The sequence below is a fragment of the Carettochelys insculpta genome, chromosome 3 (genome assembly GCF_033958435.1).
Source record: "Carettochelys insculpta isolate YL-2023 chromosome 3, ASM3395843v1, whole genome shotgun sequence".
NCBI classification, from domain to species: Eukaryota; Metazoa; Chordata; order Testudines; family Carettochelyidae; genus Carettochelys; species Carettochelys insculpta.
Genome location: NC_134139.1, coordinates 98225961 through 98514318, shown reverse-complemented (window position 1 = coordinate 98514318; position 288358 = coordinate 98225961). Strand labels below are relative to the sequence as shown.

Sequence of the window (288358 nt, the reverse complement as noted above, 5' to 3'; positions counted from 1 at the left end):
CAGCTCCTGGCTTCTCCCCACACCCCAGGGAGCTGGGCTGTGGCCCCACTGGTGCGGCTACTGGCTTCCCCCCGCAACACTTCAGAGAGCTGGGAATGGGGTTGCAGCCCTGCTGGTGAAGCTCCCAACTTCTCTCCAAGCTGAGGGGAGCCAGGAATGGGGCTGCAGCCCTGCCTTGGGGAGGAGGAGTGCCCCTGGCTGGAGAGGCGGCTGCCCAGGGTACCATGTCCCATTAAAATCTTAAAATGGACTGGGGGACATACACGGCCTCTCTCTGTCCCAACATACCCAGTCTTACTAACCTATGGCACAGCCCCTGTTGGCTCCCTCTCCTGTTGCCGCTGCTGCTGCCTGTACATGTGGCAGGTGAGTACGGGCTCTGTGTGCTCTCTGGCCAGCAGCTGGGCTATGCTGGCCTGGGGGAAGGGCATCTCTGCACGGGTTGTAAATACAGGACTATTAGCCCCTTTGTTAAAATAAGTCAGGATACCTTGGGACTGTCCCATCCAAAACAGGAGAGGTGGCCATCCTAACACGTATGCACATACTGATGCAGAAACCCACTGTTCTAAGTATTCTTTTCAGCTGGCTATCGGGAAAATTCTAGCATTCTGTTGGAAGGCACCTGTTTACATATAGACTTACCCCAGAGAACCCTTACCTCTAAAATCAGAGTCTGTCTATCTTTAAATCTCTTTGGAGTTGTAGAGAGCTTTGAAGATTTAAAAGAGGGCCTTGAGGGCAAAGTTTCTGATAATCTTTCAAATTAATATCATGGCAAAACCTGCTCTATAGAGACAATACCTTAAATCAATTTGCTCTTACAGATGTCCTCAGAAGATGAGAATGTGACCCCCTACATTACTGTTTATTTAGTGTCCTTAAGTCTTTCTAAAATGCAAGCCCCTAAAACTCTGCTTCAGTGATATCTCCACTCCCACCTGAAGACACTTATTTTGAGATGTCCTGGGGGTGTTGAAGAGTGATAAGGTCTCTGCATTAAAACAAAAACACAACAAAAAATCCCTGACTCGTCCCCTCTATTGTTTCCATACCAGTAACCTTTGGGATTACTTAGTAAAATGTTGGCCCAAAATGTGACTTATATGCATGTTTTGAAGGCTTTTACCTGGGTGAAATCCCAGTCACATTTACAATGTTGCAGACCTTGAGCAAATACGACATTCGGAAGGATGCCTGAGGTGCTCTTCAGTATTTGATGTCCAAGGTGCTTTTTATAACTGAACAAAAAGCTGAAAGGTGTCACTATAGCTACATTACCCCAGTATCATTGGCTTCAAGAACAATATTTAGAAAATATCCTGTCTGTTATTGATATCCCTGCATTTAAAGCAAAGCCAAGTTATTTTAAGGCAATTGGCCTTTAGAATCTTTCCTGAAACCCTATTTCACGTGGCTACACATTCTCTTCATTCCACTAATAATGCAAGTGCTTTTGTTTTTTTAATAAAGAAAATGAATTGCATGCATTTTTCAGACAGCCATCTATTTCAATATTTCACCAACCTCTTTTATTTATGGAAATTCAGCTTCTCACTCACAAGTAAAGAATTGAACAGCCAGTGCCATAAATCAATATAGCTCAGAGCAGGGAAAAACTCAAATTTTGCTCCCAAGCCCAAACTCATCTAGAAAACAATTTAAAAGTGGTAGACCGAGTTGCTCAGGGGATTGATAATGGGGCAGAGAGCTCTTCTGCTGTAAGTTACTGGTGTGAATCCACTAAACCTGGGTAGTGACAGAAAGTCATTACCATCTGGTGGCTGCTGGATAGCATATGTAAAATGGGTTGATTTCAATCTATTTGCTATTTGACAGGACTTCACTTCACTGAATCCACCAACATGATTAGCTCTGTTTGGCACAGAAGTCTAGGAGCAAAGGACTACAGAGCGTGAATTACTTGCAATCCCAGAATCCAAGTTGTTTTTTCTGCACAAGCATTCTGTACAAGGAAGCTTGCATTGCCATTTCCCATGCTGCATCTGTCCTGAGGACAAACAGAGCTCAACACTTTTACCCTAGTAATCTGTGTCAGTCTCTTGGGCATTGTTTTACCTGTAAAGCTGTAAGCACATGTTGCCATGAAGGCACATTCAAGCCTGCGTTATGCACATGCTTTTAAAAGTGCACACCCAAATCTTCTGCCTGCCCATGCACGTGGTTAGCCAGTCTAGTCACATGCATAAGCAAATCAACCAGGAATTCAAGCACACAACCCAGTACTGCACAATATGTCCATTTGTGTGAGTTTCAGAACAGAGTGAGCAGCAGTGTTCTCAGAAATTGGTGCTCATCCGGAACAGTTATAAGTTGTGATATGAAGCCTTTTAGAATAGTTGATAAAAATTTAGGACATCTATGGAAACAAAAACCATCCACCTGGTATTTATTTGGAATTCTCTTCATCCCAGCATGACAAGTCACATTCTGTTGAAATGCCAATGTAGAGCAAATCCAGTCTCCAGTGACCAACTCAAGCAGTTGAACTGGGGCTAGGAAGATAAGCGGAGAAAGGAGTTCTTTGCTCCTGTTCAATGGAGTGTGCAGGGATCTGCCTCACAGTCTTACCTGCATTATCTACCATGAGTCTAACACGATGCCTATTGCAGTAGACAGAGCTACAGAGCAGCATGTCTTCCACACCTGACTTCTTCAACACTTTCTCCCCACGCCTCCTCTCTTGTTGGTGTGCAGTGAGCCATTGCAAAGCAAGCCCTTGCATCTCACTAGATGTACATACCACCCACTGCGTTCCCTACAACAGGTACTCCCATACTGTGATGCAACATTTTCCACTGCTAGGAGATAGTCCACGACCACTGAGACAGGGACATTATTTGCCCTAAATCTGAACCAAAACAATAAGACTTTGTGTTTTCCTGCTCCTCCCTTCACACTTCTATGGAAGACTGAACCCAAGTCACCCTGCACACACCCTACTGTAAATCGGGAAAAACTCCAAGAGTTACACCCGTGAAATCTGGTGTTTGCATAGTTACTACCACTTTAAACACAGAAGATCTTGCAACTGTGTTAAGAGAAAGGAAGGATGTTGGAAGCTGTAGTAGGAGGGCCATGCTGGGAGCTGTAAGGCATCTTCCCCACTCTATCCACCAGAGAGCCTCCATACCTCTTTCCTCTTCAGCTTTATCATGGGAGTTGGGAAAGTTTGGGCTTCCTGCCATCTCGTTGGGTCCCCATCACCTGTCTCTCTCCATACCTTGTGAACATTTGTGTTCTCCCTGCCTACCCACCACCATAACCCTGTAATCAGTCCCTACACCCATGATTCATTCTGTTTCCCTTTCCATTCCTAAAATACGTTATTTATTTTATACAATAACTCTCCTCCCCATTATAAACAGATCTCTTGTAGCAATGGAAGTAACAATGTCCTTCCATCAATACATTATTCCCAATTTCATACATAGAAGTTTTGTATATCTCTCATTCACAGAACTGGCAATATCCCTCCCCTTCTACCCGCCTACTCCCATATATGCTTAAGTTTAGACACATACTTAAGCTTCTTGCTGCCCCAGTGCCTGGCCTGCTTTCCACTTCCCACTCCTTCCCTTCCTGCTTTTCCACTGCTTCATTTTCCCTCCTTCTGCCACCTTTCCCCCCTCTTTCTTCCACTTACCCCATTTATTCTCTCCCAAATTGCCATTTCCCAGCTTTTATGCAGTAAACTTTGTGCCTATCCCTCCATTCAGTTATACATTTTACCTCTTTTCTTCCAGTAAGTGACCATGGCAAACACTCTTAATTCATAAATTACATTCTATGCTCATTGCTCTGAATATTAAATCAGCTCTCAACCTCCGTGCATAATTTCCAGCTTTATGATTATATTTAATTACAGCAATCTAAATGCTATTCCCTCAGGATTACTTATTTAACTCATTTCCTCCCACCTTAAAATATCATTTTCAGAGGCAGAATTCATAAATGTTTAATAGCATTTATTCAATGAAACTACCTTAATTGAAGCCATTTTGGTCTTTAAAACTGGTAGATATTCAGTTTTCAAGTAAACGCATTCTGTAACTGTATAGATAGCCCCAAATATTTTTCCTGCATCTCACTAGGCTGTTCACTGCTTTTCTTTTCTTATAGCCGATTATATCTGAAATTCTCCAGTCTGCACTCTGTTCATGTTTTTGAACTAAAAATTTCAAAATAAAAGATGAGAAAACACAGTTACAACCAGATTGAAGGGCAAATATAGGAAGAAATCATCCAAACCCTTTCTTCACAAACTCTTTGTCCTGAAAACAAGATGAATCCAATATCATAGACAGTCAGCGCCCACCATTCTGCCGTTCTTGCACTGTCAGAAAAGCTTTGAAAAGGTTCTCAGGCAAACTAAGCAGTCATGGTAAGAGGGAAGGAGAAGTAACTGGGTAAAAGGCAGAAAACTAAAGATAGGAATAAACAGACAAATGTGTCTGTATAGCCTCTCTCCTCAAGCTATTTATTAAAGAGGTGCTTATTGCATGAACATGCAAGACTCTCAGCCAGTTAATAAATTGTGAGGGAATTCCATATGATCCAATGGAAGCCAGGACCAACCATAAGGTTCATATTCTCATAAGCTACCCCTGCTATTCTCTCCGCGAACCAATTTCAGTTACTTCTTATAAACCACACCAACTGTCACTCTGTAATGTTTAATTGCATTATACTGACTGGAATAATTCCTTGCTATTTTTCCCAGAGTCTTGACTAGACTGAATGTCAAAAATTTGTCATCTGTATTAAAAAGAAAAATCTTCCAAATCCTCTTTTTCTGGGAGTCAGGGAAGTCTTCATAAAAGGAAGATCCTAATGAAACTTGAGATATCATTGACGGCACAAGACAGTTGGGTTAGCATGTCTGACCTTTCAAAAAAGAGGACACCCCTGCGAAGGAAGGTACCTGTGTCAGTATCTACCACTTCACATTGTATTGATGTACTATATATATATATAATAACACATTAATACAATGTGTATTGGTAGATACTGAAAGAGATACACTCCCTCTCTGTGATGTCCTTTTTTATATGGTAATTCTCAAGAGAAGGGAACCATGAACTGCTGATAAAATTTCACTGTCAAATTGTTAGCCCCCAGGAAAGTCCTTTCTTCAGTGACAAGAGAACTGCAAAGAAAACCCTCCATTTCCTCTTTTAGTCTCACAAGTGAATCCTGTTTCTTGTCTACCAGTGTTGGAAAACCTAATTTAATGTCCACTATCTGCTCTTGCTGCGTGGGAGAAATGGTTTGCTCCTCAGACAATTTATTGTAATATTCATGAGCTATCCTCAACATTTCTTCCTGCTGCAGTCTCTTTTCCTTACTTTCTGCAAGTACATTAGAAGAGGCTGCCCCACTTTTTATCCTAAAGTCCTTTGTAAATTTAGCTGATGCCAGTTTTCTCCTTTGGTACTGAGCTATTTCCTTCTTAATTGCCTTCAAGACCCTTATTTCTGGGCGTTCCCCAGATTTCAGTTGAACATGAAGATCTGTCAAAGACTTCTGCAATGCTGGTTTATTTTGCAATGCTAAATAGAGCTTGTAATCAGGTGTATACAAAACATCCTGTAAAGGGAAGTATCAAGGTTACCAGGAATCCCAAGCCAGTTTTTACCATTCCATCTGGAATGCACAAAACTCATGACTGTTTCTTGCTTCATAAATGTGTCCTAAACCTTTCTAGCTGCCATTGCATTTTTAAGTAAACAAGATATTTAGTTCCCATAACTATGACCATGTCTAGCACACTCCCCAAGTTCCCCAATTTGAAAGTGGAAGGTAGCTTGAGAGAAAGGGATCATGAAATCACAGAGTTCATGATTCTAAGAATCAGTGAAAGGGAGAACAGCAAAATAGAGACAATGGATTTCAGGAAAGCAAATTTTGGTAAACTCAGAGAGCTGGTAGGTAAGGTCCCATGAGAAGCAAGATTAACAGAAAAAAACATCTGAAGATAGTTGGCAGAAAAAGGACATTATTAAGGGCCCAAAAGCAAGCCATACCATTGCATAGGAAAGATAGAAAGTATGGTAAAAGACTGCCTTGGCTTAGCCAGGAGATCTTGCATGATCTCAAAATCGAAAAGGAACCATATAAAAAGTGGAAATCAGGAGAATTTACAAAAGATGAACATAAGCAAATAATACATGCCTGCAGGGGCAAGATTAGAAAGGCCAAGGCACAAAACGAGTTCAAACTAGAGACATAAAGGGTAACAAGAAGTCCATCTATAAATACATTAGAAGCAAGACGAAGACCAAGGACAAGGCTCAGTGGGCTCATCTACACTAGCCCCCTCCTTTGAAGGGGGGATGTAAGTGAGCATAAATGGTGAATAGCAATGAGGTGCTATGCTGCATATACAGCACCTCATTAGCATAATTCTTGCCATGGAAACTTGCTAACTTCAAAGTGCCAGCAAGCAGTGTAGCCATGGTCACTTTGAAGTACCCATGCAACTTTGAAGTTTTCTCACTCCTAAAATGTTTTGGGAGTAAGGGAACTTGGAAGTTGTGGGGGTACGTTGAAGTGCCTGCCGCAACATGGCTTGCTGGCACTTTGAAGTTAGAAATTTTGAAGTTCCCCCAGCGAGAACTGTGCTAATGAGGTGCAGCATATGCAGCACAGCACCTCATTGCTATTCCCCAATCAAGCTTGTCTATATGCGCCCTTCAAAGGAGGAGGCTAGTGTAGACGTGCCCATTGAGGAGGGAGAAACAACATCAGGAAATTTAGAAATGGCAGAGGTGCTTAACAACTTCTTTGTTTCAGTCTTCGCCATGAAGGCCAATGCAGAGAAGCCCAACATAATTCATGCTAGTGGGACGGGGTAGGTTTAGCGAATAAAATAAAAAAATAACAAGTTAAAAATTACTTAGAAAAAAATAGATGTCTCCAAGTCACCAGGGCCTGATGAAATGCATCCTAGAATACTTAAGGAGCTAATACTGGAGGTTTCTGAGCCTTTAGCTATCATCTTTGAAAAGTTCTGTAAGTCAGGAGAGATTCCGGAAGACTGGAAAACAGGAAATATAGTGCCCATCTATAAAAAGGGAAAAAAGTATAGCCCAGAAAACTACAGACCAGTCAGTTTAACTTCTGCGTTGGGAAAGATAATTGACCAAATAATTAAGGAATTCATCTGAAAACATCTGGAAGAAAATAAGGTGATAAATAACAGTCAGCATAGATTTTTTAAGAACAAATCATGCCAGACCAATCTGATAGCTTTCTTTGACAGGACAACAAGTGTTGTGGATAAGGGAGAAGCAGTGGTTGTGGTATACCTAGACTTCAGTAAGACATTTGACATGGTCTCTCATGATCTTCTTGCCAATAAACTGAGCAAATACTACTTAGATGGGGCTACTATAAGGTGGTGCATAACTGACTGGATAACCATTCTTAGAGAGTAGTTATTAATGGTTTGCAGTCATGCTGGAAGGGCATAACAAGTGGGGTTTCACAGGGATCTGTTTTTGTACCAGTTCTATTCAAAATCTATACCAATGATTTAGAGCGAAAGACTGTGCATAGATAGTATGCTTACTAAATTTACAGATGATACTAAGCTGGGAGGGGTTGCAACTGCTTTGAAGGATAAGATCAGAATTCAAAATAATCTGGACAAACTGGATAAATGGTCTGAGGTAAACAGGACGAAGTTTAATGAGGACAAATGCAAAGTACTCCACTTTGGAAGACACAATCAGATTCATACATAAAAAAAAAGGGAAGTGACTGTCCAGGAAGGAGTATGGCAGAAAGGGATTTAGGGGTCATAGTGGACCACAAGCTGAATATGAGTCAATAGTGTGATGCTGTTGCAAAAAAGCAAACAAAATTCTGGGATGCATTAACAGAAAGTTGAGAGCAAGACACAAGAAGTCATTTTTCTACTCTACTCAGGACTCATTGGCTACGTCTACACGTGAAATACACGAAATAGCTTATTTCGATGTAGCAACTATTTCGATGAATAACGTCTACACGTCCTCCACAGCTGGCAACGTCGATGTTCAACTTCGACGTTGCGCAGCACCACATCGAAATACGCGCAGCAAGGGAACGTCTACACGCCAAAGTAGCACACATCGAAATAAGGGTGCCAGGCACAGCTGCAGACAGGGTCACAGGGCGGACTCAACAGCAAGCCGCTCCCTTAAAGGGCCCCTCCCAGACACAGTTGCACTAAACAACACAAGATACACAGAGCCGACAACTGGTTGCAGACCCTGTGCGTGCAGCATGGATCCCCAGCTGCCGCAGCAGCAGCCAGAAGCCCTAGGCTAAGGGCTGCTGCCCACGGTGACCATAGAGCCCCGCAGGGGCTGGAGAGAGAGCGTCTCTCAACCCCTCAGCTGATGGCCGCCATGGCGGACCCCGCAATTTCGAAGTTGTGGGACGGTCCCTACACGGTTGAGGTAGGGCGCTATTCCTATCCCCTCATGGGGTTAGCAACTTCGACGTGTAGCCGTGACGGGCGCTATTTCGAAGTAGCGTGCACGTGTTGACACGGCTATTAGGCCTCAGTTGGAGTACTGCATCCAGTTCTCGACACCACATTTCAAGAAAGATGGGGAGAAACTGGAGAAGGTCCAGAGAAGAGCAACAAGAATAATTAAAGGTCTAGAGAATATGAGCTATGAAAGAAGACTGAAAGAACTGGGCTTATTTCATTTAGAAAAGAGAAGACTTAGAGGGGACATGATAGCAGTTTTCATGTACCTCAAAGGCTACATCTACACTAGCGATAAACTTTGAAATGGTCATGCAAATGGCCATTTCGAAGTTTACGAATGAAGCGCTGAAATACATATTCAGCACCTTATTAGTATGTGGGCAGCTGTAGCACTTCGAAACTGATGCGGCTCACCGCCGTGTGGCTCGTCCAGACGGGGCTCCCTTTCGAAAGAACCCCAGCTGCTTTGAAGTCCCCTTATTCCTATGAGCAGATGGGAATAAGGGGACTTCAAAGTAGCCAGGGTCCTTTCAAAAAAGGAGCCCCATCTGGATGAGCCGCGTGGTGGCGAGCCGTGTCAATTTCGAAGTGCTGCGGCCGCCCGCATGCTAATGAGGCACTGAATATGTATTTCAGTGTTTCATTAGTAAACTTCAAAATGGCCATTTGCATGGCCATTTGAAAGTTTTTGGCAAGTGTAGACACGGCCAAAGAGGGTTACAAGGAAGAGGAAGAAAAATTGTTCTCCTTGGCCTCTGAGGACAGGACAAGGTGCCAGGAGCTTAATCTGCAGCAAGAAAGGTTTAGATTAGGCATTAGAAAAAACTTCCTTACTGTCAGGGTAGTTATACACTGGAATAAGTTACCTAGGCAGGTTGTGGAATCTCCATCACTGGAGATATTTAAGAGCAGGTTACACAGACACCTACTGGCGATGGTCTAGGTGTTGTTTGGTCCTGCTGCGAGGGCAGGGAACTGGACTCAATGACCTCTTGATGTCCTTTCCAGTTCTGATTCTGTGAACTCAGACCAAGCCTTGTACACAAAATTCTTTAGTCTACAATGTGTACCATGAACTTGCTGAAGTAGCATTTGCATACACCCAGTAAAACTGGCTATCCAATTTCTCTCTAAAATATGTAAACACCCACTTCTTTATTAAATGAGGAGGCTCAAAAACCACCCTTCATCCTAGTGTTATCACACACTGCTTGTAAGAAAGTTTCATCAGCTCATACCTTTTCTGGTTGCTTTAGTCTGTCAGTCACGGGAGTGAACCAATTGAACTCCCCCATAAAAATAACTGCTGAGATGTCACCAAGAAAGGAGCAACCTATAAAGATCCTTCCTTTGGCTGTTTCTACACATGCCACCTCCCATCAGAGGTGGCATGATAATGAGGCAATACAAAGCAGGCTAATGAGGCACCAACATGCATATTCAGCACCTCATTAGCATAATGGTATCCACATGAATTTTGAAGTGAAGACGTCAAATTGCATATGGACGATGTAGATGAGGGCAGCTTCAAAATCAACCACCCCACTCTGACATTCCCATATTCTGATCATACTCTTCCTCCAGGCCTTCCTGATCCTACAGGCTTCTACCTCAAATTCCGTACGAGGACAATCACAGGTGCCATAATTCAGTCCGGGCTCCATGGTGAGGTAGCTCCCCATAAGCATGTGGAGCTGTTAATAATAGAGGCAAGTCCATAGAGCCACCCCTGACTGCTGGCTGGCTTCCCAGACTTTCTGATAGGCCTGACAGAATACTTTAACCTTCACCCGGCACTGCATAGCATCCCAGAAGTAACCTCGGGTGGCCATCTTGCATGGCATCTGATCATAGATTGCTGAATTTCTCTCGGCCACCTGAAGTCTCTTCACCAAAGATTGTTCTTGTCACATGTCAATGAGATCAAGAATCTCCTGGTGGGACCAAGCTGGGGCTCTCTTGTGAACCTGAGATGTGCTAGTCAGATCACTACCCTGAGTGCTCATGATTGCCGTACAGGGCTGCCAATAATTGCTGCTGATAGGTGTGATGGCTACCAATGTGGTGCAACATGATGGGCAAAGGGATTTTTTTCATAGTGGACGTCTTTTATATTTGCAGAACTGGGCCACTAAATTCCAATTCAAATTCCAATTCAATCAAAACTTCGTGGGCTTTCTTTGACCTTCTTCCTGCACACCTGACAGCAACGCACAATGAAGCAGCCATACTTGGAAGGCCACCATGTAGCTTTGTGGGATACATACGGGACACTTCTGGAGGCTAACAAATGTGAATTAAGGACCTGGTGCTTCCACACTACCCTTGATTCGAGATTTTAAATTTGAATTTGATGCTATACCCGTCCTGTAATATCGATATTTTGTAATCAGTATTAAGGCTCAATACATCAAGTTAACTGTATGAAGTATGAAGACAGTCACGTTTTAATATTGAGCTAACACCCTGAAATTCGAATTTATCTCGTAGCGTAGATGTAGCCCTAGTATCTAGCAGTCAGATGCACAGGAACACCCAGAGCAGGGGATTGCATTCATGACTATCTTGGGTAATAGCCATTCATGGACCTATCCTCCATGAATTTATCTAGTGCTTTTTAGTATTTTATAAATATTAAGTAATGATGATGATGATGATGATAACAGTAGACATTTTAATGCATTTAGTACTTTGGGCAGAATTTACTTTTAGAGTTGCTTGTCTCAGTCATTTTGTTTGACTGCTACTTTTGTTTTCACTAGACAGTTTGGCCTCAGGCTTTTGAGAAATGTCCCTGAGCACCTGGTGGATAAGGATCTATTAGAAAATAAAAGTGTACACAGCTCATGAAAATTTATGTTTTCTGCTGAATTCTTAATAAGTTCATGCTTCCACTGGACCATTATGTCTTTGCAAAAAGGAATGTTTTTATTAGGAAGTTCTAGAATGTGTTACAGCTGTGGTTTTGCACTCAAGACTGAAGGCAGAACATGGAAGCTTGGCCTTTTCCTCTACGCTTCCAGAAAAGCTGTATTCCCCCCTCTTTTCAAATGGTTTTATGTTCTTTGCTTCAGAACACCGGATTTAACATTATTTAAACAAAACAAAATAATTGCAAAGTTAAAAATTTTCAGGCTTTCAGGCAGGCTACTTTTCAAAAAGGCAGAAACATTTATAGAGTTAATACCATAAATTATGTGTTGGACCATAAGCTAAGAAATTATCTGAAACGTTTCTTAGTTCTTCTATTATTAGGAGCAAAATGCAATATTTCTCTACTTTGCTATATGGGAAGATGGGGAATGATGCAATTAATCACGTGTCTTTCAAATCAACTGGAAAATAGTGCCATAATTACATTGGATGGAATAATTAATAATTATTCTAATTATAGTGGAGAGGAGAAGATACAAACATTTTTCAGTAGTATATAAACCCAAGAGATGAAAATCCTCTAGTCATATATTGGTATCATATACCATAATCACCTCTCAAAAGCAGCACTGTACTGTATAGCATTATTCCCGTTTTGCGTAGGTTTTGGCCATTGAGACTAAAAAGTAGAAATTTTCTAGAAGATGAGTTTAATTTCATAATGCACAGATGCCCCATTATAGAGATTTTCAATGTTAAAAGGGGGAGACTGGCTTGAACACTGGTTGCTCAAAGCAGATTGGATAGGGTATCTTTTTGATAACATCACACACATGCACTAACTCTACTCCTACCTAAGCTTAGCACCTTACAGGATCATTTTTTTAAAGCATTACCCTTATAACGCTGGATATTCCAATTATCCATATAAATGTCCTCCAAATTATTGTAGGATTAGGAAAAAATAAGGTACAAGTGTTTTTTTAAAGTTTTGCCACCTAAGTGCTAATAGTAATAAGCTGTGCCTCGATATACATTATTAGATTTCATGCCCTCCAGCCTATCTGAGGCTTGCTCCATTAGCTTTCTAATGCATGTCATTCTATTTACATTGCCTTGCAGCTCAGCTTGCTGAATTGCTACAGCTGATGGCCAGTCTGATTGGGAAAGAAGTGTCATACCCTGGTTTTATTATCTCTGGAACAACACTATAGTCTTCCATACAAAATCTTGACTCTGTACCCAGGGACTAATTATGTAGAATTACAAAATTAATTTATACATCGTTCCAACCCTTGTATGGAATTTTTTTTACCATCATTTGGCTAGGAAGTGACTGGACATGTTCACTTTTCCCTTATTTCAATATGTTCTGCAAACAAAAAGTAAGAGAAAGAAAGGGAAAGTGATGAGTTAAACATCCAACCAGGCATCAGGCCTTTTTGACAGTGCCCTGGGCTCTACCACTGGCTCCAGCTGACCTTGAAAAAAAAATTATTTCTGCATATTGGTTCAAATCCTCAAAGGCATTTACTCCCATTGGAATCAAAGCACATGTTATAACTACAACGGATAAACTAGATATCCAGATATTCAAAAGTAATCTTTGGGAGTTAAAAGTCTAAATCATGTCTTTGAAGAGCTGGGCCATTGTGCTGACTTTGCTCACTTGTTAAATGATTATTATATGTGCCTTTCTTGAAGGAATGTCATATTGGTTAAAGCGTGGCTTGTGTCATTCTAAAGCATTTGGCCAACATAAGGGATAGAATGACCTGGTACCAGCAGCTAGCATCTACGGTTACACCAGCTCCAGGGTGATGATCTGCTATGTTGGAGTTGAAAGTTGATGCTTGTAGTACCAACCTGTATGTAGTGGATATTGCAGCTGTGCCCACACAGATTGATTCCACTGTGGGGCTTAATAAATCTTCTTCAAGTGCTCTGAGCATCTGAGAGGAAAGAGGGTTAAAGTCTTCATATGGGGGACAAAAAATAGTGTGTGGTTTTCATAAAAGTTGAACAGCTTCACTTCCAAGCGATGAAATTTTGACAAGTGTTTTCTTGTTATTTCAGTTTTACAATACAATAATAATGAAAGACAGTACTTTAAAATTTTGTGTCCTCTTCAGTGAGAAAATACCTGAATATCTTATAAATGTCAATGTATTTAACTTCACAACACCTTGCTGAGGTAGGATTGGTGAGAAGCACCATTTCCATTTTATAGATAAGGAAACTGAAATGCAGAAAAGTAAAGTGACTTATTGAAGGTCAAACTATAAATGTGCATCAGACTCATCAAAATTAAACTCAGCTTTCCTGATTCTAAGGCCTTTGCCATAAATGAATAGACATTCCAGGCTTGGAAGAGATCACCAAAATGAATAACGCTGGATTTGATCAATAAAGAATTAAAGGAAGGTAACACAATTTATGCCACTCAACATATGTTTAAGGCAGATGGATACAGTCCAACTAACCTGTTAGCTTTTTTGGATGAGATTGAAGGTGATATTATTGATGTAATAGACTTCTGCAAGGCTTTTGACTTGGTACCATGTGACATTTTGATCAGAAAACTAGAATGATATAATACAAACATGGCACATATTAAATTGATGATACAATGGATTACTGTTAGGTCACAAAAAATACATTTTATACTTGGAATCTTCCTTAAATTGGCATGTTTCTAGTGAGGTGCCTCAGGGGTTGGTTCTTGGCACTGTGATATTTAGCATTTTTTTAATGACCTGGAAGAAAACATAAAGCCATCACTAATGAAGTTTACAGACGAAAGTGGTTGCCATCATACCTCCGTTTGCTGAAAATCCTGTTTTGGTATGGCATTCTGCTCACTGGGCACCCAGAAGATATCACAGCATCCTAGGGCTGGAAAGGACCTCAAGAGATCATCGAGTCGAGCCCCCTGCCTAAAGCAGGATCTACCCTAACTAAGGTAAAGATATGCGGATAAGATAAAGTAAAGATATGTGGCTAGGGAACTGAAGTCTCATTGTAAACAGCCAATTATTTGCAAATTTTAAACCACAAGATTTGAAACAGCATGTTACAGAGTTGAATATCCATCTTATGCCATGTTGTGCTCTTTCAAAACATTGCCTTTAGACTGGCACCAACTAATGCAACTGTAACAGGGTGGCATGCGCTTCACGCAAGTGTCCCCATCTGATCAAGTGCGTGTCTGTGCTGTGCTCAGTCTTTTTTGCCTTTTTGGCTACTCAGCCCTCCAGCCAAGTGACAGTTCAGGTGTCATCAAACACACAAACCCCTTCCACGGTACATAGTTAGCAAAGCCCACTTCTGTGCACTATCTACAGTCTCTCATGTTGGTTTTACCCATTCAGAGGGGTGGGGGTTTCTCAAGGGTTTCCCCTCCTGCAGACAGTGGTTAGGTCATTGCCTAGTCCTTCAAATTCCAGCCCTCTGGCTGGAACGCTAGCCTCCACTTCCTCCCTCTCTTTCACCTGGGATGACAATGTCAAGGCAAATTCCCAGTTGCTACTGGGAGTGGGGGTTGGAGGGAAGGGAGCAGGCAGTCCCAGGCTCGATTCCAAACCGCAGCCCAGACACCCAAAAAATAGCAGTTACATTGCAACTACAGCTTTACGGTTGCTGCTTCCCTGGGTTTTTCACCCCATCTTAATTTCCTATGGTGCTTTACATCAGTAACCAAGGGAAAGCTGTTCTCCAATTGCAGCAGGATTAAATAAAATAAAATAAAAAGAACAGACTACAGAGCAGTTGCTTGGAAATGTGAACTGTTCAATTTTTATCTTGCCTCAGATGTGAATATCATTTATAAACTTTTTGGACACAAGTTCAGAATTTAGTGAAGGACAGTGATGAACATCTTCAGCACTAAACCACTGAATTAACTATGACGTTAATGGAAACCATTTAATGCAACTTGGCTCTGCTCTGATGGTCATTCAATTGGATTGTGGCTATGCTGAATTGAAAAGCTGCTGAAAGCATTGGAAAACCACAGCTTGCAAGGTAGCATCTCATATGATGTTTCTAGATCGCTATATGCAAGTATATTTTATAAATAGGGTGTCTTGGCATACACCTCTCCTAGAAATGTAATTTGATTTAGCGGTTGAACAATGACACAGGGATTCATTGTCAACCCTTTGCCTACAAAAGGCTTTTATTCCTCATGGACTCATATGGTGGAACTTCATTACTGATGTGGCTTCTGGTGACATGCGTATAGGCAGTTGGTTTCTTGATTTAAGAGCGAGAAGTGTTCCATTGAGGGATGTGTGCCAGCAAGAAACAAGCTCAATTTTGATAGGAAGCAGGTATTCAGCATGTAGTGTAGCATCCACACCAGTGTTTCTTGAACTTTTTGAGACCACAGAACACCAAGCAATATTTTGATGCAGAACAGCTATGAAAATTTTTCAAAAAATTGTTGTCAGAACAAACACAAAAACAAAATACTAAAAACCAGAAACAGATACAGCAAAACCAAAATGAAGTAATTTAATCAGGCATCAGAGCAATGGAGAAGTAACACTGTATGTGGTTTTAATAACAGAAAATATATACCATCTGTGTATGATATCAGAAAAGTGTCAGACGCTCACAGCACACCTATGAGTTGGTCACGGAACACCAGTGTTGTGTGGATCATAGCTTAAGAAACACCAATCTACACTTTAAAAGAAATGCAAGTGCCTTCTTTCATATTTGAACCAAAACATTTTCCCATCGCCTAATTGTTTCTGTACAAGTATTTCTGTCACTAGGATAAAAAAAATACTAGAAAAATATCACAGTTGTCAATTATACTCAAATGTATACTCTTGTCTCCTAGGGATATTAGTGTACATAACGCCAATGTAGAAAAGTGGCTGGCTGAAGCTTTCTTAAAGGGTTCCTTGTCCTGCGTGCACCATTAAGATGCAGTCCTTGTTAGGCCTATTGCTACTAGGAACCTCTCCGCTCTGGTTGTTGGAGAGGTAGTAATAGCTCCATGGCAACACTATAGCTATGTCTACACTACAGCAATGAGTCAACAGAAGTTACTGTCAGAAGCTGCCTTCCGACAAAACTTCTGTCAACAGATTGCAGCCACACACAAAAGTGGATGGACTGCCCAGACCTCTCTTGACAGTATTGCCAACCAGAAGCAAATAAACCAAGTCAGTGCTTTTCTTGGCTCTAATCACAGTCTAAGCAGCCTTCATGTTCCCAAATATAATAATTTACATAAATGAAAAAAGAAAAGGTGATCCTGGGGAGGGGTATTCTGAATTGCACTCTGATGAAGTTTAATACATAAATCCAGCAGCGCTTTCTCAGCACTTTTACCTTAACTAGGTTAGTTTGAGGCACTTGCAATACATTAGGAAAAGTATCTGTCTGTAGCAAAATATAATCTACTTGCATAACTAAGGACTTCTCTCAGAAGCTGATTGCTTTTGGTGTAATCAATGCATTTTCTATATAATCTGGGTATATTTTAGTAGAGTTATTTTGTCACAAGGACATAATGAGGGCAAGTTATAGAAGCTCTGCATTAGGAATGTGTATTTGCTCTAAATCCTACGTGAGTAAATCAAAGGTTTTCCAGTAACTGTGAGTAACTCAGATCTGGGAAATATAATACAAGCTAAAGTACTAGCTTACAATATCATCCAAATTTATGTCAAAGGTTACAATATCAGTAGAGTGAATGTATAAAATTAATTACACTTATATCCATAAATGGAGAACACATTTATGTTTGTATGCCCAAACACACACATACGCACATTTATCAATATACAGAGATGCATGTTTTAGTATACCTTTCATGAATGAATGCCTGTAAAGGGTTAAAACCAGAAAGAGTAGTCATCTTTTGGCAAACAGTCAGGTGAGCCAAAGTGAAGAGAGTGGAATCTTTTGAACTGAAGCAGTTACCTGCTGAGGGGAGTCTTTTCTTTTGTGTGGCTAGAGAAGTCAGAGATGTTTAACTCTGTGAAGGCTTAATTAATCCAGTAAATATTCAGGCCAGAAGAAGATCTGGCCATACAGATCTGTAAGTGGAAAGAAAATGTTTTGTCACACATGATCGGGTTATTTTTATTTTGCATTTGGTGCAGGACTTCTCAGGCTGGCTGACGTACCCCTCATACACTGCAACTTCTAAACTGAATCCTAGGGAATTAATTCTCTGCGCTTTTATACACTTTTTTTAAAAAGTTGCTCTGTAACACCAAGTATGTTTGATCACTTTATTGGTATACTTTCTCTTTTGTTTGGTTAATAAATCACATTTTAAGGCAATGATTTGATTCCTGTGTCCTAGAGAAAGGTCTGTGTCCATGCATGTCGAAGACTGAAAGGTCAGCTATCAGAGTGTAGCTTAATTTCCTCCTGTTTGTTTTCAAGCTCTCTCCTAAGGGAGGGTTAAGAGCTAGGGGTTACTCCCCAGGGAGATATCCCAAGTGTGTCTTCTCGGGGTTTAAAATAGGGGTTTTCTCACTTGTATGGTGGCCGCTACCTCCCAGGGTTAAGGTATCTGTGACCTTGGGAAGCTTTTAAGCAGAAGCCTCTAGGGACAAAGTGTTTTTAAGGTCTCTCGGGAGCCCCCACCTTCTGCATTTAGTGTGTCAGAGTGGGGAACAGCCTTGGCAACACTAACGAAGTTATTACGTGAAACTCAAAGGTCAGAACATATAGCCACCATGTGTGCAGGAAATATTAGCATGACCACTTCCAATATGCTTTTGCAATTCCTGCTGGAGGCCAACGTCTAACAATAATTGATAGCGTGCGAATTGGGACATTTAGCTAAAGAGACACAGACTACTAGAAGGATGGCTGTCTTTGGCTATCACTTGCACATAATTAGATAGTTAATTTTCCAATAAGCCTGAGAAAGAAAGCATTTGATTACTTGAGGAGTCTTTTAATGAATCTCACTTGAGAGCCCTTTGGCCAGTTTTTGTTTCTTTTTTGACATAAAGTTTCTGTGATACAAGTAATGTCCTCTCCTTATAAAGTAAAATGCTAGATACATGAGAACAGCTGAAGAATTATAATCTTACTCATCCTTGCTCTTCATTTGTCTTTTATTCTCTCTTCCTTCACACCTGCTGGGTGTCACACAGAAAACTGTGTTGGTGTAAAGAAGTTTCCCATCGTAACAATGCTCCTCCTAAGAGTGCCAGTGAGAGAGAAATCAAAGCATTAGACTGGGTCAATGCTTGCTCAGCAGGGAACCACTATAGTCTGTGTTTAAGAAAGTGACCTCAGCCAAGTGAGGTCTAATGTGACGATGTTAGGCGTCTCTTCCTTCTTCCTTTTCCACTTGTTTATGAAAGTACATGGAGAGAATTTGACTGTGAAGATTGCCTATTCTTATGTATGCAATTGCTACTAAAGAAAATAAAATAAGTGCAATATGTTTCTAGTTTAGGCCAGGGGTCAGCAATTCCTGGCACATGTGCCAAGAGCGGCACGCAAGGTGATTTTCATCTGCATGCGAGGCAGGAGCTCAGCCCTGCTCCTTCTTCCCCCATGCAGACAGGAGCTTGCTCAAAGCCATGCCGCCTGCTAATGCTACCAACCATCACTTAAATTGTAAAGCTCTGCTTCTTCATTTTTTTTATTAATGAAGCTATTGTAAGTTGGACTATTAGTGACTTTAAAAAGTATCACCATCACTTGGACCATACACAGAGGTCAAAAGGTCAAATTTTGGCACTCTGCCTCAGCAAGGTTGCTGACATCTGGTCTAGGTAATGCCAGCCTTTGCTATCTGGGTAAGACTTACACAAGATTCTGCATATGCTATGTGGCTGTGTCTATAGTGAGCCCCAATGCCAATAGATTGATGCAAATAAGCAGTCTCAAAAATGCAAAATGGTGCTCATTTGCCTAGTCACACATCTAGGGTGCATATTCATGAGGCTAATATGCATTTTTGCAGCAGAAATCAAGCAGTGTAAACAAGGCTCTGCCAGCAAAACGCCCTCTTTGTCAGCAGCCTCTTATTCCTGGAAAAAATCAGGCATAAGGGGCTGCCAACAAAGTGTGGTTTTGCCAACAGAACCATGTCTACACTGCTTGATTTCTGCCACAAAATGCAAATTACCCTCATGAATATGCACATTAGATGTGTGAATAGGCAAAAGAGCCACCATTCTGCATTTCTGAGACTGCTTATTTGCATCAAACTGTCGGCACTAGGGCTCAGTGTAGACACAGCCTGCGTGTACACATGTGTACACAGAGTGAAAAAGAGCACAGTCACTTTGTACTTCTGTAGAAGTCTACTTCAATTTGTTCACAGCATTCCACAAGTATTCATTAATTAAGCCTCATAATACTCCCAAAAAGATAGACATTTTTACCTGAGACACAGAGAGACATCATGCCCAAAGTCACAGAGTGAGTGATTAACAGTGTCATAAACAGATCTTAACAGGATGACTCCCCTAAATCCTAGAAACTCAGTAGAGCATTACACTCTATGTACGTGGGGGTTCAATCGCTATCTTTCACGTTGTTAGTTTAGTCAGTTTAGCAAGGGCTTGAAATCTGGCAAAGTGACTTATTTTCTAATGGCATTCATCATTTGTAACATTTTAATTACAGCATCAAAATGGCTGGGATATTGATAAACAATTAAGAATCATTAGACTGTTTTTCAGCTGGCCTGCAGTTCTCTGGCAATGCAAAGAGAACTTTGGGAGATGTAAAGCAACAATGGAAGGAAAGATCATCAGACAGCTGGGCTCTTATCATGTTGTCACAGGTGGCCAACATTTGGCTATGTCATTGTGCATAGTTTCAGGAAGCCAATGGCAATATGCAGGTAGCAATACTTGGGATTTTAATTCCATGCAGACAGCAAAGCATCACAATTATCCACACTTTCTGAAACAAGAGCCTTCAGCAGGATTTCTGTCTGGGATAGACCATGTCTTTGTCATTGTGAGTGGACTGGACAGCAACCACTGCTTATAAGACCCCAGCTGTTTGATGATCTTTCCTTCCATTAAAAGTCTGGCAAAGTATTTGTAGCGATCAATACCTTCTCGGTAATCTACCTCCACTGTGGGAAGCTGCCAGACTACGCAATAGAAGACACATGGCCTTTGGCATCTTATTCTGCCTGTTTCAGGTGAATAAAATGGAGGACGATTTTCCAAGGGTTTCCCAAAGTGACAGTCTGGTGGTAACAGGACAGGGATCTATTCAGGTTCAGTGGCTGAAACACCTTTCATGTACATTTATTAGTTTCAACAATTTCTTGATACACCACGTACTCTGGGAGTTGTTTGAAGAGGACAGAATTTGTGTGGGTAAAAACTGGGTCTTCTAGCAAAGGAGTCTTGTAAGCATTTCTCCATTTCTCATCCAAGTTCCTCTGCCTGGGTCCTTTGAGCGATATGATCCCCTAGTCCTGCCAACACGATCTGTCTCAAATAGGTCACCTGGGACTGTTGGGGGCTTCACTTTTGGATCAACAAAGAAGCCAATCTCTGGGCAAACTGAATTTACTGCTGTCGTCAGCTGCCCCCATTGGCACCTGATTTCCACCACGGCTTTGTATTGCAGCCTGTTCACTTCACAGAACTTAGGAGTACACCCTGCATACTCACAGGCCGCCAAAGCTCCTAACATCACCATGAGGTCTCCTAACTTTTGAAAAGGCCCTTGTCCAGCCCAGATCCTTTGCACCTGTAGAGCTCTTGCTTTCTTCCCTTTGAGCTTCTCCGTCTCTTCTTTGCTTACAGCTGGTCTCACAAACTTTTCAAAGAGCTCTCGCACGGTCATTGCGGACATGATGGTTATGGCACAGGGGAGGCAGTCATGCTGTTTACTTGGAGCAAGCATCTTAGCATAGTGTGGGGCCTCTGGAAAAGATGTCATGGTCATGCCCAAGGGACTAATTGGACAGTTCCGCTTTGCTATCATGAGCTCTTTCAGCCTTCCTGTCCTGGGTGGTTCCTGCAGGGCTCTGAGTGCTATGAGTACATTGAATGAGGGAAAAGGAGCATTTGAGGACTTCTTCAGTAAAATAGACAAGCCATTAAAATCTCTTTTCCTTATGTAACCCTTCTGCTCTCTTCATTTCATGCGTTTTCTTGTCCCTCCATTTTGCTTCACTTACTCTGCTCTTCCCTTTCCTCACAGATGGTTCATTTTAAGATTATCATTAAAAAATTGTTTAGCTGGTGATGAGCTTCAAACAGCAACTCCAGAATAAACCAAGGCAAACAAATTGAAACAAGATCATTGGAGGGCAAGAGAAATGCTGAAAGGTTCAGACAATGACAGCTTCCAAAAAAGATGTAGAGACACGTTCATTCTGGAGGCAATGACAGACTAAAAATGATGTTGACAAATATCTTCAGGGATGTTACAAAGACAATAGGAATCAATTATTCTGCAAAGCCACTTATGTCAAAACTGAGATTATCAGTTAAGCGGATTCAGAGAAAGTGCAGGTTAAATATTAATGCATAAATAAACAAACAAAAAATCAGATGTTAACTTCACTAATCTTAAGGTCCAAGGAGTCACCAATCAGAACTTGAATTTGTTACATGAGCTCCTGTTACAGAAAGTGAGGATAACTATTACAAGAATCATTTCAACTTAGATTGGATCAAGCATTATGGAATAGACTGTAGGGAAAAATCCTGTAATGGTACAGAATTGGACTTTCAACATCCCTTTCTGGGTACCTAATTATACCCAATGCAATATGTAAAAATCTCAATGACTTTAGAGGGAGTTATTCTATGCTGCAGCATGAAAACAGTGGCCCAAGACAGAGGAAGAAGAGTGCACGCAAAATTAATTACTAAAACTCCAGTGCAGTACAAGAGGGGTGAGCTGTATTGCTGTAAGTACAAATTAGATCATAAGCTTACTAGGAACAACAGAAATGTACTTTAGAACGTGGTACATCTCTTTTCGTCAGTCTCTCAAGACATTTTTAGAAAACAGGGGTTTTAACAGGTTGTAAGAAACTGTTCCGTGAAGTGAGAAAGTAAAAGCCCCCAGACTGACTAATAATCAAACAAAACATGTCTGTTCTCCCACTGATGACCAGGGAGTCCCTTGGCCTCATCTGCACATATCAACGAGTGAATACTCATTCCTTTTTAACACCATAATTGTGAATCATCTACCTAAAGATTAATCTTATAGAGAGAGTTAAAGTAAAAGGGATTTAATATTCATTGTGCTCTAGTTTTAATTCCATATTCCTTATTCATGTTTGATGTTTGGGACATAAATCTATTTGCTATTTTCAGGGAAGGGGCTTTTTTCTCTTACCAACAGCTGTATGACTTCCCTATTCTTCAATTATAGAACAGCTGTAACTGTTTGATTACTTTCAGATGCGTAGTGGTATTAGTCCGGAGCATCACAAAAAACAAGGAGACCTGTAGCACGTCTTAAAAACTAACAAATATATGGTCACGAGCTTTTGTGGGTAAGACCCACTTCCTCAGATTACTAGTCAGCCGTAGGATGTTTCTCCCTTTTTTGCTATTTGAAACTAGTAAGCCATTGTACTGGATGGAGGTTACAAGTGTTGTTACTCAGGGATCAGTCACAAGCTTGATCTTATTTAGAATTTTTATTTGATGACCCAGACACAAAATGATAGAATGTGCTAATGAAGTTTGCTGATGCTACAAAGCTGGGAGGCCATGTCAATAGGAAGGAGGATCCAAATATTCTAGAGGAAGATCTGGATGACTTTCAAGGCTGGACTGACAGAAATGGATGAAATGCAGTAGTACAAAGTCATACACTACGGTCTAATTAAAAGAATTTCTCCTACAGGCTTGAATCTCATCAGCTGGAAGCAACAGAGGAGGAGTGAGGTCAGGATGAGTTGGTCAATAATAGGATGAATATGAGCCATCAATGTAAAAAAGGCAAATGCAAAAAGTAGGATGCATCGGGTGATTTATTTCCATTAAAGAAAAGAAAGTTATTTAACATCACTGAATACGGCACTGATTTGGCCTGTTTGGAACTGTGTTCAATTCTGGTCATCCATGTTCAAGAGAGATGAATTTAAATTGGAATGGGCTCAGAGAAGAGATAAGAGGATGATCAAGCAAATGGAGAATCTACCTTAATAGAGGAGATTGCGAGACCTTGGCTAGCAAGAAGGCTAAGAGCGGATATGATTGTGCTTTGTAAATAGACCACAAAGGCAAATACCAGGGATGGTGAGGAGTCCAAAATACTGGTGCATGGGGGTCAGTACTTTTGGGTGGGTGGTGGCCAAGGTTAGGAATAGCTGTCTCTCCATTCTGAGCTGGCATGTTCAGGTGCATCTCTAAATAGCTAGCCTTTGTGTCTTGGAATGCCAGTGGTCTCCCTCTGGATCTGGATCACACATCCTTCCTTGCCAACAGTGAGCCTGACTCAGCTGTTCTGATAGATTTTATATGCTGCTGCCAGCAGTAGTGCCCAGCAGAGTGAGGGATGGGGGAGGGAGGTTCTTGGTGAAGAGAAGAGGGTTAACCCATGCTGTCCCAGAGCTGGGTGGATACAGCCCTGTGTACAGGCAAAAAAATAATGTTAAGAGACAGATGGAATTTTTCTCTATGTCACAGGGTTGCTTGTGATGATATAGGTCAGGACTCAGTAGCCCTGGGGCTCACTCATGGTTTATGTCTTAGGTTCTTAAAAGCTTGTGCTTTAGATTTTCAGACAGTTAACTGTAGGGTCAGGAAGGGTTTCCACTCTTATCCCCCATGTATCCTGGGTGGGGAAAGGGGTAAGTGTTCTTCTAATGAATCATTTGAGATAGTGAAGTCTAGAGCTGGGACTTTGGACAGGCGGTGGGCCAGGGTTCTGAGGTGGTGCTGAGCATTCTGGCTTGGGTACTTTGCTGGCTGGTGCTTGGTCACATGCTCAGTGTCTAAGTGATCACCATATATGGGGTTGGGAAGGAATTTCCCCCCAAAACATCGGCAATGATCTTGGGAATTTTATGCCTTCCTTTGTAGCACGGGGTGCAGGCTGCTTGACAGGATCATCATACCTCACTTAATTAACATACTGCCATTGCAAGGGCCTTGATTATTGGTTCACAGCAACAATAATCTCTCCTCCTGGCACATAATATTTGAACCTTCTTTATGGTCTTTGATATCTTGGTCTAATTTCAGTTGTTGGATTTAATGTGAGGGTGAAGTTGGTGGCCAGGGACATACAAAGAGATCAGACTAAATTAAGAGCTGGTCCCATCTGGATATAAATTCTAGGACTCTAAAGTGTGTAGATATCTAATTCATTTTTAATTTTCATTTTTCCAGTGCTGCTATTAATGTTGAAAAATTCATTACTTCAAATCCAGGCTGGTTGTCAGTGACAAGTCATTACCATATGGTTATTCTACTGAATTATTCTTCACATTGCCAAATAAAAAAACAACAACAAAAAAGCCCACATCACCACTATCAGCACCATATTAATAGGGGCCATGTCTATTGTGGAGGTTTAGATAAGTGATATGAAGCATGAGTAACTCTGTCCATGATTGAGAGGTTGACCATAATTTGTCATAGTTTGTATGTGAAACTTGGCAGATCCTGCGCACATCACCAGGCCAACATTGAACATGAGCTGGGCTGTTAACCAGAGAAGTCAGTTCTGTGTTCCTGTCCACTGTCTTCCCACAAGTAGAGTGATGTCTGCACTAGAGCTTTTTTAAAAAGCTTCCCATTGGTTCTGGATTTAGCAAGATTGGGAACCATAATGTTGATAGTTTTTAAATTGTAATGCTACTCATTTGGAACTAGAACTGACCTAATGATTGACTTTTCAGTTTGCAGAGCCCCATTTGGAGCCTGCACTGATTTCTTTTCTTTAGCTTCCTACTGAAATGAAACAAAAAACACATTTCAGGTTGAATAAAATATTTCATTCAACCAGAAGTGGCATATTTTACAACAGTAAAAGTTAGTATAACATTCCTAAATGGCCAAAACAAACTATTTGTTCTCTTTCCAAACAAAATATTCTACTTTAGGAGCTGAATATATTAAATTTGCCTGAAGTTCATAAACAGTATTGGTGACCCCAAAATGTATTTTTGGCAAACTTACTATTTGTGAAACAAATAAACAAATAAATAAAACCGCTCGATTCTACTCTGAACAAGGTCATGTGGTACAGTTGTTAACAGTGACAACAGCAGCTGGAAGCCTCTCTAGACTAGGAGTCCCCACATTGGTAATGCTGGTGGAGCCAGGCCAGTATGTGAACCTTTAGAAAAATTCTGCTGTATAAATATGGCCTCGAGGTAGAGAGTTGGTTGGAGGAAAAGATAGCCCAGCTACTGAAAACATAATTGTGGATCACATTCTATATACACAAATAAAAGCAAAATTGAACATCTCATATGGATCAGGTCACAAAACCTTGGCATCGTTGTAACATGCATATAAAAGTGGCCTTATGTTTTAGATGCCACATTATTAAAATAACAAATGACTTTTGATGGACCAGAAATTGTCAATGTGACACATTCTTACCATGCATTTTGTACTTTATTCACATTGCCTCAAATAACACCAGGCACCTCATGTTTCTCTTTTCTTAAATCTTTTGATTTGGAAAAAGATACAACCAATTTTACCCTAATTAGCACAAATAACTCTATATGCCCCTCTAGCTGTGACAAGAGTTCTAACGGTTTCATTAGTGGTTCTGCAACATGCAACACAAAATCATTTATGCTTCTTGAATAAAAAATATTGCCAGAGTAAATAGATGCAAAATTGAACTTCATTACCTGTTTGCTCCTGGGAGTACTTTCTTTTAAAAGTTACACACTAATGAGGACACTTATATAGTAGTTTTCTTCTCCAAATTTTGCCTGGCATAAAAGCATCTGTGATAGTTCTATTACAATCATGCATGTGAAGCAACCCAATTATTCAGCTAAAAAGGGCAGCAGCAAGTGGTACTGAAACAATGCTTTGGAACTGGCTTACCCAGATACATCATGAATAATATCCCAGGGAGAGTAGTAAGGAAGAGCAAGCACTAATATTAGAAAAAGTAAGCCATTAAATACAATGCAATCTCATTTATCCACCTTCATTTTGGTCTTATCCAAAGTCCATTGAAATCTAATGGGAGTCTTTCAATTAAAGTCAATGGCCTGTAAACATGTTCTCAAGCAAAAATGACTCTTATTGCAGTCCCAGAGTCGTCCCTTGATGTGAATTGCTGTGTTTCTCGCCAGTTATCTGGTTGAATGGGGATGGGGGAGACCACAAAAAAAAAAAAGACTGGATTCCCAGAATTACACAATATACCAGTTTTAACCCAATGGGATGCTATTAGTTTGCTTTCTCAGTGTGCGTTTAGCTCCAGTAAAAGTTGTCTGTGGAAGCTGATGTTCTTTCCTCACAGCAGAGATATAACCAAGGCACCCACTAGTAAGCTTTACACTATAAACTTCTAGGGGTAAGTAGGTATTTCAATGTTAAAAACATTTTGGTTCTTGAGGGCCTCTGAGGCTGCTGATCAGGATGGCAGTTAGTAGTAATTGTGATATAGATTTTAGCAGTATAGACTCCTGCCCATGAGGAGGTAGTGGATTGAATTAAACATTAGTCTGAACCACTAAATTGTCATTACCATGTAATGAATTTCACTCAGTGACAAACTGTACTGAATTTAAACCAGTTATCTCCACATGAAAGGCTAACGATGCCGTTATCAGTTTCCAGAGCTTTCTAGAATTTTCATTTTATTGTCAACATCCGCTCAGACAGAATCTTCTCAATTTTACCTTCTGCATTTCCGGATGATAAATTTTAAAATAGCTTAGAGATAGGCTTTTGGAGATATTAGAAAACTAGGCTGAGTCTACACTAGAAAGTTTTGTCGACAGAAGGGGCCTACATACATTGGGTGCGTCTACACGAGCCAGCTACTTCAAAGTAGCTGGCACAAAGTCGAAATAGTACGCATTGTGTCTACATGTGCCGTGAGCTATTTCGATATTGAAATCGACATTAGGCAGAGAGATGTGGAAATCGCTATTCCTGTCCAAAGATGGGAATAGCGCCCAACTTCGACATTCAACATCGAAGTAGGGAGTGCGTAGACGATCCGCGTCCTGCTATGTCGAAATAGTGGGGTCCTCCATGGTGGCCATCAGCTGAGGGATTGAGAGACACTCTGTCCAGCCCCTGCGGGGCTCTATGGTCACCACGTGCAGCAGCCCTTAGCCCAGGGCTTCTGGCTGCTGCAGCTGGGGGTCCATGCTGCGGGCACGGGGTCTGCAACTGGTTGTTGGCTCTGTGGATCTCGTGCTCTGTAGGCCAAGTGTGTCTGGGATGGGCCCTTTAAGGGAGCGGCTTGGGGCTTTGCTGGCCCCTTATTTTGACGGGAGCGCTTGTGTGTGTGGACGCTCTGCATTTCCTTCCGGGGTGGCTCCTTTTGACATTCTCCATCGCTACTTTGATGTTCAACGTCGATGGCACCAGCCCTGGAGGATGTGTAGACGATATGTGTCAAAATAGCCTGTTTGGATGTTCTTACGTCGAAATAGGCTGCTTCGACGTAGTGTGCTGGCATAGACGTAGCCTTAAAGCATTCTGTCGACAGATTCTCAAACAGAACTCTGCATTTGCATCAACAGTATTATCCCTCAAAAATTTGCAGCATAACTATGTGTCACCAGAGTACTGTCAACAGCAGTACAGTGTCGACCTTTCTGTTGACAGAGAGGGCTTCTGGTTATCGGGCAGCCCTCTTTGCAGAGCTGCTATTCTGCTGTCTGGCACCAGAGGGCAGTGCAGTCTGGAAGTCCTTTGTCAACAGAGTAAGTTATGTGTAGATGCAATCTGTTCACAGCAGTTCTGTCAACAGATGCTTCTAGCGTAGACATAGTCCGAAATGGTAAGTCAGAAGCTGAGCCCAGCATACCATGTTTATTATATGTATCACTGTAGTGGCCAGAAGCTCCAGTCCCTGACCAAGGATTCATTGTGCTAAGTTCTGTACAAATCATAGACATGTCGGACTGAAAACCCCCTCAATGGATCATCTAATTCAGTTCCCTGCACTCAAGGCAGGGCCACATACTAACTAGACCAATCCTGACAATTGTGTGTCTAACCTGGACTTAAAAATCTCCAGTGACAGAGATTCCACAACCTCTCTAGGTCGTTTATTCCAGTGCTTAAATAAATGCTGACCAAAAAGACAGCCCTTGCCTCAAAGAGCTTACAGTCTTGATCAGCCAGTTTCAATAATGTTTTGCTATCAGTATTAGTGCTCCCTGAATTGAGCTAGTGATACCTATAGTGAAGACAGTCACATTGTAATATTGAACTCACTGCCTTAAATTTTAATTTATTTCATAGTGTAGATGCAGCCTAAGTAACCACGTTCTAGGAATCACCGTGTGATCAGGAAAGACTATAACAGAGTATAAGAATATCAGAGGAGAAAGGCTGCAGAAATGAAGTGCAAGTATGCTGAATGGGAACTGGGGAAGGCCCAGCAACAACATGAGTTGGCAGCTGATGAACAGCAGAACAACAAGTTGAGCAACTGTTCACAATTGTTGAAAGTCAACTGGGAGCAGAAGGCCAATTTAAGGCCTGATGGAGTTGCATAGTGAAAAATGGACAACAGCAGAACCAGCAGAGGAGAGACCACGGAAAGAGGAACAGGGAAAACACAGTTGCATTAATTTGGATGCACTAGATGGGCCCAGAGGGTCCTGTCACTGTGCAACATTCAACAGTTAACCATGTCTCCTGAGATCTTAGTCTGGTTATTTCCATGGCACAAAGACAAAAAATGGAACATACATTGGCTAGGATGCATAAGAGCAAAAGCAGTCTGAAAATATAATTGATCCTACAAAGCAAACCATCAAAACTGATAGTCTTTTTCAGAGAAGATATCAGTTAGATCTGCTGTTCTGTCACACAGTCCTTCTTAGTAGGGAAGAAAGGATTAGCCTAGCCAAATTTCAAATTGATTGCAGTGAAGAGTGTTTACTTTTCCTGCCTTTTGATAAAACAGACAGATGCTATAAGGGAAAAGATAGGATAGTACAGGTAGGGAAAATAGGGCTTTTGTTGATGTTGTCAGGATTCAGGATCACCAGTCATGGTTGGATACTCTGAGCTGGAAATTTGGTGATGACAGCTGTTGTTCTGAACCTGGCTTAATTTCCCCCATGGGATGTCATTGGCTGATTAGGTCAGCTCCTTCTCAGATAGGACAGAGCTGAATGAATAGCCTGCTTCCGATTTGTTGGTACTGTTGGTGCACTTGGCTTCTGGAATAGCTGCAAAGCTGATGGAGGGAAAACTCGAGAAAATGAGTGGAGGATGGAAAGAAACAGGAGGGAAGGGAAAATGTACCAGGATCTCACATGTATCAGGCTAGTGTACTCAGTGGTTATTTGGTAATTTTCAGGAATCCTGACCAGTGCTGGTCAGGACACCCCAATAACTGAGGTTCATCAGTGAATGGTGGAAGTTCTGCAGGCCACTTTGGTTCCAAACTATCTTTCTTAAAAACTTCAAAGGGGAATGATGAGTGGCACAGAACATTCCTACGTTTATTTTGTTCACTGAATAGGCTTAACTTCTAACACACCAATGGTGGCCCATTTCTCGCTGGTCCTGTTCTCTTCTTTATCAGCCATGAGCTAACAGAGTGTTTGGGTAGCATGAGTCACTAGGGCTGTGGATTCATCACAGTTAACTCCAGTGATCATCTCAAAAATTTATTAAGTTTTAACTACTGAATACCAATTGGAATTTATTAAATACAGTAAAATTCCTTTAATCTGACCTCTGATGATGAGGAAACCCAAGCAGTCCAGCATCTGGCAAAAATAGTCCCATTTACAGAGATAATCTGGCAAAATTTGATGGTCTGGAATACAGTAGTTCCCCAAGATACACATGGGGCTTGGGTGGTGGGTTGGGGCCGTGGGAGGGGGACAGGGGTGTTAAGCTTCAGGTGGGTTAGGGCTGCAGAGTGGCTAGTGGGTGTAGTTGAGGTGGGGCATGCGGGGTTTCGAGCCGGGAAGTGCGAGGGTTGGAGCTGGGACGCATGGGGGCAGTGAAGCAGGAGTAGCGTGGAGTGGTGAAGAAGCTGGGGACACACGGGGGTGGTGAGCTGTATCTGGGCATGGGGGAGGTGAAGCTGAGACGTGTGAGGTGGTGAAGAAGCTGCAGGAGCGTGGGGTGAAGGAGCTGGGGGTGCACAGGGGTGGTGAGCCACAGCTGAGTACAGGGGTGGTGAACCGTGATGATGCGGGGGGGTTTGAACTAGGGTGTGGGGGTAATGGTGATGTCCAATAGCCTGGAAAATTTGGTAATCTGGCACCTATCTGGTCCCGAATGGGCCACATTAAAGGAATTTTACTGTATTGTGCATGTTTTTCTACATTTTCCAATATATTGATTTCAATTACTACACAGAGTACAATGCTCACTCTGTATTTTTTGCAAATATTTGCACTGTAGAAATGATAAGCAGAAGAAATCATATTTTTCAATTCACCTCATGGAAGTACTGTAGGGCAATCTCTTTCTCACAAAAACACAGCTTACAAATGTAGATTTGTTACACAACTGCACTCAAAAACAAAACAATGTAAAACTTTACAGCCTACACATCCACTTAGTTCTACTTCTTGTTCACCCAATTGCAAGGAGAAACAAGTTTGTTTACATTTGCAGATCTTCCTGCTTCTTTTTTCACGTCGCCTGAAAATGAGAACAGACATTCACATTGCTTTTTTTGCAAATGGCATTGGTTTAATTTTAGTAATTGCTTGATAGCCCCTATAAGTTACGCTTTTTATTTGTGCTAATTCAGCCTGTCTCCTTTTCATTCCATTTCTATGAGCACTTATTGATAAAGGTTATGGTAACATGTTATGAACTTGTACCCTCTTCTCATCAATTGATTCCACAATGTGCCAGCCATGTCCCTCTGCTATGTAGATTGGATGAACTGGACAACCACTTTGCCAAAGAATGAATGGACACAAATCAGACATTAGGAATCTGAATACATGTAAACCTTTCAGTGAGCATTTCAATCTAGCAGGTCATAGCATCTAAAACCTGAAAGTTTGTACTCTAAAACAAAGGGACTCTAACACCAGATTATAAAGGGAGACATCTAAATTGTAATTCATTCTCAAGTCTGATACTTTTCACCTCGGGCTCCACGAAGATATCTACCTTATTCATTACAAGGACAGTTTCCGCACCTTTGATATTCATAGTGATCCCAGGCAGCCCATTTAACTTAATAGACACTTGCAGAAACTTTTTTCTTTCCCCTTACCCTGCCCTCCTTCTGTCCTCTGTAGCTAATTTATCTGTTTTTATTTCATTTTTTCTATCTTTTGGTTAAATTCTCTTCACCTCAGTTATCATTTAACAATGTTTTTCAGGTCTGAAGAAGTGGGTCTGTCCCACGAAAGCTCTTCACTTAATAAATTATATTGTTAGTTTTTAAAGTGCTACAAGTCTGCTTTTTTTTTTTAATTGAGTTTACAAGTAGATTGACTAGGCATGAATTATTCCAATAGCACTGCATTCCAGAAAGGTGTAAAGAAGTTAAGTCAGCAAGGATTTCATTTCCACACACAGAAGGGAACCACAGACAGCTAGGGAAGTGTGGTATGCCATGTAATCATGCTGCTTAGTTTTTTTCCCCCAAAACTGGGCATTTTTCCCAGCCAAAGTCACATTGCAATGTGTATTCTCACTGTTTTTTCATCAAAAGGCAATTTTTGTTAACAAAATTTGGTAGTGTAGACATGGCCTTAGAAACAAACAAAACAGCATTAGACTTATGATACCAACTAACATATGTAAACTGATTTACTTCCTTAAGAATGGCCTAGATAGAATGCAGAATTTTTATATATCTAAAAACCATTTTACAACTCCTTGAAGCTCTATAAAGTGAATTTAATATCATTAAATGATTTCTTCTTATACATCTGACATTTTCTGACTACTGAAAGGATTGGGAACATAGCTGAGTGTGGTAAAAAAGTACTTGGGAAACACTTCAGAACAAAATCATTTCTCAAAATAAATACCAGCCAATTACAATACTTAGAAGAAGAAATATTAAAGAACATAAGAACATAAGAATAACCATTACTGAGTCAGACCAAAGGTCCATCTAGCCCAGCATCCCATTTGCCAATAGTGGCCAGTGCCAGGTGCCTCAGAGGGGGTGGACCAAAGACAAGGATCAAGCGATTTGTCACCTGCCATCCATCTCCAGCCTCTGACGGAGGCCAGGGACACCATTCCTACCCCTGGCTAATAGCCTTTTATGAACCTAACCTACATGAATTTATCTAGCTCTTCTTTGAACTCTTTTATAGTCCTAGCATTCACAGCCTCCTCTGGCAAGGAGTTCCACAGGTTGATGGTGCACTGTGTAAAAAAGAACTTTCTTTTGTTAGTTTTAAATCCACTACCCATTAATTTCTTTTGGTGTCCTCTAGTTCTTATATTATGGGAATAAGTACATAATTTTTCTTTATTCACCCTCTCCACACAGCTCATGATTTTATATAGCTCTATCATCTCTCTCCTCAGTCTCCTCTTTTCTAAATTCAAAAGTCCCAGTCTCTTTAACCTCTCCTTATAGCAGACCTGTTCCAAGGCCCTAAGCATTTTAGTTGCCCTTTTCTGAACCTTTTCTAATGCCAAAGTATCTTTTTTGAGGGTGACTTGAAGCTGTGTTTGTGTGGAGAGATACTACAAAGGCTCCTAGCAGGAATTTCTTCACTGTTGTTAATATTACAAGGTAATATGGTTGTTATTCCATCCCTTGGTACCAGACAATGTGAACCCTCAGCACAAGCAATCCAGTGTCTAATTATTTTTACAGTTTAACATTATACCTATAAAACTATTGTATGTATGATAAATATGGGTAAGATTCTGCCCTCAGATATGCTCCCATTGTCAGAGCCATCCCATCCAAAGATGGCTTGAGGCACCTGCCTGGGGCCTCATACTTTGGGGGTGGTGGACCAATGGTGACCAACCCAATTGTCCTATTGATGGGATGGTCCTTCATATTGATGGGAGTCTGCAGGGTGGCCTAAGGGATTAGAGGGGAGCACTGGTGCAGAGTGGCAGCAGGCCTCAGATCCCTAGTGACCACAGTGGCAGGAGCCCAGGAAGTGGAGAAACTCACGCAGCAGTCCGGGCCGCTCCACTGCTATTGCCCGTCTGGGTCACTCCACTGCTCACTGCCATTTGTCATGGGCAAGCCATTTGGTGTTCTGTGCCTCCGTGTAGCCGTAAGCAAATTTGGGATGATACAGTTTACCTACCTCATGGGAGGATTTACTAATTTACTAATATTTGTAATTAATTTCAAAATTCTTAGCGGGAACATGCTATCAAATTCAAAAGCATTGCCTACGAAAAGGTGTCTATAACATTAATGCCCCTACAAAGCACATTTCAGAAAAGGTTCAATTACTTATGAAGAGGCCATCACCTAAGAGTCCGACATTAAATAGGCTATACCGGCTACTCTAGCATTCTCATCTTCTTTCTGCCTTGAAGAAACAAGTGGTCTATGACATTGTTGGAAGAGGGTTTGGCAGAGAAACAAATGAACAGAAAGGGTCAGACCCTCAGCTTCTGGAATTCAGCACAGCTTCCTCAGCATCAGTGCTGACTTACATCGGCTGAGGGCCTGGTCCAATTTTGCTCGGTATGACCAAAAGGAAATGCTGAGGAATTGTTTAGTATCCAAAGCAGTTGAGCTTCTCCCCTTTAAGTTCCAGGGCTAGTGCTTCAACTGGGAGACGGAGAAGCTATTAGCTAGCCCATGAGTGCCCAGACACGTTTGCCTACTCAGTTTTAGTTAGGAAGATTATGCCCCATGTACTCTTTTGGCAGAATCTCTTTTAATTCTAAAAGATATCCCTTGGGAATCCAGCTCAGGATGATGTTGTGAGAGCTTGGAGACTATATATAATCACTTTTTCTATGAATATATTCAGCACAGCATATTGGAAGTGTGCATACAAGAGTTTACTGAATGCATTCAGGTGAAGTTATAGAAGCTCTTCACTGGGAGGAAGCAGTATATACAATTTAAATGAGTTCTGTTCTTATAATGCAAAATATTAATTGTAGTAGCCTGCTTGGCCTAGGCAGAATATTAGAACATTCTGAATTCCATCTTTAAAGATGTTTCCTTGGGCTGCTAATGCCTACTAATATTTGAAAATGACAGAAATCCAATTCAGCCATGTTATGATATTATGTTGCATGGCATGCTGAGAGATCAAATATAATCACAGAAGTATTTTCTGATGCATATCAAACTCATATGGCAAGCAGCTACTCTCGAAACAGACTTAGACAGGTAGCTGTGTTAGTAACTTCACAAGAAACAAGCAGTCTGTAGCACGTTTAAATTTGTTAGTCTTTAAGGTGCTACAGGACTGCTTGTTTTTTTTTTTTCCTCAGAAGTGAGTAATGTTCGCCCACAGAAAGAAAGATTAAGAGACTTCATGCCAGTTAGGTATGAGATATCCCTTCCATAGCTTAGCAATTTCTTATTTTCCCTCATTTTCCATTGTATCAGGTCCCTATAGATTTTAAACTGCACATAAAAATAAACTATGGGTAGGCAAAACTCTTAAAAATAAGCCTCAAACCTGAAAAAATTTACTCACTTGGTTAAGTTTATGTACTGAGGCTACCTAATGAACTGACTTCAGGTTACGCAAGTACATAAGTTGTTGCAGGATCACATCCATGATGTCCATTTTCCTTCTCTCCCTACACCACCACCCTCCTGTATCTCTTATCTGAACATCTGTGTTTTCCTTTGTATGAGAGACAAATTCCTCTCACGCCAGATGAAAGTCAGACATTAGTGTCACACAATAAATACATTATGAAGCACTTTCCACAGTCAATGTACCAGCCTCTTAGGAATGCAAGAACTTACTTTTCTATCTGTCATTTAACTCATAGTCACTTCTATAAGTGCCCACAAAGATGGGGCCCATTGTGCTAGGTACTGTACCTATCGAAAGTAAGGGACAGATGCTGTGAAAGATCTTATTGTCGAAATAGACAAGATGCTACGTTTATTTCATAGACTGAGGCAGAGACAAACTGAATGCCTTGTTCAAGGTCACATAGAAAGTAAATAGAGTCAGGAACTGAAGCCACATTTTAAGATTCTCAGCCTGCTGCCTCAACCCCAAAGACTATGTACAGAGTTACAAACAGTATATGCAAAAAGAGTTGCAAAACAAGATGATGGTGTTTGACTTGATGTGTCACAAACAATATTTGTATCTTTTTCAGAAGACATGACATTTAATACAGTCTAATTTTCACATGATCTCTTTGCATATGTTGAGATTTAACATGAAGGTGTAGAGCTTTTTTCTAATCTCATACAGCTGCAAGCCACAAACAGCTCTATTGAAGCCACAGAGGGTCACCGTTCATGCACTGATAGGGTCCGAAAGTCTAATTATCCCATCACACCAGATTTTACCACTTCTCTTCCTCTGGAAATAAAGCATTTGCTCCTGAAAAGCCCATTTTTATAGCCATACTTTAATGAAATATAATGAGAAGAAAGATCCTTTCCCTTAATCCTCTAAAGTCGGATCTACACGACATAGTATGATCACTGTAAGGCAGTGCACACTGCTCCCACTGAAGTAAATGCCCTAATACAGCAACATTACTCCACTTCTACAAGAGGTGTAGGGATTATGTCAGTGCAGTTCAAGTGCTGTGTGGTCTCCCTAGGCACTGCATTACTTACAATGGCTACTGGCTGACTTTTCCCCATGATGGGTCTGTGAAACTGACAAGAAAGCCAGACAGCTAGACCCTGGCTTACCTCAGCTCCTCACTCCCAGCTAAGCTAATTCCAGGAGGCTCCTGCGTGAGGAGGTGAGAGGCCTTGGCTTCTGGCCCCCACTCCCAGGCTATGTCTAGATTACAGGGGTTTGTTGACGGAATATTTTGCCGGAAGATATCTTCTGATAAACTTCAGTTCACAGATTGCAGGCTAACTGCCAAGCGGATTGCAAGAACAATCTGCTGTGTTGACAGAGTGGCTGGACTGCCCAGCCACTCTATTGGCAAAATGGCCAACTGGAAGCACAGCAGACAGGGGTGCATGGAGTCCCGGAAGCCCTGTCTGTCAACAGAGGGTCCCCCTGGAACGTCCAGACCAGCTTTCTGTTGACAGAGGAGTTCTGCCTCCTGAGGGAACGGGACACAGCTGTCAACAAAAGTGCTGTGTTCTTTGGCCTTACTGTCAACACAACGCTTTGGGAATCTGAATGGTCCACGGATTTTGACAGCAAAATAGCATTTGACAAAAAAAACCCCAAACAAACAAACCCTCAGAGTAGACGTTCCCAGTGGAGATCTGAAAACCCAGGAGGGCATCTGGGCTCCAGCTGGGTGCTGCATATACCTGAGAGCCTTGGCTCTCAGCCTCCCACACTGCCTATCTTCAGTCAATGGAAGCACACCTGGTGAGGATGCACCCCCTGGAAAGAAGAAGGGCAGCAGGGCCATCAGCCACCACAGCACTTTCTTGTGGTGGCTCTAAATTGACTATCATGGTTTGGTTTAAGTCTGTAGTGTAGACATGCCCTAAATACTCTTACCCACCAAGCAGATGACATGCCATTTCAACTCTGAAGCAAATGATAGCCTTTTAAACTGTGAAGCCCTTTAAACTGTGAAGCAGTGAATACAGACTTACATAAAGCATGAATGCTCAGCTGATGTGTATGATGACAATAGGCAATATACATTGTATTATATTTTGAAGGCGAAAGAGATACAGGCATGGGCATAAGGGAAAAGAAACAGAAAGCCTTATGTCCTCCTAAATGTGTTCTTCTTTTTTTTTTGCCTCACCTCCAAAATAGAGGTTATAAAGAAAGAATCGAGGCCACAGTACACAACAGTGATCTCTATACAAACAAAGAATTCAATTTGAAATCTTATTACGGATAATAACTGTATCTGAAAGTCTGAATGTCATGAAATGCCAATGATGGAAACAGCAAGGCAGCAAAGTGTTGCATGGCAAGGGGTCACCACTACAAACTACCCATGAAAAAGTAAGAAACTATACAAAGAACTTATTTTTCAAGTTCCTCTGACTTTATTCAAGTTTAATGTGCTAACTCATAGAGAAGAATAACTGACTTGGGTCATTTAAATGGGAAAGTCACATAAATGCAGCTTTTTTTCCACATAACAGGAGGTAGATTTGATTACTGGCCACTTACTTTAAAGAACAAAATTATATAAAACATTTAACACTTTTATTCTGCTGATGCGTATTATATTTTATTACATGCAGGTCATTGAGTAAGGCCATTCAAATTTACTTGCAAAAATAATATGAAAAGGATAAGACAATAAAACCAATTTACATTCATGTTGTTTATTATAGACAGAGCACCCATAGTCAGAACAGTGAGCCAAAACTTTCCAAATGACAAAGTCAAAACAGAGCGGTGATCAGAAGTCATCACAGTGTGACATTTGCTGGGTCTTTTGCATGCAACCCCAAAGTTGGTTGCAGATGGAGTGTGCATTGGAAAGTCTGAAAAGCAGCAGTGGCAGGAATGGCAAATGGGTACAAAATTTCATGCTGGAACGGAGAAACACTATGTTGTAGGAAGGAAAGGACCACTCAGAAGTTTGTCTGAGTGGAGTTGTTCGGAGGCGCATAACAGAGTTCCCAGCAGTTCTTCCTCTGGCTAGTGGGAGAATCTGACTGCACTCCGTTACTGACACTAGATGAATCCAGCTCAAGGCCATAGTTCCCTACTCCTTGTAAGGGGGTCCGATCATATGGGGGCCTTCTTAGGTCTCTCAGACAGGGGATCAAAAGGAAAAATCACAAACTCCAACTCAGGGCTCTTAAAGTGGACCAAAGACCAGAGTGCTGCCCACAATATAGCACCTGCATAGTAGATTTCAAGAAATCTCCCTGGCTCAACTTCTGTGTCAGGGATAGTCTGTCTGGCTTACCCTGGGAGTTCACTGAACTCTCTTTAAGGTTGGGGCGAAGGCAGGACCAATCAGAGTGGGGTCAGGAGGACCATTTGCCTTTGGTCAAAGGGGGCTTCAGATTTAGATACTTCTTAATTGTTTGGCAACTGATGAGTTTCATGACTTGTTTTTATGCGCATCGATCAATTAGTGCATTTAATTTGTTAAATAAAAACATTCAAATTATGTCTCACTCTTCTCAGCACCTTATTTTCTTTTCATGTGTCATCATTTTTTATTTTTATTATGTCTAGGGGCCTCAAAAGCTGGAGTGGCCTGAGCCACTTTAGACTTCTGAAAGAGCCTTGGCAAAAGGCTGCTGGCGGGAGTTCCCTCCCTGTGGTGTCTACATGCTCTGTTACAAGGGAAGAATCAATAGCCCATGTGAAAGGTCATTCCTTTTTATTTTCTAGTGAGATATTTAATTTTTAAAATCCCTATATTAGGACGGAGTCTCATGTCCAGCCCTAAAAATGTGTCTGATCAGCAAAGGCAGAAACAGAAACTCATTAAGTTCCCATTTCTGCATAATCTAATAATATTCAATTCAAAACCACAGTCTTCCAAAAGAAAGAGTGCTGCCAGTGCACCCAGTAGTACACAGTGCCTAAAGTTCAGCAAAAAGACTTGGCTTGCATTTGGGGTTAACATAGATCTAAGCCACAAGTGTATTTGGCTCCTGGATTCTGGCCCATTCATTGTTTCTAAGTGCACTCATTACAGTTCAACACTGTAGTTATTCCTGATACGTTTCAAACATGAGTGCTCTAATCTGAGAAGTTGTAGCTTCATATTTTCAAGAGAGCTTGTGGCATGGACGAAACTAGAAAGCAGCTATAACACTTCTATAACACTGAATATTTCCAAGTTTGCAAGGAAGTATTGCTGAAGTAGCATTGACCCATGCAGTTTTGGACAGGAACACCCTGAGGTTCACTGTATTGCCACAAAGGTTTAAGGGGTGCCTAAGAGGAGTCCTACATCTTTTCCTCATTCCTCTCCCTTTACATAACTCTCTGGCTTGGCCCAGACTAAAGTGATCTGTAGACAGAAGTCACTGTCAGAAGATATCTCCCCGAGGCTGAGCCCACTGTCCCCCACCATGCCCCTACCTCCCTGTGATGACCTGGAGGATGTTCTGTAGCCCAACATCCAGGTGTGTGAGGAGGTACCCAAATCTTGCCTTCCTGTGCCCAAAGGCACACCCTACGGGGTAGCATGCCTGGGAAAGACAGCTGTTGAACAGCTCCTGGGAGGGGCTGGGGTGGCCTGTATATGGGTAAATGAGCCAGTATTGCAGGGGGTAGGTTGGGTTGCCAACCATACACAGGGACATGGTGACATCCCAGAGTGTGAGCTCCTGCTGGGGGATGTAGGTTGCCATCTCCATCCTCTGGCAGCATCTGGAATTGTGAAAGACCTGCACGTCATGGGCCCGGCCCGACTGGCCCTTGTGAATGTCCATGAACCAGCCCATATGGTTCACCAGGGCCTGCTGCACCACTGAATGATGGCCCCTGTGGTTCAAATATTGGACAGTGCTATGGTCTGGGGCTCAGACAGTGATGTGGGTGCCACTAATCATACCAAAGCAGAGGGGGAAGCCGAGGTCAGTGAAGCCTGTGACAACCAAGTCCAGGTCCCCAACACACATGAGCCACCAGAGCAGCACCTGGCTGATCACCATCACCACCTGCAGGTCAGTGTGTTAAGGGGTGCTCCTGTCCTGCTGTGCAGCATTTCCTGGCCCGTTTTTTTAAATGAGAGCCTGTGACTGTGTGGCCACACTCTTTGAAAAAGTGGATCAAAAGATAGATCTGCTTATTATGTGTGGATGTGATCTTCCTAAAGAAGACTTATCCAGAAGATCTCTTCTGTAAGGGCTTCTGAAAGATGGTTGTAGTGAAGATGGGCCCCCTGAGTCCCCATTTAGATTTTAATCACAAGCATCCAGACAGAACCTTCCTTGCTAACAAGTTTCAAATCTTTCTGTTGGCTTTTTGTTTGGAGGATCTAATTTGCTCCTCAAGTCTAGCTATTATTAAAATGTTTCACATTGGCTCAATATCTGTATTTTTCTTAAGCAGGGAAATTCTGGGGATTTGTTTTGTTTTGCTTGAATATGTTAGGAGAATGGGAGTCATAAAATATGTATATTATTCATTAATAATGTTATGCAAATCGCTGGTGATTACAGGCTTGGTGCTCTGGTGCAGCAAGCAGAAACAGTTTCAAGGCTTCCTGGAAAATGAGTTTTAAGCTTAAGAAACAATTTGCCAAAACATAATCATGCCAATAAAATTCTTTCTTCTGTGATTGGCTAAAATGAAGTAATTTTCTCCTGCTAAGAGAAAATATGGAATAAGTGAGTTATTTTAAAATTAGATTTTATATGATGCAATCATCAGGAGTTTGAAGATGTAGCCCAAACCTCTTTTCTAATGCATGAAGAAAGGAATTAATTGAAAGTTTAGCTGCAAGAGAATCTATTTAAAGTTCTACATCACTCTTGAAATATTAAGGGCCAGTGTTTGAGGAAGTCTGTTACATATTTACATACCGTTGTAATGTGTTTTCTAAGTTTGAATAGGAGGTATGTTCATTAAGCAGCATTTAACATACCATGTATAAAGGTGCCTATGTAATGTTAAAAAGTGAGTGACAAATATACTGGGGAATTTTCAAAGAGGAAGATTTCCGTGCACAGTAGGGAATTTTAGTGTCCTATTTGGGTAGCTTGGGACACTAGTGAAATTTCAAAACGTTAAGTGCTACATCTACACAGGAAGCCACTGTCAACAGAGAAACCTCAGCAGTACCTCTGTCAACAGATCACGTCTACACATAAAAGTAGATCGAAAGAGCAATCTGTGCTATCAACAGAGAGCAGCCAGGTTGCCCTGCCCTCTCTCAACTGAATGACTGACCGGAAGCTCTGCAAACAGGGTTGCCCTGGAAACCGGAAGCTCTCTCTGTCGACAAAAGTGTCTACATGGGCACTCTGTCAACAAAAAAGCACTCTCCCGACTGAACGGCTGAGTTTTGTCAACAAACTCTCAACACCAGCCCTTTAGCCGTTTAGATGCTCAGTGAAGTTTGTTGACAAAAGGGCTGCTCTGTCAACAGAAGCTGCCCGTGTAGATGCAGCCAAGGTGAGCAGTGCTCAAGTTTTGTAAATATGGGGCTCTGGCTATAGCTGAAATTCATGAGACAGGAATTTCAAAAATCAACTGTCCCAGGAGGCCATACCACCTAGTCACCACTCAGAACACTTGTTACAAATGCTCTATCACTTCCACCTTATGCAGGGGCCTCAAATGCAGCAGGAAGCCATGACATACCTATCTGCTGACCACTGGGTAATAGGGAGAACCTACAAGCCCAGGAAACGTATGACCTCAGAAGAGCAAATGCTAAGAGAGTTGTACGGACAAACCTTCCCTCCTTTCACACTATGCTAGCTTAGGCTGGGTGCAAAGAAATATGGCAGGAAAGAAATAAGCAACTTCTTTCATGCCACATCAGGAACCAGTCATTTGCCTGAAGTACAGTGAAGGAGTGAATACCCTACAGATCCCAGGAACCCACAATATGATTGCGAAGTGCTGCTCTGTGATCTTCATAAAGGGGTAATGCGACAGGCATTGAGGGAATGGGACATCTGTGTGAGGAGGGCATTCTTTTGTGGGTAAAAGCACCAAGAGACAGGGGGTGCTAGTTGTAGCGAACTCTACTGGACATTCCTACAGCCACAAGAAATCACTGGCATATGATGGGCAAAAAGGCACCAGCCACCTTTGCTCTCACATCATTCAAAAGATGATAGCAGCCCCTAACATGACAGAATATAAGCAGGAGGTTAGATTCAGTGGACAAGTGGGACAAAGGTTTGTATCTCCTATAGTTTAAAAAAAATCCATTGACTGTCTGAATATCCTATACATCTTATTGCTCAGCAGCAAGGACTGGGCAGAGAGCAGTTTTGCTATCTACCCACTTTATCTTAATGGAACCATAAGACCCTCTCATTGGCTAAGCAGAAATCAACCCCTGAGATTGACTTTTGGCTCATTTGCCAGCTTTGCACATTTTGGAGCATGGAATCTACGTAACTAATCCAATAGGATGTCATTTCCTCTGATTTCAGAACCCAAACTTTACGAAGTAAATCAAGTAAGCACAGGGCTGGTATTGGCAGAGCTCTTAAAAGCAAAGAATAAAAGCAAGCTGTCATCCTTCAAAATGGAAAGAGGTAATTACTTTGGACAGACTGATCCAATTTTATCAAAATTGATTTAAATGGTAGGTCAGGGTGAGAGCCCTTTCAAATGCACAGGCTAAAGCAGAAGAGATTTACCAGTCAATAAAGAAATAAACTCTACCTAAGATTGATGCACTCTGACAGAGTATTAGAAAGTGGATCACTAGGTGAAATTTTATGACCTGTGTGATACTGAGGGTCGTAATAGGGTCCTTTTTGGCTTCAGGAATCCATGAAAGTTCTTTTGGGGAAGAAATATATTACTAAAATTCGATAAGCCCCTGGAAAGCATAGTAATTTCTGTGCCAATAGTGGAATACAATACACGTCTTGGGAATCAAGCTTTGGTCCATGGCATAACCAAAAAAAAGGTTCAGTTTTTTTTTTCCTCATGCATTTCAGGGCCTTTTCCCTCTAATCATAAAAGAAAGGAACAAATTGGTATAAATGAGCCATGAGTAAATTTATCTAAGCATCTTTAATTCTAAGCATCTTAAAACTAGTTAAATGGTTTGCTTTATTATTCCTCCCTCTAGGAATAATAAAGCAAACCATTTACTAGTTTTAAGAGATAGCAGGAGCTTTAAACATTTTTAATAAGATTATATACCTGCGATACCATTGGGGTCAACTCAGTGGCCTAAGAGACCCCTCCAGTCCTGGCTGCTTAAAAAAAGGATGGTTGTGATTCCTTAAAATCTATTTGCAATCCCCTCGCAGAAGTGCAGAATCCCAAGGTTGAGAATCTGTGAGCTAACACATCTTTTCCAACTCTAACGTATATGGGAAAAGAAGAAAAGATTTGCACACTTTTTTAAAACAAGTATGCATTTTTTTCAAATATATATATATATTTTCAAATAAATGCTGCTGCTGAATAGCAGTGGCAGTGGCTGTAATTCAGGTCCCTCTTGAAATGCTGAGCCCCAGGGCCATTGCACTGTTTCCCCCATCGGGCCTGTAAAACCATAACACTCCCTTCCCCAAGTGTAAGGCACACTTCAACCTTCCTTCTCTCGCAAACAAACAATATGCAAAGTCAATAAAATGTCCCTCATCAAAACCTTACCAGAAGCAACAATGCACTGCAAACACACACAGGCTATGGCTACACTACAATGTGGTTTCGAAAGGCTGGCTTTCGAAAATACACTTAGAAAGATGGCCTTTTGAAAAGGAGCATCCACACAGCCAAACAGGGATTGAAGGTTCAACCTGCCCTTTTGAAAGGCCCAACTGCTCTTCCGAAAGAGAATGTCCACACGTCCCAGAGTGCCCTTTTGAAAGTACTGGGCCAGGAAACATTATAGGCAGAGTCGCATGGCAGACAAGCCCTTCTGGGGCTGTTGCCAGCCGTTCCTTTAAAGGTCCCCTCCTCAAGACCCTCAGCCTGCATATGCTGAGGGCCAGCTAGCTATCCTGAGGCAAGTACACAGAGATCGTGCAGGGAGGCACCGCAGGGCACACCATGGACCCTGTGCAGCTCTCCCCGCCCCACCCATCAGGGCTGTGTGGCCAGCACGCTGGCCGTGGTGCTGGCTGTGGTTCTGCAGCAGCTTTGGGTGGCCACCCTTGTAGCCACCCTCCTGGAGGCTGTCCTCAGGGTCTGATACTTTTGCCAGTCTCCCGGGCCATCTGCCACATGTGGGGCTACCCCACAAACATGGACTGGTGGGACCAGCAGGTGCTGGAGGACTGGGGCGATGGCCAGTGGCTGCAGAACTTCAGCATAACCAAGGGGACATTCCTGGAGCTGTGCCACTGACTCGTGCCAGCCCTCCAGCACCATGCATGAGACCAGCGCTCCCCCTGCAGAAAAGGGTGGAAACTGGCCACCTCGGACAGCCACCAATCTGTCAGCCACCAGTTTGGGGTGGGCAGGGCCATTATTGGAGCTGTCCTTAAGGAGGTAAGGCATGCTCAGGTCACATGGGGGGGGCAGGAGGAGTTGGTGGGGCCCAACAAGGGGCACTGTCAGGAAGCGGGGGGAGCAGCAACTATAGGAAAGGGGATGGGGACAGGTGAGAATGCAGAGGTCAGGGAGAAGATATCCTAGGGAGGAATGCCCAGTAGGGGATGGGGATGGGGGCGGGGACAAGGCAGCAGGGATGGGGACAGGTGGGCATGTTGTTCCCCAATCCACACTCATGAGTGTGTTGTCCCCTCCTGCCCTGCAGGTTGTCCAGGCCATCAGTAAGGTCCTCCTCCGGCAACTAATCCATGCTGGGGACCTCAATGACACCCTCAGGGGGTTTGACAAATTGGGCTTCTCCAGCTGGTTCAGGGCACTGCATGGCACCAACATCGACATCCAGGCCCTGAAGCACAGTGGCGGCGCCTACATAAACCACAAGGGCTAACACTCCGTGGTGCTGCAGGAGCTCATCGACGCCAAAGGCAGGTTCATGGGCGTATGCATGGGCTAGTCCAGCCGCACCCACAACACCAGGGTGTTCCAGAACTCTGGGCTGGGCTGCCGGATTGGGGAGGGGACCACATTCCCTGGTGGGAACTCCCTGGCAGGGACATCACAATGCCACCCTGCCTTGTGGATGATGAGGTCTACGCCCTGCAGGCCTGGCTCATGAGCCTGTATATGAGACACACCCAGCCTACCCAGGACGTTTTTTAACAAGTGGCTGAACTGGGCCTGGAATACAGTTGAGCGGGCATTCAGCCACCTTAAAGGGTGCTTCTGCTGCCTCCTAATGAAGCTGGAGTTGGGCCTCCCCAACATGCTGCCAGTGGTTGAGGCATGCTGCACCCTGCACAACCTCGTGGAAGCAAAGCATGAGCCCTTTGTGCAGGGATGGGTTGCCAAGGCCAGGTATGGCTATGAGCAGCCACCAGCCACTGTATGCCACTAGGCCCAGCGGGATGGGGTGCAGGTAAGTGAGGCCCTGTGTGAGGTTTTCACCCAGGAGCTACAATGACTTCCTGCTGCACGCACACACACACCTCACCCGCACGCACATACCCCTCCCACCACGACTCCCTTGCACACACATCTTACACCACCACCTCTACAAATATATAGGGGACACCGGAGTATGCACAAATAAAGCTTTTGTTGAGCATATACCAACCATCTGTTCATCTCTGTAACCTTAAAAACTATGAACTGGGGGACGAGGGGACTTATGAACTTGGGGGTGGGGGAAACTATTACAGGAGGGCCTGGGCCACAGTCAGCGGACACCAATGCCCCAAGAAGGCCGAGGGTTGGAGTGGGGGAGCCTTGAGCCTCGACAGGGGTCGAGGGACAGGATCCCCATTGCCTGTGTGAGCTCCTACCCCTGCCCCCTACATTCGGGGTCCTCATCGGTGCTGGGCTGGAAGTGTGGGGAAATCGGGGCATGGGCGTGTAGATTCAAAAGTAACTAGATGCAACCACAGAGAGTTTTCCCTCTGGGGAGAGAACAGCTGGGATTAACCACACCTGTTAGATGTTAGTCACGTTGCTTAATGCACTGTTGGAAGGAGCTCAGATACATTCTCAGACGGCAGCTGTAGCCAAAGTCAGGCCATAATAGGGCAAAGTAAACTGTGTCTCTTTCTAGCTCTTCATGTAATCCAGTCTTCAGCACACATCTATGGAAGCAGTTTCAGATTCTGAGACCGGTTGACAAAGTTCACTCTCCTTAATGGTTCTCATTTGCAATATAGAAAATGGGTGATGATAAAGCAACAGATATAAAAAGACAGCGTGGCTGTGGGATTGCTGAAAGAGGTGATCTGGCTATGTAAATGAGAGTCACTGCAACCGCCTCAGGATAGGTGCTCCCATAAGGAACAAAAACAGAGACAGTCACAGAAGGAGGAGCACAACATGCCAATTCTGTGAGCATAACTCACAAATGCCTCTAGTGCAGCAATGAAAAAAGGCTTTTTGCAGCATGTTGGAGGTTGGCAGCTGCGTGGGAGTTTTGCAGTTCAGGAGAAGGCATTATGTGAAGGAATATGCAAGGCACCCTGCAAAGGAGTTGTTCATTTTTATGTGTTGTGTCTCCACCACCATCCTTGAAGAGATGGAGAACAACTTCTTTTGGAAGCACACATCTCTGCTGTAAGATGTATTGCTTCATCACAGCAAGGGGTCATCTTCCTTTGGAGGATGACTTACCATAACTTCAGGAAACAGAGGGGACAGCTGCTTATTTACCCCAGTGCCATTAGACTCTTTAAGGAGATTGGGTGCCGTTTTTTTTTAAAGATGTAGTAAAAGTCATCACTGACATCACAACCCTGTGTTCCCACTTGTTTCAGAGAACCAGTTGGCTCTATGAAACAGAGAGAAACTTCATTTTAGTTAGAGTAAGGAGGCTGCTTTCCGAGAAACAAGGAAAAAAAGTGTTAGTTCTCTAAAATTGGAAGTAGAATCTTAGAGCACATTGTGAGGTGCTCATGTCTCTCCCTGTATTCAGAAGATGCAGAGTCAGCTATTTTCAAAACCTGAACAACAGGAGAGATGCTGATTCTTGACTCCTATATCTCTCAAGAAGCTTGTCTTGCTGACAGAGTACTCACAATTTAGACAGCTTCTATCAAGGCAGATTCTATATTGTCTCAGCAATTCAGGCCCACTGAGCAGGCGGAGGACCTCAAAAGAGGCCTGGGAAATTTACAAATGCCAGGGCACCCTCAGTCTGAACTGTTACTAGAAGCAGCCAGCCCCATCCCTCCAGGTGAGGAGACAGGAGGGAAGGAGAAAAGCGGAGTCTCCATGCACTCACCCTGCACTGAGCACTGTTTCTGCAGCTCCTGTTGCCTGGAAACTGTGGCCCATGGGAGCTGCAAGGATAAGCTGTGATGCATAGTGGTACCCTGCCCCCCCCACAACATACACCCAGGAGCTGCTGCCATTGGGCTGTGCCAGTCACCGTCAGGAGCTGCCTTAGGCAAGCACTGCCACAATCTCCTGCACCCAGCCCCCTACCCCAGGCTCAGCCCAGAGCTCCTTCCACAACCAAATCCCCTCTCAGAGCTCAACCTCACACCCACACCCAAACTTCCTCTCAGATCCTCCTGCATCCCAACCCCCTGCACCAGTCTGGTGAAAGTGCGTGAAGGTGGGGGAGACAGTGGTGGAGGGAGTGGGATAGAATGTGTGCGGGTGTGGCCTTGGAGAAGAGGCAGGCCAGTGCTCGGCCTCAAGGAAAGAGTGGGGCAGTAGCATGGCAATGGTCTTTGGGCTTGTGTGATGAGACAGTTGGCAGCCTTACTGGGTGGGTACGTGGAAGCCCTGACCATGCCAGAAGAGCATGCCCAGCAGTGCAGCCAGCAGCTTGCTGGGCATCAGCCAGCACAGGTTCAGCACTGTCCACATGTCAGGTGGACTGCAACTGCGTGGGAGCAGCTTGTGTGCTCGTGGGAGACCCATTGTCTGTTCTTCCCCACAGCCTGGAATTGCTGTCAGCAGACCTATAGCAGCTTGTCCTCAAGGATCATAATCAAAACCAGAGCTTTCCTTAAAACACTTTCAAATCTGTTATGGGTTTTCCAGATCCTCACAACAATCCCTCCAAACTCCAGACCAAGATTGTGGAACTGCCAAAGACAGAGTCCTCAGAGAAACCATTCTTGGTTTTACACTGACCCCAAAGCACACTGGGGCAAGACCAAAGGAGCCCTCTACAAGTACTTACGCAGTGCAGACACATTCAATGAACTAGTTATGCATCACTATGTTTTCATTATTATGTACGGCACTTTTTAACACCACATCTGAAATCAAAAGTGAGACTTAATGTAGGTGTTAGCCTACAGTTACAAACACAAAGTCATAGTCTACTTTTTAAACAAGCAACATTTTAGTCATATTTATTAGGTGTAAATATTATGATGGATGCTGTTAAAGACAGGATCTGTATATAGGTATTTGCTCCCACGCATGGGAATCCTGTAAATAAAATGCTTAACTCACAGGAGAGACAGAGTCATAGTTTCTGTTAGAAGTAATTTCTCCTTCATTTTCCTTCTTCTCATGGAAGTGCATTCCTCCTCTCACGTGGGTTTCTAGGTAGACGACAGCAAGGAAGTGAAATCCAAATTTTCTCTTGAGTTGAAGCATCAAGAAAATTTGAAAGATCCAGGGACCTCCGTGTCAAAACTGGTGAAGGACCTGTGTGCAAGGCTTAAAGCGTAAGCCCAATAAACCTTAGTTTACCATTCACGGACTCATGGCCTGGTTGAAAGTTTTAACAGAATGCTGTAAGGGTGTGATATGGAAAGCAATGAATCAAAATAGAAGAACTGAGATACCTTGCTACCCAACCTGATGTTTACTATAAGAGGGATTCCCTGGGAGTTTTCCCCTTTGTGTTGCTATATAGTTGCCAACTCACCGGCATATTGGACATTGCCAAGGAGGGTTAAGGAACAGCGAGTCAAGGAATGCAAATCATTGACCATGTGATGCAGATTTTGGATCTAATAGTCCAAGAAAGCCCCAAATTGCCAAAAGATGAGGTAAAGTTGAAGGTTAAACCATACCAAATCCCTTAGAGCAAAAAAGAAGGGATCAGTACGGACATTAAGAGGATGCAGGAGGTGGGAGTCAGTTACAAGAATCAGTGGTCCAGCCCAGTTATTCTGATACCTGACGGGAGGTTGCTGTGAGATTCCAATTTATGGTATATGTTCTAGTCTGAGGCTAACCCAGACCTTGACTGGACAAGCTAACTGTTAATCAGGAAAAAAAGATTGTCTGCTTTTGACCTCAACAAAGGGTATTGTCAAAGGCCTCTGACAGACGTGGCCGCAGAGAAGGCTGCCATTTCTATGCCAGAGGGTCTGTACCAGCACATGGTCCTCCCCTTTGGGTTGCATGGAGCACCAGCAGTCTTCCAACAACTTATTGATAAGCCCTTATATCTACATACCAGATATGCGGCTGCCTACTTGGATGATGTGGTCATGCACAACCAGGACTGGGGGACCCACCTGGAAACGGTGGACACAGTACTAGCAACCATGAGGAAAGTGAGTGTCACTGCTAACCCATGCAAATGTGCAATTGGGCTAGTGAAAGCCAAATACATCATGGAACATCACAGGGATAGTCATAGTGAAACCCCAGAAAAACAAACATAATACAACGTTGGACTCAAGCAATCAGGAAGAAACAGGTCAGAGCATTACTGGCAACAGTGGGCTAATACTAGCTGGTTAGTCTCCAATTCATTCTCCACTTTGCCACCAACACTTTGATGAGGAACACCAAGCCAGATGTAGCAAACTGGACCGATGAAGCTAGCAAAGCTTCTGTTGACCTGAGGACAGCCGTCTGGACTCAGCACTCGTAACTCCAGACTGTAAGGAGGTCAGGCTCCAAAACAGATGCCTCTGAACTAGAGCTGGGAGCCATAATCTCTTAAATTGGAAAGGAAGAATCACCAGTCTTGTATCTCAGCAGAGAACTCCTTCCCAGAGGACAAAAGTATTTTACGGTAGCTATGATAAAATGGGCCATGGAAATCCTCCACATTACCTGCTCACACAGAGGTTCACCCTAATTACAGACCATGGTCCCCCGAAGTGGATGCATTGGACCAAAGGAAAAAATACAAGAGTAACACTAAATGGTCTCTGTCACTAAATGTTGAACGTCTCTAATCCAGTATTTTCTCGTCCAGCAACATCCATAATCTGGCATGATTATAGTTATCATGGGTGTGGCCAAGTTTCCTATGGTCTCATAAAGCTTGTTTACAGCTACCAGTCCTGGCTGTCAGAGTTTTGTGCTGTTGTTTAGCTGTAATTTACCCCCAGATGTCTTCTAGAACCCAGTAATCAGTGGAAGCGTGAGTAATGCTGCTAGACAATATTGACCTCCCATAGTCTGGCAAATTCTCTCATTTGGCACTGGTCAGGTCCCAAGGATGACAGCCTAGAGAGGTTCAGCCTGTACAATCCTTCCACTTCAAGGTGTAACCAAGGGCAGGAATCACATGTGCCAATCCTTATGGTCTGTCCAGGACCATGGAATTTCTCAGCTCACATATTCCAACCTCATAGTGCTGAGCCGAGTGAAGGTGGGTGGGATGTGTGACAAAGTTGGGCACATACAAGGGATCAATAAGACTTTTGGACAGGAACAGGCCTCTCATCCTATTTGCCAAAATATTAGTGGAGAAAATGAAACGTCCAGGATTTTATTTTGTGGTTAAAAAGGGACCTATTATATAGATTAGTCTGACTCCAAAGCAAGAACTAGACCAGTTTCTAGTACCTTGAAAACACAGAAAGGTAGCATTAGCCCTTGCCCCACAGTCATTTGTTGAAAAGACATTTCAGGGGTGCACAAAACACTAGATGGAATCCTACAAAAGTTCTTTTGCCCAGGAATCCGTACGGAGGTTAAGAAATGCAATTGCACCTTTTGCTCTAAAAGCCAGTTGCATGGCCTGTGACGTTACTTCAGGGTCCACATAGCACCCTTCCCTACTAAAAAAGTCCTGCTTGAGAGGATAGCAATGGCCATGATAGAGCTGCTAGGGGAATCAGCCCAGGTTATCAGTGTGTGCTTGTGGTTCTTAACTACCCCATCTGCTCCACAGCAGCTGTGTCTTCTCTTAGAGCTGAAGCTGTTCCTGTCACCCTGTTTCACAGTGCATGCCTTCTCTAATTTTTCACATCAGTTTAATTAGTGGGTTACATCTCCTAGGTAGTTCTACATTACTCAGAAGTTGCCTGTAACGACAGGCAGTGTTTCCGTGGCATGCCTCACATGGAGACCATCCTACAGGCAACAGAGCTTTAATTGACTTCCTTGTTCTCATTTGACGATGTGCCGACCTACTCCGGGTCCCGTGGGTGCGCGTGGGGTGTGATACAGTGGGGGGAGTCGGGTGGCCCAGGACCAACCACCCCACCTTTATAGCAGCCTGATATAGTGTAGCAGCAATATGTGATTCAGTGTATTCACTTTAAAACCTAGGTTTCCACAGTATTATGAGTACCAGGAACAATAACACTCCGATTGTGAACACCACAATGCCCTGTGGCTGTTCTAAGTCCCAATAATTCTCTATACAGACCCAGCTAGACGTATTTACCAATAGTGATTTATTCATTTATTCGTAACTACAATTACTTAACACTTGTTATATATATATATATATATAGTTATTTATTTGGCATAAGCTAAATACTAGGTTACATATAACTATATATAATTACATGTGACTTACCAATAACATCCAATGCTCCCACATCTCACCAATAACTACATTACAGCGGCCCTTCAAGTCAGAGATACGGCTTGGTTGGGACCTTTCATGGTGGTGACGTCCGGGTGATCAGGCCGGGGTCTGCTGTCTGGACTGGAAGTTGCTAGCCTCCGCCTTGTGTCCAGGAGCCCACACCCTTATTCCTGCTAAATCACCTTTTATACTGTTTCTTACTTGGGGGTTCGATACCTGGCCAATTAAAGCATTTGTTACCTAATTTGGGCTTTCTATCCTCACGGCCTGTCAGAACATGTTACAAGATTTCCTCTGTCCTTGGTCTTTTTCTGAACCTCCCCTGGGACCCTCTGATGTTGTACAACCAAGATGTTCTCTTTGGGGGGCTTCCAGCTACTAGCCCCAGCTGTTCTCTTTGGGGGCTTACTATCTGCTTGTCAGGATGTTCTCTTTGGGGACTCTCCAACTACTTGTCAACTTTCTGATTTCTTTCTCCTGGCCTGACTTCAGACCTTCCCGCCATTGTATGATAGCATTCCAAGATGGAGTGTATGGTCATTCTGCCTTGCAAGTGAGGCCCGGCCACCAGGTGCTCGTGCTCCCACATCATTGAAACTTCCTGCCCTTCCAGCTAGCATCATGACCAACCAACCACTGTTACAAAATTCTAGTTTACTTGTGCCCAGCAATAGCTGTCTTTATATACTTTATAGAATTTCCTTCTAGCCACTACTGAAATTCTAGTTCTATGATGTTAATGAGACCCAGAGAAAATATGGAGGAATCTGGGAAAGAGAGAATGATTTCTGGCATTTATTTTCAAAGAAGTAAATTCTGTGCTCAAGGCCCTTAGGCAAAATGTGTGAGTTCATTCATTAATTTCACCTGACAGCTCTTTAAGCATCATACCTTTGTTCATTTCCTTTTCATCAGCTTACATTGAAAGGCATTTCCCTTCATCATTCACATTTCTAAATGGTCACAGCACAGATCAACACTGAAAAAAAAATCAATGGCCATTTCTAATATATGACATTTCCATGAACTTCATCCTGCCAGACACATAATAGAAAAAGTTAAAAAAGTGGCCCTCTGAATTTCAAAGCCCCCTTTTCAACAGGAAGAAAAAAGGTAGTGTTAAAGAATATTCTAGAGAGCCCTAGGAAGCGATGGAAGGTTTAGATAGCATGTGGAATTGTTAACTATCAGACTATTATGGTGAATTTCCCACATCCTACAATCCTGGTTCAGTAAAGTACTTCATCAGTGAGACTTAAGCATGTACTTAATTTTAAGCACGTAATAAGGACTTTCATGAATCACAACCGAAGTGAAGGGGTTTATTTTGTTTTGTTTAATTCTTGTTGTTTGGGGGTCTTAAATGTATGTTATCTGTGTGAAAATAAAAAGAAGGGTATCAAACATGGAACAGAGAGACAACGTCAGATTTCACAAGAGCCGTGTCTACACATGCACGCTACTTCGAAGTAGCGGCACTAACTTCGAAATAGTTCCCGTCACGGCTACACGTGTCGGGCGCTATTTTGAAGTTAACTTCAACGTTAGGCGGCGAGACGTCGAAGCCGCTATCCTTATCAGGAGATGGGGATAGCGCCCTACTTCGACGTTCAAAGTCGAAGTAGGGACCGTGTAGTCGTTGCGTGTCCCGCAACGTCGAAATTGCGGGGTCCTCCATGGCAGCCATCAGCTGAGGGGTTGAGAGACGCTCTCTGCAGCCCCTCAGCTCAATGGCGGCCGCGTGGAGAGGCCCCTTAAAGGTCCCCTCCCCCTCCCTTCCTGTGCAGGAAGCTGAGGGAACATGCAGGCGGCAGCCCAGACATGCGGCCAGCCTGCACGTCCCTCAGCCACCCAGAACAGGGCCAGCACCTGAGATGGCTGCCCGGCAGCCCCCCCAGCACCCCCAGGGGACTCCCCCCAAGGGGAGCCAGAGCAACCAGGCCAACCAGGTGAGCAGCCAGGCTGGGAAGCGGCAGGGGGGCCCCTCCTGGACGGAGGCCGAGCTGCGGGACCTGCTGGGGCTCTGGAGCGAGGAGGAGGTGCTCCAGGTAATGGGGAGCAAGAGGCGGAACGCGGATGCGTTCGCTTGGCTGGCCGAGGGCCTGGCCGCCCGGGGTCACCCTGCCCGCACTCCTGACCACGTCAGGAGTCAGGTTAAGGAGCTGCGGCAGGGTTACGCCCGGGCCCAGGATGCGGCCGGCCAATCTGGGGCCGCCCCCGTCACTTGCCCCTTTTACAGGGAGCTCAGGGACATCCTGAGTCCCCGGCACACCTTCTCCCCTCCGGCCATCCTTGATACCTTGGCCGACGAGCCCCAGCAGGCCCTGCAGCCGGAGTCCACCCCGGAGGTAAGCCCCGCATGCCGGGGGCCCCCCTTGGAGCCCACCCCCGGGCCATCGCGGCAGGAGGAGGAAGAGAAGGAGGACGGGGGCTCCTCCTCTGCAGAGTCCGGGCTGCAGATCCTCCTCCTGCCCTCCCGGAGCAGCAGCCGGGCGTCCACCCCCTGGGGATCTCCGGACCATGGGAGTGGACCGACAGGTATGTACCCCCCTCTGGTGTACACCCCCGGGGTTGAGGGGCGGGGGTAATAGATATGTGCCCAGGGCCCCCCACATGCTCACACGGCCATGGCCCCAAGGACAGCAGGGCCATGTCCCTCACAGCAGTGCATCAGCCCCTGCCCCCTCCCCCCGCACGACAGTGCCATGGCCCATCCCCGGGGCAGAGGGGAGCGGAACCTCGATGGTCCCCTGGGGGGGGGTGGGACACCCCGCAGAAGCAGCAGCAGCAGCAGCAGCAGCAGCAGCATGTGATGGAGTGGGGGGAGTGCAAAAGGGAGACTCAGGCTAGATATGAGCAACAAGCTGAATAGCTCCCAGGGGCAAAGGATGATCCTGGGGCTACAGCTGGCAGGTGACACCTCTGCCCTGAACAAAGAGGAGGGAGGAGCCGAGCTGGCTTTGAATCGGGGCGGGGGCCGCAGGTAGAGGCTAGGGGAAGGGAGAGCTGGAACGCAGCCAGCCTGGGGAGGGGGAAAGCTGCATCCCAGAGGGGCACCCCTTGGGGTCTTCTCCCCAGGATGGGTTGGAAGGACTGTCTCTGACTGCTGTGCTGTCACTCCTGGGAGAAACTGGGCACCTGTGGCCTAAGAAACCTCTCCTGTCAGACCCTGCTGAGTGAAATGAGAGTCACTCCCGCCAGGGGATGGGGTGCAGTGCAGGGGGACCCCTGAACCCCATCCATCACAGCAGCATCTCCCGAGGACGGGGATGGGGAACCTGCAGCACAGGGGTGGGGGGACAAGGGCCATGGCTCGGGGCCCACACTAACACCTGTCTCCATTCTTCTTCCACCCCTCCTCCTGTGTTCCGCAGCTGCACCATCGGAAGGACCGGAAGAGAGCGCCAGCGAGGCATCAGTGGTCCCAGAGACCCCTCCAGGGCCATCGCTCCAGGCAAGCCCCTCGGCGGAGGACCAACTGGCCCCACGGCAGGCTAGACGGCGGACCCCGCAACAACACCCGATGGCGACGGACCCCCAGCTGCTGGCCATCCATCGTCGGCAGCTGGAGGTCGCGGAGCAGCACCTGCGGGTGGAGCAACGCCGCCTGGACCTGCAGGAGCACGCGCTGGCCTGGCACCAAGAGGCATGGGGGGCCTACATGGACACATTCAACCGCCTGGTGGACTACTTGGCCCCCCCATGCCATGCCGGCCGCCGCAGCGCCCACCCTGCCTGCTCCACCCGCTGCACCACCTGCTGCTCCGCACGTCGCCGTCCTGTCCACCGTCGCCCCGCCACCCGCCACCGAGGGCTGGACTGCCGAGGGACACCTGGGGCCAGCTGAGACTCGCCGGACATATCTTCTGGTCCGCCCCGCCCCCAGCCAGCCCCGGACAGGGCTGCGGCCGAGGCAGGGCTCCCGGCCGCCCACCCCCAGTGCCGGACTTTAGGGGCGTGGGGCCTGGGACGTGGCCCCCCCCCGTATATAGTTATTTTCCAAAAAAAGAATGAAGATGGACCATTTCATTTATATTTGTGCCCCCCTTTGCCCCATCCCCCCCATGTAAATAGTTCTCCCCTTCCTTATCATCCCTGGTTTTCTTTTTATTGAACAACATACCCATATTATTCTATGCAAACTTCTTTATTATTATACTTTTATTTGTACAGATTTACTTTTGGTAAAGACGTCTTGTATATAGTTTGTTCTTGTTTTAATTATAGTTACAAAAAAACAGTTCTAAAAGAAAAACCAGTTTAATTTCAGCCACAAGTGCGTGCTGTCATTTGTCCAGGATAAGTGTGGGGGGGGTGCGGTTGGGTGCTGCATGGTGTGGGCATAGGGGCAGGGAGTGTTGTGGAGGAAGGGGTGGGCAGTGGGGGGCCTGGCAGAGTTCACCCCGCGGCCTCATCATCGAAGTGGGCCTGCAGGGCCTCCTGGACCCGGGTCCCTTCGGGGTCCACCTGGCGACTGGGGGCAGCGGGTGGCTGCACGTCGGCCCTGCTGGCCTCCACAGCCCAGCCCTGAAAAAAGGCCTCCTCCTTGCTCTCCACCAAATTGTGCAGGGCGCAGCAGGCACCCACAATCTGGGGGATGTTGTTGGGGCCTGCATCCAGGCGGGTGAGGAGACATCTCCAGCGCCCTTTCAGGCGGCCAAATGAGCGCTCCACCACCTGGCGCACGTGGTTCAGGCGCTGGTTGAAGCGCTCCTGGCTGGCAGAGAGATGCCCCGTGTATGGGTGCATGAGCCAGGGCTGGAGGGAGTATGCCGCATCTGCGATGATGCAGAGGGGCATGGTGGTGTCCCCCACAGGGATCTCCCACTGGGGGATGGAGGTCCCCGCCTCCAGCCAGAGGCACAGGCCCGAGTTCCAGAAAACCCAGGCGTCGTGGGTGCTGCCAGGCCAGCCCACATAAATGTCCTGGAAACGGCCCCGGCTGTCCACCAAGGCCTGGAGGACCACAGAATGGAAGCCCTTGCAATTGATGTAGCGTCCTCCACTGTGATGCGGGGCGCGGATGGGGATGTGAGTCCCATCCAGAGCCCCGAAGCAACTGGGGAAGCCCAGCGTGGCAAAGGCCGCGATGGTGGCATCTGAGTCCCCCAGCCTCACGAGCCTGTGCAGGAGCATGGCGTTGATGGCACGCACAACCTGCAGGGAAAGCACATGGGAGAGCACCAATGAGGTGTGAGCAGGGTGTGCGTGGCCCTGCCCTGCCGTCCCCTGCCCTGCCCTCCCCTCCCCTCCCCTGCCCCGCCCTGCCCTCCCCTTCCTTCCCCTGCCCTGCCCTCCCCCTCCCTCCCCTCCCCTCCCCTGCCCTGCCCTGCCTTCCTCTGCCCGGGCCCCCCTCCCCTGCCCTGCCCTCCCCCCATGGGTCCTCTTACCTCCATGAGGACAGCCCCGACGGTGGCCTTGCCGACGCCAAACTGCTGCCCCACGGATCGGTATCTGTCTGGAGTGGCCAGCTTCCAGACAGCGATGCCGACCCGTTTCTCCACTGGGAGGGAACGCCGCATGGCAGTGTCCTGGTGCCTGAGTGCGGGGGTGAGCCACTGGCACAGCTCCATAAATGTCTGCCGGCTCATCCTGAAGTTCCTGAGCCAGCAGTCGTCGTCCCACTCCTCAAGCACCAGCCGCTCCCACCAGTCAGTGCTGGTGGGGTAGCTCCACAGGCGGCGGCATGTGAGGTGGGGGGGGTCGGGGTGCTGCAGGGTTGGGGGTTGAGCCCTGCTGCCCTGGGGGCCGCTCCTCCTCCGGTGTGGCAAGGAGGTGCTCAGCTGCCTCCCGCATGGCATGGATCAGGGCGAGCTCTGCTCCTGCTGGGAGGGCTGGGTGGACCTCTGTCTGCTGCTGCTGCTGCTGCTGGGGGTCCATGACTGCGTCGCCCAAGGTCTGTGTGCCTATGGCTCTTCAGACCGCGTGCTGTGCAGGCTGAGTGTGTCTGGGAGGGGCCCTTTAAGGGAGTGGCTAGCTGTTGCCCCAGAAGCGCTAGTCCGCCCTGTGACCCTGTCTGCAGCTGTGCCTAGCATCCCTATTTCGATGTGTGCTACTTTGGCGTGTAGACGCTCCCTCACAGCGCCTATTTCGATGTGGTGCTGCGCAACGTCGAAGTTGAACGTCGACGTTGCCAGCCGTGGAGGATGTGTAGACGTTATTCATCGAAATAGCCTATTTCAATGTCTCCAAATCGAAATAAGCTACTTCGATGTAGGCTTCACGTGTAGACGTAGCTAAGGAAAGTTAAACCAAATGTCTTCATTAGTAATGAATTTTTTTTGATTGGTCAAAGACTTTGCCTCTGCAAATATATAATAATAGTCATTTGGTTATTTAGCCACAGTATGGAATTCTTATGTACAATTATAAACTAATCTCCAGAATTATTTCCTTTCAGAAGAAGACAAGTAGAACACACAAAAGACCACTGATATTTAATAGAGGACCAAAAAAAGCCTGAAAGGTAAGTAAAAAGAGGATAAGAGAAGAATGATGGGATAAAGATGAGCGGGTGGGAGAAAAGGGTCTATAGAAATGAGACAGATTGAGGAGATGGAAGAGGCATTGAGAAGGACAAATTACCGGCTGGGGAAATTAACTGATTCTTCCAAAAATGTACCTATAGGTACCATGTACCTATAACTTCCTTTGGTTTTTTCTATTGCGAGCCATTATGAATCCCATTGCTGCCAGGCTCCCCAACTCAGGGCACCATTCTGGGCCTACTTGTAACTTGCATGTGGTAGATTTGGATGTCTGGCTATGATCAGAGCTCTGTCAAACCATAGTTTTCGAAAGGATTTGAATTTCCAGGATGGATTGGTTAGGCCTAAAACAGCATGATGGCTGCAGTTCCACCTGGGTAGAGAAACAGAAATTGGCCCAGTATTTCCCACAGTCAAGAAAGGATGAATCACAAGTCTGTCGCAAATGGTATGGTAAGTTAGCTCCTGCTGTACTCCAAAGTACGTCAGACGTGGCTGCTCCAGACCTAAAAAGATTTTTCTGCCAGATCAGTCTTAACCCCAAAGTGAGTGTGCAATGCTACATCTTGGATCAAAGTGGATTTCACTGAATAGTGGTAAATGAAAATGACAGCTTACGTTCCCACTTCTTTCTAACGCTGTCACTGCTGGCTGTGTTCCAACCTAGCAGGCAAATTGGCAGTGAAGATAGGAGCCTCTGCACAGAAGTCATGGGGCTCTAGTGCTGCAAAGTCATCCCAACCAAATTTGAGTTGCAGATCATGTTTAAAATGATCTTTCTTTGGGTCCATTTGGAATTTCTCCTGACGGCAAGGAAAAGGTTTGAAGGAATCATTCTCATTTCTGTGGAAAAAGGTCTCTGAGCCCGTAAGTGCTGTAACATACTGAATAGTTACATCAGTAGGTTTTGGTTGTATAGACCACAGTGAGCAGTAATTACCTCTTGCAATGGATCTCACATAAAAGCAATAAAAGGTTTATGGCCAAAGCTAATAAAGTATGTGGTGCTGCATAAACATGGCCTAGTGTTGAACTCATTTCATACCCACTTAATGTACAGGGTAAAAACTAAGTCATTCAGATGCCATCAGCTACAGATTAATAGGTTAATTAATATTGATTAACAGAACTTCACAGAGTTCTATCGGACAGACTTCAAACTCTCTCAGACAAAGAGTTAATGGGCACAAAACAGACATCAAAACACTCCTGATCCACAAACCAGTTAGTCTACATTTTAATGGAGTGGGCCATTCTGTTAATGACTTAAGAGTCTGAGTCTTATTGAAGAAGAATTTTCACACTGCTTTGGAAAGAGAGACTGCTGAACTCTCTTTCATATTCAAATTTGACACATTAACACGTGGTTTGAACCAGGATGTGAATTTTCTGGGACACTATAGGGGCTGGTTTGCATACTTGGCTTTATCTAATTCTTGACTCCCACCCCCCGCCCCTCTGCTCTCTGATTTGCTCACCTTGATAATTTTTTTTCTGATTTGTCAACCTCGTCAACCTTGGTTCTCTATGCCTTAAATATTGAGTCTGTTCTGGTATGGCTATGGCCTGAAGAAGTGCGTCTGTCCACGAAAGCTCATCACCTAACAAATTATTTTGTTAGTCTTTAAAGGGCTACTTGACTGCTTTTTTGTTTTGATAGTATATAGACTAGCATGGCTTTCTCTCTGTTACTTCACCAAGGGTGTTTGTTTAGGGTGGGAACTCAGGGCAGGGAGGGGTGGCGTCAGGAACAGAATTCAGTTTCTAACAGCAAAAGGGAATTTCAGCATTTAAAAAAAGAAAATAAAGATGAAATATCTAAACCCTTCACTGCTTTATTGGCAGTGGCCTCTCACACACATCCCACATCTGCATCCTGGGTGTAAGCACTAAATCTTCTGCCATCTCTTGCCAGACAGTAAATTTCTCATTTTTCAAAAAACTAAACCAGAACTTACAACTATGGAAATCTAACTTCACCAAGGCTGTATCTACACTACAAAAATAGCTTCCAAGCTGCTTACTTCAAAGTACAACTTTGAAGTAACAGACTTCAAAGTTGAGCATCTACACACACCCTACTTCGAAGTTAAACTGGGAATGGAGTAAGGACTTTAAAGTTGGGCTCTCTACTTTGAAGTTAACTTCAAAGTAAGGGAAAATGTGTGTAGACTCTCTGCTGGCTACTTCAAAGTAGGTCCTAACTTCGACGTTAACTTTGAAGTTAGTTCCTAGTGTAGATACACCCCTTATGTAGTATCAAGTCAGCATATTGATACTACCATGGATGAATATGAATTCAAAGTAATTGTTTTAATAAGAGGCTCTCATCTAAGTTTGCCTTTTTGTTTGCAATAAACCCTAAAGAATCAGGTATACACAGTCACATGGACAGAGTGGGATAAATGAAAATTTTTGTTTTCCCATGTAATGAAAAAGATTTCCTCTTAAACAAAACCAATGAGGGAGGCAACCACACTTCATAATCAACCCACCTCTGATCTTGCAATGCACTGTGTCCATACCAAACCCAACTGACTACAAGTCAGGGCCTGACTGTTCTCACTTGCAAGAATGACGTCTTGTGGTCAAAGCTCAGAACTTGGACTCTTCATCCATTGACTTAAGTAAACTACAGAATTCTTTAGGGCTTGTCTACGCCAAGTCTCTTCCTCCTGCCCCTTCAATCTAAACTACGCAACCTCAGCTATGCAAATAGTGTAGCTAAAGTCAAAGTACTTAGCTCAGTGTCTTCCATGAGGTAAGGTTGTCAGGGGCTGCGTTTCTGTCGACTCGAGCTACTCTTTTTGTCCTGGTGGAGTACCAGAGTCAACAGAATTGCTCAAGGAGATTAATTTCTCAAATATTATATTAATATTAATTAATTAAATCATATATATTATATTAATATTATTAAATATTAATTTAAACAGATGTGATAAAATTGCCCTTGGGGGTCTTGATCACCGTGAATCCATCGCTGCAGTGTTGATCCACACCATAGTGCAGACAAGCCCTTAATGTCTCACTTTACCTAGCTAACAAAACAAAAAAGCAGTCATGTAGCACTTGAAAGACTAACAATTTATAGGGTGATGAGCTTTCATGGGGCAGACCCACTTCTTCAGATCATAGCCATACCAGAACAGACTCAATCTATAAAGCACAGAGGTCCAAAATAATCAAGGTTGACAAATCAGAAAAATTGTTATCAAGGTTGGCAAATCAGAAGAGCAAAGGGACGGTGGCCGGGGGGGGCACAGTTGTGGGATGGGGGAAGTTAAGAGTTAGATAAATCATCAAAGTATTTTATAAGGACTCTTTTACATACTTTGATATTTTATCTAACTCTTAAATTCCCTACCCCGCAAACGCCACACCCTGCCCGCTGTCCCTCTGCTCTTCTGATTTGCCAACCTTGATAAAAATTTTTGGACCTCTGTGCTTTATATATTGAGTCTGTCCTGCTAAGGCTATGATCTGTCCCACAAAAAGCTCATCACCTAACAAATTATTTTGTTAGTCTTTAAAGTGCTACATGACTGCTTTTTAATTTTGATAGAATATAGACTAACGTGGCTATCTCTCTGTCAATCTACCCATCTATGAAATGGATGATATAAAAACTACAAGTAGAAAAGGCCTATGTGATTTACACTTCATCCTTTTGCCAATAATACTACTTACCTCCTTACAAGGAGGGTGAGGAAGAGTTGAAACAACATGTATTAGTGCAACATGCAGACAAAAAGGCCTTCAAAGATACTCAGATGAAAAGCCCCTTGGAAGTGCTGGGAACGATAAGACATTTTTACTGTATGTTTTGGCTTTTGACTATAAATATAAAATGGGGTGTAAGGAAATGTGTTCACCGCTTGCTTTTTTTCCTCAAAGGAATAAGATATATTACAGGGGCCTCAGATCCAGGTGCATTTTTCTTACTTTGATAAGCGCTGGCATTCAGTTCTGCACTTAGCAGCAGTTTGATCATTACATCCTCCCCGCTCAGCAGAACACCTGTACTAATTAAGTAACAAGTAGCGATATGATTGGAAAACACCCGAGATCTCTCCAATTAATGTATATTTTGAAGTGTTTTTTACTGCATTTCTTCGAGAGGCTTCAGCAGCTTGGCACTTTTATGCTAGGGAGGTATTTAAAATGGGATATTTCTCCCTCATTTGCTGCCATTATCTGTTTAGCAATGTTTTGAAAGCAAAGTTTCTGTCTTTCCCCTGCTGGTTAAACAGGAAGTGGCAGGTGCAGCACAGTTGCTAAGACTGGTGTATAAACAGAGCCTGCACAGTAGTCTGAGCAGTGAGCCAAAATGGCTGTGGTAGTTCTATGAATGCAGGATTTCACCACAGACTCTTCTGCTACACAACCTCCTTCAGTAATTCGGCCGACATTACATGTTTCTCCGAAAGAACCATTGTTTAGGGTCAGGCTCACCGACGGCAAAGGGAGCAGTAGCCCTGGGCCCTTTAAATGCCATAAGAGGCTTGTGCGAGGCATGGTCTGGAGCCCTGCATGGCGTGCTCTGAGTGGCTCTGAAGGCTGGCAGGGGAGGATGGGCAGCATGGCACGCCTGAGCAGTGCTGAGGGCCCACTGCCCCCAGCCTTGCCCCTTTTGCCTGAGGACCAGCCCCTTCTGGGACTGCGCACCCCTTTCCCAGGGCCCCCGCAATTCTGTCATTTGCCCTGTTTAGGGAACTTCCTGTCTCTTCTGCCCCTGTGCAGCAAGGAAAACTTACACCTTGTCTATACTGCCCCTTTACTGTGCTGTAACTTTCTCACTCAGGGATGCGACCCCCTCCCAAGCGCTTCCAGTTACAGCACTGTGAAGTACCATTGTCGACGGGCTCCAAGGCTGAGAGTTACAGCCCTCGTTTTGGCGGTTTAGACAGAATGCTGAGCGAGTGCCCTCCTAGTGCTGGTGCCATGGCCGTAATATCGCTTTAAAGTGCTGCTGTGACATTACTTTAGTGTTTTAAGTGTAGATTTAGCCTAAGAAAACTATCTTGGTGCCCCTGCACAAGGCAGGGTAATGTTGCAGGCAACCTGAGCTTCAGCCTCTTTTTGCACCAGCCAAATGAATTTGAAGCCATACCGGATTACTGGGACTTCTAGCAACGTGAAATGTGCCTGAAATGAGGAAGTTAGAAATGTTCAGGGATGCCACTGGTATTCCTTTGTGGGCAGATTTATAAAGCTGACTGTCCTGTTTATATCGCTCAGTTGCCACTAAACAGGCTGTCTTAAATTTATATAACCCCTTTCATTGTGATGTGCTCCCAAGAGCAGTGTAAGCTGTCTTGTGCTGCTTATGGAGAGAGCACAAATTGGTGTGAGCTAAAAGGTTTATGAGCACCAACTTGGAAAGGCTGCATTACTCACACGTGGGGATACCATGAATCGAGTAGCCAGGGGATGCACACCCCCTCTACACCACATTGCACCACCAAATATCCTACTCGTGCTGCAGAGTTAGAGGGGAAACTACTTAAGAATGTAACAGAGTTTTTAAACATTAATTTTGGGGCTATTTATTGCCTCTGCCTTCAAAGAGATGAGTCACTTTGCACTGCGAGCCTGACTGCACAAAGACTCTGAAGGAGAGAAAGATAAAAGTTAATGAACTTAAACCACTTCTAAATGACCTAAATACAGTTTTATTTTTATAAATAATAATGTGGTGAATTAATAATGAATTGATCAAATAATTAAATAATAATGCGGTGAATTATTAATAATAATGCGGTACAATCTTGTGGCACCTGTTCCATGAGGAAGCAAGAAGGAGAAAAATGCCCTTTCCCTTACACCATGTGCACATCCCAAATCTGGGACTCTCTGGTCTGGTAGCACCATGGATGTTCCAGGACCAGAGAGCCCTCACGCCAGGAACCTAGTGGTAGGAGGGCTGGGAGCCCTGCTGGGACCTGTTACCTACTAGCTCTGTGTTCTTGGGAAACCAGGGCATAGTACTCAAGGAGGACAACCCTTCAACACCTCATACACCTGCTAAAGTCAAGACACACCTAAACTCTCCAGATAAAGTGAAAGGATTAAGGAAACACCCCCTAGCTTCATCTGCATGGGACAGAAAGATACTGCCATTAGCAGATAGAATGGAGAGCAGAGAGTCCAAAGCAAGAATCACAGTGAATTCTGGAATACAGAACGAAGGAAAGCACTGTCTGATGGGAAACCTCTGCTTCCAGTGCTGATGAATCCAGGCCTGCCTACACCCAGGTCAGTAATTATCAGACCAAATTTAGTAACACATCTTCTGTAGGTATCTAACATATTGAAACTGCTTAATTGCATTATGAGCTCCCTCAAAGGAAAACCACACAGAGGCAGGAATGATCAGTTTCTATTTTCTAGCCTAAACAGAACTTTAGAATACTCCTTTGACTAATCTGTTTGCCCATAAACAAATCTAGTATTCCTTCTTGAACCATTGTTTACTCCTTATAAAAAACCCTGCTCAAATAAAGCATTCTAATGTCTGGACCTAACTGCATCAGTTCCATTGGGATTTCATCTTCTCCATACTGATCATGCTGGGGGCTCTGTTCTGCCTGTCTCCAACACTCTGGACCCCATCTACCCTCATCACCTGGAAACATAGATCAGGTCGAGCTTCATGGAGATCTGATAATGTCTCACATTCCTTGAGCATTAAGATCTTTTTCTTTTTTTAAGCTACAACACAGGGACAAAATTAGATATCAATTATTAGAAGGATAAGTGTCTCATTATAATTTCCAATTACCTTATTCAAGGCTACTAAATTATGGTGTACATTTTGCTTATGTTACAAGCTAGGAGGAAAGTGGATGATGACTTAAGAACAATTTCTCTGCTGTTAGGCATGATTTACAATTTGTGGTTTAATTTCTGCCCTTCTATTAAAAAAATGGACTTCTCTTGTCATTTAACACCACCCAGCTCTTGAGCTGCTCAGCGCACTCTGAAGAAGGATTAACCCATTTTGGTGTCAGCATTGGTGCCTTCAAACAGGTGTCGGGATGCAGATGTGCGCTGTTCTCTGTAATTAATTTCAGCTCTGGCTTTGCCTTCCACTGTCTATTTGAAATTTAACCTTAATAGAATCAGAATGGCATTTATCCAGGGATCATCACCAGAATATGTGAAACTCTCAAAAACAAAGGGGATGACATTGTAACTCCCCTGCCTTATTTTTTTTTTTTTGCACTTGAAACTTTTTCAGCTTATTTCTCAGACAAGAAAGACTGGGTGAGCCATGTATTTATACCACAGGAGCTGGGGAAGGAGGAAGGGTGTTTGAAGCGGGTCACAACAACATGGTTACATCTTAGTACTTTGCTTCACAGCTAAGGGCTCTGAATGCTTGGGCATCATAGATCACTCTTAGTATATTTAACATCACGTTACCACAATAAAATCAAGAACAGCAACAAGAGTTTCACATAAGCTCAATGAACCCATTGCCCTTCTATTCAGGATGGAAGTAGAGAGCCAATACAAAAGAGCTGTGCTACAGGGCAGCTCACCATAGACTGGAAACATGATGTCTTAGTACATAATGCAAGGAAAGAAAGAGGTCATAGGTATGATCATAGTGAATGGTGAAGCAATGCTGAAGTTAGATCCTCCTCTGTCATTGCTGCAATTAACGTGATTTTAAGGGTGGCATGATTGTGGGGCAGTACAAGAAGGAAGACGACCACTTACAGTATTGTTGCTCCCACTGTTCCACAGTTTCAACAAATTTTGCACAGAGTATATCAATGGAAAGGATACCATCAAATGTGATTATGCAAGTGCAATCCATGTATCATCGTGGTACCCAACATTAGGAATTTTGGATATGGATTTGTATCTCAAATGTGTGTGGTATTCCTGAATGACCCCCCCCCCAGGTAGGATTTACATTAGGGCTAGATTCCATCTGTTGCCAATAACTTTTCATGTTCATGTGCCCTGGATTCTGCTTTGGTCTAGTATTTTTTCATGCACCTGAGCGGGGCTATATGTTGCACGCTGTGACGTTGCTGCTTTGTGTTCATTTCCAGCTTTGAATCTCTGGACTGGAGTTCCAACAAAGAAACTTAAAATAGGAAACTGAATAACCAAGCCCCTGCATCTGTTCAAGTGACTCTAGAGAGACTTTTTACAAACTAGCAGATTTATATCACTTTTCTGATCCTGACCTGCATCTCTTTCAGTTTTTAGATACTAAAGGACTGGCTACCAGCATAATTCTGGGGTAGAATCTGAATTAGATATAAACTTGGCTAAGTGGCTGGTTGCTTAGTACTGGAAGAACTTTATGTGTGATGAATCTGGTTTTCGGTAACCCATCATCACTCTGTTCAGTTGTCTAGGTAGTAAGCCAAGGGCTCAAATACCTAAGGGGACTGTGGTTTTTGGCTTCCTGTTAACTAGTATAGTAATACAGAAGCTCATTGTGTTACTGATTTGCTAAAATCCGAATAATAAAATAACCACTCATTGGGGGGGTCTGCCCTGTTTCATGCCACCTGTCCTGAATTTTGCATTCTTGTCTGTGATCCATGGAGGCACAGTGACAGTGATCACATGTTGCATGCTGTAAAGTGCCTCTGAAAGTATAAGCTCACTGCTCAGGTTGATTTGTCTGCATGCAACTATTTCACCTGGAGGGCAAATGTTTACCCTGGCCTGTCATGGGACTTGGATCTCTCCAGTAGTTGGATGTTGAAGAGACACCCCTCACGGCCCCCCAGTTCAAATGCTAGTGCACTCTCTCATATTCTATTCCAAAATTTTAGCCATCAGGAGACATTCCTTGTAGTTGAGGATCATACAGCCAGAGGTAATTTGCCTAACTTAGAATCCAGTGAGCTTTTAAAAAATTGGCCTTTTCAGGAAAAGTTATGATCTCCTGAAGGTCCTTTTTGAATTCAAGAGACCTTATCTGTTACCTTAATGAAACTGAAAACTCTAAGTATTGTGTTTAAGGAGATTACCAGTTTTTCTTCACATCTATATATTATCCCTAACTACGGCATCTACTTAATCAATTATTTCAAGGCCAGTTGCATGGCAACTCAGTTGTCTAGTCCCTCTGTACATGTGTTCATTGTATCTAAATGTTGATACAATTAACTGAAAGATTTGCCTACATTATTCAGTTCATTAACTGAAAAACCTCCTTTATTTTTGAACAGTATTAACTGGGATTAATCTCAGGTTCCATAATTAAATACTAGTAGTTTTCCTTAACAAATGTTAAGGCAATCATTTCCGGCTCTCATAATGCCTCAAGTTTCACCAGATCCTAAGTTAGAGACATGAAATATTGGCTAGGAAAATCATTGGAGATACTCCATTGGTTGTGAGATAAGGGTGTAAGGGAGAAATGCAAGATTTTTTTTTCTTTACATCTCTGTCCTAGATAACATGACTGGTCCATCTACAGCAAACTCTTTCATGTCTGTCATTCTATTATCTGGAACTCTCAAATAACTGGCATTAAGTAAATTTTAGTTACATTTTCCATAGGTACAGGATAGTGAAAGTAAATACAAATAAATACAGCAAATACAGTATAAGTTTACACTATACAATTCTACTGTTGTTGGTAAATAAAGTACTTTATCTGCATACACTTTTGTTTATTGATATCTAATCTTGTTTTTCTTTAGTCTTATGCATGGCTAGGATACCTCTCAGTTATCCAGAATATTTGAATATCCGGCATCCTCCCAGTCCCAGCGCTGTTGGTTATGAAAGTGTTTACTGTATTAAAATTCAAACACAATAGATACAATTCTCAGGCAGAATCCAGCCCCACTGAAATCAATGGGAGATTTGCCGTTGACCTCAATTGTGCCAAATTTTACCACCTGTGATTTAAAATTATGATCAGAGACAGACGTGTCTCAGCCTACAGTTAGCAGGGAATCTCAAAAAGAAAAGAACACTTAGGCTACGTCTACACGTGAAGCCTACATCGAAATAGGCTATTTCGATGAATAACATCTACACGTCCTCCAGGGCTGGCAACGTCGATGTTCAACTTCGACGTTGCGCAGCACCACATCGAAATAGGCGCTGCGAGGGAACGTCTACACGCCAAAGTAGCACACATCGAAATAGGGATGCCAGGAACAGCTGCAGACAGGGTCACAGGGTGGACTAGCACTTCCGGGGCAACAGCTAGCCGCTCCCTTAAAGGGCCCCTTCCAGACACACTCAGCCTGCACAGCACGCAGTCTGAGGAGCCATAGGCACACAGACCCCGGGAGATGCAGGCATGGACCCCCAGCAGCAGCAGCAGCAGCAGCCAGAGGTCCACCCAGCCCTCCCGGCAGGAGCAGGGCTCGCCCTGATCCATGCCATGCAGGAGGCAGCTGAGCACCTCCTTGCTACACTGGAGGAGGAGCTGCCCCCAGGGCAGCAGGGCTCAACCCCCAACCCTGCAGCACCCCGCCCCCCCCCGCCTCACACGCCGCCGGCTGTGGAGCTACCCCACCAGCACCGACTGGTGGGAGCGGCTGGTGCTTGAGGAGTGGGACGACGACTGCTGGCTCAGGAACTTCAGGATGAGCCGGCAGACATTTATGGAGCTGTGCCAGTGACTCACCCCAGCACTCAGGCACCAGGACACCGCCATGCGGCGTGCCCTCCCAGTGGAGAAACGGGTCGGCATCGCTGTCTGGAAGCTGGCCACTCCAGACAGCTACCGATCCATGGGACAGCAGTTTGGTGTTGGCAAGGCCACTGTCGGGGCTGTCCTGATGGAGGTAAGAGAACCCACGGGGGGAGGGCAGGGCAGGGGAGGGGGGCCCGGGCAGAGGAGGGCGGGGGAGGGCAGGGCAGGGCCACGCACACCCTGCTCACCCCTCAATGGTGCTCTCCCATGTGCTTTCCCTGCAGGTTCTGCGTGCCATCAATGCCATGCTCCTGCACAGGCTCGTGAGGCTGGGGGACCCAGATGCCACCATCGCGGATTTTGCCATGCTGGGCTTCCCCAATTGCTTCGGGGCTCTGGATGGGACTCACATCCCCATCCGCGCCCCGCATCACAGTGGAGGACGCTACATCAATCACAAGGGCTACCATTCTGTGGTCCTCCAGGCCTTGGTGGACAGCCGGGGCCGTTTCCAGGACATTTATGTGGGCTGGCCTGGCAGCACCCATGACACCTGGGTTTTCCGGAACTCAGGCCCGTGCCCCTGGCTGGAGGCGGGGACCTCCATCTCCCAGCGGGAGATCCCTGTGGGGGACACCACCATGCCCCTCTGCGTCATTGCAGATGCGGCATACCCCCTCCGGCCCTGGCTCATGCACCCGTACACGGGCCATCTCTCCACTAGCCAGGAGCGCTTCGACCAGCTCCTGAACCACGCACGCCAGGTGGTGGAGCGCTCATTTGGCCGCCTGAAAGGACGCTGGAGATGTCTCCTGACCCGCCTGGATGCGGGCCCCAACAACATCTCCCTGATTGTGGGTGCCTGCTGCGCCCTGCACAATTTGGTGGAGAGCAAGGGGGAGGCCTTTTTCCAGGGCTGGGCTGTGGAGGCCGGCAGGGCCGACGTGCAGCCACCCGCTGCCCCCAGTCGGCAAGTGGACCCCGAAGGGACCCGGGTCCGGTAGGCCCTGCGGGCCCACTTTGATGATGAGGCCGCGGGGTGAACTCTGCCAGGCCCCCCACTGCCCACCCCTTCCTCCACAACACTCCCTGCCCCAACGCCCACACCATGGAGCACCCAACCACACCCCCCTCCCACTTTTCCTGGACAAATGACAGCACGGACTTGTGGCTGAACTTAAACTGCTTTTTCTTTTAGAACTTTTTTTTTTAACTATAAATAAAACAAGAACAAACTATATACAACATGTGTGGAACAAAAGTAATGTGTACAAATAAAACAATAGTAATAAAAAAGTTTGTTCACTAATAAAAAGAAAACCAGGGATGATAAAGGGGAGAACTATTTACATGGGGGGGACAGGGCAAACGGGGGGCACAAATTAATAAGTCACAACTATATACAAGGGGGGGGGCCACGTCCCGGGCCCCTCGCCCCTAAAGTCCGGCACTGGGCATGGGCGGCCGACAGCCCCACCGCGGCCGCAGCCCTGTCCGGGGCTGGCTGGGGGCGGGGCAGACCGGAAGATATGCCCGGCGAGTCTCAGCTGGCTCCAGGGGTCCCTTGCGCTCCGGCCCTCGGTGGTGGGTGGCGGGGTGACAGCGGACAGGACGGCGACGTGTGGAGCAGCAGGTGGTGCGGCGGGTGGAGCAGGCAGGGCGGGCGCTGCGGCGGCCGGCGCGACATGGGGGGCCAGGTAGTCCACCAGGCGGTTGAAAGTCTCCATGTAGGCCCTGCATGCCTCTTGGCGCCAGGCCAGTGCCCGCTCCTGCAGGTGCAGGTGGTGTTGCTCCACCCGCAGGCGCTGCTCCGCCACCTCCAGCTGTCGACGGTGGATGGCCAGCAGCTGGGGGTCCGTCGCCGTCGGCTGGTGGTGGCGCGGGGTCCGCCGTCTAGCCCGCCATGGGGCCGGTCGGTCCTCGGCTGAGGGGCTTGCCTGGAGCGATGGCCCCGGAGGGGTCTCCGGGACCACTGATGCCTCGCCAGCGCTTTCTTCCGGCCCTTCCGATGGTGCAGCTGCGGGACACAGGAGAGGAGTGGGGGAAGAAGAATGGAGACAGGTGTTAGTGTGGGCCCCGAGCCGTGGCCCTTGTCCCCCCACCCCTGTGCTGCAGGTTCCCCATCCCCATCCCCGGGAGATGCTGCTGTGATGGATGGGGTTCAGGGGTCCCCCTGCACTGCACCCCGTCCCCTGGTGGGAGCGACTCTCACTTCACTCCGCAGGGTCTGACAGGAAAGGTTTCTTAGGCCACAGATGCCCAGTTTCTCCCAGGAGTGACAGCACCAGCTGTCAGAAGAGACAGTCCTTCCAACCCGTCCTGGGGAGAAGACCCCAAGGGGTGCCCCTCTGGGATGCAGCTTTCCCCCTCCTCAGGCTGGCTGCCTTCCAGCTCTCCCTTCCCCTAGCCTCTACCTGCGGCCCTCACCCTCCCCCCCCAATTTCAAAGCCAGCTCGGCTCCTCCCTCCTCTTTGTTCAGGGCAGAGGTGTCACCTGCCAGCTGTAGCCCCAGGATCATCCTTTGCCCCTGGGAGCTATTCGGCTCTTGTTGCTCATATCTAGCCTGAGTCTCCCTTTTGCACTCCCCCCACTCCATCACATGCTGCTGCTGCTGCTGCTGTTGCTGCTGCTGCGGGGTGTCCCACCCCCTCCTCCTGGGGGCCCCTCAAGGTGCTGCTCCCCCCTGCCCCGGGGATGGGGCATGGCACTGTCGTGCGGGGTGGTGGGGGGGCAGGGGCTGATGCAGTGCTGTGAGGGCCATGGCCCTGCTGTCCTTGGTGCTATGGCCATGTGAGCATGTGGGGGGCCCTGGACACACATCTATTACCCCCGCCCCTCAAGCCCAGGGGTGTACACCAGAGGGGGGGTACATACCTGTCGGTCCACTCCCACGGTCCGGAGATCCCCGGGAGGCGGACGCCCAGCTGCTGCTCCAGGATGGCAGGAGGAGGATCTGCAGCCTGGATTCTGCGGAGGAGGAGCCCCCCTCCTCCTCCTCCTCCTGCCGCGATGTCCCAGGGGTGGGCTCCGGGGGGGGCCCCCGGGGTGCGGGGCTTACCTCCGGGGCGGATGCCGGCTGAAGGGCCTGCTGGGGCTCGTCAGCCGAAGTATCAAGGGTGGCCGGAGGGGAGGAGGTGTGCCAGGGGCCCAGGATGTCCCTGAGCTCCCTGTAAAAGGGGCAAGTGACGGGGGCGACCCCAGATCGGCCGGCCGCATCCTGGGCCCGGGCATAACCCTGCTGCAGCTCCTTCACCTTACTCCTGACGTGATCAGGAGTGCGGGCAGGGTGACCCCAGGCAGTCAGGCTGTCGGCCAGCCGAGCGAACGCATCCGCGTTCCACCTCTTGCTCCCCATTACCTGGAGCACCTCCTCCTCGCTCCAGAGCCCCAGCAGGTCCCGCAGCTCGGCCTCCGTCCAGGAGGGGCCCCCCTGCCGCTTCCCAGCCTGGCTGCCCACCTGGCTGGGCTGGCTGCCCTGGTTCCCCTTGGGGGGGGTCCCCTGGGGGCGCTGGGGGCGCTGCCGGGTGGCCATTGATGGTCCTGTGGCTGCTGAGGGACGTGCAGGCTGGCCGCATGTCTGGGCTGCTGCCTGCACGTTCCCTCAGCTTCCTGCACAGGAAGGGAGGGGTAGGGGACCTTTAAGGGGCTGCTCCACGCGGCCACCATTGAGCTGAGGGGCTGCAGAGAGCATCTCTCAACCCCTCAGCTGATGGCTGCCAGGGAGGACCCCGCAATTTCGAAGTTGCGGGACGCGCAATGACTACACGGTCCCTACTTCGACGTTGAACGTCGAAGTAGGGCGCTATCCCCATCTCCTGATGAGGATAGCGACTTCGACGTCTCACCGCCTAACGTCGAAGTTAACTTCGAAATAGCGCCTGATGCGTGTAGCCATGACGGGCGCTATTTCGAAGTTAGTGCCACTACTTTGATGTAGCGTGCACGTGTAGACACGGCTTTAAAGGGAAATACCTAGAACTGCAAACACTAGCTATTCAAATGGACAGTGCTGCATCAAAACCCATCACCGCTGGTGAATGAAGCCACTGATTACTCTAAAAATCTCTTTTTTAGATGTTAGGTCTGGCATCCCAGGAACTCAGACCAATTTAAGGCTTCCAGATTCTCTCTCCAACAATAAGAAATGCTATTTATTTAAAATAAAGGAGAACAATTTTATAATTGGTATTAAAAATACCCCTGCTCCAGTTCTTCAAAGGATACTTACTTACTTAAACGCTTGTACTCAGAGTGGAGCATAGGTCATCTACAAATCTCCTCCACTTCCCTCTGACTCCAGGAGTACTCCTGTTGTTGTCCTTCAGTCTCACTAGATCTTCTTCATGTTGTCTGAAGTCTTCCTCTTTGGCATTTTCCTTCCGGGCTCCATGTGAGAGCTTGGCGGACTATGCTGGGTGATGGTTTTCTGAGAGTGTGGCCTAGCCATCCCCACTTTCTTCTCTTGATTTGAATGTCAAGTGATTATTGTCTTGCTCTAGTCTAAAGCTCCTTGTTTATGACAAAGGTGCCATTTGATGTGGAGGATGTACTTCAGGCATCTGTTTATGAACACCTGTATCCTGTGATTTGAAGACTTTTTGGTATGCCAAGTCCTCACATCCATACAAGAGTGCACGCTTCACAGGTAGCAGATCTCAAAGCAGCTTGTAAAAGAGAGCAAACGCCATATTAGATACACTGAGGGGCAGGGTGGGAGGAAGACTTACTCAAGCTCACACAGCGGTTAGGGACAGAACAGAAAGTAGAACTCAGGGTTCATGAGTGCTAGCCCCATGCTTTACCCATTAGCACATGCTCCGGGTTGAGCACTGGGAACATCCCCAGCATGGAAAAAACAGTGGGTACCTTTAAAGCAAATATAATCACAATTTTAAATCATGTAAGCCATTTAAAATGATTGGTGTATTATAGAATATGTTAAACCCAATATTAAACTAGTCCTGCCTACCTTACCCTTTAAGTAGCCCATTGACTCCAGTAGGACAAAGGCTCATCTAGATGGGGATTTATTCTGTAATAGCTATTCCTAATTAACTGGTTCTGATTAACTTTGTGTGTGGATGCTCTTACTTTGGAACAAGTGCTGTACTCCAAATTGGATTAAGCTAATTTAAAATAAAGAACTTTTATTCTGGAGTCAAAGTGGCCCCACAGAGTTAATCAAGCATAATGAATGGATAGATTTTCATGTATAGACAAACCCTAAAACATGCCCCTAAAATGGCAGCTCAGGATTCTTTGATTTATGACTGAAAATAATTCACTAAGTACGGGTTGTTCTGGCCCTTTCCATTCCACATTTTTGCACCAGATAAAAAGTATTAATTTGGGGTCAGCAGCATCAGGCAAAGTAGATAATTAACATCATTACAATTTTGTCCCAGCACACGCTGAGCGATGCAAACACTCATCGATTGATTAATGAGAGTTATTTTCAGGTGTTCCTCCTCCATTTTAACAAATGTGCATTGTATCCGAATAGGTTCCCTCAAAGGGCAGCCATCCAAATGAAATCTCTCTCTGTGCTCTTTAGCTGTCAGGCTGGGGTTTTGTTTTTTGTTACTGTGGCAAGGTCCCTTGTGGCTGGGTAGCCTAGTGGCTAGATCCCTGATAAGGCAGGCAGAAACTGGCAACAGCAGGCAGCATAGGCCCCTGGTACCCCTGGCCCAGGAACCTTGAACCTACTCACTAGTTAGTCCTTAAGTTTGGGGCCTAGTCTCAGTAGTCCAGATTCCCTTCGGCTGGGGCCTCTCAGAATGTTCCCCCGTTTTCCTAGGGGTTTGGGGGGGGTCTTACTTGCTCCCATTGCTACTGAGCAGACAAGGCTGTGGCTCCTCCACTGGATTTGCACCTGCCTCCCTGCTAGTCAGCCCCAAACTGAACCAGGCTCCCTTTTCTCCTCCCTCCAGGCCTGGCGCTGGTTGCAGATATAGCAGGGCAGGGCCAGCTGGGTCCAGAGGCTCTTTTTAAGAACTGAGATGCTGGGCCTTCCTTCCTTCCTTCCTTCCCTCCCTCCCTCACAGTTGCTATACTTTGGGATTCTGTTGTGCATTGAAAAATCCATGCAGAGTTTTAGATAAATTGAAGCAGAAGGGTTTAAACAATGGGCATTGTTTTGATCCCACTGATCCTTCATTGCTCAACTTCAATTATATTTGCCTTTGCAAGCTTGTTGTTGCATTACAGATATTTCTAAAGCCCTTCTCACTGTGATGCTTGGGTATTCCACACAGTCTGAGTGCTCACTAAAAAACACACGGTATTTCTCACCTTTACTTTTAGCAAGTGCTTCAAGACAAGGGCTTGATCCAAAGCTGACCGGAGTCAATGGAAAGATTCCCAGTGACTGTAGCTGGCACAGGCTCCAAATGCTCAATATTATCACTCCAGGATATGGTAGGATGTGATTAGTCTCAGAGGGGTAGCCATCTTAGTCTGTAGCATCTGGGCACTATTATTCCGGAATAAGAATACTTCATGCCAAATTAGCTTAATCCAGTTTGGAATAAGGCAGTCCTTGAAAAATTAAAAATACATGGAGGGCCAAATGCAGCCTTCTCTATAGACATGCCACTCTTAGTATCTTCTCTGAAAACTGCACACACGTTCAGGCAGGTTTTGTGGATTGGCTAAGGACTCAGCAAGTAATATTCTTTATCTGAGTTGGAGATTTACACGACTGAGCAAAACTCTTCTGATTTTTATTGTTTGTGGTGGATATAAATAGAAAATAATTTTAGTTATGATGGCCTCAGATTTTTTGAAGTTCTTGATCTCAGGGTGCCTCTGAGCAGAAAGATTATAACAGCAGCACAATGACATCACACATAGGCCGTGTCTACACTAGCCCAAATCTTCTAAATGGCCATGCAAATGGCCATTTCAAAGATTACTAATGAGGTGCTGAAATGCATATTCAGTGCCTCATTAGCATGCCGCCAGACATGGCTCTTCGAAATTGCTGCTATTCGCTGCCACCTGGCTCGTCCAAACAGAGGTCCTTTTCGAAAGGACCCTGCCATCTTCGAAATCCCCTTATTCCTCAGCAGATAGGAGATTTCAAAGTTGGATTTTGAAGGGGATTTCAAAGTTGGCGGGGTCCTTTCGAAAAGGCCCCCTGTCTGGATGAGCCATGTGGCAGCAAAAAGTGGCAATTTTGAAGAGCCGTGGCTGGCCGCATGCTAATGAGGCACTGAATATGCATTTAAGTGCCTCATTAATAATCTTCGAAATGGCCATTTGCATGGCCATTTCGAAGACTTGGGCTAGTGTAGACATAGCCATAAGTTGTGGCTCACACCAGCAGCAGCTGTGGGGAAATGTTCTTCTTGATTATTAGATCCATTAGGTCAGTTCTATAGCTCAGTATGCAACATTAGGAACACACTAGCGTCACTACCAAACACTATGTACAGGATATCACAGACTGATGATTATGGAGTGCTGGTATACTACATGAGGGTTCCAGGGCAGAGCGCAGATGCTTAGTGGAAAACATATGAACTATCCCACTATGGATGATATATGAGATAAAACCAAATAACTAAGAATGAGAAATAAGCACAAAAGCTGGATAACGTCTTCTAGCCCGTGTGAAGATTGAATACAATAATGGGCTGATTCTGAACATCCAGAAATCTAACGTCTATAGGGGCCCGATACTCAACTCTGAAAGGATTGGGGCCCTGTCTACTTCTGACAGGCTCGACAGTGGATAATGTGGCAACTCAAATTCACTGGGGACTAATTAACTCTGGGGCACCTGGCACTGGCCACTATCAGAAAACAGGAAATTGGCTAGATGGACCTTTGGTCGGATCCAGTATATCCATTCTTATAACTCATTGAGTTATTGGGAGACAGTTAATTAGGTATGTAGGGAAGGACACTGGCAAGATAAAAGGAGGCACTTCCTGGTGTGACAGAGCAAGGGGAACAGAGGTGCCTAGTGAGGGACCACCTTTCTAATGCGCAGGAATCACAAGCTGTACCTGCCAGACCCACCATTTCACTTCACCCTCACCTCTCTTGGGATGCCCGTTCATGTGATGGTCTGTCTTCAGTGGACTTATTAAAGCCATCATTTGAGGGGAAAAGAAGGCAGAACTGCACTGGGCAGGTAGGGTGGGTTCCAGCTCTGAAGATCTTCAGTGCAGAGCTGCAGCTCCATAGGGTCCTAGGCTAGACCTGATCTCTAGACCTGGCTCAGCTATCAACTGTGTGACTTTGAGGAAATTGTTTCACCTTTCTCTGACTATGTCTTCCTTCCCACATCCTGTCTCATTAGTTCAGCTCTTTGTATGTGTGCACAGTTCATAGCACGCTAGGGACCTGAGCCTGGCTGGGGCCTGCACACCACCATGCTGCAACGAATTAACGGAGCAGTATGTGAAGTCCAGTGAAAAGAAGATATTTGAGAGAAACTGTAAGCATTCAGTCTCCTGTGCTGTCTGTCAAATGTTGAGGCCTGAGGCTAGTATTTGCTTTCCTGTTCTTTCTCCCATCCCCCTTTTGAACAGAAAAATTATGACTATGGAACATTAGAAAATAAAAAAGTAAAGGGGAAAATCTTACAGGCAGTATTTAACCAAGGCCATTTAAAAGGTCATGAAGCAGTGAGTCCCCTATCTATTGTATATTCTAGCCTAGGGTATGGCCACAACTAAGCACTTACAGATGGTGATTACTACTGAACACTGCAAATGTTCACTGTAGTTAATCAAAACACAAAGGAGCACATTTCCATAATTGTTATACATTTGTAAAACCAAGTGTGCTCAACCACCCTCAAAATCACATCACCAGTGTGGTGCAGAGGGCAGTTGAAAATACTCTGGTTGTAATATATACACATGTAGTCAGAATAAATAGCTAAAGACCTACTAAATCTAATAATGATTGTCCCCTTAGGGCACTCCTGTCTTTTTCCAATGACTGAGCACTCTCCTTCCTCTGCAGATGGAAAATAAGTCCATGAAACAACTTGGTTTTATATTTTTACTAAAATAAGAAGCTGCTGGTATATGGAACACTGGTTAATGCAGAAAGCCAGCATAGGAGTCTGATCCAAAGCAGATGGGCATGAATAGAGGTCTTTCCATTGCTTTCCGTGGGTTTGGGATCAGCCCCTAGATGTTTTCAAGGCAAAGCAGCTGCTGGTTTTAAATCAATTTTTGAAAGTTAGCTTCAGAGGCTGTTCTTCCAGCTCGCCTCCTCCTTCAGTGACTGTTCATTTAGGATTTGTCTACATTGCAGTTAGACACTGCTGGTCTTTGCCAGCTGACTCCAGCTTACAAGGCTTGGTTCCATGTAGACATTCCAACCGTAACCCAGGCTCTGGGACCATATGAGATTGGTGAAGGGGGGACCAAAGGGGGAGGTTGGTTGTTTCTCACTTGATCCCAACTGATTTTTCTATGGGTCCGTGATCACTGACCCAGAAAAGGTTCTCCACCCATGCATTACAGCAACTTTGAGGCTATGGTAATTAGCAGGGAGGGCTGTCCACTGGCAGGTTCCAAAATACAATAAAGAGGGAGGTGACTGTAAAGGGGTGAAGACCTGCATCTGATCAACCTCTCCAATGAGCCTCACCTGACTCAACAGGGGTGAGGGGAGGTAGTTCATAGAACCAGCAGTGTAAGGAAGAGATGATTCCCTTGTAAAAAGCATCAGGAAACTGGGGCATTCAGAGGTGGCTTGAGGTGGAAACCTCAGTAGAAGCCTGCTAAGGCAGGGAATGGTCGATGGAACATGCTAGACTCCAGTAGGGAATCCTGAGGTATCCTAAGGGAATTTAAGTAAAACTAGTGAGGGAAAGTGATAAAGGTGATAGATACTGTTGGGAATAAACAGGCTGCAGAAGGTGAAAAGCTCCAGACAAAGAGAACTTGGGAAGCACCAGCAGCAAAGACAGAGTAAAGGTTCAGTGGGGATTTACAAACTATAGCATGGGAGTGATTTTGCCATTATGAGCAATTCAGGCTGTGCAGACACTAGGAGATTAAATTGAATTTAATTCAGTTAGCTCGAATTTACCACATGACTGTCTTCACTGTAAAGACCATTAGCTTGATTTTGGGTGCACTAGTCTTGAGATGACAAAATTGCAATTACCTGACAGGTATAGAATCATAGAATAGTAGGACTGGAAGGGACCTCGAGAGGCCATCGAGTCCAGCCCCCTGCCCCCATGGCAGGACCAAGCACTTTCTAGACCATCCCCGAAAGCCATCTATCTAACCTCTTCTTAAATATCTCCAGTGATGGAGATTCTACCACCTCCCTTGGCAATTCGTTCCAGTGTTTGATCACCCTGACAGTTAGGAACTTGTTCCTAATGTCCAACCTGAACCTCCCCTGCTGCAATTTATGTCCATTGCTTCTTGTTCTATCCTCAGAGGCAAGGAAGAACAAGTTCCCTCCCTCTGCCGTATGACACCCTTTTAGATACCTGACAACTGCTTTCATGTCCCCCCTCAATCTTCTCTTTTCCAAACTAAACAAGCCCAATTCTCTCAGCCTTCCTTCATAGGTCATGTTCTCTAGACCTTTGATCATTCTTGTTGCTCTCCTCTGGACCCTCTCCAATTTCTCCACATCCTTCCTGAACTGCGGTGCCCAGAACTGGACACAATACTCCAGGTGAGGCCTAACCAGCGCAGAGTAGAGCGGGAGAATGACTTCTCGTGTTTTGTTCACAACACACCTGTTTATGCATCCTAGAATCATGTTTGCTTTTGTTGCAACAGCATCACACTGTTGACTCATATTTAGCTTGTGGTCCACTATAACCCCTAGATCCCTTTCTGCTGTACTCATTCCTAGGCAGTCCTTTCCCATTCTGTATGTGTGCCACTGATTGCTCCTTCCTAAGTGGAGCACTTTGCATTTGTCCTTATTAAACTGCATCCTGTTTACCTCAGCCCATTTCTCCAGTTTATCCAGATCCTTTTGAATTATGACCCTATCCTCCAAAGAAGTTGCAACCCCTCCCAGCTTGGTACCATCTGCAAACTTAATAAGTGTACTTTCTATGTCAATATCTAAATCGTTAATGAAGATATTGAACAGAACCGGTCCTAAAACAGACCCCTGTGGAACCCCACTAGTTATACTTTTCCAGCAGGATTGAAAGCCATTAAGAACTACTCTCTGGGTATGGTTATCCAGCCAGTTGTTCACCCACCTTATAGTAGCCCCATCTAAGTTGTATTTGAGTAGTTTATTGATAAGTATATTATGTGAGACCGTGTCAAATGCTTTGCTGCAGTCTAGGTATATCACATCCACCGCTTCTCCCTTATCCACAAGGCTTGTTATTCTATCAAAGAAAGCTATTAGATTGGTTTGACATGATCTGTTTTTAACAAAACCATGCTGGCTGTTCCCTATCACCTTACCACCTTCCAATTGCTTGCAGATGATTTCTTTAATGACCTGCTCCATTATCTTTCCTGGCACAGAAGTTAAGCTGAGTGGCCTGTAGTTTCCCGGGTTATTCTTGTTCCCCTTTTTATAAATGGGTACTATATTTGCCCTTTTCCAGTCTTCTGGAATCTCTCCCATCTCCCATGATTTTCCAAAAATGATTGCTAAAGGCTCAGATACCTCTTCTACCAGCTCCTTGAGGATTCTAGGATGCATTTTGTCAGGCCCTGGTGATTTGCAGGCATCTAATTTTTCTAAGTAAATTTTAATTTGTTCTTTTCTAATTTCAACTTCTAAACCTACCCCCTTTTGACTAGCATTCTCTATGTCAGGCATTCCTTCAGATTTCTCAGTGAAGACCGAAACAAAGAAATCATTAAACATCTCTGCCATTTCCAAATTCCCTGTTACTGTTTCTCCCTCCTCACTGACCAATGGCCCTACCCTCTCCTTGGTCTTCCTCTTGTTACCAATGTATTTGTAAAAAGCCTTCTTGTTTCCCTTTATGCTTGTAGCTAGCTTGAGCTCATTTTGTGCCTTAGCCTTTATAATCTTGCTCCTGCACGCTCGTGTTGTTTGCCTATATTCATCCTTTGCAATTTGTCCTAGTTTCCATTTCTTATACAATTCCTTTTTTATTTTGAGATCATGCAAGATCTCCTGGTTAAGCCAAGACAGTCTTTTGCCATGTTTTCTACCTTTCCTACGCAGCGGGATAGCTTGCTTTTGGGCCTTTAATAATGTCCCTTTGAAAAACTGCCAACTCTCCTCAGCCATTTTTCCCCTCAGTTTAGCTTGCCATGGGACCTTACCTACCAGCTGTCTGAGTTTACCAAAATCTGCCTTCCTGAAATCCATTATCTCTATTGTACTGTTTTCCCTCCTACCCTTCCTTAGAATTGTGAACTCTATGATTTCATGATCACTTTCACCCAAGCATCCTTCCACTTTCAAATTCTCAATAATTTCCTCCCTATTTGTTAAAATTAAATCTAGAACAGCATCCCCCCGGTAGCTTTTTCAACCTTTTGGAGTAAAAAGTTGTCTGCAATGCAATCCAAGAATTTATTGGACAGTCTGTCCCCTGCTGTATTAGTTTCCCAACATATACTTGGATAGTTGAAGTCCCCCGTCACCACCAAATTCTGGGCCCTGGATGATTTTGCTAGCTGTTTAAAGAAAGCCTCATCCACCTTTTCCACCGGGCTAGGGGGCCTGTGGTAGATGCCTAGTAGGACCTCATCCTTGTTTTTAACTCCTCTGATTCTAACCCAGAGACTTTCAACCTGTCCATCTCCTACGTCCATCTCCACTTCTGTCCAGGTGTGTACATTTTTAATATACAAGGCAACACCTCCTCCCTTCTTTCCCTGCCTGTCCTTCCTAAGCAGGCTGTACCCTTCAATACCAACATTCCAATCATGAGTATTATCCCACCAAGTTTTGTGATGCCAACGATATCATAGTTGTATTCATTTATTAGTTCTTCCAATTCTTCTTGTTTATTTCCCATACTTCTTGCATTTGTATATCGGCATCTCAAACATTGATTTGGTCTTGCCTCCCAGTTTGTCATGTGTTGCTTTACATGGGCCAGCCAGCTCCTGAAAATCTTTGCTGCACGGGAGCCATCCTTCACCCCACACAGGTCAGGACATGTTGCTGTCTGAAAAGCTTGGTTCACACTGCTCTGCCAGCATGTGGTGTGATGGGGCGGGTCCTAGAACCCCGACTGCATAGCGCCTGTTGGGGAGGGGGGACTACCCTGAAGAAATTTGAACTGCAGAAAAGTTTCTTGGCCTCTCCTACAAGCGTGACCCCCACAGCCTAGCCATCACCTGGTGTAGGGGGGCAGGGGCTGGCCTGCCAGCCAAACTGAAACCCTGGCTCTCCTGATGGTTCCATGCTTGGGCTGCCTAAAGTGACTAGATGCTGTCGACACGCTGATCATAAAAAAATGAATTCAAATTGCCTGGGGTCCTGTTTTCTACTTTCTGCACACCTGGAGAGCAGCAGGGTTAGAGCAATAACCAGAAAGGATGCCTTGAGGGGCATTGTGGGATAGTATAAAGGCTAATCAAATCAATCTTAATAAAGTTGGCATCTCCATCTGTATAGTTCCACTTTGCAAATTCGACCTCTTGAGTTACTGCGACTGGGGGGGGAGGACAACAGCACAAAAGTCAGTGTTAGAGCCCCTTAGAATCGACTTGCGGAGTGTAGAGGCATAGCTTATAAAAATCTAATTTAGACCCCCTAAATTCTACTTAATCTCCTAGTGTAGACCAGGTGATGGATGCAGAAGGTCACCAATGAGGAATTGTATAGAAAGATACTGCTGAAAGAGAACCTGCTGCAGAAGGTTATAAAAACGGAAGCAACCATTTGGGCATATTTGCAGAATGAACAATGAACGAAAAATCAAGATCCTGATATTCAACATAATGGATGGCTCAAACAGAAGAGGCAGACCCCGCAGAGAATGGATAGATGATGCAGTAGATTGGTGCACAGCTAGTCTACAGAAACTAAGCCACTCTACACTGGACAGGGAAAGATGGAAGGAAATAGTGAGACAGGCATCAGACACCAATGGGCGCTGAGCCCACGGTTATTGATGATGATGTTGATAGACCAGGTCAGAGATAACACTTTGGCTATTTCCACACAACAGCTCTATTTCAAAATAAGATATTTTCAAAATGGTTATTTCAATCAAACACAAAATGAATTTTGATACAGAACCCAACTATTTGAAATAGCATTTCCAGTCCATAGCACTATTTTGAAATCATGCCCTGGGAGCCCATTATGGCCTATTTCAAAATAGGTGTTATTCCTGAGGGAATGAGGTTTACTGGAATCAAAACAACACACCCGCTATTTCAAATTTTTGCAAAATAGAGTGTGCATCATCAGACACTGCCACAGTTATTTCATAATAGCTGCTGTTATTTTTGTGATAACTTGGCCATGTAGACACAACTTCTGTGTCTGATTGTCCTCACAATTATTCCAATGGCTACACTGACTTCCACAGAATTAATCCTTATTTATACAGGTATAAGAGAAGAGAATCACAGCAACAAAGTGGAATCACAGAGCTTAGGGGCGGGAGTGAAAAGAAATGCTATATCTAGCTGGAATTATAGAGGGAGGTCAAATTTAATTAGCCAAGCTGGAATTTGACCAGAACAATAGGGCTAAAACTTAACATCAAGGAAGCATCACCATATCTTTAATGATTCAAGGAATGCAGGATCCTGGTTTTCATATTTCTTAAAAGAAGATTCTATACAAACTTTCAGAGACGGTGATTAGACCCGCATGCAAAATTCAACTGTGCTCACAATAAATTTTAAAATCTTGTCAGTTACTCCCTCCATGCCCTTTTAGACTGCTGATTTCTGTCAATCTATCAAATGTAGAGAGGACAGAAAGCAATTATATTCCAAATTCAATATTTATTTCTTGTTAAGATTTACAAGCCTGTTTGTCATAAAAGTTTAAAAAATAGTTCTGTTTTTGGAAGGTTAGAAACAAAAATGATTTTGTAGCCGCAGTGCTCTATTCTTTCTGGGATGTGAACTGTTTTATGTAGAGAGTTTATTTAAATCCAGTAGAGTTCCATCTTAAATAATTGGAAGCATATGTTCAGGAAGCTGAACTGTGAATTGATTTAACATCTCAGGCATAAGGTTATATTGCCTCATTTAAGCTCAAAGGTGCTAAACTAATAACCTTCATCAAATCAGGCAGCAGAGCATTGCACAGGGTGGGGGAGGAGGAGAGTGAAGGATTGTGCTTCCCTTCCACCCACATATCTCCCGAAAGAGAGACAATATTTTATTAGCTAAGAAAAATAACCTGCAGATTAAGCAATTTCACCATCTCTGGCCCTCATATTGCAAACATTTGAACTCAATGGCCCTGATTCATAGTCATTTACAGTAATGCAAAGTGAGTGCTAGATTCCACTACTGTTATTTGGCAGCTTTTTACAGCTGCTGCTGTGGTGTAAATGGCGACTTGTGTTTCAGGACAATCCTGAATTGGGCTCAGTGAGACAGCTCACATGCAAAAATGTGTGTGTTTGTGTGACGGTTTGCAAAGACTAGGCCTATATCTGTCTCCCTGTAAGTATATGATCATGCACTAGATAGATTACCGCTACTACCACCCTCCTCTCAAGGGCCAAGTCTACACTACATTGATCTGTTGACACAAGTTACTGTCAGAAGAGACCTTCCGGCAAAACTTCTGTAGACAGATCACATCTACACACAGAAGTGGATCAAAAGAGCAATCCTCTCTGTCAGAGAACAACCAGACGGCCCAGTTGCTCTCTCGACCAAAGGGCCAACCAGAAGTTCAACAAACAGGGCAGCCTGGTGAACCAGAACCACTGTCTGTTGACAGGGGGCCCCTGGAGCATCCACACAGCTTTGTAGTCAAAAGAAACTGTCGACAAAGGTGTTATTTCTAGTGGAGAGGCAGAACACTGTGGGTGGAAGTGCCAAGTTTTGTCAGCAGGCTATTGACAAAAAGCATGTTGTGTGTAGCCGCATGATCAGTTTTGTCAATGAATCTCTCTAATGTAAATGTAGCCAAGATGTGGGGTAAAAATATTTTAAATAAGTAATAGATAATACTATTTCTAGTAATAAAGATAGTAGAATACAAGTCATCACAGTAACTCCTGAACACAAAATTAAACCATAGGATAACTTGCTATATAACCGTAACATTAGGTAATTTCAAACAGAGTTGCTTAGCTTTTCTTTAAGTTTCTCTTGCTCGCCAAAGCAGAAAAATATAGAGTACAGATCAACAGAAATAAAATATGATTGCCTTTGCTACTGTTCTAATATTTCCTCTGAACAGCCTCAAAATATCTGCAGGAAGAAGTATTTCTCCTTTGGTATTTCATGTTATGAAATGGTGCTGAATAATTTCATGCCAGGATCTGTGGGCAGGATGTGGGGAGAGGGCCCTGGAGGGAGAGATGAAAATGAAAATAAGGTAGAACACAAGGACAGAAAGATGCAAAGAAGAAACTAAGAAAACAATACAATGAAAAAAAGGAAAGCATAAAATAAACTGAAGCAATGTTGCATTTGCATAACATTTTAAACAATGGATCAAAATATGAACACAAATATGCACAGCTTTCATGGACAGCTCTGCTCTCCTCCTAATTATAGAAGTGAAAGTAGAAATTGGCCCATGGTGGCCCCAGTCCTCCAATGCAGTGTACTTAAATAGATCTCTGAACTCATAGGGAGCACCATTAAACTCAGTCAGACTAAATACTAGCACAGAGCTCTACCTATATGGAACAAATTTCAGGACTGGGGAATTATTGCTCGTTATAATAAAACTCTGGAAAGTTACCTATTTTTTCTATTCTTAATCAAAATAATACCTTGGATTTTGAGTGTTTCTAGGTGCCTAGTAAAGTATAACTAAAAATAAAAAATCTGACTAAAAGTGTGAATGGGATTTTAGAACAGATCAACAGAGGCAGAAAAAAATTCCCGACAAGAACTGCCAGCACAAAGGCTTCTTCTAAAATATACCCAACCCTGCAACTAAGATATGGATTATCTTCTTTCAATTATTCAAAGAGCAGGACCTTCATGATAAAGTTGCAACCAACCTTGATGAGGCATTTTCAATTTTAACAGATGCTCCTAGCAAAGGCTCTGGAAATCAAGTCCTTTGGCAGTGAGCGATTGGCCAATGAGATAAAAGCTGACACTTGAAGATGTCTATGAAGACCCTAGGTGAATGAGGCATGAAAAATTGTTGAGGATGGCCACAAAGAATAAAAGCTTTAGGTCTGGAGATTTGGTACTGGGTTTAAACTAGGCAAGACCAGCTGTTTTAATTTAGATGGAATAAATGGGCCAAAGGTATGAATATAACCCAGTCTTTATCCAACTTTAAGCAGCATTGAACATGATTCATTGTTTGGTATACAAAGATAAGATCAGAGCCTGCTCAGTATCATGGCGAGCTCACTATTAAATATCACTTTTTAACCTTTTTGTAAGAGAAAAAGCAATCATTTGACATGCAAGTATTAAATAAGGCTCTCTTTTTAACAACATCCCTTTCCCTTCACAGGAGAAAGTTTATAGAAGGAAAACACCAATGGTTTGACTGTTTCTTAGATGGTATCAGAGATGGCTGAAATCAGTGAGGGTTGAAATCTCTGCCAAGTGACAACTTCAAGACATACAAAACGTTGTGATGGAGTGGCTGACCAAGTATCAGCAGCGACTGGTAGAATGATCAAGGTGCCTTTCTCACATGGAAGGTGAAGTCACGTGAATGCACCTCTGAATTCTGGGTCTTCATTAACCAAGGATGACAACTGTGAGTGGACAGTCTCTGAAGGGTAGCCATAGTTTGTAGCTTCACCAGTAACAGGCAGTCCTGTGGTACCCTAGTTTAGAGGCTAACACACTGGTTAGATCATGAGCTTTTGTGAATGAAACACACTTATGACCTAATAAATTTGTTGGTCTCTAAGGTGCCACAGGACTGCTTGTTAACTGTGAGTGGAGTGTAGTTGAGGGAGAGACATGTTAAAGAAAATTTTGTTTATTGGACTCTCTCACAGCAAGGTGAAAATGTAAGGCAAAGAGGCTGCCCAACATTGGGAGCGGATGTTTTGGCTCAAGGTTTCATTCTTATCACTTGCATTTGTGGCATTTTCCCATATGAATACTGGGCTCCGTTCCCCTTTTAATTAAATGTTTGTTTTCTACACAGAGATTCTGTACTTGTGAGAGGGGACATATTGCAGTGGTGTGTAATTTTCCAAGGTTACTGGGTGGAGTCTCAAGCCAGTTCTGTGTGGTATTGTTCAAATGGAACACCTAGATATTGAACTGGCGCCTTGTCACTGCCAAATCCACCTAGCAGAAGAATTAAACCAGCAAGCTTGTCCCCAACAAATTGGTCAATCTCAACCCTGAGCCCAAGGATTGGATAAACCCCTATGGCGGGAGCTAAACAGAAAGGGGCAGCTCTTGAAGAGAACCCCTAAAAGAACTTCAGCAAGTACTGTAACTACCAAGATTATTTGAAAGGAAAAACAAATTCACTACCCTCACACCAGGACTTGCACTGTTCAATAGGCCTACAACCACACAGGAAGTTGCCTTGTGGAAGGATATATATCATGTCTGAAACAAAGCTGGAGGCACTTGGTGCTTATCTTGAGGAAAATCTGGCATTCATTAATCAACCTCTCCTGCTGGCACATTAGTCATATTTGTGCAAAAAAAGGATGGGTCACTGTGTGTCTGCTTAGACTATTACATACTGAACGGGGTGACTGTTTGTTAGCAGTACCTTGCCCTTTTCTCCTTCAATTGTTGGATCACTTGAGGGTCTTAACTAAACTAAATCTTCAAGGGAGCACACAATTTAGTGCATATAAGACCTGGAGATACATGGAAGACTGCTTTTTTGTATACTCTATGGACACTTTAAATATCTTAACTAAGGCCCTTCAATGTTTCAGCATTTTATTTAAAAAAATGTGTTTAGGGATATCCTGGACCAATACCAATATATCATCTACCTTAATGATATACTGTCTTTTTCTAGCAGCCCTGAACAGCACTACCATCATCTATCATCAAAAACTAGAGACGTGGTCCTTTGACTAAGCCACCACTAAATTTTGATGTTATATCATCTTCTAGGACAGTTTTCAGATGGACCCACAGAAGATGAAAGCCATCTGCAACTGGACAGCACCACAGACACTCTAAGAATGTGAGCACTCCCTCAGCTTTGCAAATTTTTGTAAGTTCTTTATTGTTAACTTCTCTGAATAAATAACCTCCAACTACCCTCTTTCATAGCTCTGTTCTGTTTACCTGGTCACCAGAAGCCCAGCCTACTTCCCATCCAGCTCAAGTCTGCCTTTATCACAGCCCTGATTCTGGCACATCCTGACCTGACTCACATTTATCATAGAAACGGATGAGTTCAATGTGGTCTGCAGGCTGTTCTCTCACACCAGTGTAGATTCCAGCGTGTTCTTCACTTTTGTGTATATTGCCCTCAAAAAATTACCCCTGCCTACTAGTGCAAAACTCTAATTAGGTAGGCAAAAAAAAATTGAAGAGCAACCAGCTGAAGGCTCAAACTATCCACGAAAATGTATAAGTACATCAGAATAAGGAGACTGTCAAACAATCATGGAGGTCATTGGACAATCGAGATGCTAAAGGAGCACTCATGGAAGATAAAGCCTTCATGGACAAGCTAAATGAATCCTTTGCATCAATTCTCACTGAAAAAGAGTCCTCACTGAAGGATGTGAAAAAGACTCCTACACCTGAACTATACTGCTTAGATCATAAATCTGAGGAACAAGTACCAGATGACTAGCAGATAGCTAATCTGAAAACGGGTTTCTAAAAGGCTCTGGAGACAATCCTGTAACTTATAGGCAGGTAAACCTATCTTCAGTACCTGGCAAATTGGTTGAAAGTACAAAGTTATCAGACACGTGGATGAATGTGATTGTTGCAGAAGACTTCATGCCTCACTGATCTATTAGAATGCTGCAAGGGGATCAACATACTTGTGAACAAAGACGATGGAGTGGATACAGTTCAGAAACCTTTAACAGGGTCCTTCACTAAAAGGCTCTTATGCAAAGTAACTAATGATGGGTTAAGAGGGAAGATCCTACCATGGATCAGTAACTGGCTTAAAGCGAGAACACGAAGGACAGGAATAAATGGTCAGTTTTCAGAATGGAGTGAAGCTAAGGGCTGTGTCCCCCTAACAGATCTTCACTGGAACCAAGTCTGTTCAAAATCCGATAAATGATCTGCAAAAAGGGTAAGCAGTGTGGTGGCAAATTTTTCAAATGTTACAAAATTATTCAAGATAGTTAAATCCAAAGCTAACTGCAAAGAGTTATAAATGGGACCTCACAAAACCGGATGACTAGGCAACAACATGGCAGATAAAATTTAGTGTTGATAAATGTAAAGTAATGCCTTTGGGAAAGCATAATGCCAACTACACATTAAAAGTGATGGGTTGTAAAATAGCTGTTACTACTCAAGAAAGAGATCTTGTAGTTATTGTGGATAGTTCCCTAAAATCATCTGACGAAGGTGCAGTGGCAGTCAAAAATCTAAGAGAATGTTAGGAATCATTAGGACAGGGACAGATAATAAGGCAGAAAATATCATAAATGCCCCTATATAAATGCATGGTATGCCCACACACTGAATGCTGCATGCAGCTCTGGTCATTCTATCCTACAATAGATCTATTAAAATTGGAAAAAGTACAGAAGAGGGCAACAAAAGTGATCAAGGATAGAGAATAGCTTCAGTGTGAGAAGAGATTAAAAAGACTGGAATTTTTTATCTTGAAATATGATAGAGGTCTTAGAGGTGCATAAAATGTTGGATGGTGCAGAGAAAGTGAATAAGAAAGCACTATTTACTTCTTTATTTAACACAAGAACTAAGTGACACCTGCTAAAGTTACTAAGTAGCAATTTTAAAACAAACACAAGGAAATGCTACCTCATGCAATGTAGTTAACCTGTGGAACAAGTTGCCGGACAATGTTGCAAAGGCCAAAATTACAACATGGTTCCAAAGTAGAATTAGGTAAGCTCTTGAAGAACAGGTCCATTGATGGTTATTAGCCAAGATGGCCAGGGGATGTGACCCTTGCTCTGGGTGCCCGTGGACTCTCTTTTCCAATAATTGGGAATGGATAACAGAGGATGGGTCACGTGACAAGGGCCCTGTTCTGTTCATTCCCCCTGCAGCACCTGGTGTTAGCCACTATTGGAAGACAGACTACTGGGTTAGATGAAGCATTGATCTGACACAATATAGCCATTCTTATGCTTTAACTATGATATACTGGTCCAGGGCCGCCTCACAATATATATTTCTTTTGAAGAATAGCACCACCCCCTTAAGGGAGCTTGCCACCCAGCAGAGGTGTTTTTACTAACTGTAAGTAGTACAGAGGTGGCCAACATTTTTTGCCAGGGTGTCACGTTTACATTTTTTGGTAAACTGACAGGGGCCTCTGCGCACTCATTATCAATAAAATTACATCGTCATCTATTGCAGGGGCGGGCACGATACTGCCTGCAGTCCAGCCTGCAGGTTGCATCTCTCCCACATATATTTATATCCTACTGCTGAGACAACACTGATTGAAAGGGATCCACGTTCATGGCTCCCAGCCCCTGTCACTCCGACATTGCCTGGCTGCCACCTGAGGTTCCTGAGGCTATTTAAAAAGCCTGCAACTCCCAGACCCCAGAGCTACTCTGGCAGTGGGATATGAATAGTATTAACATCAGGTGCAGCCCACAGGCTGGATCCAAGTGTTTGACAAGTGTAATCTGTCCTGTGAGCTGCTTCTTGCCCACCCCTGCCCTAGTACTTTGAAGCTTAGAATCAGAATCTGTTAAGGTGGGCCACATTGTCTCTACTGCCCAGGAAGCCAAAACAGGAAAGCCAATGCTGTATTGTGAAAGGAGGAATACAGGTTGAGCCTCTCAAAACTGGCATTCTCTAGTCTGGCAACATCCGTGGTCTGGCAGTAGCATGGATGTTACAGGAACAGAGACCCCAGGTTGGGAGGCTGGAGCCAGAGCTAGTCTCTGGGGCTGGGCCATGCTGGCAGCCCAGCCCGGACCTTGTAGGCACCAGCTGTGGCCAAGATAGTGCCTGGCACCCTGGCCAGGGCTGAAGCCAGCCTCAGCTGCTGGCAGCCCAAGGGTGGCTGGGCTGGTGTCAGGCCATCAGGGGACAAGGTCTGGGCAGGAGGTAAGGGGGCCCCAGGGCTGAAGGTTGTTTGGGGGGGCAAAAGCTGAGCTGTAAGGGCAGCAGACTGGGTATCTGGAGCAGGGGATGTCCCTTCGTCCTGCAAATTCTCTCTTTCAGGACCAGCCAGGTGCTGAGGGTGCCAGCCGAGAGAGGTGCAACCTGCACTACTGGGAAAATGAGGAACCTACCGTCATCCTCCCCACCATCCCCTACCAACATCTTCTTCTTGCCTGAGGTGTGACGCTTGCCAGAGAACTAAGAGGAACCTTTTCGTTTGCACAAGTGGAACATGTTAGTCTCTGATTTGTGTTATTTATAATCAGCAGCTTTCTGTATTGATATCTGACAGTAAAACAAGTACTCATTCTGAGACAAGCTTTAAACTTAGTGCAGGACAGGCAAACAAAATACTGTAGGCATGTATGTAAAGGGCGAAGTCTTAATTACTGCTAGTGCCCTGCAGCCCTGTGCTTCCTTTATTTAAGTAGTGCCTTATACACATTAAGTATGAGTAAGAGGGATTACGAACATTCTACTTCAATTTTATTTGGTATTAAATGCTATTAGTTTAGGCAAGCCCTTGGGCCATTAAAACATCTTCAAATGTGGAGTGTTTAATAGAGAACATATTGGAAAACTCATGAAATAGTCAAGCTAAATACTGCATTATTAAAAGAGAAAGATAAGCACTTGTTTCTAACTGTAAAAGTAGGATACTGGTTGTCATATTTTTTCAAAAGCCCAAAGCTTCAAACCCTTTCGTCCTGATTTTGTCCTTCTTGTAAGTGTAATACTGATACTTCGTCTCAATTATCTGATTATGGCATTTTTGTGTAAGGTGTAATGGTTGCCCGTGCATATCCAATATCTCTCACATTCATCTTTTATTACATTGCAGAGTTTATGCAGTTCCTGAGTCAGAATTGAAGGGATTCCACTGAGAGTTGCTCAGAGACCTAAAGGGGGAGACTTTAATTGCATGATATAGTAGAAAGCAACAGTGTGAAAATTAGAATGTTCTCAAATTGAAAGTGAAATTTTCTAAAAACGGGGGTTGGAAATACTCTTGCATTAATACTGCAGTATTTTGGAGTCACTGGCATAAATAGATAGATACTGTGTTAGTTTGCCTAATTCCTTATAAGAGGAGTTCTCAACCTAAGCTGTTTTCTATGGGGAAGTGTGGCAGGTCAGAGTAAGTTATTTACTACAGAGTAAGTTTATATATAAAATAAATATCCAAGAACATGGAAACTGAATGGATACTCTAATTACCATTACTTGGACTATGTCTATACTTGCATTCCTTTTTGAAAAAGGAATGCCAATGAGGGAAATAAAAAATGCTAATGAGGCACTTATTTACCTATCTCATGCTTCATTTGCATAATGTCTTTCAAAAAAAAAAGGCAGTGCAGATGAGGTTTATTTTTGAAAGAGCCCCATCTTCAAAAAACCCCTTCTTCCTGAAATAAAGTAGGAAGAAGGGTTATTTTGAAGATGGGGTTTGTTTTCAAAAGAGTCCTGTCTACAGTTTTTTCTTCTTTTGAAAAAATCTCTTCTGAAAAGAGATTATTCAAATGAAGCATGAGATATGTAAATCAGTGCCTCATCTACATTTTCAATTTCTCTCATTTGCATTCCTCTTGGGAAAGAGGACTGCAAGTGTAGGCATAGCCTTAATATTTAATTGTTGTACATTGCAAGCCTCAACTACCTTCTGCTTTATATACTTCTCATTCATGAACATTCCATAGGCTGCCTCTTTTACTTTCTGTTTCTCTTACCTTCTCTTCTGACTGTCAGTAGTTTCCTTCTCTCGGGAGTGCTGTATTCCCTCTTCTCTGGATTGATTTTATGGCCGTGCGTGTAACCTACAATCCAATATATTCTATTAATTTATTTTCTTTTCCAAAAAGAAGTTATCCAATGTATATGCACTGAATATTAATGAATATTTTGACTAAATATGGTGCCCTGAATTGGGGTTTCAGGCACTTGCAGATGTTTAAGCTGTATGCCAGAACTAAAAAAAAAGGAGCTCAAAAAAGAAATGAGACAGAGTAACAACAGTTGCCCATGGTAAACAAAGAATGGGTTACAAGATGACTTTGCTGATCAGTGGCAAATGGCAGACACCAACAAAAGACATTCATCCACACAAACAAGGTCACCTACTGACAGAAGAAGAACAAGAAATGTGCTGGGCATAGCATTTCCAAGGACTGTAAAACACAGAGCACCCCAAAGGTGTGTCTACATGAGCCCCCTACTTTTGGAAGGGGCATGTTAATGAGGGAGCTTGGAAGATACTAATGAAGCACTACCATGAATATGCAGTGCCTCATTAGCATAACGACGGCCACGGCGATTCAAAAGTGCAGCTTTCAAATGGCGCACCGCCCATGTAACTGGGGGCCTTTTGAAACAACCCCACAGGATTTCAAAAGCCCATTCTTCCCATTTGTTTTGGGAAGAAGGGGCTTTCACAGTCTTGGGGGTTGTTTCAAAAGGCCCCCAGCTACACGGGCTGTGCGCCATTCGAAAGCGGCACTTTCGAATCACCGTGGCCATCATTATGCTAATGAGGCAATGTATATTCATGGCAGTGCTTCATTAGCATCTGCCGAAGTGTTTCATTAACATGCCCGTTCCGAAAGGAGGGCGCCTTTGTAAACACACCCCAAGAGAAAGCAAATATTCCGAAGGCAGAAGATGGTCTTGATATCAATGTAGACATTCCAACAAATGAAGCAATCATCCAAGCCATCAGCTCCTTAAAAAATGGTAAAGCTGTTGACAAGACAACTCGAATGCAGAATTGTTCCAGGTCAATCCTGAGACAGCAGCATGTATTCTGACCCCTCTATTTACATCAGTCTGGGAAAGGAGAAAAGTATCTGATAAGTGAACCAGCAGGATTGTAACAAAGCTAACAAAGAAAGGAGCTCTAAGTGATTGTAAAAACTGGTATGTTATCACATTTTTATCTGTGCCAAGTAAGGTATTGTGTAAGATCCTAGATCAGGGTATGGGAGAGGCAGTTGACAGGGTTCCCAGAAAAGAACAAGCTCATTTTTGGAAAGGGCATGGACACATAGTCCTGGATCTTCACTCTATGAATCAAACTAGGACAATTCTCATAATCACAATGACAATGCTACATGAACTTCATAGACTTCAAGAAGGCTTTTGACAGCATTCACAACATCAGCCTATGGCACGTTCTACAGGCATATGGAATCCATCTCCAAATAGTCAACATCAAAATCTTCTATTCCAGCTTTACATATAGTACTATAGTGTTGATCACTGTGAGGTTTAAAGTCAAAATAGAAGGCCTGGGGGGCAGGGGTGTCATATTCTCTTCCGTGTTGCCATTGACCGGGTAATGAGGAGTACAACAGAAGACATGCCAAGAGGCAGGGTGGCCGACAGACTTTTCTGGGCCCTGGGAAATGTGGGTGGGGATCGCACTGGGTCCCCAGAAGGGCTGTGGTCTATCCTCCCACAGCCAGTTCTTCAGCATGGCTGGATGCATACCTCCCACAGCGCTGCCAGAGATTTAAATGACCCAGAGGTCTGGTTGCTACCACACCCACTGTGGCAATGGCCAGGAGCCCCAGGCTCTTTTAAATCACTGGGTCTCCAGGCAGTTGCCCCTCCTCCCCACTCCATTGGCAGACCTCCCACGAGGCCTCCGATGGACACTCTTCTCATCTCCTGAAGACCTGGAATTCATGTATGATCTCACTTTCTTATGTCTCGCTCTCCTGTCCCTGCTGAAGTCAAGGAGAGCTGTGAGGCTGCAAGAAATGGAAGATTGGGCTGTAATTTTAGGCAGAGTTGGTACAGTTACATCAGGCAGCACTGCCTATAAATAGGTTGCCTGAAACTTCCCATTAGAGCTCCACCATGGGACATCATGGGTGTGATTGGTGCGCATAAGAACTGACCCCTAAGGGTATGATCACACCCCAATTGTAAAAAAAAAAAAAAAAAAAAATATTTGTGAATAACAACTTGATTTAAATTCAGAACTTGCAAACAGAATTTTATGTTCTTCGAAAATTATATCCAGGATGTCAGTGCTATATAACCAACAGCTACTGGCAAGCACCTGTTTAAATCATACAGAAATTAATGGTATGATGAGGACTATAACAGCCCTCCACTGGCATAATTGCTTCACCCTAGAGAACTCATTCTGCTCAAATTTCTTGGTGTCTGGACTACAAATGAGTTCTCAATGCTGGTGAAAATGCAGCACAGTGGCGATGACAGACAAAGTGTCTGCCAGGGAAGAAGAGCCTTCAAGTCACACAGTAGTTAGAATGAAATTGGAAGAAATTTTTATTTTAAAAATTTTAACAAAAAAGAGAGAAGTAAACCATAAAAATCCTTCACTTCTAGGTTCTTTTATAGCAGATGTTAAAAAAGCCATTACCCCTGCCCCTGAGAATTTTTAAATACACTACACCAATGTCTCATTATGAAATCTCTCTGATACTGGTGTGAATGACACGTTCAAATTAAAATGTATTCATAAGAATCCTGAACTACTTATCTATCAATAGTTCAGGACATATAAGCTTGTCAGGGACAGACACCCAGATGAAGTGTGGAATCACACAAGGTGACTCTTCAATACCAAAGCCTAAACCCTGAAATACAGAAGTGAATCAGCATGGGAACATGGAGATCTGCCAGTATGCAGACTAATTTTTTAAATATTTTTGCTTCTCTCTGGGAGAATGGTGTGACCTTAAGCATACTGGCTTTTAGGAAATATAATTTAGTAACCGTGCCTCTTTTGCTGTAGGCCTTGTAATTTTACTGGCTTAATTAAAATATATTTTAAATAAGATAATTATTGCAGTAATAGGGAGAGGTGAATTACTACCTATTTGCAACATGTAGGATTTTAAGGAAATTGGTGGTGGGGGAGGTATTCTTCTAAATAGGGGAGACTTTTTTTTTTTTTTTGAGGATCTGAGTGGTTTTGCTTCTTGGTCAGCAGACTTTTTATTAAATCTTTGTAATTCTGACATATATCCCTGTCTCTACACATCCCCCTTCCTTTCGAAAGGGGCATGTTAATGAGCAGGTTCAAAAGATGCTAACGAGGCACTGCAATGAATCCTATCTGGTGATCAGAGGAATGGCTTTTGAAAACTGGGGGGGTCCTTTCAGAAGGTCCCATCTCCCCAGGCGGCGCGCTATTTGAAAAGCCGCACTTTCGAATCACTGTGGCTGCCATCATGCCAATGATGTGCTGCATATTCATTGCAGTGCCTCATTAGCATCTTTCGAACCTGCTCATTAACATACCCCTTTTGAAAGGAAGGGGCAACTGTAGACCCAGCCTGTAAGTCTTTCCCTGTAGCAGGGACTGTATTGCATAAAAGATGCCTTAAGGAGTTCTGAAACCTTACAAAGATTTTACATGTGGAAGGAGCTTTGTTCTTACTGGGTGAAAGTAAATAGAAACACTAATTTTATAAGTAGCCTTTTATGCCACCAAGAAGGAAGTGGCGCAAAATGGAGAAATTTACAGTGTTAAAGATACCTCGTTTTATTTGTAAATTTTAGAAATTCTTCTGCAACAAAAGGGTTAACAATATAAAAAAACTGCTACTTTCCCTTTGTGTTATTGTTGAAATAATATGCAGTTTCTAATGGTGACACAGGGAGAAGCTGAAATATTTTGTACCCAGGAAAATGGTTTTTGTTTTTTGTTTTTTTTTTAACGTTAAGCTGACTGGCTTTTTAGCAAATGTAATTTGGTAACCAAGTGGCTGTTTTGCTGCAGGACTCATTGTTCTGATAGCTTTATTTACATGTATTTTTAATAAAGCTATTGCATTAAAAGAATAAGGTGAATTAATGGATATGCTTGCAAAATGTTGGAATTCAGTGGAGCTTTTTGGAAAAAATAAAAGTGTAGGGTAGAAATTCCTGGACAGGCCATGATATTCTGCTAAGAACCACTGCTCCAAATTTGGGTCTGGAAACTAGGCCTACACCAGTAGCACAAGTTCCCTGCTGCTGAGCCCACCTGGAAACTCATCCTGGACTGAACAAAGACAAAGACAGTCACCCTAGCAACACATTCCAGGAAGACAGTCATGGAAGTGAGAAATTAGGATATCCCAGAACAGGGACAGGAACAAATGGAGATATACCCACATCTCATAGAACTGGAAGAGCTCTCTTGGCAGGACCAAGTACTATCTTTTTTTTTTTTTTAATTTATTTGCCCCATATCCCTAAATGACCCGCTTAAGGATTGAATGCAGAGAGAAAAATGGCACAGAGATGTTCCTAGGGACCCTTACATCTGAAGATCTCTTCAAGACCATCTTCCGTTGGCCCATGGACTCCATGTTAATTCTCCAATAATTCTAGACCATGGAATGATGGATGAACATTCCAGGGGAATACTAAGCAACCTTCAAATTCTTGCTATTCCTGTCTTTCGTGTTTTGCTTTGTCCCCATTATATGTTCTCTCTTTTTCCAATTTGTTTGGCTTGCCGCCAAGTCCATGTTTCACTCCTACTGGAAATTATTTCCATCATCATAATCTGCGTGATAGACTGAGATAGCATAGGGATCCATGCCACATGAGGAAAAGTGACAGGAGAAAGCCGGGGAATATCAGCGGCCATCCCAGACTAAAGCTCAGAGCTGGGGTCCAGCTGTACAGAGCACATCTATTTCTGACTGATCCTATGTGCTAGTTTCCTGTCTGTAGTGCTTCAGTGGAATCAGCCTCAGACATACCAGTTTTCCTTTCTTCTCTGTCCTTTTTCTTCCCTCTGATGTACTTTTGTCTAAAGAGTAAGAATAATTATACCAAGAATGTTTGAACCAAGTCTACCCAATGATTGGTCTTTTCCCCACTCCTGCTCATGAGACTCCTAGGTATGGAATGAGACATTTAGATAACATTTTATCCTTTACGACTTTAGTGAATGTATAAGAAAAAAGGGGACCTTTCATAGAACGGATGATCATCTAACTTGATGATCATCTAATGAAGCAGGTCTCTGCCCACGAAAGCTTATGCTCCAAAATATCTGTTAGTCTGTAAGCTGCTGCAGGACTTCTCGCTGTTTGTGAAGATACAGATTAACATGGCTACCTCTCTGATCCACTTAACTTTTGAAGCCGAATAATTTAGTGTTTTAACTATAGGTTGAACATCTCTAATCTGGCACTCTCTCGTCTGGCAACATTTGTAATCTGGTATGATTTAAGTTAGCTGGATGACCACTCATGGTGAGTGTGGCCAAGTTTTCCATGATCCCATATAGTTTGCTTACAAACTTGGCTCTCAGTATTCTGTGCTGTTATTTAGCTCTAATTTAACTCTAGATGTCCTCTAAGACCCCAGTAAGCAGTGGAAGTGTTGGTAATGCTGCTGGACAATACTGACCTCCTGTGGTTGGGCAAATTCTCTCATTTGGCACCATTCAGGTCCCAAGGGTGCCGGATGAGAGAGGTTCAACCTGTATTCACTTTGTGTGGTGGCTACAGAAAAAAAGCAGACAAGACTCTCTTTACTATAAACCCACAAACCACAATCTAGCGTTCAATGTTTTAACAATATGGTAAATCCCTGATTTACACAAATTTGACTTGCATGAACGTGAGTGAGCTTCATTGCTGGGAGTCAGCAGGAGCTACACTGGCAGCTCCAGCCCTGGAGGATCCCAGCAGCCCTGGGGCTGGGAGCAGGGTGCTGCAGGGCTCTGTAGCTCCCGCCCCAGGAAACCGCGGGTCGGAGGAATCCCTGGCAGCAAAGGGGCTGTGCTCAGCTGCAATGCTGTAACTAGCTAATTCTGCACCTGAGGCAAGAATATAAAATTGCACCCCCTCATGTTACAGTGTGGGTGACACTATTGCCACCTTTACTTCTGCCCTGACTGCAGAGCTGGGCTTCCAGAGAGTGATGACTGTTACCTGGGCACCTAGCTCTGAAGGCGGTGCCCTTTCTATATACACATCTAGAGCTGGAAGGGACCTTGGGGCGTCATCTAGTCCAGTCCCTTGCCCACTTGGCAGGACAAAGCAAAACACCTGGATAAGTGGCCATTCTCTGGCAAGCAAGAGGATACGGGTAAAAAATTTACACCTTGACAAAGAAACAGCTTTGGGTTCCTGGCAACACAGACTTTCTGTCACCTGAACCTCTCTGGGAGATGATTCTCAAAGAAAAGAAAACTATAAGAAGGGAAAGCAGATGCCTCAGATTATTTCTCCCTCTCGCTCAACCCATGACATTGACAACACTAAAAAACCCAGGAAGCAGCATTAGACCGGGGGAGGGATTGTGAGTAAAAGGAGTTCAGCCGGTGAGAGTGCTGAAGTGTGGTGAGAGAGACATATTGCACTGAATTCACTTAGCTTGCTAATTTAGGCATTAACTGTGGTCTTTTCTTTTCATGTCACAAATTCTGCCTTTTATGCCCCATGATTTGTAATCTCTTAAAAATCTACCCTTCTGTACTTAATACCTAAACCAGTGTGTTTGGCTTGAAGTGTTTAGGAACTCCATTTAGGATAACAGGATTAGTGCATATCACGTTTGGTCAATAAAATAATGGCCTTTATGTGATCTTGCATTGTCCTGGAGACAGCCAGGCAGAACAAGACAGATATTTTAGGGGAAAGTCTGGATCTAGGAGTTTGCTGGTATTTCTCTGTGGTATAATTCAGAAATGGCTGGTCATAACACTCATACAGCAGAGCTGGGAATAATTTACATGTGGTAAGCTGGGTGGGAGCAGACAAGTAGTGCTGGTGCTCACAGTGGAGCAGTCTAAATGGTACCGGAGGTTGGACAACAGAGGGGACAAAGCTTTTCATTGGTCCAGCTTGTACATCACTTCCTTTGGACTACTCATATAAGTCAGGATCACTTGCCTGAATAAGCATAGCAGGACTGGGCACCTGGTTCTTGGATTCTCCAGCTGGAGAACTGCCACAAACAGCAGCCTGTACACTGAATCTCTCTACTGCACAACTCTCTCATTTGGCAACGTCTGTAATCCAGGAAGAGTTTAGCTAATTGGACGACCATTTGTCATAGGTGTGGCCAAGTTTCCCACAATCCCATTAATATTGTTTCCAGCCACCAGTGCTGGCTCTCAGTGTTCTATGCTGCTATTTAGTTCTAATTTACTGCTAAATATCTTCTAAGAGCCCAGTAAGCAGTGGAAGTGTTGGTAATGCTGCTAGACAATAGTGACCTCCCATAGTCTGGAAAATTCTCTCATCCGGCACAAGTCAGGTCCGAAAGTGCCAGACCCGAGAAGTTCAACTGTATCATACTGACTTCTTATTTTTTTTATTTTTATTTATTTTTTTTTTAAAAAACACCAGTGCAACTTTTCCATGTCTACACAAGCCTACAGGCTGTCATCTCAGCCCTCTGCACGCCATTTTCTATTTACTTCTAATCTAGCTGTAGCTCTGAAAGTTGCAAGAACATCATTGTATTTTGTCTGTTTCATACATTGACAGAATTGCCCTCAGAACTGGAGATGAAAGGGTCAATATGTGTGCTAGCACAAAAGTGCTTACCCTTTCCAGACTACTATACTCCTTTCAGGAGTCTGATTTGTCTTGTTTGACCCCCAAGTTCTACCTCACTTAAAAACAACTGACCTACAGAATCTGACAGGAAAAATATGGAAGTGTCACAACACACTGTTACGGAAAAATAACTGATTTTTCTCATGTTTACCATAATTTAAAAAAATCAATTGGAATATAAATATTTTACTTACACATCAGTATACAATATAAACATTCTCTGTATGAAATTTTAGTTTGCAGTGACTTTGCTAGTGCTTTTCGTGTAGCTTGTTGTAAAAGAAGGCAAATATCTAAGTGAGCTGATTCTCACCCCTTGGCTGTGTACCCCTGCCCCAGATGAATTTTGCATATTCCTAGGGGTAGGTGTAGTCCTGGCCGAGAACCACTGGTCTAACAAAATCTGACAGATATCAGAGGGGTAGCCGAATTAGTCTGTATCTTCAACAACAACAAGGCTGTGGCTACACTACCCCCTCCTTTCGGAGGGGTATGGTAATAAGCCACTTCGGCAGATGCTAATGAGGTACTTCCATGAACATACAGCACCTCATTAGCATAATGGTGGCTACACATATGTCAAAAGTGCTGCTTTCTAAACACATGCCTCCCGTGTAGACAGGGCCCTTTTGAAAGGCTCTCCCTGACTTCTAAAGCCCCTTCTTCCCAAAAACAAACAGGAAGTAGGAGCTTTCAAAGTTGGAGGCGGGGGGGCTCATCTTTTGAAAGGCCCCTGTCTACATGCGTGGTGTACATTTTGAAAGTGGCACTTTTGAAATACATGTGGCCGCCAATGAGGTGACGCATATTCATGGTGGTGCCTCTTTAGCAACGCTGAAGTGGCTCATTTCCATAACCTTCTAAAAAGGAGGGGTCCAGTGTAGCCACGGCCCAAGAAGTCCTGTGGCATCTTATAGACTGATGGATATTTTGGAGCATAAGCTTTCATGGCAAAGACCCACTTTGTCAGATAAAATCTGAGCAATCATTCATTTCAATGGCACTGGTTTGAAATCATCGTAAAATTTCACCCAAAGACATTTTTAGAAAAGGAATTCCTCTGAGAGAATAAAATGGAATCATTAGTTATTTTATACTAATGCCCAAAATGTCTTCAAATCATTTCCCAAAGAATTTTGACACCTCCTGACTCCATTTATTTGGTTAGTAAGACAGTGTTTGGTCCAATTGAGCAGTGAGGTTAGGATAAAGATGATAACATTACCTAACAGTCTGTAATAACTTCTTCTCAAGCCATTCTAGACTACCTAATAAATGTGTAGTTTAGTACATAAAGTAAATTCAAGAATGCATATTATTCATTCAAATGCTTGTATCAGTCTGAGTTGTTCTGGTCTATCATACCAATTGGTATCTTGGGTAGAAATATCGTTTGAACTTCTGTCAAAAAGGGATCTCATATCAGCCCTTCTGATGTGTTTTAAAATCTTCTTATTTTAGCCAACATAAAATACTGAGAAGCGTCTCAATCACATTCTAGAGATAAAAATCCTTGTCAAGTAATTATGTATCTAAATGTTAAATTATGTCCTCATTTAAACCTATGCTATTTCATTGAGTTAATTGGTGTGACTGAGGGTTTACTATAAATAATATATTATAATGAAAATAGAAGTGAGAGCTTTTGGGCAATTTATAACAATAGTGAGCTATTACAATTAACTCTCACTGGAGAGCAAATCCCAAGACAATGTGTCTGTAATAATATAATAATCCAGCTACCTGGAGAGACTATGAGGGCTTTTTTTAAAAATTGTTAAAGTATAATGTGTTTCTGAACTGAGACATCTCCTAACAGATCCCAGCTTAGAGCTGAATGACTTATATTTCTAACAATTTGAGTCTGTAATGAAAATACTGGCTGACTCTTAACTTGATGCGCATTAACATGCCAATTCTAATAAGCAGAAAGGTTTCACAAACATCTGGAATTTTTAGAGCATTTTTTTTTACCACGTAGCTCACTTTTTAATATCTTTTCTCGTCTGAGGATGTCAGTACGGTAGCTTGTTTTCCTCAAGTCTCTTTTTCCTGAGATTTGTACACTTTACAGTAATAGAGAGAGTTATAACGATACTTAACTCTGTAACTGCAAGTCATGTTAGGTTTGAGATGATTGCTAACATCATTGTTTCAACTTGGAATGGCCACAATCAGCAACTTGTTTTTGACTGCAACATGCAAATTTGTCTGTTATGAAATTGTGGGTATGCTCACTCTTCTGGTTTCAGAGAACTTACTTTGAAAGAGTCTGTTCTGGTATGGCTATGATCTGAACAAGTCTGTCTGTCCCACGAAAGCTCATCACCTAATAAACTATTTTGTTAGTCTTTAAAGTGCTACTGGACTGCTTTTTTGTTTTGATAGTATATAGACTAGCACGGCTCCCTCTCTGTTACTATGAAAGACTTTCTTTCCTTACACTAAACCCAAGGGTTACATCTACGCTAACCCAAAACTTCAAAATGACCATGCAAATGGCCATTTCGAAGATTACTAATGAAGCGCTGAAATAAATATTCAGCACCTGATCAGCATGCGGGTGGCCGTGGCACTTTGGAATTGCAGTGGCTCACTGCTGTGCTGCTCATCCAGATGGGGATCCTTTTTGAAAGGACCCCAGGAACTTCGAAATCCCCTTATTTCTATCAGCAGAAAAGGTTCCCCGTCTGGACTAGCCATGCGGCAGAGAGCAGTGGCAATTTCGAAGTGCTGAGGCCACCGCATGCTAATGAGGTGCTGAATATGTATTTCAGTGCTTCATTAGTAATCTTTGACATGGCCATTTGCATAGCCATTTCAAAGTTTTGGGCTAGTGTAGACACAGCCAAGATGTTTACGAATACAATAAAATCACAAACTTCATGGTCGCTTTGCTGAGACATGATGTGCACATTTTTTTCCTTCAACTTTTCCATTTTAGATCAGCTGGAGTCAGTTTAGCTTGGTGATCACAGAAATGCTCCTATATATTTTCAGTAGGACAAGTTGAGCACGTTTAACTGTGAGCTCAACAGACAATCAAGAGAGTTTAGAAAAACAGGCACACCCCAAAGTCCAATATTGCTGTTTGCCAAAGTTCAGCAACCTGCACTTGAGAGGCCATGTACTCTATAAGGGATATTTCCAGTTCTGCCACTAACTTTGCATGACCTTAGTCAAATTGCTGCTCTGTGCCTCTTTGCCTTTCCTTCTCTAGCTAGTCTGTAAACCTACAGTCAGGAACTCTCTCTTATGATGAATCTGTACAGCACCCAGCACAGTGAGTCCTCAGTCTCAGTTGGGGCCAGTAGATGCTTCCAAAATACAAGTTAACTCTGGTATACCAAACCAATGCTCATTTAAAGAAAGCGTAAGTTAAATAGGGATAACTTGGTAAACTAAAGGGCCTGATCCTTTCACTAGGAGGAAAATCAATTGAAGTAAATAGAGTTACATTGGTGTAACCGAGGTTTCAACAAGAGAAGAACCAGAGTACATCGTTTTACTGTGTGGCTGCTGTTAACACGTAAGAAGCAATGCCATCAAATTCTCTCTGCCCAACCCCAAAGATGAACTAACACCAATGTCATCAACTTTAGGACTGTATTGAAAGCATCCTCTGTAGTAATGGCCTGGAATGAGTGTACTGAAAGACACCATCAGCTTGAGATCTTGTCATTGTTTTAAACAGAGTTTAAAGTAATTCAAAGTACTATTTTCCAATTTTCAGTGATCTTACCCTTAGCGATTCCTTTTTAAAATGGTCTTCTTTCTTGTTCCTGTGACAAAGACCCCTCCAAACAGAGAGAATGGATGGAATGCCTAGCCAGGGAAAAGTTGAAAGATCTCAGGTTTTTGCTTTGGCTAATTTCTAAGGGAGCCCACAAAAGGCTCTTCAAGTACCTCTTCCTTGGTTTAATAGCAGCAGGAATCAAGGTTCATCTTTCTAAAGTGATTTTTGCTGAAGGGCACAAAGGACAAAGTAATATGCTGTCATTTATTCACCTTTTTTACGTGGTGCTGCAAGATAAAGATTCATTCATTTGCAACAACGAGTCAGGCTGCCCCATCGTTCTTTGTCTTGTTTCCAAGCTGATTGTTTGTTTCTGCCAATTTGTAATTGCACAGAAAAGTTGATGCCAAGGATCGCAAAAAGAGGTTTTCTGTCATTGTTTCTAATGGCTGTTCTACTGGGTTGGTAATTATTTTTATGTCTGGTGTTTGCTGCTTGTGGCAGCAGTTAGTAGAACACTTGCAGCAGTTCAATATGATTTCCTACATGTCTTTCACAGACTAATTAGTTTCCTGTTCCAGAAAAATATCAACATTGTAATGCAGTTTGTTCTTCTGATTCATGACGGAAGGAAATCCAGACTTTTTTTTCTATTTTTCCCTCTATCAATAAACCACAGCTGTATGTATCTGAGAAAGAATTCACAATATGCCTTGAAACTTTAATTCCTATACAGAGAAAGTTATTGTCTGGTTATTAGCCTCATCTTTTTTTCCACTCTACCATCTACAACAGCCAGGCAAAATACTAACGGAAAAAAAGGTCTGCAATGACGAAACATCTTCTTAAAAAAAGCAATTTTTTTATTCCTGTATTCCTGCTCTAACCTACCACTAAGCAGCTGTTCTCTGTCTGCTGTAGGATGGTTCTGTCATTATGCCAAAGGAGCGAAGATGCACTTATCTAGCTCCTCAAGGTAAAGAGTGACAGAACCACATATATAAACCACGTGAGAAACCAGAGACGTACATTTACATTTTCTAATATCCTGCCATTTTAAAATGTTAAGTTAAAAAAAACAAAACGCTCCTCCTTATCTAGAAAGTACAATAAGTTAATGTATGGAGGATATCTCCAATAAATGCAAAACAGATCATACTCATCCCTGGAGTATGTGGATGAAATCCATTGATTTCAGCGGAGATGTGTCTATTTACAACAGGGACGAATTCGGTCCAGCCAATCAAGTTGAAAGATTTCACTATAAAATCTGTCCTACTATCCTGAATATTTTAGCAGGAGGATCTGTAGCTGAAGTGTGAGATCTTTTCATTGGTTTTAATGAAGATTTTCACATTAAAGAAAGAAAACTCCATCTATATGACCATCAAAGATGAAGTATTTTACCTGAATTTATAGCAGAAATAACAATTGCCTGGAACTGAATAAATAATGATCTGATACATCTTAATTCGAGTGTTTGTCCTCTAGGAACTGAAGGTCATATGAAACTTCATTTACAGCCTATTTATAATTTCTGTTTGACAATACATTGGCTTCATTAAACTCAGGGTTGTGAGTTCAATCCTCCATTTAGGGGTCTGGGATGAATAGATTAAAAAAAAAAAAAGCAGTCTGTCAGGAATGGTTCTTGGTCTTGCTGAGAGAGCACGAAACTGGACTTGATGACTTCAAGGTCCCTTCCAGTTCTATGAGATATGTATATATGGGTGCGTCTACACTAGCCAGCTACTTTGAAGTAGCTGGCACATCATCAAAATAGCACGCGTCACATCTACTCATGCTGTGCGCTATTTTGATGTTGAAATCAACGTTAAGCAGCAAGATGTCGAAGTCACTATTCCTATCCGAAGATGGGAATAGCTCCCTACTTTGACATTGAACATTGAAGTAGGGGGTGCGTAGACAATCCGCGTCCCGCTACTTTGAAATAGTGGGGTCCTCCATGGCAACAATCAGAGGAGGGGTTGAGATGTGCTGTCCAGCCCCTGTGGGGCTCTATGGTCCTCATGTGCAGCAGCCCTTAAAGCGCCACAGACCCAGATTTCCTGTGGCAGGAAGCCGAGAGCTGCAGGCAGCAGCACACGCATGTGCTAGCCCTGCATGCTTTCCAGAGGCCCCGATCCACACATCCACCAGCCATGGCATCGATCCAGCCTCCAGATCGCCCCCCAGAGGGGACCCAGGCACCCCGGCAGCCAAACGGGGGGCCAAAAAGAGGCAGGGACCCTCCTGGTCGGAGGCTGAGCTCCGAGACCTGCTGGGGCCCTGGGGTGAGGAAGAGGTGCTCCATGTGATGGGGAGCAAGAAGCGGAATGCAGAAGCATTCATCCAACTGGCCGAGGGCCTGGCCGCCCGGGGTCACCCTGCCCGCACTCCGCATCATGTCCAGAGCAAGGTGAAGGAGTTGCAGGAGAGTTATGACCAGGCCCAGGACTTGGCCAGCCGGTCTGGGGCCGCCCACACCACTTGCCCCTATTACAGGGACACCTCCTCCCCCCCAGGGCACATTGGACACTGAAGCCAAGGAGTCCCAACAGGCCTCAGAGCCAAAGTCCCGCCTGGAGGCCAGCCCCCTCACCCCAGAGCCCGCCCAAGGAGCACCCCCTTGGGACAGCAGAGGAGGAGTCCAGCAGCGAGGAGCAGGGGCTCCTCATAGGCCTCCCCTTTTGGAGCACCAGCCTGGTGTCTGCCCACTGGGGTTCCCCCAACCGTGGCAGTGGACGGTCAGGTACGTACCCCACAGGGCACACACCACCGGGCCATGGGGCGGGGGCACCAAACATGACTAGGAGCCTCACACACCCCCAGCAGACCCCGACCCGCAACTGTCCAGCCACAGCACAGTCCCAGGATGGCGGCATGGCCATTAGCGCCCTTCAGCACCCACACCCATGGACAGCACTGTGCCCTAACCCCGGGGGCAGTGGGATCATGCAATGAGGACAGTCAACAGAGACACCAAACCCACCAATGGGGATGGAGACCCAGCACCCAAGTGGGGGTGAGGGAATGGGCCATGGGCCAGGGCACAGTACTAACAGCCTTCATCTCCCGCTCTCCCTCCCCGCAGCTGCGCCATCCAAGGCCCTAGGCAGCCAGGCACCTTCTGTGGTCCCCGAGAGCCCACTGGAGGTCTGGCACCATCAGTGCCCAGGGACACCTCCAAGGCCAGCACGACGGGCACGCCACCACCAGACCCAAGGGATGGCCCCCGTGGACCCTCAGCTCCTGGCGGCTCTCCTGCGGCAGATGGAGGTGGCCAAGGAGACGCTCCGCTGTGACCGGGAGGAGTCCACTCATCACTCGGCGACGTGGCAGGAATTCATGGGCATCTTCCAGGACATAGCCGGGTGAATCCAGCAGGCTACTGCCTGGGTCCCGCCCCCTGCTGTTCCCCTTGCTGCCCTCCCCACCACTCCACCTGATGCCTCCCCACCAGCCCACACCTCGCCTGCTGCTCGCCACCCCCCAGGACCAGAGCCCACTGGGGCTGAAGACTGGCTGGTGGAGGCATCTCGACCGTACCTGCCAGTCCTCCTGCCACCCAGACAGCTGCACCAGGGACCGTGGACAAGGGTGGGGTGTCGCAACTTATACCTGCCGGGGGTCACGCTTCTCTACACCCAGCCCAGATTGATGGACCGACGGCCGAGCCATCTGCTAGTCCCCCACTTGTATATAGTTATTCCCCTTGTATATAGTTGTCCTCCTTTGTATATTGGTTCCAGTTTTTGTTGTGCACATAAGACTGTTTTCAATAATCCACAGTTTTATTTTCCAAAGAACCTGAGACATGTGCTTGCTGGGGGGATGGTGTGCAGGCAGTGGGGGTGGTGTGTGGGAAGCCCTCCAGGGAAGGCCAGGGAGGTGTTCAGGGATCTCCCTGATCAAAATGGGCCCACAGGGACTCACAAACCTGTACCCCCTTCCGAAGGGCCTGGAGACTGGGTGCAGCGGCTGGCTGGGGGAAGCCCGTGCCGGCATCGACTGCCCACCACTGGACGAAGGCCTCTCCCTTGCTCTCAACAATGTTGTGGAGCGTGCAGCCCGTGCCCACAACCTGGGGGATGTTCTGGATGCTGACATCCAGGCGGGCAAGGAGGCACCGCCAGCAGCCCTTCAAGCAGCTGAAGGTCCTGTCCACCACCTAGCAGGCGTGGTTCAGTCGGGCATTGAACTGCTTCTGGCTGGCAATGAGGTGGCCAGTGTACAGGTGCATGAGCCAGGGCTGGTGGGGGTAGGCCATGTCCGCCACGAGGCAGAGGGGTATGGTGGTGTCCCCCAGAGAGCTCTCCCTCTGGGGGATGTAGGTCCCCGCCTCCAGCTGGCGGCACAGGCCCGAGTTCCTAAAAACACGAGTGTTGTGTACACAGCCAGGCCAGCCCAAGTGGGCATCCTGGAAGCAGCCCCGGCTGTCCACCATGGCCTGCAGGACCACGGAGAGGTAGCCTCTCTGGTTGATGTATCTTTTCTCGCTGTGGTCCAGGGCGCAAATGGGGATGTGTGTCCCGTCCAGGGCCCTGAAGCAGTTCAGGAACCCCATGGCAGCAAATCTGGCGATGGCTGCATCCAGGTCCCCGACTTGGACAAGCCTCTGGAGCAGCATGGCATTGAGCGCATGGACCACCTGTGGGGAGGGAACACAAGCGCCATGAAGGTGTGCAGGGTACCCCAAGCCCCTCCCCCCCAGGACCCTCCCCCGCCCAGCCCCTCTCTCCCCACCCCCACACCCGGCCCTCTCCCTGGCCCCCCCACCCCCCAGTGGGTGCGTGCCCAGGCCTCCTTACCTCCATGACGACAGCCCCGGTCATGGCTTTTCCCACTCCAAACTGGTGGCCCACAGAGTGGTAGCTGTCTGGAGTGGCCAGCTTCCAGACGGCTATTGTGACCCTCTTCTCGACAGGGAGGGCGCGCTGCATCCGGGTGTCCTGGTGCCTCAGTGCACGGGTGAGCCACTGGCAGAGCTCCAGGAAGGTCTACCGGTGCATGCGAAAGTTCTGCAGCCACTGGTCATCATCCTACTCCCCCATGACCAGCTGCTACCACCACTTGGAGCTGGTAGAGCAGCTCCAGAGTTGGCAGAGCACCCAGTGGAGGGGGGGGAACAGGGCAGCCCAGTGGTCAGGGGCGTCCCCGTCTGCCCCCTGGGAGGTCCTCCCTGCCAGGAGCTGCTGGGAGGCCTCCCATGCAGCACCTAGCAGGGCGCTTGCTCTCTGGGTGACTACCTAGAAGGCTTCCAGGTGCTGCTGCTGGGGTTCCATGGCTGCTGTGTGTCGGTCTGCGAGTGTGTGGCTAGCACTCTGCAGACCTCGTGCTGTGCAGGCTGGGTGTGTCTGGGAGGGGCTCTTTAAAGGAGCGGCTATGCCAGGTATATCCTCTAGCTGTGTATACATGAGGAATATGCAGTTGCAGTGTGCTTCCTCTGAGGTGTACTGGGTCACATGTAGATTACACCAATGTACAGGGAGCTCATAAGAATAACATGATAGCTCACCATGTATGATGGTTTATATCTGAGATTTAGTTTCAACTACAGAACAATTGCTGATAAGTTGGGCATAATGACTGGCAAAGTCAGAGAATTCTAGTAGTTTGCTTTTTTATCCCGGGTACTCTGGTCTTTGATATCTCAACTAACATTCCTTCATTTAATACTAGTACTCTGCTCCCATAGACCTCAATGACAAAACTCCTATTTTAACCTTGTCCTCCCATTCTGTAGAATCTGCTTGGGCACACATTTTACCTAATTACTAAATTCCTCTAGCGACAGACTTTTCAGTCTGTTATTGAGTGTCTGAGGCCCTAACCCCTTTGACTGAATTACAGAAAAGATTTAAGGCGCCTGAGTAATGAAACTGCATTGCAATGTTGGATTCAGCAGATTTCATTGATCATACTAATGGCAAGTTGAGTCTTCTGCCAATAAATAATCTCAAAGTAACATTCTATAATAATAGACAGGATCTTATAAAATCACTTAATGCTGTGTAAAAATGCATCAGCTTTACTTTGGAGGGTTAATTATTCTTCATTCAATGCAAACAGACAGATCAACTAATTCACAAATTAACTCCTTAGAAAAGGAAATTAAACTTCTTCAGCCAGAACACACTAAACCTGGAAAATTGAGTTCTCTTTCAAGAGCTGTGCTTTAAGAAACTTTCTTTCAATGATCTTTGTACTAAGCATTTGCTTCCAACTTGACAGAAAACTGGGGATGAAGACGCTAAGCTGGAGGCAAATTAAATAGGAAGATAGCTCAAGAACATTTTCATGAATCAACAGTCACTGTTTGCAGCACTAGAACATAAAACAATGGTAGAGATAAATAATGAGTAATTGCTATAGGAATTCTATGTCTGATATGCATCTAAACAAAACCCACAAGGGCAAAAGCTGTGCTTCAGGTGAAGTTTATTCCAGTACTGCAGCCTATTGTGCAATTGACAAACAGATCAGGCTGATCTACCCTTCTCCCTACCATTAAACCATTCCTCCTTTCCTTTCTTACTTCAGCAATGCTGATGTGCCAGATAATTTAGCCTTCTAGAAATATTTACTTGACATCACCTCTCTCATGTAAGCCTGCTGTGAGAAATCTCTAACGCTGAGTTAGAGAAATTAAAAAAAGGACATGAATTCTGAACATCTTTATTCAACAAAACTGGCCCTATTTAACACCTGGGCTACGTCTACACGTGCACACAACATCGAAATAGCTGATTTCGATGTAGCGACATCGAAATAGTCTATTTTGATGAACAACATCTACATGTCCTCCAGGGCTGGCAACGTCGACGTTCAACTTCGACGTTGGGCAGCACCACATCGAAATAGGCGCTGCGAGGGAACGTCTACTCGCCAAAGTAGCACACATCAAAATAAGGGTCCCAGGAACAGCTGCAGACAGGGCGACAGGGCGGACTCAACAGCAAGCCGCTCCCTTAAAGGGCCCCTCCCAGACACAGTTGCACTAAACAACACAAGATCCACAGAGACGACAACTGGTTGCAGACCCTGTACATGCAGCATGGATCCCCAGCTGCAGCAGCAGCAGCAGCCAGAAGCCCTGGGCTAAGGGCTGCTGCACACGGTGACCATAGAGCCCCGCAGGGGCCAGAGAGAGAGAGCGTCTCTCAACCCCTCAGCTGATGGCCGCCATGGCAGACCCTGCTATTTCGATGTTGCGGGACGCGGATCGTCTACACGTGCCATACTTCGACGTTCAACTTGGAAGTAGGGCGCTATTCCCATCCCCTCATGGGGTTAGCGACTTTGACGTCTCGCCGCCTAACATCGATTTCAACTTCGAAATAGTGCCCAACACGTGTAGCCGTGACGAGCACTATTTCGAAGCTGGCGCCGCTACTTCGAAGTAGCGTGCACGTGTAGACGCGGCCCTGCTGTCCCTCTGGCTCGATAAGCTCCATCTTTGCTGCTGTCTTCAATGCTCCCTTTAAATCCTTTTGCTACTCTTATGTTTGCTTCTTCCTTTCCAACGAGGAAGCCCATGGAGCTTCCTTTTGGAGCAGAAGTACCAGCACCCACTGAGCCATCCTGCAGCTGGCTCAAGCAGCCTCTCACTTCTGCATCTCCAGGCAAATCACCCACAGGCCAAAACTGGACTCTTTGGCTTTATTCCTGATGAGAATTTGGACCAGAGCACACTAGCTTTCAAGACATAGAAGATGCTGGGTTATATTTTTATACAGACAAAAATACAAAGTAGTACAGCAGCATTATATTGACCCACTTCTTACCTACAAAAGCTCATTACTTAATAAATAAAAGTGCTAGTCTTTAAGGTGCTACAGGACTACTTGTTTTCTGTGAAACTACAGACTAACCCTGCTACCCCTCTGAGATTATATTGACCAATGCTACACTCGCCTTTGGAGCACAGTAGTCAGTCTCAACCACCTCACTCTGAGAAAGGTACAGGGAAAAATTAAAAAACCTCCAAGGAAGGACAACACAGCTAACCAGAAGGGTAAAAGTATGAGTGAGTTGCAACTCATGACTGTTTATGCCATAATAAAAGTGTTAGTCTTTTAAGTTCCTTGTTTTGTTTTGTTGTTTCTTTTAAAAACACAGTAAACTTATTGACCCTGGAAAGGGGAGAGAGAATAGAATTAACTGATGTACTCATGCTGAATAGTGTGAGGATAAAAACATAATAGCCACACTGGGTCAGACCAAAATTTAATCTAGCCTGGTATCCCGTCTTCCGACAGTGGCCAATGCCAGGTGATTCAGCAGGAATGACTAGAACATCAAGTGATCTATCCCCCCGTCACCCATTCCCAGCTTCTGACATTAGGGACCCCATCCCAGATAATAACCATTGATAGACTTATAAATGTCCTGCCCTGCCTTTTCCCCTGCCTCAGAATAAGAGAACAAGTGAGCACTCAATGAAATTAAATGTCAGAGGAATACTGCTTTCAAATCTTGCCTATAGGATTTACTTTCACAAGAGGTGAAAAATTCCTGGAACCTTGAATGGGCTGATAAAGGTCTGGAGAGAGTGTGATGTGATCATTAGGTGGCATTTGCACCTCTGCCAGCTGAAATGCTAAGGGCAATTGAATACCCTGTTCCTGGGTGTAAGCTAATAACCTTCAGGGTTCTGGAGGGATTTTTCCACTCTGTACACAGGATAGCATAACTGAAGACGTGCACTCTGGGAGCCTTCCACCTTCCTCTCATCACTGTAGAAGGCAAAATGTTAAGTGGATGAACAAATGATCATGTCTAGTAGGGCAAGTCTTCTCCTATATCACCCTGGTGAACAGTCAGACTGCAGGCATAGCTAATGCCATTGTATAACAGAGGTTTGAGTAGCTTCAGTCTTTATTTTTAACCTGAAATGCCAGCAAAGGTCCCAAATGATACAAAATGCTGATTGCTGTCACAACTTACACACAAACTATTGTTCAGTTGTACATTAACGTGGATTTATGCAATATCTCATTTCAGTGCTGCTAAGTTTTGGGTAACAGAGTCATGGTGTCAAGTATCAGAGGGGTAGCTGTGTTAGTCTGGATCTGCAAAAGCAAATGCGACTGACAAAGTGGGTCTTTGCCCACTAAAGCTTCTGCTCGTACATTTCTGTTAGTCTATAAAGGTGCCACAGGACCCCTCATTGCTTTTAGAGAGTCATTGTGTGAGCTCAATTTTCAGATCTTACACTGACTGTACAAGGTAAGCTGTATAAGCCTGCCAAATAGGACTTTATATTTTAAAGTTATTTACTCAATTTTATAGTCTTCCAAATGCACTTAATTGAGTAATGATTAGCAACTGATACTAATTAATTGGGTTCCTATATGATTATTTCAGATGACTAAATGAGGTCACCAGGATGATTAGGGATACGTTATTACCATGGATACTAATTTTCTAGTAAACTAAATCAACTGCACATAATTATTCTCTGCTCACAAGTAAATGTGATAGTGACCACCTCCATAGTGGGAAATGCTAAAGGGGACCGATAACTCCCCCTACTTCTGCCATAATGGCATGACCTCAGCCAGAAAGGGCTGTGTCTTGTAAAGACATGAAAAGGCCACCCACATGAATGACCATACTACGTTCTGCAACATTGAAAAGTGAGCATGGAACACTGAGTCTTTCCTCTGTAGCTTAGATTCTTCCATATTATCTTTGCTGTTAGAGATTGAGATCTTTCCATCCGTTAGTGTCGATAAGTGAAATCATCAGTCTATACTCCTAGTCATAAGAACATAGGAATGGTCATACTGTGGCAGACCAAAGGTTCATCTAGTCCAGTATCCTGTTTTCCCGACTGTGGCCAATGGCAGGTGTTTCAGTGGGAATGAGCAGAACAGGTAGTCACCAAGTAAGCCATGCCCTGTTGCTCATTCTTAGCTTCTAGCCAAAACATAGACAGAATAGGCTGTGCCACAGAAAATTCAGAGACCTTCTAACTATGAATTCTGCCATATCAATATCTGGACCACTTTACATGCCTATTTTCATGCATAGTGTAATTCAGGTGCTTCAGATCAGGAAATTGCAATAGTGACTGTGCAAGTGCCATGTGCTTTTCTGGCCCATCGTTGAACCAATGGCCCAGGGACACCACGCTACTGGCTGTGCTATTTCTCATTACAGGTGTTAAACATCCTCTGACTACTTAACCCCATAGTACTTTATGTTAGAATGAGTGCTAACACCTCCTTCCAATCCAACCCAACTCCAACCTGGCTAAATATCTATTTAGAAACACATTAATGTTTTGTTGTTGTTATTATTACTACTGACCAAAATTTCTGTAAGCATCCACTAACTGGGTGTTTAACTTGAGACACCTAGGTCTGAATTTCAGAGCCATCGAGCACCCTTCACTCCTACTAATTTTATCCAGAGACTTGGGACTCGGCACTTCTGAAAGTCAGGCCCAAGGTGTCTCTCATGAAGCAACTCAAAATGGAGGCACTCAAATTAATTGGCACTTCTGAAAGCATTGGCCATAGTGTTCAAAGTGTGCTAGGCACTTTGCAATCAAATAAGGAAACACTGTGTCCCCCGGCCTTGGAAGGCTCTTGAAATGTAAGAGATGCAGTAAGCAAACAAGATGCAACAAAGCCTATTGTTCAAATCTCAGTGTTAATTCCACATTCATTTTTTTACAGGTGACCTTTTCATCCAATTTTCCCCCGCAGTTTCCACTGAATTCTTATTTACTTCTCTCTAACTACTTTGTAATGTTACTTTAAGATGTTAAGCAATTGCCATTTCCTACTCCTGAGATTTTTGGCAGGTGGATTTCAACAGTAGGTACAGTGATTCAAGTAGGCAGATGACAAAGATATATAGTGAAGTGCTGTTGGTCCTTTGGGATGAAAGGTGCATAGATGTAAGTTGATATTCTCTAAAAGGGAAAAAGAAATGTCCTGACAGTCTGATGAAAGAAGCAAAAGACTAACTCAGAGAATCCTAGTCCTCTCATAACAAATACCTGGCAGGATTGATTGAAATGCACTGGCTTGCACTTTGCTTTCCTTTGGAGAAATTATAGCAACCTTATTTGAATAAGGAAAGTCACCTTTTTTGGTGGTAGATTTTACTTTTCTCCAGCAACAGAAATGAAAATGGAAATTCCATTTAGAAAGAATGGAAAACAGATAAATTCTTTTCTGGGACAGAATAATGCATCCTTGAAGGCCAAACAAGAAAACCCATTTTAAAATGTTCATTTGTGGCCTTAAAAGTTAAGATGCTAAAAATCCAACTTCAAAGCTTTCAGTTAGTGCTGCATAGCGTGTACTACAGGGTTAGTAAAAACTACATAGCAAGGGACCATCTGGAAAAAATATGAAATCACATTAGTTTGGAAGACATTTTAAGATTAACACATTGAAAGAAAATGAAGCTTGTGTTTTGCAAGTCCTTCAGGGATGCGCCGTCTTGCTGTGACCTTGCAGCTCACATTATGGGAACCTGAGTTTTGGTGCACACTATTTAAACAGGACATAGTTAATACAAACTATGTACCTACTACTTTATGCCTGCAGCATCCTCACTGGGGAATTACAGCTCAAGAACACTTCAGTTCACAATCCCATAGTTTGAAGGGTGGGGCACTATAGACATAATCTCAGTTCAACATATCAGTCAGTAATAAAAAAACCCAACGTTTAAATCCATAAAATGTTTGAGGAGACGTTGCTATTCACTTTGTTGCCTTATGGTGCATTCATTTCCTAGGTTTATGTTTTCTTGTTTTATACAAACCAAACGCTGCAAGTCCTTACTCATACAAAATTCTCCACAAGCAAAATCGGAGATTAACGTCATTCAGGACTGCAGGATCTGATCACTTATCTGTGTGCTAATCTTTACAGTTTGACTGTGCAAGTATCATGTGAGTGAGCGTGTGCTTTAACTGCTGGCATTTGAACTGCCATTTTGATTCCAGGTGGGGGGAGTTTCAGTTTCAGTGGCAGTTGGGACTGCCTGCCTGACCTTTTGCTCCCTTGATCAGCCTTCCCCTGTGTGACTCTTAGGGGGAGGGCCTGAGAGAGGCCAGCAGACTTAAAAGCCAGAGGCAGGAGCGACCAGGGAAGCAAAGTGGTCAGGGAGCTGCAGACAGGGGAGTTTGAAAGGGAGTGTGACAGAGAGGACTATAATGGTTAGGAAGACCTGCAACACCTGTGCCAGCACTACTGCTGTCTCATCCACTTGTGCCTGTAGCCAGACAGACTGCCTGACCATGGATGTTTCTACCCAGATCCTGGTGTGGTTCTGCGAGGACTGTGGCTTGCCATTCCCACTTACTGATACCCAGGCTGAGGGGAATATTCAGTGTGAAAGGTGCCTGCTAGTGGAATCTCTCAGGCAGCAGGTGGGGGAGCTACAGGAGGAGGTGGCCAGGTTGAGGAGTATCCAAGTCCATGAGCAGTTCCTGGATAGTATTCAGGTGGAGACTGCGGAGGTAACTGTCCCAGTGCACAGCATGGCTGATAAACCACTGGAGGAGGTGGACCAGGGTGGACACTGGTAGCTGGTTACTTCTCGCAGCAGGCAGCGTCCCACCCCTGCTCAGAACCCTCTCACTGTGGTACTGGAAAACTGTTATGCTGTACTCGATACAGGAGACCAAGAATTACCCTGTGCAGAAGAGAAGCCTCGTACCCCCAAGGCTGGGAAGTCTACTGCCACCCCTGCAAGAAGGAAAAGTAGAGTAGTGGTGGTTGGAGACTCTGAGGGGGACGGAGGCGCCCATCTGTCGCCCTGACATTTCCTCTCGGGAGGTGTGCTGCCTGCTGGGGGCCTGTATCAGAGATGTTACGCAGGCATTGTCGAGGATTATCTGGCCCTCTGACTACTATCCCATGCTTCTCATCCATGTGGGCACTAATGATACTGTGAGGTGTGATGCTGAGCAGGTCAAGAGTGACTTCAGGGCTCTGGGGGCATGGGTCAGGGAGTTTGGGGCGCAGGTGGTATTCTCTTCAATCCTGCCTATCAGAGGTAGGGGCCGAGGCAGAGATGGGTGTATCCTAGACGTGAATGCTTGGTTACGTAGATGGTGGCGCCAGGAAGGCTTTGGTTTCTTTGACCACGGGATCCTTTTCTGGGAAGGACTGCTATGCAGAGATGGCGTTCACCTTTCGAGGGGGAAGACCATATTCGGACACAGGCTGGCTAACCTAGTGAGGTCTTTAAACTAGGTTTGACGGGGGCAGGGGAGCAAAGCCTGCAGGTAAGTAGAGAGCATGGATACCTGGTTAATGAACTTGAAATGGGAGGGAGTATGGGCTACACTGGGAGAGTAAAAAGAGGGCCAGGGCAAAACTGGGAGGCAAGACCAAATCAATGTCTGAGATGCCTATATACAAATGCAAGTAGTATGGGAAACAAAGAAGAATTGGCAGTACTAATAAATGAATACAACTATGATATTGTTGGCATCACAGAAATTTGGGGGGATAATACTCATGATTGGAATGTTGGTATTGAAGGGTACAGCCTGCTTAGGAAGGACAGACAGGGAAAGAAGGGAGGAGGTGTTGCCTTGTATATTAAAAATGTACACACTTGGACAGAGGTGGAGATGGACGGGTTGAAAGTCTCTGGGTTAGACTCAGGAGTGAAAAACAAGGATGAGGTCCTACTAGGAGTCTACTACAGGCTCCCTAGCCAGGTGGAAGAGGCTCTCTTTAAACAGCTAACAAAATCATCCAGGGCCCAGAATTTGGTGGTGATGGGGGACTTCAACTATCCAGGTATATGTTGGGAAACTAACACAGCAGGGGACAGACTGTCCAATAAATTCTTGGATTGCATTGCAGACAACTTTTTATTCCAAAAGGTTGAAAAAGCTACCGAGGGAAGCTGTTCTAGATTTAATTTTAAAGTGGAAGGATGCTTGGGTGAAAGTGATCATGGAAAATCAGAGTTCACAATTCTAAAGGAAGGGTAGAAGGAAAAACAGTACAATAGAGATAATGGATTTCAGGAAGGCAGATTTTGGTAAACTGAGACAGCTGGTAGGTGATGTCCCATGGCAAGCTAAACTGAGGAGAAAAACAGCTGAGGAGAGTTGGCAGTTTTTCAAAGGGACATTGTTAAGGGCCCAAAAGCAAGCTATCCCGCTGTGTAGGAAAGGTAGAAAACATGGCAAAAGACTGCCTTGGCTTAACCAGGAGATCTTGCATGATCTCAAAAAAGGAATCGTATAAGAAATGGAAACTAGGGCAAATTACAAAGGACAAATATAGGCAAACATGAGCATGCAGGAGCAAGATTAGAAAGGCTAAGGCACAAAATGAGCTCAAACTACCTACAAGCATAAAGGGAAACAAGGCGGCTTTTTTACAAATACATTGGTAACAAGAGGAAGACCAAGGAGAGGGTAGGGCCATTGGTCAGTGAGGAGGGAGAAACAGTAACAGGGAATTTGGAAATGGCAGAGATGTTTAATGATTTCTTTGTTTCGGTCTTCACTGAGAAATCTGAAGGAATGCCTGACAGAGAATGCTAGTCAAAAGGGGGTAGGTTTAGAAGTTGAAATAAGAAAAGAACAAATTAAAATTTACTTAGAAAAATTAGATGTCTGCAAATCACCAGGGCCTGATGAAATGCATCCTAGAATCCTCAAGGAGCGGATAGTAGAGGTATCTGAGCCTTTAGCAATCATTTTTGGAAAATCATGGGAGACGGGAGAGATTCCAGAAGACTGGAAAAGGGCAAATATAGTACCCATTTATAAAAAGGGGAACAAGAATAACCCGGGAAACTACAGGCCAGTCAGCTTAACTTCTGTGCCAGGAAAGATAATGGAGCAGGTCATTAAAGAAATCATCTGCAAGCAATTGGAAGGTGGTAAGGTGATAGGGAACAGCCAGCATGGTTTTGTTAAAAACAGATCATGTCAAACCAATCTAGTAGCTTTCTTTGATAGAATAACAAGCCTTGTGGATAAGGGAGAAGCGGTGGATGTGATATACCTAGACTGCAGCAAAGCATTTGACACGGTCTCACATAATATACTTATCAATAAACTACTCAAATACAACTTAGATGGGGCTACTATAAGGTGGGTGAACAACTGGCTTGATAACCATACCCAGAGAGTAGTTATTAATGGCTTTCAATCCTGCTGGAAAAGTATAACTAATGGGGTTCCACAGGGGTCTGTTTTAGGACCGGTTCTGTTCAATATCTTCATTAACGATTTAGATATTGACATAGAAAGTACACTTATTAAGTTTGCAGATGGTACCAAGCTGGGAGGGGTTGCAACTTCTTTGGAGGATAGGGTCATAATTCAAAAGGATCTGGATAAACTGGAGAAATGGGCTGAGGTAAACAGGATGAAGTTTAATAAGGACAAATGCAAAGTGCTCCATTTAGGAAGGAACAATCAGTGGCACACATACAGAATGGGAAAGGACTGCCTAGGAATGAGTACAGCAGAAAGGGATCTAGGGGTTATAGTGGACCACAAGCTAAATATGAGTCAACAGTGTGATGCTGTTGCAAAAAAAAGCAAACATGATTCTAGGATGCATTAACAGGTGTGTTGTGAACAAGACATGAGAAGTCATTCTCCCGCTCTACTCTGCGCTGGTTAGGCCTGAACTGGAGTATTGTGTCCAGTTCCAGGCACCGCAGTTCAGGAAGGATGTGGAGAAATTGGAGAGGGTCCAGAGGAGAGCAACGAGAATGATCAAAGGTCTAGAGAACATGACCTACGAAGAAAGGCTGAAAGAACTGGGCTTGTTTAGTTTGGAAAAGAGAAGATTGAGGGGTAACATGATAGCAGTTTTCAGGTATCTAAAAGGGTGTCATAAGGCAGAGGGAGGGAACTTGTTCTTCCTTGCCTCTGAGGGTAGAACAAGAGGCAATGGACTTAAATTGCAGCAGGGGAGGTTCAGATTGAACATTAGGAAAAGTTCCTAGCTGTCAGGGTGATCAAACACTGGAACGAATTGCCAAGGGAGGTAGTAGAATCTCCATCACTGGAGTTATTTAAGAAGAGGTTAGATAGATGGCTTTCAGGGAGGGTCTAGAAAGTGCTTGGTCCTGCCATGAGGGCTGGACTCGATGGCCTCTCAAGGTCCCTTCCAGTCCTACTCTTCTATGATTGTGTGTGTGTCTTCCTGGCCCATTACTGAACCAGCATCCCAGCACAGAGTTCAGGGACACTGTGCTACTGGTTATGCTATTGTTCAGAATAGGTATAAATGAACCTTTGACTACTTAATCCCATAGAACTTCATGAGACAGAGCTAACACTCTCCTCCAGTGCAAACTCTAACTTCAGTCACTATCTCTTTGAAACCTTTTTAAATGTATTGCTTACAATTTTTTGAAGTATCCACTAACTTTAGGCGCCTAACAAAAGACTCTTAGGGTCTGAATTACAGAGCCATAGAGCACTCTTCACTTTTACTGATTTGATGTGATGTCCCCATACTCAAAATGATGAGCACTTATTCCCACAAATCGTCCTACTGGAGTCACGTGACTAGCCTCTGTCAGGTTTATGATCTTGTCCTTTCTGAACATGTTACAGAAGAGATTGACTTTTTCTTTTACTAAACTGACTAGTAAAAGGTGCATGCAGTGAATTCCTTCCCTGGGTACGGAATAGACTTGTGGTTTTTGCACCTCATGGAGGATGTTGGTTATGTAAAGAGGAGCACTTTTTCAAACATTATTGTGAATTGCATCCAGGCTTACTGTTAGGGATAGTTTTTTGGCTTGTAATTTAAATTTCTTATGGCTGGGATATATCATCTCTGCTGGGAAGTAGGGCCAGGAGTGACTTATTGAAGATTGGGAGCAGTGAGAATATCCATTGAAGTTTTCCTCTACCCCTCAGTCACTACCCCACTGCATGTTGAACCGCTCTCATCTGGCAATACCTGCAATCACAGCTTCCATTACTGTTTGGACTGCAGTAGTACCTAGGAGCCTGTGTCACAGACCACGGCCCCATTGTACTAGGTGCCGCACAAACACAGAACAGAGTCCCTGGCCCAGAGGTTTCATTAATCCCACAACAAACCTGCATGTCATTAATCCTATTTTAGAGATTGTGCAACTAAGGAAGAAGCAATTCTGCCCTGAGTTTCATGCTTGGGAATTTCTCAGACGACAAAGAAAGAATTCTTCTCCCCACACTGGAGCAACCTCAGGGCTGTGTGTATCCATCCAGGCCCCACAAGAAAAGGAGCAGCAGTTGGATTTGGTTGCTGCTTTGGCCCCACTGCTGTCTAACCTAAACCCCCCACTTGGCAGCCCACTGATTGCATAGAGCTCTGTAGCCAGACAAAGTCTCCCCCTTACAAGCCAGCTTGCTCGTTGCCCACCCTGACTGAGGAGCACACAGGGCACAGAAACGGCTGCTGACAGCACAGTCTTTGATGCCCTCATTGAGGCCCAGATATGCTGGCTTATCGTGACCCTGAGAAGCAGAAAGTACAGCTAGAAGGCTAACAGGCCAGACTGTCAACATGAGAGGAGGGGGGGGACCCTCAGAAATCACCCCAGCTGGCATTGATCAATATGATGCACACACACAATCACCCAGAAGGGGACGTGCCCCGCCCGCACAAAAGAATGTCCTGTACTCCTAAATTGTTTATCTCGTCTTACAAGTGCAAACTAAGTAGAAATGCCCTTGTAACAAACTGGAGTCACAAAGACAGACCAGTATGATCTGGCACCATAGATAAGAAAGAATACGTAACGCAAAAGGGGTATAAAAGATGGGTCCAGCAGAACTCTAACTTTGAGTGCATTTCAACCAACTTCCTGCTGGTCGGGTCAGGTGATTGCCTCCCGAGGTCCACAACTGGGGATGCCCAACCTCGTATTCGTCTTTCCGCGGAATTGAGTGACCGATCCAGCTTGGCTACGCTGGTATCGAGAGACGCAGAGAGGGTAAGATACACCCATGCTAGGTCTCTGACTTTTTTTGTGCACAGCTAAAGAATTAGAGCTCTGTAACTAGTATCAAGATATCATTGTGTTAGATGGTAACAGATATCTTTGTATTGGATTGTAACGTAACTTGTTAACACCTGTACTTTGCTAGCATATAAGAAGTAAACAATAGCCTGTTGTAACCGCACGCTTATAACTGTAGCTTAATAAACTTGTAACTAGTTAAGATCCAAGCCTAACTATTTTGTTAACCCTTTTGTCACTGCAACACAGCCAGCACAACAAAAGAACTTTAATCGTTTGGTTACTACAGCCTGGCCGTGGGTGAGTGTGCTAGGAGCTGCCTGCTCTAACAGTAAAAAACTGGGTTTCTTAGGACCCAGGGGAGTACCTCACCGCACATTACCTGGCCACCGGCTAACAGAATTGGCGCAGCGAGCAGGGTTGTGACACAGGCTGTGGTGCATGCAAGCAAGATAAGGGAGCTCCCTTATCAAGATAAGCTCCCTCAGGGCTCTGTCCTGTAACACTCCAAGGATGCCCACTTTGGCATGTGCCCCCACAAACATAGCACCCTGTTTTCCTGCAAAACACTACCTGCGCGTGCTGTAGGGACAGAGCAGTTAAATCTATTCCAAGGACACAGTCTGTGGGGGAGGCTCAGCTTTACTCCTCTCCACATCAGTTTGCGCAATATGACATCCTAAGAATATGCCATGGCCTTTGGAATATAAAGAGAGAACCTCGGAGACAGCATAGCTGGAGGTAAGAACACTTAGCAGCTGGAGGAGAAGTAAATGCAGAAATCAGTTACAAAATGGCCACTTTAGGGCTGCAGCTGCCAATTTTAAAAGACTGCTCTCTGAACAGCCTTGCTGGGAAAAAGTGCCTATAACAGCACAAATCTACTCTGATTAATGTTCAGTGACAAGTGACTCGAGTTTGGGGAGGGGGAACGGGGTATGCAACACTGACAAGAAGCCCACCATAGCTTTCCAGTGTGCAAGGGAAAAAAACAGGGGCAACCTGGGGAATTAAACGAGTCAGCTTAACTTGTATACCTGGAAAGATAATGGAGCAAACAAGCAATCAAATTGTAACCATCTAGAATGTAAGGTGGTAAGTAACAGTCAGCATGGATTTGTCATGAACAAGTTACGTCAAACCAATGTGATAGCTTTGGCAGAGTAACAAGCATTGCGGACGGGGTGAGCAGGAGATGTGACAAGTCAGTCTTCCCCTTTACTCTGATTACTACAATAATTGAATGGGAAGGAACCTTCCGAGGTTATGAAGTCCAGTCCCCTGCACCCTAGCAGGAACAATCACCCTCTAGACCAGGGATGGCCAACTAGTTGGAGACTAAGAGCCAAAATAACTGTGGAAAGGGCCATGTATTATACATCTGTATCTCTATGTGTGTTTATATATTATACAGAGATAGATAACACGTGGCTCGATGCCCTCCTGCTTCCCCCCACAGCCAGGCACCCCCAGTCCCATCCTTCCAATTAACCCAATGCCTGGGACTCACTGGAGCCGCTGCCACGCACTTCTCCCTCCAAGCAGTGGGGAGCATACGCACAGCAGCAGTGGGCAGTTCGAACACATCTCTCTGTACTGGAGCTGCATTCCACGGGGGAAAAGCGTCAAATGCGGCTCAAGAGCTGTGGGTTGGACACCCCTGCTCTAGACCATCCCCGACAGATGTTTGTCTAACCTGCTGGGGGGGGGGGGGAGAAAAAAACACAAAAACAAAACCACACACCGCTAATGGAGATTCCACAACCTCCCTAAGCAATTTATGCCAGTGTTTAATCACCCTGGCAGTTAGAAATTTAAGCCCCTTGCCTCTTGTCCTGTCTGAGTCAGGAGAATAATTTTCCTCCTTTTAAATACTTCAAAGTCTACATTTTTCCTGAAATGAGCAAAGATTGAAAAAAAACTTATTTCTTCATTTTTAATATGTAAAATTGGAGACAAAGAGGGGATGTGTAACAGTTCTCACGTATATAAAAGGTTGTTCTGAGGAGTGGGGAGAATTGTTCTTAACTTCTCATGATAGGACAAGCAGCAATTGTCTTAAACTGCAAACAAAAAGGGTTTAGGTGAGACATTAGGAAAAACTTCCTGTCATTCCAGTGCGTAACCAACTTAGTTGCCTAGGGAAGTTGGGGAATCTCCACCACTGGAAATATTTAAAAGCAGGTTAGGCAAATCTCTCTCAGGGATTATCTAGATGGTGCCTGGTCCTTCTGGGAGGGCAGAGGATTGACTTGATGACCTCTTGAGGTTCCTTTCAGTGCTATGGTTCTATGATTCTAAGTTCCAAGTAATAACTTGGAGCTCTGTTTTACATAACAGTGTATCATTAATTTTTGTTAGGCTGAGCGCATAACTGCCAACAACATTACAAGTGCAAAGACTTCTTTACTTGGTTACTCTTCATTTGTTCTTTCCCCAGCTGTCTATACATGCTCTCTTTTCCATGGATTGTTTCTGCTTCCACTTACGTTTTCACTGGGGCACGCCAAAAAAGCCAGAAGCTATTTCTCCACTAACATATGGAGTCAGTCTGTGTGGGCGGTACAGTGCCTATGTTCTTTACGTATCACTCTGAACACTTGGTTCCAGAAGATTTTGCTGCCAAAGTTGCTTAAAAAAAAAGCCATCTGAACTCTGATTGTCCTTTGCTCACATTGTAAACAAACATATGGAACATCTGGATGGCAACGGATCCTTGCCCAAGCATGCTAGATGCATCGGACACTGGAAACATAGCTGGACAAGACACATTACTTAAAATATAGCTTCTGTTTCATCATTCTGGTACTGAAAAAACCAAACCTTATAGTGGAGTCCAGTGCTTTTTTTTGTTTAAAAAAAAAAAAAAAAATGAATGAGGAGCCAGTAGAGTTCCTAGCCTCCCACCTGCCACCCATTCCCACGAGTGGGGCTGCTTTTGGGGGCTCTGGCTCTCAGCCCTGTGCTTCTCTGGGGCTGACAGGGGCTCCAGCTTGCAGTCCCACTGCAGGAACCCTGTTGAGGAGGTGCCAGTATACAGTACCAGCACATACCGCCACAAAAAAAAAAAAAAAAAAAAAAATACATCCTATCTGAGTCTAAAGAGCTGCAAGTAGATATAACAACAACAAGCCAAACTAACTAAACTAACTAAGTGAGGGTTTGATTAAATGGTCTGTATGCAAATTCTAGCCCAGCAGATGGAACTCTAATTCCATCAGGTTGCATATAAGGCACCTTAACCCCTAAGAAAAGCCTCAAAGAATACAGCATTGCTAAGCAATTTTTGCCTTGTTTGCTGTAGATTGAGCAAAATGTTGGGAAGGCAGGATAGCAAAAGCCTGAATCCATCAGCTAAAGCAAAAAACAGTGAAATGTGTGAATTCAGTGTTTCCAAGTCTTTTTTTAAAAAAAAAAAAAAAAAAAAACCACCCACAAAAAAAAAACAAACCAACCTTGGGATAAAGCAGCCGTCTTTAGGGAGCAATAGACTCCTGGTACATGCCCCACAATAGAGACCTTACCCACTGCCTGTCCACACAAAAGAGACCCTGAGGGAAAGAAGAGGTTGAATCAAGGGCTGTGGAGAGCGCTAATCCAGGGGCTGTACAAGAATCCCCTTAGCTGAGACCACCCCAGTCACAAGTTCCCCAGGCCACAATTTAAGGAGGGTGGTGGAACTGAAGCTCTCAGAGGTGGCCAGCTTTATGCTGCATTACTGCTAAAAAGTAGATACACTCAATATACCTAACTATAAGGCAGAGAAGGGTTAACCTCAGGTCCAGAGCACTGGCGTAAACTCACAGTACTTGTGCAGGCACCACGTGCCAGTGGCACACAAAAGCCATTCACTGCCTCTGGTTATGGCCCCTTCTAGGCTAGAAAGCTATGGGGAGGCGTGTTGATTATCTCCCTGTACGCTTGCTGCAGAACTTGAGGAGCAGTGCTGGAGGGGAAACTTAGCTCAGCAACCTTTAGAAGAGCATCTGGTGTGTGGGAACAATGGGTTCCTTCAGGAGCCCACATTTGTATTGTACATTATGTACTGCGGTGGGACCGGTTATTGGAGCACTGCACAGTAAGCATGTCCAGAGAAAAAGCCGCTCTCCCAGTGAGCAGGATGTATAGGCACAGAACTGACATGCCATCCCCAAGCTGAGGCTTAGAACAAGCACACCCAAAGCCAACCGGAGCAGAATTGATTTAGCATCACAGCACCCTTCTGTGAGGCTCCTAGTCTGCAGAGCACTTGAGAACATACTTGCCTTTAAGCATGTGCCAGTGTCTCATGGACGAGAATGGATCTTTTTGCAAATGTGCCACGGTTTGCTGACTAGCAGTGGAATTCAGCACATACTTGCCGTTAAGCATTTTGCTGAACCAGGGTCTGCCAAAGGTGAGTGTTATCTCCTTTTTAAAAAATGCCAAAACTGACAGTTTACATCCCAGCTTGCTGCTGAGGTGAAAGTAACTTAAGTTTCCTAAAGATGCTGTTGTATCACATTCTCCCCATCCCCATGGCAGGGCAGGGCAAGTGCTGTGCAATTCCTCCCCGCCCCCTCCAACCACCCCACACCCCATATTCTTCTCTTGGCTGTGGGGAGAAAGGCGCTGGGGAAGTGGGGACTCACATGGTGGACCTCCCTGACAATAGTGAAGAGGACTAGCAAGCAGCATCCTGGTATGACTCATGGGGCAAGTGGCTTCAGTCCCCCCCCCCCCAGCCTCCTTAAATAGCTGCCTAGGGGGTACTTATGACTGGGGCAGTCCCATGCCTGCTGCTTAGTCCATCAGCCTGCAGGCAAGCCCCTGGGAACCCAACTGGAAATGCACCACACCTCCTCCTGAAGCCAAGTGCCTCCACCTGCTGGCTCCTTCTTACCAGAGTGGTGCATTGGCTTATTTTCACTTCTGCAGTTCAGGTATCTTCACTGGGGATTCCTTAGCAGCAGGGAGAAAATAATCTTCACATCAGGTATAGGTCTTGTTGGTGTCTAGGCATCTCTAACAGCGTGAACCTGAACAGGCCTGGCCTTGGCAAAAGCAACACCACGTTAGTTATTAGTATCAGCTAAGCATGTTCCTGACTGAAGAAGCTAGTACAGAAACATCCTAAGGGATGGTACAAGAAAACACTGACTTGCAGTAAGATGAGGATGAGATGACATAACAGCAGATAAGGATGTTTGTTCAAACCAGCAGTTACAAGGATAAGGGTGATAACATACCATGCCTAGAGTGTAACACATGACTTACATGTATCCATTGTAGCAGGGTCAGTATCCCTCCTGGACACCAGAGCTCTGCTCAGTCCAGTATCCCATATTACACAGCCCACCTGCCCTCATTAGGATTCAGGTTTTGTCCCTTGACCCACAGGCCAGCAAGCAGGAGCCCCATGGTCTGACCAGGCTGAGTGACCTGTCTTTCCTACTCTCCAGCTCAGACCTAGGGATACCAAGGCAGGGAACCCAAACACTCCCAGCAGCAGCTCCTTACCTCCTCTACTGTCTCCGATATTGTTGGTATTCTTCTTTGCCTCACTCCTTGTCTGCTCTAGTTTCCTCACTTCTTCCTAAACTTCTCTTCCACACTCTCAGCCACTCTCTCAATGGGGTGTATATGTGTATGAAGGCTTTTTAAAAGGCCCATGGCAGCCTCGAGTGGGGACAGCTGGCCCTTAATTGACTCTCCCCCACCGCACCCACTCTGCCCGTGATGATACTTGATTAGCCAGGGCTGTTTCTGCTTTTTAGCACTGCCTCTGGCCTGACCCTGTCACACCATATAATGAGAAATCACAGGAACAGCAACTTTGTGCTAGCCTAGGGGGTGCGATCAGAGTATGCTGACTGAGCTTGTACCTTGTGGCAGGCAAACCTGTGTTAATATACCTTCAGCTCCTGCGGGGTACAAGTGTCATGCTTTGACAACAAAAAACCTGGCTGAGTGCCTTTGCCACTGAACCAAGGCAGTTGTCTTTCTTCTGAATACCCTGGAGGTGTGCTGAATGCGCATGCTACACTGTGTATTAGTGCAGCTGACATGGGCACTCCAAGAGCAGTGAGGCTGGCAGCAGGAACAACACTGTGCCATCAACGACGACATGCCAGGGACCCAGGCAGTGGGAGCTGCAAGGTCAGAAGAAAAGAAAAAGTCAATTGCAGCAGGTGTTCATCTGCCCCAGTGTGTTCTGCTTATTTGTACTGTGCCACCTCTGTCTCTCCAGACACCCTGGCCCCTCAGGCAAGCATCACCAGCCAGAAGTGCTTCTCCCCTCACCCTGCATTACGATGCTGGTAATTGACACAGCGAATAAACCGACTGCCATATATTGGATGCATGGTGTTTGGCAATGCCACCAGGTGGGGTGGAGGCTGGGGCGTTATTAAAGCCTGACACATCTCTAATGCATACGTATGGCTGTCTGTCTTGTTAAGCAATTGTCTGGGGTTAATTGGTTTGATTTGCTAAAACACTGATGCAGTGTTAGATTGGAAACGAACAGCAGTCCATTCTGAGGGCATTGTGTACTGTTCCACCTCATTGTAAGCAATCTAATCAAGTGGGCAGAGATGACCCTGCTGTGTGGCCAGTGTCATTGCTAGCAGCAGCAATGAACAACCTGTAAGGGAGCCTTAGCATAGACAATGATCAAAGTGGAATAAAAACAACTTATAGTAAGCGGTTAAGAGATAAAACAAAAAGGACAACTTCAGCCATAAAATTAATGTGCAGTGGGGGTGCCACACATAAACAAATACTGAAGACCAGCCTGAGCTTTGAGCCTAGGTAATGTCTACAGCTCAGGTGTGCCTGGAATCTGTGCTGCAGCACTTGGGAATGGAATTATTTGTGCATCTGAGAGCCAAAATGAACCTTTTCACTTAATGGAGAATTTCACAGCTTTCCCTGGAGCCACTTTTGTTCCCTTGAACTGGAAGCACTCCCAAAAAAGGGTTGGTTTGCCCCAAATTGGGTAAAATTGGCAAAAAAAAAAAGGGAACTAATTCAGCCTCTGTCACTTGGCACAGGAAAGACTAAAGGAAAAATTGATGTCAGGCTAGAACTGGCGACCACTCCACTTGAAGTGTGTAGTTGCTGAGCATTTGTCTGGGTGCAACACTTTTGTAGGTCTTTCAGATAAAACATTGACCATATGTAGTCAGGAACACTAAGTGGATTTCAGATGCTTTCTTAAGTGTTGTGGGGCCACAGTCCCATGACGTAGAAGCAATTTCAGATGCAGCGGATATTGGACATTTAAAAAGGAGGTAGCAAAATACAAGCCACACCAAGAAAAGGCATTTCCTTTGAACCATCTGCAGTTCATGAGTTTGTTTTAAATGGGGTGAGTCAGGGAGAAGGGAAGGGGAGATGAAAAACAAAAGGAAAAGTAGCAGGAGTAAACTCATGCACTGAAATTTGAGCCCATCCTGTGTGTGTGCATAGCAAGAACTGCTAAGGACTGCAGTCTTTATGAAAGATTGCCTCATGATTCTACCAAGGTCAGTGTAGTCACTGGAGTGTTCCGTAATGTAGGTGTCAGTTACGCTTCTGAAGTCCATTCATCACCTTTTCAAAACGAGAGTGATTGCAAGTCTCTGAAATTTTGCTCTTTTGCCATATTCTTCTCATGCCAGAGTCTGTTGTCTCCATTCTGGGCCTGTGCACACATACAATATGTGCCACTTTCAGGTCTGGCTTCTTACCCAACAATGTTCCCAAGCACAATATGGATTTCAGACATGCGCTAAAGGAAGCGAGAGGACCGGATCAGCTTCTTTTAATTTCCAGTCCCCTGGGAAAATTAAGCCATTTCATCTGACTATTTTACCGGTACTATTTATTACACTGAGACTGTGATACAGACAACAAAGTCCCGAGTGCACTTCTAAATGCTAGCCATCGTGACATTTGCACAGACCATGATGGTGGCAGATATATACAAATTTAGGAGTCATGTCAACATAAGTTAAGGCTTAGCGCTCCCAAAGTACTTCAATGCCTGTGAGATGTTATGACTGACATCCATGGAACTAGTCTAATACTTAAAGGCTATGTCTACACTAGCCCTCCATTCAAAAGGGGGAGACACTTCAGGATGTGCTAATGAGGTACTGAAATGAATATGAAGTGCCTCATTATAGCATAATAGCGGCCGTGGCACTTCAAAAGTGCTGCTTTTGATTGTGCGCGGCTTGTCTACATGGGATCCTTTTCAAAAGGACCCCTCACACTTCAAAATCCCCTTATTCCTATAACCAAATAGGAATAAGGGGACTTCAACATCTGCGGGGTACTTTCAAAAACGACCCCGTGTAGATGAGACACGCGTGATCAAAAGCAGCCCTTTTGATGTGCTGCAGCCACTCTTATGCAAATGAGGCACTGCATATTCATTGAAGCACCTAATTAGCGTATCCCTAAGTGTCTCACTAGCATCCCCCTTTTGAAAGTGGGAGGGGGCTGGTGTGGACATAGCCAAAGTGTGCCGAAGTTTTTGACTGGATCAGATCCCAGCTGGGGAAGAGAATGTGTCCTACATGCTGAACGAAGTCTTTTATAAACCTAAAGAAAAAATTGTTGGAATGTTTGATTGTTTCTTACTTCAGTTACTGTCCCTTTGTGCCCCTTGCCAATAAAGCAAGTGTATTTTGAATAAGTATAAACAGGCTGAATAGTAACAGAGAGGTAGCCCTGCTAGTCTCTATTCTAACAAAACAAACCAGCAGTCATATAGCACTTTAAAGATTAACAAAATAATTTATTAGGGGATGAGCTTTCATGGGACAGCCCCACTTCTTCAGATCTGGAGAAGTGGGTCTGCCCCACAAAAGCTCTTCACGTAATAAATTATTTTGTCAGTCTTTAAAGTGCTACACGACTTCCGGTTTGTTTTATAAATAGGCTCTCAATGATCTTCCTTTCATGTCTTTTTCACTTTTGTCAAGAGTAAGCAAATTCATAGATTAAAAGAGGGTCAGGTTACTCTTTGCCTCGCCCATCCGTGATGATTTTCTGCGATAATGCCAATGGATTTTCCTTTATTTATCACAGGGTTTGATAGGGAGAACTCAGTGTCTCAACAAAAGCACTCAGGGAACTGGTTTTGGAAGCAGCTTTCAGTGATTTGTCCCTCTGCATCACAGAGGTGATGGATGTGCTTTAGCCTGGAGTGGCAAAAGTAAGCAGGAAAAGGTGAAGGTGACAGCTGAATCTAGCAAGCCAGGTTCTCATCTCAGTAACAGGGGTGTAAATCTGGAGTATTAAAGACAATATACTAGAATCCCAGAGACCAACAACTAAGCCTTTATCTGGTGGCTATTGAAACAACACACCTTTAGGGCTAGTCAGGGATGGAGAACAAGACCCATGTACACCACCGAAATAATGTGTTTTTGATTTCAGTGTCAGAAGCAGAAGCACACAACTGGCATAGCTCAACCAAGTGTATTCTACTCATGTTTCACATTATTTCTTCTCTGCAATCAAGAGAGGCCCAATCAAATTTTTCCTCTAAAATAATCATCTTGGGAGATTTTGTTAAATAGTTTGCCAAGTTTTTTTTTTCCATGTCTTGGTGCAGAGTTTCCTCAGCCATTCTGTCTCCATTCCTCCAGCCACTAAAAAGTGAAATAATATAGGAATGAAATTTCCAAAGAAAATCAAAATAACAGAGGTTACCTCTATGCTGAGATCACCCTGCTCTCATTCCTGGAGGTGGATCCATCTATTACTCCTCCACTGATCCTTTCACTGAGGTTCTTATTCATGTCTAAATTGTCTCCCAGATTTTTGCCTCTCTCCATGAACTCCTTGCTTTCCCTCTCCTCTGACTTGGCCATCTCTTCCTGGATCTTTCCCTGTGACCTTGTGCCACTGAAAAGTTGTTCGTTCCACCCTAACTGGAACATTCCCTTCCTCTCAAGTCACATACTCTCTTACTATTGCTATTGCTTCTGTTGTTATTGGACTTACTATTGCTTTCTCTTTTATTAGTATCTGCCTGACTCTCAGGCCACATCTACACTTACAAACAACTTCGAAATGGCCATGCTAATGGCCAAATTGGAGAATACTAATGAGGCACTGAAATGAATATTCAGTGCCTCATTAGCATGCTGCTGGACGCAGCACTTCGAAAGTGCCACGGTTCACTTATCTGCAGCTATTCTACACAGGGGTCCTTTTTGAAAGGACCCTGAGAATGTCGAAATCCCCTTATTCCTATCAGCTGATTTTGATGTTTGCAGGGTCCTTTCAAAAAGGACCCCCATGTAGACGAGCCGCGCATGAGCGAACCACAGCGCTTTCAAAGTGCCATGGCCGGCAGTACTGAAGCACTGAATATTCATTCCAGTGCCTCATTAGTATTCTCCAATTTGGCCATTAGCATGGCCCTTTCGAAGTTTTGCCCAAGTGTAGACGTAGCCATTGTGTTGTGAAGCAATTCTGTTGCATCCTTCCTACAAACGCAATGGTCCCAATTTCATTCATTTATTGTTATCAGTTCTGCTTTCATTGATCTCCTGACCTTGAGAAGTTCTTCTTTTTCTGTCCTCCACAAGAGACAGGCAAAGAGAAACTCAGGCCAAAACTTTCAAACCTACTCCCAGAGCCACAGCTGGGACATAAACTAGGAAGCCTGACTTTCAAAAATGCTGAGCACACCAGGATCCGATTGATTTCCCTAGTATTTGAAGGGCACATTGAGATCCTTACATGCAAAATGCTATATGAGCCCTACATGGTCTTATTATGACAAAAAGACAACCGAAACACCTTCCTGCTGAGGCCTGAATCTGTTCCTTGTTTGAAATGGAACAGCCTATTGCAGCTTGGGACATAAGACCTATTCCGTAAAGTATCTGAGCCAGGGAATCACGATTTTTAGTAACTAGGCCACCTGGTGTCTGCAGCTGCAATTAAGTTGGGCTGTTGGAGAGAAGAGGGGGATCCCTGTGATACCTAAATCCATCATGTATACACTTAATATACTGTGAACATTTAATTATAAACTTTCTCTAGTCACACAGAGCCATGCTCTCAGTGGAGGCTTAACTGACATTATAGCTGGAGTCACTGGTTCTCTCTCATTACCTAGTTATAAGCCCCAGGTGAGACTAACATTATCATCATCATCTGGAGCCAGGGTTGGGCAGGCACAGGAAACTGAGGTGATTTGTCCAAGCTCACGCAGCAGCAAATCATTGACACAACAGCAAGCAGTGCCCACGTCTCGTTTTCCAGACTGGCTCCCTGAATGCTGGACCTCCCTGACCTCCATGCTTTTGAAAAGATGGGTTTTCTCCTCTCTCCGGTGCTTCTTTTTCAACTACACAACATGCCCTCTGTGTACTTGGTCTGTTAAGCCAGGGGCAGATACGATCTGTGCAAAATAAGACAATGAGCCAATGTGGTTAACTTTGAAGCTCTGTTGCTTCAGTTACTCTCCCACTGACTGGCTCTCGCTCAATACAGGGGAACCTTTCCACAGCTATACTTGAGAGGATGTGCTGTAGCAGCCATTGCTGTCTCACAATGAAGAGTGCACATCACACCACGCATAGTTCTTTGCTTCCATTTGTTTAGGCGTAGTTAGGAAGTGCCTTTCCCACCGGCTTACCCTGCTCTGAGACACAAGCCCACGCACCCTGTTTTGGATCAGAATTTACAACTGTTCCTGGGGCTCACCTTTATTAACACAGTTTATTTTAATGTGCTCAAAAATCACCACCTATTAAAGTGCATTCACATCTAGTACCACGCCAGACATTGCCATGAGCTTGTAGGATTTGCTTTCCTTGGTTAAACTTGAGACTAAAATTTGTTCAGAAATAATACAGGCCCTGTGGACAGTGTTGTCATTAGAAGGTTTGCCACTGACTCAAGAATTTGGGGTTATCTAAGCAGTATACTCAGCTACAAGGATACAATTCCTGTTAAGTGGAGAGCAGACGTGTTTGTTTTTGTATGAATGGCTGATATCTGCTTGCCAGATATGTTTTCTCGACAGTTCTTATTTATATGTTCGTGATTTCCAGTTACATAGCGCTAATGTTTTTATTAGTGGAATGGGGTTATTTTACTTTAAATCCTGCATTAGCTTTGCACCATCTCATTACAATTTAGTGAGAAGGATAAAAGGAGAGACAAACAGAGGTTTTATGGCAATTTTCTTTTTACTATGCCAAATCAACAGTTTTCCCAGTTGCAGAACAGTGAAGTCAGTGTGTAATCCTTAAATTGGAGATGAAAGAAACCTACGGTGGTAGGTGCTAAAATCTATTCTTTTGCCAGGGAAAGATAATTCCCTACAGTACCTTTCCTAGCACTTGAGCTTCTTCACAGAGTGCGAGTGTATCATAGTAACAGAGAGATACATGTGTTAGTTTGTATTCTATCAAAACAAAAAAGCAGTTCAGTTGCACTTTAGAGACTAACAAAATAATTTATTAGGTGATGAGCTTTCGTGGGCCAGACCCACTTCTTCAGATCATAGCCACCTTAAATATTGAGTCTGTTCTGGTATGAAGAAGTGGGTCAGTCCCATGAAAGCTCATCACCTAATAAATTATTTTGTTAGTCTCTAAAGTGCTACATGACTGCTTTTTTGTTTTGAATTTGTATCAGTTCCCTGGAGAGACCATTGCAGGCACATATAGATCTCATGTTTCCCAGCACCCTCCACCCAACAGCTGGTGTGAGGTAAAAGATAAAAGTTGGCTCAGCTCCCTGGGGGTTAAAGAAAGCCTCTCAGCCCAGCTAGCCCTACCCTGATCTACTTGCAGCCAATGCCAGGCCTGGAGGAGGAGAAGAGGAAGGAGCCTGGCTCAGTTTGAAGCTGACTGGCAAAGAGGCAGGACCTGAACCAGAACCTGCCAGTCCAGCCACCACAGGAGTGGTTAAGCCAACTCCCTTTTGAGAAAAGTGGGGGAAACCTGTGGCGAAACCCTGGCTAAAAGGAATCTGGATTCCTGGGGCCATGCCCCAAACATAAGGACTTGGATAAGGAGTTGTCCAGAGCCACTGGGCCAGGAGTCCCTCCTCTTTCAGCCCCATTGACTCAACAATTTAGCCTATAGGCTACCCGGCATCCAGGTAACTGGCCACTGCTGGATTAAATTCAGTGAGGGGAACATGCGTGTTTTTCCTTGGCACCAGGGTTTTCTTGAGCAAGGAATGTGTGCAGGTGTCTGACTGTAAGCTCCTCAAGGCAGGGACTGTGTGGTCTTCGATGACTTTTGCAGGACATAGAATGCAGCTGAAAAAACTAATGAGATGTTGAAATGAAATGTGTTTGTTATGACTTAATGGAAGTAGCAATTAGAGGCCCCAGCCAATATCACGGCTCCCTTCTGTGCCACACACAGAGTGAGCCCCGAGGAGTGTACACTCTTAGGCTGGGTCTACACCTGCCGTGGAAGATCAAGTGCTTAGGTTCAATCTTCTGGATGCCGTTTTGTGCATGCAAGAAATGGTGAATTCTGGAGTCAGTGTCGACCCCGGAACTCCTTGGGAGCCGCACGGATTAAGGAATGCCAATGGGAGGTGTGCTCACATCAGCATTCTGCAGTGGAGAAAGGGATGAATGTTGACGGCTGCAAAATCTATTTTTGGTACGCAGCTGGCATACCTAAAACTGCGTAGCAGCCGTCAATATTCACGGTAGGCGCCTTAACAAGTAAGACAGACAAAGGGTGGTAAAGGGAGCAGTGATAGGAAATTTATTTACAAGTGGTCATGCAGCCTGCCTGCAGCAGAATAGAATGCAGAGCTCCTGATGCTCTGAGCTCTCCACTAGACCATACTGCCTTCCTAATTAACTATGTTAGTTATCTCTTCTGTTTCCACATCAGTTGCATGTTTTGGTCTCAGAAGGAATACATGATCCTGAAATCACAAGTGCAAGCACAGAAAGAAAATGCCTCTTGTGATGATATTAACAGGACTTCAGAGCACTCAGTGCCCTGTGAACTTTGGCCATAGAATATGTGTATTACTAGTTATTCTTACATTGATATTGAGATAGCATCAGTAACCCGGAAAAGTAAATAGACCAGGGTCATTCAGTAAATTCCATTTGCTTCTCCAATCAAACTAGATAAAATATTACAAAGGCCTTATTTCTACCTGGACACCAAATGGTCAATGTGACAATTCTAACTGACAACAGTTTTCTCCGGTGATAACCTAGATGAGCCTTTGCATCTCTTTTCCCTTTCTGTCCTTGCACACTACTTTAGTTTATTTTACCTACTTTAAAATAAGCACTGTAATGTAATCAATTCTTAAGTCTCTTCTTAAGAATTATTTTCTTCTTACTGTTGTCTAGCCATAAAGGTGCTACTATCTAGAGGAAACACACGAGCACATTACCAGCAGCAACACCCTCATCCGTTCACCCAAATTGCATGAACAGTTTAGTGTGCACAAATGGCTAATGATCCAATCAGCACACAAACACATTTCAAATTAGGATTTTAATAGATAAGCATTAGACATGGGCTTATCCTGTAATTATGCAGATGGAAAAAAAAAGGAATTTTTAAACCTTTGCTTTCCTGTTGCTTAAGCCCTTTGCGGTAGGTTCTTTATTATTTAAATGTCTGGTGCTTACGAACTGCATTTGACACGCAGGACTTGCAATTAGCATTACCTAGTAGAGTGTTTTTCAGTAGGGAGGCAGGCATCGGGGCTCTGGGGACAATGTGACACGTGGGTAAATTACAGATTACGTACTGTGGATCTGCAGCCCTTGGGAGCTCATTGTGCCATTTACTAGTGCATTTTTGGCAAGCTGGTTTCATCTATTGAATCTATTTATGTAATCCATCAACTATGCCCCCATCACTACCGTTTCTCAGTGTCTCACCAATATTTAAATGCAGAAATATCAGTCCAGAACAATCATGTATGTAGCACTGCAATTGCTTTGCTATTTGCAACTCTTTGATGCGGATAGTATCCATTGGATTCTAAATTACTGACATTCTTGTCCAAAAACACCACATCGTATAAACTTGTACTTCAGAGCTGCACAACATGGGGTATTCTTGGCTGGCTTCTGTTGCCAAGCAGTGGATGCTCTGAAGTACAGAATTTGATTGTCCTTAGCTTGCAACAACTACAAATGTAACCACTGAAAATAGTATAGCTGGGCAGGGTGCAGCTAACACAGCGGGAATACATGGAATATCCTGTAAGCTTGAGGGTTCAAAAGCATCCAGATGGAACTATAATTTTGTTGTTAGTTTCAGATTTTTGTTTCTCATGTAAACAAACTCAGGGCTTGGTCTTTATGGGGCACTCTGCTGCAAAGCTGTCCATATTTGGTAACAACAAGAAGTCCTGTGACACCTTATAAACTCACAGATATTTTGGAGCATAAGCTTTCATGGGCTAAGACCCGCTTCATCAGTTGTTTTTGAAGATACAAACTAACATGGCTACCTCTCTCATATTTGGTAATACATTGAATCAAATCAAAAAGTCCTCAGAGATATTAAAAGACAGACAGTGACTGACTCCACATCCACACCAGGGGACTTCAGAGGTGGGGATCCCCTTTATATGTGCTACTCAGATCTTGGGGCCAGGCACAAAGTAAGAAGCAATGAGACTTGCCTGCTCATCACCGTCCCAGAGTTAGCAGTAAGCAAGAGACAGAGAATGGGTTGGGAGTGGCAAAGAATTGACCTACCTCCCTTTTGCACTGGATACCATGGCCAAGCCAGCATGGATAGGGTGTAACTTACTGCTGGTTTAGGCCAGTGGTAAATGTAGGTAGTCCGTTGTGTCCGACGATGATGTCTTGAGCTTGCACAGCCTCATTGGTTGTGGACTCGCATGTGGCTGAAGAGACCAAGCATTGACGGCATGGGCATTCGCAGTGGGGGCAAAGGAATTGTCCTGGCTCTGTTGGTGCGGCTGTTGCTGTTGCTTTCTTCCTCTCACGAGCATCAATCAGGAGTATGCATCACTGCTCTTCAAAGTTGTCATACGTTGTCGTACGACAGCACACCAGCCTGTTTGACCTTTTGCATGCTGCTCTAGCTGATCTGGTTTTAAACCAGCATGAGCAATATTGGCCTTCACGCAGTCTTCATATCTCTTGCAAGGCCTACCTTGATTCCTTTTGCCCTGGGAGAGTTCACCATAGAGGAGTTGCCTAGGGAGTCGTTACTCCTCCATTCATCTGACGTTCTAAGATCAGCATCTACCCATGGCATCACTTCTTGCCCAGGTCTGAAGTGCCTAGGATGACCACATCTCCCTGTCCCAAATACAGGTCAGGGAGATATGGGCAGGAGAAGGGTGGCCCCTCCCGGCTCCACCAGTTCCCAGGGAGCTGGGAAGGAGGCAGCAGCTGCCAGTGCTTTCTGGGAGACCCAAGCACTTCCTGGGAATTCTGGGGAAGTGGCAGCCACCGTCCCTCCCCCAGAGCCCCAGAGAAGCAGCATCTCCAAGCGCTCCCCAGGGAAGCAGCAACCACCGGTCCTCCCCCAGAACCCTGGGGAAATGGCAGGGATGTGGCAGCCACCCACACTCCCCCAGCTTCCCTGAAGCTTGGGGAAGTGACTTCCACCAGCAGCTGTCCCTGCGCAGGTGCTGTCAGAAAAGGTCGGCAGGTAGGGCCCAAATACAGGACAATTAGTCCTTTCAAAAAATAAGTTGGGACACCTTTTCGGCATCTCAAATACGGGACCGTGCTGCCAGATATGGGATGAATGGTCACCCTAGCTGTGCCTAAAGTCACATTCTAGCCTTAAATGTATGCTCTGAGTTGCATTGTGGCATACTCTTGTACTCCAGGAGTATGATGGTCATCATCAACACCCTTTAATTCACTAGGTCAAGCACACAGGTACAAAACACATTCTTGTTCCAGCCAGAGCATGGGAGGCCCCAACTAAACAAACATGTTTCAAATGGCTACCATCTGCTCTTAAGCATAACAAACATGTAAGCAAAACACACGAGAAAACACCCACTTACGGGTACGCCATAAGGCTTTTATTTAACAACAGCGTATAGTTTCACCCAGTACATACATGCAGGACATAAATTATTTGAAAATAGGAATCAAAAATAAAGTGATGGTCACATACATAAATTTAAAACAACTCTCAGTGGCATTTTTCCCATCTGGAGACATTGGGTAGAAGATAAAGCAAACTATATCATGATGGACAATCTCTGTGAGCAGTGCCCAGTAACAAAGAGATCACTGACACATCTCCAGTATTAGGGTTTCCTTACAATTAAGGTCACATACCTGTGTCTCTTAATACTACTTTATTACTGAATAAAGTTCTATTTGGACAAATAGTTTTTCTAAAAATGACTAGGGAAAGGATTTAGCTCAGTCATCTGCTTCTAGAAATTAGTTTCTTAATTTTTGTGTCTGCAATGAGCAGCTTTCCTGCCCATTCAGACCCTCATTGGAGGAATTTTTCATCTCCCCACAAAGTCATGCATTACACCACCTATTTTTGGCTGACTGGGGCTCACTGGGACTCTAGAATCTCTTGATGCCCTTCCTAGTTGAGCAAAAGGGAAAGCAATGTCTGAGCAGCAGTGGAAGCATCGTTGTTCACAGGAACAAGAGATGGCTGCTATTGCATGACTTCCAGGCAATGCCAAATAGGAGAATGAGACAGACACTGAACTGGGACTTGTGTTCCCAGTAAGCTCTGTGCTTGTGCAGCCATTCAGGAGAGATTTCAATGCCACCCAGCTGATTAGAAGAGTGCCTGAAGCCACCCACAACTGGCATGCTAGGTTTTTTATTTCTGCTGGTGGTGGACATTCACACATGCCTCATGCCCATAAATAATTATTCCACACAAGGATGGAAAAAAATAGAGGAAACATTGTCGGGGACTCTAAACCCAACCCTTCACATGGCCACACAGCCTGCATATAGGCTCACCAGGCCAGCTGCCACATCTTCTGCTGTAACTACATTTTCTTTATTGTTATCTATATTGTGGTAGCACCAAGAGGTCCTCATCAAGGATCATGGCATCATATTAGGCACCGTAAAGACAAGATAAATGGAAACAGTCCCTGACCCAGAAATCTTACCACTGGACAAAGTACTAGCTCTTCCTTGCAATAGATTTAGTATACACAGGTAGAACTCTTCTTCATCTTTATGTATGGCACCTAGAGTGTACACAGAATCATAATAAAGTACCGCAGTACATGTTACAAAATGATATTAACTACAAATTTAAATGAGAGAAAGGACAGTTCTTGCCTAATGAATTGAATTTATCTTGCTGTTTGTTACTGAAACAGAACTGCATAACTCAATTTCCTTCTGCTTTTCCTCAGACCATTTCATTACAGCTGTCTTTGTAAACACACCAACACAGATGACTCTACCTGAATAGGCCAAATATCCCTGCCTACAAAAGCCAGACAAAAACAAACAAGCAAACAAAAACCCAAACACACCACTGACTTCCATTTCTTCATATAGCACTTCTGAACTCCTCCACCTTCTTCCTACCACAGTCTTTCCATCTCTCATGGTTGTATCCTGTGAAATTTTCCTCAGCTCCTGCAGTCCCATGAATATTAGAGAAGTCTGGTGGCACTTGGACTTCTTGTTGTTCTCAAAGATACAGACTAACACGGCTACCTCTCTGATACATGAATACAAGAGAAACTCAGCTTTTGTTTTGCAAACTAAGTTCCTAGCCAGTCTTGTTGCAGAGAAAAGTTTGAAAACAAGAGCCCCAAAGACAAATAAATAGACACTAACCTAATTATTGTTTCTAAATCGCACGATTTTCCACACACTTTCAAACACGCACACAAATTTCGGCGGTGCAAGTTAAGAATTTTGAATACTTGGGGTTCGCAACACGGCAAGTCTCTCCCCTCCTCCAGTCAACTTTTCTATCACTAAGGTCTGCAGGAGTAGCGAAGAGGTCCAAATTTCTGATAAAAGTCATCCTCAGCACGAACCAAAGCTTCCTCATCTATGTAGACAGCGGGTCTCCTGGAGGCCACAAAGTATTGCACTTTCCTCAGGTTCCATCCCATCACATACTTTAACCAGCCACAGACTGCAGCTGTGGACCTGCCGACACCAGCATTGCAATGCACATAGACGATGTGGCCGTTCACGAGCAGACCGTGCAGGAGACAGACAGCCTGAGGCAACATCTGTATTCTTCCTAGGATAAAAAACAGGACACGTTCCCATGAACTCGAGGAAATGAGAATCACTGTTCACTATGGCTATGTCTACACTACAGAGATCTTTCAAAAGAAGCCCTTCTGGAAGATCTCTTCCGAAAGAACTTCTTTCGAAAGAGTGCGTCCATGCACAAAAAAGCAGATCAAAAGAGTGAGCTGCTCTTTCGAAAGAGAGTGTCCACACAGCCCCTGCTCTTTCGAAAGAACTGGCCAGGGATCGAAAAATTAGGTGCCATGAGGACTGCTCTTGTGAAAGAAGGGCCCTGCAGAGCATCTACACACATTTACTTTTGAAAGAAGCTTTCAAAATAAGGCATTCTTCCTCAAATAGGAGTGGAAGAGTGCTCTTGAAAGGAGCACCACATTCTTTTGGTTTACTTTCGAATGAACGCTTTTTGTGTGTAGATGCTCTGTGGGATCTTTTAAAAGAGCCTCCTTTTCTCAAAAAATCTTTCAAAAGAACTTGCTAGGGTAGACACAGGCTATAGGTCTCTAAATTCTGTTGTGCAGTGAAATCATGGTGGCAGGAAAAGAGAAATCTATTAAAGCTAGTTTCTCTTCTCTCTAAGGTGGGAGAATATGGATTTCTACATAGACTTTCTGGACTGTCAGAAATTAAGTACCTGTCTGCAGAGGCTAGGGTCAAGATTTCCAGAAGTGACTCATGATTTTGGTTGTCCAAAATGAAATGCCTTCAAAAGAGGCTTGATTTGAAAAAGTTGGATGCAAAGTGCTTCCTAAAAATTAGGTTCTTTCTCTCGTTGGGCACCCAAATATCACCAGTCTTTGTTGAAAATCATGGCCTACATGTGCAAGTGTAATGTCAGTTTTCCCAACAGAATACCAAACGTCACATTTTGCTAAGTAATATATCAGAGTCCAAATAACTTGGACCCAGGAGCATTTCTTAGGCATAAAATGATGAAATGCACTAAAATATGTGTTGTAAATAGGTGGTTCTCAACCTTTCCAGACTACTGCAGTCGTTACTGATTTGGCTCGTGTACCCTCAGTTAACCTCACATAAAAATGACTTGCTTACAAAAGTTGGGTTGGCAGGTGTTGAGTTTTTGATGGGAATGTCTTGTCAAAAAGGGACCCTGATGACTCCAATCAGCACCACTGACTGGGATGTCAGAAGTCCAGTTGGTGACACAGCACGGCTAGGGCAGACTCCCAGAAGCAGCAGCTTGTCTTCCCTCCAGCTCCTACACACAGGGACAGCCAGGAGCCTCTGCACACTGCCCCTGGCCCAAGCACTGGCTCTGTAGCTCCCAGTGGCTGGGAACAGCACTAAGTGGAACTGTGGGGATGGTGCCTGCAGACAGGGCAGTTCGCAGAGCTGGAGGGTAGAACATGCCACTGCCTCTGGGAGCTGCTTCAGGTATGCCATGGCCAAAGCCTGCAACATGGAGCTGCCCCAACCTCCAACCACCTGTCCCAGCCCTGATAGTCCTCCCTCTGAACCCCTCAGTCCAAGAAAATTGCTTTGCTTACCAAACACTGGCCCTGCACTTGCAACCTCCCCTTCCCCCATGGATTTTCTTATGACCCACTGTCCAGTACAGACCTACTTGAAGCAACCAATTTCATTTAATGGAACCTCTTCCATTATGTTAAAACAGCGGAGCCAAAAGTGAAATGCTTTTGTCATACAGTGTTTGTGTAGCCATCCAAATTCCCTTTCATTTGTTGTCTCTTTGACCAAAAAGTAAAAAAGAGGCCATGTGTACGAGCACAAATGTTTCAATCAATTTAGAGGCAGAATAGGCTCACAGAGTCATAAAGAAAATGGGTATTAACTTGATTTATGGAATAGTATGGTTACTTTAGATGACATATGTGTTGAATTCAGCTAATCAAGATATCAAATTAATTCACTGCCAAAATGATTTCAGTGCCAAAACAAAGATGGTGTTTGTCATCAGTTCATTTATGGATTCTGTGCAGTATTTAATGGAAACACTGTATCCTGTCCTCCAAAAAAAATCAACTTTTAACTGAAATATGACTAACCTTGTATTGCCAATTTAAAACAAGGATATGGAAAACAGATTTCCCATTTTATCCAAACTGATGGAGACAACAACATCTCTGTAAATCCAAGTCTCTGACTCATTTTTAGAAATGTGCAAAATCTGCAGCTGCAGTAAGCTAACCCTTTACAAAAATGCTATATTTTGAGAACTTCCAGTCCCTATCAGTTCAAGGAGTGAGATTACAAAAATCAAGCCCTCATTTTTCTACATGTCATAGCTCAGCATTAACACTAAGTCAATCCATAGCTCTGATTTCATTGTTTTTTTAAAAAAGTCTTCTGTGGCAGCAACATTTCATCATATTAAAAAATACCCTATATATTTTCTAGTATGGCAAACCACTCTATCTTTCTAACATATTGCTTACACACGGTTTCCTATCAGTTAATCTATTCTTATCAATGAATCCAGGATTGTAATGGCTAAATAACAACCCCTAATTTATGTTACAATTGGTATGCTATGCACATCCTATATAATTACAATTATTCTGTATGACAATACAGTGGCTCAATATGGGCATCTGACTACAGGAGAGAGTGTGTTGTATTAAGGAAGCCAGAGTAGGTTAACTAGCATTGCCACTTTCATTAAAACCAGCTGTTATAGCAATTTCAGAGTCTTGATGGGCAAGCCAGTGATCACCAACCTGCTGAGTTTGCATTCACATGTAATGCTGCAAGAAAAGGTTTTGAATCAGTCACCAATTTTTAGAGCGGATAGAGATCTAACGAGAGAGGAAGATATGTATCAGAAGTAGTTTGGCTGCTCTCTGTGTGTGACAGTGTACAGAATACAACAGGGACAACACAATAATTACTAATTACTATCACAGCAATAATTAAACTAAATCTATTCAGAAAACAAAACAATATTAAAGCAATGTAATCATGTCACTGAAAGGTTTTGCTATTACTTCTCCAGTTTAAATATTACCTTCAGTGCTCATGTCTGGCGTTGGCATCCAGACATAAGCAAGACCTTCCTCTTTATACAGCTTCATAAGGATCTCCGGGCTCATGGGTTCTGGATAGCGGTTGCAGCCCCAGGAATTCTGAACGACATCCCACTCAGTCTGGAAGTTCATCACAGCCGTAACTCCCAGTTCTTTTTTTAGCTTGATAGTTACATGCTCCACTTGCCGAGGACAGCTTCCCAGCCAAATGTTTGGCAGAATCCTAGTATTGAAAAAAAGCATAACATAACTCCTTCAGAGCTTGCAGCAAAGAAACTCCTATGCCCCTGCACAAAATTCACATTTTCTGTCAGTTTTAAAGTTATTCCAGTCCAAGAACCTGGGCAGAATCAGCCCATGAGATACACTGACAAATACACCCATTTTGTGTCATGTACTTCTTGTTTCAGTACAATGTAACCAGTAACTTTGTATTTTAAGAACTAAAGTCTAAACTCAGCACACACAGCCAAACTCAATTCACCTGTATAGACTAGAGCTCAGCAAAACCATAGCATAATTAGTAGCATGGGTCTCTGAGGCTCTAGTCATTCACTCCTAAAGCTGAAGCTTATTAGCAGCGCCAATAAGAATAAGGAAACCCCGAAGACTCAAACTATCATTATGCACATAGAAACCCAAGAGGCTCTCACAGTTCAAATGTGGAGTGTTCCAGTAAACTGTAGCCATAGAACACTTGCTATTTTACAGCTACTACCATTGCAGTGGGAAAATCAGATCAGCTGAAGCCACCCCCAGTCTACACCTTACTTTCTGTGATAGTCAAAAGAGTTTGGATTACTTTTCACCCACGCCACTGCAATTCCTGAGTCCATCCAGGACCAGTTACAGAAAAGTGAACCGTGTGCAAACTCAGACGAACTGGATAAACACCCACATGTTTTGATACTTAGTCAAATCCAGCCTCCCGCCATTTTCTGCATCTCCAACGAGCATAGAAACTATTATATGCCTTAGCAAGATTTGCTATCTAAACAAACTTTGAAAGTGCCGAGTTTTGCTCGCCCACGCTTCGTCCACACAGGGGGTCCTTTTCTAAAGGACCCCCAGTGTGTATGAGCTGCAGGCGAGCGAAATGTGGCACTTTTGAAGTGCTGGGGCCAGCAGCATGATAACGAGGCACTGAATATTCATTTCAGCACCTCATTAGTATTCTTCTATTTGGTCATTAGCATGGCCATTTTAAGTTTTTTCTAAGTGTAGACACGGCCTGAGGGTTTTGCTTTCAAAAGTGAGTGCTTTATTTGCACATGCAACCAATATGGTTGCATTCCCAATGGATTATTTACATGTTTAAATAGATTTAGCTGGTCTTCTACACACACAAATATCTCATTTGAACATGTAGTCACAATAACCACCCATGCAAAACAGGCACAAAGCTGCATGTGTAATTTTGAAAATCAGGCCGTGAGTTATCCACAATAAAATTATGTGGCATCTTTAAGAGCCAGCTTTCAAGTACAGCTCTCTTTCGAGTGTGTTACACATCCCACTTTGTGCCAAACCACAGCTGATATGAACTGTTACAGCTCCCGCTTGGAGAGCCTTGACCCTACCATTCAAATTGTAGTAGGTCATATTTTGAACTCTGAAGATTTCCAGTCCATCCCCAGTGTGTTGACCAAGATGGCAGCTGTTATACAAGTTCTTCCCAAATTAAACAGGCCGGTGATGTAGTGCCCATAGCTTTTTGCAAATTAAAATCATTTGGGGCCAGACTGTGACTGTGGAGTCCTTACTCCTCCAAAATGAGCATACATTCACACTAACAGTCTCATTAACATCTCATGTGAACACACAGCCACCCCTTAATTTGATGGAACTACCTGTAGGAATAAAGTCTCACTAAGTAAAGGCTCTGAAAATGGCCCTTGTGGTGGTAGCTTCCCAGCTCCCTGCCCTGGACTACTTCCTACCCCTCATTCCAGTAGCATAGTGCCTTGGCCTTGGCCTTAGCCACAGCCACCACCTAGTTAGGGCAGGAGCTCCTTCTCCCCAACTGACCAGCTTCTCTGACCTTTATACCAGGGCTGCAGCTGGAGCATGCCCAGCAGGAGCCATGGGGGAGGGGCCTTCACCACCCAAATAAGCCTTGCACCCACCCACCTGGTCAGTGCAGGTTGGGTACTCCCCATCACAAACCTTTGATAATGATTACACTCTGAAAATTACTGCAGGGCTGCTAGAAAGCAGAATTCCATGGGAACAGCTGGTATTCCTCATAATCAGATTCCATTAGCACCCATAATGTACTAGGCACCCCTTAAACACATGGGAAGACAGTATCTGGCATGAGGAAGTTAAAATCTGAGCATGTCTCGTAATACGAAGATGTATTTACAGAAAGGTACCATAACCCCAGTTAATAGAGAACTAATAAAAATGGCTCATTTGAGGTACATTGCTGCATCCTGAGAATTGTTGGATCAAGCTCTCTCAGATCACTGTGTATAGGAACCTGCCTGGATAGACAGTATATTTGATTCAGCATTAGGGAGACAGTTAAAGTACTCCATATAAATGGCTTGGCCTACAATGTGATAGCTTTGTTTCCCCTTAGTGGCAGATGATGCAGTGAAAGTAGCATGTTTCACCTAGTACTCTCTCAGCATTAATTAAGCTTTATCATGTCAGCGCTGGGGAGCTAGTATTTTCACCACAAAAAACTCATTTCACTTGTCATCTCTCTTGTTCTAGTGCCTGTTCCTCATGCTCCACATTTATTAGGTGGATGGGGAGGCCAAAAAGTGTGGAAATCGGAGGGTCAAAATTACAGTACCTTCATTTCTAAACCTACAAATTAAATAAAGTTAGTTTTATGCAAGGTTACACTGTAGAACTAACCCAACCACTAAGCCTGCAGGCTGCTGGAAGAAGTCAAACCAAAGCATGATATTCCTGTTATCAGTGGGTTCTAGCCACAGATCCAGGTTCTTTGGTGCAGCAAAAGAACTTTGCATTATTCTTTAAGTGCAAAGCTACTCCAAAGCTGGCATGACCGGTCAGAAGAGAATTTCCATTAGTTAGGGGTATCTTGGGTGGCACAGACCTACAATAGTCTAAACCACCCCACTTTTCAGTCGCATAAGGACATTGCATAGAAAAGGAGACCTGCTCAGGACGTGCTTACACCTCTGTGATCTGCCACTCTCATGACCCCGTAGGGTCACTGGTTATCAGTATAAGCCCACACTATCTGCTCAGACATCCGTAGTTTTCACAGAGGACCAGATCAGTGCCTGGATCATCCCATGATTGGAGAAGCAATATGGTGACTTAATGCCACCTCTGTGTCTCCTCTCCCCATAACAATTTGCACTTAGTGCACCCTGGTTGAAGTATTTCATGGTACATGATGAAAAGACAAATGTGTTCTCTGAGGACAAGAGCACTTGGTATTTTTCTTCAGTTTTCCCGAGAGTTTCAGTACATTCATAAAATAACCTCACAATTTTTTATTATTTAGCAACCAACTAATACACAGAGTTATCATCTCTTCCAGGGAACAGACGGGCAGACTCTATCAAAGTAATTACCAGGAAGGACTAGAGTCTTTAGAACAATTGGGCTACAGAAAAAAATGCTACCTTAGAAATCTTTTCCTTTGTTCATGCAGTATATGTGCAGAAGAAAATCTATGGGTGCAATATAGGCTGTATCCATATTATCTACCAAGAGATAACATTTAGAGTGGACTTAGACCAGATGAATCTTATGAACTGGTTTCTTGAGACCAGCTTCAGGAGTTTTCCCTAGTACTAATATCAACAGCATAAGGAAATGGCTACTGATCTCTCCTCTGTTTACCAGCAATGGCTATAGATCCTTGGCATACAGAGCATGTATTACGTAATTGGGTTTAATTGTTCTTTTATCAGGATGGCATTCATTATAGATAACGTGCCCTGCACAATGACACCAAGCAGATTTGTTTATTTAGTCAGTTTATTTCAGAGATCTAATTATGATTATTTCATTCTTAGATGCCTGTGCTTTCATTCAGCTTTATCAAGTTCATGCCTTTATTTTCCTTTTCATATAAAAGTGGGTTTTGATTTGAATACAATCTGCAGAAATTGATGAGCAGTTCAATAACTGCATTCTATATATTTAAGCCAGATATTCCTCAATAATTTCACTGTTTGATAGACAATGGAAATTAAAGAATTATAATGCTAGTTTCACTTCTCTTGCCAAAAAGTAAGCCTTTTTTAAACAAACTTGTTTCCTTCTGGAAGCTGACACTTTCTTTCACTAGGTAGCCAGGTTTGGGCTAGTACCTAAGGTACCTCTTTGTTTTTAGCTTTGAGCTGCTCAACGGTAATCCAGATGTGATTACTTTTCAATGGTAGATTAAGTAATCCTTCCATGGAGTTTGAAAAACATCTACAGATTAAAGGGTCTATGTAAATGTAAGATCATTTCAACCATTAATTCCTCTCTTCCTAAAAAACAATAAGTCAACAATAATATGACACAATGTTTTTAACGTGGAATTAGAGATAGAATATGTCAAGGTAACAGTGTTAACCATCTGAGGCCAAGGCCAAGGACATTAGAGACACCAGGTGGAACAGGCAATGTGTTTTATTAGACGAACTCCTCTTGGTGAAAGAGACTCTGTGCTGTTCAAAAGCTTCTCTTTCACAATGGAAGATGGGTCAATAAAAAATATTACCTTACCCACCTTGTCTCTCAGTGTAAAAATGGCCCTTTCTTAGGCTAGGGATTAAGTCAAATTTAAGGGTCTTATGCTGATTTTATAAACCATCAGTCTTCACTACAGCTCTCAATAGGCCAATTTAAGGGGCTCTAAGGTCAACTTTTGTAATCCCGAATTCACTGGGAGTAACTCCTAAAAGTCAATTTTACAGTGTCAACCTATAGAAGTGCAGATGGCAGCGTTATTAAAATCAATTTTATTAGCCTCCGAAACTGTCCCAAAATGCCACTCAATATGTCCTTTCTGGTCATCACTTCACCTCTGCTGCTCTTCAGGTGAGCAGGAAGGTGCCAGGAAGCAGTGGTCATCAGCCTGGGAATTTGGAATCCATTTCCTTTCCTCTCTGGCCACAGTGGCAAGCAGACATCAGGAGCACACCTTGGCAGCACCCCTAGTAGCCATGAGTTCCCAGGTCACAAAAGAGCCTTCAGTATGGAGCCATCAGAAGACCCTGAAAATCATCACTTGGGTGCGGGGGGAAGAAGCTATCTCTGTGCAGCCCAAAGCCAGCAAAAAAAAAAAAGCCAATATTTATGCAAAGATATCACAAGCCACGGTACAAATGCTACACCAAGGACGCTCAGCAGTGCCATGTTAAAATCAAGGAGCTGATGCAAAATTACCAGAAGTGCAAAGAAGCTAATGATCAGTCTGAGGTATCTCCCCAGAAATTCCTCTGTTATGGTGAGCTTCATGCTATTCTGGGGACAGATGCAACCTCTTCCCCCAGAAGACGCATGGACTCCTCAGCATGTGTTGCTCAGCAGGATCACAAAGTGTGGTCTGATTTGTTGGAGGAGCAAGAGGTTGACAACAGAGGGGTGCACTCAAGTGCAGAAGTTAATCCTGCAAGCCAAGAACTGTTTCTGTACTTGAAGCCCATCCCCTTGTCTCAGGAGGAGGCTTCAGAGCCAAACTGGGATGCTGGAGAGGGCACTTCCAGTGAGTATGCTTTTCTTCTACTGATAATAGTAAGGTGCCATTGTGGGTGGAAGGGTCTATGCCTGTTTCCCTCAGAACAGCTTATTAATATTTCTGGTGATGGAGCACTGATCCTGTTTGGACATGTCATTGAAGATCTCAGACAGAACTTTTGGATTCTCCTCACGAGATTCTTGGGGAGACCTGACTTATTCCTGCTTCCATGGTAAGACACCTTACCGTGCCAAGCCACCTGTAAGCTATCTGGAATCATAGCACCAGAGAGTATTCTTGCAAATTTTCCAGCATTGTACCCAGCCAGAATGAGCAATCTTTCCTTATCCCTTTTCTTATTCTGAGAAGGCTGATGTCTCCTTTGGCAACCTAGAACACATGGGAAGTTTCATGAGTCACTAATGATTTTCTGCCTATGACCCACCCAGCACAGAGCAAAACTAATGCAGCCTTACTGGCTTTTAAATCATGGCGCGGTTTCAAAATCCAGGCGCTGCTGTAAAAAGTCCAAGTGGCAGCCCCCTCTCTCACCCCCAGGCCGGCATCTGATTGGACATGCGGCAGCCTCCCCATCCCCATGGGCCGGTGCGTGATCAGAGCCTGCCTTGTTTCATCTGTGTGCCTGCAGTGTCTGTTAATAAATTTGTAAATCCTGGCACGGCATGCTTTAAAATCCAGGTACTGCTTTAAGAAGCCCACGTGGCAGCCACTCCTCTCTTCTCTGGGCCAGCAGGCCATCAGACCCTGCCCTGTTTCACGTATGTGCCTGCATGACTTTCAATGATTTATTAAATCCTTCCACATTATTTTTTCCCATGAACAGAAGACACCTTGAACACCATGGTAAGCTAAACACCAGCTGCAGAACAGCTTAGATTGTTCTGCTTGGAATCAGGCGTTCTTCAGCTTTAAGAGTCCATGGAGCCACCTTGCAGTTGCAACATATTGGATGGGTCTACGCTTGCCCCCAACTTCGAAGGGGGCATGTTAATCAGGGCAACGGGAGATTACTAATGAAGTGGTGCAGTGAATATGCAAAATTTTGAGGAGTAAAGGCACTTCGAAGTAGCACGGGCACTTCCAAGTTTGACACTTCGAAGTTGCCGTGGGAGAGAATTAGCCGAATGAAGTGCAGCATATTCACTGCAGCACTTCATTAATAATCTCCCGGCATCCGGATTAACACGCCCCCTTTGAAGTTGGGGGCAAGTGTAGACAAGCCCGTTCTGCCATAGAGACAGCCAGCCATTCATTCTGTCAGTCTGCTCACTGTTCTGAGTAAAGATAAAAGTGCTACTATTGACAATGCCCTTAATATTTCAACGTGGTTTTTTAATGCACGAAATGACCTAGCAAACAGGAGTAGAGGCCCTGCAGAGCCCCCAGTGCCCCTGAAATGAGGTTGCCCCAAATGCAGAGAAGGAGGAAGTCATGACAAGAAATGATGGCAGATTATTTTGAAGTGGCAGGAAAGGAAAAAGAGGAGCTGAAACTCATGACTGGTAGTTGTTGGGCATCGCAAACTTCTACATAGCAATTGCCACTCGCTTCTCAACTGGCAAACCAGTCTCATTTTGGTATCTGTGCTGCAGGGCAGGAGACAGCACATCATGAACTTCCATAAAAGTGGCCTTATGCATGTGGAGGTTTTGCAGCCACTGTTGATTGTCCTGTGACTGCAAAATGATACGACCCCACCAGTCTGAGCTGGTTTTGCAGATCCAGAACTTGCACTCCAGCGTACAGTGATTCCAGGGCTGCCAACAACAGCATGGTGCTATTCTCCACATCTTGATGTCCATTAGTGCCCCCCCGCATCAAATTACTGATACTGCCTGGGCATTACGTTGAGAATATACTGCATCACAGTGTGGGAAGTCATCATAAAACACTGCACCGAACATTGAAGCATCTCAGGATCCATATTATTTTTTGTAATGGCGGGTGGCAGTAAATGTAAAAGTGGCACAAAAATTCCCTTGTCCATCTCTTTTCAGCAGGAAGTGACAAAAATGGAATCTGGAATGATGACATCAGAAACCAAGAACCACCTAAGGTGACTTTTTTTCCAACAAGACACTGGCACAGAATCCCCAAATGCAACAGATCTGCAGGAACTGTGAGATAGGCACCCACAATGCACTGCTGCCACAGTCAAACTAAAGCAATGTAGTAGGGACACAGTAAGTCGACTTTGTGAGCAATTTTGGACATTCAACTTCCACTTTAAAAAATCCAGTGTTAAAATACTCGACTAACAAATTCAACTTTATTCCCAAGTTTAGACATACCCTTACTCAATGTATCTCTGTGTTACAAAAACGCTACATAGGCACTCAGAAGATGTGTTCACATCACAGCTCAGACACAGACACACTGTGTGACTTTGGGTAAGGCACAGGATCAAGTGTCTAAGGCAGGGGTCAGCAACCTGCGGCTCCGGAACTGCATGAGGCTCTTTAAGAAACCACTTGCACTCTGAGCGCTGCCGCCGCTGACTCCTCTTAAGGCTCTGGAGGCTGCTGCCACTTAAACAGTGCCTGCAGTTAAAATGAAATTTAGCCTCTGGAGCCACTGAACAGTCAGCCAGGGCAGTGGGGGAAGCTGGCAGGGCAGGGAGCTGCCCACATGTTCCACCTGGGGAAAGTCAGCCTGCAGGAGAGCTGGGGGGAGGGGTGGCTGAGCCTGCCCCTACTGGAGCTGCACAGCCACACTGAGCAGGCAGCAGTGGGCAGCAGGGCCAACACATGGAGCTTGTTGGCTGATGCAGGTAAATTCTGGGGATGGGTGGGGTGTGGGGCTGAGAGGGGTTAAACCTGGGGCTGGCAGGGCAGTTTGGGCCTGAAGCGGTTAAACCTGGGGATGAGCAGGGGTGGATTTGGGGGTTGAGGTGGGTAGAGCCTGGAGATGGGGGTAACAATTTTCTAACTGGTACAAATCATTGTGTGTGCTCTGTTTTTAAAATAGGGGTGATAAAAAGTACAGTGTGACATTATTTATTAAGGGTCACCTCGTATTCACGTGCACTGCAGCTCCTGAAGGATTGATTTTGTAACTGAATTTGACAAAATGGCCCTTCTCGCTATTTCGGTTGTGGACCCCTGGTCTAAGGGCCTGTCCACCTGTTGTGTCATGCCACATCAGAGTGTGTGAATGGTAGTTTGCGCCAGTCTGCCATGCACTGATTAGTCTATGTGGACCCTAAAAGTTCCCCAGTGCATGTCTTATTTCAAAAAGTACTGCCTTTGTATACACAAAAGAACTTCTGGCGGGTGCCTGAAGAGTACACGAGGGCTAGTAAACACGGGACACACTAGCAAGGATTAACATTAATATCCCATTGGTGCAGACTAAAGAATCCTGTAGATAAGTCCTAAGTAACTTTGGAGAGTAAGTCCCACTGCATTTCCAAAGTTTGGAAGATTTTACTCACAATTGGGCCTGTGCTTCATTTCCTCAGCTCTGTGAAATGGCAATAATATTTCCCTACCAGAAGAGGATATTTTAGGATAAAATTAATTAATGTTTGTGCGGAGCTGGGATACTATGGTGATGAAGGCTGTATATACACCTACATACCTAACTTTATCAATCTCCTGCAAAAAGGTTTTAGGGGTGCCCACATGGCAGAGCTATTCTGCCTCATGCATCATTTAGATTCTGGTCACAGAACTTTCACTGGTGAGGGTAAAAGAGACAGAAAGAACACCATTAAATTTCAGACCCCAGACTCAGCTCAGCCACCAGTTCTGGCTCTCAGTGTTCTGTGATGTAATTTATCTGTAATTTACCTCTAAATGTCTTCTAAAACCCCAGCAAACAGTGGAAATGTTGGTAATGCTGCTAGACAACATTGACCTCCCATGGTCTGGCAAATTCTCTTGTCCAGCACTGGTCAGGTCCTGAGGGAGCCAGACTAGAGAGTTTCAACCTATACTTTATTCATCTTAGTTTTAAATTATTCCAGTGATTAGGCTTCCACCAGTCACCATCTTTCTCTGTTCTTTGTTTATTGCAACTCTATTCCGAATTCTAACTCCTTATGCCCAGGCAGTTTAGAAAGAACCTGGATTAAGAGGGTCTGGTGACTGACCTACATTCTTGTAGCAACATGTCCTCTCCTTCCAGTCAAGAACTGAAATACTCTGCACTATGGTTTGACCTGGAATGCCACTGCCTTTACCACACCTGTTCTGTAGATACGTGGAGGACTTCAGTCTCCAAGATTCTCAGTCATGTTTCACAATAAAAGGAAGTAAAAAATGAGACAGCAAAATCTGCAAGTGCCCAAGAATCATTCTGGATGGTCATGTCTAGAGAAGTTAAAAATTCCAGAGATACCAAACATAGCTGAGCAAACAGGCAGCACAATGGCAGTCACATACCTTGGAATAAATAATCTGAACTATTCCCATAGACCACTAGGTTCTAAATTAACTGTAATCAACCAGGAAAGAAACCATGTGCCACTGTGGACAACTCAATTAAAACATTACTTCAAGTGGATGCCAGAAAGCAACATAAGCCTATAAAAATCGCTGCATTTAAAATAATACTAAACGTATGGTAAACTCACATGTGGAGTCCTTCATCCAATCCTGGTCATCCCTTCCCAAAAGATACAGGAAAAATTGAAAAGGTGCAGAGATAGGAGATAAAAATGATTGGCATCATGAAAAGATGTCCATATGAGGAGACACTGAAAATAATAGGTCTATTTAGAGGTAAGTGTGGAACTACACAGAGACACATAAGGAAGTAGGTGGCAGAGGTATATAAAGCAATGACTGGAATAAAGAACTGGGACTACCTCTTGGGAAGAGAGAACAAAAGGGACATTTTGCCCTGGGCCCTCCATTTGAGTAGTGCTGTGACCAAGTGTGCAGCGTTACAGTGCCACTCAATTTGGTCCAGAAATCTATCATGATAGAAAGGCAGCCAGGCCAAACCCACATACCCCCACACACCAGGTCACAATATTTGCAGTGGGGACCTCAGCCCAGCCCTGGATGACAAAAGCAGAGCCACCACTGCAGGGTAAATATGGTGCAAGCTTGCTCTCCAGCTTCCCCTACCACTTCTCCTCGGTGGTGATTTTTTTGGGATGGCAAGGGTGCTCAGTTTCAGATTTTGCCTTAGGCCTCCCAAAACCTCTGTGCAGCCCTGCACAACAGATAATCCTATTAATCCTTGCATACCATGAGCAACGGGATAGTCAATGAAATTGAAAGGCAGCATGTTTAAAACAGATAAAATATTTTGGGGCATTTTATGCACACGATAATCAACCTATGGGGCTCATTGTCAAAGGCCAAGAGACTCGTCAGGGTTCATAAAAAGAATTAGTCAGTTTTACGAAATATAACTGAATCCTTCCATTATACATATAATAAAAGTGTAAAGGATAGAAACATTTACAATTCAGCCTAACCAAATCATTAAGAGGGAGAAAATCTCCTTATGTGATGGTTAATCCATATAGTTTCTTCCCTTCATCTTCCTCTGAAGTCTCTGGTACTGGCCAGTGAAGGAAATAGATAGGACACTTGACTATTTGGATCACTGGTCTGATCTGATGTGAGAATTCCCATTAAATTAACTTTACATGGAAAAAAGTATCAAAATAACTCCTTGTCTGATGAAACAGTGGCATAGAACTGGCAGATGGAGGCACTCAGCCTTTTCAAAACTGAAATTACTTATTCTGAAGACCAGATTCATTCTGCTGATGATTTACTGATAAAGTTCACCCACAGAAGACCAGTCAGCTCAAGTTTTACAATGAGAGGTTTCACCTGAATAGGACTGATCAATAGCAACTAAATGCACTAAACTACAGACAGCACGAGTAAGGGAAGATACAAGGGTTTGCCAGCAGTATGAGCTATTCAGTGACACGTGCTCAAGTAGTTGGGTATGGTAACATCACTGCTATCAATAAAGAAACATAAAATGGCCATAACCTGAACACAAGGGGAAAAAAGCTGATCAATGCAGAAAACACACACTGCTAAAATGACATGTGAGCAACCTTGTCAAGAGTACTTATGCTCCAGAACAAAAAAATTATTTTTATCTAATATAGAAGGAATTTCATGATTAGAAATTTATCTTAGCTCACTACGAAAGCGGTACATTTTATTAAGTAGAAAATTCAAAAATAGGTTTTTAAATGAAGAGAATTAAATAAACTACAATGTAGTTCCAATGTTTTCCCCCTGCTCATTAATTGTGGCACCCTGATGAAAAGTAATTAAGCTCTGGAAAATTTTCTTCTGAGATGTAATTTGGGGTGCATCTACACTAGCAGGCTACTTCGAAGTAGCGGGCACAACGTCAAAATAGTACGCGTCGCGTCTACACGCGCCATGAGCTATTTCGATGTTGAAGTCGATGTTAGGCAGCGAGACATCGAAATCGCTATTCCTATCTGAAGATGGGAATAGCGCCTACTTCGATGTTGAACATAGAAATAGGGCATGTGTAGACGATCCGTGTCCCGCTACTTCAAAATAGCGGGGTCCGCCATGGCGGCATTGAGCTGTTAGGTGGAGACGTGCTGTCCAGCCCCTGCAGGGCTCTGTGGTCTCTGCGCCCAGCGGTTCTTAAAGCTGCATGGACCCGGAAACTCTATAGCAGGAAGCTGACACTGTGCAGGCAGCAGCCATGCCATGAGGTGCCCCTGCACAGCCCAGAGGGAGACCATGGCAGCAAGCCAGCCCCCCCGAGCGCCCCTAGAGCTCCCCCCCAGGCCGTCCCAGGGCTCCCAGGCCTCCAGCCGGCAGGGTAGGAAGCGGGGCCCCTCCTGGACTGACCCTGAGCTCCGTGACCTGCTGGGGCTCTGGGGTGAGGAGGAGGTGCTGCACATCATGGGGAGCAAGCGGCGGAATGCAGAGGCATTCGCCCAGCTGGCCGAGGGCCTGGCTGCCCGGGGTCACCCTGCCCGCTCTCCTGATCATGTCACGAGTAAGGTCAAGGAGTTGCGGCAGGGTTACGCCCGGGCCCGGGACTCAACCAGCCGGTCTGGGGCTGCCCCCGCCGCTTGCCCCTATTACTGGGAGCTCAGGGCTATCCTGGGCCCCCGGGGCACCTCCTCCACCCCCAGCCACCCTTGACACCATGGCTGACGAGCCGCAGCAGGCCTTGGAGCCAGGGTCGGGTCCGGAGGCCAGCGCTGCACCCCCAGAGCTAGAGCTGGGACCCTCCACCCCAGCCACAGAGTGATCCAGTGAGGAGGGGGAGCTCGTGCTGGACATCCCATCCTGCAGTTCCAGCCGGACATCCACTAGACGGGTCTCTCCTGATTCTGGCAGTGGACCGTCAGGTACGTACGCCACAGGGCACAGGCCCCCAGAGCATGGGGTGGGGGCACCACTTGACCGGGGCCCCCCACATCCCCAGAAGACCCCAGCCTGCCATGGCCCGGGCAGACCATGGCCCAGGGACGGTGCCACAGCCACCAGTGCCCATCAGAACCTCCACCCCTGGACAGTGCTGTGCCCCACCCCTGGTGGGAGGGGCAGACCACTGGAAGGGGCCACCCACAGGATCACTGCACGCACCAGTGGGGGATGTGGGGGGCAGGGGGCAGGGTTGGGTACTCACGGCCTCCCTCCCCCCTTTCCCCATATTTCTGCAGCCACCCCATCCATGGTCCCCGACAGCCCCCCGAGACCCCCCCGGGACCACCAATGCCTGGGGTCACTGCCTGCACCAGGACGGGCCCACCCCTGCTGGGGCCAGAGGTGCACCATGCGTGACCTGGACGTGGCTGCTGTCCTCCGGCACCAGGCAGACATCATTGAGAAGAGACTCCAATTCGAGGACCGGGAGGCCGCCTGGCGCCGGGAGGCCTGGCAGGATTTTATGGCCACCTTTAACCTGGTGGCTGCCACATTTGAGGAGCTGGTGGCCCAGCTGTCCCCCCCCGCCAATGTCCTCCGTGCTGCCCTCCCACCGCCCCGCCTGATGTCCTGCCTACTGTCCTGCCTGCTGTCCCGCCTGCCACCCCGTCTAATGTCCTGCCTGCTACCCCACCCACCAGCTCCACATGGCAGGAGCCCATTGGGGCCGATGACTGGGCCGAGGACCCGCCTCGGCCATACCTCCCCGTCCTCCCGGCCCCCAGCCAGCCTCGCCAGGGACCCTGGCTGAGGGGGGGATCAGCCACCCAAACATGGCGGAGGTTGCGCCCTTCCACCCCTGCCCCGGAATGATGGGCCTATGTCTGGCCTGCCCACTTCTCCCCCATGTATATAGTTGTCCCTGCCCTGTATATAGTTATTTATAGTTGACCCCCCTGAATATAGTTTGTTATAGATGTCCCCACCTGTATATAGTTATTTTCAATGATGCTGTTTGTATTTGTTTTATATGCACAACTGAGGCAAAATTTTCAGTTATTTAAATAATGACAGTTTTATTTTTCTAAAAACCTGTGTCCCATGTGTTTTTGGTGAGGGCGGGGTGTGGCTGCTGGGGCGGGGTGCAGGGATGGCCTGGGTGGCGCTCACTAGGCCCCCGGGTCGAAGTACTCCCGCAGGGCCTCCCAGACCCGGACCCCGTCCCGGTGGGCCTGGCGGCTGGGGGCAGCAGCTGGCTGGGGAAAGCCTGTTCCAGCCTCCAGTGCCCAGCCCTGCACGAAGGCCTCCCCCCTGCTTTCCACAAGGTTGTGGAGCGTGCAGCAGACACCCACAACCTGGGGGATGTTTGGGAGGCCCAGGTCTAGGCGTGCCAGGAGGCAATGCCACTGGCCCTTCAGGTGCCCGAAGGCCTGCTCGACCGCTTGGCGGGCATGGTTGAGTCGGGTGTTGAAGCGCTCCAGGCTAGCATTGAGGTGGCCTGTATAGGGATGCATAAGCCAGGGCTGGAGGGAGTAGGCTGCATCCGCCACGATGCAAAGGCGTACGGTGGTATCCCCCAGGGGGATCTCCCTCTGGGGGATGTAGGTCCCTGCCTCCAGTCGGCGGCATAGTCCCAAATTCCGGAAAACGCAAGCGTCATGGGTACAGCCGGGCCAGCCTACATATACGTCCTGGAAGCGGCCACGGCTGTCCACCATGGCCTGCAGGACCATGGAGTGATAGCCCTTCCTGTTGATATAGCACCCACAGCTGTGGTCTGGGGCACGGATGGGGATGTGGGCCCTATCGAGGGCTCCAAAGCAGTTGGGGAATCCCATGGTGGCGAATCCCATGACGGCCGCGTCCAGGTCCCCAACTCGGATGACCCTCTTTAGCAGCAGGGCATTGAGTGCACGCACCACCTGTGGGGAGGGGACATGGGTGCCTGTGAGGGTATGCAAACTGTGACCCCCCACCTAGGCCCCTTCTCCAGGCCCCCCCTCCCCAGGCCCCTCACCCAGGCCCCCCTCCCCAGTGGGTTCAGACCCAGGCCTCCTTACCTCCATCACGACAGCCCCAACTGTGGCCTTGCCAATGCCAAACTGCTGGCCCATGGAGCAGTAGCTGTCTGGAGTGGCCAGCTTCCAGACAGCTATAGCGACCCTCTTCTCAACAGGGAGGGCGCGCTGCATCCGGGTGTCCTGGTGCCTCAAGGCAGGGGTGAGCCACTGGCAGAGCTCCAGGAAGGTCTGCCAGCGCATGCAGAAGTTCCGCAGCCACTGGTCATCATTCCATTCCCCCATAACCAGGTGCTCCCACCACTCGGTGCTGGAAGGGTAGCTCCAGAGTCAGCGGGGGGGAAGCAGGAGAGCCCGATGGTCCAGGGCATCTCCTTGTGCCCCTGGGGAGGGCTCCCATTCCAGAAGCTGCTGGGCGGCTGCCCGGGCAGCGTCTAGCAGGGTGCCTGCTCCACGGGAGGCGGCTTGAAGGGCTTCCAGCTGCTGCTGGATGTCCATGTCTGCAGGCTCGAGGTCTGCGAGGCTTGTGTCACTAACGCAGGGATTGTGCAGTGCAGGCCAAGTGTGTCTGGGAGGGGCCTTTTAAGGGAGCGGCTTGCAGCTGCCCCAGAAGGGCTAGTCTGCTCTGCGACCCCGTCTGCGGGCTTTCTTGGCCCCTTATTCAAAAGAGGGTGCTTGTGTGTGTGGACACTCCACATTTCCTTCTGGGGTGGCTCCTTTCAACGTTCCCTGTCGCTACTTCAATGTTGAACATCGATGGCACCAGCCCTGGAGGACATGTAGACAATACGCATCGAAGTAGCCTATTTCGATGTTCTTACTTCAAAATAGGCTACTTCGACGTAGTGTGCTAGCTTAGACATAGCCTTGGAGTATTACCTAGGACTTTCAGCAGACTTGGCAATTGAAAGGGAAACACCTGTTTTTATCTTTGCAGAATAATGCTGTTCATCAGTCAGCAAAACTTCTGAAGCCCCATTGAATACTGGCTGATATGCTTTATAAACTCTTACTTATTCACCTGTTCACAAATTTATTTATGAAATATGGCAGCAGAGAGCCTGCTTCACTGACCAAGGTGAACAAGGCATTAAGCCAATCAACTATAAGTTAGCAATGAAAACAAATGAAAACAAAAGCCTAAGAGATACCGTGCTGATAACTAAGGCTATGTCTAGACTAGAGGAATTTGTTGGCAAAACAGATATTTTGTCGACAAAACCTGCAGACCATCCAGATTCCCAAGGGAATTCTGTCAACAGTAAGTCAACAGAGTGCAGCACTTTTGTTGACAGCTGCACCCTGTTCACCACAAGGAAGAACACCTCTGTTGACACAGTTCTGTTGACAAAAAGCTGGTCTGGACATTTGGCAAATCCTTCTAGTCTAGACATAGCCTAAGATATGAAGCATTAGGACTTCAAGGTGCTAAGCAGCTCCTGTAGATACAGGGCATCCTCAGCCTATCTTGATCTGAGGAGTGGAAGACTGTTAGAAAATCTCAGAAATGGAAACAAAGTCCACTTATTTACCATTTTAAAAGGCTTCCATAAGCCAAACCTGCAGCCTCTACTGTTCCAATGATGTAAAAAGGTTGGGAAACTGCCCCAGCAAAATAAAAAAGTAGTCCTCTAGCACTTCAAAACCTCACAAAATAATTTATTAGGTGATGAGCTCTCATGGGACAGACCCATGTCCCCAAGAAGAGTCTCTGTTTTGCGCCCTAACAAGTTGGCTATAGATTCTCCTTTCTACACCTCCCACATCCTATATTTGGATATGCAGCAGAGAGAGCGCATCATGCTCCAGTCATCTTGAGTGGGTGACTATGAGAGGGGTAGCCATGCTAGTCTGTGGATGAAATTACACCTAAGGGGTAGTTATTGAGGTCATAATTTAAAACATCCTGGTAGCTATGCTCTTTTACATCACAGTCTGAATCTGGCTTACCCCTAGGAAAGAGGAAATGAAATGGTTGATTTAAGCCAGCCTTGCTCCTCTGCCATAATCATAGCTCTGCTGGACCCAAGGACCTAGCCCAGTATTTAAAAGAAAAAAAATCAAATTAGCCTCTAAATGCAAAGGCACACACCCCTGAATTCCACCAAGATATTCCTGCTTTTGATGTCAGCGAATTTGGCCCTACAAAGTAAAATAAAAAGAACAAAATAAAACAGTTTATTTATATCTTATAAGGCTGTGTTAAAACCTTATAAGATGCCAACTCTATAAAACGATATATGGTAGACTTTACTGCTTTGACTCTCAGAGGGGTGGCAGTTTTAGTCTGTAGTTTCACATAAAACAAACAGTCCTGTAATTTTATTTATTAGGTAAAGAGCTTTTGTGGGTAAGACCAACTTGGGCCTTATTAGTCTTTAAGGTGCTACAGGACTGCTTGTTTTTTGCTTTACTTTGATGCTGTCTTTTTTTCTGGGAATGTCCTGGCACAACTTGCCATGGTCACACAAGGCTTTAAATATGTGACCATCGTCTACTTTGAAAAATTAAGCATTCTCTTCCCCATCACCTTTAACATGAGTCTGCATTTTGAACTTTTGAATAAAAATCCAGAAAATGTGCGGTCGAGAGGGTTATTTACATACACTTTAGTGCCTGATAGGGAGCTGAAGTCCAAGTTAGCCCTGCAGTCAAATTTTACACTCTATCGTGCATACTCATGTCCTTTTGGATCTCAGAAGACGCTTGTATATTATAAACAGCAACAAGAAGAATTTGGTCTTCAGGGATCTGATTTTTAATTCACATTCACCAGCATGAAGTGTTTATATCTCCAGCAAACTGGGTGGCAAGAAAGCTGAAAAAAGCTAGGGTGAAAGAAGAGTCAGGTCCAGTGGGCTCATGTCAAATGATGAGGAATTAGGCCTGCAGACAGCTTCTCATTTGGCTTCTGAGACTTAATATTTAAATGCTCTACTTACAGAACCCTGCTTAGCGCATTGGTTGCCAGCAGTTACTTGCTACATATGTCTTCATCGTATTGCTAGCATTCAAATTTGTTTTGAATTAGAACTAATAGCCATGCAGGTGAGGTACAACAGGCTACATAACTGAACCAGAGAGCAATGAGCCATAAATCTGTAGGCATCGGGAACCAGGATTTCTCACACTAGTGCTTCATGATAGAAGTGATGCCACTATTAGCACTTTTAAGCTGAAATGCCTTACAAAATGCCACTCTGGGTGAGTAGCTAGTTCTGAAGTCTCAGGCATCGCTCGTGAGAATTCTTATTTCTTCTTCATGCTAAGTTCCTGTGAACTAGGGATGTAAAATCCTGTTTAATTGGTTAGCCAGTTAAACGGTAAGCGAACCTACTGTTAACCAATTAACCAATTAAAGGGGCAGAGGGTAGTAGGGGAAGCCCCACCTTCAACCAAGGTGCACCAGGGACCACTGCGGCTCTGGCTGGCCTAGAGTGCCCCCACCTGTGGTGTGCCAGGGACCCAGGCTGCTTCTGCCCAGCTGGAACTTCTGTGCACGTGGTGTTGTCATGGGTTGGGGGCACTCCAGTGCAGCCAGAGTAGCCCTGTTCCCCAGGCGCACTGTGGGTCGGGGTGCTTCAGCCTGGCCACAGGAGACCCTGTCCATGGCGGGTGGGCCACTGCAGCCTGGCTGGGCTGGAGCAGCTTCCCCACCAACCTCTGTCTCAGGTAGCTGCAGACAGAGGCTGCTCCAGCCACGCTGGAGAGCCCCCCACCTGCAGCAGCCCCACAGAGCTGGAGCAACCTCTTGCCTGTGCTGGACAGGGAGCTGCTCCAGCCCTCACCATTTAACTGTTTCTGGGAAGCCTCATCCATTTTGGTTAACTATTAATATGCCTACTGTGAAACCTTCTGCCTGAACTACTCCAGCTCTGATCCATTGGTACACATGAGAAAGAAGCTCTTGCAGATGAAAATGATATAATTGAAGATTAACTTATTTTGAGTGAGAGTTGACCTTCTGGGCTGGTGCCAGCACTTAATATGAGGATGACTGAACATCTCCATGACACAGGAAGAACATGGAAACTCTGGAAGTAGTGTATTCAGAACTTGTGGTATGTAAAGAGGATGGAAATGGCTCACTTAGGCTGGGTCTACACATGCTCCCAACTTCAAAGTGGGCCTGTTAATCAGGGCGATGGGAGATTACTAATGAAGTGCTGCGGTGAATACACAGCACTTCATTAGGCTAATTCTCCGCCATGGCAACTTCCAAGCGTCAAACTTCAAAGTGCTGACTTGCGTGTGGCTGCGGGTACTTCGAAGTGCCTTTACTCCTTAAAATTTTGAAGTGGAGGCTTCGAAGTGCCCGCGGCTACACGCTTGCCAGCCCTTCAAAGTTTGACACTTGGAAGTTGCCGCAGGGGAGAATTAGCCTAATGAATTGCTGTGTATTCACCACAGCACTTCATTAGTAATCTCCTGTCACCCTAATTAACATGCCCCCTTTGAAGTTGAGGGCAAGTGTAGACCCAGCCTCATTGTCACTCAAATACAACCCCTTAGACAGGTTTATTTGCAATTAAAATGTCTTAGTAGTTTAAAAAATAACATCAAAATGAATAGTAAGAATTGTTAAGAAAGCTAGAGACCTGTGCTAGAGGCCGACAGACAGGAGCAGTACTCCTTACAAACACTTCAAGAAAAATTTTGAACACAACTCATCTGACACCAGTCAGAACTCCAAAAAATTCTAAGACAATGTCATAGCCCAAAGCACAATCATAGGGACAAGATGGTAGGTATTTCAATTATACCTAACGTGCCAATCAATTGTTAATTACAAACCCAGGAAAACTAATATTGATGGGGGTGGCATGCTACCGAAATCCTAACCAGGGGCTGCCACATGTCATTCTTTGGGTAAATAGTCTTCTCTGAATTCTAAATAAGCAAATAAATTTACAAATACTTTTAAATGTCATGTGTGTGACACTTCCAGCACTCATGGGAAAATTCACTTGAAAAACCAAAACTCTGTTTCCCGAACTACCATGTAGCCTAGCACCAGAGATGAGATGGAGACTCAACTAGCTATTCCATAGTCAGAGACCCTAAAACACCGTATGTGCCACAACCACCATCACCACCCCAGCTGTCACACAGGAACGCTCTCTGTACAAACCTCCATGAAGCAGGGGAAAGGAATCATGGTGGATTAAAATGTATGGGACTGGGTTGTGTGAGGAGGGACTGATGGATTTGAACTCAGGCAGAGCTTGTGATTTGACTGGTTTTCCCCTGAAATTTGAGGAGGCCCTCAGATGGCCTGTGTCACAGGGAGGAGTAGCCTCCTATCTACTGTTGGAGTTTTGAGGATTGGTTGGTGAATGACACTCCAGGCTCCCACCCACTACTAGGTCTTCAAACTCTGGGCTAGAGGCTGCATCTACACTACGAGATAAAATTGAATTCAGTTAGCTTGATTTTACCACGTGACAGTTTCCACTCTAAAGACCATTAGCTCAATTTTGGGTGCACTAATCTTGAGATTACAAAATTGCAGTTACCTAATGGGTGTAGCGTCAAACTCCAATTCAGAAGTTCGATTAAATGCAAATGTGGAAGCGCCACATCTTAAAGCAAATTTATTAGCCTCCAGAGGTGTCCCGTATGTAACCCGTAGTGCCCCTCTCAGTGCTCCACTTTGACCATGGCTGTTCTGTGACAGTAAGAGCCTGAATTTCCAAGCGGGAGCAGCCAACCATTAGCTGTGCACTCATGTTGGTATGACAGGCTGAGAAATGTCTCTTTTCTTTCTGTGCTGTTAGCAGTGTGCGTGCATCTACCCATTCAAACAGCCCCTGCAGGGAGCTTGCGGCTCTGTCTGTACACTTGCTATTTTCTTCTGCACTGCCTAGCACCAGCCCCTGCCCTGCCATACCACGTGTCAGCAAGGCTGTGCTGGTGGCTGTGCTTCCATAATATGCTGAGAAACTTCTCAGAGGTTTACATGTGTGTGCGAACCCCTTTCCCTCCCCCTCAGGTACCACAGTCTGGGTCTTTCCTGTGCTCAGTCACATCACGTGGGTAGCCCCCAACCCAACCCAATAAAAGGACATGCCTACCGTTCAGTGCTGACCATACTGTCAGTCGCGTGTTTAGGGCTCCAAGGGAGGGGAAGGTATTCTGGACTTTGCTGCTGCCATGGGGATGTCTCCCACAGACAGTTAAGATACCATGGGTAAGTTTCCACCTCAGCTGGACCCCCAACTACTGACCCCCCACTTCGCCTATACCAGGCTTCGCTACCTCTGGGGAAAAGTCTCCCCCAGCAGCTAAAGGGCTTGCTGCCGCTGGAGGAGGACCACTTCAACTGGTTATCCAGTGCTCCCCACGCACCCTTGGCCCATACCTGGGCTTGCTGCCACCAGGAAGAAGTCTCCCCCCCTTGGCTAAGGGGCTTGCTGCTGTGGGGGAAGGACCATTTCAACTGGCCACCCACTGCACAACTCCTTTGCCCATACCGGGGCTTGCTGATGCCAGGGGGAAACCAAAAATTTTTTTATCCTGCACTTTTCTATCCTCTTTCTTCTAATTAAAAAAAAAAACAGAAGTCCAGGACCCTGAATTAAGACTCTTCCAACACCAATACAGCGTATGGGGAAACCAAAAATTCTTTCTTCCTACAAACATTCCAGGCCCCTGAATTATTTTCAGGGATCACATTTCTGCAACGATGGGAGGTGAGATACTCAGTGGATGGCCAGTTGAGAATACAGTCGCTAAACTCATGTTGGCAATGTATTGTATGGGGAAACCAAAAATTCTTTCTTCCTATCCTACATTCCTCTCAAATTAAAAAAAAAAAAAAAATCTGGGTCCCTGCATTATTTTCAGGGATCACATTTCAGCAATGATGGGAGGTGGGATACTCAGTGGATGCCCTGTTGCAAGGAAGCCTTACAGTGCACCGGAAAGCCAAATACCCTTTCCATTAACAACATAATGAACGGGGAAACCAAAAACTCTTTCTTCCTACATTCCTCTCAAATTAAAATACATTCCAACCCCCTGAATTATTTTCAGGGATCACATGCATGGATGTGGATGTCTACTTGAGAATACAGTCACTGCACCCATGTTGGCAATGTAATGTGTGGGAAAACCAAAAATTCTTTCTTCTAATTTTAAGTGTCTCTGCATTATTTCCAGGGATCGACATATTTCCAGGGATCAGGAGGGGAATGATGAAAATGCAATGAGGGAAAATGATGTCTAGACCAGCGAGCATACCCAGAATGCTATGGAAATGAGGGAACTGTGGGATAGCTTCCCACAATGCACTAATGCAACAGTCAATATTAGATAATGTGTGCGTGGCAGCAATGACTTGACTTTGTGGGGAGCATGGTGGAAGTGAGGATCATCAAAACTGAACTTATAAATTCCAGTATTAGAAAACTGATATAAATAAATTCGATTTTATCTCATAGTGTAGATGTAGCTGGACAGACAGCAGTGAGTAGAGCTGTAGAACCTCCACTCAGTGCAACAACAGATGAGCTCAGTCTCTCTTCCCTTAAAGAATTTGGTTTGTTTATCTTAACAAAGAGAAGGTTAAGGAGTTACATGATTATGTCTGTACAAACCTAGGTGGAAAACAAATATTTAATAATGGGCTCTTCAGTCTAGCTAAGAAGGCATAATATGATCCAGCTACTGGAAACTGAAACTAGATAAATTCAGACTGGAAATCGGGTGTAAGTTCTTAACAGTGAGCGTGATTAACTTTTTGGACAATATATGAAGCATCACGGTAGATTCTCAACCACTGATCTAGTCTGAGCCAGACCACAGGAAGTCTATAATGTCCAGCAGCATTAACAAAATTCCTACTGCTTATCGGGCTCTTAGAAGACATTTAGGGGTAAATTACAGGTACATTAACACAGAACACCGAGAGCCAGGACTGGAGGCTATAAATAAGCTTTATGAGATCACAGGAAATTTGGCCATTCCCATGATAAATGGTTATCCAGCTAACTAAAATTATGCCAGATTGTCTATGTTGCCAGATGCAAGAGTCAACCTGTTTGTCTGATTCTGTAAGCAAGTAGTTAAGTGAAGGGAAACCTTGGCTATACAAGACAAATCAGACTCCTGGAAGGGGTACAGCAGTCTGGAGAAGTTGAGAACCTCTGGATTAGATGGTCACAATGGCCCCTTCTGGCCTTAGACCCTGACTGTCTTCTAGCACGGACCAGTAGGAAGGGAGATAAGGTGATATGTACTCTGAGAAGCGGCACGAGAGGGGCATTCTTCTCAGCAGCAGCAGTTGCCTTAGTCCTAACCTCAAAGAGGGATAAGTACAGTAATAGATAGAACTTTTTCCAGCAGCAGAGGGATATCAGGAGGTACTTTAGTTAGGACTGACAGCCTTACTCTGGGGTCCTGAGAAAGGATTGGACGTCATGGAGAGCAAATAATTAGTCTGACTAAAACTGTTAGGAAGCTGGCATGCAGCAGTTTACTTCTATGGGAGTGTAACGTTAAGAAGAACTGGAAGGAGAGAGTGGTTATCTGATTTTTTAGAACTACTTTTTACTTAGATTTACTTTGTTGCCTAGGATTACAGTTCCATCTGCTTTGAACCAGGAACTATAGGTAATTTGATAAATGTATTAGAAGTGATCAACTGTAGTTTGTGTAATTACCTCTAGATACTCTGCTGATTACTATTAGTGTAACTCCGTAAAGTGTTACTCATCACTGGATAACAGCTGTACTTCCCACACCACAAGTGTAGGAGGGAAACCTGCTTTCCTTGTTATTTTCTCTGTCTTCTGAAGTAGAAATATTACCACTGGAGAGTGGGGAAAAAAGACTCTTCGGCCTTACCGTAAAGGATTTGAGTTGTTCTAGCCTGCAGCTACAATACCTTGGATCTGTAGCAGCTCAATCTTTTTAGATCTTGAGATCCCTAATGTGCAGATCAGGAAAGGGGCATCACAAAAGCACCCCACTGTTATAATAAGTTGAGCAATAAAGGATTTGGCCTTCTTTAGTGATAACAATAGGTTATGTTGTGCTCATGGTGAAATTCACACAATGTGAAGGGCCCACACAAGGCCTTCCACATTTCTGATGCCTATCACAGAGGGAGAGGGCACCAAAGGAACACTACACTGGGAAACTCTGCACCCCTACATAGTAGAGAGTGTAGCATTTTTTCAAAAAGGCTCTGAATGTGCCAGTTCTAGAGTAGACTAGATGGGGTCCCAATACATATACATACACATATCCATTGGCACAGAACAGCAGGACCAAGAGGTAGCAGTCAAGGAGAGTCAATTTCATGTCTGCAGTCCACTCAGTGGACTCTGGGTGAAGTGGGCTATTTCCCAGTTCCTTCTTCCTCACTCAACACTGTGTTTAAAGTCCATATACTTGGGCTATGCGTTTGAAGGGGTAAATTTCACCCTTAACAGGCACACCTAAAAAGACCTACAATTACTAACATTTATTGCTTTCACAATATTGTTTGCATTTCACTTTTCTCCCCATTAAAAATTAAATTCCTGTTTTCATCACATATCTTCCCTTTTCTCCTCCCTGGATGCTTATATTTATTTTGATGTTCTGCAATCTTACCATAGGAAAAAAAAATAAGTCTAAGACATGTCATTCTAATTGGCAATTCTTTTTGGGCTGGATTTTTCCCCACTACTAAATAGGATTTGAAATCCGTATTTCATATAGGCTAGCATGGTTCACTGAGAATTTTTCACAACAATCCCTAACAATAACAGGAGTTATGCACCTAAGACCCTGAATTGGAAATGAATTTTTTCACTGAACACCATTAAAGCAGAAAATGAGAGATTTTCAGTTAGAGCCTTAGAGCCTTTACCATGTTCTCCAGGAAGGCAGCAGCAGCTCATCTAATTTGCTTTGTTTTCATTTGCAGAAATAAAACTCAAGAAAACACAGGAGCAACTCTAATATTTATTTACTCTCAGGAAATAAAACAGTAACATCTCTGGAGCTAAACTTCAGGGAAACAAAAGGAAATCATCAAGTTTGATTTCTAATAGTTTTTTTTTTAAACAGCTAAAATATGACCCTGTGTATTTTTACCCTGAGGAATCTTGTTGAATTCATCTTTCAACATCATGGATTTTTAACAAGTAAACCTGCATCTATATTTGTTGTTTTTTTAATAAATTCCTAAAACATTAGGGAAAATTTAGAATTTGCAGTGTAGCTGTAGTACACCAGTTTGAGCTATAGTAACAAAGAGATAGCCATGCTAGTCTATATACTATCGAAACAAAAAACCAGTCCAGTAGCACTTTAAAGACTAACAAAATAATTTTATTAGATGATGAGCTTTCGTGGGACAGACCTGAAGAAGTGGGTCCATCCCACAAAAGCTCACCAGCTAATAAATTATTCTGTTAGTCTTTAAAGTGCGACGGGACTGCTTTTTGTTTTGATAGCTGAGCAATGTATGCAATTTTTGCCTGGAGCATTTTGGGTCTGATCCACAAATGGACTTAAGCACCTAAAGCCCAGTGGTAGGCACTACTGAGATCCACAGTCTCCCCAGTGAGCTACTACCCCATACTGCAGGTGCCTAAACTCATCTCAGCACCTAAACTTTTGCTGTTAAAATTCTGTAGGTGCCTAAGTTTCTACATCTGAGCACAAATGCTGCTCCCTGCTGCTATACATCCAGGCTATATCTAGATCACAGGGCTTTGCTGACACAAGTTTTTGTCGGAAACTTCTGTCGACAGAGAGCAGCTAGACTGCCCAGCCACTCTATCAGTAAAAATGGTTAACCAGAGGCACAGCAGAGAGGGCTGCCAGGTGTCCCGGCAGCCCTGTCTGTCGGCAGAGGGCCCCCTGGAATGTCCAGACCAGCTTTCTGTAGACAGATCTCTGGGGAGCAGAGTATGGCTACGTCTACACATGAAGCCAACATCGAAATAGCTTCTTTCGATGTAGCAACATCGAAATAGGCTATTTCGATGAATAACGTCTACACATCCTCCAGGGCTGGCAACGTCGATGTTCAACTTCGACGTTGCGCAGCACCACATCGAAATAGGCGCTGCGAGGGTACGTCTACACGCCAAAGTAGCACACATCGAAATAAGGGTGCCAGGCACAGCTGCAGACAGGGTCACAGGGCGGACTCAACAGCAAGCCGCTCCCTTAAAGGGCCCCTCCCAGACACAGTTGCACTAAACAACACAAGAGCCACAGAGCCGACAACTGGTTGCAGACCCTGTGCATGCAGCATGGATCCCCAGCTGCCGCAGCAGCAGCCAGAAGCCCTGGGCTAAGGGCTGCTGCCCACGGTGACCATAGAGCCCCGCAGGGGCTGGAGAGAGAGCATCTCTCAACCCCCCAGCTGATGGCCGCCATGGAGGACCTGGCAATTTCGATGTTGCGGGACACGGATCGTCTACACGGTCCCTACTTCGACGTTGAACGTCGAAGTAGGGCGCTATTCCGATCCCCTCATGAGGTTAGCGACTTCGACGTCTCGCCGCCTAACGTCGAAGTTAACTTCGAAATAGCGCCCGACGCGTGTAGCCGCTTATAGCTATCAACAAAAGTGCTGCATTCTGTCAATTTATTGTCAACAGAATGCCTTGGGAATCTGGATGCTCTGTGGGTTTGTCGACAAAACAGCTGTCTGTCAACAAAATCCTCTAGTGTAGATATAGCTCCAGACTGGTCTCCTGTGGCTAGAGTTAGGTTGCTGCATAAAAAATGGCTTACATGCACACAGTCTGTCTCCAGCAGAGAGGCTCCTGGCTGTGCATGGAAGCAGAGGGGTAGGGTTTAGGACTCATCCCGCTCATCAACTTGTCAGGAGGCTCCCCTTGCAATGTGCTTGATTTTTGGATCCTATTCTTAGATTATTGTTTCTTCCCATTCATTGTACAGGAATAGTAACAGAGAGATAGCCATGTTAGTCTATATTCTATCAAAACAGGAAGCAGTTCAGTAGTACTTAAAGACTAACAAAATAATTTATTCGGTGATGAGCTATCGTGGGACAGACCCACTTCTTCAGATCATAGCCATATCAGAACAGACTCAATATTTAAGGCATGGAGAACCAAAAATTGTGATCAAGGTTGACAAATCAGAAAAATTGTAACCAAAGTGGTCAAATCAGAAGAGCAGAGAGGTGGTAGGAAGAAAGGAGAGAAGTCTAGAGTCAGATAAAGCAAAGTATGTAAAAAAGAGTACTTATAATGGGTCAGGTAATTGCTGTCCCAGTTCAAACCACGAGTTAATGTGTCAAATCTGAATATAAAAGAGAGCTCAGCACTCTCTCTTTGTAGGTGATTGTTAAAGTTCCTTTTCAGTAAAACACAGACTTTCTGGTCATTAACAGAATGACCCACTCCATTAAAGTGCTGGCTGACAGGTTGTGTATTAGGAGTTTTCTGATATCTGTTTTGTGTCCATTTATTCTTTGTCAAAGAGTGTTTACCATTTGTCCTATATACATAGTATGCAGGCATTGTTGGCACATGATGACATATATGATGTTAAATAGTAACAAAGAGGAAGCCGTGCTAGTCTATACACTATCAAAACAAAAAGCAGTCAAGTAGCACTTCAAAGACTAGCAAAATGGTTTATTAGGTGAGCTTTCGTGGGACAGACCCACTTCTTCAGACCATAGCCAGATCATTCTGGTCTGGCTATGGTCTGAAGAAGTGGGTCTGTCCCACGAAAGCTCACCTAATAAACCATTTTGCTAGTCTTTAAAGTGCTACTTGACTGCTTTTTGTTTTGATATATGATGTGAGTTGAGGAACATGAGAATGTGCCTGTGATTCTGTGAGTAACCTGGTTAGGTCCAGTGATGGTATCTCCTGAATAGATATGTGGACAAAGTTGGCAATGGGGCTTGTTGCAAGGAAAAGTTCCAGGATTGGTATTATTGTGGTATAGCCTGTGGTTGCTGGTAAGAATCCTCACAAGGTTGGGAGGTAGTCTGTCGGAGAGAACAGGCCTGTCACCCAGGGCATCCCAATTAAGGATAGGTTGTAGGTCTTTAATGATGCGTTCCAGTGGTTTGAGTTGGGTGCTGTAGGTTATGACCAGTGGTGTCCTGTTGTTGGGTTTTTGGGCCTATCTTGGAGTAGCTGGTTCCTGGGTATTCCTCTGGCCACGTTGATTTGTTTTTTTTCACTTCTCCTGGTGGGTAATTCAGGTTTATGAATGTTTGGTAAAGATCTTGTAGTTTTTGGTCTCTGTCAGTAAGATCAGAGCAAATGCAATTGTACCTAGGGGCTTGACTGTACCAATTACCTGGCCCATTATAAGGACTCCTTTACATACTTGGTTTTATCGGACTCTTGACTTCCCCCTCCTTCCTACCACCTCTCTGCTCTTCTGATTTGCCCACCTTGCTTACAATTTTTCTGATTTGTCAACCTTAATAACAATTTTTCATTCTCTGTGCCTTAAATATAGAGTCTGTTCTGGTATGGCTATGATCTGAAGAAGTGGGTCTCTCCCATGAAAGCTCATCACCAAATAAATTATTTTGTTAGTCTTTGAAGTGCTACCGGACTGCTTTTTTGTTTTGATTGTACAGGAAGGTACCTAACCCAGGTTTTGCAAATCCCATTTTTGTTCCAGTCATTTTCTAGGCACCAAACAGTTACACATTGCAATGCTGAATGTTGCAATATGTATGCCCCTTTATGAATCTGAGTCTTGGCAGTTTAGCAAGTATTTGTTTCAGATCTGCAGTATGTACCTAACCAAACAAACAAAGAAAATCATAGCAAAAAACTAAATCATTTGTATTAGCTTGTTGATTATGGTCAGTTTCCAAGACAGAACAATGTGTTCCAGCTTTGAAACATTTTCCCCACAATACTGGCTATGAGTGAAAATTACTTGGATTTCAGAATCCTGTCAATTTCGTTCACAGCTGGCAATGTAGACAAACTGCTTCTGTATCACAGCACAATGCCATTTTGTCTCCTATAGCTTGGATTTTAAAGAATAAAAAGGCAGTAAATGACAGGAAAAACAATCAGCAGAAAAATAGAGTGAGGAACAGAGAAACAGACTAACAAGGAAAGAGGAAAGTAGACACGAAAAGGGTAATGAACAAAATCAATCTTCCCCCTAACCATGGTATCCTGCCTGATATTTGATGAACTGGACCATCAAGATTTGACTTTCAATAGCCCCCAGGGTAAAAATGGTGCCAATCAGTTTGTTTACATGTGTGGTTTCTTTGTCAAGAAAGCTCCTGGTTTTTTCTTTGCTATTTTCCCTGAAGAAGTGGAATCAGTGTCAATTTTCCATAAGAAATACGGAAATCTTGTGCAACAACACAGCTCTGTGAATTGCCATTTCAAAACGGAGAAATGTTTTAAAGCAAATGTTACATACTGACAGTTAATTTAGGAAAACTGACTAACATCACCAGCCAATCTCAGCTCACTCATTTTAGACTGGGGAGATCATTTTCTCCTACACAGTGAAGTGACTCACTCATAACCATCTCTCTAAATAATCTGTTTTCAGTCAGATAACCAGTTCCTATTCTCACACACGTACAGCAGGAGGAAAAGTAGACCACAAATAACCCTGGGGAAACTCGTAGGAGGAGTGCTAAACATCTTCTCTCACTTATTTTATATTGTTGCTGACCATTCCCTACTCGTGTGGTTGTAGACTGCATGCTTAGATTGTACGCTCTTTTAAGGAAAGACCTTGCCTTCATATCTGTCAAGCACCGTGCATGTTGTTGGGTCTGTACAAATAGCCAGCTGCTACTGCGAAACCACTGTATTATTTCTTATGCAATTTTGTGCATCTTTTCCATACCTCACCACCACGACTACTAGTCCAGCTGAGCTGAACAATGGACTTTACTACCACCTATTTTCATTGTGTCTCGAAGGCTTGTCTCTCTCACCAACAGAAGTTAGTATTATTTTGCTGACTCCGTTTCTCCCAGGACTGAGAGGTCTACAAGTACAATGCATATAACAAATGATATCATTTTAACGTCAGAACCGATCTGATTGTGAGAAGATTTCTGTTTAGATGGCCACCAAAATATATCTTTCAACTCCGTTCCCTTTCACTATGTCTAGACTGTGGTTGCTATTTTGGGATACACATGGGATACATGGCTAAAAACTGTGCTCCAAATAGCAGCGCTATAGGCAAAATAGACATTTGGACTGCACCAAGTTTGAAATAGGTTAACTCAAAATAATTTACACAATTTGCATTGCACATATTAGCTGCGTCTACACGTGCACGCTACTTCGAAGTAGCGGCAGTAACTTCGAAATAGCGCCCGTCACGTCTACACGTGTTGGGCGCTATTTCGAAGTTGAAATCGACGTTAGGCGGCGAGACGTCGAAGTCGCTAACCCCATGAGGGGATGGGAATAGCGCCCTACTTCGACGTTCAACATCGAAGTAGGGACGTGTAGACGATCCGCGTCCCGCAACATCGAAATAGAGGGGTCCTCCATGGCGGCCATCAGCTGGGGGGTTGAGAGATACTCTCTCTCCAGCCCTTGCGGGGCTCTGTGGTCACCGTGGGCAGCAGCCCTTAGCCCAGGGCTTCTGGCTGCTGCTGCTGCAGCTGGGGGTCCGTGCTGCATATACAGGGTCTGCAACTAGTTGTTGGCTCTGTGTATGTTGCACTGTTTAATGAAAGTGTGTCTGGGAGGGGCCCTTTAAGGGAGCGACTTGCTGTTGAGTCTGCCCCGTGACCCTGTCTGCAGCTGTGCATGGCTCCCTTATTTCGATGTGTGCTACTTTGGCGTGTAGACGTTCCCTCGCTGTGCCTATTTCGATGTTGGGCTGAGCAACGTCGAAGTTGAACATCGACGTTGCCAGCCCTGGAGGACGTGTAGACGTTATTCATCGAAATAGCCTATTTCGATGTCGCAACATCGAAATAAGCTATTTCAAAGTTGGGTGCACGTGTAGACGTAGCCATTGTGTAACTTATTTCAAGTTACAGCTACAGTCTAGACATAGCCTTGGTGACTGCTCTTCTTATGGCCAAATCCCATGCACAAAGCTTAACAGACCTCTGAAAGCCTGTCCTTACTCCAGTCCCACAAAGTCATATTTACTACTTTTGAGAGCAAAACCACTTACACTGAAAAGTCACATAACAGCTATGTGACTACAAGTCCCCACTGAGACCAACGGGTCAGGTCCATGACACCTTTCTGCCTAGGCCCCTAGCAATAACGTCAGGAAGACATTGCACATTGCACCAATGTAAGACTGCATAAGCCAACCCACTGCTTCACGGCTGAGTAAGCCAGACAGGAATTCTAAAGGGGATGTCAGTTTTCTCATAATTTTTGAATGAGCCACAGGATGCTTTTGGGAACAACTCATCTAATGTCAGTGACATGTTTAAAAATATATGGTTAAAAAGGGATCCACATTTCCATGCCACTGTATCAGGGCAAATCAACAAAATAAATCATGGAGTGTCATTGGAAAAAGTTCCTATTGCACATCAAAAATGATTCCAACTGCTCCATGGTCCAAAAGTAGGCAAAATCCCAATATAAAATCTCACGTCAACTGGATTATAAATATGCAAGCAGGGTAATTTCCTGGAAAGAGGAAAAAGGAAAACAAAATACCCACAAACCATCTGAACATTAATAATATTGATGACTATCACTTAATGAATAACTTGACATAAAAATAATTAATGGCTGCCAAAGTTGGCAAGGTTTTTAAACAGGTCCATTTGCCACCAGTTTTCTTCTCATGTTACCTTGTTGATACAGACGATCTACTATTCTTCAACAGTTAATCTCAGAGTGTCTCTCCAAACTCTAGACAATCTTTTATAACCTGGTGATACCACAGTACACAATAAATCTGACAAAGTAGTAGAGCATGGCAATTCTTCAGGCTGAATAGGTGACATAATGTGGATAATGATAATAATGGTAGTTTAACAACTGATGAGAAGCAAAAATCCTACCCCAAAATGACTCCTACCACTGGACAATCCCAAACCAAATTGCCCTATAATCTTCTATTCAATCAAAATTATAATATCTAATCTGTAATATCAGACTCCTTATAACTGGGGTAATCACCTAAAGCATAGGGAGATTAATCACACTTTTAAACAATAGAGTACCATTTATTTGATTACTTTTGGATGTTTTCTGCATTCTTATATATATTGATTTTAATTAAAACACAATATAAAGTGTACAGTGCTCACATTTTATTTTTAATAAGTTTTGCACTGCAAAAGCAAAATAAATAGTATTTTCCAAATTCATGTCATCCAAGTACTGTAGTGCAATCTCTTCATCCTGAAAGCGCAATTTACAAATATAGATTATTTTTGTTGTTACTTAACTGCACCCAGAAAAACCCAGCTTAAAACTATGGAGTTTACAAGTCCATTCAGTACTACTTCTTGATCAGCCACTTGCTAAGACAAACAAATTTGTCTGCATTTATGGGAGATAATGCTGCACACTTCTTATTTACATTATCACCAGAAACTGAAAATAGGCATTCACATGGAACTTCTGTAGCTGGCATTGCAAAGTGACAGGGCATGGAACACTTGACGGTTACCTGTTCATTCCCTCTGGAGCACCTGCCATTGTCCACTACTGGGCGACAGAATACTGAGTTAGACGGACCTTTGGTATGACCGAGTGGGGCTGTTCTTATGGAATGTGTTCTGTGTGGAACACAGAAATCAGAAACTTCAGGGAGAACAGCATACAGCTCCCTGCTTCTTCAGCAGGACTCCCTTCAAGCAGCGTGTTACACCTGTGCCCATTAACCTGCACTGGCTTCCCACACTGTTCTGGCTGCAAATCAAGGGACTGGTTTGAATCTACAAAAGGATTAGGCCTTGATTATTTCAGAAACTGCCAGCCTGCTTGCACAATACCACAGAAGTACAAATCAGCTGAGTTGTCTAAGCTAGCAGTCGTTTGGTTTACACCTAAGGAAGCTGAAGACAGGATGTTCGCAGTGAGAGAATCTGTTGTCTTAGAAACTTGATTTCCCTCACCCCCAGCCTGAATTTGTTTACTTTCAAGTCACACTGCAATGCCTATTTCCTTGGCTTTTCAGAAAAGGGCTATGGGAAGTTCATGAGGAGAGAGATTTCGAGCAGATAATCTAGTTCCCTGTTAAACAGGTCTACATCAAAGCACATTAGCAGATCATTAATGCATGCCAGCAGGTCCATGTGAACTGTTAAACTGAGGCAGGCAAGTTGGGGTAGATGCACACCCCAGCTTGCTGTGAACTATTTGTGTAGACAAGCCCTTAGCCTCTGCGGGGAAAAGGCTGGCAGTGGGAAGTTAATGAGAAAGGAGAATTTCAATTTGGGTAGGTTAGGGAAGTTCTTTCATTGGTGAGAATCCAATTTGGATTTGTATGTGTTTGGAACAAAATTTTGCTCATGCACCAGAACTAGGGATAAGCACAATTTGAAATAAATCTAAATAAACGAGTTCAGCGTACACAGATATGGCTCTGTTCCAAAAATGGGTTTATCTTCCTCATTCCTCTCCTTCCCACACACACACATAAAGTGACTTTTTAAATTATCCTATAAAAGATTATTTCTATTGTTAAGTAAACAAGAGAAGAGATGCAAACAAGATTAAGATTGTGGCTAACAAATAATTAGATAAAACTCACATTTCCAGGAGGGATGGTCATCTTCACTTCAACCATCCAGTCTCTGGTTGACTTTTGTACCACAAATATGGTACAAAACAACTTCTTTTAATTTGTAAATGATTCACTAAAATTATAGGCTTTTTTCATGTAGGTCACACCCCAACCTTGGTCCCTTAAAATCACTTGTAAAACAGCCGTCAACTTAAATGGAGAAGGAGTAGGCCCAAATGGGAATGGAGCAGGCCCTTAGCGACCTTTTACAAACACCCCCAGCTTGTTCTTTATTTTAAATGAAATGCTGTGCCTTGGATTTTTTTTTGTTTGTTTTTTGTTTTTACTTGCAATATAAAGAGATAACTTAGTTCTGGCCCTCATTATTTCTTAGTCCCATTACTGATGCTGTTGTTATATAGCAGTGATTCTCAAGTGTGGCCATGGTACAGCATATCACCACCACAAAGCAGACGTCTACGTGCAGTCACTATTACTTTTGTGATCTCTAACTCTCTGCCATAAGTCACCATCTCTGCTTCTGCCAGCAGCATCCCATATTCATGGTGGGCCTTTGCTGTTCTATTATAGTGTAGTAGAGCTGCTGCCTTTGGATGTGGGAGAGAATTAGCCCTCAAAGAGAAAAGTTTTGAACAATTTCTTTTCAAACACCTTTGCAATAGGAAATCATGAATATTGACAACAGGTAACTTTTGAGGTATTTTTAGTAGCATATATTCATCTTTAAATTGGAAAGGTCTATTTTATTTCCATGGCAGTTCCAAAAAACTACATGGCTATGTGTCACTTGTTTAATATTTTAACTGTCAAAACTGTGACCACCCTGATTTGGCTGTGAGCATGTTTGAGAATCATTGCTCTTTAGGCAAAGAAAACTGGTTCTTATCTTAGTTCTAAGGGGGCAAAGCCCTGTAGACATCAGCAAACACAATCCCTTAAGCAATACATTGTGTTTACATTATAAATTCAGTTTTCTACTGTTCACTGCAGTCTAGTTAAAAGTAGCTGAATTTATAATTTAGTAATAAAAATTCAGCCCAGGAAGGTACTTAGCAGCTGAATGGATTTTTTTAATACACAGTTAGTTCAAGTTAGAGAAATGAAAACAAACAAAAGCATTTTGGTTTAGGATTTTTTTCAAGTTGAATAATTCAAAGATGGCTTTGATTAACATTTGAACTGTAACTACTATTCATTAAGACAGAGTAGATGTCACGGGTTTTTTTTAGATCCATCACAATCCTGACTTGGTTTTAGATGTCATATATTTTATTCCTTACTTGTTAATATAATTATATTCCTTGTTTATGTAGAGCCCTGAAAACCTGCAGATATCCACAACTCATTTTTGACGGCTATGGATGTGAATGTGGACACAAATTTTGTTATCTAGAACTCTGAAAATTTGAAGACATCTGCTTTAAATTTGCAGGTATGCACATCCGCAGATGTCAGTGCAGATATCTGCAGCTCAGTTTTGCATACAGGGTTCTATCTATGTGATCTCATCAAATTAGCATTGTAGCAGGTTTGGGGCTCCCAGAGGGGTTTCTCCCCCTCTGGGTCAGTGGGCGACCACCCTGCCCCACTATACTCCCATCGTTAAGTCCAGTTCTATGTTGCCGGGACTGGGCCCCTGGTCCTACCCTACGCGGGACAGAGCACCCGCATTTGCGTTTGCCTTCCATGCCCTATGTTGGACAGTGAACGCATAGGGTTGGAGGCTTCGGTACCACTGCATCAATTGATTACTGGTGTTTTTCATGGTTTGCAGCCATTTAGCAGGGTATGGTCTGCAAACAAGAAAAAAGTGTTCTGTAGGAGGTAGTACCGGAGGGACTTGACAACCCATTTAATCGCTAGGTCCTCCTTCTCTATCACTGTGTACTTCTGCTCCCAGGGGAACAACTTCCAACTGATGTATGCGATGGGGTGCAATTCCCCCTCAATCTCTTGGGAGAGTACCACTCCTAGCTCACTCTCTGATGTGTCCATTTGGACCATAAATGGTTGGTCAAAGTCTGAGCTAAATAAGATCAGTTCCCTGCACAGCACCTCCTTCAGGCTCTAGAATGCAGTCTCGCACTCAGTGCTCCACCTCACCCTCTGTGGGCTATCCTTGGTCAGGAGTGCAGTGAGGGGTGCTGCAAGGGTGGCAAACTGTGGGATGTAGCAGTGGTAATACCCTGCCAGACCCAGGAACTGCTGCACTTTCCATTTAGTCATAGGGATGGGTAGTTTGTAATGGCCTCCACCTTTCTCACCAGCGGGCGAAGGAGGCCCCATCCCAGATGATACCCCAGGTTAGGTTGTTTGTTGCCAGCCAATCTTGCACTTTTTCGTGTTGGCAGTCAGACCGGCATCCCAAAGATGGCAGCCACCTGTGCCAGGTGTTCCTCCCATTCGCGACTGTAGACGACTACGTCATCGTTGTATGCAGAAGCGTACTCCATATGAGGGGCCAGTAGCCAGTCCATCATTTGCTGGAAGGCTGAGGGGGCTCCATGGAGGCCAAACAGCATCCACACGAAATGGAACAGTTCTGAGGGAGTTGTGAATGCCACTTTCTCTCGCAATTCAGGGTCCAGAGGGATCTGCCAATACACCTTTGAAAGGTCTAACGTTGTCATAAAATTGGCCTTCCCTAGGCAGTCTAAAAGATCCTCGTTCTTAAGGCATTGGGTTGGCATCAAACTTTGAGATGGCATTGATCTTTCTAAAACCAATGCAGAACTGGATGTTTCCATCCAGTTTCGGAACCAACTCCACTTCCACTTGTTCTCTGACTGCTCCACCACTCCCAATTCTAACATGGTTTGGACCTCCTTTTCATCTTGTGCATGCAGTGGAGGAGGAGCTGATTCCCTTCACAGACCACCTGGCCTGGAGGGGTTGGGATACTGTGTGTTATACCCTTGGTTCAGCCAGGCCGTGCAGTAAAAATTTTCTGGAAGGTCTTTATCAGGCATTGCACCTGCTTCTACTGGTCCACTGGAAGGATGTTCCCCAGTTGGGGTTCCTCCTCGCTTGGTCCAGGTAGCTGAGGTCCCAAAGGAGGCTCAGAAGGATAGGGGATAACCATCAGCCCCTCACGTTCCCCACCATGGTTTTAAGAAATTCACATGGTAGATCTGTTTTTCCTTCTTCCAGTCCAGCTGATAAACTTCACATGGCACTGGCCCCAGGCGATCTCATATCGTCCTTGCCAGCGAGCCAGGAGCTTTGACTCATCAGAGGGAAGAAGTAGTGTTCTTGGGCTCTGCAATTATAGCCTTGTTCCTGGATCCCCTGGGCAGTTTGGAGGTTCTCCCATGACAGGTACTCACTCTGTCTAATTGCTCTTGGAGTTGAAATACATATTGGAGGAACCTTGACGAGGTTGAGGGGGTCTGCTGCCACGTCTCCCTCATCAGGTCCAAGATGCCCCACAGACATCTTCCATATAAGGGCTCCAATGGGGAAAAGTGGGTGGACGCTTGTGGCACTTCCCGAAAAGCCAGCAATAGAGGGTCCCACCATTGCATATCAAAAGGAGGAAACCTCCGAAGCATCGCCTTTCGGGTGAGATTAAATCATTCAACGAGCCCGTCTGCCTGAGGGTGGTATACTGACGTCTGCAGCTTTTGGATTCCGAGTAAGGCACACATCTGTCAAAGTAATCAGGGGGTAAAGTTCGTTCCCTGGTCCATGAGAAGCTCATGTGGAAGTCCCACCTAGGCAAAGATCTTCACCAGCTCTGAAGCAATGGCCCAGGCCTGGGTGTTTCACAGTGGAATCACTCCGGGAAACTGGGTAGCACAGTCTACGACTGACAGAATACACCAGAACCCACCCTTGCTCTTCAGAAATGGGTCCACCAAGTCCAAAGTGACCCATTCAAAAGGAGTCCTCACTACAGGTAAGGGGACCAAGGGTGCTTTTGGCACCCCTGGATCAGCCGCCAATTGACAGTCTGGGCACAACTGGCAATATTCCTTTACTTCATGGTGCACACCAGGACAAAAGAAATAGGATAGTACCCTTGCCAGCGTTTTCTCCCACCTAGCTGGCCAGCCACGGGGACATCATGGGCGAGTCAGAGCACAGCTCTGTGGTGGCACTGGGGCACGAGCAGTTACTGTCTGAACTCTTGCGTCTGGGGATCCCGTGTGACCCGGTATAGGCAATTGGCCCTCAATTCAAACCGGGGCCACTGGGCTGCCCTCTACCAGTCTGTCATGGTACCATCGACACATACTATCTAGTCGTATGCCGCCCTCAGCATCGGGTCCTCCCACTGGTCCTGGGGAAAGTCCACTTTGGCTGGAGGACTTTGCAAGCAGGTCCTCTGCAAGCAAGGAGCAGGAGCGTTGGAGTGCCTCACGTGCTTTCATCTCCAAGAAACCCTCCTCCGTGGCTGGTTCCCCAGGTTGGGCCTCCTGTGGACCATTCCTGAGGGTGTCTCCATCAGGCCTGGTCTGTACAGGGTGGATTATGAGACTGGCTGTCCAGATGAGGGCATTAAATCCCAGCCAATCTCGGCCCAGGATAACCGGGTAGGCCAAGGGGGGGAATCACCCCTACTGCTATCTCCCCTGTCAACCCCTGGATGGTTAAATGGACCCTTGCCCAGGGATAGACTTCTATGTCCCCATGGACGCACTGCAGGTGTAGTTCTCCATCCCTCGCAGCCCCAGCTAGGAGGACCTCCGGGCGAATCAGGGTCTAACTGCACCCCGAATCCAGGAGGGCTAGTACCTGCTGTGACCCCCACCTACACCGGGGTCATGAATTTTAGTGGGCCAAGTGGTTGGGTTTGGGTTTCTAGCCCAGCTTTGAGATCCTCCCTAAGTCCCCTCTTGATGAGGCTGACCGGAGTGGCTGGACATGGTGGCTCCCCTGCGAGTCTGGGTGACTGTCTACCTGGCCCAGTCCAGAGGGCAGTCAATTGTTGGAGGAGCTACAGGTGTTGAGTGTGCAGCTGCTGGTGCTGGCTCTCTGCCAGGAACGTAACATTTTTTCTTATTCCATCTTGGGGGCCAGGGGAGGAAAAAAAAATTATCCTCTCTCTTTTTTTCATTTTGTTTTGTTTTTTGTTTTTTCTCCAACCACTGAGGCACGCCCTCAGCCCCTTACATCTGGGGTTGAGTCGTGCTTACACTGTCCACCATATATAGCGGTTTTGGGGCTCCCCCCGCCCCCCATCGTCGGCAGGTTTGCCACTGAATTTAATGGAAGTAGGCTTTAGCTCAAAATCTCTCCATTATGCAGACATTTCTGACTTTTACTTCCTTAAGGGCAGTTAATTTGCATTAAGCTTTTCTGAGGGACTGTAAATTTCACCTTCTGAGCTGGCTGTGTATGTGAATGGGTTGTTAATTTCTGTTCCACACACATTCCCATTTGGTGCTATCTGATCTAAGTCTGTATCTATCCTTTCAGATCAGATTTCCTCCTGAGCTGCCTTGATTGAACAAGTTCACGAGCATTTTCATTGTTTGTTTTTTACCTGGAATAGTGAATGGCCTGATGGCCTGCAATATTAAAATAGAAGTCAGTTGTGTGCTTCATCTCATCAGTGTGTCCAGAGACTTCAATCCAGTGTCCTATTGGCAGGCAGTAAACGCCATCTACCAAGTTGCTTTCATTGTAGACACAGCAGCGGTCATGATGGGGCCCATTACCTGAAATAGAAGCAGCAACATACACAGCTTGTGAATTAATAATGCTGTTTATCTGGGATCAAAGTAAATGTGAGTTTCAATATGAATGTAAAATCTTTCAGAAGAAGGACTGTGTTGCAGAGTGGCTGGGCTTGGTAAATGAAGTAGATCTAATTCTCCCCTCTGTCAGAATGGGTGCTCCCACTTGCCCAAGTATGAGGGTAGGGAAACACTGGATGCTATAAAGAAAAAAAGGAAAATTGGGGACAGTAAATCAGCTGCCTGAGTGACAAGTCAGAAAGGCCAGATGAGAACTATGTACAAGCACTTAAAGGTAACAAAGTGGATAGATCAAACTGTTTCCCTGTGAATACCCAAGTTCGATGCTCTGCATTTGATGGCACCACTAGTACCTAAAGAAGGCCTCATCTACAATAGAAGATTTTCCCTAAAATGTTCCACTGCTGCTGTCATCAGTTCAGCTCTCCATGTGGCAAAGAAATCTAGAATAGACAATGCACCAGGTTTTAAGCACCATGTTGGGTAGGTCTGCTCTCAGCAGGGTGCTTAAATGCTGTGAGCCCTGTCCACTTGAGCAATTCCACCAGTACAGTGCACCCAGACACAACTTCCTTTCGCCATTTACACATTTGTGGTGTTGTCCACTACTAAAAGGGAAACAGAAAAGTCAAGCCTTGACCAATCAAGGGCCTTTCCAGTTTATTCTTACCATGCTTTCACTTGTCATTTTTAAAGGCTAATGTTAGAAGGATAAATTCTGCCTCTTCCTTCAGAGGGATGCTAGAAAGGGCAGATGGCTACATCAGGGTTCAACACAATCTGATTTCTAAGACTGGAAAGCATAAGGAGGCATACTAGCTAGATCTGCCAGCAGTGTTGGGGGCCTCAGAAACGGGGTGAAGCACAAGAAGGCAGTTTGGCAGCTCAAGGGAAACATGGGGCTTCATTTTTATAGGGGTGTAACAAAGCATGCCCTCCACAGCACACAGGAAGCATCATGCCTTTTAACAGTACTATGTCTCCAAAGGCTTGAGCTGGTAGCGCATCTTGCCTCAGCCTCACAAGAGGCATAACTGAACTCCTAGGCCATGTCTACACGAGTGGCTTTTGCCGGAAAAGAACATGGCGCATCTACACAGCAAATGTGCTTTGTTGAGAGGTGGTTGACAAAACCTGACACATTTGCTAGCAGCATTATACCTCTCCCCATTGAGGTATAACTCCTCTCTCAACAGTGTTCTGTCAACAAAACAGCCATGTAGATGCTCTGGCACCCTTTTGTCAATGGACAGGGCTTCCAATTCATTTGGTAGCCCTGTTTGCAGAGCTTCCAGTCAGCCTTTCTGTCAAGAGAGAGACAGGCAGTCTGGCTGCTCTTTGTCCACTGAGCAAATTGCTCTTTCAATTTGATTTTATGTGTAGACACAACCTGTCAACAGAAGTTTTCTAGGAGACCCCTTCTGACAGTAACTTCTGTTGACAGAGGCTTCTCGTGTAGACGTGGCCCTATTGTGATCATGAGGTTGTGTCTCAAATTGTTTTATTTTTAAAGCTTTATGTTATACTTAGAAGATGTGGTTCAATCAATAATAAAAAATCAGTAACTACAGTAAACTCTTTCATATCTGGCAGCCCTGGGACCAGAAGGTTGCTGGATTTTCAAATATTCTACATAATAGAGAAGTATGTCAAGCAATGAATAACACGAAAGAAAAGCAAGATTAGATATCAATAAACAAACAAAAATGCATGCAGAGTACTTTATTTAACAACAACAGCAGTATTGTGCACTGTAAACTTACACTGTATTTGCTGTATTTATTTGTATTTACTTTCACTGCAATGTACTTATGGAAAACATAACTAAAATTCACTTGCTGTTAAAATGCCAGTTATTTGAGAGTTCCGGATAACAGAATGCTGGGTATAAAAGAGTTTACTATATTCTCTCTCAAAAATGTGACAACGTTCAAGTAATCATCCTTCAAATATAAAATCATATCCTGATTTACTTTCTCTGTTATTGGATGGATGTGACGACCGATCTGTCACTATCCTTCCAGTACAAAGATCAGTTTTCAAAAATACATATCACATCTATAGTTAAAGAAAGATAAAACACTGCTTTTATTAAAGAATTAGTATGAAGCATAAGAAAGTTATAAATATAATTAGGGTTTCTATTTTCCACCTATATGAAGATATTCCATAATCTGCTAGATTTGTAAGGTCTATTAACAATCAGGGGACATCTCAGTTCAGTGAAATTGTGGCTTTTAATAAGTGTAATTTATATGGACAAAAAATATTTCAGCAGATTCCTTGCAGCTGTAAAACATGAGACTGTACAACACAGAGATCCTAAGGGTAACAGAATGGTTAATTGTGTAGATAGATAATGAGCAAATGTATACTACTTTCAATGTACTAGTTCTTGCTGAGCAATGGTGTCAATCATAGTTAGTGACCACATACAGGAGACAAATAAGAGTTATAGGAAATCAACTGTAAAGAGAACAAGTGAGAAATACTACTGTTAATGTTTAGGATTAACATTTAATAGCTCCTTATTTTGCACTTTTTGCCCTATTATTATTTTAATATAAAATATAAAATAAGGAATGTAAAAGTACAAGGGAGAAAACCACTTCACCTCCTCCTATTGCTTAATTACATTCCATATGCAATGATACAATGCAACTGCCATTAAAATGCTGTAATCATGGCCAGCTTATAGCTTTTAACATTATCAATCTAGTCCTTATGCATATTTTATTTCACATATTTCATTGTATGTTTTCTTGATGCTTTTAAATCATTTTTCAAGACAGCAGAGCACATCAAAAGTACCATTAAAGTAGAAAAAACAATTACTTTTATGAACATTCACAAGCATGTAATCTGAATATATGATGATTAGAGCTATCAGTGTTAAGCTACAGCTTCCTTTATCTTTCTCTCTCTTTTTTTTTTAATTTATTTACAAAACTTATTTCAATAGTAAGATTAACAGGCCCACTCCTGCAGGCACAGAACTTTCCTGTATAAGGACTTCTCGTGTCAATAAAGATTACTTAACCTAAATGAAACTTAACCAAAAACTTTCGTGAAACCTACTCAGGATAACTTTCTGAGATCCATTTCTACAATTTGAAAAACTCTAAATGAAGCATTTTTCCTTAGAAATTCTAAAACATTCCTCTGACATCCTGAAAAGCTTACACATATAAAACATCTATTATATTCATCAAAATATACGATTACTAACTGCTGTCCACTCAATAGCAACATTGACTGCCTTCTTCAACAGCTTCAGCCATCTTTCTCAATGCTTACTTTTTCTCATCTTACTACTGCTCAGCCTAACTCTCCATATAACTATACCATTTTTCCCCTTTCCTAGAGCTGCTCCAATTTATTCTACAACCTTCATTCTCTCTTCCTATTAAGAGTCAAACATCCTCCCCCACACTAACACCACTTCTCAGCTCTTCCCCCTCACCTCCGGCAACACCTGCTCCAACCTATGCTGGCCTTTCCACATTCTTCCCTTCTTCCAATTGTTTTTATGCCTCCCACTTCCTCTACCAGTGACTCCTGCTGGAATCCTGTGCCACTGCACAATGCTGAATTTGCAGAGAACTAATGTTCCCTAAAGGATTTTATTTTTCATGCATAATTTGCTGCTGCTGCTGCTGTCCCCACCCCTCACTGGAAGATAGGAGTTGATGCTGGGCAGAGTGAGGAAGAGGATGTGGGTACAGGGCAGCACTGCCATTGCCCAGTTTGAGACATGAAGGCTCTAGGCACCCAAAAGCCTCGAGGCAGCAGCTGTAGCTGCTGCTGCTCAGGCTCCTCCCAGTTGCAATGGAGGCTCCCATGGGCACAGAAGACACCTGGTGAGGTGGGAACTCATGTGGCAGGGGTGGGGAACTGTGCCTCTTGAGGGACAGGCACCAGGACACGTCCAACATAGTGACAGGGTGCAAGCTGAGACCACCAGCCAGTTGGGTGTGTGTTCCCCTCACCCCAGAGACAGCACAGGTCTCTGAGCAGTTATGGGGCAGCCTGGCCACTGTCTGCCCCCACTTTTGCGTGGACTATTGGCCAGGGTGCCCTTCAAGCTTAGAGCTCACTCCACTGTTTCAAAACCTGACTCAGGGTGTGCTAGGGAGAGGTCCAACACCTGCTTTCCAAGGTGCTGGGCACCCACAACCCACTACATGCAGTGGGTGGGAATCTGTACATTGTAGCCATGCATGTGGACATTTTGTCCTTATTCTGCTATTCCTTTAGTGCTCTCTTTTCATCCCATTCCCTCAGTTAAAATGGTCTTAATTCATTGAAGATACAAGTATACAGAAATAGGAGCCCCAGGACTCATCATCCCAAGAATGCTTCATATTATAAAAACTTAATATACTCAAAAGGCTTTAATACCATCCCCTAACACCACCACAGCATTAAGCGGAGGTACTGAAATATCATTGTCCATTTTACATATTGGGAAAAAAGGACACAGGAAGCTTAAGTTAGCTCCTGCCCCAGGTTTCACAGAAAGTGAACATCTACGGAGAAAAGCCTAGTGTTCCCAGTTCCTAGCTTAGTGCTCATTTAACAAGATTGCACTTGCCTTACTGTTTATATCAAAATCTTTGCTTTTGTTTTACCAAGCACTGAGATTGGCTTCCAAAGAAATTATCTTCCAGTGGAAACGAGTGCACTTTTTCTTGAGTATAAAGTTTGTGTAGCCATTCTGAACAATAACTCACTCAAACTGACTTACAGGTAAAGGACAATGAATTTTGGCCATGTGAACAGTATCTTCTGAACCATACTCTGTAGAGAGTGAAATCCACTCATGAGGCCTCCATTAGGAGGCTTCATTGATTATACAGCTATCTGACTTCACTTAATTATCTCTAACAGCCTGAAGTCATTTCTACATTTTATACTTGTTATTTTGAGAAGAACCCCAGGAAAATCTTTTGTTAAATACATGGGGGTTCTTTTATTTTTGGATTTTTGTTACTTCATTTCATTCACCTGCATAGGATGGGTCCTGCTTCCCATGGGATTGGGGAAGGAAGCCCTGCACGCCTCCTGCTCTACAGGTTGGGCCCAGCATCGCACTCTGAGCGCCGCAACCCAAATCTTTCTTTGTTGTCTGCATTGTTATACAGACTTGGTGACAGTTATTAAAAGATAATCAAAATAATTAGAAGTAGTGCGATTAGAGTGTGTTAGTTTGACAAAAAATGCAACATTTTGAAATGCTGTAATTCTACATACAATTTTTTTTACATTTTTTTGTTCAAAATTGCCCCAGCAGCAACCCCTGGCTCTCTTTAGGGCAGTCTAGAGTTCATCAAGTTCCTGTGATATCTCTCTCACTCATATCATCCCTCTTTCTTCTTCATGGCCTTCCCCCTGTGTGGCAACCAGTCAAAGGAGGAGGCAACAGGGGCAATCTTCCCATTCATCGTGTTCTCAGTACCAGGGGTATTGGCTTCCTGCTTTCCCATTTCTAACTCTTCTCCACTCTGTAACAAAGTGACCCTACTCATGAAGCTCGGTATTGCCAGCCCCGTAGATCTAGAAGCATCTTACCTGCAGGACATACAGAATAACTTAGCAGACTCCTGAGTAGATCACTGGAGTCACTATACAGTGGTTTCTTCACCTAGTTATGGTCAGGTACATCTTCTGGCAGTGGGAATTAGCCAAGCAGGGGTATTTGTGACAAAATCCCACACAGAATGTGTCAGCAGTTCTGCTCCCTATTGGGCCACAGCTTTTTCTTATTTAAATAGCTCCAGAAAAAAAAGAGACACATGAATGCTGAACCTTATTAAAAGAAGTATATGGATTACAAATGAGTGTTATCTCACTTCTTATCTTCAAACTTGTCTTGTAGCTCTACATAGCTAGAACTTTTCCCTTGTATTGGTACTTCACAGTATCTAAATAATTTGGGGCAGCCCATGAGGAATGATGACAGTAAAGACATGAAATAAACTGATTCAGTAGTTATTGTTTTGTGTTTATACAGTAAACTGTTTCATATCCAACAATCTCAGGACCAGGAGGTTGCCAGAAATGCAAATATACCAGTTAACAGAGAGGCAAAGGCAGCTAGGGAGAGTCAAAGCCACATGATCCCTGGTGGCGCCGGGTTTGAGAAGCCACTCCGGGGCTGAGGAAATGCAGGCAGCTCCAGGGCTGGTGAGAAGCCATCCAGGACCAAGCAAACGCTGGCTGCTCTCGGGCCAGGAAAATGCCAACTGCTCTGGGGCCAGAGAGTCAGCTGGAGTGCAGGGAAAGACTGGCCACTCCAGCACCAGAGAGCTGTCTAGAGCGTGGGGGAATGCTGGCAGCTCCAACCCTGGGGACATGGCCGGAGAACTCCAGCCCTGGGGAGCAGGCTGGGACTGGAGGAATTCTCGCAGTGACAAGCTGAGAGAACTTGGACAGCCCTGGGGCTGGGAGTTACATCCATGGTCAGTTTTGCTCTCAGATCAGAAAGTGGCATGTTTGTGCTGGTTATATGAGAGTTCTGGTTGAATGAATACTGGATAAAAGAGAGTTTACTGTACTCCCTTGAAACCTGTATTCTGTATTTCTGATAAAAGTGCCATCTTTTGAATTAGTCTTAAAAGTGCAGTACAGCTCACTTCCAATAATTAAAGTCTCATAGGAATTCTTATCGGAGGCTATGTCTACACTAGTGAGTTTTTTTGGAAAAAGCTAGGGCCAGGGAGGGGGATAGTTCAGAGGTTTGAGCATTAGCCCTGTAAGCCTAGGCTTGTGAGCTCAATCCTTGAGGAGGCCATTTAGGAGTCTGGGGGAAAAAAATCTGTCATGGAGGGTGCTGAGAAGGCAAGGGACTGGACTCAATGCCCTTTTGACATTCCTTCCAGCTCTATGAGATATCTCCATATAGTTATTTTGAAAAATCCCATGGCATGTCTACACACAAAATGTGTTCTCTTGATTAAATTGGAAGAATGTGGCACTTTTTCCAGCAGCCCTCTTCCACTCCTGGATGAGGAAGAGTGCCTTTTCCCAAAAGATTTTTTCAGGAAAAGAAAAAAAAAGTGTGTAGGTGCCCTGGGGGACCTTCTTTCGACAGAGCAGTCCTCCATGGCACCAGATTTTTCAATCTGTGATGTTTCCTGGCCCGTTCTTTTGAAAGAGTGGCCGCAGTGTGGCCACTATTGAAAGGGCAGATCAAGTTTTCTACTTGCTTTGTTGTGTGTGGTCGTGATTTTTCAAAGTTTTTTTTAAAGAGAACTTCTGAAAGAACTTCTTTCGAAGAACAGCTGTAGTGTAGATACAGCCTGAGAAGGATGTAAATTTCAGCATACTAGGTCAATAAGGATTGGGTAACTTCATTCTCCTTCGTACTTTCTTGGCTTTGGTTTCAACAGTGTATGAAAGTTGTTTTCCCTTCCAGTTTCAAATTATGTTGCTATGCACTCTATATTGTTACCATACTTTAGTGGTGGGTGGAATGATTGACAGATGTATGATGTGCATCAAAATTGCTACTCAAATAATTTGGTGTAATTTTAAATGAAATGCACTATACGAACGTAGGGTGTTTGTTTAAAAAATAAAACCCAAGTGGAAACATACCTCTCTTTTGATTGGTTACTCCTTCATCTCTTTCAATGGCAACAATGATCAGAGAAAGGAAGCTACCTGGAACTGACAAAAGAGAGGGACCAATGCCCAATGAAGACCATAATTTGAAAGAGCGGCTAAAATTTTGTGTATGGTTGTAAATCCAATGCTGTGTGGGAAAGGAAGTGAATGATGGTAAAGTTGAAAAGACCTTTAACATGGTGGTTGATGTCATCAAGAGTTAAATGGAAGATTGGGAGGAAACAGATAGGATGACCGGGAATCCAAATCGAAGAGACACCAAGATGGGGAAGTTAGTCAACAAACTGTATAAACCTCAAGAGGCAAGAAAGAAAAAAGTAGGTTACCCTCTAATTGTTGGGTTAAACCTCTACAGTCATGTCTTTGATGACTAATAGCCTGCTTCCCTGACCTGCAACAAAAATACTTGGCACATGAGTATGAAAGCTTTCAGTTCTCTGTCACTGACATGCAAAACTAAGTTCTCTTGAGGACCTAAAGCCAGCATCCGTAGAAACTAAAATGATCTCCTCAGTCCAGATCCAACCATCTGGGCCTATCATGAAAGTTGTCTGTGGGTAAACAAATGGAATGCCTACACATATATTGGCTAGAGCTAGCTGCCAGTCTAAGGACAAGGCAAGGTGTTCTTACCCCAGAGTCCAATTGACGGCAGCTTGGGGTGCAGCCAAATGGCCCCCCAGCCTGCCGAATTCTGAGTCACAATGTGATGTTGTAAACCACGTAAGTGCAAGATGCCATGTAACCCAGAAGCCTCACACAGTTTTGTGTTCTTGAACAGCAATCCTCTGACAACTGAATTGCTTGGAATCTGAGAAGTCCAGTGCAGCCCCCTATAAACTCTATGCTCTGGGATGGGGAGAGGAGATCAGAGAAATAAGGCATGTTTTTAACTGTGAGGGTAATTAACTACTGGGTTAATTTACCAATGATCATGGTGGATTCTCTCTCATTGGCAAGTTTTTCAAGCCAGATTCAGTGTTTTATTTTGGGGAAGTTCTAAGGCCTGGGTTTTACAGGGGGTCAAGCTGGATTTTCAGAATTGTCCCTTCTGGCTGTGGAATCTAAGAACAAATCACAGTAAGTCATCACTATGGAATTTCAAAGTTCCTGCATGTTTTAATCACCAGTATTTTTTTTCACATTTTTTTTTCTATAGCCAGTGTTAAAAAAAATGAATTGAAGTTTACAGTCAGCCCCTTTATGTCTGGGGTAAAACAAAGACAAGCACAAATCCCCTCAGGAAAAAGGCCATACACAACAAAAAGGATGTATTTTTAAAAGCTCAGACCACTTTACAAAAGGATCTTTTTCTTTAATCTTGATGTATTGATTATTTCCCCCTGGGAACAAATGCTGGTTTAAAAATGTTGTGAAACAAAAAACCCAGTTATACAAAGTGGTCTTAAAATATTTAATCCATTTCTTACCATCTACAGATCTCTGTAACTAGTCATGTATGGCTTTCTAATTAAAGAACAAAGAGTCTGTATGACTTTGTGAGCAGATACAGATTTGATTAATATACATCCTGGAATGAGGAAGAACAGTGCCCTGTACTCCTGTATCAGTGAGGTCTAGAATAACTGTACTTGACCTGCTACAAGTTCCTCTTTGTGAATGACACTTCAGAAGCAAAAATTCTAATCCTTAAGAGGAGCCTAAAATAGGAAATAAAAAAATTTCTTTATGGTGATTAGACCATCAAGATCTGATGTATCTTTTGCCTTACTTGTTGGCTCTCATTGCTGCTTAAAGCCATTCCATAGACTCCACTTGAATAACGAGTCGGGCAAAATGTAATTTTAAGTCTCTTTTATAGATCAATTTTCTCTAACAGTTTTCCTTCGAAACCTACAGGATCGCACACATATGACTCCTGACATAATGCACATAAAGGATGATCAAAGGGACTTCAACAAAGCCACTCTCTGTACTGCAATAAAGATTAAAAACAAAGATTGCTAAACAGCTGCAACATAGTGCTGGCATGAGGGCAAGGCACACATTAGACAAACCAGAATTGTGGAAGACATGGTAAATAACAGGAAGAAATCCAAAGGCAGCCAAATAAAAATGGAAGGAGATGGATAGGACCCTGTAAGATAGAAGAGGATGACACCTGAAACAGCTAAACTTAAAGACAGAGCAGAAAGAAAGAGAACATTCAGTAACCCTTTTGGTAAAGGTATACTGCAAAAATACATAAAGAATTAAATCAGTCGTCTCACACGTGGCATAACCATGCATACACATATCATAAAGCAGATTTAAAACAAAAAATTGTGAAGGCTTAGGTAAGCAGTAATGGGTGTTATAAACAAAATCCTGAAAGGTGCTGAGCATCTATGTCTAAACCAGAGCAGAGAGCCTCTCAGGATGAAGCTTCATGGGGAAAATCCTCCCCCTCCCTACACAATCAACAAGGACCCATTGACAGAAAAAAAGCAAACTGGCACCCTACTTGCCCACAGCCCTGCACAATGTAAGCCTATGTAGCTTGCTTGACAGCCAACGGATCAGCTCCTGCAGGCAGAATCTTGTATATTTCTTTTAGAGGAAAGGACAGTATAAGAGCCTGCAGATGCTGCTCGAAATACTGAGTGCAGTTGCCTTTGAAAAGTGGCTCAGAAGCAGCTCTATGGTTTATAGGACAATTCTGGCCTCCTCCTAAGTATCCACTCTATGTGCACAAATTCACCAACAAGAATGTCATGTATTCTGAAAACATACCAGAACAAGGGCCTTGCCTTAAGAGTTTTATGTTCACAATAATTGTATGTACATAACAGGAGATGTGTGTGTATCATTCCTGAAGAATCAGGCCCTAAATGTGTAGGCTAAAATGTTACAAATAAAGGCTATGTCTACACGAGCCCCAAACTTCGAAATGGCCATGTGAATGGCCATTTCGAAGTTTACTAATGAAGCACTGAAATACATATTCAGCACCTCATTAGCATGTGGGCGGCCACGGCACTTCGAAATTGACGCAGCTCACTGCCGCGCGGCTCGTCCCGACGGGGCTCCTTTTCAAAAGGACGCTGCCTACTTCAAAGTCCCCTTATTCCCATCTGCTCACAGGAATAAGGGGACTTTGAAGTAGGTGGGGTCCTTTTGAAAAGGAGCCCCGTCAGGACGAGCTGCATCAATTTTGAAGTACCGCGGCTGCCTGCATGCTAATGAGGCGCTGAATATGTATTTCAGCGCTTCATTAGTAAACTTCGAAATGGCCATTTACATGGCCATTTTGAAGTTTGGGGCTAGTGTAGACACGGCCAAATACACCTAAAAATTATATTAGGTCTTTCCACCAGGAAGAGAATATTCTGAAGGTAGAATTTCCTGTGAAACAACATCATGGCTGTGTCTACACTAGCCAAAAACTTTGAAATTGCCATTACTAATGAAGCGCTGAAATACATTTTTGAAAGGACCCCCGCTACTTCGAAGTCCCCTTATTCCCCATCTGGATGAGCCGTGCCAATTTCGAAGTGCCGCGGCCGCCCGCATGCTAATAAGGCGCTGAATATGTGTTTCATTAGTAAACTTCGAAATGGCCATTTCAAAGTTTTTGGCTAGTGTAGACGTAGCCCATAAGCCCAAGATTATCTCTGTACCATTTTTTTCAATAAATAATTTAAAAAACAAAAAAACAAAAAAACACACACAATAGGACCTAAAGGGGATATAGAAAATTGAGGGATTTTGAAGAGTATGCAGTTCCTGGTCATCTCATCTTAATCATTATAGTGAAGAAAACCCTGAGGCTATGTCTACATGGAGCCATGCTGCCAGCAGCATGATGCAGAGGGCTCTCAAAAATGCAAATGGCTGCTGGTTTGCATAGTTGTGTGGCTAATTTGCATACTCCCATTGGATCACCCTGCTGACAGCGGCTGCTGTTGTCAGAAAATATGCCATGCAGATATGGTTCTGTCGACGAAAACCCCCCTTTGTTGGCAGCTCCTTATCCCTGGAAAAAAAATCAGGAATAAGGGGCTGCTGTCAAAGGGGGTTTTTGCCAACAGAACCACACCTACACGGCACGTTTTCTGAAAAACAGCAGCCTCTGCGAGCAGGAAGATTCTGCAGGAATATGCAAATTAACCATTTGACTATGCAAATTAGCAGCCATTTGCATTTTTGAGAGCCCTCCTTTGCATCACGCTGCCAGCAGCATGGCTTCATGTAGACATAGCCTCAAGAGTTTTGGAGATGTTCTCTGACCTGTGTCTTACAGAAGGTCAGACTAGATGTTCACAATCTCCTTACTTCTGGCCTTGGACTCTCTGAATCACTGCAGGAAGTTCTACTGTGTGGTGTCGATAGCAGCAGTTACTACAATTGGACTTCCACTGGTACACATACAATACTCAAATTTAATTAGTCTTTAGAGTAGAGCCTGGTCTGAAAGTCTCCTGCTGTTTGAGTGAAATTCAATCTTAGATGGCTTGAAATAAGCTGTCAATCCAGCCACGACTGAATTGCTATTGATTGCTACAAACATAGAGGTATGGGAGAGTTGACCTTCCATCACCTGAATTTTGCAAGGTCAGATATTTTGGCAGTCGATCCTGTGAGAAATTCTTAGGATCACTTAAAACTCTTGTCTTTCTAATGTCAACCTATGAAAATGTAAATCAATGAAAAATCAGCTGTGGTCTTTATTTCACACAGCTGATGGAATATTGCCAACATAAAACACTTGCTTTCTGTGTCTCACAGATTCATATTCCAGAATTGAAAAGACTTAATTATTATGCCTTTTAGTGCTGGCCTTCTGGCTGTCTCAAACTGCAGACTTTCCTATAGGTTCAAAAGCAGCAGCCAGCTGGTTATGTATTATGATACTTTATTCATTTCCACACTTATTGCACTTCCAGATCCCTAAATTGGTTTTAAATACACAGCCTTCCATGAGCAACTACCATGTTATTAGTTTGAACTAGCCCTACAGTAATTTCTGGAAAGATATTTTCCAGGAAAGATGTCATTTGGGCTTGGAACTTTTGAGATAACAAAAGAATGAAACTGACAAATTTCTTTGTCACTTGAAGGACTTTAGAGAGGGAAAGTCATGTCAATTTCAATTCTTTAGTGCATCTCTTATGAGTCAGCAAAGTACAAAGATGGTATAATGTGCACATTTGTATTATATGACCTGGAGATTGGTGATGTATTTTTTCATCATTCTTTAAGGTCATATAGGTTAAACTTCTCTAGCCTAGGACTCTCTGGCCCAGCAACATCCATAATCCAGCATGATTTTAGTTAGCCAGATGTCTGCTTATCTGGGGTGTGGACATTTCCTGTGGTCTTAAAAAGTTTGTTTACAGCCACCCATCTGGACTCTGTGTTCTGTGCTGTTATTTGGCTATAGTTTACCCCTAAATGTCTTCTAAGAGCCCACTAAGCGGTGAAAGTGTTGGTAGTGCTGCTAGTCAATAGTGACATCCTGAGGTTTAGCAAACTCTCTAGTTCAGCACTGGTCAGGTCCCACGGGTACTGGACTAGAAAGGTTCAACCTGTATTTAAGTCTGTTGCAGCACTGGGTTTACAGATCAGATGTTACTGGGGAATAATTTAAAACAATAAGGCTATATCTACATGGTACCCTAAACTCAAAATAACATACATAATTTGTGCTACACAAACTGCATATCTTATTTCAAGTTTATTTTGAAATAGGCTATTTGGCATTTGGTGTTGTTTAAACAGCACCAAATGTCAAAATAATGCACTATTTCAAAGCATCCCTTACTCTTTCTGCAACGAGGACTACAGGGATGCCAAAATACAGCACCCGTTATTCTGAAAAACATTTTGAAATAACAGGTGCATTTCAAAGACGGGAAGTAGCTATTTCAGGATACCAAGGTGTCCCGAAATAGCTTTGCCATGTAGACATAGCCTAAACATTACTCAGGGCTACACTGGATTTAGGACTGAGTTCAGTCAATATTCGTTGATACTTAAAAAGGAAGCTAATTTAAACAACCACCATCACAAATCAGAATGTGAAAGATTTACAACACATGCTGATATATAGTAAATTTATATGAAGCATTGAAAAATAGTTCAAAACTATCACAACTAAGTGATATTTTAGGTGGACAAAACTATATATTATTGAAAGCTGAAATGTGATGGCATAAATTTACTCAGAAACTGGGTTTAAATGCAGTCATGTAAAAATACAAAAGTATGGTTCTGTGGCTGATTTCAAATTGATTCCTATTTACTTACATCAACAATGTTTCATCACAACTGAAAGGTATTAATATATTTAACCTTCTCTCTCTCAAGGAAGTAATAGGTTCTCTGTAAATCATTGATACATAGTCAACATCAACATCATTATACTTTATAATCTCTCCCTCACATTATTCATTTAAAAATAAGGATGGTGTGGGAGAAGAGAATAAAAAAGTCCTAAATTTTCTTTAACAGCAAAATAAATTATGCTAAACATTGATTAAACTCCTGTGTGGGCTGCCTTCTGCAAGAGTGGAGATATTTCTCATACACAAGTAAAATGGTGACACCTAGCGGAAGTAATAATCACTAAGTAAAATATCTACATTAAAAAGAGGATAGAGAAGTTCTTCATCTCTTTTTGATTTACTGCTGTTTCCTCTATCCAGGGGATCAGCATATTAGTTTGGAAGGAGAAATACACTTCACCAGAAAGCAATAATAGAGCAGGGAAGGAAGAATTACTCGTCTGAAATTCTGCTTCCTTAGAGACATCGCGAGGGATTCTTAATGTGTGCTCTATACTGCTACTGCAGTTCTGCATTTTTAAAGGAAGTTTTAATACAAAAAAAGGGCAATTAGGCATATAACTGCCATTCACTCCTTTAAGAGAGTTCTAGTAGTCTTGTACTACAGAGCTGAGCCAGAAATAAGAAACCTGCACAACCTGTAGATTTAAATAAAGTTTCATCATCTAGATCACTAAACTCCACACGATCAACACAATGCCATGAGTAAATTAATTACAAGATTCTTAAAAACTGCACGCAGTCAGAGTTCTGCAAATTCAGACAGAATCTCAGGGGTCACACCTTTGTTATTTTACAATATCCAGCTCAGCCATGACAGCATGTGTCCTTGTCCCTCAGAGCCAAGAGTGGAGACCTGGCACATGTAGTTTTTTCTTGAGCTGGGGAAACTGGAGCTGCTGAAAAATCAATATAATAGAAAGTAAAGAGGCAAGATAGGAATACAAAAAGTTGAAGGAGAGATTGAAAAGAAAAAAGCAGGTGACAACTGTAACAGGATCCTGAGAAAAGTAGAGCACTGATCACAAGAGCACTCCCTACTTGGACTGATAAACTCATGCTGAGAAAGAAAGGGAGAAGAGCACTGATAAGACAGTGACTGAACAGACCACACTGTGGGAAGCAAGGAGGCTCGCTGGACTCTGAAGAAGAGTAACATTTAAACCCACAGGCAGGGCTTTTCTCTGTTTCCAAAGCACCCAGCATGCAAGCACTAACACCAGCACCTTGACACTTAACCAGTTAGTGTAGTGTGAAAGAGTGCACTCCTCTCTTCAAGAGCAAACAAAGCTACATTTTAAAAGATAAAGAAACCACTGCCACTTATGGAGAGTTCTTTTTATTTCATAATGACAAGTACAAAGCCCGGCAGTAGTATGCATTACTGGAAGGAGCCAAAGGATAAGCCTGATTTAAAGTTGTCCATCCTGCTTGACTGCTCCTGAATTAGACAAGCATGCACACTATAAAATATGCAGTTTGCTTCAATTATTTGAGCTGTAATGTGCCATATCTCTACAATTTTCAGACCACTGACAGCTCAAGTCACTTGAAAATTATGAATGTATTTTACTTATATCACTATTAGCCAAAGCTACATCTAACTGAAATTACAAAGCTTTTTGCACTGCTCAGACGGTATACATTCCACAAGCAAATCCAACATCAGTTGCCTTTCCCAGCTTGATCAGGAATGCTGCGAAGACAGCATGCTCAGCCCCACATGGTGTAGTATAATTGGTTTTAAATAGAACTGTTTTTCAAAGTTTGCCATAAGGCATCATATGTTCCTGAAAAGAAGAAAAATGAGAGATTGGCAAGATTCCATTTGGAACCCAGAGAATCCCTAGAAAAACACTAAGATTAATGTGAATGTACATTTTTTCCCCCAAAACTAAGTAGTGGTAAGTGCTCTGAGTGTATATTATGTATTTGTATGGTAAACACACCCTGCATATTCTCTACCATCTATGTAAGTTAACTCACTGAAAAAGTCCTGCATTATTATGTTAAAACTGAGGCTATAAACAAGTTAAGAAATTCAAGTTTATTTCTGGTTGCAGCCATAATATGTTGGTGGCACTTTACAAACTGAAAAGGGCACAATCCCTGCTCTGAGGAATTTACAAAGGCAGACAAGTAATGTAAGAGATACATAATTGTGAGTAAATTAAATGCAAAATTTAAATACAGAACTAGCTTTTCTCAGATTAGTCTTCAAGCTTATCATTGTCAGCCATCAATTTCTCCATAGGTTTCTTGGCAGAGGTCTATCTCCAGAAGATACTTGAGTGCAAATAGGACAAAGCCATGACAAACACAGCAAGGGAACAAGAAGTCCCGTGGCACCTTATAGACTAACATTTTGGAGCATATGCTTTCGTGGGCAAAGACACGCTTCGTCAGATGCATGAGACAAAGCAGGTCTTTGCCCACAAAAGTTTATGCTCTAAAATATCTGTTAGTCTATAAGGTGCCATGGGACTTCTTGTTGTTTTTGAAGATACAGACTAACACAGCTACTCCTCTGATACAGTAAGGGAATATACTCGAAGTAATCTTATTTTGGCCACAATGCATGAAGACTGACAGTCTAAGCATAAGATAGAAATTCCTTTTAATTCTAGCTTTGATGCTAACTGTCTCTCTGGCTTGGAAGAAATGTGATCACTGCCTGAGTTTCTTCATGTGTATAATACCTATTCATCCCAAAGGAATATTTGAGTATTATGTTTATAATATAATTTGAAGATGTAAATAAGTATCATACACTTGGTTTTTTACATATATTTTAAGAAACTTATCCGATTAAAATGTCAAATGTGCAAAATATAAGCATTGTACCATAACATGTGCATTATAACCTGTTACATGCATAACTGGATTGCAATCCCTGTAATTGTATAGGAGTGCCTCCACCCAGCTACTTGTAACAAATATAGTTCTGCCCATTCTTACATCACCCACACTATCAATTACAAGTGTGCCTTCAGAGTTGCAGATGTTCTTTCAACTGTTACACTTTCCTGAAGACAGGTTAATTTTCACTTTAAACGCAGATGGTATTGAATAGCCAACAGGTGTTAATTTATACTTCATAAACCTTTTCTTTTTTTAAAAATTCAGATCTAGCTCCATACTGTAATTTTCAGAACAGAATACAGAGGATCACTGACACAGTTGTCAAAGTTTTTATTGATCCATCTTTGACATGAAAATATTTGGTAATCTGGTTTTTTAATTACTGGAAAGGAAAAAAAAATTAAGATTCTTTTCACTCCTTACCATCAAGAATAATGATATCCTGGAATCAGAGTTCAAGATCTAACAATTTTGAGTGACTGAGAATGAAGGAAACACTCAGGTGGCTACCACAAAAACTTAGCAGCATGGTGATGATCCGCAGACTGTTAACCACCTTTGCAGTCAGGCAGGAAGTTCAGACTGCTGAATATTCACCATGATAAAGACTAAAATGCCATGCAGGTGAGGCCAGGAGCAGCATTTAGGGCAAAATTAGTATGAACTTAGTAAACTACCCATTAAACAAGCACCCATGGGTGAACAGAAACCTTTATATTTTGATATGTCTGGGTGAAGCAAATAGCAACTGGGCCTCTGTGGTTACATGCCAATTGGTTCAAGACATTTTCACAACATAAAAGAGAATGGGGAGAAACATTTCCCAATGGCTGCGTCTCCACATGCCACTTCTTCTGAAAGTGTGAAGCGGCATGCTAATGAGCTAACCAGAACATGCTAATGAGGGGTGGAAAACTTGCATCCATGCCTCATTAGCACCTTCCAGTTAGCTCATTAGCATGCTGCTTCTGGAAGAAGCAGAACATGGGAGACGCAGCCAACAAGTATAGGTCAGTCGCACTGCAATTAATTGTATAGGAAGCTGAAGGATGATTTAATAACACTGATTTAATAGCTAAACTGGACTCTCCTTAACAAAATCTATCACCCAACAGCTTCATTTGTACATTTTCTGCATATGCCATGGATCCTATCCTGATTATTAGCAGTCCATCATTTTAAGTATGCCTGACAACTGGTGATAAAGTTGCTCCACTTCCCAACTGTCTTTCTTCTGATTTCAGCTCTAAAATAATAACTTCAGACTGACACCAAAGTGAGTTTGAAACACTTCTTTATTGCATGTAATTTACGGGGTAACCTTATAGTGGTGGTGCGCAGAAACCAGCACACAATCATTGACAGGGCAATGTGTTATTTTGAACTTAATCCCTGCAAGAAAAGGGCTTCATTTATTGCTCCTTTGGTTGGATGGCTTTCATATATTGACCTTTCCTGGACTTCTGCAAAAGAAAGAAATTGTCAAACAGGCTATGTCTAATTCAGTTGTTAGATATGAGAAATTTCATTAGTCAAACATCCAAGGTACATCACAACACCAAGTGCTCTTTTCAAAGATACAGTTTGTTAGCTGTATATTCTCTCATTTATTTTATATACAATTATGGAGCCTTGTCTGCTGCTGCACCATTTACCACCTGAGAGCCAGCACTCGAGGACGAATTGCGGAGTCAGCAACCGCCGTTTTTCACGCGCTCAACACCTCAGCGCATCTACCCCACCCCGCCCCCCAAACGCTGACCCTCTTCTCCTGGCCGGTGTCGCCTCGACCTGCTGCCATCAATTGCTGCTTCCACAGAGGGCCTTGTTTGATGTGGCGCCCTGTGCCAGGCCTCTCAGCCACTTGCTGTACAATAAAGGCCTCATGCCCTGCTTTTCAGGCTCTCTAGAAGCTGAAGACATATCCTTTAAACTGTTATTTATAATTGTTATTGCTCGTTACAATTGCTTGTTATGATAGTTTACATAATATTAATGTAGGTAAGCTAGTTTATCTTAATATAGGTATAGATAGTTATCCTGACATAGATAATTAGATTATATAAACACTATTTTCTATATCTATGTAGTGACAGGGAAACCCTGCACTACATTACCCAGCAGTGGCCTAGCAACCCACTGACTGGACAAATAGGCTCTTGCCCAGCGAGCCAGAAAGCCAAAACTCCCTCTGGCCCATACTGCCAGATAATACCCCAGCAGTGGCCTAGCAACCCGGACAAACAGGCCCTGGCCAAACCAGCCACAAAAGCCTAAATACGGCTCAAACCGAGCTTTAGGGCACCTCAGCCCAATATCTTAAAGGCTTTTAGCCTACATATTTCTGGTGGGTACAAGGTGCTCCAGCCAATCCTAACCAGATACACACTAACCAACCTTTCAGTTATTCCTGACAGCAGAGTGCTGTGACCTGTGACAACCAAATTATCTACTATGTTACTGATAGTAAGTCAAAACAATGAGTTTCATATCTTGTATTTGTTACTGTTGTTGCTGTGTTTGTATTATGCTGTTGTACGTGAAATAATAAACTGTTTTTGATTCATTCCAATTAAACATTGTCTCCGCACTCCTCATTGTATCTCAATCCCCTGGGCACAGGTACAAATCGAATCAGTGTTCATCTGGACTTACCTGCACATTATAACCAGGCTATTCAGGCTGGGCCAAGGTTAGCCGAGCCCACTCCCCTAGAATAGTACTCGAGGCATTCAATTCGGCTACCAATTTACCATTTTTATATAATTGCCTCGACATCTAGAAAATAGAATGCTTTGAGAGACTTCTTCCTGACTTCATCTTAAAAAGGAACAAGAGTGCAAGTAATTCATATCCTAGAAAATCCTCTGTGGATACATAATTCAACTATTCTGTGTTTACAAGAAAAAAAAAGTCCAAGCTACAATTCTAAACACCTTCAAAAAGATGAGCACCAAACTCCTTCCACTTGATAAAACCCATATTTTGCAAGACGGCTGGTAAAGGCAGAAAGGTTTTACTACTGTATCATAGACTGTATTTTTTGGATTTGTCACATATATGCAATAAAGACAGATTCCTTAAAGCTTGCAGTATAGTAAACCCTCGAGTTACATGGGGGTTGTGTTCCTGCAACCCCTGCATTACTCAAATGTTTGTGCAAGTTGACGGATTGCAGTCTGGTTCTTGGCTCCCCTGGACTTCCAGGAGCCATGAAGGCTGGTCAGTTTCCTGGCTCCCACAGTGGCAGGTGGCTGGGAACCAAGAGGCAACCTGCCACTTACAGGACCCAGGAAACTGGCCATCAGCTGGTCAGTTTACCGAGTCCCACAAGCAATGGGGAAACAAGAAACAAGTGGCAGTGTGGTTCCCAGCTCCCCACTGCTTGTGGGACCCAGGAGACTGACCAGCTCACAACTTGTCAGTTTCTGGTTCCCACAGGCACAGGACAGCCAAGAACCAGGCTGCTTCATGGTTCCCAGCTGCCCACTGCTTCAGGGACCCAGGAAACTGACCAGCACAAGTGGCCAGGAGTTGGGAACCAGGCAGCAGCCTGGCCCCCAGCTCCCCATCCCCTGCAGAGCTTGGAAACTGACCAGGAGAGAAAGCCTCACTCAGTTTCCTGGCTCCAGACAATGGAGGGGAGCCAGAAACTAGGGAAAGCCTGCTTCCTAGCTCCCCTCCACTCCTTGGAGCCAGGAACCTGACCCACCCATTAAACAAGCATCCATGGATGAAACTGACCTACCCACACAGCTGAGGGAAGGCTGGGAGAAGGGACTCTTAAGCCCACCTAGCTGCCTGAAGCTGCAGGCAGCTAGGCAGGTTGACAGCCACAGAGCAGCTTCAAGTTACGTTTAACTCACATTAAAGCAAGTTACATGCAACCTGAAACCACGTATTTTGAGGGTCTACTGTACAGTGAGTGATCTGAAAGGAAAAAAAAACTTCTTGTATTACACTGGCCCCTTCATCAATCTCAGAATTTGGCACAATATACAAGAGAAGTTACTAAATACTTTACTGCCTCTGAACCAAACCTTTTCCTGACAATAAAACTAGCTCCAAAGAAAGCTAGCTACATTGACATATATATTTTTGGGCAGACTGTTATATATATTGATTACAAGAGAAGTAATTACATGTTGAGATACTTATCTGGGTCAAATATTAAGCTTAGTGACTTACAGCAGATATTGGCACTAAGTAGTGGAGAAAGCGCAACAAAAGAACAAGAACATCTACAGTTGCTTTGTCGATCTTCAGAAGGCATTTTACAGTATAGATCAGAGAGTGACTTGGATGGCGTTGGATGGCAGGTTGACATGGTTGTTGAAGGATATCAATGACAATGTGGATGCAACAGTGAAAATGGGCAGAGAGTTGGGAAGTTGGTTTAGAATGAGCAGAGGTATAAGACAAAGAGATCCGATATCGACAAGTGTCTTCATCATGCATCTAGAGTGCCACAGACAAGATCAAGGAAGAGGTAGAAGGGATATTGGTGAACGGGATGAGAATTAACAACTTGAGGTTCACAGATGATACAGTTACCATCGAGGAAGATGAGACGAAGCTAGAAAGAACAGTCCAAGTGGTGAGGACTGATTATGAACATTGATAAAATGAAGACAATTGTATTTGGAAATAAGGAAATAGGAAGGACGATCAGTGTAGACGGGATCAAACTAGAGAACACAGAGAAATTCATGTATCTGAGGACCAACGTGACATATGATCTAGATTGTAAGAGGGAAATAGCGACTAGAATAGCAAAAGCAAGACTGAGTTTGAAGGCAATGGATAAGATCTGGAAAAGCAAAGTGGTTAGCTTAGGAATGAAGCTAAGCATCTTTAAAATATGTGTATTCAGCAGCATGTTGTATGGATGTGAGTGAGCGAGTGAGGGTGGGTGGGTGATCACAAAAGATTCGACTAGAAGGATTTTGGCGCATGAGAGGAGTTGTTATAGAAAGATCCTGAGAATAGGATGGATGCAGAAGGTCACCAATAAGGAATTATACAGGAAGACACAGCCGAAAGAGAACCTACTGCAGAAGGTTATACAACAGAAGTTACAGCCATTCGGTCACATCTGCAGAATGAACGAAAAAGGAAAAGTCAAGACTCTGGTATTGGGCATAATGGATGGTTGAAATAGGACAGGCAGACCCCACAGAGAATGCATAGGAGAGATAGCAGATTTGTGCAGAGCTAGTCTACAGAAACTAAGCAACTCCATGCTGGACAGGAAAAGATGGTATGAAATAATGAGAAAATAATAATTACAAATGCTGAAACAATTCCATCAAATGATATGATAAACCTATACGTGATATGTTACTTTTATAATTACCAGTTTGACTTGATGTGTTATGGTAAGTAGCAAATGTTACATCACACGCTGATTTCACTCTGTACATAGTAAACTCGCATTAAAGCTCCTAATAAACATATTTCTCTTGGCTTTTTTCACTGCATACACACTGAATATTTCACAGTGTACAGTTGAACATACCTGTTTTTTTTCTGTACTATACGCTTGGATATACACCCCTTTCTAGATAGCCCTTTCAGTGACAGTATAAGCCAGCAAATGAAATATGACTCTTCATTGCTGAATGGCTTGTTCACAAATGCAAAACAAGAGCATAAGAGAGAAGCACCAGTAAACGGATTACAGTGTGCTGATGACCACCCCAAATCCTGCACTTCAACCCCTTTCCTTTCTACTATTAGACGCTCAGGGTTCCTGTACACCACAGCTGCACCCCTCCAGCGCTGTCAGGCAGATGACTCCCTATGAGGAAAGAAAAGCGTTTCCGAGTGTGTAGCTAATGCCCATCTGGTCGGTGGGGAGGATTTTTCCAGCAGCGACCTGACCACTGCTACCCTAGAGCTCAGGTCGGCCTCCCTGCGCTGCACCGGGCGCGACACTGTTGGCAGGCTGCCCCGAGCGAAGCTGCTCGGCCAAGCTGCACTCTGGGCGCAGAGCGGGCCTGGGACGTGGAGGTGGGGTTGCTGCTCCCGGTTTCGGGGCGCTTGCCCCCGCCGCAGCTGCTCAGGCGGTGCGGAAGGGGCGGCGGCAGCAGCCGGAGAGCGGACGCCCAGAGCGGGTGTGCAGGACAAGCCAAGTTCCCCCAAACCGCAACGCAACGGGAGCCACAGTGCAGCAGTACTCGCCCCAGCCTCCCAACAACCCCCTCCACGGGCCGAGCAGCGCCGGGCCGGGCCAGGCCAGCAGGGAGCGCCGAGGGACGGGGGACCCGGGCGGCCGCCCCCCGCCGCTACCTTCCCAGACGGTGTCGGCGCCCCGCCGCTGCAGGAACTTGTACCAGAAGGTGCCCGTGGCCTCCTCGTCCGGCAGCACCGCCTCCGCCAGCCACAGCGCGGGCTCCTGGGCGGGGAGCGGGGCCGCCGGGCGCGCGGGCTTCATGGGCAGCGCGCGCTGCGGGTCCCACTGGCCCAGCTCCGGCCGCGAGCCCACCACCAGCAGCACCACGCCCCCCTCGGCCAGCCCGGCCGGCAGCACGACGCCGAAGCGGAACAACATGGCGACAACCGGCCCGCTCGAGCCTCCCTCCGCGTCCCCGCGGGATTTGGCTCCTCTCGGCCGCCAGAGGGACCCGCTGATTCCGCGTGTTTCCGGGTTGTAGCGTCAGCACGCGCCGGCTGGCGAATGACTGAGCCCGAGAGCTGGCGCGCCGCCGTCGGTGCTGCGAGCATCTCGCCGCACGCGCATGCGCAGGGGGGAGCGGCGGAGGAGAGTAGCCGGGCGGGGGCGAGCGGCGAGGTAGGAGCTGAAGCCTCTGGGCTCTTGCAGCTTGGTGCGCACCCCGGGGGCGGACCGACCCCTTGCTCCGGTTACTGCAGTTCAGCTCCAGCAACGGGTTTTACCCACCGAAGTTTATGCCCTACCGGGTTCGTTCGCCTCTAAGGGGCTGCAGGAGCCCCTTGTTGGTACAGACACACGCGGCTCCCCTCCGAGAGTGCCACTAGCAACGGAAGGTGGGGGCCAGCGAGCACCCCAGGGCCAGCCCAATGCGCTGCTGCTGACAGCCACTTCTGTTAGCAAACCAGCCAGTCATCTGGGAAAGGGAAGAGGGAGACCAATGATTTCTCTTGCCTTGGTGTAATATTTGCATTACCTGCACTCTAGCTACTGGACAAGTCCTGTGTTAGTCACTATCCACACCACTTTTGTCATCCCCACGTCTCCCCCTAAGGCATGCAGGTCGGGGTACTGCTTTTATAATGTGTTAGGCTGATGCCCCCTGCTGGTTGATATATATTTAAGCAGGTTTTAACCACTTATCCTTATTTGAACCTCCACATCCCTCTACTTTGGGATGCCTTATATTTCACAGGTCAACTTGTGAGTTCCCCTTATTAGTATTTATTTGACCTATCCCTCATAGGCAGTTACCTTAAATCTCTGGCACAGTAGTGGGCAATTTGCAGTCTATGCCTGTGTCTCCAAATGCTGCTTAATCCGGAAGTGGCACACAAATGAGCTATCCGGAAGTTGCTAATGAGGCAAGGATGCAAATTTTGTGTGTCTCATTAGCGTATTGGCACATGGTTCCAAGTCCGGAAGAAGCTCTTCCAGACTCCGAAGACCACGTGCAGATGTGTAGCCCATGGAGGTCTTCCCAAAAGAAACCCTGCTTCTGGAAGCCCCTTCTTCCCCAAAATTTGCATCTGTGCCCCATTAGCATCTTCCTGATAGCTAATTAGCATGCTGCTTGCGGAAGAAGAGGCATATGTAGACACAGCCTATGGGCTGCATGCATCCTATTGGGGATTTATGCCTGGCCTGCAGGACATTTTGTTTACCATTGCCCACACACAGGGTTGCCAGATTCTGCTGGTTTCTGTTCACTTAGGCTACGTCTACACTAGCCCCAAACTTTGAAATGGCTATTCAAATGGCCATTTTGAAGTTTACTAATGAAGCACTGAAATGCATATCCAGCACTTCATTAGCATGTGGGCGGCCACGGCGCTTCGAAATTGATGCGGCTTGCCGCCGCGCGGCTCGTCCCGACGAGTCTCCTTTTCGAAAGGACCCTGCCTACTTCGAAGTCCCCTTATTCCTATGAGCAGATGGCAAGGTCCTTTCGAAAAGGAGCCCCGTCAATTTCGAAGTGCCACAACGCTTCATTATTAAACTTTGAAATGGCCATTTGCGTGGCCATTTCGAAGTTTGGGGCTAGCGTAGACACGGCCTTAGTGTTTTAACTACTAGTTTTAGTAAAGTGATAGTGCACGTAAAGTAAGAGTACATGAAGTGAGGAACATTGCATGCATGATTGTGAGAGCCACACACTCCCCCTGCATCCAATCAAAGCGCTGCTATGGTTCAATCGTTACACCTTGCAAATGCTAGGAACACAAGTGCAATTAGCAAAATTAACCTCTCCCAGGGTCTTGGTTACAAGACTCTTGTGGCCTACTGAGATGAAGGAGGGCCACTTGTATAGCCCACTCACTGGCCTAGACTGCCCAGTCGCTGGTCTACACTGAGTATGTTACAGTTTAAGGCCCCAGTCTTTCAAACACATCACGTACAGAAGGGTTTGCAGAATTGATGCTGATGAAGAATGTTAGGGAGCGTGGTTAGTTAGTGTTATTTTATGTCTGAGGCTTGAGGAACGGGCCTGTGGATGGGCATCAATCAGACAGGTAATATCTGAGGACTTGGTAAATGCATTTTAGGTTGCTAGGAAGCTCCATGGAAGGTTCAGTAGAATTGCAGTAGGTGGATAAGGGCCATTGTAAGGGAGTTTAAACTTGCTGGCTGGAAGTGGGATTTCTGGTATCAGGCTGATAGTGCCAAGAAGGGATTCTAAATTAGATATCTCAGCTTTTTGTCTGCAGTGCTTGGTCTGAGTTAATTCTTCTTTGGCCAGATACAGGGTTTTTAGTGTCCCTTTACACCATTCTGACCCTTTAACCTCACATGGAAAAGTCAGAATGGCAATGAATATCTGAGGCCAGGTCTACTTTAGGGGTAAGTTTGAATTAAGATGCACAATCCTAGCTACATTAATTGTGTAGCTGGTGTTGATGTACCTTGATTTGAACTTTGGTTCCATCCCCACAACAGGTGGATGGAGAAATGCTCCCATCAACTTCCCTTACTTGACTGCAAGGAGTACCAGAGTTGATGGGACTGCCCCTAAGATATGATTTAGTACATCCCTACTAGACATGCTAAATTGAACCCTGGAAGATTGACCTCTGGAGTTTTGATCCATGGATAAGCATAGACATGCCCTCACAGGCTTTAAAGGTAACACCTATCTATGAGGGCTGCTGAGACTTCATTAGCTCTTGCAAAGTAAACTTGAGATCCTCAGGTGAAAGGTACTGTGTATTAATTATTACCCCTGGAATGTCACGCTTCTCATTAAGCATGAATCTTATTTAAAAAGATTTATTTATTTAAAATGAGGCACAGTCCCAAAGAACTACATATTTGTGTGCGTGACATAAAACCACTTTTCCATTAGTCAGAAGAAGGAGAGGGTGATCCAAAATTAATGACATACATACCATATTAGCGTTGACAAAGAAAAAATGTGTTTACTTTGTAGAGACAAACCACATATAACCTTTTTATTTTTCAAAAGCTTAGCAACAGAGCTTCAGAGGTAGCCAATTAGTGTAATGTCTGTAACAATCCATAATTTCACTGTCCTGTGGAATGAAAGTACTTCAGCAACTTGGCAGTTTGGCAGAAAATTTCCTTCTTGTCATTTGCTTTGAGAAACGATTACTGCTTAGTTTTCACCATTATGTGAAGTTCCTAGTTGTAAATGCATTCTGCATGATTAACAACACTTCAAGAAGTGCCAGCAGCAGAGGGTAAAACATTAGGCACTGAATCATCTGAAGATCAGAGTTTCACTTAAGTAATATGAATTGCACTTCACATATCTTCTTTAGAATAATGATGGCTGCAATTTTGTGTCTTGAATTCAGGAGCAAGTCAAAATCCCCACTGTTTATATAAATGGGGAAGAGGTGGTGGGTGAGAGTGCCATAGTCCGTTTCCAAGCAACCATGGGAAACAGAGTAAAATAAGAAGATTTTCACTATGCTTTCCAGCACCCAATGTTATGCTTTTGGCATAGCTACAGTTGATTTGTTTTGTTGGAAGTTTTAACGGTGTCAGAAAAATGAAAGAGATTATGTATAGGTCAGAATATACTTGAGAGTAGATCTATTTGATCACATTGTAACAATGAATATATCAGATAGACCCCATTTTCTGTTCACAGAGTTAGTAATTATTAATAATAGTAGAACTCAGGTGGGAGGGGAAAATTCAGGCGTTGCATAACCCTGTATTTCTTGGATGATTTAACTGAGTTACCATCAACCCTCTGTAAAAACGGGGAAGAAACAGGGAGGAGAAGAGAAATATAGCTGGATTGCTTTATCATCATTATTAAACATATTTAGGTGTTTTTTAGAGTGAAACATACAATTAAATCATGTTTGGAGATAGTGCAGGTGGTCTCTTATTTTCACTTCTTGACAACAACCTCCAGTTTTGTAAAAACATAGGCTTCTCCCGTTGCTCTGTCCTTTATATTGATGCAGGAAAGGGATCAAACACCTTATAGTATAGGTTACCATGGCAGGAGAAAAGAGCAGAATAGAAGAAAATCTAATCTGTGACTAAAAACCGGGAGTAGAAGTCAGCCATCACAGATGAAAAATGAATCTAATTAATATATTTTCAGAAGTGAACAGATAGGGACCCTGATTACACTCTTATCCTTGCAGAGTCATTGTGTGTCAAGACAAAGATCATTGGAGAGGCTTCCAGAGGAGTAATGGAGTCCATGAAAGATGTCATAGTGTAGCCTGAATCTTTTATTTCCATAGTGAAACAGCAAGCTCCTTGGTTAAGGCTGATTACGCTTCTCTAGAGACAGGTTGCCAATGTACGGCATGAAAGAATTGGATCTATCTTCTCCTAATTGGAGTATTTCACTAGTTATGAAAATGAGACTAGAAATTAATGGCAAGTCTCCAATAGCATGTAGTATTTCTGTATGTATTCCTTAGTCTAGATATGAATGGAATTGTCATTTAATATTATATATTTAAATAAACCTTAATATTTCCATACCAGTGTACTGAATACATGCCTTCATCATTAACTTGGCTCTGAGCATTCAACAATTTTACAGACATAGAATTTTACTTCAGAATTTCATCTTTTATCTATATAAAAATTCTGGGATATATCCTGAGCTTGGATAAATAAACATGGATCTTTTTGATTTCAATGGATTTACATACAATAATACCATGTGAGGAACCAACATGGTTTCAGTTCAATATGGTTGCAAAGAAAAGCTTGAAAATATCAACTCAGTGTAACCAATGTAGTAATGTCTGACAAAATTTGCAGACAACCTGAAACAACAGTTCCCATTTTTTTCTGCTAATCATGTGAGTTGCTGCATTTATATCAATAGACCAGAGGGATGTTTTGCAGCTTCATAGTAACAAACATCATCAACAATATCAATGAACCTTTATGTCTATATTCAGCATAAACATATGCATACACACACATGCTTTATGTTTTGCAAAAATAGGTAAAATTATTTTTCTTAATGACATTTGATTTGTCTTAAGCATTCTTCTACATCCTTAGAAAATCTCAAGACTTAGTCCTTGTTTATTTAGATTTTCTCAATTTTATAACCACATATAAAAGTGTGTGGGTAGGTGTGTATAATATATGCACATAGCATTTTTACATACACAGTAGACAATATGCATGATGTCAACAGGAACTGAGCCTTTCCAATACAAAGCAAAAATGATTCAGGAATAAAAATAATCTCCAAATATTTGAAAGACTAAAACTATATTAACGATTAGGGGATGATCTTTTTGTTTGTTTTTCAGCTCAAATTTACCCAGTCCTGCTTTTCACTGCCTGCAGTTTTACAGGTGCAATTATTTGCACTCATACTGTAGGTCATTTAGGTTTTAATAAGAGCTTTGTGGGCACAAGAAGTGCATCAGTGTCTGAATTTCCTAAGTGATGCCGTAATTAAAAACTAGATTTTTAAAATCTGAAAATGGCATAGTTGTAGTAAGAAAATATATTAAGGTCCTAATCCAGCAAAGCACATACGCTCATGCTTCAAATTAAGCACATGAACTATTTCTACTTTCCCTATCATGGACTTGTATAACAGAATATACATCACATAGGTATCCTGAACAATTATAAGCAACTCATCTATTTCATACTTATTGTCTTTGACATTATTGAGATTAAAAAATAAGTAGTTGGGGTATAGGACATTGGAGACACATCAGCAATTTAACGTTTTTGGGGTGCTGCCAGCAGCTCTATCTTGGTATCTGGTAATCCCAAGGGAAAATAGCAACAGGAGGTAATTGTCCCATTTAATGCTGCCTTTTTAGTTTATCTCCACACATCAGTTAAAATTGTTCATATAGCCACATAATTATCCTCAAAAGAGGATTGTCATGTGTTATGGAACACAAATGTCCAAAGCCTTTTTGAATCTGGGGTAAACTGAAGTTGAAGAATTTAGGGATTTGAAGACCTGGTGCCAGGCACTAATCTGACCAACACTACATGGTTCTCTTGATTATGGCAGTTATTATGTTTAGTACATTATTATAGTTATGTGGTGTTCTAAAACCTCCTTAATCCCTTTCACTACATATAATTGAGAATCAGCAGAATTGCTTTCTTGAGCTATCAGAATTACTTTTCCCTAGAAGCAAATACTTCATCAGCTACCCAGACTTTTTTGGTCTGTTCTTTCTCTCTCCAAGAGTTTCTACCTGTAGGATTTATTTAATTCAGTTGAGGTGAATCTCCTGCTTATTTAGTGAGATATTTTGTTTTCGTGGATATAATTATATGTAAATATTCACAGCTACTTTTATTGCCCCCTGCAAGGGTTTTGAACAGCAGCCAACCATTCGTAGAATTTAATACTTAATAAATTCTTGTAAAGGAATTTTGAAATTTCTTATTGGTATTTTGAGTACTAAGCCTTATTTTCATTATAGTCCAGTTCTTTATGCTACATGTTTAATGTAATTCCAACATGTCATTTTTAATTTCAGCTAATCTACTGCCTAAACAAAATATTGTGAATATGTTGTGTTCATGAAAGGTGGTATTCCAACCACCCAGTGAGGCTTGCAGAGGTCATCAAGACTGAATGCTAACCATGAAGCAGCTACTGTTGTTCCATGATAAATATCTTCATTTAAAATGATTTTAACAAGCAACCAAAACCAGATGGTTTAATTTCCATTAGACCGTATTTTTTGTAGTTGGAGAATGGAAATTAGTAAAACTCTCTCATTTCTATGTTATCAACCTCTCAGCAATACTAGTAATGTCCGTATTCACAGCCCTAATGATCAGTGTAATTAAATGGACTACAAAATACAAGTTTGCCTGATGTGTATTGGAAGTTACAGGCACTCCCAAATATCTAAGGCTATGTCTAGATTGCAGACTTTCTGGGATACGAAAGGTCTCTTGGAAGAGGTCTGCTGTGCCAGGAGCATTCTTTCCTCATCCCTGTAAACCGTGTTTTATGGGGAAGAAGGGATGGCTCAAGGGACGGTTGTTTTTCTGAAATTTGGCACCAGGTAGCTGGGCCAAATTATGGAAAAGCCCCTCCCAACAGGAAATCAGGAAAAGATACACAAGTTGCAGTGTGCAATTTGCATATCTTTTCAACATTTCCCCTTAGTCTAGACCAAGCCTAAGTGACCCAAACAGGCCTTCAGGACTTTATTTCCAGAAGCAGAATTCCTAAGAATATCAGTATCAAAGAATATAAATGTTTCCACTGCTATGGCATCAGAATTACCTCAGGCTCAATAAAGAAAAAATGCAATGCTGACCACATGATTTAAGAATTAAGAACACTTGCTTTAGCATGGTCTTCAGAATAACTTCAGTTCTGAGGCACATTTTCTAAACCAATTAGACCTTGTTACTACAGATCTTCATTTAAACTAACTGAAAATCAGGCCATTTTAAACTACCATTCCTATTTTTAATGGATAGCTCAGTATTTTCTGAATCACTATTCTGACATACATCATTGGGAGAGGAGAGGGAACAAAGAATTTTAGTCAAGTGATTAAAGGAAAGTTAGAGAAAAATTTTATCTGGTGGCGAGTTCCAGAGAATGCTGCTAGGGAAAGCCTGGGAGCCACTCTCTACGAAAAGGGGTGCCATAGAAGAACAGCAACTAGAAATGGAAATGACAGTGACTCAAATGAATTGTCTCGTGTTCCAACAAAAAATGGAGACTGAGTAAACTTGGAGAACTGAGAATCTTTTAGGACCCAAAGTTGCAAAACAAGAAGCTACTACTGGTTCTTTAACAAAACATCCAGCAGTGTTCAGATGCTTATTCTCTCAGAATTGTCATCAGTATTGTCCTTAAAACCCTTTTATAAAGATAGTGTTATCAACACAGATTTGCTCTTTCCTGTCTCTGTATGAAAGTGGGAATGAGTTACACCAATCTGTCTGGAGGATACTGAATTTTCTTTGGAGAGACATAGCTGTTTAGTATCCCTTTAAATTATTAATTTCTTTGCTATTTATAAATCCAATTTTTTCTCCGAATCATGACCAGCTACTTCCTTAGCATACCCAAGACAAATGTTACAAAATTGTTATGGCAGAAATACCTGAAGCTAGGGATTTATATCAATGGTCTAATATTCAGAGTTAGTGGGCATCAACAGCTTCCAGTGATCTCTTTGGGAGGCTGTGAGTGGTCAAAGCCTACAATAACCCTCTCTTTTAAATATAAATGTGGGCACTTCTGATACAAATTTACAAGTTTTAGGCAGTCCTGGGGCATCCCGGTCATCTTCCGCACAACTGCCTGGTTAGCAGCCGCCTCCTCATCCCTCCAGCATTGTCTCCGGAGGGCCCGGTTGTGGCTGTGGGAGGATGTAGGCTGGGGCAATGGGTCAGCGTCCTGGCCCCCTGCGACTGTGGCTTACTCAGATGTGCCGTGGCAGCTGACCAGTAAGGGACCTGTGGAGACAGAAGGGGACAGGGGAACGGTCCAGGGCCCCTACTCCTTTGCCCCCAGCCCTGCTCCCCTGCTGCCTGATGGCCTGCAAGATTCCAGATGTCCAGAGGTTCCTGCTTGGCAAGGGTCGGCCCATGTTCCCTCCCACTCCCCCATCCTCAGGCATGTGGGCTGTGGGGCTGTTCCAGGGGGCCCCATCCCCGGCCCTTGTGACATCCCACTCACTCCATACGTACTGGCTGCAACTCCTGGGGCTTGGGCAAAGCTCAACTCAACAATTCCCAGTTGGGTGTCCCAGAGGGGAAGGCAATGATGAAGGTACTGTCGCTGGAGCTCTCTTCATCACCCTTGGTCTCAGTGGGCCGGTCCCTGTGTGGAGGGCTGGTGGTGCTGGGGACGGGGGACCGGTGGTGTCCACTACATGCTCCGGGGTGGCCACCTCTCTCAGCCCCAGGAGTCTGTGCAGCTCCCTGTAGTGGGGGCAGTACACGGGCTGTGCCCCTGACTGGCTGGCAGCATCAGGAGCCTTTATGTAGGTCTGGCGGAGTTCCTCAACCTTCATGCGGCCGCTGGCGTGATCAGGGTGGCCTTTGGCGGTGAGGCCACTGGCCACCCGGTCGAAGGCCTTGGTGTTGCACTGGCAGCCGCCTGTTTGCCGAAGGACCCCTTCTTCCCCTATAGGGAGAGGAGGTCCTTCAGCTCCTCCTCTGTCCATGAGGGTTCCCTCCTGTCACAACCCTTGCCCAGGCCCTGTGAGCCCTCGGACTCCTTGTCAGGGCCTCTAGGCAGGAGGGGAGTCGTGGTGTGCTGCCGTGGTGGCCAGGGGCTGCAGAGACTGGCTGGTGCTTCACACGGGGCAGTCCGAGGGCAAGCTCATGCTGCCCCTGCTTGTGGCACAGTGTCAGATTCCTGCCTGGGGTTGCAGGAGATCTACTTCCTTTAAGGCAGTCAGCAGGGACCATAGAGCCCTGCCTGGGCTGGCCTGACTGTCTGTGTCCTCCAGGGCGCCACCTCCTTGGCAGACTCCTTACTTCAAAGTAAGGAGTGCAGAGCATCCACACACTTAACTTTGAAGTTAAACTTCTGTCCTGGAATGGAGCAGTGACTTCAAAATTAGATTCCCTTACTTCGAAGTTAACTTTGAAGTAAGGAAAAGTGTGTGTAGATGCTCTGCAGGCTACTTTGAAGCAGCCCCTTACTTCGAAGTTAACTTTGGAGTAAGTTTGTAGTGTAGACGCAGCCTAAGAGTTTCATCTGTAATAGTTAGGATGGTATGTCTACAAATTAGAAAAAAAATTTGATTGGGAAGACAACTGGGCTACAATTTTTCAAACACTGAAAGAAATTAAAAGAGGAAAATGAGCAAGCATGGAAAGAAAAATCTGCTGTCTTGGTAGTGGATAAAATTCAGAGAGATGAGGAATGATTGCTGCTGTCAGCAATAGGTTTTGTGCAAAGAGCTTATACATTTCACTATAACACAAATATAATCAATTTTAAATTTCTCATGGTCTTGTTAAATTCCAGATACTGATGTGCATATTATATAAATTTAATTCTTTATTGCCTTTCTGAAATTACTGCAAATATTGTAACTTGGTGTTTAGAGACATACTATCCCTTATTATTCCAAATCAAAATATACAACTGATGCCTTTGACAACTGACAAGAATGATGGATGGATTGCACATTACCTATCATTTCGTTCATTTCAGATTGTCAGACTCAATTAGTGGCTTTTTAATTGAGAAAGAGTCTGAGCAGCAGTTTGACTTTGATTAGCAAATTTTGAAAACTGCATGACAAGTCATTTGAATCCCCTTTGAATAAAACCTCTACTCATTTCCTCCAAACAACTTTTTTTTTTAATATTCTACTATTGTCTTCACACAGCTATCTGAACACGGAAGTGAACAACAAACACAGTAATTTAACTGCCATTTTAAAAAGCTGCTCTTCTACTATTGGCACAAAGACTACATAAGAGGTTATTTGTTAACAAGATAATGATGGAAAGTCCAAAAGACATCACCTTTTACTGAGAAATGTTCAAGTTAATAAAATAATTCAGTCACTAACAAGGTTTCTAACTTTGAAAAAATTTATTACGTGACATTTGTCCATGTTGGTGCAAAATAAATGTCTGTCTCAGACAGATTTATAATTCTATGAAGAATTAATTTGTATATGCAAAATTATCCCAAAGCTTATATTTAGCGTTGTTGCCAACATAAATTCAGGGAAAGGAAGTATCTTTGATGTATTGATCAAGCCAAAGATCAAACTTTGAATGAACTCCATGGAATTAATCTATTCACAGGAATAGTGTAGCGTCTCACTTCATGGATTTTAATGTGATTTCTTCTATTTGGTCCATAGTGCAACAATAAATAAATAAAGCAGTGATTTTTTTCTCATCCAGCTGGTTATATGATGTTGTTAAGGCAGCTCCCTGAAGCATGATAACGGCCTCAGCAAATTTGCGGATGACACTAAGCTAGATGGAGAGGTAGATATGTTGGAGGGCAGGGATAGGGTCCAGAGTGACCAAAATAAATTGGAGGATTGGGCCAAAAGAAATCTGATGAGGTTAACAAGGACAAGTGCAGAGTCCTGCACTTGGGACGGAAGAATCCCAAGCACTGTTACAGGCTGAGTGCCAATCGGGTAAGTAGCAGTGCAGCAGAAAAGGACCTGGGGATTACGGTGGATGAGAAGCTGGATATGAGTCAACAGTGTGCCCTTGTAGCTAAGAAGGCTAACGACATATTGAGGTGCATTAGGAGAAGCATTTCCAGCAGATCTAGAGAAATTATTATACCCCTCTATTTGCAACTGGTGAGGCCACATCTGGAGTATTGTGTCCAGTTCTGGGCCCCTGTAGTATAGAAAGGATGTGGATGCACTGAAGTGGGTTCAGTGGAGGGCAATGAAATTGATTAGGGGGTTGGAGCACATGACCTATGAGGAGAGGATGAGGGATTTGAGGTTATTTAGTTTGCAGAAGAGAAGAGTGAGGGGCAATTTGATAGCAGATGTCAGCTTCCAGAAGCAGGACTCTAAAGAGAATGGAGAGAGGCTGTTCTCAGTAGTGACGGATGGCAGAATAAAGAGCAATGGTCTGAAGTTACAGAGGGAAAGATGTACGTTGGATATTAGGAAAAACTATTTGACCAGGAGGGTGGTGAAGCACTAGAATGTATTACCTAGACAGTTGATGGAATGTCCATCCCAAGAGGTTAAGTCCTGCCGTGACAAAGTCCTGGCTGGGTTGATTTAGTTAGGGCTGATCCTGCTTTAGGCAGGGGGCTGGACCAGATGACCTCCTAAGGTCCCTTCCAGCCCTATGATTCTATGATTCTTTAAAGATCATTGTTGGCTTATGAAACAGTATTTTGGAAAATGATCACTTTTCCCAGCAAATGACTCCTGGTTTATACTACGAGATCACAATCTAGCCCAGATAGACGGACAACAGAGTAAGGAGAATAACAAGCCAGGGTCTAGTGCCAGCAGATGGAAACAAAAATGGCTGAGCACGTGAGGGGAAGCCATAAACAGCTGATCAGTTTGACATTGCAGGCTATATCCTGGCCTATGCTATGTCCTCCTCAAATTACCACTATCCGGGAGCTGAGATTAGCCTTGGCTTGGGGAATCCTTGCATGATGTGGAGCTTCTGATGTTCATCCTGTTCGTTTCTGTATTGGAACAAAAATCATTCAGTAACAAATTCCAAGGATGAATCAGGGAAGAGATTAAGGATTCGGTAGTGAAGCCCTGGATAGAAATAGGTACTACTTTCACCTAAAAAGAGCAATCTACTCGGACAGGAGAATTGGCCAGGAGAAGAGGGGCAGTTCTAGAGCAATAGACTGAGGAACAATCTTGCCCCACTAATGGTTAACCGCTGTGGAAAATTGTAAACTAGCAGTAGACAACATATTTCATGAAAAATAGAACCTGTAATTCCTGATTCTTTTATCCAAATAGTTACCAGAAATGCCATATTCAGATGCACACTAAAATAAATAAATACCATGCCACTTTGATTTTTTTATGGATTCTGCTATGGAAAGGAAGTTCAAAATTTTACTTGAAGTCTATTGCTAGGTCTCTAAAAATGCTGCACAGTAATTACAGACCCATCAAGTTTATGCCTAACAACCCCACATACGATTATCTGTACCCTATAATTAAACTATTTTAGCAAACTGTCCCAAAGAAATGCCAGGAGATCCAGCAACAACACAGGCATTGACTCTGAACTATATAGGATTTTTATTCTATTTTCAACTGAAAATTAGAGATGGCATAGATGCGATTCTGAGCTACTATCACTTTGGTCGTGTCTACACTTACAAAAAAACTTCAAAACAGCCATGTTAATGGCCAAATCGAAGAATACTAATGAGGCGCTGAAATGAATATTCAGCACCTCATTAGCATGCCGCCAGCCGCAGCACTTCAAAAGTGCCACAGTTCGCTCGCCCACAACTCGTCTACATGGGTGTCCTTTGCCAAAAGACCCCCAACTAGACGAGCCGTGGGAAAGTGAACATGGAATGCTAATGAGGTGCTGAATATTCATTTCAGTGTCTCATTAGTATTCTGTGATTTGGCCATTAGCATGGCGATTTTGAAGTTTTCTGTAAGTGTAGACATGGCCTTTATGATTTACAGCAGCTGAGAAACTTGCAGATGCTCTACATGTAGGGCTCGTCTACACTAGGCCCCTCCTTCAAAGGGGGCATGCAAACGAGCTGAAGCAGTGAATAGCAATGAGGTACTGCTCTGCATATGTAGCACCTCATTAGCATAATTCTCAGCACACAAACTTCGAAGTTTCTAACTTTGAAGCACCTGCAAGCAGTCTAGCTCCAGGCACTTCCAAGTACCCGTGCAACTTTGAAGTTCTCTTACTCCCAAATGTTTTTGGAGTAAGGGAATTTCAAAGTGCCAACAGCTACACTGCTTGCCAGTGCTTCAAAGTTAGCAACTTCGAAGTCTGTGTGGTGAGAATTATGCCAATGAAGTGCTGCATATTCAGTACAGCACCTCATTGCTATTCACTGCCTCAGCTCATTTACATGCCTTCTTCAAAGAAGGGGGCTAGTGTAGACGAACCCTTAACATTATTGCTCGCTTAATTTTGGAGATTCAACAGACCTCTTCAAAGCCTATGAATCACAAGCATACAAGACTCATTTATCTCACTGTTCCCCATCATCTTTGGTCTCAAGTGACTAGATACTGCTGCAAATGTAGCAGAATACAATGTCCTCTACAAGAAAGAACTATAGAAATGACATTTCAGTACTATCAGCACTTCTACACTCCCTGGATTCCATTGGACAGCTATCACTCAGACTGACAAGCAAATATTTCTTGCTGTAGTCAGTGGGACTGCTTGGGTTACTACTTCACTCAGCTGTGTAAGAGTTGCAAATTTGGGCCTTATTTAAAATTCCAGGGGATGGACAAAAATAAATATCTCCTGGAACAAAGTTTTCTTATTAGCAGGTTATCTCAGAAAAAAAAAAATCTATGAAAAACGAAAGTTCTGCTCATCTCAGGTGAGGCTCGTAGTAGCAATTTTTTTCAACAAAATTAAGATTTTCAGTTTTTTTCTATAGTTATTTTATGTAACCATACATACTGCATTTCACGCAGTTATATTGCTCATTTAGAGAATAATATTCACTCTGGCAACTAGGATGAATGCTAAGGCTGAGAAAACCACTTTAGAACTAAATGCTAATCTAACATCTCCTAACTTTTTGAGACTTGGGGATTGTTTTTAGGACATTTTATACATATGGTCTCAAAAAAGACCATGCCTTAATCACATCTGTTTGGCTGCTTAAACAAAAGGAAAAGGAGATTCCTTACATATCCCTTTTTTGAAAGTTTTGTCTCAAGTGTTTGTTCAAACCCACAGATTAGCACGTGGCAAGGCTGCCAAGATGAAGTCATAACGCGGTCTGAAGATCTCTCTTTCAGTGATTTTAAATATAATAATTTAAGCTGCTTTTTCTACATGGATTATTTTTAAAAATACTTTGAAGATTAAAAGCATGAGAAAGTGATTATGATGTCCATCTTGGAACTTCCTTTCTGAATCACAGACATGTGGAATCCAATGCACATTTAGCAGAGCTGACTGCTACTTTTGTGCAATAGCAGAACCACCTCCCATAATCAGTTAGCTCCACAATTCCAAATAAGAATCTGCACATGCATGCTTCTTACATAAGAGCAGGATGTTGTTCCGTCCATATGACTAGTAGTATGTTTACCCTTATGCCCAAAATGGCATCTGCTGGAACAGATCAAAATGCACTACTATATTTAACCTAAGTCCTTCAGATGTCATTTTGTAGAAGCCTGCTTTCACATAAAAGCAGAATTGTTTTTCCACGCTGTACAAAATACTCTCTCTGCTCGCAGATTTCTTTAGCTGTATGGTTAGATCATTAACATTTTACTTGTCTGTGTCAAAAAAATTTACTGTGTGCATAATATAACCTAAACATGTAAACCTGCAAGTCTTTAGAACTAAGACCAGCCAGCAGAGCTATGAGTCTACTTTGATGGACAGATTATTCATATCAAAATAATATAGACATTTCTGGCTAACCACAGTCATGACAATGCATGTGCATTGGTCATGCATCTCTGAATGCAAAGTAAGAACTCTCAATGAGAGACGACTGTTGAAATATAGACGTAGAAAACAGGTTAGCTGCATATTTTGTTGAACAGCCATCAAAATTTTCAAATCTGGGGGTCAAATATGTAAAAGCGAGCTGAAGGATGGATCCAGCAGCACAGCTCCCTCACACCAAAGAGAGCTATGGGTCTATCATGACACTGTTTCTCTATAAATTCACTGCATTCTCACAAACAATAACTGAATTGGGAAGGGTCTCATCCTGCAGCTAGACTGCTTATCAGCACTCTCATTGCTCTCTGCCTCCATTAGCTGCTCCAGAGAACTCAGACCAGTTCTTTCAAATGGTGACAGGTCTTTCACCTTGTTAAGTGGGGCTTTAAGGGTATTCAGATGGAATTACTAATTTAGATAAAGGCTCACCAATCTGCTTTAGTAACAGAGAGGGAGCTGTGCTAGTCTATATACTATCAAAACAAAAAGCAGTCAAGTAGCACTTTAAGGACTAGCAAAATAATTTATTAGGTGAGCTTTCGTGGGTCTGTCCCACGAAAGCTCACCTAATGAATTATTTTGCTAGTCTTTAAAGTGCTACTTGACTGCTTTTTGTTTCAATCTGATTTAGAGATCAAAGGTCTGTACCTGCACTCTGGCTACTTCCAATCCCAGCACTAGATAAGCTCCTGGACTTGAGGTAGTTCTCAGAACTCATGACCACACATGTAATATTCAGCAGCTTTCTTTAGTTTTAGCAGCACATTGGTTTGAATTAATATTCAAATACAAACTGAATGGTATTAAGTAAGAGAGATATTTGATTGCAAACTATATTGCTCTGATTGACTACACAGCATATGTGCCTGACTACACTTAATATTTGTATTTTGCTCTATGCTTTAGTAAAATACCATATTCACTACCTCCAGAGAATCCAAGGACTTGAGACCCATTCCGCTCCAGACAGTGAGGGGAGGTCAGATGATATGCGTATCATCAGTAATAATAAAAGTAATAATGGTAGCAGTAGAGGGATATCTTTAGAGATTAGAAAAACTCTTACCAGAGATCAAGATAGAGATTAAAGCTATCAGAATTTTTAGAAAACCCTTTGAAGAGAGTTCCATGGCCTGGGAGTGATCTCTCACCATTTACCATAGGGTATTATAGGCTCTTTTACACCACTTTGACTCAACCGCCCAATATTAAATTAGGCATCCTTACCCTAGCAATTTACGGATGCACAGAATCATAGGGCTGGAAGGGACCTCAGGAGGTCATCTAGTCCAGCCCCCTGCTTCAAGCAGGATTAACCCCCACTAAGTCATCCCAGCCAGGACCTTGTCAAGCTGGGACTTAAAAACCTCAAGGGATGGAGATATTAGTGGAATTAATTTGAAGTGTCATCCTGAACATGCACGAGGTGTAATGTCTCGGCCTTGTGCGTAAATTCCGAGAAGAGACAAATGAGTACCCTGAAATACCACCTAGTGACCTCTGTCTGTTTTGAGTCAACAGCATGGCTTTTGCCTATGAGGGCATTCTGTTTTTCAGCACGTACTGATGCTCCCCCAAGATAACTACCCTTTTTTGGGTCGGCCTGTGGTTAGAAATTTGGATTGAGACATCAGCTCCAGGACACAGGCCAGACAGGTGGGCAGATATATTCCTACCTTTATGTCTTATATTTACCCTAAATACAGAGAAAAAAATTCTAAAAATACCCTTTGCAAAAGCCTCTTGCAGAAATCATTCTGCAGGTTTCTTGCACTTACTGCGAAGAAGGGCAGAGAAGAATAGAAAAATGGGTCTGTCCTTTGGCCTAGGTTAAACTGCTCCAGTGGTTCTTTTTATATTTTCCCTTGCATTCCTAGTATAAAGCCTACCCTGCTCTAACTTTGTTTTTTTCTCACATCCTTGTTGCTCTGCACTGTAGCCAATTATTTCAAGCAACTGCCTTCTCCATACGCCCAAAAAGTTCAGTCATAGACCCAACAGAATAGACATTGAACAGTGTTCATTGTGGCCATGGGGAGCATTACAACCAATAAAATAACCTTTTTTGTCAGTTTAATTTTCCTTATTACTACTTCTAGATGGAGCTTTTTGAGAGTCATAAATGTAAGTGACAGCAGCTTTTGAATAATCTAGTACCTATGGAGGAAACACTCCATAACACCATCTGCTGCCTTCAAAAAAATCAAAGCATCAAAGTGATCATTGTTTTACTACGTGGAAATCAACATATGGAGAGGGAATTTACATTTAAGAGAATAAAGGGTTTTGCCTTAGAGATGAACAGCATTTATAGATTTATGAAAATGGGAAGATAAGCCTGATCTGACACTGCAATTCCCACGAGTTGATGTGATTTTAAAAATACTCCTAAACTGTAATCCAATAGCCAGCCATTGATTGCCATATTTAAATATCCAAAGGAACACTCAAAAGTTTTAAAAAAATAAGGTAAATTCATATCAAATAAAGGGAAAAGCCGAATTTATTTTATTAGAATTTTAACAGACATTGCAAAAAAATTGCATAATTATTGAACACATAACATTTTAAAAAGGTAGTAATGAGGCATCAAGTAAAAGACAAAGAATGCAATAGCTGTGTACATATGCTGTAAGGGAATTTGCAGTGGGACCGGGGATCACAATTTGAGGAAAATGAGACATACAATATTTTTAAAGTCCTAGGACAAATATGAACAAAAACAGCCAAGTTCTGATAGACTGCTTACATATCACTGATGTTTTACAGACTGCATAGCAGTGTAAAAAAATGCTGTTATTCTAATTATGTATTGTATTCCTGCATCTGAAACAATTTATAAGCAGAAATTTTGTTTATGGCATTCATATTTTAATCTCTGTATTTTCATAAAAATAGAAACATTTAACAAAAAGTCAGTATCTAGCATTTGAGAACAAAAGTGCATGTATTGAAAATGTAGTGTTATCTGTCAAGATGAAAACATCTAGTATTTAAAATGACTGTTTTAATAACGCAGCATAACTGATTTTACTTCAGCTGCATATTTGCACTGAGCTACAGACTAGAGTCCGTCAACAAAAGTTCTTAAAGCACCCTCTTCTATCTAGGAAAAACACCTCTGACCAGCCCAGATGTTTTAATTACACAAATCCTGTCTTCTAAAACAAGTACCAAAGTCATAGTTGTCCTTGGCTAAGTGAATATATTATCTCGAGACCGGGTAGGAAGGGCAGCTTTAAAGATGCCATCTGAACAGTCTGAGTTCTTCCAGTAAGACTTGTGGAAGTCAGGAAAAAGCAGCAAGCGTCCTTTACAGCTAAGAGATACAGTGCTAAAAGAAAACTGTCCAGGAGGTTTCTCTCTCTCTTGGTTTCAGGAGTAAACACTAGAGGGATCCTTTTACCTCCAGCTAAAACCCAATGTGTATGTCCACTTTAGTATACCACCCATGTTCCCTTCAGCCACCACTATGCATATGCATGGAGAGTTATCAAGAATGGCTGAACATTTTGCAAAGGGTTCTGCCCCTTCATTTGTCCACATCCACGGCAGGAGAAAGAAGCGTGAAAAGAAGGCACATGATCCCAAGATTCAGATATTCTAGAGAACAGGATAAAGAGTTCATTTTGCTTGAGCTCTTCAATAGTTTTGTCATATGGCACTGGGTTTGGTTTCTTTGTGCAGCATCTTTAGCATTCTGAATAGAAAAAAAAAAATCAAGGACTGTGTAGCTGGATTGGACCCAGAATGGACAATATAGAGATGCCGTAACTGTGAACTGTAGCCTTGCTAGCCATAAACAAGTGTCTCTTATAGAAGTTAAAAGCTTTAAAATGTAGCCATTTCTGTAACATCCTCTCCTTAAGAATGAGTTTTACCCAAAATTGAGATACATATATTTCATTGTTCCAAAAGCTGGTCTGTTTCTGTTTAGTGTGTGGCATAGTCACCACGTGCAACAGTCAATGGTCATCAACACAGAAGTCTGAACGTCATTTTGAATTAAGCTATTGTACTTTTGTTATTATCAGGGCATTTATCAAAGCACATACTTTCTATTCACAAAATGTTGTGCAAGTTTCCACATGACAGGAGGTGGTGGAAACAATTTGGAGTTGTTCATTTAATCAAACATGTGGCTGAACAAAACATTCTGGATATGCTTTATGCAACTAATGGAAACTGTCTCATCTTATGAAGATGATACATTTTGATACACTTAGGCAATTAAATGCCCTCAACCAGTGTAGCAAATTAACAAAAACACAATAGAATATGTTACAATACCATAAAACAAGTTAAGCCCTTTTGTTAGCTGCATTCTAAATCCATAGTTGTACATCTCATATTCCAATTTGTGACCAAAAACAAAGAAGATTTTATTCAAACATTTTCTTCCGTAACTATACAATTGGGGAATAGGATTTTTAAAAAAAGTGATTTTTAACAACTGCCAACTTAAGGGCTAATAGTACATGGTTTTAACTTCAAGAGTTTTGCTCCCAAATGTGAAGTAATTGGTAGTTCACAAGAAAAGTAACCGTTGCTGCCACTTCAAAAGAAAGTTGTGCTAAAATTCATCTGCCATAAATCAGAGTTCACTTAGATCACTGCTACATATTTTTAACAATGCATATCCTATTTCTCTGTATACTATCTAGGATGAGTACTACAACACTGATTAAATTAAGAAACTCGCACACATGTGCTTAAAAAGTCAAAGGTTTGAGACATCTACTACAAAGTTCTGAACAGCGTTCTTTTTTCTGAATGTTTAGTAATTTGTAATAAGGCCAAACACACAAAATATGTTTGATCAGGATCTTGTCTCATTACAACGCAAAGTATCCTATTTGAATGTGCATATCTTTAAAAGTCCATTTCTGAAATGTTATTAATTCAGCAAAAAATATGGGCACCAGTGAATCAGCAAAAATGTACATTAGAGATTAAAAAAAAAAAAATCACATAAGTTAGATAAAACTACCCTGTCCAGCAAGTTCCAAATTTTTCAAACATTAAGGCAACTTTCAATACTTTCAACTAAACAGTATTATAAAAAATAAATGTCACTCCAAAACATTATATACATAGTGACAGAGTAGATTTACCTAGAAATTATCTTTAGTACATTAATAAAGTGTCATGTAATATTACACAGAGGTTATATCAGGTGCTTGAGTATGTGCAAGTGGGAGGACAGCATTTAAAGTACAGGTTTTAAGACAGAACGGAGCGAACGTCCTTCTTTAGTCAGTTCTCGTGTTACACACATACATGGCAGCGGGACAGCCTCCTCCCTTCTCTCTACAGCATTATAATTGCATTTCTTCAAGTGGTCAGCCATGCTTATGATGTCAGCAAACTTCCACTCATTCACAGTACAAAAAGCTGTACTGAATCGCCACACCTGGAAAACAAGTACATGCTTAACATCAAACTGGTTTTTAATAAACAGAGAATCAAATTAGTACTACACAGAACACTTCATTTTGCAAGTAAGCTGGGTCCACCATTAATTACATCTCGATCAACATTACCAGCTTGTACTGTTTACTAAATTCCTGGCAGTAACATCCAGCTTTACTTTCAGATTCCAAGTTTACTTTACAGGATGGAAGTTTGGGGCAGGAGTGGAGGTGGGGAAGAGAATCATTTTAAACTGAGCGTATGAGATCTGGAAATTACATGTCAGGCAAAAACACTTAGTGGTTTTACATCAATGTGGTTGTAGTTAGAAAAGTAGGGTTCTAGTTGCCAGTCATGCTGTGTATCTGCAAATTCAACTGAAGAAAAGAGAGCTGCAGGTAACTCAGTTCTTCATGTAATGTGTAACTTGGTGTCTGATTTTTCAGGTCACTTGAATGTTTAAAAATTATTTATTTACTTGATGAAGGAATTCAATACCATGGCAGGAGAGGTGATAAACACCTGCATCAAACTTAGAATTGTATGTTCTCGTTTCCTATGGTCATTATTTAAAACTAGACTAAATCCCCGCTTTCAGATATTAGTATTGAACTTATTCATCTCCAAATCAGAAATCTGCTTCCATATTTCAGTGTTTCCCATTATTACAAAACCAGTACTTTACATATTACAATGATAGAAACTATGGACAGGAGTTCTCAAATCCCATCCCCCTGAACCGTGCTCGGAAGGCAACAATCAAACTGCTTACACTAACATTTTATTCCAATCTGGCTAGCAAAATAGCACTGGCGTCCAGGGAAGATTGTATTTTTCAAAAAAACACCAGGATGTCAATTAACCTAAACAGATATTACTTGTGGGGAGTGACTAGGGAAAAGAAAGCCATCCTCAAGACAAAAGCAGATATGTCCCATAACTTTGTTTCTTAGGGATGGGAAGGAAGATAACTTACCTTTTCTTTTATTTGCCATGAAGAACGTCCATCTGCGTACTTTCTCTTTTCCCAAAGCAGTATGACCATTCCACGTGCTTGAAGCAAGCTTCCACATACATCTCTCATTAATCGTGACACTCTTGAAAGCTGACACAAACTAAAACCATCTAAAAAGCCAGCAATATGCTGTAGAACCTCAAAAGGAAGACTACTCAGATGGTCACTACATGGACCAATGAGGCAGCTTTTAGCTGGTTCTACTAACACTGTAGATATACAAGGCTGAACTCCAAATGACCTCAAATGACGGTCGTGAATAATCTTTGCCCCTTGTGTTGAAGGACAAAACCTACGTTGAGAATATGTACATCCATAATATGCCAAGGGACACCTCTGTTCCATCCAGCCATTGAGGCCAGCATGAATGTCACCATGCACATTCTTAAAATGTGAAGAAAATTCATTTCGCCTAAACAATTGTCCACAAACAAATGTAAACATTGAACGCTGTTTTGTTTGGTATCTAGCCACACATTCCAATACCAAGTCCAAACCAAGGGTCTGAAAAGGACTTGGATTTGAGAGTTGTGGGTTGGCATGATCACATGCTGAAGCTGAAGCTATTTCGCCTACCATTGTATTTGTGGCCAATATTGCAGATGGGAGAGAAAACGTTTGTGTCCCAAAATCAATATGATATCCATCAACAATGCGACTATCTGATATCCCCCTACCTCCTGGAGAATCTCCTAGACAAAATAGCAAAGCTGCTGTGATTAGATCTATCCCCTGAAGACCCATAGGATCTTCGGTTATCTCCAAATCTGATGTATCAACAGCTTTGTCTTCCTTTGCTGTAGACCAACAGTGGTTAACAAGAAAATTGTATGATCGATGATGAATTAGAGAAAACACATCTACATTTCTCAATCTTTCTTGTTCCAGTTGCCTCTCTAACACTTCCTCTCCCCTGGAGCCATGTGGCAATTTTATATGACTAACAGTGCCATTAAACAAACTATGGGGTGTTATTACTTCTTTAAGTTGTTGTGCTGCTACAGGAAAGGAGTTGCACGATTTCAATGCTCCATCATCTGGAGATGCAATACATTCACCATTTACTACACTAGATGGTTTTGAATCACAAACATCTAGATCTTCAGTCTGGTCCAATGCCTCTGTATCTATATTTTCTGCATGAAAACCATTACACAGAGCAGGAAAATTATCAAGGTTCACATTCAGTTCATGTTTTTGCATTATATCATAACAAAAATCACTTGAACCATTTTGTTCAGACTGTGAATTTTGGCTCAAGACATCAAGGGCAATTCCACCAACTGCTCCCATATTATCTTCATCTGGATAATCATGATTCGCACTTTTACTCTGGATACATCCATTAGCAGTTTGCTCTTGAATCTGAAAACCTTCATTCATCTCATATGGTGAAACACGTAGTCTTGAACTTAACATGCTTATGTCTCTTGTAGCAGTGTTCAGTATATCTAATGCAGCAGCTAAACTCTTAGTAGTTTCTACAGTAGCTTGATAAAGCGCACTGTAAGAATCTTCATCTGCAGATATCAATCCGTTTGGAAGCCTTGCGTCAGGAGCACTTGATGTAACAGAAGTCTGCTCTCTCTGTTCTGATATCTGATCAGCTGCTTTTGACATCATAGTTGCTACTTTGAGGGATTCTAATAGCATGCTCTGGTCTTGAAGGGCTAAAGCCATGTCTAATTGCTCTACTTCGTCAACATCTTTACTTAGATTTTCATAAGATTTCCGGTCTGCATAACTGACTGGCCATCTATTCCATTCCATAGTGCAGCACACCACACTTGCAGGACAAACTTCTAGATGCTCCGCCATTTTGTTTCTGGCTACACTAAAGGGACATCCAAAGCCACTATTCAAACAAAGCACTCTTTCAAATGGACACAAAATGCGATGCTCCTCAGCTTTGCATGTATGAAAGACTGCACCACAAACCAGCGGGCAGCCAATCAAGTCACAGGAAATTCCAGTCTCTGGTCTGGTCATGCAACGCCGACTGACACAATTGACACAGTGTAAATGCTGCTGATGTTCCTCCATTACTGCAAGTCCAGCTCTGGGCAAGGGAAAAGAAGAGAAAGGAGAGAAAATACATTTAATTTTTAATTAGATATTTTTTTAAAGTTTAGCAATAAATAACTAAATCTTGGTTGATAATGTATGCAAGTGTAACACAAACTATAAGCACATGTAAGTATTACACTTTACAAAAAATAAAGCCAGTCAGAGTAAAAGAAAAACAAACACGGAATACTTAAAGATGGAGAACGCAGCAGGACAAGAGGCGGTCCTATGAAGTGCTTGCCTCTTCCCCTCTAAATCCACCATAGGAAAAGTACACCTGAAGCAAGGGGTAAAAATTAATAAAGAAAACAAATAACCTAAAATTACTAATATTAATTCTAACTAAGAAATCCACCTAAAGCACTGAGGTTCCTAATCAATCTGCTGCCAAAGCTGTAAAGTAATGCAGTACTTTTGAGTGTCATCATGCTTTTTACAATCTTGTCCATCAGACAACTGAGGAACAGCAAGGATAAAACAGTAGGGTGGCACCCCAATGGCCACCAGCAGAGCTGCACTGCTAATGTATTCCATGAGTGGGAATGTGCACAGGCCACTCAAGGAAGAAATCGAGTCACGCTGGTTTAAAATTGCCTCAGAGATGATTTTGGACACTTACATTTTTAAAACAGTTTCACATCTTTATGAAAAATACTTGCTCAAAGGTCTAGTGCACAGCAATTTTAGTATCCTTCCTAATTCCCCTCCCCAGTAAAAACACAAAGGTGCATTGCCAAGTGATATAAAATGGTTTTTATTCCTTCCAATTTGGTAATGGTAACACTAGTCAGAAGAAGATGGGGGGAGCAATGAGGGAGCCACACAACTGGAGTCATGTGATTAGTTTTATCGTGAAACAAACACCCCTGTCAAGAACTTTGGCACTGGAAAGTTGGATTCTTTCGTTTGGAGGGCAGCTTAAACGCGGCATTCCATGTTTCACCACTGCAAATATCTGTATTTGAAAGTACAGGCATTCTGTGACCTGTGAACTTTTGCACATACCAACAAAGCTCACTTCAGGTGAGCAGGCTGGTGAAGCAGAAGTTGGAAAGCAGCAGAAGAGAGGACCAGAAGCCTCCGGAGGCACAGCAGGTGTGCTTTGTTATTCAGGGCATTGCTCCTCTCCTGTCAGCTGTGAAGGGGGAAGCCAGGTGGAGAGAAGCAGAACTTAGAGAGAAACTGGTCTTCCCTTCAAACTGCCAGGTGCGTGGACACCCACTGCTCTGCCTGAGCCCTCCGGCTTGCTCCCATGCCACTCACCCCCTCCTGGTGAGTGGGGGCTGGGAGCAACGTGCAGGTAATGGGGCAGCCAAGGGATTGCAAGAGCCACTGCAGATCCCACAGGGGGAGGGGCAGTAGACATGGCTGTGGGGAGACTGTAAGAGCAGCTGGGAAATGGGGGTGGCCCTACGGGTACACAAGCTATTCAGTTGCTTGCTTGCTGCCTTCCCAATGAGTGTGTATTCCTTCCATTTTAAGCCAAAAAAATCACCCTAATCATTGCTGATAAACGGAGAAGTAGTGGTAGTGATACACGTGTACCGAGGAAAAGGAAAGAAGTTTTGAAGTGAAATCTACTACTTAATTTAGAGTGCATCTGTCTGTGCTATGTTTGGTCAAGAACTCCTCTTATACCATAAGAGCTATTATGAAAAAAAATTGGTATGCAGCTTCCTCTTACCCTAACTCAAACCAAAGTCAGGGATATCGGGAAATACCTGAAATCCCAGGATTTCCCAGAACATGGAAAGGAAGGGGCACCAACAGGTGGGATCATATACTTCAGACTCACCACTGGGGGCAGAGAGCACAAGGAACAGCCATACTGCAGAGTGACCACAGAAGGAAGCTACAGCAAAAAAAAAAAAAAAAAAAAAAAAAGTGGCCATGTGGAGACATGACTCTCCATCCTGCTGGGACAGCTAAGTGCTCCTCAACCCAACCCCCACCCCTGCTGCTCAGCCACAATACCACACAGGGAGCCCTGCTGGACCCCACAACTCCCCCACAGCCCCCAGTGAGATGCTGCAGCCACAAACCTCAGCCCTGCTTCCCATCAAGCTCATGATGGGGGTCAAGAAAATCACCATGAGCCCAGGCCCAGCTCCCACATCCCAAAAAAACCTCTCATTCTACCACACTCCACCCTGCCCTAAGATGCCCCCGCACCAGAACCCCTGCTCTGACATCTACATCTCCAACCCAGATCCCTCAACTCACAAAAAATGCTGTGCTCTGAGTCCTCACCACAGCACCCTCCACCACCTGCCCTGGCCCCCACAACTCTCACAGCTCACTCCTACGCCATCCTCCTCTTACTGACACGCACCTACCCCCTCTATTTACTCTAAAAACAAACTGCAAGTGTCTACCAACAAGCTCTATGTAATCTTTGAATCAAACCTTTTTCCTTCATTTTCTAAAATTACAATAATTTGCATTTGCCATACATACTTTCCTTTTATTTTCCAAACAGAAAAAAAGCCTTACTTCACTTAAAAACCTGAGCAATGCTGGGTCAATTTGCTAGTCGGACATAATAAAGCATTCAGACAAATGAGAAACACTGTCACAGATCAGGTATGCGCTTGGTTTAAATCATTCCATGATTGCCATGATCATCGAAGCCAAAGCCAGACGTTTAGAACACGTGAAGGATCTACACCCTTGCATTCAACTCTAACAAAAAAGGTGGCATAATTTCTGACATGGAAAAATGTCTTGATTTTGTGGCTTGAAACCTACCATTAGCATAAAGTGCCTGCTAGCCTCACGTAAATTCAAGAGAAGGCCCAGTATTTATGAAGACTTGAAGAAGAAATTAGGTGAAAGGGCTAGGGATGCACAACTATCTGTGGCAAGCTGTGGCTAGCTGAACAGGTTTGAAGCTGGGGTAACGTACATAATATTTAGGTGAGTAGGGAAACTGCTAATGCTGATGAAAAAGCAGCCACTGCCCTCCCTTGAGACATTTGTTGCTGTAATTAAGGAGAGAAACTAGAGTGCTTGACAACTGCTTAACTTGGTGAGACCAGACTGTTCTGGAAAAAGATGCCTGACAAAACCTACCTCTCCAAGGAAGGAAAAAACCTGCAAAAAGACCACTTAACTCTTCTGCCTGGAGGAAATGCTTCTGGGAATTTTAAGCTTAAGCCACTCCTGGTTTACCATTCTGAAAACCCTAAAGCATTGAGGGCTACGTCTACACTAGAAGGATCTGTCGAAAGAAGTTACTGTTGGAAAAGATATTCCGACAAAATTTCTGTCAACAGATCACATCTACACAAAAAGTGGATTGATTTGTCTATCAGTTCTGTAAACAAAAGAGCCTCCCCTGGAGCATTTACATGGCTTTTTTGTTGTCAGTTTGTTGACAAAACACATTTTGAGTGTAGCCACTCTGAGTTTTGTCAACAAACTCTACTATGGACATAGCCTAAGGGTATAACAAATGCTTCTCTGCCTATTGCGTGGAAGTTGAATCGCAAGTCTTGGGTAACTCTGTCACTTTTTGACGACCGTTTATTCCATCACTGTGTGACTAAACGTAAATTGTATTGTGCAAAAATTATATTCCCTTCAAAATTTGGCTTGTGTTATACAATCCACCAGGATACCCAGTTTCCCTAGATTGTCATCCTGAAATCTAAGGTTGTGTTTCTATCCCTAAATACAACCTCTTTGCTGCAGCCAATGGACCAAAGAGTTATAAGGTAATTTAAGGCTTACTACATGCATATGACCTTTGCCCAGACAAGTAGGGCTAGAGAAGAAGCAACTTCTACCTTCAAAGAGTTCTGGAGTAGTTACTACATTTATGCTGCAGTAAATAGCACTGGGGAGCATTGGCATGAAGTCATGCAGATTGGCATGAATGGAATTTGGAAAAAAAAATCTTTGCCCTCAGTTTGTTAATGATTTTAAGTGGTTTGAGGAGAGACTCTGAAGAATGTCACTGAACTGGCTCTTTAAAGACCACATGCTATTGGAGGCACAAAAGGTTGCAGAAAAAACATTGCACAAGTTTCGCTGATACACCCCCGCCCAAAAGATTAAAAACTAAAATAATGTCTGAGACCTTTAGAATGATTTGGGGGGCAGGGGGGGGCTGGCACTGTTTGAGGAGCAAGACCCCCAACTCCTCTAGATTTGCTTCAGTCTCCAGAGCACTCAAAGGTGTCCTTATATGTTACAAGGAAATTTACCTTGAGAAAAAGAACTGTCCAAACTTCCCTAGAAACATTTTTAAGAAAGGTTTCTCAAAAGAACCAGTGCCAACCTCCTCATCCTCCTCTAATTAAACCTCCCTTTCTACAAGTACCAGTATTACAGTCAATTTTGTTCTTTTCTGTTTTGTTTAATTATTAGTATTGTAACAGTACTATTGTCTACTATTTTTCAGTGGAAATGTACAGTATTCACCTACCTTCCAGGTGACGTAGGCTTTTGTGGGCTCGCATGAGGACCTACACTCCAAATTACAACATTGTTCCTATGGGAAAGAGAAGTTACTCACCGTAGTAACGGTCGTTCTTCGAGATGTGTCCCCGTGGGTGCTCCACAATAGGTGTCGGGCTCGCCCGGCGCCGCAGATCGGAAATCTTCCAGCAGTTTCTCCTGGATCGCACGTGCGCCGGCGCGCGCCGCCCCCCTGCACGCCCCCGGCCGTGTGCGCAATCTGGTCCCCGCCAGTCCCTTGACCAACCACCTCGGATGCTCCTGAAAAACACTAGACAGAGATCCGAAGCGGGGAGGATGGGCGGGTGGTGGAGCACCCACGGGGACACATCTCGAAGAACCACCGTTACTACGGTGAGTAACTTCTCTTCAAGTGTCCCCGTGGGTGCTCCACAATAGGTGACTACCCAGCAGTAACCCAAGTAAGGAGGTGGGTAATCGGTTTATGTGCAGCTTGCCCCCGAGAGGACTGCTGTCAACAGACGGGTATCTTCTTCGAATACCCGATGTAGGGCATAATGCTCGGTGAAGGTGTCGTAAGATGACCAGGTCGCCGCTCTACAGATGTCTTTTAACACGATGCCCTTGAAGAAGGCTGTTGACGCCGCCACCGCCCTGGTGGAGTGAGCCCTGGGCGGGGCCAGCAAAGGAGCATTTTGAAGCTCGTAACACATTTTCATACAGGACACAATGTGCTTTGAGATCCTCTGTGAAGAGAGACCTTCTCCTTTTGACCTGGGAGAGAGAGAGAGAGAGAGAGACTAGGAGCCTGTCCATTTTCTGGAAGGACTTAGTTCTGTCTATGTAGAAGGCCAACGCCCTCCTCACATCCAGGAGATGCAGGCGTGCCTCCTTGCCGGAGCTGTGAGGCTTCAGGTAAAACGAGGGTAAGACTATTGGCTCGTTAAGACTGGACTCTGAAGAGACTTGGAACAAAGGCTGGGTGCAGCCTTAAGGTTACCGCCTCCTTTGAGAATACTGTGCAGTGCAGCATTGCCATCACTGCCGCGAGCTCACTCACCCTGCGGGCTGATGTAGTTGCAAGGAGGAAGGTGGTTTTTTTTTTTTTTATCGTAAGGAGACGTATGGGAACTGTGGCTAATGGTTCAAAAGGTGGACTCGATAGCGTGCTGAGCACCAAGTCCAAATTCCACGATGGTGGAAGCAGTTTCCGAGGGGGGTACAGATTTACCAGCCCCTTCAAGAACCTGGTAACGATAGGGTGGGCGAATACCATGGGCCCTTCCTCTCTATGCCAAAAGGCTGATATAGCGGCGAGGTGGACCTTTAGCGAGGATAGAGAAAGCCCGCCTCTCTTGAGGTCCAATAAGTATTCTAGTATTACAGGTATAGGAATGTCAAGGGGAGCTAACTGCTTGGCGGAACACCAGGCTGTGAATCGAGTCCATTTCTGCTTGTAAGTCCTCCTAGTGGAGGTCCTTCGGCTACATTCCAGGACTTGTTGTACTCCCTCCATACACGTGCTCTTTAAAGAGCTGAGCCATGGATTAGCCATGTTTGTAGGTGCAGACCCTGAGGGTGCGGGTGCACTAAGGACCCCTGAGCCTGCGTGAGTAAGTCCGGCGCCACCGGTAGAGGGAGCGGTGGGCGGTCTGACATGCGCAAAAGCAAGGGAAGTCATTGCTGCCGATCCCAAGCGGGGCTACGAGTATCATGCGAGCTCTCTCCCTTCTGGCTTTGTGCAAGACCTTGTGGCAAACAGATCGATCTGGGGAAACCCCCGTGTACGAAAAATGCGCTGTAGCAGATCGGAGCGGATCTGCCATTCGTGCATGATTGCGAAGCGCCTGCTCAGCTGATCTGCTTTCACGGTGTGAGTGCCCGGCAAGTACGAGGCTTTCAACGTTATGTTGTTGGCGATACACCAATTCTACAACTGGACTGCTTCTGCACATAGGGCACGGGATCGTGCTCCTCCTTGTCAATTGATGTGAAACATAGTGGAGGTATTGTCGGTATTGAATCCCGACTACTTTGCCATGTAGGTAATCTCGAAATGTTTGCAGGCGTTGAACACTGCTCTGAGCTCCAGCATGGCTATGTGCAGTGTCTGTTCCGCAGGGGACCATAGCCCTTGCGTTACCTTGTCGCCGATGTGTGCTCCCCATCCTATGTGGGAGGTGTCGGTAGTAAGAAAAAATAGAAGTTTGTGGTTGGTGAAAAAGGCACCCCCCACTAGCAGATTCTCGGGGTTTTCCCACCACGCCAGGGATCTGCGCACCTCTGTTGTGGGCGACACCACCCTGTGGACAGTGTGGGATGCTAGTTTGTAAACGCTCGCCAGCCAATGCTGCAGCCTTCACATGTGCAACCTGGCATTCTGTACCACAAACGTCGCTGCCGCCATGTGGCCCAGCAGCTGTAAGCACGTTAAGACCGGCACCGTGGGGCTATATGTGATGACTTGCACCAGCGAACTGATGGCGCGGAAGCGGGCGTCGGGTAGGTACACCCTTGCTGTGATAGATTTTATGCGTGTCCCTATGAACTCTATATGTTGTGTGGGTTCGGACTTTGACTTTGCAAGGTTGATGACTAGGCCCAGCGAAGAAAAATGTGTCCACTGTGACGCGTATCATGCATGAGACCTCTGCCTTAGAGGCCCCTTTTAGCAGGCAGTCGCCCAGATATGGGAAAAATAAACACCCCCTGTCTGTGCAGGTAGGCTGACACCACTGCCAGGGTTTTGGTAAAGACTCTGGAGGCCGAGGAGAGGCCGAATGGAAGAACCCTGTGCTGGAAGCGCTCCTGGCCGACCGTGAAGTGGAGGAAGCGTCTGTGTGCTGGGTGGATTGTTATATGAAAGTAAGCATCTTGTAAGTCGAGGTCTGCAAACCAGTCTCCATCGTCCAGTGCCGTGAGTATCAAGGCAACTGTCATCATCCGAAAATGTTGCTTGCGCAAGTAACAGTTAAGGCCCCGAAGATCTAAGATGGGCCTCCAGTCTCCTGTTTTCTTCTCTGGTAGGAAGAAGCGTGAATAAAAACATTCCCCTGGAATTATTCCGGCACTCTTTCCACCTCCTCTATGAACATAAGGTGATTCACCTTCTGCTTGAGCCTCGCCTCGTGGCAGTGTCCCTGAGGTGAGGCCTGGTGGGAGGCTTCGTCAGTGGAAGCGACTGGAAGGGGATCGCATAACCCGTGGCTATGATCTCCAGCACCCATTTGTCTGTGGTGATCTTTTGCCATTGGGAGTGGAACGGTCTGAGGCGATGATGGAACATGAGATGAGTGTGGCATCGAGCGAGAGTATTGATAGTGCAGCCCCCGACATACCTGTCAAACTTGTTGCCTTTGGGCCTGACCCGAGGGCGTACGGCTTTGTTGAGAACGTCGCCTAGGAGTTCTGTACCGTTGCTGCTGTTGATAGCGCCCTTGGCCGTAGCCCCGTTGATATTGAGCATGCTGTGGTTGTAAGCGTAGCGTCTTTGCTGAGGATAAAATTTTTCCCCCCTGTATGGGGGAGTATAAATGCCCAAGGTTCTAAGTGTAGCACTCGAGTCCTTACTGGAGTGAGGGACCGAGTCGGTTGAGTCTGCAAACAGCTTTTATGTATCAAAGGGAAGGTCCACGATCTTCGCCTGTAGGTCCCTCGGGATACCCGACGTCTGGGGCCAGGATTCTCTACGCATGACCACTGCTGTAGCCGTTGAACGTGCCGCCGTGTCCGCCACGTCCAGGTCAATCTGGACTCCCGTCCGCGATGCTGCGTAGCCCTCTTGAATAATCGCCTTTAACACCGGCTTTTTGTCTTTCGGAAGTGAATCCATGAGGGGAGTAAGCCTGGAGTAATTATCAAAATTATGGTTTGCTAGGTGTGCCCATAATTTGCCACTCTCAATAGCAGGGTAGAAGAGGAGCATACCTTCCTGCCAAACAGCTCTAGCTTCTTAGCATCTTTGTCCGATCCCCCCCATTTGTACTGAGAAGCCTTTGACCTCTGCTGGGACGACTCGACCACCAAAGAATTTGGTTGTGGGTGACTGAAGAGGAACTCCATGCCCTTTGCCGGGACGAAGTATTTCTTATCCGCTCTCTTGTTCGTCGGCGGAACAGAGGCCGGAGTCTGCCATATATTAATGGCTGACTCCAGAATGGCTTCATCCAGCGGAATAGCAATTTTGGACAAAGCCGGGGGTCTCAAATTTTCCAGGAGTTTGTGATGTTTCTCCTGCACCTCTGCCATTTGAATGTCTTGCGTGAAAGCCACCCTTTTAAACAGCTCCTGAAACTGTTTAAGGTCATCCGGGGGAGAGAGATCCCCAGGGGTCATGGCCTCATCTGGGGAGGATGAGGAGGAAGCACTAGGGTAAACCTCCCTCGAACCCTCGGGCTCCTGCGGTCGATGATACACTTGCTCGCTGGAGGATTGTGAAGGAAAGTCTTGGGATTCTAAAATTAACCCCCCTTGAAACAACTGTGTTTCCATCCCCGATCAGGAGTGCCCACGGGGTTACTGAGCGGCCAGGGGGGACCTGCCCCTGGGTGTGGGCCTGTGGTGTCTGTGTCCAGCATGATAAGGATGACCATGGCAGCATGGGCAAGGGTCCAGGGATGAAGACCTAGACCACTCACGGGGTGTGTACCCCCGATGTCTGGGAGAGCGAGACCTCCGCGACGACACAGACAGAGGTGAAACTGGCTTGTGATAGTACTCCAGGGGATCCAATCACAGAAATGGTGAAGGTGGCCCAAGCCATGGTGACATTGGTTGGAGGAATGGAGAAGGAGGTTCCAGATGGGCCGGTGGAGAGAGAGGCCTTCGGTGCAGCATATGTATCACAGGGGGAGGGCTTGGTGCTAACAGCAACACAGCCCTGTCCGGAGATGGACTGCGGTGCCGGGCTTTTGGTTTTGCCTTGCCCCTCCCCTGCAGGGCTGGCACCGCCCCCTTCCGTGCTGGGGATCTCGGCCCCACTGTCAGCACCGCGCTCGGCACCGTCAGCAGCGGTGCCGCGCAGGTATCCTCCTCCGGTGCCTGCAGGCTCCTTGCCTGGCGCCCCTGCACCATTGGTGCCGCTGGGTCCGGCGCTTGCCTCGCCGACGCTCTAGGCGCCGTGCATGCCGGCTGTTGTATAACCAGAAGCTCAGCCTCTGCAACGTGCACTGCCGCTTGCCTGAGTATGCGGCTGGGGGCTGTGTGTTCCGCTCGTCCTGCTCGCTGCAAACGCTGGCAAGGATCGAGCCAGGGAGAGTTTCCTCCGTTTCTGCACCGAGGGGGTCAGAGAAAACTGCCCTTCTATTATGCAACCCAGAGGGCCCTTCTGGGTGAGGCTTCTCCGGCAAGTCCGGCTGGAAAGCCTTATCAACAAGAGCATTTTACGCCTCATCGCTCTGTCCTTCCTGGCCCTGGCTGTGAGCTTAGCACAGTGAGAACACTTCTGGGTAGCCTGCGATTCTCCCCAGGCATCGGATGCATTCGCTATGCCCCACGGAGGCCGGCATAGCTTCACGGCATGACTCACGCTTTTTAAAACCTGAAGAGGCCATTGCGGTGAGTCCTTTACTGTTAATAGGGTACTTAGCAGTTAATCCGTGCCTTTCCACCCCAAATAGTGATCACCGGCCTGCGGGGCAGCAGGCGGCCTAAATGGCCTTCACGTCCGCTCTTCTCTCCTCTATCTCTTTTTTTTTTTTTTGCTGATATTCTTTTTTTTTTTTAAAACCAAAATCAACAAATGACACGTAGAAAAAAACCACTATTTAATCTGACTCTGGCCTTAGCCCGAGTAGATTCCATCTGCAGCCGATGGCGGTTGAGAAGGAACTGGCGGGGACCGGATTGTGCACGTGGCCGGGGGTGCGCAGGGGGGGCGGCGTGCGCTGGCGCATGCGCAATCCAGGAGAAACTGCTGGAAGATTTCCGATCTGCGGCGCCGGGCGAGCCCGACACCTATTGTGGAGCACCCACGGGGACACTCGAAGAAGAAAATGCATTATGAGTTCCAAACAACCAACTTACCAACAAACTTTTGAACACAACTCATTTGTAAACTGGGGACTTCCTGTACATTGAAAGTCAGTTTATTTCCACCACCCCATCCTCTTAAAAAAACCGACACTTTTAAAATACCAAGAAAGAATACTATAAAAATTTGAGGGCAAAGGAAAAGAGACAATTGCCCAGCAACACTTTTTTTTCATACTGATGGTTACATTCAGTCCCTGTTTAACTCAAACCCTTGCGGTCAAACACTATTAATCTTGGAAAAGAAGTTTACAGGTTGGTCTTTTGTGCTTTGCTAATTGTGCTAAAGTAGGGGATTAATCTCACAATATCAACAAGCATCATACTACATCACTGATTCTTGTAACAGGTTAACTAAATTATAGAAAATATTCAGTAATTTTTGTAGAGATTTAAAGAATACAGAACAAAAAGTATATCCCTCTGGTCACCAAAATAATGGATTTCTAAAAAAGCTGATTATAAAACAAAAACTACAAGAACAGAAATGTTTCCATGTTTCACTTGAGTTCAATGGCAAAAAATATTCCCTGAAAAGTTTTCAACTCAAGCAATGAAGCAGCATGCTAATGCAGAAAAATGCTGAAATGAAACTGACCATAAATATAGTGAAAGTGACTATTTTTTTCTATTATCTAAAGTGAACAAATGTAAGTAAAACAAAAGAACAAGATTTTTTTTTTTTTTAGTAACAAGGTTCTGTCAAAGTTATTTATGGAATTTTAAATCTATGCTCCTCTGAGACTTCACATTTTGAAATCAAAGCTGACTTATTATCTGCTCCCTAAATCTGAATAATTCAAATATTTTGGCCACCCACTTTCCCGAACTCTACTAACAAAGATGCATATGTGCTGCACTTGATAAGCATAATACAACTGCTTTATTTTTGCCCAGTATTAAGAGCTCCTTTTTATTTATATGTAACAAGTTAGCTTTTCATTGTATGTTTTAAATAGTTTACCAATCACAAAAGTTATGCAATTACTCAAAAGCTTATTGCATGCAGCCCATTTCACCCTGCAGATTAAAACAACAGTGTCAAAGGCAATTCTTTATTAACATCTTTGCACATTTTGACTGTAAATACACAGAAGGTAGAAAAAGAACGTTCTACAACAGAATTTTCTACAAGCTATTATGCCAGGAGTTCCTTTTAAGTGGACTCATATGTAAATTTATAAACCGAACAGAAATAGCAAAAAAATTACCTCTTTACAGCTATGGAATAAGTGTCCTCTTCCGATTCTATGAGTTGAAAAGGATTATTGAATAGTTTACTCAAAGGATGCATCCATTTCACCATATTAGAATTAGTTTCTCTGATAGGATCATCTGCCCCATACTGCACACATAGAAGCAGCTTTCAAGCTGTTTCTACTTTTTCTACAAAACTACGAGAGCTAAAGCGCATGCAGAGTTCTGCAGAAAAGGGTCTGCTTGCAAGACTATGTCTGTAGATAACCTCCAAGCTCATATGAGGATTTTGTTTGTGATTTTGTTTGCTCCTGTTTCATACTTCTGTTCCCTAAATAAAAATTTTCACACAATCACTCACTCACGACCTTCTTCCCAGTCCAGCGTGGAAAGAGAGGCAGGGACAAAAAAAAAAGGTAGGACTTGTGGTTATGGAACAGATGTTTGTCTTCACTACTGCTGAAGTACATATGACTGCTATTTTGGGAGTGCCTGTATTACAGAAGGTAGATGTGTTATTTTGCCACAGTACACCTGGTGGCTGAAGTCTGAGACTTTGAACTCATCCACAACCATTTCAAATTTGGAGGCAACTTATACCTACAAGTCAGCAGCACTGCTAAGGATACCCATATGGCCCAACAACATGCCAACATTTCTATGGCTGATTTAGAACACCACTTCCTCACCTCTTGCCCCCAGTGCTTCTTCTCTACTTATCCTACACTAATGACATCATCATACGGATTCACTGGAAGGAAGCCCCTGAGGAATTCTACTGGGATTTCAACAATTTCCATCCCACTATCAACCTCAGCATGGACCATGGATAAGAGATCCACTTCCTGGACACTACAGTTCAAATAAGTGATGGTCAAATAACTACCAAACTATACCAGAAACCTACTGAACTCTACCCTTACCTACATGCCTCCAACTTAAATCCAGGACACATCACAAAAACCCGAAGTCTACAGCCAAGCCCTAAGATACAACCACGTTTGTCCTACTCTCTCAGACAGAGACAAACACTTACAAGATCCTTAACAAACATTCCTAAAACTACAATACCCACCTGGGGAAGTGAAGAAACTGATTGACAGAGCCAGATCAATACTCAGAAACCATCTACTACATGACAGGCCCAAAAAAGAAAACAGGACACCTCTGGCCACCCCAGCTAAAATCTCTGCAGCATATCAACAAATTTACAAACTATCCTGGAAAATGATTCCTTACTGTCATAGACCTTCGGAGACAAACCAGTCCTCGCTTACAGACAACCATCACCAACCCCAAACTTAAAGTAAATAATCACCAGCATCTGTGTTCCACATGACAGAAACTAACCCAAGAACAATCTCTGCAACAAACTTTGATGACAATTCTGCCCTCATATCTACTCAAGGGATACTATTATAGGACCTAACCACGTCAACTGCACATCTACTAATGTGATTTATGCCACCATGTGCCAACAACGCCCCTCTGCCACATACACTGGCCAGTTGGGCAGTCTCTATGCAAAAGAATAAACAGACACAAATCAGACATCAAGAATGGTAAAATACAAAAACAAGTAGGAGAACACTTTAATCTCCCTGGATACTTAGTACCAGATTTAGAAGTGGTCATCCTTCAACAAAAAATTTCAAAAACAGACTTCAGAAGAGAAACGGCAGAGCTGCAATTAATTTGCAAACTTGACATTATTAATGTAGGGGTGAAAAAGGAGTGTCTGGCTCACTACAAAAGCAATTTTCCCTCTCGTGGTATTCATACCTCCTCATCAGTTGTTGGGAGTAGGGCACATCTACCCTATTCGTTAGCACCAATCCTCTACTTGATAAGGTAACCTTGTTTCTTTTCATGTGCTAGTATATGTATGCCTGCCGCTGTAATTTCCACTCTATGCATCTGATGAAGTGGGGTGGAAATAAATCGTTTAGTCTTTAAGGTGCCACAGGACTCATTGAGAAATCTCATTCTGAGGTTGGGGAGAGAGATGCTTTTGGGGCTGCTGCTAAGGTACGTAGTGATGACTGATCACAAAGAAGGCCATATTGACTATCTTCATAAAATGAATACTGAGGATTTGTTTTGTTTATTTTAAAAAGAAATTTTAATGTTTCATATTGCAAGAAATTAAATTACATTCACTTTGGATCATAAAATTCAACTAGCAACCAAAATTAATTTAGGTAACATGTTCAGTTGATCCCAATGAATGTAATGATAATCCTTCAAACCATCCATTGATTGTGAACTCACACCAAAAATGCGAAAACAGAAAAACAAGTCTGTGGACTGGTATGTTAAATTCCCCAGCTTCAAGTCACTTAGCCATGCCATGCATGGTTGAAAAGCTAACTAATGAGTCTGGCTACTGATAGGGTCAAGTTTGCCGTACAAGCAAATTGCCACAAGTCCTCAAATACAGGACTTGACACTATGATCTGCTGGCTTCTGGCTCAGTTTCGTACCAAACACTCTGTAATTACCCCACAGTCACACATTCCCGCATATTTTTAAAATTAGCTAAGGCTTCCAAATACCATATGGCTAAAACGTTGCCATCCTGCCAATAGCCAGTGGAAGCATCTGTTTGGTTCAGTATCTTCATCAGTGATTTAGATAATTTTACAGAGAGTATGCTTTTAAAGTTTATGGACTATCCCACACTGGGAGGGCTGCAAGTGCTTTTGGAGAACAGAATTAAAATTAAAAGTGATCTGAACAAGCTGGAGAAATGGTCTGTAGTAAATATAACAACGTTCAATAAGGACAAATACAAAGTTCTCCACTTAGACAGGAACAATCAGTTGCACAGACACAGAATAGGAAATGACTGCCTAGAAAGAGAAAGGGGAAGTCATAGTGGGTCACAAGTTAAATGGAAGTCTATAGCGTAATACATTATTCTGGGACAAATAACAGGAATGTTGTAAGCAAGCCTCAAGAAGTAATTTTTTCGTTCTACTTTGCATTAATTAGACCTCAACTGAAGTGTCGTGCCCAGTTCTGGACATCACATTGCAAGAAAGATATGGACCCTGGGGGTGGGAGGGAATCCAGAGAAGAAATACAGACTGTCAGTTTACAAAAATTTTTGTTCTACTAAACCTGCAAACTATGGCAGACATTTAACACAGGCACACAACAACATATATTCCTTAAAGAAATACATATAATCAACAGAGAATCTTTAAATGTCAGGAGCTGGACACATGTACTTTGGGTCACTCCCAACCTTGGCCCTTAGTGTAGCTACTGCTCCTTTAAGTCATCCTTTTGCCTGTCCATATGCTTAAGTACCCTTCTGAGATTTTTGAGGGGAAAGGGAGTGGGTGTGTATTAGAGGGGGAAGGAAATAGCCCGGTAGCAACTAGGTCTAGTTTATTCAATGTCCCATGGTTATTTTTCAAGGAAACTACAAATCACCATTAGAAAGTGACCAGGGACTTCACTACCCAGATGCAGCCCAGATGAAACGATGCATATTGTCAAGGACTGCCTGCTAGCCAAATTCAGCAGTGGACTCAGAGCTCCACGTGGCTTCTAAAAATAACACTATTGCTTGGATTGGTGAATGTAAAAATACTGCACAAATAAGTCAACGTAGCCCTCAAGAAACACTACGTTGTAATAGACCACACAAGTTTACAGAAAAACATTCTACTGAAACACTTAATGCCCCCTCCTATACGGGTCTCTCAAGTCACACTTTGTGAAATCTGAACTTAGTGACTAGTAACTCATTTTTTGTCAAGTTTCCAGCCTTCATTCCCCACTCATTAGCTGCCATTCAGTACTACCAAGTCAAGTACTGATTACATACGTGCAGACAAAATTTTAAAGTGCCTAGGGGGAGGAAGTACTTGGTGGAGACTTTTCAAATACACATAATGGGCACAATATTAATGCCAGATCAGACACTAAAACTTAATCATTTATAGTTAGACTCAACTAATTTAACCCAGCAATAACTAGGTGTTTGTGTTTGCACTGAATATACATCTGGTTCTAAATAAAAAAAGAGTTAAAAAACCTTTAGAAGTTGATGTACGTTGTCAATAGACCATCAGTACTTTAAATTCACCAAACTTCTGCATGCTGCAGTTAGGACTTCAGAATACAAGTTGAGAAGTGCAATTGTGTCAGAAAAATGTTTTGTTTGTATCTCATTACCAAACATCCGATCTTCTTCTATGTTCTTTCTGTGGATTTGAGATTTTAATCCCTGCTAATTACCACTATGCACGAGGGTTTTCACTAGTTTAAACTAAGAATGAACTCACTGATACTGTCAATAACACAAAATTTTAAGTCTACTGTCAAAATTTGAACATTTACAAATTAGGAAGCTCAAGTTTAAGTAATCATATTTTAGGAATAATCAACTAGATTGATGACAACTATGTGTCATTCATGAAAATGAGGAACTTCTGTAAATATGCTAATATGAAAAATTAAATATAGTACTTTGCCATTTTCATTAGCCGCAGTGTCACTCATGTATAAGAGTCAGTATGATCCAGCAAGGAAAAAAATCTTGCTTTTTCAAATTTAAGGCTACAATCTTAAATGGAAACAGTAAAGCTAGAACCTTGAAAAAGTAATGTGCTAACTTAAAAAAAAATGGAAAAAATATTTGTTTCAACATACTATTTTAAAGAACAACTTTCAAACAATTTAGGTAACAAAATTCAAAGAATAAACAGATCAAGTAGTTGTGTTGCAATCATACAAAAATGTTTGTCTTTCCTTTGGTCATTTAACTGCAGTTAGAACATGCCCTGAAAACAACTAATTTATATTACCCTGTTCAATACTAGTTTCTTAACACACTTTAGGTCAACTTAGTGACTACACCAAGAATGAACAGCTGTACTTTTCTGGTTATGCAATGTGAGCAACTAGGTTCAGTTCATTTGAGATGCTGAAGTATTTACGCTTGACTGTTACTAGCAGAGAAACCTAAAAATACACCCAGTTCCAGTGAGGTGACCACTGCTCTCAGAATTTGAAGGATCACTTGATGTTATTATATATACACAAAATAGTCATCTGACCAGATCAGTGAGAACATGTTTTGAAAACCTACCATAATTAAAATAATAAAAATTCCAGCTGTTATGAACAATCTCCTGATTTATAGATGTTGTGCTAATACAAATATTAAGACAGAGTTTAGTAATGGCTTTAAATTGTGGGCATACAATTTCCACACGCAGCCCCCTCAGTTTCCTAGATCACACACAGATAAGCTGCTTTATTTCACAATATCCAACTCAAGAGTGAAGAACAGTCGCATGCCCCCAAGGCCTCATCACATATAAGTGCCTGGCTTTTTTTTGTTTCCTGGGAAATTGGGAAGCACCAATTTCACAAGATAAAGCTGAGGTATCTTCTGGACTTTGCAGCTAGGTACCTCCTTCACTTCACTGAGCTCAGAGTTCTCCCCCTCTGGCAGTATAGGGCTTGGAGTAAATCAGTCCAAATGGAGAATTTTATTCCTCACTCAAACTTTATTTTTGAATATTTTCAAGGTGGACCTCAAAGTAGGCCCAAGGAATATTACATAACCAAATGGAGAAACAAGTTCACAACACAGAAGGGGAAATACTTCTCCCAGTCCCCTCTCTGGGGTGTTATCTTGTTGTGCTTTGGGGTGTCAGTCCTTCCCCAAATAGTCTGTTACCTGGCTTGTGTCCCTTACAGGAAAAAAAGCAGCCTTCCATCCAGGAGAACCTTGTTCTCCCTGCTGCAGCTCCTCTCTCGTCCCTCTCACACTACAAAGGGCATTTTTAAAAGGTCATGGTGAGCCCTTCACTGAACTTGGGTGTCCCTAAATTGACCTGAAATAACCTTTTCATGTCATGGGGAAAAAGAGCCTTTATCATTTTAGGGCTGATATGTCAGTCTTCCACTGCTCTCTGATAGCTATCTTGTCTCATTTTGGCCATGTCTACACTATCCCCAAACTTCGAAATGGCCATGCAAATGGCCATTTCGAAGTTTACTAATGAAGCGCTGAAATACATATTCAGCGCTTCATTAGCATGCGGGTGGCCACGGCACTTCGAAATTGATGCGCCTCACCTCCACGTGGCTCGTCCCGACGGGGCTCCTTTTCGAAAGGACCCCGCCTACTTCTAAGTCCCCTTATTCCCATGAGCATATGGGAATAAGGGGACTTCAAAGTACAGGGGGTCCTTTTGAAAAGGAGCCCCGTTGGCACGAGCCACGCAGCAGCGAGGCGCGTCAATTTCGAAGTGCCGCGGCCGCCCGCATGCTAATGAAGCACTGAATATGTATTTCAGCGCTTCATTAGTAAACTTCGAAATGGCCATTTGCATGGCCATTTCGAAGTTTGGGGCTAGTGTAGACACGGCCTTTGTCACTCATCAAAACTTACATATTCAAACTGTTAAAAAGACCTCTTTCCTACTTGCTTTCACTTTTTAAAATTTTTCCAGCTCTTAAGATTTTGAAGTGAGCCTTTGCAACACGCAATTATATATTGATATTCTGTTGTCTGCTTGAATGCAGACTGATCTGTGTCTCTGCTGTGCATCTCAGCACCTTCAAAACTACAGCAGAATGAAAACTGACCACTCTATTCATAATCCTGTGAAACTGACAGATACAGTCTAATGTTTGCAGAAGTGGGCAATGCAGCTAGTCACTGAAGAAGAGGGCTCAAAAAAAGACATTGCCTTTAGCAGTCAGAAGATGAATGCAAAAAGCAGAATGAAGAAAGAGCGTCCAGAACAGAATTCTGATAGCTTTGAGAGAAGGTGGAAAGTTTTGGTGTTTCATCTGGAATGGCTCCTGGGCACTGCCTCCTCCTGACCCTTCCATCTTTCATACTGTTTTTTCATTAGTAGATTTAGTCCTCTGGCTATTGTGCCTGGTAAAATGTTCACATACTGTATTTGAGAGGGTGGGTTTAGATGTTCAGAATAGAAAGGCAGGTGACTGATGGGGAAGATTTATGATATTGTTAGCAACATGAACTGAAAGACTTCTGGAGAAGATAAAGGAGAAAAAAATATTGGAAGAAGTGAAGAACACAATGCAGGTAAAATGATAAGCACAAACAGGAGAAAGACAACTCAGGAAAATATTCATCAGGATCCATCATAGGACCAAAAAAAGAGATGGAATACACAAAGAGAAAGGTGGTTGTATACTACACAAAACAAAAAAACACCACACAAAACAAAAGAAATGCAAGTTTAAAACATTTTACAGAAAACATTAGTTAGAAGCAACAGATTGGTTTTACTGTTTTAAATCAAACAATGCATCTTTGGATAGCAATTTTTCATTTTAACTAGTAATCTAGTCCTCCGCTTAGGAAGCTTTGGGCAAATTTTTTAAACTCTCATATAACATTCCCTAGCCCATTCGTCCCTACATTCCAAAGTTGAAAGTAACGCATGAATTAGTAAAAAGTTAAATAACTCGTTCTCTACTATAGTTGGACAATCACACGAACATTTCAAGTAACAGTATATTTTTCAGTTTTATTAAGTTTCAAACAATGGGTCAGATCCATTGAACTGGTAGAAGGACATGCAAGTGCTATAGCTTTGCTTCACTAGAACTCTTTGGCTACATGAAATGAACAGAACAAAACAGGGTAACTTTAATGCCCCCTGAAGGCTTCAGAGGAACAAAGGTGCTCAGATAGACTGAACAGAACCATCTCCCAGGCCATGATCTCTTCAAAGCCAATGCAACTTCTGCCAACACAAACAAACAGAGGTTGAAGCCTCAATTTCCTGGTCAAACTTTGCTCCCACTTCTGCACCATTGGAAGCAAGTGAAGATCATAAGAGGAATTTGTTATTTGGTCATCATTCATACAACATTATCTAAAACAAGCAGATGGCCAGGTATGTTGCCGTACAATCACAAGGTACATTTAGTCACTGATCTCAGGAACCTTATTTTCCTATGCACAGCAATTATGAAATTTTAAATGGCTTCTTGGATAAGCAAATATGTGACATTACAGACAGAGCACTCAATGTTTTAGACACTTTAAATACTGCTATATGGCACTTCCCTGATGAATTTATAATCTAAATTTTAAATTTATAAAACCACAACAACATTAAGAATGATGAATTAGCAAGGGGTAGGGATTATAATTTCAAGATTAAAGAAGTACTCAGCTAAAACATGTGCAAGTCATTAAAATAAGACTGTTTACAACCACTATAGGATAGAAAACAGAAAAACATTCGTGAGTTTCCTGATCTTAGAGGGGAAAAAAACACTAAGGCTATAGCTCCACTAGAAATGCGTGTCTACAGAGGTTACTGTCAGAAGAGATGTTCTGACAAAACTTTTGTTGACAGATCACATCTACACACAAAAGGAGATCGATCTTTTGATCTGCTCTGTCCACAAAAAGGCTTCCCGGAGTGTCAACACAGCTTTTTTGTCTACAGTTTCTGTTGACAAAACACATTGTGTGTGTAGATGCTCCACGAGTTTTGTCAACAAAATTCAGTAGTGGAGATGCAGCCTAAGAGATTCAGATTGCATCTGATCGTTATGAAACTAGTTTGTTGATGAACAGTCAAAACACTACTACAGAGCTTCAAAGGCAAATGACCTAAAATCCCATCTGACACAAAATTACAGCAGCTTCTAAGAAACACATCAATAAGACTGAGTGGAAGAAATAAAAATCCACAAGACTTCTCCCTTTTAAATTGTAATATTAGAAAGTTTTACACATTTTAATTAGGGATGTGACTTAATTAACTGGTTAAATGTTAGGTTTAACTGGTTAACCTATTAAAGGGGAGAAAAAGAGGACAGGAGTGGTTGCCCTGTTGCAGGGTCACCACAGACAGGGGCTGCTCAGGCCAGGCTGGAGTGCCCCCAACTGGCAGCAGTCCTATGGGGCTGGAGCAACCCCCTTCCTGCAGCAGGTGGGGACTACTGCAGCCCCTGACCGGTCAACCGTAGGCAACAGACTATTACAGGACAACAGCACCTGGAGCAAATATACTTACTGCATGGGTCAAGCACAAAAGCACTCTACCTGTCAAGATGGTAGCAGAGGGAAGTCAGCTAGAGGGCCAGTTTGGCTTCATGTGTAAAACACTTCTGAACTTGAACTCAGTATACAACTGCTTGATTGTTGCAGACTCTGCAAAAGATGAAATGGAGAGAGACAAAAGGCTTCATTTTCTACTGTGAGGATTACTTCCAAGTTGTACAAGCCTCTAAAAAGAGTTATGTGCTTGCCCTATTTGGAACTGCAAGTAGGTTGCATGATGAACATTTTGCCACACTGTATAATCCACAAAGACAAATAAAATGTTACCTTTATTATTAATTTAAAAGAGAATAGGGAAAACAGATTTACCATCAGAGATGGTAAATTTTGCAACACCAGTCCAATGCCAGTTATTAGACCCACAAGAGTGAGACTTCATAGTTCTTAAGGCCAGAAGCAATCATCATGCTTATGTAGTCTACCTCCTGCATAAAAATCCCCACTGATTTCACATCCTCAATCTACTTCAAGAGCTGACAGCTGAAGAAGAACATATCTTTCAGGGTAAGACTTCCAATCATAAATAAAAGATTCCAAGCTATAAAGAATTCACCACCCCACCCTTCCCCCCCACTCCACCCCATGTAAAACCCAATCAAATCCACAATCCTTTTTGGTGAATTTCAGTCAGGATTTTTAAAATGGTAAATTTCATTATTTCAAATATTTAAATCTGAAATTTCATGGTGTTGTAATTGTAGGGGTACTAACCCTAAAAGATGCTGTCACTCTCTAGACATCCACGCCTCAAAGCAGCAGTACCGAAGTAAGGGTGACATGGGTATAATATTGCAACCCTTACTTCAGCACTGCTGTTGGCATGCGCTGCCTTCAGAGTCGAGCACACAGCCAACATTACAACCAATACTCTCCAGTCGTCCAGCTCTGAAGGCAGTGCATGCCAACAGCAGCGCAGAAGTAAGGGTGACAATACTGTGAACCTCCCCCAAATAACCCGGTGATCCCCCAATTTAAGAAAAACAGATCTCTAATGAGAAATCTGTACAGTATAGGATAAAACCCCACAAAATGCCAGATTTCAAAAGGAGGACTCTCCCATCGACCTTTCCCTGTTAAGACAATTTAGCCAAGTGCAGAGACGTTGATTTTAGCTACTCAGCTAGCTAAAATTGTGTACCTGCAGTTCACATCTATGTCTAGTGTAGACATAGTCCCAGAACAGTTCTGTCTTTGGAAAACCTAAGTCACAGGTTAAGAAACAAGAAAGACAGGGAAGGATCAAAGTCTGATTTACAGAAGAAATAAGACAAGAAAAACCAGTGGGAATAATGGTCCAAGTTCTAGAAGGGGGTTCTGTCTTATGTGGCTAGTTTTAACTCCCAGACTTTGAATCTTGTTATGTTTTTGCTTCCTGTATTAAAGAACCTTCTAGTCAGGGTGGATAAAAATCAATATTTAAAAAAAAATCAGTTTTATTTTTTATTTAAACTGTATTTGTTAAAAAAAAAAAATCAATAAAATAAAAAAATAAAATCTCATCACAAACATGTTACACACATATTTACATCCTAAGGTACTTGTTCTTGCTTCTTGAATGTTCTGGGATTTCAATTTCTGTGTATCAGCAGACTAAAAAGTAACAAGCACAAAGACAGACACAGCTGGATAGGATTGTTTTTGTTCTGTGCTTATATGGTAGTGGACCTTGGTCAAGCATAGTGGAGAATTTAGTTAAGACACTGTCTTAGACACACAATATATAGGAAAGGGCAGAGTCACCATAGAAAGGAACAAAAAAGCAATCCAGTAGCACTTTAAAGACTAACAAAATAATTTATTAGGTGATGTGAGCTTTCGTGGGACAGACCCATCACCTAATAAATTATTTTGTTAGTCTTTAAAGTGCTACTGGATTGCTTTTTTTTTGATAGTATATAGACCAGCACGGCTATCTCTCTGTTACCATAGAAAGGAACAGTGGAGAGAGAGGACTGGAAAGAAAAAGGAAGATATTATTTAGCAGACACAGAGCTTCATATATTCCTCATACTTTTGGCACTGAAAAACTATCATGGCTTCTGGACATAAGAGAGACCCTACATGGGAATATTTTGAAGAAATTCATTCCGAGTAGAAAGGGAAAATGTGTCAAGTGTAAGCAGTACAAGATGACGACGCATGGTTTAGTAAGAAAACTTCTTAATAGGAGAAAATTATGTGGCTAAGACTAAAGAAAATAGTGTATGAGGTGGTTAATAATCTACATAATTCACTTTGTAATACATCATTCTTCAAGACTATGTCTTTTAGCATAAGTGTGATTTGACAAGTACAGTAAACCCCCGAGTTACAGCCACCCGTAACCCAATTTTTGCACAAGTCCACTTGCAGTTCCGGGAAACCGACCAGCACAGCAGCACTGATTAAGTTTCCTGCCTCTAGCAACTGGTGGGGAGCTAGGAACTATGCCACTCCTGGAGACCAGGAAACTGACCAGCACAGTGCCATCTGGTTCCCAGCTCCCTGCCACTCCTGGGGACCAGGAAATTTCTCCTGTCAGGGTTGGCAGCTCAGAGTCAAGCTGCCACCCCAACAGGAGTGGTAGCCTGACTCTCGGCTCTCGGGTGCTGCCCCTGACAGGAGACGAAAAACTGACCAGAGCAGCAGCTGGTCAGTTTCCCTGCTCCTCTGAGTGGCAGGGAGCTGGCACCTGACAACCCAGAGCCAGGCACCAGTGTAACAGTATAACCAATATGGTTTCTCTAGCCATTATGAGAGGCCTATAGCTTGTCTGCAGCCAGACTAAAGAGCAGCAGCCATTAACTGTGAAGCTACAAGTCACACTCACATTCCATCTACATTTCAGCACAATAGTAGCGTATCAGGCTGTTAAGACGACGACGACATCCTAATGCCACCCACTGTTAAACAGATCACAAGATAGTAACAGAGAGGAAGCCGTGCTAGTCTATACACTATCAAAACAAAAAGCAGTCAAGTAGCACTTTAAAGACTAGCAAAATAGTTTATTACGTGAGCTTTCGTGGGACAGATCACAAGATGGGTAAAGAAAACTTAATTAACAGCATTTCATCTGGCAAGCAATGACTTATCAATGGATGAGGTGGAACCACCATTCTCTGATGATTATCTTCACTTTTCTACTGTTTTCTGTATATTCTCTGTCTGGTTTGTAATTGCTCCTGTCTCCTGTATAATTAAATTTTGTTCGGTGTAAATCAGTTAAGGTGGTGGGTTATGATTGGTCAGGTAATTCTGTTACTGTGGGCTATTACTGGTTAATAAGATTGTACTAAAATAATTGGTCACGATATAGCTAAGCAGGACTCAAGTTTCACTACGTAAAAACTGGGGTCCAAGAAGGGAAGGGAGGAACAGAACATCAAAGGGAGAAAGAAGAAAAGAACATCAAGGAGAGAAAGAAGAACAGAACATCCAACAGGAGGGAAGAAGGAACACACTCCAAGGACTCACCCCCAAGAGCCCCCACCAAGACCCTGACGTGCAGCAACCAGCATCCAGAGAGTGACTTTGTCTGTTGCAACAGTGGAAGTCTGCCTGCCTGCCTTATCAGGACTGGTGAGCATGATACTGTGTGCTTAGCACGTATTCTGCTTTCTTGATAATTGTAAATAAACAGAGAATAAAAATTTTACTGTGTAAGGCTTTTTTCAGTGGCACAGATCCTGCATACCTGCAGGGAATTTACACCCTGAGCCCTGGGAATTTGGTAAGGGTGTGTACATCCCTGAGTGTGGAAGGGATGAGAGATTTGTGCAGGTAACACCAGCTCCCCGCCACTCAAAGCTATGTTAACCCGAAATATGTGCAAGTTGAATGCGCTTATCTCAGAGTTCTACTGTAAACTCCCAAGCTGGTTGGGGTGCTGGATGTTGCTAGGAAAAAAAAGATTATCTTAAACAAGCCCTAAGCATTAGCTCCTTAGTTAAGCAGTTTTAGGTTCTATCACTCAAGTATACAAATACAGGAAGTCGCAGCAAGAGAAATCTAGAGATACCAATTGCCACAGTGTCATTTTTTCATTTTATATTACATAATACATGCCCCTAATTTTGGGGCATCATAGCCACAGACCATAACAGTGAAGTCATAAGTCCATTCCCTATTTTACCTCAACATAACTAAGCTTTTCCAAGGGAACTCCATTCTATACATTTTTCCTCAAAAAACTGAAGTGCCAGTGAGTTCAATCGGGCTTTCTCCAAAATTAAGTGCATTTCAAGCACCGTCGCTTGTAGCTTTTTGGTAAACTTGATTTAAATCAATGATTTTTGGTTATTTAAATTGTGATTTTAATGCATGATTTAAATTGTGATGATTTACATCAAACTACCCCACTTCTTATATCAAAAGTCTTCCCCATATATACACGTGCCAGCATGGATTGCTAGTATCACATAGAGAAAACGAACACAGAAGAGATATAAACACAGAGGGGGAAAGACACACACACACTTTTTTTTTTGTTTAAATATCACCCTCTGCAGTATACATTCTGCTGGACATTTTTAAATGAATACCAGAGAAAATAAAAAAATAGACAAAAAGACAGTGAGAGATCTAGCAAGTATGCCACTAGGTATTTCTCTTCATTGGGACAGGGAAGGAATTTTCCTACTTTTTCTCCAAATCATAGGAAGGGAAAACACTACGTAAGCATAAGAATAATTATTCACCTGCGTTTATACTCAAAAGCAAATATGTACAATTCACAATGATTCACATTTTTAACTGCACAGCCAAAACTACAGCTATACGTATCCTCTTGCATATATGAAACTTTAATTCATGTATGTTGTGGCAAGTTTGCTGGAGAAATATCTAACTTCATGACCTTTACTTAATTATAGATGTCAATCATAACATCTTGTTGTTATTGTCTGTGGTTTTGCATACTCCCATTCGCAGGTTCCCATTCTGGAATCAACAAGTACATTTAAATGCAAACTGAACATATGAAAGCCTATATCTAATGATTAAGCATGGAAATGTAGGTGCAAAGCATTGTTATGAAAGCATTTATGTAAAAATTACACATCTGGGGATCTGATCGTTATTTTGTGCTACTGTAGCACCTAGAGGCCCAATCATGCCTCCATTTTTCAAGGCATTAAAACAGTCTGTTCTGAAAAAGTTGACAAGACATACAATAAATAGGAGAAAGATACACGTTACATATGTGCAAACAGCAATATGGCCATTCCCTGAAGTTCATCCTAGGTGTTAAAAATTTAAAAAAAATAACACCCTTACATTATCAGACACTTAGAGTATCATTAAACCATGCTTCAATAAACCATTTAAAAAATTACACTAGATTTTGCTGAGTGTATCTTTCTCTCTTTTCCCCCTCTAACCAAGTTTTAGGGCATCACAAACCATAGCTTTTTTTTTTTTTTAAACCAGGTATACATGAGTAATACAAAGCAGTGAGAAAAAAGGATTCTGTGCTTTTCAGTAAGCTTTAAAAAGCCATTTTTGAGACAGAAGTAACCAAACATCTAAGCCCCAAAGGTAACTTTCAGAAGGTTATAAGGATATGTAAACAAGGGCTTAAAATTGAAGCACTTCCTCGAATAACTGCTAAAAGGTTAGCTCTAGCAACACAACATGACTGCATACGGATAACTGCCCAGTCATCGTAACTATCAATACACACAGTTACTGAACTAGAATGAAGAGAACTGTGTAAAGGAAAAAAAAAGGTTGGTTCTTCTTGATTTGAGATGATTCTTACAGGATAATGAATCACCAACTTCTCATCTATAATCCAGACTTAAAGAAGCATTTTCAAATGTCAGCAGATATAAAACTAAGATACATAAAATCCATGGATTCTAGCTGAGCGTGCTTATCCAAACCTTCTCAAGGGCTGACAATAATGACTCAGCTAAACTAGAGTGTTTTGAGTATTGCAATGCAATGTAGCTGTGGTAAACAAAGCCTACTTTTAAAAAGCTACCTCATTTGTTACCCAGCTGCCATTCAAAATTGTTGTTATTCTCCACAGCACAGAAACACACCTGCATTCTTGGTGGGTAAACTACTGATTCTATGAAGAGATTAATTTTAAACCATTCCAAGTCACCTCAAATATAAGTATGATTAGCAAAACTAAGTATTATTTCAGTACCTTACATGAACTTTTTAAAAAAATATTGCAACAGACACCAATAGTTGATGAGCAACTTGAACTGAGGTGTTTGTTAAATATTTTTGTACTCATCATTACTTGTTAAGATTTTGTACTAAAAAGCATTAAGCTTACTAAATTAGCAATTTAGCCTAAAACAGACTTCATGGTTGCTTTTAAAACACCATTTTGACAGGATTCAGTTCATAACTGTGCTTAGAACAACTGTTTTGCCATTGGTTAACAAATCTCTTTTCTATGGTTACATTCCCTTAATTTATCAATAAATATGTGCATATTGTTGCATACAGTAAACTCTCCAGATACATGCAACCAAGTTGTGTGTCTCCAGTTAACGCAACTGCCACCCCTGAGAAACCACTTGTCAGGGGCAGCAGCCTCACTATTGCTGTCCTGTCAGGGGTGGCAGCTGAGAGTCAGGCTGCTGTCCCATCAGGGGCAGGGAACCTGCTCCTGTCAGAGGCAGCAGGCTGACTCTCGGCTGCCAACCCTGACAGGAGCAGTTTCTCAGTCCCCAGAATGGCAGGGAGCTGGAAACCAGGTGGCAGCCTGGCTCTCAACTTCCGTCTGTTTGCAGAGCTGGGAAAATGGACTAGGGCAGCAGCTCTGGTAGGTTTCCTGGCTCCAGCCAGTAGAGGGGAGCCAGAAAGGAGGCTGCCCCTGTTCCTGGCTCCCCAACTGGCTGGAGCCAGGAAACTGACTAAGGTGCCCTGGTCTGCTGCCCTGGTTTGACTAAGGTGCCCTGGTCTGCTGCCAGGCTCTGAGAGGGGAGGAGGAGCCACTTGCAGACCCAGGAAACTGACCAGCCATGTGTTGGTCAGTTTCCCGGGTCCTGCAAGCAGCAGGGAGCCGGGAACCAAGGGGCAGCCTGGCTCCTGGCTCCCATTGGAAAGTCTTCCAGATCCTGCAACTGGCCCCTGGTTCCCAGCTCCCCACCACTCAAGGAGCCAGGAAACCAACCAATCCTGGTGGGCTGGTCAGTTTCCTGGCTCCTGCAAGCCCAGGAGAGCCCTGACCCTGTCCCCTCAGCTTGCACAAAAATTTGAGTTACGCAGGGGTTTCAGGAACACAATCTCTGTGTAACTCGAGGGTTTATTGTATTCTCTATATACTCCAGGTACTGAGAGGTATTTCAACATGAAAATATTCAGACACACTATCAACAAGAAGTCCCGTGGCACCTTATAGACTAACATTTTGGAGCATAAGCTTTCGTGGGGAAATACCCACTTCATCAGGTGTATCTGACAAAGCGGGTCTTTGCCCATGAAAGCTTATGCTCCAAAATATCTGTTAGTCTATAAGGTGCCACAGGACTTCTCGCTGTTTTTGAAGATACAACCTAACTCTGCTACCTCTGATACTAGCCAAACTATGTCAGTCAAGGGTATTTTCATAATTACAGTGTACAAAAAAATTTGAACATGTAAGTTTTCAAAGTCAACTTAGAAAATGCTAACTTTAGGTTGCGTGTGCAACCTTAATTCTGCCTTCTTATGAGTACGCATTACAATATAATCTTTGATTACATGATCACATACTATTTTTTAACAGGACCATTGCCTCATTCAGTGCAGAGAGGATAGACTATGCTTACACAATGAGGCCACCACTCAATATTTCTTTTTACCCTGTTAGTGGCTCCTGGCATCCAGAGCTTTCAATTAACACAGAATTATCCATTTTTCATGGTCCTTGGTATGGTGTTCAACACCATAGTATCTGCCTATTTGTCAGCCAGTCAAATGAATTTATCTCCACTGTGAGATTGGAACATTATCCCCTTATGGGAAAAATGAGATTTCCCTTATGCCAGACAGTGTTTAGCAAAACAGACAAAATTAGAATTCCTAACCCTACACTCATACACCCAGGCTACATTGTATTATTGACAGAGATGCAAAGCATCAACCTCATTTGCAGTGTGGGTGCTCAACATTTCTTCTCATCAGGTGCCATGTGTTTCAAGCTGAGCATCCAGAAAATAAGAAACACAGAAGACTGCAACAGAGGCAGGGATAAAACTGTGTTTTCACGAGGCATTCACCTGCCTTGAACACGAAAGCATCCTCTCTCCTCTTGAAGTCTCCTCCTTTCTTCTCTACCTTTCCACTTCTGCAACAAATGAGGCACAAACTATATAAAAAGCCTGATTCATTCCTCTGCAATGAATGAAGTAATGATTTTGTAGAAAAAAATAAGGTATGCAACCATGTAATTGAAGGCTATCATAATGCATAAACACAAGAGGGCTGAATTAAAATTGCTCAGGCAGCCTAAATTTACACATTGTTCAACTTTCAGCTGTTTAACAGTTGTATGCATGTAATTTCTTTGGATCTTTTTAAAAATGTATAAACAAGCACACACAGATATGATAATCCCACTATTATGCATCATCTGCAAAATTTGAAACTTAAGCCTTCAAAACTGCACAGGTTGAACTACAGGATTAGTTACATTACCTGGCAGTGACTGAAAGTTATCCTGGATGACGTGGGGGACTGGGCTATGTTCTGGGTCCAGTGAAAGTAAAGGGAACCCAGCCACCTCTTTCCCACTTCCTGGAGTTTAGCCGTTCCCTAGTAAAGCTCCCCCTAAGTTGTGAGGCTGTGCAGCTTGCCACTAAGCCTTGTGCAGGGGCTCAGAGCTGAAGTGGGGACAGATCTCTCTTCCACAAGCCCTGAAGCTACCAGAGACAGCAGGAAGGAACCCCGTCCCACCAGCCCCAGCACCAAGCTGCCTAAGGGAAACCCCTCCCCTTGGGTTCCAGCACCTAGCTGCAAGGGGAAGGGAGACATTCCTCCCAGTGCCCAGCAGAGCCTCCCATGTAAGCCTAAACCCCAGACTTTCCCCCCAGTCCCTGAATACTCTGCACACCCCGCCCAGAGCTCCTCCTCCATCTCAATGCTCCAGCCCAGAGCCCCTCCACAAACCTAGGGCCTCCCTCCTGTACCGCCAACTCCTTATCCCCAGTCCAATCTTAGAGTCTACACCCCAAACTACAGCCCTTCCCCCCAACCCTGAGGCCCCACCTACACTGAGAACCCTTTGACCCTGCTCCTGCCACATGAATTTTATCAATGGCAACATGAAGGTGAGGTGTCACACATCATCTCCACATTGGTGCAGACAAAAAAAAATTCACTCCACTCAGGAGCTCAGGGGTGGGAAAAATCAGAGGGAAAACTACTCCCTGGGTTCCCACTGTAGTATGTATTATTGCTACTTATTTAACAGCTAATAAAACAAACAGAAATATGAATTTGAAAAAAGTTTCTCAGGCAAATCTGAATGGAATTTCAAGGGACAAAGAAAAAAAACCCAAACATTTTCCCAGACCTACATGCTTTCCTCCCTGCCAAATTTCAAAGAGTTGCCTTAGATGTTAAGCTTCTCAAAGAACAGACTGCATAGTGGTTTTTCTTGGGTTTTTTTTTTTTAAACATCTAGATGTTTTTGGCAAAATCACTACCCAGTTCCTCCTATCAAAACAAAAAGCAGTCAAGTAGCACTTTAAAGACTAGCAAAATAGTTTATTAGGTGAGCTTTCGTGGGACAGACCCACTTCTTTAGACCATAGCCAGACCAGAACAGACTCAATATTTAAGACACAGAGAACCAAAAACAGTAAGCAAGGAGGACAAATCAGAAAAAGATAATCAAGGTGAGCAAATGATTATCTTTTTCTGATTTGTCCTCCTTGCTTACTGTTTTTGGTTCTCTGTGTCTTAAATATTGAGTCTGTTCTGGTCTGGCTATGGTCTGAAGAAGTGGGTCTGTCCCACGAAAGCTCACCTAATAAACTATTTTGCTAGTCTTTAAAGTGCTACTTGACTGCTTTTTGTTTTGATAGTGTATAGACTATCACGGCTTACTCTCTGTTACAGTTCCTCCTATGTTTGCGTTCATTACTCTGTATTTTCAGAGATCTCTAGGACTAGAAGGGATCTCGAGCGGTCATCCTGTCCAGCAACCTGCACTCATGACAGGGCTAAGTATTAATCCCATGGGCATTCAGCCACACATACTTATGTTTACATAGCGGAAAGTTGCCTCCTCTTTTCATGTCTCTCAGAAAATGTCATTTCAATGGACTAAGCAATTCAGAGACCAAATCCTCTCTTAGATAGTGTGAATTAACTTACAATACACACACACAAAGGATTGTTGTGATTTCAACAATAAGTCGCAATTATTTGACCCCTTTTGTATGAATAAAAGAGCATGACCATTTTGCCGGGCGAGGGCTGACTTTTGTGTCTGGATCACACCCAACATAACAGGGCTCTGTAGTGCATAGATTTATTAACATTAAACAACAACAACGAGGAGGAGGTTGGATTGAGGGGGAAACCGGCCATATGGTGAACGTCTCCGCATAGCTTTTGTCTGCTCCGCAAGAAACCAACCGAGAGAGCGGCCCATAAAGGGAAGAGGGGTGGCGAGCCAGAAAGCAGGGGCGGAGCTGGCTGGCCAGCCACCCTACATGGCATGTTACCACCACATACACCCCAACCACAGGCTGGGAGCGGCGTTAAAACCTGGTAGCCAAGGGAGAGGTGGCACGATCCCCCCCAGTCCTGAGCACGCACCGCCCAGCAGGGGCTGTCACCGCCGGGCGGGCCGGGCAGAACTCAGAGAACCCCGCCGGGGCAGCACGGAGGGGGGCGGGTAACCACGCAAGAAGCCAGGCCCGGGATAACCCGTGCGCCAGCCCGTGGGGTGCAGTGGAAACGCCTCGGTCCGACCCGGACTCTCCTGGGGGTGTCGCGCCAGACTCTCACCCCGCAGCCCCGGGAAAAGCGACGGCGGGGGTTAGTGCGCCGCTCCCGGGCAGCAGCCGCACCTTCTACCGCTTCCCAGTCAGCCGTTGTGCCCAGCCCCAGGCCCGGCTAGAGACCCCGCCCCCTCGGCCGCCAGCAGCGACGCTCACGGAGAGAGACCCGCTCCCGGCCCCGATCACTCACCGCTCTCGCCGCGGCTCGGGCAGGGCTCCGCCGGGCGGGCGGGCAAGCGCGCGCGGAAGGAGAGCGAGCGAGTTCCCACGGCCCCCACCCCGATTCGATCCGGTTCCGGGACGGAAGGAGGAGGAGGCGAGTGCATGCGCCGACTCCCCCCTCCCAGGACTGGCGCTGCCGGCGGCGTCTTTCACCCCAGCTCCATGCCGTGCGGGCGGGGCGGGGCGAGTTACCCGCGACGCCACGACGCACGCCGGCGGGGGGTGGGAAGAATTGGAAGGCCCATCTCCCTGGATAAGTTCTGCGCGCGCGCATTGCCTGAGCCCCAAGTTCCCGGATGTTACCCCGCTCTTCTCTCCCCCCCCTCCCTTGTGGAACCGCGGCTGTTGGAGCTGCTCCGGCAGGGTCTGGGACACGCTTAGTTGCACGCCGAGCCGTTGTCCCTGCGCGCGGGCTAGCTCCGCACTCCCACCCCACCCCGCGCGTGCTTTGCAAGCCCAGCGCCCGCGGCGGGGGCGCCGTGCCCGGAGGGCTGTGTCCGTTTGTTCAGGGCTGGAACATGAGTCACAGGGGCACGTGATTGGCTGAGACCTTTCAGGGGCCTGGGATAAGAGCGGCTTTGAAAACAAAGTGTTGTGCAAACGGGTTGCCCACGTAAGAGGTGGAATGGGGAGGGGGGCTCCAAATCCCACCGCTGGGAGGAAAGCTGCGGGGGTGGGGGAGTAGGGCGAGCTGCAGTCCATGGCCAAAGGCATCCTGCAGCCTGCCTAACTTCTGCTGCCCTCCTTTTATTTCTCAGGTCCGCGCTCATGGAAGGGTCCAGTCCCCAGAGGTGTTGGACAATTGAAGGCCGGGGTTACACTACCACACTCTGTCACTAGAAGTCACTGTCGGAAGAGATTTCCTAACGAATCTGCTGTGTCACCGCACACATAAGGCAATCAGAAGAGCACTGGGCTCTGTCGATAGAGCAGGTGGACTGCCCTTTGTTGTGGATGCCCTGTCTGCCGAGAGATGCCCCCCAGAGCAGCCTCACAGCTTTTGCAGTATCAAAACAAAAAAGCAGTTAAGTAGCACTTTAAAAACTGCACTTTTGTTTCGATAGTTTATAGACTAGCGTGGCTTTCTCTCTGTTACTAATCAGCCTCTGCAGTGTTATGCCTCATGACTGCGATGCAGAACGCTGCCAGCAAAAGTGCTGAGTTTTGTCAACAAAAATGCATTTTGTGTTTGGACGTTCCACCGGTTTTGTCGACAAAACCAGGGTTTTGTTCGCAAAACTAGCTAGTGTAACCATAGCCCAAGTGAATAAGAGGTATCTCAGTATCTCTCTGGATTTAGCCCATAGCTAAGAGGAGAACGGTAAGGCTTACAGACTCAGTTTTGTGGATGCAGATACAAATTTTTTATCCCCACAGGGCTTTTAGTTATGGGGATGGGATTAAGTCTAGACAACTCAAATTGATCATGATGTAATCAAGTACCTTGAGTCAGTTAGAAGGGATTAAGTAACAAGATATAGTGGATTAATGTTCGTATCAAAGAATGCAGAAACTTACTTTCTTCATAAATAACAAGCAATCTCCTGGCACCTTAGAGACAAATTTATTAAGCCATGAGCTTTCATGTGCAAAACGTATTTTTTCGTGTGAAGATGAAAGGAGCCTAAGTAATTTGTTAGTCTAAGATGCTACAGGACTGCTTATTATCTGTGATGCTACAGACTATCCCTCTGTGACTGTTTAGTTTCTTCATGTACTTCAAAATGTGCCAATGAATGAAACATGTTTATTGAATTGGCAGACGAGAACACTCATTCATTTGATCATGCAAATTATGCTCTTGATTCCATTGAAACGGTGCTATTTTAAGTGTCTGTTGTATGACTTCCAGTGACTCAGCTTCAGCCAGAAGCAGTCTGTTTACCTTTGAGACAATGTCCAATTGGTGATTATGTCATAACAACAATTGGGATGGTCTTTTTGATTAGAATAGGAGGAGGTGGAAAATATCTGGGTTCTCTAGGTAGGGGAAAATGACAAGTCTATAATAAAATAAAAAAAACCCAGAAAACATAGGCTCTCAGCATACATTACTTTATCTGTCCACCATGAATTGAACTGTTCATTGTGAAAAATGAACAGAAGAATGGAGTCTCATTAATAACCTGAGGATTTAAATTTTATCAAATAAAAATCATTTACATATATAAAATAAGCATTAATCTGACACTGTTACCCTATTAGACCTCGTGACCCTTCCCGTGACTCAGATCAAATACTGTAAGATGCAGGAATCAACTAATCGTGATGCTACTTCTGAGTTATGAAAATGTAACATTGTCAGCTGAGCTTGCATAGGAGGGTATGCTCTTCTTGCTTGAATCAGAAGTATTCCAGAGATTCCAGTTATAACTAAAAATGCCATTAACACACCTCCAAGGATCAAAGTTTCAACTGGTAGAAGTTTTCCTTTATCTGGTGGGGAAAAGAATAGACAGTGTTTACAAAGGACTTCCTTGTCATCGGGATAGCAGATGTTTTTCCAGGGTTAAAAGTATAAGAATTCATTAAGATCCAATTCTGAGCCCAGTTTACAGAGCTCCATGGAATACATGAGCTGCAGAAGGCAGCAGAAGAGAGGAGCATCAGACTCACTTATCTTGGGGAAAGGTTAATTTGATGTGTAATGTCAGGAAGAAGGAAACCACCCCTGAAATTCATGTTCAAGCATGGGGAACATCCACGTCTACCTTCAACACCCTAGTGCAACCCCCCTGCAAAGCTAAGCCTGTGTATTGGGGCACGGACTCACTGGCACGTGTTCTGTAGACTCAGATTTATGCCATACCTCAGGATATGGACATCCACTGGGGCTACAGAATTCCGATGAACCATTACATCTCTGGTGGGGTCTGTACCAGACTGAATTCTAGTTGATGAAACAGAAGAGATCTTCAGATAAAAATCCCAAACATGCTAAAAAATGCAGCTATCAAGCTTAATTCCCATGGATGGCAATGCTGCTTTACTCTGCTCTGACAGTGTAAAAGCCTTTAAAGGGAATGTAAATAAGATTCATGTTTGCTTTAAAGCTCTTTTACACAGCCAGAGATGTGTAAAATGGCTTTAGTAAAAAAGAAACTGGACATCCTTGGAAAGTAGTTTACAAAGATTGCAGCAGCAGCATACATATTTGGGACCTAATTCTCATTTGCGCTGAGGAAGCTTTACTCCACTCTGACAGTGGAGATGAGCATAAATGTAAAGTAAGTGTAGAGAAGGCCTTGAAGTGGGTGTAAAAGTGAGTGTAGAGAGGGTTGTAGCAGAATTATATTTAAACACACTCTGAGACCCCTTTGCACTGTCAAAAGACATGTTAGTGTGTATAAGAAACAGGCCATTCCTTTTAAGAACATAAGGACTGCCATATGGCATCACAAAAAATCTTCATCTATCCTGTCTTCTGCCGGTGGCCAATGTCAAGAGCTCCTGTGGGAATGTACAGGAAAAGTCCTGGACAAGTTGTGGCCACAAAAAACCTTCTTCCCCAGATCCTAATCTCTTCCTCACTACACAAGTCATTACATCCATGCTCTAAAATCTACAGTTCTGTCTCTCCAACTTCAAGTGGAATTAACATTTTTTCACCTAGTAGCCTAAATTTGGCCCCCAGGAGAGTTTGTGACAGAGCATTCCATATGTTTTATGAAAATATGCTTATGATATGAATGAGATTTGCTTTGTGTAAGATGACTTATGCAACATATCATTTAGAAAGGTTGTGATTTACTGAATATGATTATCCCAATTGTATGCATTGACCTGTGCATCTATGTTACATATTTGCTACTTTGGGTCATGCCCATTCCTGGCACATCAATGACTACTATGGAAAAAATAGGCTGTGCTGATGGCTCATCATCAACAAAAGACAAAGAAATGTAAATATGTGGGTCAGCCTATGAAGAATGACTGTCACAGCCCTACAGAGACTCGTGACCATGTCAAATCATATTGGGACTCATCTTGAGGTCTGTACTTTTCCAGAGGCTGGGAGGGATTCAACCTTGCCTGATTCAAATCATGTTTAAGGGTGTGGAGTGAAGTAATCTACGTCAGCTGTTCTCCTGGGGTACTCCCTCCCACCCAAAGATGACAACCAGAAACAACTAATATTGGATCCCTATCTATATACATACACACATAACCCTATATACATACATATACATAACCCTATCTATATACATACACACTTGGAAACAGTTTTGGTCAGATTGTGTCTTTAAGGCTTTAGGTGAATGATCCAAATTTGGAGTGATGGATGGAGAACTAGATGCAGTTCTCTGCTGTCACAGACTTCCTCTGTGCATGTCAGTCTAGCAGTGTCTCAGTTCCCAACCTATAAAATGGGGATAGTAGTGTTTCCCTACCTCACAAGGGTATGGTGAGTATAAATACGTTTGACAATTGTAAAATGTGCTGATACTAGAATAAAGAGGGTCAGGTGCATAACAACAGCTGTGTTGGGAATTGAAGGTAGCTGCCCCTCCCAAGATGCAGAAAGGATTCACACACTACCACATCCATTAGTGAGATGCAGCATGCTCCCTCCTGCACAGCTGGCTGTTGTGGAAGTGGGACTCAGCTGGGAACTGGGGGAGGGAACTGGGCCCAGGCTGGAGGGGTGCTGTCTTATGAAGAAGATTATTAGAACCATATTTAGGGCGAGATCTTACAAGTAACTAGGTTCTTTTTAGTGTATGTGTCTTAGATTGCATGTTGTGTATTATTTTCTTAGTAATTTGCATTGCTCTGTTTGCTACCTCTTTGACTATTTAAAATACACCTTTTCATAGTTAATAAATTTACTTCTGGTTTATAATATAACCCAGTTTATGTAGTTTCGAACAGAGAGGAGGTGAGAGGCTATGCATAAATTCCTTCACAATGAGGAAGGAGATGACTTAATTTAAGTTTGGTTTTGTACCAAGGGAGGAAGGTGAACATCTGGCTTTTGGAGTAATAAAGCTGAGTTTTCCCAGAGCTGTTCTCAATGTCTGTATCTGCAGCTCCATGTGGCATTGCCCATAAATTTTTCTAGTGGAGACTGGAGGGCCTGACTCAGCAAAACCAGGTAAAAGGGAGATTAGGCTGGCACAGAAAAGGGGGACTCAGTATGTCTAAGCACCTCAGGTGACATTCCAGCAGTCCTAGGCTGTCACAGCTGCACTTTTCCATCTACCATATCTCAAGACCCTCTACTTCTCAAATACCATTCCAATGAGCTGATCAGTGGAGAAGAATTTTTAGAACTAACTAAAAGCTTTATTGAAAATCAATGAACTAATGCCAAATTCTTTAACTATGAAATTACTTTGGTTTTCTACAACACTTAGATGAGCTCACTGACAACTCTCCTCTTTTTAAAAAAATATAGTCATTGCATGTGATAAGTAAATTAAAGCAACATAGAATAAATTAATCATATAAATGAGAAAATTCATATTCATGGTTTCCATTACAGCTTACTCATAATATGGATAATACCATACTAGTGATAACTTAGGGTCATTGACTCATTGGAACTTTACAGTATTCAGAATCATCCAGACACTATACATAATAATAATTAATATGCATTGGTCAAAGAACCTAAATTGTTTGTAATACTCATAAGTTCAAATTTCCTGTTTTTTGTGTTTAAAATAAACTCTGTCCTGTTAATGGAAAAAGACTTTAAAAAATAAAAAAATATACCACAAAGGATTGCGCCTGGCCACATTAAAACGTTATTTTTGAAACACAAATCACTTACTTGTATTAGCTTTTCCATCATCTGCCAGTTTTTGCTGGATGGGACCATAAGAGACTGTGTGAGTAGGAAATGGTGTTGTTTCTGTTCTATCCCTGGTTAGTCTAATATAATCAGTACAGTTTTGATAAAAAGAAAAAGTAAACAGTAAGTATCTATGCATATATGCTCCTCAAAGGGACATCAAGAAATTTACACTTAAAACTGTTTGCCTGATGATCACAGGCTTTGGATTAGATGAAGGAGCAACAGAGTTGAGCAAACCTGTGAACAGCAGTGTCTGGTATGAGCAGAGTCGTCCTGCACCCAAGAGAGGACAGTGACAACCGTACACACACATCAATATATCATATACTCAGTACTGAAAACAGAGCTTGTCTTGGAGTCCAAAGCAGGTATACCTATGATTCAGGAGAGTTATAGTGGAATACAAACCCTTATCTAGTAGGTCACTGATCAAATTCAGGTCAGGTCAGTAGTGATGTTATCTTTCAGACACATGTGCTTCTCTTTGCTGAAGAATGGTGTTAAACTCAACGGTCACATCTACATGGGCAGCTTCCATCAACAAAACTGGGCTTTTGTTGACAAAACTTGCTGAGTGTCTACACAGTTGAAGCGCTCTGTCAAGAGTTTGCTGACAAAACTCAGCTGTTCAGCCAGCAGCATTATACCTCTCCCCAATCAGGTATAATGCCTCTATTGACAGTGTTTTGTCATCAGACTGCCCATGTAGACACTTCTGTTGACAGAGGAGACTTCCAGGTCCCTGGACAGCCCTGTTTGCAGAGCTTCTGGTCAGCCATTCTGTTGAGAGAGAGAAGACTGCTCTTTTGATTGGCTTTTGTGCGTAGGTGCTATCTGTTGACAGAAGTTTTGCTGCGGTGTTTCTGTTGACTGTGACCTCTGTTTACTGAAGCTGCCCACGTAGACATAATAGTGAGCAAAACTAAGTTGTTACCTTCTGTTGGCTGTCCAGTGATCTGTGAGAAGTGAATTTGTTAGGCTCAATTTTAGCAGACAGAAAAAATGTCACTGCATAATGGTACTAGCTGGCAAAGAGACAAAAGACCAACTAGGCTTTGTTGTGGAATTGGCCCCACTTCCACACAATTTAGTGTTAGGGAAGTATGGGGAAGTTTGCCAGCTGCTGATCATTCTGTACTTATTCACTGGATAAATTGGCAATAGAGGAAAATGCACTCCAATCTTTTACAAACACCAAAGTCATTTAAAAAAACAAAATGACTCTCTTAAATCTATGTGTTCAAGTCAAGTGATCATCTCAGAGTCAATTTGTTCATATGTGTCTGCTGTATAGATATAGATATGTTGATTTGTATGTATGTATAAATCCGTAGCAACAACAACAGGGAGAGAAAGGGAAAGTCAAAGGATTCAAACCAGGACATTTGATCACAAACTACAGGGTTCTTGTCTGATACCTTAATGCATAATTTCTAGCTGTACTTATATTTCAGGTCTGGCACCAGGTGCTCTGATAAAGTACTGCATACAGAAGTAAATTGTAATGTAGTTTCTAAGATGCAAAACACTAAGCATTGGGATAACAGAGGTTTTGGGGAATTACAATGAGCCCTGAATCCACTTAGGAGGCATCTATTTACTTTGTAGCCTTGTGCTTGTATTTCTTTCTCTGAACTATTAACAGGTATGGTTAAGAGGAAAGAAGCGTATTAGTAAATCCAGTGCGAAAAATGTTATTCTTTAGCAGAGCTTAATCTCATAAAGGGCAACCTTATACACACCCCAGGAAAACATAACAATGGTTTAACTTTTGGTGCATTGCAGATGCGAAGGATAGTTGTGGTTATACTAAGAATGGCTAGCACTCTCGGCACTGCCTAAAGCTGGAGTGGATAAATCACAAGTGTGATAAATCAGGAACACTTCTGCCAGCTTAATAAAAGACACAGGCCTCTCAGTGGAAAACACTGACAAGCTCCAGAAGTGAGTAATCCTGCTGGGAAGAAGACATGGCCAGGGTAGCAATAGCACAATGAATATGCTTATTTTAAAAAATTGGTTTGGAAGGTCCTGCCCATCCAGAGGAAGTAAGTTTCAGGTACTAATAAATTTGGCCTTTCTCATTTTATGCTCCAAAATAATACGCTTAATTCAGCCAAAATGTTCCTTTATGGCTGGTGTCCCCTGGAAACTGTAAATGCCCTTTAGCCTCTGCAATCATGAAGGATAAACTGTAGCCTATTGAAGAAATTTCCCCTTTCCTGCAGTAACAAGCCAAGTCAATCATGCTGTACTTTCCTCTGTCCAAGGACAAAATTAGAGGTTTCTCCCAGCCCAAGTCCTATATTAGCAACCTAGTTCTTGGGGATTATGCTGGGGAATTCCACTTAGCAATGACAGGGGCTCTCTCCGCATTCTTGTGGGAGACAGGGTTCTTCCCGAGCACTCAGTAATCTTGGAGATGGTGGGGGTGAGCTGAAAAGGTGTATGTAGTCGTACAGTTTGGGAGACAAGAATTTTAAAAACAAGGATCAGGATTCAATAAACCTTCTGCATCCATAACAAAACAAGGATCAGGAGGCAGAAATTCTATCCCTTTCACTCCCTTGTAACACACTCGGGACTGGACATCCAGGTCAGCTGCAGAGACAGAAATAAAACTCTGTTCATTGGTTGGGCCTTGAGCCCATCAATCCCTCCACTTACAGCTGTGCAGGGAACTTACTAGAGCTGTAGTTATCCCCTCTTGTTCACAAACACGTTGTGTTGCTGGAGATTTGTGAATGTCCTTAGTCATGGAAGTCATGCAGATCTATAGAAACGGATCTGGCTTGTTTACAGGAGTCCATTTCCTCCTGGATTGATCCCCAGTGCGCAGCCACAAAGCCTTTGTTTAAAGTCTTCTGTTGCAGGTAGAACTTTCTACTGAGCAACTGGGATCCACATCCTCCCAACTTTTGTGATCCCAGTCCATGCAGACATTTTCATCTGTGTCAGGCTTTAAAAAGTTCCAGCCTATACATTAACTGCACAATTCTACCCAAAGCTTGAGGCCAAATTCAACCTTGGTATGAAAGGAGTCAACTATAATGGAGGTTGAACTATGATATTTCCCTGTGGAATTGTACTTTGTTATGCTGGGTCTGAATTTGATCCCAGATATTTAAGGCCTGATTCTCTTCTCATTTACATCAGCGGTATATGTGGCTAAGTCTACTGACTGCAATGCATTTACTCATATTTACACCAGTGTACAAGAAAAGAGATGACAGGTCAAAAGAGGCTGGAGTTTTATGTAAAGGGAAGTATATATTATCTGAGAAGCTTATTAAAATCAGCTTATATAACAAGGTATGTAGCAACAGAAGACACATGCATCAGAAAACAGGCGCATACCCTAAATGATCTATGGCAGATCTTACTTGTGCTGAGCTAATGTCTTGTGTGACTTTCAAACACAACACCTGGTTTGTGTCAGTTTCCACAATGTCATAGTAATTTCTTTCTTCATTTCTTTCCTTCCTTAATATGTCACCCTGATAGCTTTTTCTGATGTAATTCTTGAGGGAACAAAACCAATGTACAAAGCCTTGTTATCGGTAAGCAGCTACTCTTAATGCTGAAACATCTACCATCAAAAATCTTCACACTGATATTGCATTCTGTCATAATGTCCGACAAGTGCAAACTGTGCTTTATGGTATCACCAAGTTTTCTCTCCTGTTCTCTATAATATGATAATATAAAATTCAATGGCATGGAAAGTTTTAGGGAAACGTGTGGTGCTGGGGTGGACTATTTTATTGCTCCCATTAAAAAACTTGTTTTCTATGTCATAAGCCCATAAATTGTCAGCTGAGCCCTGGTAAATGTCAGTTATAGCTCCTCTAGGATCAACTAATATTTCATGCTTTTTTCTACCGCATTATATTATTTTCTGAAAAGGATGCAAAGTCCGCTGTATGTTTTGCTGCCATAATGAAACATCTGAGTTAAGTTGCAAGCTTCCAGCGGCAGGGTCCTTATCTTGTATATATGTTCACAAAACATTGACTCCATTGATGGTGCCTTAAAAATAATATTAAAAATCAGTCTAAACTAGGCAAAACACTCATTGGGGTTAGTAGGAATTTTGCTTCTGGAAAGTCAGAATAAGGCCACAGGACAACAATAATTAACAGAGCACTTCACATTTTGAAATTGCTGTACAAATATCACCTCCTCATAACAGTGCTGAGAGTCAGGCAAGTGTGATGGAGTGTGCAGGGGCATCACCTTGTTCTTAGGGAGCAAGGAGTTAAGTACAGTGCCCCTTCCCTTCACACAAGCAGGAAGGACTGGGACAAAGTGCAGGGTGTAATGCCAGTGGGAATGAAGTCCACAGCCAGAGCTGGAGAACTTGGCTGCAGCTCTGTCAGAGGAAGTTTTCTGTTACTCCTTTTCACTATACTATCTTCATTTGACTTCTAGTTATAGATATTATCCTTAAGTAAAACCATGTTGACTGCTCCTGGGTTTGTTTCTGCTAATTCATTCAACCAACTGCCACTGAGGATTACTCTCATAATTTTACAGATGGGGAAGTGGAGGCAGAGGGCTAGTATCTTCTTCAAGGTCACCCAATAAGAAAGCAGTAGAGATAAGAATTTAGGGGCTCCTGATATACACACACACTCTCCCTCTCTCTCTCTCTCTCTCTCTCTCTCTCTCTTACTGGCTTGCAAATAGCTGCTGTATTGTGACAAATCTGAACTGAACAGTGTAGGAAAATGTCATTGTAAGAGATGTCCACAAACCTGAATATCTGCATCCTAAACATTGCTTCAGCACCTTCACCATTCAGAATTACTGACAATGTTTCATCTTTGACAACTTGTGGGCAGCTATGTAGGATAAAAAATATGAAATAATTAGATCTCAAGGGTCATAGATCTTTGACATTCATCTGTGTAATTATATCCGACACTAGAGGAGATTTAACCAAACAACAGTCTGTTGGATGTCTGGTCTTGTTGTCTGGGCATCCTTCACATTACTCAAGGTTAGAGCTGGTCAAAAAAAATGGCAGAATGTTTTGTGATTGGCAACCAAAATTTTAAAAATTGCAGAAAATTTGTTATCAAAATTTCAAAGAAATATTCATTTAGACAGAGCTTCAGATTTCTTTGCTTTATACCCTTCCCGCTCTCTCATCTCTAAAACTTTTCCTCCCTACTTCCCCTTTTCCTCCCCACCACCACTTTTTCAGAGAAAAGAGTAAGAAAATGTGTTAAAAGCCCATTTTTCTACTTTTTTTTCCTCCTCCACATTTTTAAAGTGCCTAGAAGATGGAGCACATGAAAAAAGAGAAAAAGGAAAAAACTCTAAATTATTTTCAAATAATTGAAAATGAATTTAAAAATGTAATTGCTTTTAAAAATTTAAATTGAAAAATGTCCTCAATCCAAATAAAAATTATTTCACGTAGTTGGCTTCAGTGTAAATGCTGTGCCATTTTGAACTGAGGTATTTTGAACTTTGGCCAACATATTTTTTCTTTTCTCAGGTTTTAAATTTTTCAGTGAAACATTAGAATAACCCAAGGATATTTTAAGAAATATTTTGTTTAGTTGAAAATCCATTTTTCCATTACAAAAATTTTGATAGGAAATTTTCTGCTAGCATTAATGTGGGATTTTTTAAAATTGCCTTTTTGTTTCTGAGATACTAGGGTACAAATGAGCTACATTTTCAAACAGTTCTCTGCAACCATGAAGGCCAGAAACTTTCTTTAAAAATGGAAGCTGAGATTTTCACATTGTCTCTTCACTTCAGGACAAAATACCAAATAGAATAAGACTAACAATAAAAATACAAAAGTTGACAACACTGCAAAGGATAAATTCAGAAATTTGAGTATTCACATCAGAACCTTGTTACTAAATGCAGGTCTGCGCAAGACCTGAAAGTCGATTTCAGATACACCATTCTAGCTACAGCAATTGTGTAGCTATAATCGATGTATCAGAAATTGACTTGTTTGACTGTCCTTCACAAAGAAAGGTTGATGGGACCTCACTTACTCCTCGCAATACCCAATCCCAGGGATCTCAATTTTGCATGTCTTTACCAGACATACAAAACTAAACTCCAGAATATGGACCTTGATGGGGTTGATTTTCACCAAAGTGTAGACAAACTCATCCAATCTAAGAACAGAAATAATAGCACATGGCCTACATGTTCAGTCAAAACTAAATAACACAATTTTAATTTCAGATATCAAATAATTGCATGAATGGCTTGCAAACCAATCTGCATATCAAGGACTACTTGAAGAAACAGAGAAAGTCCTGCATCCTATGCAGCAGATTTAAATTGTGTGCAAAGGAGCCCAGGCTTATCATAGAATCATAGGGCTGGAAGGGACCTCAGGAGGTCATCTAGTTCAGCCCCCTGCTTCAAACAGGATCAACTCCCACTAAATCATCCCAGCCAGGACCTTGTCAAGCCAGGACTTAAAAACCCCTATGGATGGAGAATCCACCACCTCTCTAGGCAACACATTCCAATGCTTCACCACCCTCCTGGTGAAGTAATTTTACCTAATATCTAACCTACACCTCTCCCTTTTTAACTTCAGACCACTACTCCTTGTTCTGCCATCTGACACCACTGAAAACAGTTTCTCACCCTCCTCTTTAGAGCTCCCCTTCAGGAAGTTGAAGGCTGCTCTTAAATCACCCCTAAGTCTTCTCTTCTGTAAACTAAACAAGCCCAAATCCCTCAGCCTGTCCTCACAAGTCATGTGCTCCAGCCCCTTGATCATTTTTTTTTGCCCTCCGCTGAATCTGCCCCAGCACATCCACATCCTTTTAATACTGGGGGGCCCAAAATAGCACAATATTCCAGATGTGGCCTCACCAGTGCTGAATAGAGGGGAACAACCACTTATCTAGATCTGCTCAATATGCTCCTCCTAATGCACCCTAATATGCCATTAGCCTTCTTGGCTACAAGGGCACACTATTTACTCATAAACAGCCTTTCATCCACCATAACCCCTAGGTCCCTTTCCATCGTACTGCTGCTGAGCCAGTCAGTCCCCAGACTCTAACAATACTTGGGATTCTTCCGCCCCAGGTGCAGGACTCTACCCTTCACCTTGTTGAACCGCATCAGATTTCCTTTGGCCCAGTCCTCCAATTTATCCAGGTCACTCTGGATTCTTTCTCTACCCTCCAGTGTATCTACCTCTCCCCCTAGTTTTGTCTTCTACTACCCCCAGCCTCATTCCCTTCTCTCCAACCATCACAGATTTCCATGTTGATGTTCCAGATAGAGAGAGTGAGTGAGAGAACTATTTTATTTTCCACTTCCCCAAGTATTTAATCTGCAATGTTCTGTAGATTTTTGTATTTAAAATAAGTGCATTATACAAGCTGTCAGGTTGTGTTAGGAGACAGTTGAAGCTTTCACCATTTCAGGAAGACTTGGTTTTGTATCTAGGAGGCAGCTGAAATTTTTATTAAAGGGGAAAGGGTATATCTCCTCTGATCCTTCCCCATATGAGAACCGGGGGAAAACGTTAACAGGTGAGGAAAAGAGAGTCTGAATTCATTATCTGTCATCCCAACAACCCATGCACCTTATCCCAGCTATCTCATTGCACCTTATTTCAGTATTTGCCATTTCATTGAATAATAGAATACAAAATCATTATTTTGATATTTCTGCTAAAATTATCATCAGTTAAAAAAGCTGATGTGTTTAAACTGTTCTCAGTATTCACTGCCACCGCCCTACAGAGATGAATTACACAAGTTCATCCTACTTACCTTACAAGCTGTGTGCAGGCTCAGGAACATCTCACATTATTGGTTTACATTCAGCTCACACTTGAGAAGTTTTTCCTTTCCAAATGTGTGGTGTAGTGTGACATTTTGGGGACCACCCAGAGAGGTATGATTGGGATTTGTTTTTGCATTTAAATGAAATGTTAGATTTGTGAAAATAATTTCATGGAAATTAAAAATTATTATAGCAATTTACATTTCTGCACAATCAGACAATACAAAGGGCCAAGCTAATGTGTTTGTAGAATGGTGTGTCTGCTGCGTATACTGGGATACAAACCTGTCTTCTATAAAGGAATATTGACCAGCATAAGAAGGGTCCTTTGTTGGTATAAACCAACTGTTTTCAAGCTGGATTATTAAGTGACTTGGAACCTATCAGTGAACAGAAGAAATTAATCTGATAAAAATGCAGATTTCTATCTTCACTATATAATATTCTCAGCATCTACTAGGCACTTGTGATCAATCAAATAAATTAAGAATGACTCCAATGGATCAAATTGGTTATACTAAGTCATGATTCAAACTCTCAAATAGATGGTTGCGTTGTTGAGGTCCCCTTGCATCCACCTGAAACATTTCTGCATTAACTTTCAAATTTCACTGAACTGGGGGCAGGGGCAAGGAAACTGGGGGTATGCGGGAAGGGGAGTAGAATAAAAGTGAGGGACATAAGAGAGCACACTGAACTATCTTAATCTGCCTACACAGGATCTCCAGTTCAACAGACTTGCTTAGGTTCACCAGAATGAGAACTCCCCTCTCAAATGAAGTTCTCCAGAAGGCACAATCTCCAGAGTGAAACACATAGCTCCTCCTTGAGACATTCTAAGTGGCAAGCATCCCTTCCCTGTAATAAGGTCTGGGACAGAGTGGGAGGGGACAAGATGAGGGGGACCACTGTAGCTGAATAGTGCTACTAACTCCAGTCCTTTCTTCTGGCATCTTATTTTTCTGGTGAGCTGCCCATGATTCATTATTGATGAAGGTCTGTCAGACTGAGATTTGCCTCACTAAGCTTTACAGCCACAAAAGGGTATGAATGGATTGTGGGGGTATTATACATAAAGGGGGGATGTGGTTGTAGGCAGAGAATCTGGAGGATGAGGGGTATGAATAGGGTGGATAGGACAAGGGACTCTGCTTGTTGAATAGGCTGAGGAGAGGAGCTGAAGAGTGATGCCGACTGGAGGAGCTCCTGGTTGATTCTCACTAGGGTGACCTGCTGTATGAAACATACAGAGAAAATACAGCATTGTTTGATTTGGAGTTAAACATTTGAGTTATTCTGCAGTTGTAGTCTACCACAGCTGTGGCACACAGAAAAACAAATATGGTATTCAAAGGAGGTAATACAATTACTTCACAACAACCGCATCTTGTGCATATTACCATTCTAGTCCCGCAGTCTGTAAAATTGGTTTTAATGCTGAATACGTAGAAGCTTCTTGTTTCAGTACCATGGCATTCTGGGTCATTGAGGTGTAAATTCAAAATCTGAAACGAAATATTCATTTTTGTACAGCTTATTACACTTGTAGCATCAATTTATTTCACTATTAAGTAGTAAAACAGAGAGGATTTTAACTACACGCAGTAAAACAAAAACTAACAAAAACACAAATGGCTGGACCCTTTTTTTCCCCAAACAAGCCTGATTTCTGCTCTCATACTAATATAGGTGAGACGAAAATCAGTCCAAAGTATTGTGGGCCAAATGATACCTCTGAGTAGCAGTGGAACACAGGACGTTCAACATGCCTGCATTACAGGTGCTGGGGAAGAGAGCTGAGCAGCAGCAGTTATTGTATCTGTATTAATGGTGGGGCAAGTGGTCCCGCAGCATTGGTCTGCTGGTACAGGACCATGATGCAGCATTGTTCTGAGGACACATGGCCGTGACCACAACCTGTCTGGGGCATACAGCACTGATGGAAATCAAAGAGTAGCATTGTGGCTGTTTCCCACAATGATGTACTAGTGAGCTGTGGAGGACCAGTGTCTTGTGTCTTCTTCTCCATCTTCCATCCCCATCCAGGCATAGCCAACCCCTGTACCTTTGATTTTAGGTGACGCCAAAATAAACTTTGCTTCTTTTTTATTATTGCCACTATGCTTTCTATTGTAATGTTAGAGTGCCTGATTTCATGCTATTTTGTGTTGTCAGCTGAAGAGAGGCAAGTAACTCTGAAATTTCTCCAGCAAAACAGTAGCAAAGAATACAGCAAGATATTACCATAAGTATCTTCTTTTCATACCTTTCTGCCTCCTCACTCCAGTCACTAAGTAGACCAATCGAACATGCAATAAAAGAGCAAACACGAACATAGTTCTCATAACGATGCTGCAAATTGTGCAGAAAGATGAAAATATGTTACTGCTGTCAAATATGCTCTCCAGCGTTGCTGGAAAATGTAAGCATTCTGCCTGAATAATGAGGAAAAAGACTCTTTAAAATCATAACCTGACTCTTAGGGAAATGTCTCTGTCTTGTGATACAGGACAGAATGTTAAGTACTTGATGGTTTATGTTAAAGCTTGAGGAAACAGCTCCACGATACATCCCTGTGCATAAATTGCATTCAAAGCAGAAGTTTACTCTGCTAAAAATCTTGATATACACTCAATAAGGCCAAGTGTTCATTTCAGGCTGTCTTGTGTCAGAGAGTCTGTGACATTTGAAAGTAAATCGCCAGTGAATCAGCAATAAGATCCTGGGATTGCAAACAGTTGAAACCAAGGGGGAAGAAATATGTTGTCTTGGTGGAAGGAGCAGTCATAGACTCCTGTCAATCTCTCCTGAGAGTTCAGGATTTGCAATTTGAAAAGAGAAATAATAATTCTTTTTGGAAAGAGACATACAGCCAGGCACTTTTGTCTTCACTGGAACTGTGCTGTCTATACCTGCTGAGGATCTGGCCCATTATTCTATATTAAAGGCCCTTTTATGAAGTCAAATAAAACTTATTTTAAGGGGCTTAATACATGAACTCATAACAGTGAGTAACTGGATACAATTTCACAAATTTTGGTCTAATCTGTACTGTCCTTTCTATGCAGTTTGCTGCCTGGACAATAGTGTGGCCACACATGGATCATTACACATTGACATCTGAATGGAAAAGTACTAGGAGGAATTAAGGAGTAAAAATGTTCATGGTTTTCTCTCAGTCATTGCCAGACTGTATAGTTTAAGGGGCTCATATGGTGCTGTTGACCAACAGTAGCCATGATGATAGAATTTGGTCCATCATTTGTTGCTTGTCCAAATTTAGGAGCTTGCATAATATCATAATTAAATGAACAACAGGTATGAATAATAGTCGCTGAGCTCAGGGGAAATCATAAAGCAGAACACAGTGCTGTGTTTTTAAAAAAACCATCTGAGCTGTTTAACATATGAGCTTACTTACTTGGATTGGAGGGTTTTTTGTCAGATAGAATTTACTTGCAATTGCCACCTCAATCAAGTCTTTGGTACAGTTGATGGTTTCATTGATTTCTGTATAAAAATATGAAAGTTGCTGCACATTATAGGGCAAGAACTTTCACCCTCAAAATCAATCAAACAAATTAGCTATCTTGGTTCTTCTACATCACAACAGAGGGGGGAGCCATGTTAGTCTGTAGCTTCACAAAACAAAATAAAACAAAAACAAAAACAAACACAGCAAAACTAACATGCAGTCCTGTAGCACTTTAAAGACTAACATTTTTATGTTTTAGGTACTATTAGGTACTGAGAGTCTCATGAAATGAGTTTTACCTTGAAAGCTCATTGCCTAATAAATAAAATTGTTAATCTTTAAGATGTTACAGGACTGCTTGTTTTTTTTTTTGTATATCACATTTTTGTTTTTTGTACCTTGGACTTGAATGCCCTTCTATACATCTCCATCAGAGTACCAAGTTGTATTCATTTAATACTGAGTGGCAAAAATTAATTCGGTTAGAAAGTGTTTATATCAATTACTTTCTAATAATTACATCCTCATTTTACTGCTGCCCCCACCTGCAGTTGAAGTGCAATAAGAAATGTCTTTGTCTCACTTAGCAATGTTATTTCTTCCTTATTAGGCAGCTGAACCCTCTTATTTACCTTGCTGAACTCTGCAAGTGGACAAGGCTCCAGCTTATTTGTCTACCTGGCATTCATTGAATTGGGGTTTTCCTTTCAAAAACTGTGGAGTATGTAAGCACTGAAGGGTCACGTGGATTAAGGTTTTGTTACAACACTCAGGCCTTTTCTACTTTTGGGATTATCTTTCATTTAACCATCAGTGGTCAGCAATTGATACAGCTGCAATTGTGCAAACCTTTATCATGGATAAAAAAAGCCACACTTTGCATCTATTGAGATAACTCCTGTGTTCGAAAGGGGGTCTGCTCCAGCTGTGCAAACAGCTACCGTTCCTTGTCTACACAAGTGACTTGTGTTGCTGATGGCTAGATAACTAGAAAAGGATCCCAGAGAGAAAGGTTGGGTCACTTGTTAGGGTGCTAGCTTGAGACCCGAGTGATTTCCCTGGCTTACCACAAATCCTCATATGATCACAAGTCTGTCTGATGCTCAGTTTCCTGTCCGTAAAATAGGGAAAATAGCACTCCCCTTATCTCACAGGGGCACTGTAAGGGTAAGTATATACAGATTCTGAGGCACTCAGATACTATGGTGATGGGGTTCATATTACTATCATAGATCATTATGATCTCAGACCAGGTTCACTTGAAGGCATTTAAACCTAAGCAACTGAGCCTAGGCCAATTTAGGATTTCAATACAAGTCAATGAAACCTGGTTTCAATGCAGTCAAATGAAACCTGCTAATTTCATCTGAGGTTTCTTTTAGGCTCTTGAGTTTACTTGCACCCACTAATGTGTTTGAAGTGCTGTACAGGTGAAACTGTTTTATAGGCCAGGTTTAACCCTTATGAAAGATTTTCTGATCTAGATATGTGGCCACCATGTTTGCTCTCTTGTCTTGGAGCTCAGCTTTCCCAAACTTTTATTCTTTAGACATATTTAGCTGTCATAGATAGGTACTGTAGATTTCTATCTCCCTACAGTGAGAAGAGTAATGCAGGGTGGTGGATAGAACATGAAGATTAAGGATATTTTATGTGAGTGAAAAAAGCTATGTAGTCTGACCTAAGTTCTCTGCATCCAGTACGTATTATACAGAAAGCCCTCCTGCTCAAAGTTGATTAATGGATTCTGTGGTTGAAACTTCTTCAGTATCAATATGGGCAATGAAAAAAAACCTCTGTGACAAAAATCAGGGAACAAGAAGAGCTGATCAAAAGCAGAATTTCCGTGACATTGAAGCCTGACAAAAAATCAAAATATTAACTTTTTTTTTGAAGAACAGAAAGTTCTGAAAAATTCTGTTCTGAAATGCCAAACTAAAAAATATTTTGACATTTCTTAATCAAAACATTTTGTTTTGAGTGAGTGTGACATTAAACTCCCTCTGCCTCAGGTGCCATGGTGGCTCACAGGAGCTGAAGTTCAGGTGCTTCATACCCTCATTCCTTTCTATGGGTTGGGCTCCTTGGCAGGTTCATATCTTCCATGATGCACGTAGTCCTGTGACTCCCATGATGCACCACACAGTTTGGTCATACAGAAGACCGTGGCACATAATGAAAGATGTGGTCTGGCCAAGAAACCTGGTCCACAGGGGGCACAAAGTACCTGAACTACAACTCCCATAAGGCACTGTGTCCACTTAGGCAAACACAGTGTAATGCCAAATTGACTTAAAACAAAATGTTTTGCTTAAATTTTACAAACTGAAATAATTCAGTTAGGGCTGAAATTTCCCCAAATGAAATATTTCATTACCATTTTCCCAATGGAAAATGAAAAGATTTCAGCAAAATCAAAATGTTCCATTTTTGCAGAAAATAAACTTTCCCCTGAAGATAATTTTGACAGGAAATTCCTGACCAGGTCAAGGAACAAGATTATGGTTGCAATTCAGCTGTCAGTTTACACAGTTATACTGAGGGATTTTAGGTAATACAGAATTATGTGTGTTGTACATTGACTTTGCCTTTGGCACAAGGCTTAGACCATGTGAACTTTAATTAGTTCTATTTTTAAGAAAAAAATTCTCCTCCTTGAGCCAACTGATTCTCTTACCCAAAGTGTAGATTTCTTTGGTATATTCTGTACTGTTGTGTGTACAGAATATGCCTTACAGTGCCATACTTTGAATTTTACAGGAACATTTTGCTTCTAGTGTTAGTATAATATATATTCCTTTTGGGAAAAAAAACCCATCATTTATAGAGACACACACATAGTACATGTTATTGTGCATTAGTGCTAGTCCATACAATACTGGAGAATTTTTAGAATGCAAATTAGTAATACAATAGATAGTAATGTCCCAGTGAGTCAAAGCTTACTCTGGAACCTCTAATTCATGGTTCTTGCTGTAAGTTGTCATGCCTCTATCCAAACCAATCATGTTAGGACATAATTTTCCAATTCCCTAATTCACAGATCACTGACCAATAAGACACAAAGGTCATGTCAGCATTCTTAAGAATCATTGAAACAATAAATCAACACCGCTCTTTTCTCTCTGGCATTAGCAGGGCTACAGCAGATCTTTTGTACACAAAGGTAAAAGACCTGCTGTGCTACAATATTGCTATTATTTTTTGCTTTTTCTCTAACAAAACCTATTTTTTAAAAAATTATACCATAAACACTCTGTGGGCTTGAGAAATTTTCTCCCTGGGAGTAATTTTAGGTGCAAAAGTTCTCCTTTTTCTTGCTCTGTCTCTCTCACACATACACTCTACTTTCTTAATATAGTAAAAATCACATATTTAAGTTATTTTGTGGGTGAAAATCATAATGCAGTTTGCTGTGTCCAGAGGGTCAGAAATGTTAGGGAACACACACTCAGTCTTTCAGTTTTCGCCAGTGGTGCTAGGATTTTGGAGGTCTGGAAGGTGGGTTGGGAACTTCAGGTCACTCTCTGTAAACAGCCTATTTATGGCCAGCAGGGGAGATAGTGACTTAGTTTGGTGGATGCAGTCAACTGACCGTCTTGTTGACTATCGACTGGTGGTAATTCTTCCATCTTTAGGAAAGCTGACTGGGGCTGGTGGTGGTTGCAGAACAGGTATGGCAATGTTTGCTGACTTCATTTTCCCTTCTCCCCGCTCAGTGTGTTTTTAGTCTTGGTCCTGCGACAGAAGCTGCTATTTTAGCACTGGTTAATGATTGGCTGCTGCTGGCTGTGAGTGAAGACGATGATCTTCACCTGAGATGGTTTGAGTCAATGCCACCAGCTGAAGATATGAACCAACGTGTGCCTGTTGCCTTTGATACAGCTGATGAAAACATGTTGTTTACAATAGTAACAGAGAGTAAGCCGTGCTAGTCTATACACTATCAAAACAAAAAGCAGTCAAGCAGCACTTTAAAGACTAGCAAAGCTCACCTAATAAACTATTTTGCTAGTCTTTAAAGTGCTACTTGACTGCTTTTTGTTTTGATGTTGTTTACAAAAATGCCATCCTTAGTTGGAGTGAACAACTCCTACTAGGGAAGTATGCAGAGGATAACTAGTGGCAATTATTCATCCATTGCACTGGCTCTCTTACTCCGGGGCATTACACCAGTAATTTGCACCTATTTCCATGTCAAGACCTTCTCTCATCCCCTTTCCATTTAGCAATGTTGGAAAGACAACGTGAGTTGTGACTCTCAGGGTGAAAACTCTTCTGCTAGAGAAGGAATCTATTCTCCCACTTCCCCCTCACTATAAGTAGGAAGACGCTATGGAGCTTACTATGAAAATATTGGCTATGGTGTCTATTAAACATTTAACTGATCCCCAGATGCGTAGTCTCATTATGCCCATTCCTGTTGGTGAAGCAGAACAGTTGACCTACTGCTACTGGAGATTGTGGCTTGGATGAGGCCAAGCTGCCTAAGGCAAGACAGAGAGAACTTTGCTAGGGCTAGAGGAATCAACAGAAAAGCCAGCAAGAACTCAAGCATCCTTCATTGGAGTTTGGGGTACTTGTGGCTCAGATTTACAACATAGTCTCCTTAGATTCAAACATGCTGCTGGATACCCAGGTAGCAGTCATGTCAACAAGCACACTTTCTCATTTGCACTAAATAAAGAGGTGTATTAGGATGAGAAATTTGCAATTGCCTGTTCTAGCCCTTCTTATTTGTATGTTTGAAAGGCTACAGGGAGGATTGTTTGCTAAGCTTGCAGAGGTGCTATAGTTTTGGGTCTCATTTAGCATGCTTGCCGTAGAGTCACTCCTCTTGTACAAACTACCAATTCAAGTTAGCTGCAGCTAGTTTATTCCATGAAGTAGAAACGTTTAATTCTGGCTGCCAGTTATGACTGGCACAATAAACTACAAATATTTTTTCCATATTGCAGGCAGTGAGGCCTTTGAGTTTTATGAGCAGTTCTTGTTTCAGTTGTAGCCACTCATGATCAACCATATGTGCTAATTGTCTCCCAAAATGTCGCAGTGGTTATTGGTTTTTAATTTACATTCTGGAATGACTCATTAGCTGTGGGTACTTTCCATGGGCAGTTGGTATTTATGAGGGCTCTAATTTCAGTATACAGTTGCTACCAAATAGCATATCTCATTTAGAATAGCTCATATTTCCAACAAACTGAAGCAGAAGAGGTTAAAAAGTTCCCCTCCCTGCTTTCCAATGAAACACTTCCTTTAGTTTTCATTTTTTTTAGTGTCTCAGTTAGTGTTCATTTAGATTGAGGCCTGCTTGCAGGAGCCAAAGTATCAAATTATATATGTCCATGGATTAACAAAAAGTAAAGCTGAGATTTTCAAAAGAGCCTATGGACATGAGGTGCCCAACTCCCATTCAAATCTCAGCGAAAGTTAATAGGAAATAGTAAAATAAATGAATACAGAATTTCTGAAAACTAGTGTCCTTCATGTAAGGACCAAGGAAGAGTGCGGGTATCTTCCTGGATGTGATATATTTTCACAGGGGACATTTCTTCGTGGGTATGAGCACCGCATACTGGTAGAAGAAAAGTCCCAAATCCACAGAAATCCTCTTGTAAAAGAAACCTGTGCATGTTCCAGTACTTCACACTTTTGTAGCATCTTCCTCCTGAAAATGCTCTGAATTAGTGTCAAAATATCTTTAACAAGGCCAAGCACTTCTTGTTTGCCCCCTTGTGCCCCGTGATCATGCTACAAATACCATTTCTCGGTTTCCACTTTTGGACTGTTTCATTCCTGGCCCTTCTTTATTCAGTTAACAAACATGCAAAATATTTTTTACAAGCTATCAAAACAAAAGTTTCTCTTCCTCCCACCAGGCCTTCCTGCCTAGGCCTGCCCTGCCTCTGCAAGCTATTCCTAGTCCCTACCTGGCTAGACTTTCAGCCCTAACTTCCAGGACTGTTTGCTGGAGCCTGCTCATGTTCAACAGTCTGTAATCCCTGAGCATTTCCCCTTCTTTGCAGCCTCTTTTCTCTTCCATTCATATTGCATGAAAACAGTCACTGTTTGCTGCCGACTGAGGGTAGTGCATTCAGGGGAAATCCCAGGGGCCCTTGCTTCACTGCTGAGCAGTGTGCATCCTGGCATTATTTTCCTTGTGAATTGTGGTCATCCATGTGGGCTTCATTTACAAAAAATGTTTTCACTGTGTCCACCCCATTATTCCCTTCCCCAGCAACCTCACACTATTTTCAAATTGCCGTCTTCCAGCATGGAGCCAGCAGTTCTTCATCCCACTGTAGTGATAACTGCAAGTGCTCATAGGCTGCTTGGACTGCAATGCCAGCTCTCAAAGCCAGATGAATTTGCCCCTCGCACCACTGAGCAGATGACAAAGGAGTAGGACAATGTTCTATCTACAGCAGCTGCTCCTATGGCGCCTAGAGGACACTGATGCTGGTGACAGTAGGATGAAGAGGAAGGATTGGACAATACAGAGCTGTTGGAACAAGATCTGATAGGGTTGCTGGGTCACTTACACATCATGGCCATTTCTACACAGGCCACTTTCTTCAAACGTGGCATGGTAAGACACGGCCCAAAATATGCTAATGAGGCACAGATGCAAATTCCCCGCACCTCATTAGCATACGGTCACGTGATTTGGAGTCTGGAGGACCGTTCTTCCAGACTCCAAAACGCTGTTTAGAAGCGTGGCCCCAGGGGAGCTTCTGGAAGGAAGTCCTTCTTCCGGAGGCCCCTTCTTCCCAAAAATTTTCGGGAAGAAGGGGCATCTGGAAGAAGGACTTCCTTCTGGAAGCTACCCCGGGGCCGCACTTCTAAACGGTGTTTTGGAGTCCAGAAGAATGGTCTTCTGGACTCCAAATCACGTGACTGTATGCTAATGAGGCTCGGGGAATTTGCATCCGTGCCTCATTAGCATATTTCAGGCCGTGTATTACCATGCCACTTTCGAAGAAAGTGTCCTGTGTAGAAACGGCTCATTTGGCACCTTTGCTAGGCCTAGGAACCCAAAGTTGATTAGTGGAAGAGGATAATTCTGCAGACCTGAGATGACCTCCAGTGGTAAGAGAACTTCAGGATGGCAATCAGGATGGTACCTTTATTGAGATCTGTGCAGAACTGACTCCAAAGCTTCAGTAACAATGTACCCGTATAAGGTGCTCAGACTCACGAAGAAAGGGTCAGCGTTGCCATCTTGAACCTGGTCACACCACAGTGTTACTGAGCTGTAGCTAACTAGTTCAGTCTGGGGTGATGTAGGTCCGCTGTGCCATTGATTAGATGCTGTCTAGCCAGGTCATAAAGCTGGATCATGCTCAGGAGATTATTGGTGGTTTTGCATGCATGGGAGCCCCACACTGTACTGAAGCTATTGTTGGAACTCACGTGCCTGTAATTTGCCACTCTCAACTCCTGTCACCCCCACCAGGAGGCTGAATTTACCAGTAGAAAGTGGTATTTCTCTATGGTGCTCCATGGACTGGTTGACCACTGTGGAAAGTTTACAGATATAAATTCAGGGAGGTCCAAGAGGGTTCATAATGCAAGCAGAACTGTTTAGAGTTTAGAGAAATGACTGGTTTTTCCTCTAGGAGCACCATGGACACTAATAATTGATCAGGTCACTCAGGGAGACCTGGCTTATGATGCCCTTGTTAATGAAGCCATACACAAGCTGCTTGGACAGAAGGAAGGAACATTTTAACTTTTGGCTGAGTAGCTGCAGAATGTGTGTATTGGGCTGTTGAAAGGCAGATGGTGCTGTTTATGGAACAGTTTGGAAGCAGCAGCAAAAAGGTTCCAACCACTATAATTTCATGTTGTGCTTTTCATGATACTTGTGAGAGCCAGGGGAAAGCTTTACTGATGGGTGTGATGCTGAGGTGCAGAGACTTGCTTGGAGGTTCAAGCAGCCAGGAAGAAATCCCACAGGGAACATGAACATCTGAGGGAAGGCATTCAGCAATGCTTAGTGTTCATATTTTAGCCCGATGCTGAACTGTGC

General features: G+C 43.6%; 2 protein-coding genes and 1 pseudogene across 6 annotated transcripts; all 3 read right to left on the bottom strand.

The window, feature by feature from the left end:
- Positions 1 to 20271: 20271 nt before the first annotated feature.
- On the bottom strand, positions 20272 to 27203 carry LOC142010685 (putative ATP-dependent RNA helicase DHX37; annotated as a pseudogene).
- A 112496-nt stretch (positions 27204 to 139699) lies between these two features.
- On the bottom strand, positions 139700 to 208136 carry EPM2A (EPM2A glucan phosphatase, laforin). Of its 2 annotated transcripts, none has more exons than XM_074990432.1 (4): positions 207402 to 208136; positions 184119 to 184293; positions 144890 to 145131; positions 139700 to 141892 (listed from the first exon to the last, which is right to left on the bottom strand). In XM_074990432.1, exons 1-4 carry the CDS (start codon positions 207661 to 207663, stop codon positions 141618 to 141620), a joined length of 954 nt encoding a protein of 317 aa, XP_074846533.1. In that variant the 5' UTR covers positions 207664 to 208136; the 3' UTR covers positions 139700 to 141617. The 2 variants fall into 2 exon arrangements, with proteins under 2 accessions (XP_074846533.1, XP_074846534.1); XM_074990433.1 differs by having other exon boundaries at positions 207446 to 207576.
- Positions 208137 to 225361: 17225 nt separating this feature from the next.
- On the bottom strand, positions 225362 to 263421 carry FBXO30 (F-box protein 30). Of its 4 annotated transcripts, none has more exons than XM_074990428.1 (4): positions 263226 to 263421; positions 252052 to 252188; positions 229259 to 231356; positions 225362 to 228283 (listed from the first exon to the last, which is right to left on the bottom strand). In XM_074990428.1, the coding sequence occupies exons 2-4, from the start codon at positions 252054 to 252056 to the stop codon at positions 228080 to 228082; spliced, it is 2307 nt and encodes a 768-aa protein (XP_074846529.1). In that variant the 5' UTR covers positions 252057 to 252188; positions 263226 to 263421; the 3' UTR covers positions 225362 to 228079. The 4 variants fall into 4 exon arrangements, with proteins under 4 accessions (XP_074846529.1, XP_074846531.1, XP_074846530.1 ...); XM_074990430.1 differs by having other exon boundaries at positions 252081 to 252188; XM_074990429.1 differs by lacking the exon at positions 263226 to 263421 and adding an exon at positions 260307 to 260371.
- Between the last annotated feature and the right edge of the window lie 24937 nt (positions 263422 to 288358).

What these genes read in the sequence shown, in the direction of transcription:
- FBXO30 (XM_074990428.1), bottom strand. An exon ending in CATGGCAAATAAAAGAAAAG is followed by an intron (nt 228,284 to 229,258) that starts GTAAGTTATCTT and finishes CTTGTTTTCCAG; the next exon opens with GTGTGGCGATTCAGTACAGC.
- EPM2A (XM_074990432.1), bottom strand. Translation starts at nt 207,663, where the DNA reads ATGTTGTTCCGCTTCGGCGTCGTGCTGCCGGCCGGGCTGGCCGAGGGG. An exon ending in CGCCGACACCGTCTGGGAAG is followed by an intron (nt 184,294 to 207,401) that starts GTAGCGGCGGGG and finishes CTTCTATTTCAG; the next exon opens with GTAATGGGCCCCATCATGAC. An exon ending in CAGGCCATTCACTATTCCAG is followed by an intron (nt 145,132 to 184,118) that starts GTAAAAAACAAA and finishes TTTCAATACTAG; the next exon opens with GATTCTGCCAAACATTTGGC.